We start from the raw sequence: 281,687 nt of genomic DNA, 5'->3' as shown, positions 1-281,687 counted from the left end.
AAGGAAACCAGCTCTTCAAAAACAGCACCATGGTTTCCAAAATCATTATTTCAAACTGTTTTGATAATGGAAGAAGGTTTTTACCATGAAAACCCCTTCTTCGCTGCATGAAATTGTTTCCCGAAAACTGGTATTTCCGGCCATTTGACATTTCAAAAACCCGGGAATATTATGAGAAAATTTTGAGTGATACAGGTTCAGTTGAGTTCAAACACCACCTCGTCCCTGGCTCCTCAAACACCATATCCCACTCTACAGCCAAAATACTCAGAGTGATCCACCCGAGAGAATGGAATGAGGGAAAACCATACCAAATCCATAAATTCCAAGCCCGGTTCTCGTCCGATCTCCCCCATAATGCCATGTATTCCTACTGGGATTACCAGCAAGCATGGTACAATGCATTTTTGTACCAAAACCATGAGTTCAGACACACTTGGCTGATCTTTTTCCATTCTAAAGATATAGCCATATTTCCCTTTTGGTTCGCCCACTGGTGGTCTATCTGGGGTCCCATTCCAGACATACTGCCTCCCATAATCCATGAAGGCTACATCATGTTCGCTTCCCGATTTAAACCTCAAGGGAACCAAACCATTTTTCCCGTGCTTCTCCAGTTCTACCAGATCTTTGGATTATCATGGGTTCATAATTGGTCTTTCGGATACAAGCCTGATCAACAGACAGGCCTGCAGACACTGGCCAGGATCTTCAAATGCAAATGGTGGGTTAAGCTGAAGGTAGACCATCTTGACTCCCAATTTGTTCTCAGTTGGTTCCGTAAAAATGCTCTTGTCTCAGACAAAGCACAAGTGGACCACCAAAGCTTTCTCCAGGTCAAAGCCCGCGCCTCGTCCTTCCTCTCAGCAGCAAAAACTGATGAGGATTACATAGGGCGACTCAGCCAGGTCCTCCTGGAGCTCAAAGAATTGAACACTGCTTCGTCTGCTTCAGAGTCCCACAGGGATCAAGGCGACAGTGATTTCTCATCAGAATGATTGCTAGCCCCAGCAACCGAGAACGTCCGCCCACTGTTTCAGACACGTGGATCATTACCGGACAAAAAACCTTTCGGCTCGACAGGCTATGCCACGACATAATCAGCGCAATCTCCGGAAGCGTCCCACCACTACTCACAGTGGTACCATAACGGACAAAAAACCTTTCGGCGAGCGTGCCCGACATAAAGCAGCCTCCTGTCACCTTTTGCGATTAAAAAGGCACTGTAGCTACAGTTCTTCCACTGAGCTCGACAATACCCCGCATGTGAGTGCACAGTGTAAAGCTGCACAGCGACAAGGCATCCACCACTGCCTATAAGAGTGCTCTTCCTCCAGCATCGAGGAGGACACACACCCGCAACACATAATTCTCTCTTCCTCTCTTATCTCTTCCCATATGTAAACATCCGGCTCACATAACCCGGATCCTCCAACCCCCTTTCTGTGTGTAAGTTCCAGTGTAAGCATGGATTGAGTCCTTACAGACTCTTTCCTTTTATTTTAATGTCTTTTTCTTTTGTTTGTTTCAAACTCATGTACTCCCTTCAGCCCATCATGGGCTAAGTGTTTGAATAAATCTTCCATGTCGATCTCATATATATCTTGACAGTCTATGCATATCAGATCCATGTTCTTCCTGTATTCCATGATTATCCCCTACGTATAGATCTCTGGAGGAAATGGTTCACATAGTTGGTGGTTTTTTGAATATGCCATATACATTAAATATATAGTGGGATGGTCAATAAGGATCCTTCCTCCTCCCTTTTTTTTACATCAAAATTACATTTAAACAACTAAACCTCGTCCGTCCTCATCTCATCAAGCCACACGGCCTCCTTTCTTTCCTTCTTTTTTTTTAGGGGGGGGGGGGGGCATTACAACTTTTTAAATTTCTATAACTTATAATCTTTTAACTTTTTTCATTTTGGTGCTTTTGATTTTGCACTTTCTATTCGAACACATTCATCTCCATTACTTTCTATCTCCCTTCCATATAGAAACTATTTACTCACTAATTTTAAGTTTTCATACAAACTTCTACTTTTTTTTTTGTTTTTACTTATCTTAACATATCATTTGGTTAAGTTCATTATTTGCTTTTCCTCCATGTTTATGTATATGCTCCAAATTAAAGCAACTTTAAAATTAGATGGTTCCATCTATTTTGATATAAAGATCATTATATTGTAATTTAATGTCTTGCTTTCGAATGTATTACATATCTAATATATATATATAGAGAGAGAGAGAGAGAGGAACTATGGGGGGGGGGGGGTGTTTTTAGGTTTAGCCCCTAACTTTTAAAATTTTGCACAATGCCCCTGACCTAATTGAAAATTAAGCATGGTACCAAAATAAAAGCAAATAGCGTGAAATATTTTCTTTCTTCTTATAGTCAGTATCTACGTACTTTTTGCGAGTTCAAAGATTTTATGAGCAATAAAATTTTTTATATGTAAGAATAATGTATATTATATTGAAACTAAAAGGTATATTTATCAAGTGTACATGTGCTTATTATATTATTGACCGTCTTATTCCACAGTACCGTGCGGGCAAATTTACCTAGTTATATTATCAAAGTATGAAACTATAAAAGTATTTCACCATTTCTTGCAATTTATATTTTACATTTTTTTATGTATTTTAGACATACTTTGATTCATATGGTACTCTCCTTTGATTAATCTAAAGCACTTCTTACAATTTGCAGACCCAGAAAAAAAGCACTTTTTACAATTCGTAGACCAAAAAAAGCACTTTTTACAATTGTAGTGTATTTAAACAAATTTTAGTTCCTTTTTCTATATTTAGATTCCAACTACTATCTAGACTAAATCCTTTTAATGTATCGTGACAAAGTGTTTTCGGTGTACACCCTAGTATCAGGAAGACCAAAAGACCCCAGCTAATTTAGTCTGAGTCAAGTCGGCCCATTAAGAATAAAACCCTCCCAACGTGAAAATTATCCATCACTAGACTCGAACCCTATAAAATTTCACTAAGCCTATACACAATTGGGTCAACTCCAACCCAATGTGGGAGTGACAACTCTCAACATCCGCTCTCGTGTGACAACGCATGGTCCACCATGGGCCTAACTAGAAGCGCACTTTTGGTTGCCTCAAAATTGAACTTGGCATGGTGTGAGAGCCTACACGAGCACACAAAAGTATAACTCGCTCTAATACTATGTAAAATTTCACTAGACCTATGGACAGCTAGGCCCTACTCCAACTTATAAGTTTGAGTTAATATGTTGTGACACCCAGTTTTATATAAATTCAATGACTTCTTTATATATTTTCAATGTGGGATTGACCACTCTTAACAAACTCGAGATTCTATTTAAGAAAAATAGAAGTCAAATCATTTAAATAAACTCCCGTTGGTGCAGTGATGAATTTTAATTCTTACTATTTGTCACATTGTTATATTCCTATTTTAAGGTCTTCATTGCTCACTCCTAAGAATTATTACATAAGTATTTAATATAAAACAAGAGTATTATTCCGTGCGATACCACGGACTTGAAAATTCTTTTACTAATTTTTTTGCTTTATCGTGATACTTTTGTGTAATAACCAATATATATAGAGAGAGAGCATAAGTGAAACTAATGATAAAACTATTTATGTGTAGCACTATGAACAATCGATTGATACTAAATTATTCAAATTTTTCAAAAGAATGTACTAGTTAATATTTCATATGGTATGAAAGCTGATATTTCTTTGTGTTAATCTTAAATTAAATTCTCAGTGTTTTCAATTAGACCATGATCACAATATAATAGGCCTTGAGTGGTGTACTAATTTTAAGTATATAAACTTTGGTTGTTATAGGGGTTTGATATTTATTAAAAGCATTTTTGTAATCAGCGTAGCCTTGCATTTCATTGAAAAAAATAAGGATATTTCTCGAACTACAATCTTATTATGAAAAAATAAAAGATAAGGACATTTCCAAAATTTAACATTAAATAAAAAGTGACTACTAAAATTAGTGATAAATTGAAATAGAGTTTTTACTAATGGGTTGGTTTTAGATGATTCCATATTTGCTCCCCTAAAGAGAAGTCTCGAGTGGGAGTCTTGTAATAGGAGGAAATCCACTATGACAGAGCTTTACCCCTTGAATGGACCGACCTTGCTCAAACCTAGATTAATCGAGCCTATGTCAACGCTTTGTATTGCTACACTAAGACTCATTCCTCTTCATCACATTAATTTGGCTTAAAAAGAAAAAAGAAAAACCTTTTTTCCGACAATTCCCTTTTATTTTTTGGGAAAAAATAAAAAAGATTAAAAATAAAGAAAAGAAAAATTATGGGAGTGCCACATAGCATAATGTGCAAGAGATTTAGTTTATTTAAGGATCTTATAATGGCCATCTATAGATTAAAAAATTTACAAATATGGATCTATTCTACATGAATAAATACATATTTCCAATCTATATTTTAATTTTCTTTCAGCTTTTAACTCTTCATTCTTATGCTAAAGGGTTAATTACCAAAAAAATTATTTTTTTTTCACATTTTACCAATTCTAGTATGAATTTTTTTCTTGATCTAAAAATACGCAAACTATCAATTCAATATCAATATTACCACGCACCAACTTTTTTTCGTTAATTTAAATAGGGAATTGTTGGCCAACATCCTTGATCGAGGTACTCACAATCTCAGTAGTCCCCAGCAACTTTATAGAGGCGGTGGTGGCCTCCGATGAGGCCCTTATTGCCCAAATTTAAAAAGAAAAAAAAAAGTAACTTCGAGAATGGAAGGAAGAGGGGTCGGGGGGTGGGAGCCTCGTCGACGACCACCACCCCACTGGTCGGCGGCGACATATGTCGTCACAAGTGATCTGGATTGAGGGGCGGTGACTGCCGTTGATGCTTCACTGATAAAAAATGATGACGTTGTAGTAATATTGATATCAATTTGATAGTTTGTGTATTTTTAGGTCAAGAAAAAAGTTAATGCTAGAACTTATAAAATGTGAAAAAATTATATTTTTTAATAATTAATCATATGCTAAATTAGCTCCGCTTTTGAGACTCTTCCTCTTCCCCTAATTAGTGAATATCCCAAACCCTCACATATACCAAATTCTTCCTCATTACTCTTTTTATTCAAAACATTCTATTTATATATTTATTTATTTATTTGCTCCCAAACTATATTTTCTCTGCCTTTTTTTATTTATTAATCAAATTATTTAAAAATTAATTAATATATTATATATGCTATGACTCATGTATGATTCAAGCAAAAGAAGGACTAGCAAAGGGATATACTAGCATTGAAATAACGAAAAGGTACTTGCATTTTCTATTGTCATTTTTTATTTCAACAATTTTTTTTTTGGGGTGAGCCGCTTTCACTCGTTAAAGCACAGTAATTTTTTATACTGGGGGGGGGGGGGGGGGGGGGGGGGGGGGGGGGGGGGGTGAAGGGAGAGCATCGATATAAAGAGTACATTTTCATGTCGAAACTTTATATCAATTTTTTTATTTTATTTAATGATACGGTCAACACAAGTTGGCTCTTAATAATGTGAACGTGTGTACTGTAAGTTGAAACTGCCACTCTTCGGCATCTTGGCTGCCTAACCCATACAATCGGATCAAAGACCGGTGCTGTAAGCATAATATCTCTGAAGTTATAAATTCATTTATTTATGTACATTTACGGCCATTGTTGTAGCGACAATGAGATTTTACTTATTCAAACTATTAGCCAAACTTCTCCAAATTTGCAACTCCCTCATGCATATATCTTCACGTTACATATAGTGAGAATAAAAAAATACACACCCACCAAACAATTTTTGCATTAAGTTGATGCAATTTCTGTACCGTTTAATTACTTCGACTTCGATGGGGAGCTTTTTATTATCTTGGTACAGGAAAATAGACCAAACATTTGGAGCTTTCATTGAAGTCCCTAATAGTGACAATTGACATGAGCAAATCCTGCATGCTTCATAAAAATTCTGTACCCTTTTTTTGTTTTTCTTCTTGGTTTTTGAGATAAAGATTCTGTACCCAAATTATAAACTATGACAGATGAGAGAAAGGGCAATAGTACAGTGAAACATGTACCCGCAAGTTAACTTTAGAAATTTCAAATTCAATTCTTGTAATATCTGTACTTTTTTATTAAGTTTTCAGCTAAATGAACGCAAAAGTTCCAAAACAATGAGAAAAGTTAAACTTAAGTCCTAAATGAACCGATTTAACGACGTTAACTTTTACTTACAGTTTGGAACCGAAAATGTCTAATGGACTAAATGTTTAGGAATAGTTGCCCAAACCGATACATTTAGAACTTATATTTAATTTTGTGCGTAATTTTAGGATTTATGCATTTATTAGTCCTAATTTTTTTATTTTCTTTATTAGAGTGATGATCTTTCTCGTAATGAAAAAAAAGAAAAAGAAAAAGAAAAAGAAAAAGAAAACTACCACTGATCATTATATTTTCCATCATATAATTAAGAACCACAGAAGATCTAGACTAGTTTCAAATACACGCATGCATAAATACATATATTATTTAAAATTGAAAAATAGCATACTCTTTCCCCTTCTAATTTGTAGATTCTCTTCATATCTTTAGTAGTTCCCTCCACTCATCTTCTAAATCAAGAAAAGAGGCCAACTTCTTCAGCTCCACATCAAGCGTTGGCTCCCTTATAGTAGTATTGCTGCAATTATTGATCTCGTTTTCAAACTTGTTGATCATCATCGCTTGATCATCTCCAGAGAAAAGAGACCCACTGCCGGGCGAAGTAGAGGAAGGAGACAAGTTGAGGATGTCCTCTGGCACGACTTCATTAAGATTCCCGGACAGTGATTCCGAGCCATAAGATTCATCCATCATGAAGCCTAGGTCATCATTGCCAGTGCCTTCTGGGGCGACGGTAGGAGAGAATGTGAATGGCCCTGGCCCTGGCCCCGACCCTGGCCCATACTTCTGCTTCTCACCATCATCAGCTTGATCAGCAAGGCCAATTAAAGCCTCATGACGGGCATTCAGGATACTATGATTATTATCAAAGTTCATGGCATCATCCTCATTGTTGGGAGAAAAATGTTCCTCCAAAGAGTTTGGTGGTACTGATTTCGGGCGAAGTGCGGTCCGTGGATGTTTGTGCGACTTCTTGACGAGGATCGTGTTCCAGTAGTTCTTTATTTCATTGTCCGTTCTCCCGGGAAGCCTCCCAGCTATCAGTGCCCACCTTTTCATGATTTCGGATGCAAGAATTAACGCACACTCGGAACCATTTCCAATTATATATATACAAACGAGTAAATTATCACTCTCGTAAAACCTTTATCTTGTCCATCATCATCTCATCGACTCTTTTAGATGAGCTTAGAATAAACATAGTATTTCACGGAATTGATAAAATTACCTGTTCCCGAGAAGGCAATGTAGCCTTATGATGAGTTCCTCCTCGTCCTCAGAGATGTTACCCCTCTTGATGCCGGGTTTTAGGTAGTTCAGCCATCGAAGCCTGCAGCTCTTTGCACATCTGTTCAACCCTAATTTTACCGCAAGAGCAATACCACCCCATAAGAGTACATTATTTGAAGAGGCATGATGATATATTTACACATACATACATACGTATACATACATGAATATGCATATATAAATTGTACCAGCATTTAGGGCAACAGTTCTCCATTTGCCTTCACCATGGAGGTTGACATAGTTGGTGAGGATCTCATCTTCCTTAGAGGACCAAACCCCTCTGTTCACATTCGTACTCTCCTTTGGGCAGCAATGGCTTCTCCTTCTTCCCATCTTCTTTGGCCTCTCTCTTTCTTTGGGTTTGGAGGTCTCTCTCCAATGGCTGTTTTAGGGGAGGAGGAGTTTTATAGGTAGAGAGTGAGAGAGGGATCTAGCATGCATTAAATGCCCCAATTCGCATATATACCGCCTAGAGAAAGGGATGTGGAGAGGGCCAAGCACCTAATCGGTCCTTTCTTCTGATTCATCCTTTGACAGTTGTTACAAGTTTCTAACCTAGACCCGGTAGCGTGTATATCTAGACTGTCAGCTTGTATGATAGCATCTTTGCGTGATGTCAATGTTGATTTAACTAAGAACCAAGCTCTCTGTGGCTATTACACTCCTAGTCCTTTTACCCAGTTGGGACCCTCCCCTGAATGCATATAATAAACTTCCATTTTTCACCGACGAGGCCAAATTATCATTTGCTCAAGCTAAGCCAACCCAATAAGAGGTAAAAGTCTCCCAATTATCAAATTTTTTAATTCACAAGATTTGAAATTGAGATTTTTATTTAGAGGGCATAAGTGTCGAATCGCTCAAACCAACTCACGTTAGTACCCTTCTTCTCTTTAGTAATCTAGAATTCTCGTTCCCTGCAAACATATCATAACGGCAATACAACAAACGCGAGTCCTCCAATATAATAACAAATCGACTTTCGCTATCCAGTCTTGACACTCCAAAGCCACATCTAATCAACCTTACTACATAACGAGTTCCGAAGTGCCCTAATAATAATATATCCAAGGCAACCCCCTCACTAAGCTTTAGAGTTAGCACATTATAGGCGACCCTCTCCTTAAGCCCAAGAGGCTTACCCCTGGGCGAGACTTTCTGGCCTTTCGCGTACTCAACGCCTGTGAGTCTAAGGGTAAGTTGGTAAATGTTGCCCTGGGAAAAGGCGTTAAAACTCACCAGCAAGACCAGATCCGTATTCCTCAAGATGAGATCGGCAAACTACGCCACGCACTGGTTATGCATCAAGCTTATGCTATTATAACAAATAAGATTTAATTAAATCATCCCGCCCCGTATACAACCAACCTAGACTAGCTAGTTACTGTTGGAGATATGATATTGGGAATATATCACTTCTCTTTTTCTTTTTTCTTTTTTGGGTGAAATTACGGGGCTAGGCCCAAATGCATTAAACGAAAATTGACGGATACATAAACGAAGCATAATGGCCCTTACAATATCTCCAAACATAATTCCCGACATAGTCGTTCGATCTCGTCAAGAATCCCGTATGGTATTTTCGTCCATTGAATGGTTTATGAAGGAATCGAGGTTGACACTGATTTGACTAGTGTTACTTTGCCCGCCATTGAAAGAGTGGAAGCCGACCACCCAGAAAGCCGCACCTTCACCCTCTCAAGAATTCTGTAGTAAGTGTGTCGAGTTACCCTTCCATGCAAGATTGGAACACCCAGATACCTCCCCAAATCATCTGTTACCATGAAAGAACATAGCCCCTAGATGTTCTGCCGCAGCTCACTACCGACATTCTTCGAGAAGAACATCGTTATTTTTGAGTCACTAATCCACTGCCCCGATGCCTCGTAGAAGCATTTCATCACCTCCGTCGCCACTTGTATATGTCCAACAGAAGCTTCAGCGAATAGTAGCAAGTCGTCTGCAAACATCAAGTGGGATACCTCCGGCACATCCCTTCCGACACGAATTGGTCTCCATCACCCCCCGGTAACCTTCTGCGCAATTAGGTGACCCAATCGCTCAATGCATAGGACGAAGATGTACGGAGATAATGGACATCCTTGCCGGATTCCACAGCCCATTGAGAAGGCATCGGTCGCCTCACCATTCCACATGACTTGGAGCGACTGGGTTGTAATACAATCTACGATAACCTCACATAAATTACGTGGGATATCCAAAGCAGAGAGGGTATCCCCAATGAACACCCAAGCTAGACTAGCTTTCTCAAGGTCCGCTTTCATTGCCATAAAGCCTTTGTTCCTTTGCAACAATACGATTATCTCGGATTTGCCTCCTGGGGACAAAACTTGCTTGATTCGGAGCAACCCATGACGGCATGAGGGGCTCCAACCAATTTGCTATTATCTTAGTCACCATCTTATATGAGACGTTACACAGGGTTATTGGACGAACGTGATGAATTACCTCCGGTTGGGTCACCTTCGGGACAAGCATGAGCAGTGTCTCGTTGATCTCCTAAGCAAATCTCTTCGCATCGAAAATGTCGCCAACCTACTCAACGGCTTGGTGATCAATTAGTGACCAATTCGTTTGATAGAAGTATGCGTGAAAGCCATCTGGCCCTAGAGCTTTGAAAGGGAAGAAAATATGAATGATAAGGGTGAGAAAATATTTTATGGGTGATAGAGAGTACCAATAAGTGAAAAATGACTTATTTCATTAAGTTAAAATTTTTTGCTCACTCATTAAGTTATTTTTTACTCAACCATTAAGTAGATATGACCATTATCTTTCATATTTCTCTTTTTCTTATATTCATTTTCCATGTAACTAACTTTTAAATAGTTATTTAATTAAGTCGTAAACAAACGGAACCTAAGCCATTCTCCATTTTTCCACGCTCGGCTACCTGATATAGCCAAATTTTCAACAATTAGATACCTGATTACATAAGTTAGTCCTTGACATTTCATATAGGTCTCTAATTATATCAGTCGAGTCCTTGCCTGTTTAGGTAGGTCCCACACTAGTTGGGTCTCTTACATTTTGTAGAGGTCCTTCCATCCGCGTCCGTTAAGTTGAAGAGGGACCTATTTGGGTCCATAACGTATTAGATTAAGAGACTTATTTAAGTAAACAGTCAATTTTGACCCTAGAAAGATCTTATTTTCAAATTGATCACATCCTAATCTTTCATTTCTAAAATGACCCTAACCCCTCTAAGGGGTGACCATATATACAGAATGAGAGAATAGCATTTCTAATACAGATAATATACCCTAATACTTTCTTCCTTTCCATCACTTGATCACACTGTGTGTAACGGGTATATCATGTAACATTATTACCAAACGCATAAAAAAATCTATTTTTGTCAATATTTTTTTTTTGATATTTCTAAATATCAAGAGAAACCAGAGAACCATTATTAATTTGTGATATTTCCACGCAATATATATAACCGTTATTTATAAAGCTTTCTCCACTTAGTGAGCTTCCAATGAAGAAAGGTGGGACCTCCCGCCAGCCACCGGCCCCCCAGCCCCCACGGACTGGGTTGCTGAAAGCCAATCGGGCCTCCATTGACCTAGTATGTCGGGGGCACTAGCCAAAGGTGAGATCCCCGATCCAAACTACCCCTCCTCTCTCTTCCACTCTGGTCTCAAGCAACCTCGTCTATGGGGCGGTGGCCAAACGGGGCCAATCGGCTTGGCCTCGATCTCACTCACTTGGCGGAAACCTGAGAAATTATTGGATGGTCATGGTGTGGATGTGTTCGCTCACTCATGATGAAGGTCGGGGCTATTTCGTATTCATGAGATTCGGGCATTCAGATGAATCTGATCCATGGCAAATATAGTGAATCCTTCTTCAGGACAGTCATATTGCCATCCATCGTGCACTAGTTCCCGAAGAAATAATGCCCAATGTGGTACTTACATGAAGCTCCTCGTATCTATTAGCATCGAATGAGATTGTTGTAGACTTTCGGAAGGTGAGAGCACCCTAAGATTATAATAAATGACCAATCCATGAGTAATATTCAGACGACGATGTGAAACTTTACTTATTAATAGTTGCTTAAAGATAGAGTTTGACCTCCTTTGTAAAAAAAAAAAAAGAAAAAAGAAAAAACAGAGAGAGAGAGAGTTTGAATTTCAGGGGAGATAAGGTATGGCTAACCTAACCGTGTGTTTGTCATATATCACTGACAATAATTCTAAACGCATTTTGTTTTCATTTTAGTTATATGGAACGCCAATACTTCATGGCTGCTGATTCGTAATAGGGGAAAGAAAAAACAGTAAAAGGGCGTGGGAAGTTCGACCGAGATATCTCGATATCCCAGGTCGAGTCGAGGGATAGAATCAGAGCACTGAACTCCACTCTCAATTATAAGAGTGTTTACCTGCCAGATATATCGCTTTTAATATATAATAAAGCTGGAACAGTCAGTCGACTTTGAGCTTGGGTTCTATATGTTTGGCCTATTTCAGCATCTGCATCGTTTTTTTATTTCAAGAGAACTGATAGCTAACTAGCATTGCCGCAACGGCAGTTTTCAACAATCATAGCTGTGTATACCCTAGAGCTTTAAGGTCCGTCGGTTTTCTCCACGCACGATGCCATGTGTGTCCCACTGCATCAAACTGACAGGTTGGAACGTTCGATATTGACGATAATATAAGTACTAATTTAGGGCAGCCCCGTCGATATAGTTGTCACTAGTCCCACATCCAAGGAGGGAAGGACTGTCCCTTTCTAGACAATTTACTGACGAAGGTCATATGCAAGTACTAATTGGTGGGCTTAGTCTTCACTATACAAGCCAATGTACCAAATCAAGGTCGTTAAAATCGTGCTTTTAAATCGTAAAAATGTACCAATAACCAAATATCTATTAGTAATTTCAGACACTTCTATGGGTTGGGATCAATGCTTTAGACGCAATTTAATTTCTCTCGCTTCAGTCTAGGTCAGTCTTCGTCTCAAACAATTTTTTTTTTTGGATAAGTGGTGCACCCATTCAAGACGTCAATACCGTCACGTGCCTCACCAGCGAGGCTGAGAGCGAGGATGGCAAAGCATGAGCATCATATTCCGCTCAAACATTAGTTTGGAATGGGTCACAAAATGCTTTTAATTAGTAGGTTTCAACTTCTTCCCATGATTTTCGTTGTTACCCTTCACTTTCGATAATTTTTCACTTTCTAAAGAGACAACATGCCCTGCTGTCAGGACGGGGTCTACTTATGAAGACCACATGCTTTCTGATGAGAATTGTACTCATATTTTTTAAAAAAATTATTCGGTGTAATTCGTGTATTTAGTGGACCGATCAAAATTGGACTTTAATATATATACACAATATATATATATATATATGTGTGTGTGTGTATGAATATTGAGAAAATGGTTTTGACCGAATATATGTATGCATCTCCATATATATATATTGAGCGGTCAAAATGTATTGACCGACACTTGTCATATTGAGCGGTTATTTGCATGCAAATATGGACGTTAGATAATTGGCGGCAAACAAAAAGATCTCTCAAAATAAAAGAAAAGTCTTTTTTCTTCGATAATGTCCATTGAAAACAAATAATAGAAGTTTTGGTATCCAAAATCATGGAGATTATTAATAACAATTCCAGAATATTGATTGAGAGAATTATGGTGTTTTACGAGTTTGTTAATAATCGAAGAACATATAGAGATTTCGTTGTATCCTCGAAAAGATTCGTCCGAAACCAAAAGCAACTTCGTTTGGGGCGAATAACTCTTTTTGGAAAGCGTTAATTTGTGCTTCAAACAATTGCACAATATCGAAGATCGTGTTTGTCATCTTTTCAACTCCAATTCGAGATCAACAGACCGTCTCTGAAATTCGTCTTCTCTGAATCCGAATTCGATTCTGACTTCGTTTTCGAACCATCCGCTCTCAGGTATAAATCCCTAACAATCAAAATTTATTTGAGATGGTTGTGGAGGCTAATGTTGAGTTCGAGATAAGTAATGAAACTGTTAAACATAGTTCATTTGTAGGGCTGGTAATATTTCACACGACACGGAGTTAAATGGGTTTGGGTTGGACGTTTTTGATAATCGGTCTAAACGGGTCCAACCCATTTAAACACGATTAATAAGCGTGTCTTACCGGGTTGAACCTGTGTAACCCGATTATACACGATTAAACCTGTTTATTTAGACATGTTTAATCGTGTTACTATAATCATGTAACCCGTTAACCCGTTTATGTATCTGGATTTACCAAAATATCCTTATGTTATCCTAAGTTCCTAAGTCTCTAACCTAATTTCCTTTCCTTTCTTTCACTCAATCCAAAATAGCACAACTGCACTTCCAGTTCTACTTCTCTACTACCCTCCCTCATATTTCATCTGCGATTTGATTTCCTTCTTCTCATCCATCAATGGCGAAGTTCTGCTTCTTCGCTCTCATTGCTCTCCTCTCCGTGAACCTCGTATTATCCGCAAATCCACCTCAGATCTCGCCCTCCCCTGCTCCCAAGCTCGCCGCCGACTCCACTCCCACCATCTCCCCTTCGAAACCCACCGCTTCGTTGGCTCCCACTCCTGCCAATGCGTCTCACAGCTCGATCTCATCTTCGCCGTCGCTGCCTCCCTCGGATGCGGCTACCACCTCTTCCCCATCCACATCCCCCTCCCCTCCATCTCAATCTCCGTGTTAACGTGTAAACATGTCGTGTTAACGTGTTCGGGTAAACGAGTTAATCGAATAAACAAGTCGTGTTAATGTGTCTAGGTAACCGGGTTGATCGGATAAACAAGTCGTGTTAACGTGTTCAGATAACAGTTATAATCGTGTCGTGTATACGTGTACCTATTATGACACGTTTTGATAAACGGGTTTAAACGTGTCTAAACAGGTTGATACAAATATAAACGTGTCGTGTACGGGTTTCCAAAACCTGACCCATTTAATAATCGTGTTGTGTACGGGTTATGACTTCAATGACACGAATCTGTTTAGACAAGACACATATAAACACGACACGACACGACTTGCCACCCCTATTCATTTGCTTATGACGTTAATTTGTGTTCTCTGTGAGATGTGCGAGGTTTGCACAATTTATTCTAAGTTTGTTCAATACATGCAAATGAACAATTGCATTTTAATTAGTGATGATTCTCTGGATAAATGTCAATTTATATTCAATCGAAACAAAATACCATACCTTAGTGGATATGTTTAATTTAATGTTGTGAGCATTGTTTACTATGTGTTACATCCATAATAGGATACCGCCAAAAATTGTCAAATATCCTCCAGATGAGTTATGTAAAGGTAGAAAAGCGATTTCGGAATATTTCAAAATGTGGGGTGTTTGGCATCATATCATATTCTCAGTCAATGAAGACCCAAGTGGGATTAATAGCCATCGCAGGTGTACTCGTTAAATATGCCCGAAATCTTACGATTCATCAATTTTTGGCTTGGTGTCAAATATGATAATTGAATGGAAATAAGGAAAGTGTGATCATTGAAAATAAGTTTTTCGATGGTCAATCGATTCGGGTATGAGTTTAAAAACTTATCTATAGTTATCAAACTAATAATAATTTAATAGATTTGGAACATGATTCCGAACGCTTGATCACAAGGGATCAAACTAAAAGATGTCTTTGTGAATATGTGGTTACGGATACAAGGAAAATTTTAAAGGTGAGACAATACGAGTCCGAACACATAATCTTTAGTGATCAAACTAAAGTTGAGACCACAACATAAGTTGTCGTTTCCGTATAGAGTAATGAAGATGTTGATCATGTCTCAAGCGTATTACTAAGTATATTTCGAGGGTCCAGATATAATAATTTGATATTAAAGTTTGAAATGTAAATATGTAAGAATTTAGCGATCTCATCAATGAGAGGTAAATTGAGAGATTTGGCATAGGTACCATTGCTAGAAGTATAATAAATCATTAATCGCTTTATTGATAATGGAACCCTACCTCTTCTAGCCAAAAGCTTGTTCGAGGTTTAAGAGGTAATAATAGGTTATTGAATGACAAATATGCACTCAAAACGAGGATTTAGGGGCTGAATTTAAGAGGATGAGTTGTAACTCTTAATGGATTAGTACTCGGTATTAGTTATCGAGTAATCCACCTATATAGACATGAAGTGGTGCCACTTCAAACGAGAGTTTTTCTCAAAGTTTCCTCTCTCGTACATGTTCATGAAAACGGGATGAGCACATGGCCATAATGGTGCTGAAGCATAGAAACTCTTTCTCAAATTATTTAATGGTTGTGTGTGTAACTTTTTTGGTATCGATTGTAAGAGTGATGGTTTAAGCGATTAGTCACCAATCACTTTATTGATACCTTCAAGGTTTACACTAATAGAGGATTTAAATCTAATGATTTCACTCTTTATGCATGATCGTTATCTTTTTATTTCTAGAATGTGCAATCGAGTAGGGGATTAATGAGAATTGCATATTGCAAATTCATTGGGTTCATATTTTCTGTAAATTATTCGGTGTAATTCGTGTATTTAGTGGACGGGATAAAAATTGGAGTTTAATATATAGGGGTTTTTACCTAAAATGGTCCATGGTTTATCCGTTTTGTCAAATCTATCCTATGTTTTTTTTTGTCAAATCTATCCCATGGTTTACATTTTGTATCAAATCTATCACGGCGTTATCTTTTCCGTTGACATCTAACGGCCATGCTGACGTGGTACGTGGAAAGATAGTGGGCCACACTTGCCACGTGGGCGCCACGTCAGCACGGCCGTTAGATGTCGACAAAAAAGATAACACCGGGATAGATTTGATGTAAAATGTAAACCATGGGATAGATTTGACAAAAAAAACATGTGATATATTTGACAAAACGGACAAACCATAGGCCATTTTAGGTAAATACCCCTGATATATATACACAATATGTATATATATGTGCATACATGTATATTGAGGAAATGGTTTTGACCGAATATATGTATGTATCTCCATATATATTAAGCGGTCAAAATTTATTGACCGACACTTGTCATCTTGAGCGGTTATTTGCATGCAAATATGACGTTAGATAATTGGCGGCAAATAAAAAGATCCCTCGATCGGACACGCCCTAAAATAAAGACGCCTTTTGTCCCCAACAATGTCGATTGAAAACAAATAAATATAGGCTCTATTGTCCAAAATCATTGAGATTATTAAAAACAATTCAAGAATATTGATGGAGAGAATTAGGGTATTTTACGAGTTTACTAATCGCAGTACACACAGAAACTTTGTTGTGTTCTCGAAGATAATCACATAAACTTAATAACAACTTCGTGCGGAGGCAAATAACTCTTTTCGAAAAGCGGTTATTACTGTCTAGAAGCATTTAGACAACATCGAAGATCATGTTGGTTATCTTTTCGACTCCGAGTTCGGGATCAACATCATCTTCTTCGACCGTCTCCTAAATTCGTCTTCTCCGAATCCGAATTTGATTCCGACTTCGTCTCTGAACCATTTGCCCTCAGGCAGTGTTATCAGAACCGGACCGGATGATGAACCGGAAGGGGTACGGGGTCATGGGTTTATGGGTCCAACCGGGGGTTCGATGGGTCGGACCGCTCGTTTATTTAAAATAAAATAAATATTCATATTATTAAAAAAATTATGATAATTAAGATAAAAGTATGATGATTTTAAAGAAATATAACAATAGTATAAGAAAGTATCTATATTTAATATTTCTTACTTCAAAATAAATATTTTATTTTAATAAGTACTTAAAAGTAGAGTTAAAAGAACAAAAAAGTGGTGGTGGCTTGGTTGGTAGTATGCTAATATGAAAAGTAAGAGGTCATGAGTTCAAATCTTTACACAACCAACCAATTTTTACATTAAATAGGAAACCCATAAAAACCCATAGAACCGGCCGGTTTAATGAAATTTTGCTTAAAACCGGCCGGTTCAATGGGTCCGGCGGTTCAAAGCTGCCATTTCGGTTTTTAGGCGAACCGGACCGGACTTGGTGCCGGTTCCCGGTCCGACCGGTCGAACAGGCCGGTCCGGTCCGGTTCTGATAACAATGCCCTCAGGTATAAATCCCCAACAATTTCTTAGCATATTAATTAAGACCAATCCTCCTGGGACTTCGACTTAGCACCATGTAATCAGGGTCAAGTCAATGCCTAAGCAAATTAGTCTCAACCAATAAACTGAAAATACAATATATGGACTTAATCCAAATAAATAAATAAATAGATAAACAAGGGGTGGCATTAATTAATTAGCAACATAAAAGAAAATATAATCGGGCAAACTATAGATTACGAGGGAAATCTTGAGTCCAACGGCTGAATATTCAGACGTACGAAATGTTTTCGTACTTTGATAATAACGTTTCGTAAAAGGAGAATAATGTCTCGTAAAAGACATCAGTCGATTGCGTGTACGAATTAGTTGACTGATATTTTGTACGAAAACATTTCGTACAGTTGAATATTCAACCGCAGGATCCAATAATTTGCCATCTATTGATATGCTGCAATGAGAAAGGGGCAGTCCCCAAATTGCAATAATACATAAGTGGTTATTACATTTATGTATCTATATCTATATAAATAATAAAAGCGGAAGCAATGCATTAGACGTTGCTACATAAGACGTAGATAGTTTGTTATTGAGTGACTTTTGAGGTTCTCAAAAATCACAAAGCGACAAATGACATCTTTTAATCATGTCACACCATCATGAAACTCCAATGGTCTTATGAAAATAAAAGATCCTCTATATATAATCTTAAAAAAAAAACCATTATTTGTGCATTACACGCCCTCATCATCCAATATCATAACAAAAGCTCTTATTGTGCAAGTTGTAGGAACTTCAATTTTTATTGAAGATGCAAAAATTCAACTGGTAGAAAAGTGACTAATCTATTTTACTAAAATATGATTAATAAGAGATAAATTTTAATCAAATACGCTGTCACAAAATAAAAAATTTAAACAATTAACATTTTTAGGGATGAAACACTGCTAAGGTGGTCACGGGCGAACCTCTTGAGGTGTCCACAGACAAACCTTTACAAGTAGGCAACCAATATTTTATGTTACTTACACGATTATTACAAAAATGATCACCAGTCTTTTCAATATGTTTAACGACTCTAGCCAGTGCATATATGCGGGTGTTTTGTCTAGTTTATATAATAGTTCTAAGATTAATGTTGTTTATGCGCGTGCGTTAATTTCGTATCTTACATTTAGTTTCAGCAGAGCAGAGGCATTATTCAACTTTGGTCTAAAAAGTTATTAGAGTCTATTTATATTTCTTTTACGCTTGTGATGAGTAAACAGGTAATTTCGTCCCTGACTTACGCAAATTGCATCATCTGGGTCTCTAAATAAATGTTACATCGAATTTGTCCTTGGTCACATTGAAGTCATCCCTGGTCACATCGAATTCGTCTCTGGTAACATCAAGTTCGTCCCTCGTCACATCAAATTCGTCCCTGACCACATCAAATTCATCTCTGGCCACATCAAATTCGTCCCTGGTAACATCAAGTTCGTCCCTAATCACATCAAGTTCATCCCTGGGCACATCGAATTCGTCGATGGGCGCATCAATTCGGTCATCCGTCACATCAGTTTGGTCTTTGATAACATCAAATTCATCCCACCGTCATATCTATAGTTAACACTGGACGGAAAACATCGTATTCATCAATATTGTCCTTCTATGTAACTATTCAATTTATTCCCTTTTTTTTGTCACTCCCTCTTATCTTTGGTTCGTAACATAAGGACCTTTTTTATACTCATCAATCTGGGCCTCTCACGGAATCATAACGGCAAAGGACGTAGGATGGATTTGATATTACCAAGGACCAAACTGATGTGACGAAAGACCAAATTGATGTGACCAGGAACGAATTCGATGTGCCTAGGGACGAACTTGATGTGATCGGGGACGAATTCGATGTGACCAGAGACGAATTTAATGTGACGAGGGACGAACTTGATGTTACCAGGGACGAATTCGATGTGACCAAGGACGATTTCGATGTGACCAGGGAAGAATTCGATTTAACATTTTTTCAGGAACCCAGATGATGTAATTTGCGTAAGTCAGGGACGAAATTGCCAGTTTACTCTTGTTATATCAGTACCATATACTATATTTTTCTGGCTACCAGTACTACTATGTATATTACGTACCTTTTTTGTCCTTGAAAAATGAAAAATGGAAAATAAACAAAAAATTGGATGGTCGTCCAATAAGCGTGCCAATCAAATGTCTCTCGCTATATCTATCTACATCTATCTCCTATTATTAATGTATTTTAATTAAAAATCATCATAATTCATTTAAAAAAATTGCATTCTCTCAACAAGCATATATTAAATCAATAATATTTCTGATTTTATCAGAAAATCACATCTCATTATAAGGAAAACTTTTCATATTTATATTGGTGATGATTCGACCAATTGATTACTCCGTCGAACATAAAATACTTTTGAGTCGTGTCTGGTAGAAACTTAATGTGCCTCTATTATATACCATGGGGAATCTCACCAAGTCGAAGTCTGCTCAATTAATTGGATACTCCGAAGGCTCCCCGTCGTCTAAGATGTTTGGTCTTTTCCCACGTTAAGGCAATTTTTTTTTGTTTTGGTGAATATGTTAAGGCAAATATGACTATATAACTTTTCCCACTTTGCAATCTCTTTCACTTTCTATTTCCTATGAAAGCTATGGAAATTTTATTTCACAACTTGATGTATCGATTAATTTGGTTAAGAAAGCTTGATAGGAATCTCCCGGCTAAGGGAAAGCCGTTGCTGTGTTTAATTTATGGGATCGATGATTGTCCAGGACCAACCTATTAAGTGTAGAAAAGCATTTGTCCTAGCTAGCTAGTTGGCCGATGTGTTTTTTTTCCCCCCGTTTTTTCATTCATTTGTGGGACCAAATTAATAAGTCCTACGCCCAATTTAGGAGAACTTCTACCATTTTCTAAGGGCAGGAAATCATGTCATAAAAGATTGATCCGACAGTATCCTATACGGGCTGTGAACTTGAGATGGTTGTAATTTTTCCCGATTCAGTCCTTTGTATTTTAGAGTGTGAGCTACTTCAGTCCTCCTATCAATAATAATTTCCATTTTTTTTTCAGTTACAATATAATGGCTTGATAGGAGATAAAGAAAAAATCTTAAATAGTACTTCCTTATACGGTGATGATGAGCCAACCAAATTATTTCACTGCAAAATTCACGGTCCAATATCTTCGTGTGTTACTCTTTCATCTTTTTGTTGCAATTCTAATGACGTTTCTTGGTATGCCACATAGCAGATAGGATCATTGGAGAATTTCTCAAGCACTCGAGGAAGGAGAAATAATAACATGATTTAGGAAAAGTCCTACTGAGGCGCAATAGACTGGAGTTAAATATAAAAGAAATTGACATCCGTACGTTGCGCGATAACTCTTTGTTAATTTTTATATCACAAAGTAAATCATTAACACATATGTCAACATACAAGTTAATATAAATAGAGCAATGACGTTAAAACTATATATTCTATCGAATGTACATTAAAAATATTTTGTGAATGAGAGTCATAGAATTATAAATCATGACGATGATAAATAAATATGTATAATAGTCCTATGGAAATGAAATAATGTTTTGTAAAAAATAGAAATTCTATTTACTTAAAAAATATGTAACATATATGTAGATACAAACGAACAATAAACGATATCACGTAGTCGTAGAGGTTATAATATAGGGAAAACTATAGTGATCGGTAGAAAGATAAAGAATAAAATGCACTTCCCCATTTATAGAATATTTAGCACACTGAATTTAAACATCACAATATGTCTCAAGAATCTTTAAATAATTAAGAAAACTTTTTATTTTCAAAATATTCTTTTATTATATGTTAGTTATATTACATATAAAGGATATAGGTAAATATCTGAAATATATTGAATATAACGCAAATGAAAAGTACTAAAAGTTTATTTAATTGGAATCGAAAAGTCAATTATCGTGGAATTAAGGATTTGTGATTTGACTTATATGGTGCAGCCACATCTCCACTTGGAATCGAAAAATCAATGTGGGGCTAAGGATTTGTGATTTGACTTATATGGCACAACCACATCTCCACTTGGAATTGAAAAATCAACGTGGAGTTAAGAATTTGCGATTTGACTTATATGGTGCAACCACATCTCCACTTTCCAGCTTTTAGATATTATAACTAATTGATTAATTTGGCGCAAGAGGCAACTTTTTTTTTTGTTTTTTTTTGGTAGAACCCAATCTGTGAAATTTTGGAATTGGATGAATTGTACTTTTGAATGATAACCTCAAGGAGTTGACCTAGTGGTATGAAGGAGCTCCAGTATCCACCTGATTTCGGGTTCGAACCCCCTTGAGGTCATTGTCAGCACCCCATTTTGGTCCACCGGCTCTAGGATATGACATCAACAAGGCTTCTGACTAGGGTTCCACAACTCTAACAAAAAAATGACGACGGCAACATATGAAATTTTGCAGCATACACAATTGATCCCGAAGAGTAAGGCACGAATTATCAATATTCGAACCGAAGGCAGTGGACAAAAGAGAAATCACGTCTCTGTATCATTTTCTTCGGTGAGAACGACTATCTTCGTGGATTCTAGAACTAAGTTCGATATTTTTAGATCAAGGTTTGGTGAGTTGGGGACATTTCAATGCAAAAATCACGTCGAGAGCCCTTTCGAGCAAAAAGATAAAATTCGTGGGAGCTGGGGTGCCCAAACAGTGAATACAGCAGCTCGAGCATGGGATTCGACGCATCATATCATGGTCAATCCTGAACCTAAAAGGGTGAATTCCATATGCTTGACCTAGGAAATCGAGTTAGGTTCAATTTTATGGGTCGTTCATTCCAATACTCAATACGGAGAGAGAGTTATGAATTTTTGAGCGCACCATGCCCGAAACTGTTAAACCGGGACAGACTCTACCAATCGAGGGAGAAAATCCATAAGCAATTCAATTCTTCGCGTCTTCGAGCATGGCCAACGGCATTGGATTCCCAATTCACTGGAGATTCAGAAAATCAAGAAAAAGGGGATGCATTTTTGGCTAGATTAGTACAGAATTAAGGGTCTCTTCACAGATAAGGACCAAATTTCCCGGTTCGGGCCAGCTATTGAAGAAAAATTGTTTCGAGAACTTCCCGAGGTCGAACGATCTTCAAATTTTACAAGGATGTGCCCAGCTCATGTAGGGATCAAGGAAAAATATCACATAGACCGAAAGGTTCATGAGAAATTCAGGAAAATTCCGGATGTTCGGGTCATCCCATGGACCAATGGTCACAGCTCTGCCTCTCCTGCCCTTTTTTCCCCGCTGCCCCCATTTCCTCTTCTGGTTCTTCTTCTCTTTTCTTTTCTTTTCTTTTCTTTTCTTTTCTTTTTTCGGGGGGTCCAAAAAGAAAGAAAAAACCTCCAGCTCACTCTCAGCTGACGTTCCCTTAGCTGGCAACGAAAAAAAACCCTAAGGCTCGAGGGAAAAAAAGGAAAGAAGAGGAAAACCCTAGAGGCTCCTCCAGCTCCCTCACGCCGCCTCGAGCTCCTTCGGCTGGACTCCCTCAGCTTGACTCTGATCCGAATGAACCCTCAGCTCAGTCTTCTCTCCCTCTCAACGGACCGGAGCTTTGGTTTTCCCGGAGTCTCTCTCCTTCTCGCGGCCAGGACAACACAGATCGCCGGTGCTCCTCCCTTGCACCCACCGAGTTACTGCCCTACTCGACTTCAGTCTTTGTCGCCACTGCCCTGAAACCTTCAGCTGCCTCTCACTCTTCTCTCTCAACACCGTCGACTTCTTCTCGAGAGCTAAGTTTTCTTCCCGTTCCCTCTATACTCTGGGCAGCATTGGGTTGTAGCCTTAAGAGATTTGTTTTAATCATCTTTACCTCACGAAATGAATCGCCTTCATGTCTAGATGTTTTAAGGACACCTTCCCTTTGCTTCTCATGTCGTTTTGATCTCGTTAAAGTAGATTTCGTGTACTTACTGTGACACCCGAGTGCATGGCTGAGATGCAAGTTAAAGTTTTCTACTCGATTTATGGTCATTGCATTTGATTTTGTTGGGATGAGATGGTACTAGAACTACGGACTGAGTAGAGTGATGATTCATGGTCAATATTAGCATGTTTGGCATGATTTTGATGATTCAATGTTGCATGTAAGTATGTGGCTGAGTTACATGCTGACACTTCGATTGATTTTGGGTCAATCCATACGATCTTGATGACTCCAGAACATATATCTCATGTAAGCTGAGTTGTGTGCATTCTCTTGATCACTTTGAGTATGTTTGACATGGTTTTGATGAGAACGCGTTACGTTTAATGTATGGGCTGAGCTGATTGGCCGCATTTGAGGGATCAGAGCGCATTTCTTTGATCTTGTTAATCCAAGAATATGTACAATATAAGAGCTGATTTGTGTAGCTGTTATTTTCTTCGATTTAGGATTTTTTTTGCATGAGTTTGATGACGCCCGAATGTGTAGCTCAATGGGATGTGCTAAGCGGTGATATTTCCTTGAATGCAGAGAATGAATGACACGAAGAATGGCCGAGACGAGGGATGGCCATTCATGTGATTGACTTGGAGATGGGTTCATGATATTATTTAGTGAATTTTATGCGACTTGAGATGTTTTATTCGAGTTCGATAAGTTATCATCATGTCCGATTTTGTGGCTGATCTATAAGTAGAGGTTTGTTGGTCCCATTGTGGCTTGAAGTGAATGTTATATCATCTCTTCGGGGTTGTTTTTCCATGTTTGGTTACGGGATGTCGATTATAGTCGAAGGAATATAATTTTTGTTGATTTCAAGCTGATTTTGCCCTAGTGACAGTTCTGATCCGAATTTAGTGTTATAGGCTTTTGAGCTTCAGTTCAATTTGAAAAAAGACACTTGATCTAGTAGCAGGCTGATTGGCTGGCATGATTTATTCGGTGTCTTTGAAAGTTATTAAATAAAGATTGATGTCATCCATTGGTCGTCCATGAGCATGCATTCCTTGGCTTCATTTTGCTTACGCCTAGCAGCGTTTTACTTGGATAGGATCTCTTCTATTTCTGTGCCATTTGCCTCCCAAATTATAGGAGTGATCTTGTGATGCTATGTTCTTGCCTTGGAAGTCTTGTTTTCACAGTAGGCGCTCCTCGTTGTGTTCTTCTTCTTCCGTACTCCCCTCGCATTTGTTTCTTGTCTTGCATGTCTCACGAGAGGAGAAGAAAGGGGAGATATAAGAAGATATTTGGCCAATGCCAATGGAGCTCCAAGACGTGGAGACTTACCTAGGCTTAGGTTGAGTCTCGACTTGAAGGCCGCCCCGGTCCGTGGTAGTCAAGGATCTTCCGAGCTAGCTCATCCTGAGAATCTCTTGGAATCAGTTATAAATCTCCATCTTAGTAACATGCGATAGGTCTTTCGATGTTCGATGAGTGAATTCGATGAGCTTGACATGATTGTGTGCCCGTGATTTGTGTGTCTGGATGTTTCCTTGATAATTTAATTAAAATCTCACACAAATTTGGATTAATCATATAAACTCAGTTTAAAAATTGAATTTAAATTCAGGATAGTCGAGAATTAGAGCTTTTGTCGGACGGTCCACCAATGACTGGCTCGATGGCTCGAAACTCGCAAACTAAAGCATTCGGCATATTTTAATTAAACTCAATAATTCCACGTACGGGGAAAGAGACGTGTAATTGGGCTAAATAAATCACTCGGCTTTAAGCAAAATGCATAAATTGATAAATTATCGGTAACCACGTCGATAATTTAAGAACAAGTTCTTCTGTCATAAAATGCAGAATTTGACTAACTGTGCATTCGGCATAATCAAACACGGGTAAATAGGCAAAATTGGATAGATTTTGGGTTTTTAGGCGAAAACATTTTTGTCATAATTTGTAAAAGCCACATCGTCATGGTACAGAATAATTTAAATATAACTCACACATTCGAGACTTGTCTACAGACGTCTTGTCTATCGGGTCCATTTAAAATAATGCCGAATGCTACATACCCTATCCATCAATCTATTTGTTTATTTAGGGTAGGATTTGTATGTCAAGATACCCCGGATAATAATTGATTAACTCACGTAAATTCGACAATAACAAAATATCATTGTTTGTTTATTTAAGCTTACTCGTTACATTTTTGCACTTGTTTGTTATGCGGATCGAGCCCGATCCTTTAGGACTCGATTCACACTGGGTCCAACGCCCATAACCGTCGATCACGGGGTCCAATGCTCCCATACACCGAGTGCGCATTTAATTAAATTTTCGGTTTTTTCCAAAACCACACGGTGAGTATGAGTGAAATAATGGCCGAATGCAAACCAACCGGGATTTAGTCATTGTAGCTTATCTTTTATTTATTTGAGAGAACAATGTAAGGTTTTATATTATACATATATTCATGTAAAATCCCAGTCGGAGAGTGGACGGTCAGAGTGTTTCTTCGAATTTACGGTGTCAAAACGCATAAGATGAGCGAAACTTAACTAAGTGGTAATTAAATTAAAATGGCAAGCCTAAACAAACTAGAGTACCGAAAGGGCGTGTGGGATATAGGCTCACACGTAATAGAACCCCCGAATTCGGAACTTTCGGTTCCGTACAGACCATATGCCTTAGCAATTAGGTGTACCTCGTACCCCTAGACCCGGGCGACTCACCGGCCCTCGACCCTCGAGTCGTAAACAGGTAGTGGCGACTCCTTCTTACTTGCGTCCGTCGCGCTTCCCCGAGAAGGTGGACACTCCCAAGCCGCGTTGCATTTAGGCGCGCGCATGCGTGCCCCGACGAGACGAAATTCGGGTACGCACAGTCATCGACATTTCATTTCTGGGACGTTTGCTGGATCTGAGCGTCGCTCTGGGTTCCTAGATCCCGAAAAATTAGTTACGCGTAAGTCTAGATGCCCCGCCATTAAAAAAAAGTCCAAAATAAATTATCTCAAATTTGTAAATGAAAATTTTAATCTCCTGACAAGACATACATATTTGAAATTTATTAAAAAATTTGGGGGGAAGAAAGAGGGAGATGCAGTTAGTATATTTTTTATAATCTCTTGGACCAAGTGTTTTTCTTATCGAGTTTCACATTTGAAGTATTTTTCTTCTATCTCTGTATTTGAAATATCCAACTGACTAAAAACGTCGATTTAAATTACTTGAATCTACAAAATTGCAAATTACTAGAAATGTCGATTTAAATTATTTGAATGTACAAAATTGCAATATTCGGCGTTGCACTAAAATTTATATTATCAGTAATCTGAATTGTCATGACAATTCACATTACTACCAAAGTAGTTGATATAGAATATATAGATTGCTACATCATATGAGTGTCTATGTAAATCGCCACCAGATAGCAGGTTTTATATAATCTCTTTGGGCGAATTTTTTTTTTCCTTAATGAAATTCAGACGCGGTTAAAATTATATTTACGCTACAAGAAAAGAGAGCATTAATGAAGAAAAACTCCGTCACAACAACCAGGAAATCCGTCACTGTAAGTTAGTTGTGATGGATTTTTGACAGGTACAGTTCATCACAAATACCCGCGTTACAAAAGGATATTTGTGATGGAATTTTTCCATTACAATTATTGTGACGGATATTTTTCGTTACAAAGTACGTTTATATCTGTCACAAATAGCACTCATCCAAGTCATATTTTTCGTCACAATTAATGATGGATTGGTGATAGATTTGTGACTGTGATTTTGTGATAGATTTGCGACGGAATATTTGGGATAGATTCATGAAAATTATAGTGATAAATTTTTTGTAGACAGTTTTGTGTCATATTAGTGACCATTTGTAAATAAATTTCTGATGAAATTGTGCTAGAATATTAACGGTTTTGTGTTGAGTTCGTGATGGAACTTTGTGACTGAACTTCGTGACGAACTTTGTGATGATTTATGTGACAGAATTTGTGATAAAATATTATTATCATGGATTCGTGATAGGATTATAAAGTATTTGTGGCAATACTCTAACGGATTTGTGGCACATCTGTCACAAATTTGTCACAAAATGGAAGTTCCCAATTTGATAATGGCGACCTATTCAAATCGATAAGAAGGATCTGTTCAACAAAATATGTCCATCACATTATAGTCATCTAATCAGAAGAAATGCCTACATAAACATAATTAAGCATCTTTCTACTGAAAATACCACTAAACTATTCAATAGAAGTCATGAGCTATTATTGAAATTCAAATAACAACCTAATCTCCTAGAGTCAAACCAAAACGATGCTCCATGACTTTAAAGTATTTAAATGATCACTTTATTAAGGTGGAGGAGCACGTCCCCAAACATGCTCTGAAAGATACATCCATCAAAGCAATTTAACAACCAATTCATTAAAACCAAAGACAGATTCTTCGAAAAATTGAACTTTAGCAGGCAAAATAAAATGCAGGAGCTCACTTAAGCAACCGAATGACAGGGAAGCAACGAAGAAACACTGAAGCAACCAAGCACTAGGAAACACTGAAGTAATCGAACTGAGAATGGCAAAAATGGAACAAAATTTCCACTAAATTAGGGCATGAGAATGGTACAATGAGAATGGCAAACGTAAGAAATAAGAAGTGGCGTGAGAAGTAATAATGAAACCAAAAAAAATAGTTAATTCAGTAAATTAGAGCATAAGAACGTAAGAACGAAGCAAAAATTCTTCCAATTTACCCTTAGGGCGTGAGAACGTAAGAAGGGGGCGACAGATTAGGGTAGGAATCAGGGAGAGGCCTGAGTTAGAGCTCGTCCATGCAAAGTCGCAAAGGGCCGCAGTGGCTACAAAAGGAGAAGAATTCGACCTCAGCGGGAAGCCCGTCCGCGCATATTAGGGCTTGAACAAGCAACAAGTTGACGGCTGAGTGAGTCCTTGGGCGTCCAAGTGAGTGCGGTGGCGATGAACAGGCAGCACTGTGGCGTCGATGGTATCAGAAGGAGAAGAGTGAAGAGACAAGTTAGGGAGGGAAAGTCATTCTTAGGTTTATGAGAAAATCAATCGAATTATTTGGAACTTGAAAAAAAAAGGTCCAAAACTAAAATGTGACAGCATAGTGATGTGCTAAGTTTAAGACGAAAACTTCCATCACAACTCCTTCGAAATACCCAAAATACTTATGTCACAACTCCATCACAAAGATTGTGACGCTTTAGTAACAGATAATTAACTGAAACTCTCTGATTTAACACCATGACAATTCTATATAATGTTCCATAAAAAATCCATCACAATACTGTAATGGAATAGTGCCGGAATTTCCATCACTTTTCTATCAAAAATAGCTATTAATATTTTCTATATTATTCCATCATGAGTCAGTCACGAATCCATCATAGGTTGTGGACGGAATCTTTCCGTCAAAGAATCCGTCACTAATGCTTTATTTTCTTGTAGTGTTACAGAAAGAAACGTGAAAGCCCATGTGCTTATTTGTCTTCAAATTTCCCCCAATAAAAAAGGAGACAATCTACCGGAAAAATAAAAATAATAAAAAAAGGGGCACCGATAAAATTAAAGATATTGTAGCACATCAGAATATTTTTCCCTTAAATATGGGTACGGACGACTGATTAAGGTCTCAAAAGTCGGAGAAATTGAAGCCCATAAGGTACTAATAACAATTTTTTTTTCGGTCCGTACCCCAGTATTCAGAAGCCTAGTGGACTCCGACTGATCCAGGTTCGAGACGGATCGGCCTACTAAGAGGTAAAGCTCTCCTAGTTTGACTTTTCTCTATTTACAAAACTCGAATCCAAGACCTTGTTTAAGGAGAACAAGCATCAAATCAATTGGACTAACCATAGTAATAATGATTTTTATTTTATTTTATTTCTTTTACTAGAGGATACGATTTTATTGGCAGCTTCAGAATCAAGAACAAATACAAAAGGCAATACAAAGTATACTGGAGAGTATATTCATAAATATATTAACATAATATACATAAGAAAATCGTACTTGCCCAGCGAATTTGGACAATACGGAGAAACTGAAGCATGCTCATCATGAATGTGTATAATTTGGATAAATTTATTTATTTGCAACCCACCTACCAATGAGAATATGAGATTTTCATTAATCTATTGGCTGAAATTAGTCCCTTTCAACCATTTCTTGGACTGAGCACGAAGTATTCTGAGGAGTAGTAGCAGAAGTCGATTTGACACAATCTATGGAGACGGTTGTGAAGGGTTGCTAAACCACCCGGGCTATGGCGATGGATCTCCTGAGTTAGTTCTCCACATGGATGGCTCAAGCTCAATATTGATGGGGCAGGAGGAGTGCTTCTAGACACTGATGGGAGATGGCTAAGTGGTTTTTTGTCATAATGTAGGCGACGCGTCGCTTCGGCAGTAGGGGCGGAACTGTGAGGGGCATTAATCGAGTTGATACATGCTTCGGACCTCAGGCAGATGAGGATCATTTTGGAGGTGGATCCTAAGATTGTTTGCAAGCTCCTAAAATCCGACCGCTCATAAGCTCCGTCAGGAAAGTTGGCTCTCCATATCCCTTTTTTTTTTCGGTATGTACCCTGGTTTTCAGAGCCTAATGGAATCTGACTAATCCAGTCGGAAGAATGAGCGTTAAAGGTTATTCTCCCTCCCAACAAGTGCACTTCCCGGGATTCGAACTTATGTTCTCCTCCTTACGGAGGGATTATCCTGCACTTGGAAGAAGAAGTAGAAAAAGGAATAAATATAGGTGAGCTGCTTACCACTCAACCAACACTTTTGTTAGTCCATATCCCATTTTTTTTATTGATGTAATTTTGTTGTCTTTCCTTTTTTGCTTTCCTTACGAGCTTTGGCCCCGCGTTGTCGCCGAAATAATAATAATAGTAGCAATAGTAGTAGTAACAATAATAACAATAATAACATTATTCCTTTTTTGCTATTGAGATGATGATGTCCGTATTTTCATGAAAATAAAAGCTCGCGTCCTCTCTCATTATGATTTATGCCATGCACGTACAAGCGAAACATCAATATAAATACATTATGTCCATAATTCTCCCTTATAACCGAAAGAAAAAATAATAATGCTAATATCGATTAATATCAACTACCAAAAGAAAAATGCTAATATTTGTTGAGAAATTAATCTTTCGAGGACTAAAGCGTTGGCCAATTGATATTTCAGGGACTAAATAGTTGAAAAAATACATTGAGGGGCAAAATTGTTAACAAATTAATCTTTCAAGGATCAAATTGAATGTTTTATGCAAGATTTTATCTTCACTATCTAATGATATGTATGTTTCCACATGATATGTTTAAATCTCAATATAAATCTATTTATCTTTATAATTATAAAGTTAATTAAGATCCCTTGTCATTTTCAAAAATTTTCGCTCTTTATCAACACCAAAGAAAAAAGAAATTAACTATATGACTGTCCACCTCATTTTTAATCAATCAAAATTGTCGCTCCACGCCTTATCTTCAACCAAAAACTTAATCAATCAAAAATTGACACCCGACACCTTATTTTTAACCGAAAACTTGATAATCCGCTGCATTGGCATTGACCACGTTGTCAAATATTGACATGTATTATCCTTTGCAAATGAAGATTATTCAACGCCTGTGAGTTTGACAGCGAGGGTCGGTATAGGCTTAGGCGAGTTGGAAACTTTTCCGGGACGCACGTATCTAAGCATGCCATGCCTATAGCAACTAAAGGGCGTTTACTCCATAATCACTGACGGTTCGCCAAATAATCTCCTTTCAATTTATTACAGAAACATGTCTTTTGCATAACTACCGTACAACGAACGGAAACAAAATTGCTGATTCTCGCTCTAGATATGCATGAATAATTTGACAACTCAATCCTTCCACTGATCAAGCAAACAGCATTAGGGAACTGAAGGAGAGGCCCTTTGGCCTCTGAGGCAAAGTAGAAACCTTTTACATTGCCTTTCTTGGTGGAATACAAGACCATCCCAAAAATCATTAGAAAGGATCATGATAAGTGAAAAACTAAATCAATGCCCACCGAGGGCAAAACTTTACGCAATTCCTACGGATCCAGAGCCTTATGCCTACTGTACCCAATTCAAATCACTGATTAACACCAATAAGATATATAAATACATGTTCACTCAAACTATATTTCAGTTTATCATCTTTCAGGTACTACCATAAAACTAAACTGTACAGTCGACTGAAACCTCAGATGGTTACCTGGGTCCCAGAAGAATAGTGTCATAGCACCAACAAATATGGGATATCAGGTCCATCAGAACCGTGTCAACTGCTGCATCTGAGAACCCATTGGCCGGGGAGCTGTATGGTCCGGAGTCGGTGAAGGTCTCATCATGTGGTTGGGATTGGGACCAACAGGAGTGTCGCTTCCTGGTCTCATCACCTCCTTTGAATTATCTGTGTTTGTCTCGGGATAGGAAGAATCCTTCAATGCCCGTATCTAATCATTTGTCACATATAAAAAATAATGAAGGGGCAAATATCAGTCTTGGCCAGTGGAAGTACGATAACTAACTAATGTCAAGATGAATTGACTTACCATATCAAGTCGCTTCTTGTGTGGATCGCTTAATAGCTGCAACAGATCACAAAAGTCAAAAGTTAATGAAAGTAGCAAAATTTCAAAAATCGATTCCTCCTGATAGAAGAATCTACAATCACCTGTAGCAATAAGGATTTATATACTTACAGGTTTCTTTTGGTACTTCTGCCCTTCGCTAGAAAATCCGGGGATTGTCAGCTGCCAATTCTTCTCTGAAACAACACTAGAAACATCAGGTCCCTTAAAGTTATGCTTTTTCATCAAAAAATAAGGAAAGTATAGCCTATTCATTTTATGGATGGGGAAGGGAACAAACCCAAATGCAACAATAAATCCTTGGGCTCCAAAGTTGAAGATTTCCGATGTTTTGCCAAATTACAAGCAAAAGCTGTTACCTGCAGAAGATTAAAATAGATGAGTTACTCCAAGTTCTCAAAGTTGGCAGATTGCCCCCAATATCATGACAATAATATCTATTTATCCTATTGAGTATATTTTGTTGAAAGAAACAGATTAAAACTTATCAAAATAAATCCTGTTATTGTATTTTCCATTTGACCCATGCTTCCAGCTCAATCAAGAAAAAGTATAAATAAGGAACATTCCCCTTTTCAAAGATACAGAAAATTACAGAGCTAATTAGGCCAAGTCTGCAGAAAATTTTCATGCGACATTGCTAAAATGGGGACCAGAGGAAGTATTACAAATGTGAGAAAGCCTCACCGAATTGATGAAATCATCAGCAATTTCCAAAAGGAGATCTTCGACTTCAGGATCCAACACTCCCTGAGGATCCACCTGCATGGCCAACAGTAAAATGTATAATAATGATCCAAATCAACTTACATGGCGTATTACTGTCAACAAGATATGGCTATGTCAATTCATTAATACGGACAAACCTGTGTGACCAAGTCCTGTATCTTTCTTTTCCCGAGGAGTTGATTAGTAGCCTCCGTTCCTTGGCTAGAACTCCCCCCTGGCGTGGTCGTACCAGAAGCAGTAGCATCAGGCTGTGATCCCGTCAAACTCAGAGATTTTTGGCCTCCTTGCACCTGCATTCTTGGAGAAGGCTGCTGCTGCTGCTGCTGAAGCAGCTGTGGCTGTTGCTGTTGCTGTTGCTGCTGCTGCTGCTGCTGCTGCTGCTGCTGCTGCTGCTGCTGCACGAGCTGAGACAACTGTTGTGCATTCAGGGCCATTGGGTTCTGGTTGAACTGCGAAGAAGAAGCCAACTGCTGCTGAAGCATAGCCTGTTGCTGTTGATGTTGCTGCTGTTGCTGTTGCTGCCTCTGTTGTTGGAGGCGATATGAAGGTGATCCGGGGCCTGACATTCCAGGCATATTATGCTTCAACCACTGCTGCTGCTGCGGTGATAAGTTGTTCTGCATAATTCCTGGTTGTCCATTTTGAGCCAGTATGGACTGAGAGTTAATAAATGCCAATGGTGATGTTCTTTGCAGGTTTTGAACCTATTTGTGAAGATAAAAATACAAGGATAAGTATCATAACATTTTCTGGGAATTCTAAATATATATGAACTGTAGAAGATGCATCTTAGGTTGGTAAAAAGTGTTTCATAAGAGTATCAGCCAAGTATAATAACATGAAACCACTGGAGAGAAACAAAATTGATAAGATAAGCATGCCAGTGCAGAATTCCACATATAGAATAAGAAACAATGGATAATATACTGCCGCTTGAGATTTCATATTTAACTCCAGAATGAGGATGAGAACAAAAAGCCAGTACAACTGCAACATTATATGGTGCTAAAACAATGATCCTTACAGATTAATACAAGAAGGCCTTCCAACAGGATGCCAATCCTACACTCGACTAGTGAAGTATATGTATGTGTTCCAGGTGTACTTGTACTACTAGGAAGAGTAGGTTGAACGGAAGATAGACATTTTAAATGCCGGTCATGCCAAGATGGCACTATACCATAGTTTGAACAATTCAGTCTGGTGTTATCTCTCCTATTGCACAGAAAGAAAATGTAACCCCTTAACCCGTTAAAACAGAAAACATTCTTCAACATCTTTTGCAGCAAAAGGACCAACTCATGTAGATCAGTTCTCAACAGCAAAATTGATGTTTGTGGTTTCCACAGATTTCAGCAAGAAGTCAAGAAATACTTAATGGGAAAACAATAGAGTTGAGGATAAAATTCATACCTGCGGAGCAGTTAGTGCAGTCTGCGGTGACAACTGCTGCCTCATCTGCCCTTGGTTAATCCTCTGTTGTGTGTAAGGGAGAGCCCCGTTCAATCTGAGGGACGAGGTTAGGTTGTAGGAACCCATAAGTCCCATTGCTTGCATCCCAGGCAAAGGCTGCCCTGCAGAATTGCCCACATGGAATTGGCTCCCAGGAACTAACCCAGATTTCTGCCTTGGCTAGAACACCACAAATTCATCGAATCAGCAAAGAAAACTCGACCCCTGACATTACATCCAATTAAGAAAATTCGAAAAAAGATGCTTTTTTTTAATTACAAATCATGGTTACCATTACTAACACAAATCAAGCAATGATCTTGCTTACAATGTGATACTTGAAGTGGTTTATACTTCACTGCTCTTTGACAAGAACTCCAAAGCAACAACATAAGAGAAGAAAGAATTAACAAAGGGAGGATCAAATTCATACCGAATTTAACATCTGAGACTGCAAATTCAATTGAGCCGCAGCGGCAGCAGCTGCAGTGCCTGACAACATGGGCAGGTGTCCGCCCTGCCCCATCAAAGCCGACCGAGCCAAATTACCCGCAACCATCGGCTGCTGATTCTGCTGCGGCTGCTGTTGTTGCTGTTGCTGCTGCTGCTGAGGCGATGATTGTTGCTGCTGCTGCTGATTGTTCTGTTGCTGGGGCCCGCCGAATCCGTACAGCCCCCCTTGTTGCTGCTGCCTTATGAGACCGTACTGGATCTGGTTCATCCGGGACATCGAGGGCGACCGCTGGAGGTTCGCCGGCATTTGGAAGCCCGGCATGGCGGCGACATTCTGCTGCTGCTGCTGCTGGGGCGGCTGCTGCTGGTGCTGTTGGGGAAGGGGAGGGAGAGAGGGAGAGGGAGAGGAGATCTGGGAGTGGGGGTCGATGGAGGAGGATGGGGATTGGGAAGGGATCTGAGGGTTTGCAGAGTTAGGGTTTTGGGGGATCGGGGCGGGCGTCGATGATGCCGTGGGGTCGATCGAGGCCGGCGACTGCATTGAATTACTCGACGGCGTCGGATTATCGGCCATGTTGGGCGGAGCAGGCGGTGGCGCTATCTCATGGCGGAAGAGATCAGCGGGAATGTGATTTCGCTATTGAGTGATGGATTCCGAGCACAGAGGAGGAAGGAAGGGAGAGAGAGAGAGATGAGATGAGATCACAGCCGTACACGTCGGAAGGGGTGGCTAAGGTTGACTTTATAAGAAGGGCGGGTATTTGAAGTCAACGGGCAGTCCTTGTGTTGTTTCCCCTTGAGGATGCAAAAAATAGTTGCTCTTTTTTATTTAACTTATTATTAACATCATTATCGAGTGAGAGTTAAAAAAAAACTTATCTATATTGGATAGATATATATGAAACTTAAATTTTTCAAACAAATATTTAATCTGATAAGCATGGTTATTTACGAGATATTTTCTCGAACTTTTCTGTTCTTATAAGTAAATTTTGAATATTTTTCTTAAAATTTTTAAAATTTTATATTATTATTTAATTATTTAATTTAATAAAATACGATATTTTAAAATTTATTTTTGAATAAATGTTTTCTGATAAAATTTGGTATATATACAAAATATTTTTGAAATATTTTTTTTCGACATAGATTCTGGTATTTGGAAACTCAATTGGATATCGACTAATAAAGTCGAACGGATCAGCTCATTAAGGTAAAGCTCTCCCAAATTTATATATATATATGTGTGTGTGTGTTGGAATATATTTTTTTGTATATGAAATTTAGAAGATTTTCTTAAAGTTTCAATCTTTCAATTTTTTAATTTAAAATTTGAATAATATTATGATAGATATGATTTATATAATATACTATAGGATCCATTAATTAGGTTTATTACTACATTATAAACAGGAAGAATTACAAACAATCTATGATCAATTAGTTTTTCTTATTTGGACAATTTTTCTAATTGTTTTATTTATATATAGGAAGAAGAACTGACAATATGATCAATTTCAATGTGAGAAATCATTGTTACTATACGAAATTAAGTTATTTTACTTTCTTTTTTTATTATTGGGACTGATAAATGTTCAATTTACAAACATATTATAATTTATACTTTCAATATGTTTATCATGCCATATAATAAGTGGATGATGCCAAGAAAAAAAAAATAATGATCTGATCCGTCTAGATGTGAATCTTCTTAAAAGATTATCTTTATATATTTTACTTTTTAAATGAAAATAAAAAATAATACCACATTCTTGCCTTGCATATAACTATTTGTTCATTAAAATATTTTTAAAATTTATTTTAATAAAATAATTTAATTCATGCAAGTGTTTAAGGAAACCGACACTGATTATTAACAAATTATTATTAAATATCAGATTTATGAGTTTTTAAATATCTTTTCCGTAATTTTATACAATAAATTTTGAGCTTTTATAATAAATATTTTTCTAATAAACATGGCTATTTGCGTGATATATTTTGGAACTATCTGTGGTTATATACATGGGAGATTTTGAATTTATGGAATTTTCGAATAATATATAATATATCATTTTCTTGAGTTTCTTCTGGATCAATATATTCCTTACTATTCCACGTACTGGGCAGGGTCCTTACCCAGTTCATCATAAAACAATGATTTAGATTACAATTATCTACGGAATCCACTGAAAATTCTGTTATTGTTTTTGTGCTATATGACTATATATCGTATTCTTTGTCGATAATTAAATCAGCATACAGTGACACATCATGATCTTATTAAAAAAAAAAGGGGCAAAAACTAAATTTTAAGATAGGGTCTTTCATTTTGACTGGGTAACATTTGTAACCAAGGCATATAAAGATAAAATTCAACATTCAATAGAAGACCCTTTCTTTTTTCTTTCCAATATTTGCCGTTGCACCTCGACAAGCCTAGCCTATCTCCATGGTGGGGAGTGTGGAATACGACATTTACTTGGAGATTTCATTCATTTAAATGTTCACGATTTACTAAAATATGCTAGTATAAGCTCAGTTATTCGCACGTTATTTTTAGGTGAACATCTGAATTCAAACTAGAGATTGCGATAACTGAGACTTAGTCAAGTACGAGTATTTTCTCTTTTTTCTGTCCCGCCTTTGGGATGAATCGAGTATGAACGGTTCTCAACAACATATTTGATAAGTATGATCAAGCTTTTCCCTCGAAAAAATAAGCAAATAACAAATGTGCACATACGAAACCATGCCACAAATACTTAGCAGCACCGAAATGTTTGGCTCCTATACTTTTATAGCAACTTTGGCCCTGCGCGCTCCATCAACTGGGACAATCGCTCTTTCCAATCTGAGACCTTCTCGTCTCCATTAACCACCTGAAGCCAAAGCAATCGGACTAAGTCTTGATGACCTCGATCGATTGGCAAACGAAGTTGCACCCAAAGGAAAGAAACAAAAGATTTACTGCAGAATCAAGCAAAGCAAACAGAACTCGCAGACCTCGAAGATGAAACCTGCTTGCGGGACCACGTTAATCGCTTCCACACAAATCAGTGCAGCATCCTCATTGCTTAAACTTCCCTTCACTGCACTTCCCTGTATGTTTAGAAAAAGAACACACATACAGACAATTATCTCACTTGCCTGACAATTTGACAACAACTATATTATGTACCATATCGACATGTCAAAAATGGTGAGGAAAACAATTTTACGTGCAAAGGGAACAAAATCACTGCATTTACAATTACCTCGTCGAAACAAAAGCCTTGTTGTCCGCCTGGTGCATCTTGCAATGTTCCAGCTCTGATAATGGTGCAAGGGATTCCAGAAGCCAAAAGCTTCGACTCATCTTGCTCAGCCAACTTCACTGTGTTGCCTTTCATGAGAGCTTGGATGCCGCCTGTACCTTTGTAAACAGACAACTGTAGCCTTATTAAACCGCGAGTTATCAACACTTACGGCGCAGTTCAGAGCCAGAGGTGGATGAAGAGGAAAGGAGACAGAGATACCTGAGATAAAAGAATCACGTGTTTGATGCCTTTCAAGCTGCTAATGCTGGATAAGAAACCCTCCTGGCAAGGTCAGTTAAAGGATTTGACAAACTTGAGAGGTAGATGAAATGAACAAACCATTAACTAAAACTTGTTTCATTTTTCGACTGGCTGCTACTACTTTCGTACCCAAACAATGGTAGCAAAACCACCTATCTGATGCTCCTAAAGTGTACAAAAGTTCCAAGACAATTTGATACTTTATCGTCCAATATATATGTATATAGGCAAATGTCGACCAACAAAAAAAGAAATACATCGGAAGAAAGCAAAATAACTAGTTCTGAGGCATACAGTCGGGCATATGATGGTACGGACACCTCTAAGAGCTTTGCTCAGGAACTGGTTGGTACTTGCATCTCCAGATAACGACTTCACCCAGTGTAAAGGCCACAAATTGCATCAGTACCTTCAAATTCGAAATAAGTTTTAAAAAGTTTGCAGGGAAGTGCTATCAACTATCCCGTGTTCGCTAACCTCAACATAATCCCCAAAGGCCTCAGATGCCACTCGCTTGTCGTTCACCAGGGCTTTCACTCGAGCCCGTTTCACGATCAATGAAAGTATCACCATCTACACAAGCTAGAGATCACAGAGCTCAGAACGTAACCCGACTCTCCAAAACCACGCAAATCGGACAGAAAGAAAATGCACGGCGACACACCTGTCCAATGTCACTGTCTCCATCTGTTACTAAAATTGCATCCCTGACTTCATCTTCTTCTGAATTAAGAAATTAGGGGGGAAAAAATCAAATTTTTTTCTTCACAAAATGAAAGTACGTAATTCTATGTATAGAGAATCTGAGATTAACTAGCCTGAATAATCATCATCTTCGTCTGCGGAGGATCCATCTTTAGGAAGAAGCTCGGGCGCCCCATACCATTTCCTCAATTTCGGGCCCCCTGAGACGGCAAAATCGAGGGAACCGCATGAATTCCAGCACAAATTAGCGGGTGCGTGAAGCTACATAAAAGTGCCACAGGTCTATTTGCAGGGTACCTTCAATATAGTCGAGGATTTGGTCCACGAAGCTGATCTTCTTCTTGGCAGAGCAGCCGACAAGAGCTCGCTTCGTCTTACGGAAACTGACCGGAAAATGTGTCGGCTTCGCGTCAGTCGTAGTTCTGGAGAGGAGTGAAGCTTGCAGAGAAGGAAGAGGAATCGCCATTGCCGGACCTTCTCAAAGCTCTCTCTCCCCCGCACTTCTCGTCCAACCGTTGCCCGCGAACGGTGGCGGAAGAAGAAAGGATAGAATTGAAATTGGGGGAATACCATTTTGGACCCCGAAGTTTGACGATTAGTTCATTTCGCACCCTGAAGTACACACCGTGCCGAAGAGAGCCCTAAAGTTTCGCATTCTCTCGTTCCGTAGCGATGGTGACGAGCCTACAGGCCTGATTTGTATTTGTTACGGACCTAAGAATCGGGTTAAATCCACATGTAATCATCATGCTCTCGATCAACCTGCACAAAGGGAAAGATCGGGGTGATGGCCCGATTTCCCTCTCTGATGCTCAAATCAACTAGGGTTTCATGAGAATAAAGAGTATCTAATCTCTTCCACAATGGACGTACCTCGATATTTATAAATGATCATAAAAATATACATTACCGTATTTACTAGCGAGATTCTCTATATATTCGGCAAATACCGTATCGAAATAAATTAGGAAGTCGCCAATAAACTCTCCCATCCATATTAAGCCAACCACCCGCTTCGCTAAGCAAACCAGGGCCTTCCCAGTGAGCCCAACTCAACAAGCTACATGGGCATATTTGGCCCATACGATACTCGGCCCAAAACTCGGTCCGTAACACTGCCCACTACTGGGGCACGTGCTTCGCACGTGTGCGTGTATAAGACTGTCATTCGTCACACTGTGAGTCACGGGCCATACCCCACATAAAGCACAAAGCTTTCACTCTCTGACCGTCGGATCAAGTCCAATCCATCCCCATATCAAGGGCCAATCTGCGTCACAGTTAACTGGTGCCCCCCTAGCCGTCAAATCGAAACCCGAATAGAGACCCTCAGGGGCATTCAATCCCGCATCGCTTCCTCTTCTTCCCCTCCCACTCGCAACCCAGCAAAGGAATTATGCCGAATTACTTTCTCTCTCTACCAACCTCAATTCTTCTCTTTCTCTCTCATCTCCTCAGCCATCTCCAGGACAAGAAACAGAGCACAGAAACCTTCAGACGCTACTCCAGCTCCTTCCGAGGTTGTCGCTGCACCTTCATCCCTGGGTGGAGGTAGGAAAGTCTTCAAGGTTAACCAAATAACCTCCAATGATTTCATAAAGACAGTTACCGACGGCCGCATCTCCAACTCCGAGAACCCAAGCTTCCCCCACACGATAAGAAGCCCGATCAGGCAAGAGAGGACGAGGTAGTGATTTGGCCGGACCAAATCTCTGCAGGGCTCCACTTCTCACTCCAGAAAGACGTCGCAGACGTGTGCAAAGCCTTCCTGATCACCCCAAGCTAGCTCTCCTCCAACTCATGGACGATCTGATTTTTGCTTCTACATCCATTGCAAGACCCAGGGGCGAAGTCGACCTTTCGCACGTTTCCCACATATGTCGCCAATGTTACGGACCTGTGAATCGGTTTAAATCCACGTGCAATCCTGGTGCACTCGATCAACTTGCGCAATGGGGAAGATTGGGGTGGTGGCTCGATTTCCATCTCCACCGCTCAAGCCAACTAGGGTTTCACGAGAATAAGGAGTATTTAATCTCTTATATAATGAACATACCTCGATATTTATAGGTGATCATAAGAATATCTATTAACTTAACTTGTGGGATTCTCTATATGTTCAACAAATGTTGTATCGAAAATAAATTAGGAAGTCATCAATAAACTCTCACATCCATGAGGAGCCAACCACCTGCTTCGTTGAGCAAACAAGGGCCTACCCAAATGAACCCAACTCAACAAGCTACGCATGTCTGTTATACCCATAGGATATTTGGCCCGGAACCAGATCCCTAACAGTATTCTAAAAATTCAACTGACCTCGTCTTGTCTCGTGATATGCATGACACTAGTTAGGATAGTCAATTGATATGAATCTCACCATAATTGATAATTAGGATCAAACCATTTATAAAGGAATTTTTTGAACTTATAATTTGAAAAAAAAAAAAAGGTGATAATTAGGATCAAATCATTTATAAAGGAATTTTTTTAACTTATAATTTGAAAAAAAATCCTCTTTCAAATCACGTATCAAAGATCTTTTTGTTCAATATGGTATGATTTTCTTTTTGTTTTTCAATGAGATCATGAGATTTCTTAATCTATCTATATAAAATAATAAAAATCAAGTCGAAGTTTCAGGAAATATCACGTAAAGACAAAGCCAATCTCCCGTTGGGTGGCCTCTCGATTGCTAGCTAATAAGGACGCGACAAATGCCTAAAGTATATGGTGTCAAATCATCCAAGAAGTCCAAAAATCCAGGCCTTGATCATAAATATATGGTACTGGACACCCCTCCTTTCATTAATTTATTAAATTTTAATAATTTGTTAGTTATGGAGTATGAAATGACATTTCATAAAATTATATAAATGTATTGTATCCGTTTTCACATCATTTATATACAATTTCCTGTTTTAGAGTCGAGTTATAGGAGATGTTAATAAGTACAGATGTTATAGTAGGATCTGGTTATGGCCTCCCCTTGGTTTCCTGCGGTGGATCATCACAAGCAACAATAATATAGTGAGGCCATTCGAAAATAGTAAGAGCATATTCTTCTTTAATCGCATTATCAGCATCAATAACATAGACCGAATGCGGTGGTAATGCCCTTGCTTCTGGTCTCTTTGCTCCTGCTATAGGGATGGCATTTGAGGAAAAAAGCTAGAAATTTTCTTGGACTGTCCATGTACAATTCGTGCGTCTCAAGGAGATTGACAGTTACAGTTACATTGACTTTTAAAAAAAGACATTTTATAATATGACTGATCTCATATGGCGAAAACTTATGGAAACTCTCTCATCTTGAAACTGACTCACTCGACTATATATATATATATATATATATATATATCTTACTTCACTAGCATTTTATACGAATCGACCATTTTAATTGTATTTCATTCTTTAAGAGAATTCTTCACCTTTATATAGTAATTTATGAGCATAAATATGTGTAAGAATGTTTCTTATATGTATATATAATATGTCATTTTCAACTATTTGTCCATTCACGATTTTATTTATTATATTATATATTTTTAGATTTTAATGCTGCGTTTGGTTTCATAGTAGGATTTTAAAATCAGTTTTTGATTTTAAAAAAGAGTGGTATAAATGGGACCCACCCTTTGACTTTGTATGAATTATTTTGTTTTGTTGTGAAAAAATGTGGTATAAATGGGGCCCACTCTTTAAATTTGTATGAGTTATTTTGTTTTGTTGTGGGTAAAATTAAGTTATAATTGTGATTCTAAAATTTCATCCACAAACCAAACAAGCCCTAAACAATCGTAAAAAATATGTTGACACGAATTACCTCTAACCCACGCATATGCACTGGCAAGTGGTCTAGTTGACTAAGAATAATCCTCCTTGGGCGCTCATTTATCTTTGGGATTTTTACCTTAAATGGCACATGGTTTACGCGTTTTGTCAAATCTATTCCATGCTTTTTTTTTTGTCAACTATATCCCATGGTTTACATTTTGCTTCAAATCTATCCCGCCGTTATATCTCCGTCAACGTCTAACAGTTTTGCTACAGTAACATTTTTTATCCGGAATAAATTTGAGAAAAAATTAAAATCACGGGATAGTTTTAAGGAAATAATTAAAATCATATGATTGATTTGGGACAAAATTGAAATCATAGGATAGATTTGGAGCATACTAACGTTTCATTAACGGACAACAAAAACGGCGAGATAGATTTCGAGAAAAATATAAACCATGAAATATATTTGACAAAAAAACATATGATAGATTTGATAAAAGGCGTAAATCATGAGACATTTGACGTAAAAACCCCTTTATCGTTTGCCAAGGGAATTACACAAGGGAAGGAGTAATTTTCACCTCACTTGTGCTCATGAATTAGCTAGGCCAATTGAGAAAGTAGCGATAAGGATTTTTCATCGAAGATTTCACATGTCGACTAAGACTAATCATTTGTGGAGTGTTGAACCATACAAGTAGCATCTCAATTACATAAGCAGTTGCCTTGAACATCCTGAGTTCGAGTCTTTTTCTGTGCAACTGCAGTTCTTCTAAAACCAGAGCTATGTACATAACCAAGAATGTTTGTAAGGAGTATACACGAATTGAGGGAGCTCATGTAAGTTATCTCCTACTATCATTAACACCTTTTTTGGATATTGAGGAGATTTTATTGATTCTCCATAATTCATGTTTGGATAGAACTATGAAGGGATGGCAAGAAAATTATGAGCACGTTATCATTAATTGGTAAGGCACATAAAGACCTTCACCAAAATAAAAATAAAAATAAAAACGAATTCTTCGAAAAAAAAATACCGCATTATAGATTTCTCTCCTCAAACACAAACACTAAAAAAAAAAAAGAGAGTCATATTCTCAATTACTGGCCCAGAGAAAAAGGTAGAGAAACAGAGCAAGATGAATGAGAACCCTAACAAAATTTTCCAGAGTTCCACCTTATATACATGTACATATATATATGTGTACAGACCTCTCAACACTCGACGGGATAAATTATATAATATTATGTATCTTGGGTTGGACTAATTTTGTAATTTTGTGAATAAACGAGGGGTACATATGTCTTTTTGCAGCTTACTCCATAACCCATGGGATTGGTGGAATTGAAAAATTAGGTTTGAAATTTATCCCTTAATAGACCGATCTGATTTAGCTAGATTAGTCGTAACCCAATTAGATTTTCGAATATCATGGTTTACACTGAAAAAAATTAGACTTTGAACAGTTATAGAGGGTTAAGTTAGTCCACCATATTCCTCCATAAACCTTCAACATTTTATTACCAAACACTGAATACCTTCATCCCTCCATAAGTCATCCCTCCATAAGTCATCCCTCCATAGCCCCATGAACCTCAATCCAAACACAATGTAAGCGCCTCAGTGGAAGGCTGTGCTCTATAAGACTATAGCTATATCGGATAAAACTCCGAGGTCTGAAAAGGGTGTGATTGCTCACTATCAAAACTCCTTATTTTTTTTATTTTTTATTTTTTACAAAAGGAAAATACATAAGGAGCAGTAAGGATGAAGAAGAACCACGTCCTTTAGATAAAATCGAGGTCTAACGTGTGGAATTGTAGGACTTCTGCACGTGTGGAAGTAGGTCATCAGAGTCTCTTATAATAAATAGATAGATATACGACCTTTGATTCTGATTCATTCCATTTTCGTAAGTTTATCCTAAAATCCTCCTCCTCCTAAGTCGACACTCACTCAAGCATTGGAACGATCAATTTAAACTGTAACCCTTGTTTGACTTCTCACGGTTTTCGCTCCGGCTGTAATAAGGTGCTGCTGGATTAGAAGCCCCCTATGTAGCGACTAGTAGCCGAAGAGGATCTATCACCTTTCGAAAGGCTATTCTAGCCTGTTCCCGACTCCAAGCAGTCCCAAGCCTATTGCCGTAACCTTATATTCTAGACGATTCCTCTGTTCATGTAGGAATTGAATGGACACATACAGCTAATAGATGCTACTCAGCATAGTTCCTAGGTTGACAATTCCTAGAAGCTTACCAATCTTGCCTGTTTTAGCAACATGGAATATTCCATGGGGTTTTCCATCAACGATATCGTACGTCAAAATTGATTATTGAACAGAAGACAACTTCATATATCTTTATTCACAAATTCAATCAACCTTTTCCAAGAAGAAGACAGCCATGCCCCTTTTTTACTATGGAATTGCTGCGGTTGCCTCCGTTGTCATCGTGGTGTCAATCTACAACCTCATAGTTATGACACGGTGCATCTTTAGGACCTCCATGATCTCCGTGCAGATAAACTCCCGAGCCATGGTCAACCACAAGCCGGCGTGTTCGGCCTCGTCATCCTTCCAGTACAAGCTGGAGGAGGTCAGGAACACAGACGTGGGTGCGGAGACCAAATGCACCGTGTGCCTCTCGACCTTCGAGGACGAGGATCCCATGCGGCAGCTCCCGAGGTGTAATCACCTGTTCCACGCTGCATGCATCGAGAAGTGGCTGGGCTCATCATTCCAACTGCCCAATCTGCCGCACGCCGGTCGACCGACTGTCTTTTGGAGATGAGTCGAGGCCAATGGCTGCCGAGAGTTCGTGAGAAGTCATGCTAAATGACCATGTATCGGTATGAGAATCTCATCAGTCTCGGCACTTCCTTTGCAATGGCACTTTTATCAATGAGTATTAATTGATTTCAATGATGGGATAGAAAGTTCGAGTTTCTTAGGACATCTGACTGGTTTCGATTAATCCGACATATGCTTACCTGATGAACATGTACGAACATGGTAACTATGAATCTGACCCATACTTGCGCAAAACCATGGACATGCTTTTTTGGGTAAAGTGAGGCTAGCTAGCTTATATATATCATTAATCGCTGGATCAAACTTGCCTTCTATGATCGATGAATATGAGATTCTGTGAGGAACAACACAAGCCTACGCGTGCACATCCAGTAATGAAGATGAAATCCGGAACTTCTTAATTTTTTTTTTAATAGAAAAACGGATCTAAGCCCGGTACAAATAAAAGAAAGAAAATTTAAGAAAAGAAAAAATGGGATAAGGAAATCCTAATATATCGCTGAAAAGCAGTGTTCCCATTTTAGATGAGGGATACTGGAAACAATGAAACTCAAGCGTCAACTGAAGAGCTCTTCTTGCGAGCCAATTCGCGCAGGTATTTCCTTTTCAAAAGGTACGATTGACTCCTATATTTCAAATGGTCCAGCCACCAGCTCTTGAATAGGATCAACCAAGATGGTTAATTCATAGTTGAAGTGCACATGGGTCTCAACTAAGAATGAGGTTGCGGACCACTTCAGAATCCAGCTCCAATTTGATATGCGTATACTTGCGTTGCCAAGCTTGTTCAAGGCCTGTGAGTACGATCCGTAGCTCGGCCACCACAGCTGAAGCAATTCTAATGTTCTGCACATAACCAAAGATACATTGTCCATCCTTATCAATTAATAGACCACCGGCGCCAGCAGGCCCCGATTACCGGCCGAGGCTCCATCGAATATATACATATATAAAAGCTAGAGCGAAGCATCACACGATGCCACGTAGGGGAAGCCTAAGCTCTAATTGAGTGACTCTTTGAGTCTCAACCCATGAAATTTTAAAAAATGACAGTATTATGGTGCCACCTCATTGATAGAATCCCAAAAGTCTCTTAACTTACAAAAGTCGAAAGGTTACTAACCGATTGAATTTTAAAAGGTCATAATGTATATGAAAGTACAAAAACTTATAACCCTTGGAAGTCTAAAAGTCTCCTACTCAAGGACGTCAGAAAATCCTATATAGTGGACGTGTATCTCCCTTACTACCGATAAAAAAATATTTTCTTTTAAAATATTCTTACTTGGAGATCTATTACCATTAGATTGCTTCGACTTTTCTACCTAAGACAAAAAGGATGTGGTAGTCGCAAGATTCTGCATAATTTTAAGATGATGAGATCAAGTTATCATGATTTTGTTAGTTGAATGTAATGGAATTTTCCATTTTCTATTGATTTTTTTTGAGTTTGCTGTGTTTTGATGATTATAAATTGATTATTGGTGTTCTTATTGATTCCAAATAATTTTTTAATGTGCATATAGAGTAGTTATATGATCGAGGAAACATTGTGGGATATGTATAACTTGTTGATACTATTTAAAATTTATATATGGGGAGTGTTAACTGGGCTTGAACATACATGGAGTCTTGGATTTAAGAAGGTGATTCTCGAGGTGGATTCTGAAATGGTCTGTAAGCTTGTTTCGAGCTTTGGTCGCGGTGCTCCCCATGTCTCACTTCTAGTCGAGTCCATCAAGGATTTAATCAAGAGGGATTGGTGTTAGAGTGATTCATAAATACTGAGAAGGAAATTCATGCGCAAATTAGCTGGCACGAAATTCCTTATAAATGTCTTTAAATACACACCTCTTTCATCAGCCGCTGACTAACCGATGAGCGCTATTATTTAGCGATGTCATCAGATCTCCATGCTCCGGCCTTTGTCTTTCTTAATTTTTATTTTGTATTAGGTCTAGGGCCCGTTGTCTTACTACCAAAAAAAATTATATATATTTTTCAATTGATTACTAAATAAACATACAAATTCTATATATTAGACTGTGTATTAGGCAGAATTCTCGTATCAATTATTCTAATTATGTTATACGGTATATCTCGTGTTCCAAATAGTGGTAATGGTTTCGTTATTTCAACAGCTCTAGTCCGCACATATGCGCGGACCTTTCGTCTAGTCTTTCTTAATTTTATATGTTGGATTCAGGTATCATTACATTGAATCTTCTTTCTACAAAAATATCCTATCTACGGAAATTCCTCGGATGAATTTTCATTGTCCCAGGTACGGGTTTGCTTTTTCTTTTAATGGGCTATATAAAGCCCATATTGTTAGGCATTTCAAGCCAGAATTTATAAATGGGATGGGATAAGTGAATCATGTCGGCCCATACAACCTTTAACCGACCTGTCAAAGATTACGAGATGCATGACCCGTGCTATACGTGAATATTTAAAAAAAAAGTAAAAGTTTTATTATAATAGATATATTAATTGATGGATAATAAATTTTGAAGGAGGAAAAAAACAACTATTAGTTGACATTGATCCATAAAACAACTATATGTATCGCTTTAAATTGCTAAAATGCATCCATAAGACTCATTATGAGGGGAATCAAACTTCCAGAAAATGGAAACGAATATGTGGAATGAATGTCAAGGTCGAGGGTTAAAAGTTGAAAATATTTCATACAAAGTTAAGGATGTGTAAAAAATTTCTTTAAATTGTCCAGAAAAAACTTTTTTCTTTTTAATTTATAATTTTCATTACTCTTATCTTTCACCATTTCTTTTATAAAGTAAAAAAAAAATTTACCATCCTTCTCGGCATAGTTCAGGGGTCTCACTGCCATCGAATTTGTGGGGATGACCCGCTGCTAAACACGGGACCACAGTCGACGATAATGAAACCCTTGAACCATACCGAGGAGGACGAAAAAATTTTCTCCTCAAATAAAGGGAAAAAGCAAATCCACTTGGAAAATTTTTCTCCATGAATATAAATAAACAATTTTCTTGGGATCCCCGAAAAATGTTGCCCCCACACACTTCCACTTTTTCGAACCCTAAAAACACGTAAGTTTCCTTCTCTATCCAAGCAAAAGGGAAGTACCCATTTGCAGATCCATGGGTAATTTGGGTATTTAAGAGTAAAATGATGGCATTCCCCACGTTTAAACACCTATGTGCATAGGCCCTATATCATGTGGATCGCATGTGTTATTTATATTTATTTATTTATTTATTGAAAGTCCTTACGATATGACCTTGATGGATCTACAAAGCGATGACAATAGTGGGGGCTAATCACTTATGAGGATTGATTATGGGACATGTTAGTTTTCGAGTCGAATGCTAACAACACTGCATAATGCTTTGTTTGTTTTGTCCACATGGCATACTCTTATTTGCTAGGTTGTGGGACCCCCATTCCTAGAACAGGAGCGTAAGGGTCAAGTCACATGGCAATCAGGACAATCTCCGCACGTGTTGAACCTATATAGTAAATCTATGAGCTTGACCTATAGGTTCGGTTCGTAGGCCCATTTTATTGTTCTGGCCCGTTCGTATATCCACAATCTCTACCCTTCCAATATTAATTATTATTTTCTCCCATAATTTCTTTAATTAATCTTCCGAGCAAAACAAAAAAAAAATTAAGTTTTACACGACACAAGATGTGTGACACTGCTGATTAATTGCTTGAACTTTTTTTTTTGTTTATAAATTATTAATGATGCGGAAGAGGACATATAGTTGACAGACAATATTTATATATATACAATTGATTTCTCTTACTTAGCTTAGCTGGTTTCAAAAATGGGGAAGAGAAAAAAACAACTAATTAATTAATTGATTTAATTGATTGATTGATTAATGCAAAGGGATGTCTAAAATCAAACGAACATTTGTGGATGGGCATGTTAGCATGATGTGAAAGGAAAAGAACCTAGCATGCATATATGTGTATATATATAGAAACACACACACTCATATATATATATATATATATATATATATAATATTATATATATACACGCACGCACGCGTATGAGAAGCCAACTTGCGCTCAAACCCAATCCTAGCACATAATAATATATATATATATATATATATATACACACACACACATACAGAGTGTGTATGGGGTCCTATACTATTTGATATAGGTCCAATAGAATGTCAAAAATTTGTCTAGTCTAGGGTTTTGACTATTGTAGAGAGTTACTATCCCAAAAATCAATCAAACCATATTTAGCAGCACATTTGCCTATCATATGAGCCAACTCTACAGGTTGTTGAGGATACCCATCAAATGGGCGCAGTTCGAAGCGATTCCAAATAGATCCGGTGGGGTCCTGCGGGAGCCGGCAAGAGCCGTTTGGAGGATGAGGGAGTCTGTGTATAGTGCTTGGGCCTGACATCCAAAGCGAATTGCTAGACAAAGTCCGACGCAACAAGCTAAGCCTTCCGCACGCAGAAGGGAGTCACCTGGCATTGAAGAAAAAGCTATGCCCACTACTTGTGCTGGGTCCGAGAGTATTACTGCTGCACCAAAAAGGGTTGATGTGGTTGTAGTTGTCTGTATAGATCCGTCTGTAACGATTCTCTAAAAAGTAGGCACCAGTAGTGCCTTGTGGGGCGGTTCTACTAGCTGGGTGGTAGATTGCCCTATAATCAATGGGCAAGTGAGTTCGGCAATAAGAATATCTCTCCTAGTTGAACTTATGCGATGCATGACTCGAGATGCTGATGGAGTGGCTCTAGAGAATTCTACATCGTTGCGTTCTAGCCAAATGCACTAGCACGCTACACATATATACAGTAGAGACTCTCTATCTAACGTAGATCCTCCAGTTGGATCGAATAACAACCAATCTCCGAACGAGGATAAAGCCGATAGATTCAACACGAACATCACATTCAGAAGCAAACCAAACTCTAGACGCAGAGGAACACGTCCACATGAGGTGGTCCTGAGACTCATCTTGTGATAGGCAGAGCCGGCATTGGGTTTCGTTGGTAATACGTTGATGATGGAGCCCCATGTGTAGCGGAAGGGCGCCTGATTCCCCTTGCCAAATAAATAGTTTAATTTTGGACAAAACTTGCAATGCCCACAGTTTGGTCCAGAAAGAGTTTGTGTTCGTGGAAGAGCCCGATGAGGACCCTTCTTGAGCATCATCTTTGTACATGATCAGGGTTGAGTATCCAGATTTCGTGGAGTAGACTACACTAGAATGAGGCCTCCAACTTAGTGTATCTGCACGAGTCCAAGAAGGGAGAGCAATATTGGCAATGCATTGGACAATAAATTCTGGAAGTCGAGCTCGGAGCCATTCTAGGTTCCATGTTCGTGTAGAAGGTCAGAAAGTACTGGCTATCAATGTGCCAATGATGGCCTTACTATCCGCCGCCTATGCTAGCAGAGGGTCGTAGTTCGATACTCATTGGTCTGTCTAGAAGTTGATTGAATGGCCATCCCTACCATCCAGATCTCCAAATCGATCCCAGTAGCAAGAGTTGTCTTGTTTGAAGAATTGATCTCCATACTGGAGAGTCTCGTGACCTGGGGGAGTAGCTGAAAAACCGTGTGTCATTCAAGTACTTCCTTCACATTACCGTTGCCCATAGAGAGTCTTGTTTCACGAGAAATCTTCATCCCTGCTTCGCGAGAAGTGCCTGATTGAATTCCTCAAGGCATCGAAAGCCGAGGCCTCCGCAGCTTTTGACTTGCGTGATTTTCGTCCATCTTACTCATGGTATCCCTTGCCGTGCCATATCTCCGCTCCACCAGAACTTGCGGATTAGGGCTTCGATATCTCGAATGGCACCGTTAGAGAGAGTCATGCAAGACAAAGTATATGTAGGAATGGTGGCAGATAGGGTGGACTTGATGAGAACCTCTTTGCCTGTAGGACTTGGAAACTTTGTCATCCATCCTTGTATTTTGCTACGGATACGATCAAATATGGCGTTTGAAGCCTGTCGACCTTTATATTGCCAACAGATTTGTAGGCCTAGATACTTGTCAGTGGGCGTCATCTTCTAAATGCGTAACCTCTGTTGGAAGTGCTCCTGGATTGTCGCCGGGGTGTCTCGACTGAAAAGAATGCTCGACTTTTCACAATTAATCTACTATCCCGAGACAGCATCATATTCTGCTAGGACTCTCCGAAAAGCACTTAATTCAACTGTTGTGGCTTCGAGAAATAGTAGGTTGTTATCGACAAAGAAGAGATACGTCAGCCCGTCCGTTGATCTATGTGGTCGTATCCCTTGGATATTTCCCTATAGTTGTTAATAAACAAAGTTTTCTATCAAGGCCTGGGCGCACAAGAAGAACAAATACCGAGATAAGGAGTTCCCTTGTCTAAGACCACGGGTTGGGATGAATTCCGAGGTTTGTCGACCATTGAGTAATACCGAAAAGGACAACATTGAGACGCACTCCATTATCAACTGGGTGGATACTGGCGGGGAAGGACATCCTATGGAGGATCGCCTCCAGGAAATCTCATTCCACCCGGTCATAAACCTTGCTCATGTCTATCTCGATTGCTGTTGGACCTTTACTTGTCCGTCTCCTACGTTTAATCACAAGAAATAATAGATCATGCTCCAACAACATGTTGTCGGTTATAAGGCGTCCCGGAGCAAAGGCATCAAGACTAGTTTGAGACGGTTAGATAGCATAGCACCTTTGCAATGATCTTGTACATGGGTAGGGCATAGGCTGATGGGTCGCCAATCATTAAAAGTCTCCGGGTGTTCTTTTTTCGGAATCAGAGTGATGAGAGCGTTTTGTTGAACTCTCTCGTCGATGGTATAGTTGCTCAAGTTTCAGTTCAACCACTATTTTCCTCTGTAATATCAGTTGGTGAGTCTAGGCTTTCCAAGCATTGTTTAACTTCCAGAATACGAGCCAGTAGATATCCAAAAACATTCCTTATTATTCCATCGTCTGAGAGTGACAGCCGTAGATTGCAGTTTACGGGCCATGATTGTTGAACCGTGCTAGGGAGATTTGGGTGAGTGAGCCACATATTTTCAAATCTGAATGGCTTCCGCCTTGAGACTCCTGATACTTGGGGAGAAGTGTCAAAGGAGGATAGGGCAGTGATCCTAGTCGATCGCCTATTGATGTTGTGGTAGTGTTGCCTCTGGAAAAAAGAAACCTCCAATTAGTTTAACCTAAATGACCAATCCAAAACGTTCTCCGATAAGAGACGATCCTTCTGATGCGATTCTCGCCAAGAATGACGAGACTCGACAACTAAAGGAACCCAAGATTGTTCCACAATCAGATTTGAGTGACGAAACCTCAACCCGTTGTTTATAACATAAATAAGAACCTTGGTATAACTAACCTCAACCCGTTGTTTAATGCGAAACAAGAACCTCGGTATATAGGAAGACGCCACAAACGGTGATGGAAAGCCGTTTGATAAGTCGATGATGAACGCCACGGAAACTTCCGATAAGTTCGAATTAGTTCTTCAAGAACCAAAGAGAATACTCTCACAATTTTCTGAATGTTCCTTTTAAAAATTGACTAAGATGAATTTATATAGACACAAACTAATCCTAATCTAGCCATATCTCATCTAAAGATAAGGAAAATAAAACCTAGAATATCGATAGAAATATGACATAATCTATAAAGATATGAAATCTAATGATATCTCCATGAGATTTAAATTTTAAACAAATCTGATGATATCTTCTCTTGATCATCAAATATTCTAGAAACTTCCTTAAACACTTGCTGAATTTAACCTTGTCCGGAATCTTCTATAACTTGAATCAAATTGATGAATTTTTTGTTGATCACATGATTCATGTCCAATGGGCTTCCACGAATTTGCTTGAGCCCAAACCTCTTGAATCAGGCCGTTGAGTTCATCTTTAAACTTCTTTGCTTGTGCTCGCGTAATCGGTCCAATTGGAACTTGAATTAGATCCCTTGAAGTCGTGCTACGATTTGCATCATTCCCTTCCTCTTGAAAAGGATTTGTCCTCAAATCATCACCTACATCAAAAGGAAGCAAATCAGCAACATTAAAAGTAGCACTTACATTGTACTCACCAGGTAAGTCTAGTTTATAAGCATTGTCATTGATGCGCTCCAAGACTTGAAAAGGACCATCTCCTCTTGGAAGCAATTTGGAACGTCTTTGCGCCGGAAATCTCTCTTTCCTCATATGCAACCAAACCCAATCTTCGGGTTCAAAAATCAGCTTATGACGCCCCTTGTTGGTGTGTTTTGCATACTGCTCAGTTCTTCGCTCAATGTTGAGTCTTGTTTTCTCATGAATCTGCTTGATAAATTCAGCTTTCTTTTTGCCATCTAAATTAACATGCTCAAACAAAGGTAAAGGAGATAAATCTAATGGAGTTAAAGGATTAAATCCATACACAATTTCAAATTGTGAAAATTTAGTAGTGGAATGAATAGATTTGTTATAAGCAAACTCAACATGTGGTAAACACTCTTCCCATGTTTTAATTTTTTTTTATAATTGCCCTCAACAAAGTAGACAAAGTTCTATTTACAACTTCTATTTGACCATCAGTTTGTGGGTGACAAGTAGTAGAAAACAACAGCTTAGTACCTAACTTACACCACAAAGTCTTCCAAAAATAGCTCAAGAACTTAGCATCTCTATCCGAAACAATTGTTCTAGGCATGCCATGTAACCTCACAATCTCCCTAAAGAACAAATCAGTAACATGCGAAACATCATCCGTTTTGTGACATGGAATAAAGTGTGCCATCTTAGAAAATCTATCCACAACCACAAAAATTGAATATCTCCCACGTTTAGTCCTAGGTAATCCTAACACAAAGTCCATTGAAATATCAATCCAAGGCTCACTAGAAATTGGTAAAGGAGTATACAAACCGTATTTTGTTTTAAAGGCAGTTTTCCATTCATCTCCTTCTTTCATTCTAATCTGATGATAACCACTCTTTAAATCAATTTTAGAAAATACACAAGAACCATGTAGCTCATCTAACATATCATCTAAGCGAGGAATAGGATGACGATACTTTACCGTTATGTTGTTGATTGCTCGGCAATCAACGCACATTCTCCACGTCCCATCCTTCTTAGGTGCAAGTATTACTAGAACAGCGCATGCGTTCAAGCTCTCCCTCACGTACCCTTTCTCTAACAACTCACTTACCTGCCGTTGAAGCTCCTTTGTCTCCTCAGGATTGCTCTTATAGGCTGGTCGGTTTGGAATTGTCGCACCGGGAACAAAATCAATTTGATGTTCAATCCCTCGGATTGGAGGTAACCCATGTGGTGTTTCCTCGGGAAAGACATCCTCATACTCCTGCAAAAGAGAAACAACAGAACTAGACAAAGCGAGATCAAGTTCGTTAGTATTGAAAAATGCCTCTTTGTACAAAAGTACAATCATCGGGTGATTTAAAAATATTGCTTGCCTAATTTCTCCCATTTTTGCATAAAAATTCTTTTGTTTTCTCTCTGATTTTCTCTCAATGGCCAAATTTTGATTTTCTTTTTCCCTCTCATTTTTATCGGCCTCTCTCTGATTTTCACTCTTTTTCTTCTGTTCACACTCTTTCTTTTGATCACTCTCTTTTTGCAATCTCACTTGATCCTCATATACTTGCTGCGGAGTCAATGGTACAAGAGTGATTGATCGTTGATTAAGTACAAAAGAAGTATTTGTTCGTAAAGCCATCATGCTTCACTCGTCTATCAAATTGCCATGGACGCCCTAGTAACAAATGTCCCGCTTGCATTGGCACTACATCACACAACACTTCATCTTCGTATTTACCAATTCGAAATGCAACTAACACCTGCTTGTCCACCCTTATCTCACCACTATCATTTAACCATTGCAATTTGTATGGCTTGGGGTGCTTCAGTATGGGTAGTCCCAATTTTTCCACCATTGTTGTGCTTGCGACATTAGTGCAACTATCACCATCAATAATCACACTACATACCTTGTCTTTGATGTAGCACCTAGTGTGAAAGATGTTATCCCGCTGCATTTCTTCAACTCCTTTTATTTGCAAGCTCAATGCTCTCCTTGCCACCAATGTTAATGCATCTGGAGCTAAATATCCCTCCTCGGGAGCGTCCTCCAATGGGGGCATGTCATCGGGATCACTCTTTCTTTGGAACGATGGGAATTTCATCTTAATACTACCCAAGTTATTGTCTTCCCGATTCTTATCTTCTCTAAACCGCCATCCATGTTTCCTATTACTAACAACTGAATCTCGATCATCTTCATCAAAACCAGCCCCATAATTCTCTTCATCTTCAACCCTCACTTCCCTCGGTTGAACTCTTTCCTTCCTACGTGCATTAGGAGCGTTTTGTGGCTGCTCCACACGTTTATTCTCCATCAGATCTATCCGTTCATGAAATTGCTCAAACTCCAACCTCATCACACGCCTCATCTCACTCATCATGGCCTCTATAAGTATTTTCGAATCAGCCAATTCCGTAGCACCTTCGGGAATACTCTTAGCACTGTTGTGAGACATGATTGCTGCAAAATAAAGTTAGAAAAAAATGGACCTCACAATTCTCTTCCTTACGTGTTTACACTCAAGAATGTGAATCACTCTACACTCGTGTTTTCATTCAACAAAATATGTGACTTTTAACTCTCTAATGTTCTCACCGCTCTTGCCTTTTTCCACTCGACAATTCTCTTTCAGTTCTTTTGGAACTAAACAAACAACTTCAAATTTTCCAGCAACAATTCACCAAGAACTCATTAAGGAAAATTAATGTTCAAAGGAAATTTCAGGAAGAAAAGAAGCAAGAGAAAAGGCAACCAGAATGAAGTATATCAGAATCAATGTAGATCACAAAAAAAGGGAAATAACAACTTTAGAATGGTCTGAGGTACAAAATTTGGATCAAATTAACAACGTTGTCTTCTTTCTTTTCTTTCGATCTTTTTTTTTCAGCTCTTTTTTTTTTTGCTAACAACCCACAAAGAACAAACTCGATGAAGCGAAACTCAGCAAATTGAAACAAAAAAGGATAGGATAAACCCGATTTGGAGCCTGATGCTCTGATACCAAATGATGCGATTCTCACCAAGAATGACAAGACCCGACAACTAAAGGAGCCCAAGATCGTTCCACAATCAGATTTGAGTGACGAACCCTCAACCCGTTGTTTACAACATAAACAAGAACCTTGGTATAACTGACCTCAACCCGTTGTTTAATGCGAAACAAGAACCTCGGTATATAGGAAGACGCCACAAACGGTGATGGAAAGCCGTTTGATAAGTCGATGAAGACGCCACAAACGGTGGTGGAAAGCCGTTTGATAAGTCGATGATGAACGCCACGGAAACTTCCGATAAGTTCAAATTAGTTCTTCAAGAACCAAAGAGAATACTCTTACAATTTTCTGAATGTTCCTTTTAAAAATTAACTAAGATGAATTTATATAGACACAAACTAATCCTAATCTAGCCATATCTCCTCTAAAGATAAGGAAAATAAAACCTAGAATATCGATAGAGATATGACATAATCTATAAAGATATGAAATCTAATGATATCTCCATGACATTCAAATTTTAAACAAATATGATGATATCTTCTCTTGATCATCAAATATTCTAGAAGCTTCCTTAAACACTTGCTGAATTTAACCTTATCCAGAATATTCTATAACTTGAATCAAATTGATGGATTTTTTGTTGATCACGTGATTCATGTCCAATGGGCTTCCACGAATTTGCTTGAGCCCAAACCTCTTGAATCAGGCCGTTGAGTTCATCTTTAAACTTCTTTGCTCGTGCTCGCGTAATCGGTCCAATTGGAACTTGAATTAGATCCCTTGAAGTCGTACTACGATTTGCATCACCTTCCCTCCTATTGGACCACGTGAATGGGTGGCCATGAAATCCCAGATCAAACAATTCTAATTCATCGAGAATCTCAACCATTTCAGCTGTTCGAGTAACAAGCAGGGAATTGCCCCTTAACTTCTCTTCTGCCGTTCATACTTGGTTGAAATCACCAATTAGAGCCCAGGGCACCATGATTCTAGCCTTAAGCATTATTAGACTCTCCTAGAACAGTCGACCATCCTCGTAGCAAGGTAATGCATACACGAATGTCCATTCCTAAGGTCGTGAGTTTGGGACCACAAATATTTGGACGTGTATGAAGGACTCATTTGATCTAAGGATCTCAATTGAGTACACATTATTCCATGCTAATACTAGACCTCTTCTTATTCCATAATGGGCCGTTGGACAAACTACTCCATAAATCTTAATCTACCAAGACTATTTAAGAGGTTGTGACGCAAACTTTTAATTTCTGACAAAAGAATTAAAATTCTGAGGAGATGTCGCAAAGAAAACGGACTGTCAGGGGGCGGCTGGATCCCTGGCAATTCCATGCAAGGACTCTCATGTGTACCGACGACTTGTACGAACCACTAGTGATATGCATAGTTCAAAAAAAGGTCGATACCTGCTCAGAGCTCGGTTGCTCCGCAGGCGGTGGTGGGGTTGATGTTGAGTACTCTGTATTGAGACATGACCTGACGGCTCGTCTGGTTTCCGGCTCCCCAAGGCTACGAATAACAACACCACCTTTATGAGAAAATGCACCCGGTAGGCCAAGGGCGTTTCCTATGAGGTAGAGACTCCACCATGATTGCTTTGTCACGGTCTTTAATCTGCGGAGGGAGGTGTACCCCTGTTTCGACCTCAACATCAGTGTGGCCTTCTATATTAGCTTGGGCCTCAAGGGTCTGAGCCTTATGAGCCGCGAATAACCACGTAGCATGCTTTCCTATCAGGCTTTGGTTTGCTTCCCATCTCTCCTGAAACTGGTCCGCATAAGCCAGATCATTAATGAGCACCTCAAGGAGAGCACTTTCGTCCATAAGAGTAGTCGGCTTCTGAATCAAATTCGGCTAGGGGAAGTTCGATGATGTCACTTGCACAGTTGGAATGGCAACCACAGTGGCATGATGGAGATGGTCGGTAGTTGGCAAGATCTCCAAGGGTATATAGCTAGGACAATGGTTGTGGGGGATTCAGAGGGAGTACAACAGGCAAAAGAGATGAGTGATTCCGAAGGCGAAGACTGTGCCTTCATCGTATCGAGAATGGCGATAGCTTGCTTGGTTTGGGTAGCAGGGAATGTGGTGATAGGTAGGGGAGGAGCCCAGGCCGAGGAAGCATATCAGATCCTAGCTCTAGACCTAGGCTGAGTGATTAAACTGGGATTGTGATGGGTGTCCAACCCGGATGGGTAAGATTGTGTTACGGACTGAAAAGAAACGGGTTGTATAGGTTGAAGGCTTGGGCCAAGCCCTAATAGCAAGGAGTTGTGGGCTGGTGGAAACAAGTTTAGATTGACTCAAAGATATGGCGCTGATTGAGAGGATCTAGGTGAATCATTGCGGGTGTAGGCAGGAGGATATAGAGCAGACTTACTAACTCTGGAAGGATTTGGTTTTTGGTTAGTAGATGCGGTAGGTATAGGTTATGACTACAAAGTAGGCGGACAAGGCCGACGAGATTCACAGGAGACCACTGCACGGGCTGCTAGGGTAGCGATCCTCAATGTCTCCTCCACGATCTCATCGGAAACGAGTGGCTACGGTACTGGTTCTCTCCACGAGGTCCATGGTTTAGTCAGTGTTGCTCTCTCGGCTCCATCCTTACATACCACCACCATAGTCATCTCCATTTTCACCATAGCCATCTGTACCTCCACCAAAGTCATCTACATCTTCACCATAGCCTCCTCCATTGATCAACACAACATTCTCCATCATCTTCACCATCACCTCCTCTCAACCATCTCCATTACCATAACCAACCCCCTCCATCCTTCCTCTCATTCCATCTCTGTCATCATCTCCTACCTACCCTTTGTATCATCACCATCATCTCCCTTCTCTCCCTTTGTCGAGACCGCCATGTGTGAACTTCCCTAACCTCCTTCATTTCTCCCCCCCTCCCCCCGGCTTTTACTACCATTCCTCAAGCTTCCAAACCGTAACTGCGTGCTGCTCCTCTCCTCTTTGAGATGCTGCTGTGCACCGCTGCTCTTCCACTCCTTGGTCGCTGCCCTGCCACTCGGCTCCTTCGAGCATCTATCGCTGCTGCCGGATTGTTGCTATCACTGCTCGGGCCTTATCTGAGCTCACTAAGCTCTACCGCTGTTGCTTCCCACCTCGAGTTTTTGTTATGTTGTTGTGCCGAGCTCAATCAACTCATTGCTCTCCTGGCTCGTGTGGAACTCGAAGGCACACCTTGGTCCTTCCTACATATGCTCGAAAGAGATATAAATCTTGAGCTTAGTGGCATGATTATGACTCTTTTATTTGCTTGATTCGATGTTTTTGTGGATGACAATGGTAAATTCGTGTTGTGATCGAAAAGCATGAACCGGTCTTAACAAGTACTCAACCCTTTAAAAACCAGTGCAATGAGAACCGACCCAAACAAAAATTTGATAATTAAAGGTTCAAACCTAAAATGGACTGTGTGAAATGAGAACGAACCGACACGAAATGGAATCCATGAACATTCAGCCTTGACAAGATCGGCTAAGGACATTAAATCGGCTAATCGATCCACTCGAGCTTAAAATCGGTAAATAAAATGATGTTATGATCGTGCATGCCCATGTTCGTGTGTTTTTAAGTTTTGAATGCTATTTTTAATTAGAGCCCCACACGAACTAAATAAATCACGTAGACTCGACTTAAAATCGAGATTTAATGAATCACGAGTTCAGGCCTTAACCATTTAGGAGACGAGATATTGTGACTTAACAGGTGAATCGGGTCAAAACCCGAAAATTTGAGCCCGACTGGTATCGAGAAAGCGGCTATCTAGTCACCACAGACTTGGTCGAACCTTTAGGACCTCAGAGGGTCACTCAGGTCAAGGCAGGCCAGTTGTGGTGGCCTAATAGCCAATGTGGGCTGATTCGACTCGTTGGGCCTAGTTGGGCCCATTTGACCCAATTAAGGCCCATTAGGCTCACCCGAGCCTCCTTTCCCTTTTTTAAAATTAAAATTGGGCCCATTTTTGATAATTAAGAATATATTTTGTGGTCTTAGATCTCTTTCTTGGTGAGCATGAGATGATATTGACTCACACATGTTAGCCCTGGGATATCTTATTGCATTATGTCATTTTTTTTTTATGTATTTGAGTGACCTAGGTTGGGAACATGGAAAAAGACTAGTGAATTGTCATGTATCGGGTCAGGGAGCCAATTGAAAGTTTGAGAGTTCATTTCATTGTATTTTGATCAATAATTGTAAATCCTGGGCCTAACATACATGAGGTCATGAGCGGCACGAGAATGAGTTGATCGGATCAGTTTGATCATGTGAGGTGGCCCATCTCAAATAAACTGGTTAGTTGTAGGTTAATTCATTCGATTTTTAAGAAAAATTTGATAAAAAAGAAGCATGTAGTTTAGGTTGCATATTTAATCGGTAGGATAGATTTCATGTCATGAAAAATCAAAAAGACGCATCATTGAATTTACTAACGCATTTGCATGAATAATTGGTAGGATTTATTATTAGAAAACCACATAAAAAAGGAGAAAAAACGAAAGACAAAAAAGTGAGTGGGTTTATCATGCATATAGGTTACTCCTATATTATCATAATCATTCCTTCAATTCAAGTCTCTCGTAATTTTGGGATCGATTTACGCATGACATGTGCGGAACCTTAAACAACTCGGCAGATAAAACCGACAAACTCCCTAGACAAGCTGAGTATCAATCCTTGAGAGATCGAAGAAACTTGGCCGTAACAGGACCCCCGAACCTAGATTTCTATTCCGCATACCATGACCTTTAAAAACCTAAGAGGTATCGTATCATGCACCCTAAACTTGGGTATCTCTCCGACCCTAGATCTTCATACCTTAAACGGGAAAGCAGCGACTCCCATCCATTTTCTCATTTACGCATCCCTTGACGCCAGTCACGTGTCGCGGCCGGATACGGATCCGCGCAATTACCATATTATCTTTGATCGACTTCCCTCGCAGTTTCATGGCATCAATCTCCGTTTGTATAACTTATCGTGGGCACATGCAGAATGCTGCATAGTGGCCATATTTTCCACAGTGAAATCAAGGTGGGCCAATTTTGAAGCCAATTGTGCATTCTACGATCGTATCTCCTTTGGGGAGACCTCCTGATGGCATTACCGCCTCTTCAAGATTCATCTCAACCCAAGCTTGGGGCCAGGCACCTTCCATCTCACTCTTTCCACTCATATCTACCTGTAAGACTTGGGCAATGAAAGATGAGAAAAAACATAACCGTAGAGGGCGTCTGAATTTGGCCGCGCGGCACATTCTTAAGCTCGATCCATACCGGGACCTTAGATAGTTCAAACTTCGGAGTGCCCCGTGATGGTTTCGACCTTTGTACCACGGGTATCATATTGCTTATGTTGTAGGGCCCATTTAGCAGTACCTCTTCTCTATCTTGGGCCGTGGCGAACGTTAACTCTCCCACATCTTGCTAGGTTGCCGGTAGATCCACGGTGGAGCTGAAAGGTGGTGCCACTGATCACGGAGTTGGCTAGCAACCAAGTCCACCCTATAACGCCGGTCTGAGGTAATTAGCCCCAAAAGCTTCAGCTCCCAGTCAACATCTGGCAATACCTTGATTTCCTCATGCTGCTCAATATTCAGACAAAGGATAGCTTTTTCCGGGACAAACTCATCCGGGTTTTGACTTTGTAGATGATGCATGGTGGGTGAGTGACATTCCAATGGCTATACGTTAACCCACCAATCCCTTAGCTTTATTTTTATTTTTATTTTTTTGGGTGAAAAATCTCTTGCCGTATTTAATATTTAGTCTATACTCAGAACTAGAGGATATTGATTATGACAGTAACAGCCATTTTTCTATATTAAAAAAAAAAGGGAAGAGAATTAATTTCTGAATAGAGTTTATAACCTTGCGGTGACTTTAGAATTCTAATAAGGTGCAATGTCCATCCACCTTCTGGAACTATAAGCAGCTTGCTACCTAAAACCAAGTCGCTGTTCATAAAATGTGTATACGACTTAAGATTAAATATCGAACTAATTAACGATCCATATGTACACAGTACAATCGAGTAATTTTCCTATAGCTTTTGCTTCGGAAATGTTTTTGTTATAATTTATTTCGGTACCAGCTACTTAATTTTGCCCTTATTATTTCCATTTTATAATAAGGTGCAATTGTGCTTGCTCCTCCCAAGCAAAATTCATACTAATTTATAATAAGTTATCGTCTAGGGACCCTCACAATATCAAGATCGGGATTACGTTGAAGAAAATCGGACATATTGAGTCAACGAAGCCATAAGCTAATGTCACATAGAATATCAATTCTTCCCATTTCACCAACCATGCATTATTTTCAAATCTGATTAAATTATAACTGTACATGTTTGCGTATTGAAATATGAGAAATGTACCAGTATAGTTACAAAATTGACCTAACTAAACGACTCTACATCTATAACTATGTATAGACATATATATATATATATAGACATACATAGCCGAGTTTTGTACGGTCTGTAATTGAAATATATATATATATATATATATTTTTGGTCGTATAAGATTTAAAATTATCGAATCAATCACATCCATTTGCTTCTAAGAGAATTTCAGTTTTATAAGTTTTGAAAACATTTTACTCCTATAAGTTAACTTTGAATTAAAATGTGATCTTATATATTTTGGTAAAGAAAGACATTTTTTTGTCCTATAAGTCACGAAATTGACCAAAATTGCATTGTGAAGCAAACATATAGGACTAATTCAGCACTTTTAAAACTTGAAGGATTAAAATTGACTGAATGCTAAACTTATAAGACCAAAAATGTTATTTTTTCTGTTTGTAATTGGATGTAAACTGTGAAGTTTTACTTTTTCCTTGAATAAATCATTCTCTTTATAGATCTCTTGTTCTTCCTCAATTCTTCTCCGAGAATGCGGCTTCGTATTATGGTAAGCTCTTAATCAAATTTTAAATTAAGAGTAGTGTCAACAAATTCTTGCTAGGATCAAGATCATCGTGCTTTAATTTATATTGCTGGGACATGTCACTCCATGCTTCTTGGTGTGCTTATGCCAAAAAAAAGAGAGAAAAGATTTTTAATTGAATTTAAATTATATATTTGCAATACAATAATATAATATTATTATTTATATGAATCCTAAAAGTGTTTATGAGACTTTTGACTGTGTAGAGGCAACCTTTTCATAGAGATAAGTTAATAGCCTATTATATAATTTATAGAAATCTTATTAGTATATTATTTATTTAAAATGTCCCGTCTAAGGATAAGCAATGATTAAAACCTAATTAGCATATCACACTACTATGATTTTGTGGTCCTCCCATTTTTTTCTTTATTTATCTAATTTGTATGGTAGACGTTGCTGCGTTAGGAAGTCAATAACAATATAACTAACTGCACTCACTATGACAGAATAAGATCAAGATTTTATCCGAATATCGAGCGCTTGAACGAGTTATTCATATGTCATATAGTTGCCATAAGATAAAATAAGACTCTCTCCGGCTGTTCAAATCAATATAATCGGGACAACCTACTTACGGTTACCTTGTGAAAAATCAATCGAATTAAATCAGACGAAAAGACATATCAAATGTTGCAATATTAATTTGAGGTAAACGCTCGGTGATCAGTCGTGATCGAACATACAACACCTATCTACTTAATAGAATTTGTATAATTTTACTAGAATAAGCCTAAATTATTTAACCCGTTTGTATTTACAAATTAATTTTAACTCTATTCCACTTTAATTTCACTTATCTTCAATTCAACAACACAAGGATTACGCTCGGGGGGCAAGGGGGGAACCAGGGAAGGCAATCTTTAATATTAAATTCTATCAACTATTCATTACTTTTTCCACAATTCAATAACACAATCATTATTTTTTATCAACTATTCATTACTTTTTTTCACAATTTAATAACACAATCATTACTTTTTCTCAACTATTAATTACTTTTTCATACTTTTTTTCATAATATCACAATACAATCATTACAAATCAATTAAAACCAAAAATCAACTCTAAAACCAAACACAAAAATAGCTCTTTTGGTAAGTTATATCTACTCTTCTTATACCAATTTTCCCGAACTTATACTTAGAGCATTTGCCGACTGGGTATCAGAGGGTGAATCGGGGCCATCATCAACCGAGCTTCCCTTTGTAATAATTTCAAACAGTTGGAACTAACCCGCCAGAACGAAAGAGGATCGATGATCAACGACAGGAGCCATCAATGGTGCTCTGATATTTACGAAATAAAACTAAACAGAGTAAGAAATTATTTGGTGCACTAATTAAGAAGAGAGTCAGAACTTTTGGATAGGGACAACCATCCTAATAATATTATGAATGACAATAATTATTATCGAAAACAATTGGGAGATATGTGCGAGCTAGGTAGGACAACTTTTAAGGCATGTTCAAAATTTGGGTTAGAAGCCAACCGGATTTGACAATTGAGGCCAAAAGGATCAGAGATTAGATTTGGCTGTCCACTGCTTTAGAGACCGCCGACGATTCCTTGCCCTTCCCTTCCTTTTCTCTTCCCATTATCAACTCCAACACCCATATTCAAGAAAAGAAAATAAATAATAAAAAATAATAATTCCATGACTAGCAATAATTCATGGAAATTATAAGCTGTAATTTAGTTTTTTTAATTAATAGGTACAATTAAGTTACACAAATTCTTGCCAAAGAATAAAAGCTAAGCTTAGCCAGCTAAAATATGAATGACGATAACTATGACATGTTGTGCACTTAGCAAAGTGCGATTCAAGTGGGCAAATTTTATTTGCAATGCTGCAAAGCACTTTATAATCATGACCAAACTAACGCTAGAACGTGGATTAATTTCAACTAATAAGTTAAGAACATATTATGATAGTCTCGGCACAAAAAAGAATATTGAACCACGATTCTTTCTTATATCAATATTTACTCTGAAATTTATTTTGTTATTTGGTGTTCACTTTGAAATTTTTATCTAGTATATGATTATATATATCTAAATACCATCATGTAAGTATTTCGACTGGCTCACGAGCTCCTCTCTCTTCGCGATTGAAGTACTAAAATTCACAAAAGATGTTTGAGAAGTAATGGCTATCAAAATTGGAGTACTCTTGGGGGATTAAAGTTGAGTGTAGGGAATGGCCCATATTGAGCAAAGCTTTCTCTACTTTATCTTCCAACATTGAATGATGAGAGGTGGAAGATATGCCTTTGCTTTTAGTATGGCAATCTAGAATTTAATTCATTGTTCACATTCACTCCCTTTACTTTCCCTCTTTTTTCCACTTCACCCTTTTCGTGTGTGAACGCGATTTGAGAATCCACCAAAGCACGAGTTCTCTAGTACAAGATATTAATTTAAAAAAATAAAGGTGAATAAAAATTAATATTTGGAAACATTCATTCAATTAATTAAGGAGAAAAGAGATATTACAAAGTGAATAATAATAATTAAAAGAGAAATTCTTCTAATTAATTTCCCATGTATACCCCACTCCCCATCGATTAACTTGTAAAATTTTCTATTGCAAGAACTCACACATATTCAGGATCAAGTCCGGATATAGCCCTCAAACTTGTTCTGCTTTACAAGCTTGTCCGTCCTTCCGATCAAGTTTTCGAACTTTCGGGCGCAGCTTCTCAAATCCGCCCCTTCGTCGATGATTGATCAATGATCATGGACAGTAATTAACGAACTCGCCAATCACCACATCGAGAAAATATGACTTGACGGAAACATAAGAGCTCGAGGATATGAAACTGAATTACCATATCCGAGTTTAGCCCGTACTTTTACAGAAGCAAACCACTAGCTATAGCTCGATTAGTACCAACATGGGTCGTCTCGTAAACCGGCAGTTCTTCCCTATACCTCTCGATCCCCATAGCACACAAGTTATCCAACTCGAAGAGATCCGAACTAGAGCAACTACTTGCTCCGTCTTCGTTCTCCTCGTCATCCTCGCTCAGATCATCATGACATGTTTTCGGGTCGTATTTCGTCCTTCGATAACTCTCCAGCAACTTTCTTGCAGCCTCGGCTACCCTCCTGTTCTCCTCCAATGCATGAACATGGATGCCATCTTCCTCGGGAAGGTTTTTACGACCACAGGGCTGGGAATCTTCACCCACGATCACACTAACAGGATCGAATCTCACCGACCTTTTGGTGCCGTTGTTGATATTCATTTTGACCCCGGAAGAAGGAGTTTTGCTGAGGCACGACCTCGAATATGACGAAGCCGAAGAAGGATAATCGTAAGACGGGGCCGACTTCGACTTCGAGTAGTTAACCCTAGTGCTCTCATCACAATTCCCTCCCAAGGTTTCCAAAACGATCTTTGGCTTCTTCTTCAAGTTTGCAAAGAGAGAGTTGACGAAGCTCGCAAGCTTACCCCCAGGCGAGATCGGCTGCTTCGCCTTTGCCTTCTTTAGCTCCGCATAAATTTTCAATGCCTTTGATTTCGTCTTTGCAAAGACTTCCTCGTGATCGTGACGCTTCTTCGACTTTTGAGACAACGAAGCGTTTGCGTTCCTCTCTGTCCGAACCAGCTTTGGCCTCGGAGTGGGGTAACACGAAGAAGATGAAGAAGATACTGACTTTGGGCCGTAAAACGAATATTCTGACTCCGAGGAAGACAAACCCCCGGACCAAAAGCTAGAGTCAGAGGAGCTCGAGCTCGAGCTCGAGTTAGAGTTCGAACTCGAAAGCACCGCCGAGGAAGATTTCCGACTAGCAAAGGCCGCCTTCTCGCTGGATCTCCTCTTCTCCATCACCCATTTCTCGATTCTCCGGAAATCATTATTAACCTTCACTTCTGATCCTTCCTCCTCATCCTCTTTCTCCCGGAAAGAACAACCGGCACTTCGATTCTTTCTCGCGGTTAAGGTTAAGCCTTTGTAGGAGACCATTTCGTCCGGAACCTTATAACCGCCCCCGCCTTCCTCGTCGATGGAGCGGTAGATGGAGTCGAGAAGAGAGGAGGAGAAGGAAGGGTTGTGGAGGAGGTGCGGGGATGTTGATGATGGCTTGTGACTATTAGTCTTCTTCCTCTCCATTAGATATATATGCGCAAAACCTTTATATCAATCACATAGATGTATGTACGTATACAAGTAAGACTTTGATGAGAATCTCTCTCGCTTTCTCTGTCTCTCTAAGGGAAGAGCAAGAAATTATGAGAAGCAAACAAAGTTGACATTCGCCATTGATGAGTGTGGGTGTTTGTTTGTTTGAGAGGGTAATGAGAGCTATAAGGCACGCTTATGGGGTGAGAGAGAGAGGGGGAGAGAGAGAGAGAGGGAGTGAGTGAGAGTGAGTGATTGTGTGTACTGTTTGAGCTCTCAATTTTGGCTCTCTTCACTTATAATACATATCGATGGTTTGAAGACAAAAGAGCACACAGTTATAGGATGATATATTTTCTGTGCTAATATTAAGGATTGATGATTCAAATAGTTGAGTATTTACTCTTTTTAAATAACATTTTAAATTCAATAAGTCTCATAAATGGAGAAAATTTATGATGGGGAGAGTATGGGTCGATTGGCTCGAAACTGGATTATTCGTAGCTCACTAATATCACGTGTTGCTACATACCAAAAATTAAAAAATAATAAGGATTGGCTTTCATTTTTGGGTGGTATCGTCATCTAAACAAGTAATTTACGTCGGATTTAGTTTATACTGTAAAGGAATAATTGTTAATAATACAGGTGAGTTTATATAAACAAAAACCAATCGACCAGCAGTTTTGCAACCGCGTTATCGGTTGTGACTGAGTAGAGTCCTTGTGTGGTACGAGAATGGAGGAACGTGGGATAGAGCAAATCCTTTCATGACCGGCACAGGTTGAACAAGGATGGGGTGGCAAAGGGAATCCCGGGAAGGCAGCTGCTTGCGGTCTCATTCGAGATAAGTGATAACAGAATATTTGTCCATGAAATGGGTACAATTTAGACTTGATTTTATGTTGTTTTCATGGTATCTGATGCTTGGATGACGTTTCTAGGAAAACTTAGGCGAGAAAAGCGTTGGAGGCAATTTGGTGCATGTTCGGGATGAATTGTAGACTTTTGAAGTGTCAAGATGGAACTTACAAGGATACAAGGACTTCAGATCAGTTATGCACCAGATTGCAGGACCAATTCGAGAGGGAGTTCAGAATCAATCCCCGATTTATTTATTTACAAATCCAAAGATTCCCCTTCAGTTATAATGGAAGTTTTTAGAAAATCTTTAAAGATAGGTTCATTATTTGTTTCCTATTTTTGTGGGAGATATAAAAACCTAAGGATCATCTAGGTTTAGGTTTTTAAGTTTTTGGAGAGGAGAAACTGGAAAAGGAGGCAGGCAGCTACGGAGTGTTCTTCCAACGATTGTCAGTTTTCGTGGATTCCTGCATAGCCATGTGTGACTAATTCGTTTCGTTTGACTTGAGAACGGAAACCTCACGGTTTGGTTGTGAGGAACAGGTTTTAATATTTCGATTTCAGCACTTATTCATTCTTGAATATTATCATTACAAGTATTCTCTCATGGTCGTGAATAGAATATTTGTAAGTTAGCTTATCGACGACTACTACGGTGTTTGTAGAAATCGATTCGAAGCAAGACTAATTAGGAACGAACGGTAGTTGCTGCCCTAATTGGTTAGAGAATGATAGGACGAGTCAATTAATTGACGAATCGATTAATCACTCGGGTTAAGGCATCCTTGTGCTTAAAGCGTTGCTTAGTTAATTAGGGAATTGATCGATATCTTGTCAACCGGTTGATAAACTTACTAGTTAGATGGTGTTTTGACTAGTTAGAATTTAGATGCTAGTTGATTCCTTGTTGTCGCGAGAACTCGACTCTTAGCTGCTGAAATTTACATCATGATGCTTCTATGATCAACCAAACACTAGGTGATTTTCGAACTCAAGTCATACGTCTCTCGGTTATTGATTACTCACTCTCCCTTACACTTTTAAATTGTTTTTGCTGCAATTTAGTTTCTTGATTATCAAAATTCCCCTTTCGTTACTTTTTGCTAGCTCATTGGTTTAGAGAATCCCTTAGCCTCCTTTGGGATTTCGACTCTGCTCTCACCCTTTTCTTACTGCAAGTTTTGGGAAAATCGATTTTATTTTGGGGGTTTCGACAGGCCTTGCCAATAAGCTGGCTTGGCGGCTTTGCTCAGAACATCAGAATAACTACTTCTATATATTGCAACTGAGCTGAGGGTAGTCAAGACAGGTCTTTGAACTGGCATGGGATTTGGGAATTAGGAAGTTGTTGCTTGAGGTAGATTCGGAAGTGATTTGTCACTTATCGCGACTAACCGATGCATAGCAAGCGGTAATGATGGGTTAGTCCAAGATATTCTAGCCTTATCTCATTTAGACTGGTCAATTATGGTAGAGCATGTGTATCGAGAAGGGAATATGTGCACGAATTGGCTGATAAATTATGCGTTGACATTGTTGCATGGAGTTCATAGATTAAGTAGCTGCCCTCATGAACTCGATTTGGTCTTATTTGGAGATATTGTAGGGGTCACCATATTCTATTGCTTAAGTTTGTTTCAAATTAACGAAATTGGATTTTAGGGTCCTTTAGTTCACCAAAGGAAAAAAAGAAAAGAAAAAAGAAAAAACAATTGTTGAAGAACGAATTGGATAATAACAAGGATATCCATTGTTCGTCTCGGTTTTACCTTGAAAAATGTTAAGTATTAGCTTTTGTGTAATATTGTATTACTGCACGCATCTAACGAATTAAAGAGTTATCCAGTAAATATTAGGTAATTTCACCGCAATAAAAAAGACGCAAAAAACGAAGATGATTCGGGCCGGACGATGTTGTCTTTAAATTCTCATATCCTCTTTAATGGTGGCATAAAAGAGAGGACTTGTGTGCCTTTTAACTGATGGTGTATGGTAATTAACAGGCAATGCTTCAAAGCCCTTTGCAAATGAAAAGTACCAAAGGACACATTGAGGGGGAATTCTTTTAATAAAAATTATATGACATGATCATCCGTAAACAGTGGAGGGAGGTGCATTGATTGCACTTGCTATACTTTTGGACTATCTCACTGTTTGAACAGTCAAATGATGCGGCTAGGAACACAAAAAATTAAAATGAATAAATAAATTTCCTTCATACCTCCACAAAAAAATGCCCAATAAGCAAATAAAGACATTGAAATTATTAAAAAAATATACATATATTCATCGGAAAAAAATACATATATATTCAAAAAATTCAATGATATATATTACGTTGAAATTATATTGAGCTTATATACAGATGGAAATTATATCCAAATCAAAAATCTAAATTGATATATTTATGGTCTAATCCGATCATCTTACCAAGCTAGATTTTCTTATTAGGTTTCTAACATTGAATTAATCAGCTCTCAGCAACTATAGTTATCATATCTCAAAACTAAATCATTCCACTCATGCACTTATCTTTTTTTGAACTTTCCTCAAAATTAAACTTAAAATCTCATTTATTTATCGAAAACACCAAAATATAAATAATATTCAGGATATCAAAAAGAAAAATGTTTTGGGTCTTTTATGAATAAAATACGTGGTGTTTGTCCTATCTATATCACTATGCATGGAGATAGTTAAATGGGAATTAATTAAAGAGGGGTCTTTGTTGATGATATATATGCAATGATTGCACTCGTGGCTCTTGAACTTTATTAAGATAAATAGATACGTGGGAATATTTGAACGAAGAAAAAAGATAAAGCAACGATTTAATTAACTATTATAATGAATGGAATAGCAAGTTATTACAATTAAGACAACGGAAAGGAAAATATGTGGTTTTATGGTGGGAAAAAGTGCGTAACTATATCAACGTGAACTTGTTCAAATAGTTTAACATCTCTTTCAGTAAATAAAGTCTTCTATTTATGAATGAAGAAAATTTACAATCGGAGAGAGATTTACTCTTAATAGGTGAATTTGTTTGAAATCTAAACTAGTTAGATTCCATTGATGAGTTATTGAATGTCTAGGTGTACTAATCACCCTAAAAAATAAAGTGTGATCAAGCCTACACCCACATGCAGCAAGCAAAGAAAAAAAAAGGGCCATAAGAAAGTTCCTAATAGAACAAGCATTCGTGTGCATTCCTCCTCAAAATTCATATTTTTTTATTAAATTTTGCAATAAAAACACTCTAATTTCGCCTCTCGAGTGAACTCTCTGTACCAAGATCTACTGTATATATATATATATATATATATATATATAGTTCTCATCCTCAATCTTGGGTTCTCTAACTATTTCGAATCTATACTCGGTATGTAGGAACATTGTTGCCAATGATCGGTCCTTTGTTTTGTTCTTTAGGCAAAGTATGTATATACATGATATTCTCTTCAAGCTTAAGGAAGCCCCTTTATCATAATACTCCATGCCCGCATACCTACGCCCTACGCACATGGCCCACTACACTTCCACATGAATCACACAATATATGAGAAAAGTAATTAATAAGGACGAAAGAAGAAAGAACGACAACACGATTCGAATATGTTCAAGTGGCTGCAACTTGCAGCCTCACTCAGAATTGACGTGCGAGATGTTGATATTACACAATTTAATCTAAGTTGCGTCCATAAATACGATTTATTTATGGAAGGGCTCCCATAGACAGATCCACTATATTTCCATATGAATCATACGAAACATAAAAACTGAGGACAAGAGAGGAGAGAATAAAGGTACAAGTTTTTTATTAGTTCGTTCAAGAGGCAGCACTCACAACCTCATTAAGAATCAACACACGAGATACCGATAATATTCAATTTCGTCTCAGTTTTGTTCAGAATTACAGTACCGATGGCATAGTTCTGTGATAGAACCGTGTTAAGTTCCGTCAACAATCGTCAAATGCGGCTTCATGCATGTTTGGCGGGAAATTCGTCACTTCGATCCCAATCCGACGGTTGTCGCTGGAACTTAACAATTCCATGACATAATCGAAGAATTTCCCGCGTGATGATGATGATATTGTGCGAGCAATTAATATTGTTATGAGAGCATTTATGATATATTAAGGGAAAGATGCCAAGGAGATGTGGAGAAAAGGAGGCTTGGCCTTAAGAAGGCAAAAGTGTGCTGATAGGATTTAGATGTGTAGTGGAAAGGCTTGAGGGATATCACTAAATATTCTTTTTTTTTTTCCAAATCATGGCCAAGGGTAGTCTTTTGAAGGGAGAGGGGAGTGTAGGAAATTGAGAAAGAAAGGAGAGATTCCATTCAGATCATGGAAAGGAGTACCAATTTGGGACCCAAAAATCAAACCCTAGTCATGTGCTCATTAACAAGGCCTAAACCTAGAAGACCAAAAACATATTAAAAATGAATAAAATTGTTTATTTGCAGTGACACTCTGCTGTCGATTGGAAATTAATTGAGAATTTTGATTAAGGTAAATTTTCATATCCCTTTTATATTGTATTCCCTTATGGTTACATTCGTAGACTTCTCTTAAAATGTATATAATAAAAGAATTTAAAAAATAATTAAAAGGAAAAGGAAAAAGGAAAAAGAGGGGTGGGAATTCACCCTCTACCCATGTCCATTGCCACCAAGATTCCACCTATCAACAAGAATGGGTATCCTCAATTTGAGGTAGACCCCTCAAAGTCCACTAAATTGATGCACCAATTGAAAGGAGACATCGTTCTCATTAAGATTGATGGCAACTTACTACAAATCATGAAGCCGGCATGGGTGGCTAATGCATGGATCAATAAGATTATCGCGTATATTTCCAAGTGTGGAGGATCGTTACCGCGTATATTTTCCCAGTGTGTAGGATCGTTACCATTTGATAAATCACGATGGATAAAGTTGTTACTGTTGGCCCATAAGCACTCCTAAGATACCGATGTTTCAACATATTAAATGGATGGATGAATTTGTATAGGTTGTTCTTTATTTGGACTAACCATTTGAGGAAGGAATCGTGTTTTTTTCTTGAACACAGTCGACCGTGGTAAACAAGAACCCGTCATATCTAGACGAAGATGTCCCGAGACCACCTCTATGTCGTGATATGTCCACCAAAATAGCAAGTAGCAAAGGTCATTTTCATGCCCGACAACAGAATCCAAACTCTCCGCAAATCATCGCCATCACCGTCGACCGTCAATTGCTGTATCCTATAAGCCACAACCGTCGACTGTTACAGGTCCTATACCAAACGTGACAAGACCACACCAATCAACCTATTGTGAGGACATGAAAACCTTCCCGTGATTACGATGGCATCGAAGACGTGGGATACCACCACTAGACTACAACTTCAGAAACTACGAAGAATAATTCCAACTCCAATTCTTATATGACAACCGACAAGTCCAGAGGGGCCCCGAACTCTTCCGGGAAGGATCATGTTGGGACCATTGCAATACGTTTGAACCTAAGATCATCGCTATGCCAACAGCTATAAAAAGATTTGGTTTGACAAAAGTGGCAAAAGCTCGGAAGAAAAGGAAAGCTGTCGATGATCCCTATGGAGTTCACCCGTAACACAGATACAAAGAGGACATTGACGACGACGACAGAGCATCTCTTTTGCTTTTTCTTTCTTCCCTCTGACAAAGGAGACAACTGATCCTCCCATCCCCTTAAAGAACCGAAGAATCCTTCTTCAGCCCCTTTCATTCCTCATCAACTACGAAGCATTCAAATTCTGCAGACAAAAGGGGCCTACCACGAGGACTACAGCAACACTACGGTCGCTACCTTGTTGCGTCTTTACTAGATTCAAATGACAGACCAAAACTCGTACACACTTCCTGAACAGAAAACGATAAGTTTAGTCGGGGGGGAAGTACCTGCACATGTTGAATGATCAGTTTAGGCCGAAGAAACTGCATATTTCTTCCCGCTCGTGTTCCTAAGAGAAACCAGCAAGAAGACAAGACAGTAATGCCATGCCTCGACCAATGGTTTATAGCTTGGTCTGGTTCTGGGAACTATAATTGAGATTTTTATACATATGAACCGATCAGAAGATGGTCATACATGGAAAGGAGAAACTGAACGTAGCAAGATGAATTGCATCGATTGAAAATTAATTATAGGGTTATCTGTATCACAAGAATACCGAAAATTTCTTTCTTTCGACATCTACTGCTTCATCCATTCGCTTACACAGAAGGTGGGGTCAGATAGAAGATTAGAATAGCTCGCCTCAGAAGTTTGTTGTCCAGTTGAACTGGCCTAACTGTGGCTGCTGATAGGCCCCAACCTGGGCCACCGGGCCAGCAGCAGCCACACCGACACCGACATTTCCACCCATGGCAGGGCCCAGATGGTGTGTACTGGCCATTGCAGTGGGCTGAGGCGGAGGGTGGTATAGGCCTGGGAACTGCATATGTGAAGACTGCGTTGCGGCCGCATTGAAGGATGCATGGCCTGTGTGTGAGGGCAAGTAGGCAGCAGCATGAGGTGATTGGCCCGTCATGTTGTAGTAAGGAGTGGACTGTAGTCCAGGGATTTCCCTCGGGTTCTGTATCCATATTTCAGATGCCTCTGCCTGTCCAAGACAACATAATACACGTACAGTTAAACTACAGCTCAGCGGCTCATATTTTTCAGCCCACAAGAATAACTGGCACGATTGCCATTCCAGTACAAAAATAAGGAAATCGTGCCAAATAATGCAGTTACTGCTCAGTCTCAGAAACAACAACTGAATCACATGCAACTCACTACAAAAAGATGTCTGGCATAATGTTATAATTTATGCTCTATTCTGTTTAGAAGCTTACCTGAGGATTTGAGACGTACATATTGCCGTCCTTGTACTTCATCCTTGATGAATCGTCCATCCCAGTTGCATTTCCCATGACCCCACCGGGGGCATTTACTGCATACCCAGCAGGGCCTGCAAAGTTCCCGAACCCAGTGGGGCTGCCTGCCGGGACAGGCTTGAACTGTTGAATCCCGTACTTGAGGCCACCCGTACTGAGATGGGAAGTGGCGGCCCCTGGCATCAACATATAGCTGTTCCCACTGGACGGGTGAGGAGGGGGGTAGGCGGGGTTGCTGGAATAGCCGGGCACAGCCATAGGAGGGACATAGACTGGTGAAAGGAACTGGCGGTAGGGCATTAGATTCGCAAAGTGAGATACATGGACTTGTGGGTACATCTGAGCCGCCACCGGCTGAGGATGCTGTTGCTGTTGTTGCTGTTGCTGTTGTTGTTGCTGCTGCTGCTGCTCAACAGGTAGAGTCGATGCTGGTATGCTATTTGCTGCATGTGAGCTTAAGGCCTGTAGGTTGGATTGTAAATATTGATTTTAGCATGCGCACAACTTTCTTAGACAGAAAAGAAAGGGCAGTAGTCGTTCAATAAAATGAATTAAACCATCTGACTTCTGGGTTGATGAGCTAAATTGGGTAATATTGATCAAAGTGGATTTTCTAGAAACAAAAGTTTTAAAAAAAATAAATAAATAAATAGAAAGATTACTTCAATTAATTTAAGCTATGCAATTTAAATATAGGAGTTCGATAATTGAAAGAAAAAGAGATTTCAAATCTTGAGAAGTTCCCAATAAAATGTGCTCTATTGCAAGAACACTATGAGATCCTGAACAATGTCTCTTCGAGAACAGAACAATTTTATTTTAGATATGTTTTTATGCCTGAGGATTTTAGCATGTCCTTTTATTGCACAAATATTATTCTAAACTCACAATTTTTTCATCTGGAATACAAATTACCTCTTGTGGAGATTGTAAGCTCTGGCCACGCACTGCTTCCTCCACAGTGGTTCTAAAGTATGGTAAGTCGTACCCAGCCTGAGGGTCATAAGCCTGAAAAAGCCCCATCAGCATACATGGTCTTAAATGCTTTTGCAATTGCAAAGATAATAATGAGTATAATACAAAACTTGAGCAAATAAGAGGCAACATTTCGTTGAACCAAAACTCACCGTAAAGTTTGGCATATCAGATGAATCTTGTTGCTGATGCGACTCTGAAGGAGCATAGGAACGACTATCCTCTCGAACCAATCCAATATCACCATAACTGTCCAAACTCTGAGAATTAGACTCCCTTTTCTCAGACAACAGATTCTCGGAGGATGCAGATGATGCTGGAGAATCAGATCTGGAATTTCTAACTCGTTCATCAATTGAATCGACCGGCTTGCTGATAGAAGCATGGTCCCCCAGGATTGGATCTGATACTGATAAACTGCCAACAACAATCTCTCATTAGTCTCTACCAAGTATTGATAAAACTACTCAATTTTCTTAGTTACGTGAAAAGATGGCTTAAATTGCGGCAAGGGAGTAGACCGCAAGACAACCATTCCTCTCTTACTAAATCTTTTTTAGACCATCTACAATTCCTAGTCCTCCCTTGCATGATAACCCCTTTAAGGACAAAAATTAACAGACAGCTAAAATACCAAATTTACTAAATTCATAATTGAACAATCTATATTGCAATCTAAAAGAATCACCAATCAATAATTTGAACTGACCCTGCAGCACATTCCCCATTTAATTCTTCTCTCACTCCTCCAGGAACCAAGTTCCTAGAAGATTCGTACTCCATGCCAAAGCTGCCAAAAGTCAGCTGACAGCGATCAGTGTCGGGAACTCGAATATGCTGTGCAATGATTACATTCTGAGACTCATTGACGTTTACTTGGGAAAGCCTATCCTGCAACTTGGCAGCTTCAGAGTCAACATCCTTCGAGTTTTCATCAGAAGATGCTGCAGATTTCGGAGGTGTTCCAATAACCCCAGGACTAACAACGCCAGACTTTTGGCTAGATTTAGGTTTCCATTCCTTAATACCTGCTAAATAAGAATTATGTCATTTCTGTTCCGAAGAAGAAAATTAACTCAGGGATCCATCAAAATGATAATCAAATAAAATTGACACCACTTCGATACGTTAATCCCATCACATTTTCCTGAGTGAATAATGCCAATTTACTTATTACCACAAAGGTATGGAGATCTATCAGTAATTCTTAATTTATCCAGGATAAGTTATGGGGATTTATCTGTGATTCTAAATTTATCCAAGCATGAACCTGGTAATTATAAAGCCAGTGCATATTACCAAGAGCAGGAGGAGGTCTAAAGCTTTAAGATAAAAAAAAGGAAGATGGAATGATGCAGCATCAAACAAACAAAAACATTGAGAAAACATACATTGCAAGAAATTCTTCAATGTTTGACCCTGGATTCATTAACTACGTAGATATCACAAGCCTATGGCACATCCTGGTACAAAACATTTATGTTCACACTTAAGATACTTTTGTAAGTCCTGCCAGCATATGACGATTTACTACAATAATGAAGAAAAAGGCAGCTTCAGGTATAGAGAGACATCCTAGTGGCACCGATAACTCTATAGGAGATGCATACCTTTCTGATGGCCCATAGCTTGCTGATTAGGCTTGCCTCCATACTGACTACTTAACATTGATTTGTTTCCTGATATCGTAGATCCCAAGGACTGAGCAACGGCAGGCTGACCGAGTTGGTCAGTCTTAGAAATGGCAGAGAAAGATCGAAATGATTCTGAAGGAGAATATTCTCTCCTCAACTGTGCGTTTGATGAAGCACCCGGACCTGATGAACGCTTCAGAGAATCCTCAGAAGATTGTCGCCTGACACCTACCACACCAACCTCACGCTTGATAGCTCCAACCACAGAAGACGCTCTAGAGTCAGGAGATGGCACATGAACTGGATCCGTTGAAGAGGAATAGAGCCCCACCACAGAATTGCTAGACTGAGGACTGATTGGTTTAACCGTTTGAACTCGTGAGAGCTTGGTAGAGTCCTCTGACCCTTCTTTTCCTGAAGTGCCACTTGTATTGGGCCGTGAGGTTTGCCGATCTTGTGAACTGCCACTAGGAGGATTAGAAACTTGATAATAACCTCGCCCTCCTGGCTTTTGATTACTTGAACTTCCTGCAGATCTATGAGAGAGCACAGCCCATCAGGACCACATGAACTATGCAAGGACTCAGCGGTGCCACTATTATATCAACCAAGCAATGATTTCAAACAAGTCTCAAGATTTCTCTAATGCCTCATGCAAAAATAATCGAATAGTTCATTATTCATTGCTACTCAAACTTTAAACTATTATGCAAGACTAAATAAAGCAGCTAACAATGAGATGGCATGGAACATTAAATTGAATAAGTACTGAAATCAAATTTCCTCAGAGAGGACTCAAAAATGATCAGTTGTTGGTTGGTGAGAAAAATGTCAGCCTTATGTATAGCTCTCTCACATATGTTCTATAATAGCCACTTTATCAATAATGAATCTTGGTAGAAACCTCTCCTGATACTAGTGATCTATGATTGCACAAGAAAAAAGTGATAAACCTGGTGATTCTGACAACAGATAGGGATTATCAATTCTCTGCCTTGCTAAGTATTCACCCTCTTCTTACAATTACTTAAAATTCAGCTTGCCAAGAACACTAAAGATGAAAAAACAGAACAGAAAGTGTATGACGGGAATAAGCATACCCTCGTTCAAAAGTATGAGATGCTATTTCATTGTTGGAGGAAGGTGGATGCTGCAGTGCAGCAGTCTTCATCTCTACATTTGTATTATTATTCACTCTGTTGTCCCGCTTAACCCGGAATGCTTTGCTGACTGGTCCATCTGCCAGGAATTAAACCATAAGAGATGAACATATGGGAAGGAGGTCCAGACTACCATAATTGTAACTTGGCATGGAATCAGATAAAAGACATCCTGAGGTGGTATCTTATAAGAAATATTAAAACAAATTCACTGGCAAAAAATAAATAAATAAATAACTCAACATACTTGTGTTTGCAGGTAAAGGCTTGCGCCCATAACCAGCACTATTAGCAGGATTCCGAGAATAGCCTCCCCTGTGGGCAACATGGTCTGGTTGTGTTGTAGCTATTATCCCAGGGCCAGCATTTTCAGAATGATTTGTATGATCAACGGAAACCTTCTGGGCTGCAGTCTGAATCAAAAAGCATAAGCGTGTAGTAACTATCAGTAATATTGACAGTTGAGTGTACAATGTAGTCCATACAAAAAAGTAAACATTACTCTTAAGAAAAGACTTCTGAGCGTCTCCTAAAGAAAAAACATCAATGATAAAAAACAGCCATATACTACTATGGTTCTAACACGAGCTTGAAGTTGTAGTAAAGACAGATCCCTTGCAGATGTTCCCGTCTTTTACCTCACCACCACATCCATCGTGAAGTAGAACTACTACAATGTGAAGATTTCTTCCAAAGACAATTGGACAATTTCTATTTCCAAACTTGCTTTCTCTGCTCCATCATCTGCCAACTTTAAGGTCCACCTTCTCCCTCATACACTCTACTCAAAGTTCACCATGTTCTAGTAGCAACCCTATCCCTATATGAACAAACTCATACTCAACCACCCAATATCCATGAATGGCATTTCACAAGAATAAATGGAAGATGTCAAAGAGCACTTCATCACTCTATCTTTCACCCTCTAGATTCCTTCAGGTGATATCTCTGGCATGCATCATCTTTCAAGAATCATAAGCCAGAATACTGGAAAACCTCCACTTGTGGTACCGTATATCTATTGAATCTGTTCTTAATTCACTCCCATTACAGTCCCGCCTCTGTCAGACAACATGCTTGTATGAAATTCTAGACCATTTACAAACAGCCATCAAAAGTCTCAAGCTAAATTAAGTACAGAAGAGAGGATCAGCACACATCCATCTTCCGATAATGATGCATATAAATGGCAAAAAGCTACAGTTGGTTTTGCAGTTACATATCTCAATTTTTAATAATTCAATTTCTTCAATTTTAAAAATATCAGCGACATATTATCATGGAAAAATAACTAATGTATACGGAAACATACCTCCTTTCTCCTGTCCCGCTTGCTCTTGACTTCACGGAATGGATCTGATATTAATAAGAAAACTTTCAGATCATCATGCCAGATGTGTGGAGACTATGATTTAAAGAAGCATGCCAGAAAAAGTCTAAAATTTTCGCACCAGAAATGAAGCTCAAAAATGGTGAAGATTAAAGGTAAGTTGCGCGAGGTTTTGCAGAACATGGAAAAGGATAGCAAGGCCGGAAACTCAGGAAACAAGAAAGCAAGCTTGAGATAAGTAAAAAGACGCACATTAGACCATAAAATCACTAACAGCCTCGCGTATGCATCACCGAAACAGAGGTATCAAGTTAGACCCCATTGACATATTGGAGGAAAAACCAACAGGGCACGATGATGCAAGCACTAAATTATCCCAGAATACGAAAAGTAAACCATGACATTGTGCTTTTCACTCCCTTACTGAACAATCACCATTGTACTGACGGACTAGAAGTAGGCCAAACCTACAAACGAACAAGCATTTCAACAAGCACCTCGCTTCAGAGAAATAAGCCTCGCAGCATACTTCGGACGACAGTTAAACCAAAGTTTCGGGCACAAATGAAAGAACTCAAAGGAAGAAATGGCATGCATTGTAATGATCAACAAACAGAGCCGCCACAAAAGCCAAGACACAAATCAGTGACGGCCAGCTTCAGAGTCAACACCACCCTCATTCCATTAATCGCCCCCTAAAACCACTACTGCCCTCCCCAGAACCCAACCCGCAGCCGCACAGCACAGTGAAGGGGCGCAGACAGGGACCTTGATTGAGCAGCTTCTGGGTGGTTTCATTAGGATCCATGTTGCTCTCCTTGAGCGCGGCGTAGATATCGGCGTCGGAGTGGTTCTTTACAATCTCCTTGATCGACTGTATGGTGCTGCGGACTCGAGCTGGCAGAACTGGAGCCCCACCTTCCATTCTCGTACCAGTGACCATCTCAGAGAGCCCACCAACACAGCCGAATCGGATTGAAGCTAAAACCTAACCTCTCAACGTATCTGCCGGACAGCGACGGAGTTAGATTGGGCCCCAAACCCTAGAGCGAATCGGGAGCTAGGGTTTGCATCAGAGAAGAAAGGGAACGGCTTTGGGGAGAGCGATGGAGCGCAGGAGCCAGCGAGGGTTTTGAAATCACCCCTTTTGACAGTGACGAAGAAGAAAACTGAGAGCTGGGGACTCGAGCGGATTAATGTTTTTACCCCTGGCGTTGGATTAAATCACTGCACTGCCACGGGCTTCCCCCGAAGAACGTAGGGTAGAAAAGGAATTCTACGTCTGGAGAGGCTGGTAACGGGGGGGATTAGGGTTTTGGTTGATTACGTAGCGGGCGATTTTCTCGCACGGACCGGCAGGCGCTTTAGTAAACGTGCGCGAGTGCTAATTGCTTTGTTGACCCCGTATTTCCAGTTTACATTCATTATGGTCCCTGTATTTCTGAGAAGTCCAATTTTGTACCAGATGTTTAATATATGGCCAATCCTACCCCTTGGAGCCACAGTTTCCAGGCACCACGTTGGCATTTGCACAGCGAAGGTATGGTTTTAAGTTCCAATATCCTCTTGCTAATATGGCCTATCTGTCGATCCTCGCTGTCGAGTGGTTCCTCAAGACAACATCTATAGCATTGTAATTCGAGCAAAGGCATCCCAAAATTTGGAACTTTCCAAGATAATTCTAGTTGTTTAGAAACTGAAAGGTGTCGAAATATCAATGTATCTTATGTTTTCGAAGAATCTATTACTGTTGAGAGTTAAGTCCCACATCGAAAATATAAAAGGAATTCTACAAGTTTATAAGAGATTGTGTACCACAACCTATCAGCTCGAGTTTTGGGTTGGAGATAGGCCCAATCACTTATAGGCCCAGCAGATAAAAGGAAGTCCAGTCCCGGCTCGTAGTCAGTTCTTGAGGGCGGGTGAGCAGTTCTTAGAGGTTTTGGGACGGCTAGCTAGCCAATTCACTGTCGGTCTAGCTTGCAAGGTGCCAGGCCATTTTTCAAGCCTATTTGTTACTTGTATATCAATCATCTACAGGAACATTGGTGGGCCTGCGATAAACCTTCTGCAAAAGTAGCCTAAACCCATAGGGCCTGAATCAGGCTGAGATACAAGACTGGAACAATTTCTTATAAAAAAAATGGCATGAACCTGCAGGATCTTTTTGGAAGTTGATGATTAATTAGGCATCTCGCGTATCTCGTCTACATGATGATTCCCTAGAGCTAGCTAATGATTGAAGTTCGCAAGCAGGCCACACTGTGTCATATGAATAACTCATATTGTAAACCTTAAGTTGCGCGAAGTGTGACCGTTTAGAGTCTGAACCAGCCATCGATACCGGGCGCATTTCTTCTCAATGGTCGTAAAAGTTGCAGTCTCTTTGAAGCAAGTTATCCTCATGTTTCCCTTAGTGTAAAATTTATTACAGAAACTCTCATATTCTCTATGAAGATCACGGGCCTTGCTTATAAAAGAAAAATTATGGCTTTGAATGCCATGAGGCTCCTCACTGTGGTGAAGTTAGGCTGGTCGAATCCAGGCCAAGATCTCTAGATATATATTTGACTTACTTAGGTGTATAACTATTTAAAGTTATGGATATGCTTATAATTTTTGTTCTATAGATCATTTGTGTTATAGTGATATGTTCATAAATTCCATTGACTATGAAAAATTGAAGTGTACTATAAGGTTATAATGACCTTTCAGCTCAATTAGTTTTCTTGAGTCAAGCCTATGTACAATTCCTAATTTTCTTCATAACACAAAATATATGAAATATCATGAAGATCTTGATAAGGAGATAGTATTCTCAAGAGGAAAGTTATTTTATGAGGTCGAAATATTCAAAACCTCGTATATTCATCCTCTATAAGAGAGCTACTATTACAGGTGATAGATAGATGTGGACATCGTTTCCTTTTAATTTTAGAGGAAAAAGCAAATATTAAATTAAATTGTTTGGAAATGGAATTGAGTTTAACTCAATTATATTCCAACTATATATATATATATATATAATTGAGTTGTAATAATAAAGGAGGGAGGAAATAAGGTTGTGTTTGTTTTTAGAGTTGAGTTTTGGTTTTAATTGGTTTGTAATGATTGTGTTGTTAAATTATGAGAAAAAGTGTGAAAAAGTAATGAATAGTTGAGAGAAAGTAATGATCGCGTTGTTAAATTGTAGAAAAAGTAATGAATAGTTAAAAGAATTTAGTATTGAAAATTGAATTGAATAGTTAAAAAATTGAAAAAAAAATAATCGTGTTATTGAATTGAAGATAAATGGAGTTAAGTGGAATAGAGTTTAAAAAATTTAAAAAACCAAGCGGACCTTAAAAATATAATGATTGTATTGTTGAATTATGATAAAAGTAATGAACAGTTGATAGAATTTAATATTAAAAATTGAATTAAATGGTTAAAAAATCGAAAAAAAAAGAGAGTAATAATTGCGTTATTGAATTAAAGATAAGTGGAGTAGAGTAAAAAAAATTCAAAACCAAACAAAGCATTCTTGGCAAAATGAAGAAGAAGATTGACGATTGCTTCGCTTCAATTTTGGGGTAATTGCAGAAAATCAAGAAGATGAAGATGGATAAAATTCCTGGGGCGATCACTCAAGTCACAGCCAAGAGGAATCATCCGAAGAGGAGGACAATGATCAGCAACTGGATTCCGCCTCCTCATCTGACTACGACGACGGTGATATTCGCAAATATCTCGATGATGAAGTCGATGAGGCTTAGTAGTTCTAGTTAATTAGTGTTCATATGATGTTGGTTAAAACTCAACCCGACTTTATATTATTATCTGAATTATTGAATTCAGTAATTACTATTTGGATTGTGGACTGCTGTCTGGATTCTCTAATTTCTCTACTATTTGGATCGGGAACTGTGGTGGTGTGAATTTTGTTGTCTATATTGCAGGTCGGGTTACTGTTAAATTTTCTGTAATTTTTTTTTTCAGTTTTCACCGTTAAGATGGATGGATATTCCATCTCTATGGGTTGGTGGATGCGTGCATAAAGCCTTGTTTGAATTCACAATAAAAATACTTTAACTTTAACTCAACACACTACACAAAGAAAACACACGTTTCCCAAGTCAAATTTATAATCTCATCTCATTTGTCTTTTTTCATAATCAAAATCAAAATCAAAATCAAAGTTACTTTAACTCTGAAATCAAACGCATTATCTCTAATCCGTCTCTCAAGCATACGTACGGATTAGAGACAAATTTTCCGTCTAGAAGACCGAGATGAAATAGGAATGATAATTGAACGGATACAGTAGAGACTCACGGCTCCGTTTCAATTCCGTCGCAAACCATAAATACGGAATAGGAACGAAACTTCTCATATCAAACTGAGACGGATATGGTTTGTCTGTATTCCGTTTGTAGGAGACGGATTATAGAATGATATTTCCATCTGTATACATAGAGAGGAAATTTAGAGACGGATCTAATTTGCAACCCTCCATTCTAGGACGAAGCGCAATCCGTTCCAATTCTGTCTCTATATGGGCCATAGAGAAGGAATTGATACGGATCTGTCCGTTCGTATTTGACAGTTTTCTTGTAGTGAACACCCTCATGGCATCCGGAGCCGAACCCCAATATCAGTAAGCTTGAAGTAGTGCCTCGCCCTAGTGAGGCCGGAGTACGCCTCCCTGTAATTTTCCATAATAATGCTCAATCTTTCGGACCAGATTCATAAAACCACCATAGCATTAATACTTGAGAAATTTGATAATGCTGAAGGGGGATGGGCGGAGGAGGCGCCGGTGAGGACGGGGGAATTGGGGGGCGGATGACGGCCGGTGAGGTTGAGGGTGGCTGAGAAGCGGCCGTTTAGATTTCATTATCACACGTAAACTGCCTTTTCTAAAGCTGCTGAGAAGTAAAATTTATAGTAGCCTCAATTTCTACAAACCCTACCGCCCGATTAACGTGTTGCTAGAATCGACTCATCATCATTAATTGGCTTCACTAACGATTTTTGTAGTCTCTCACTTATAGTGATGTCATTCTTCTTCATTATCATCAATGAGTTCCAAGTAAAACTTAATAACGATTTTGTCCTTTTGCATTAATAAAATACATTTTGTTGTTGTATAAGTGCAATTACATTATAGAATGAGCTATCATTTGTTCTATCTATTAATTTTTAAATTTGAGTGGGATCTTTATTTTTATTAATTAGATTTGATGGAACTATTCAAAAGATGTTTTACTCGGAATTCATATGACATTTTGAGTAGTTTAGTCTTTAGTTTCTTAGTAGATTTATTTATATATTATGTTTCTTAAGTAAAGTGACACAAGGAGATGACAAATGGTAGCTCTTCCATGGAGGACAAATATACGAGGTTTTGAATCTTTCCGTCTCATAAAATATTTTCTCAACATATATTTTTCGAAAAGTTTAAACATTCATTTACAATCGTACACACTCATTTTAAAATACTATTTGCCTTATCAAGTTCTTCATGATATTTCATATATTTTACAAAGAAAATTTAGACTTGCACACTGACTTAACTCAAGAAAGCTAATGGAGCTGAAAGGTCGTTATAACCCGTTAATACATGTAAATTTTCCATAGTTAATGGGATCATTAACAAGAAATGATTTTCAGGATCCTCCCTTGGGGGTGGATTTCCTCACCACCTTTGTCCCTTTTTCACAATTTTTAAACTGTTTTTATTTGTAATTTTTAGATTTTATTAACATAAGTATATAAAATTTTATTTGGAACACCACTTGATAGGCTTATGGACCCAATTAATTTTGGTTCAAGCGGGGTCAATCCACTGAAAAAATATTTGATAATCTTACCTCAAATAACATGACAAGGAAGAACCAATGAAAATTCTTTAATGAAGCATGATTATAGCAATTATCCGAATGATTAATACCAATTCTCATATTTCATGCAATTTTAATTGGTACTTCGTCATACAATGTGGCGAGTTAGGATCACTGAAGAACTTCTCCAATCCACTAAGGAAAGCTCTCTCTCCAATTACAAGCACTAAATCAACTAAAACCAACGCATTTAAATTTAAAAGGTTATTTCACAAACAAAGATCCAACCATTTTTTTCTATTTTCCATTATTTATTTATTATTTAATTTAAGTATATAAACTTTTTTTTTAGCAACACCACCTAATATTCGAAGTCAAACGAATTCGATTGTTTGAGTTTGAGTAGTATCAGTTCACTAAGGGATAAATCTTTTTGTCCAATCGCAAACACTAAATTACCTAAAACTTACCACGTATGTAAAAGGCCTATTTCAATTTATACTAATTTAAGAATGATCTTTTTATTTATGATCTTAGAAATGCCTTTTTGTCGATTAATACAAGTTTGAGCTAATCTGTTTATTGGACTAATTCTCATTTGGTTGACTTGGCTCTGACGATGAGATCTTTTATTGAATATCGTACCCCAATTACGAGTATAGTTCATCCACTTAAAATTAGCAAGCTACTTAAGGTTTATTATATTGCGGTCATGGTTTTCAAATTTGATTATGGAAAATTCAAATTCAAATTAGTGATGAAATTTATTAGATTTTGTTCCAATAAAATATTAATTGGTATAATCTTTTAAAATCTAGATCACTTACTATCAATCAAGAATTCATAATTTTTATACGTAAGTAATTTTATTATTAGTTTCAACTACAAAAACTACTATATACGATAAACCATAAAAATTGAAGAAAATTGGCGAGTAGATGGGGTTTTTCCATCCGCAGGCCACAGCCTCTTCTTTTTTTTAATTTTTTTTAAATTATAATATTTAATATGTGTTTTATATTTTTATAATGTGTTTTTATTTTTTAATGATGAAAGGTGTTTGAATTTCGGCCGACTATTTTTCACGACTCTCATGAACACCTTACAAGTTTGCCGAACGATTATAATCCAGCCATGCATTTCTTCTTCTTTTTTTAATAACGAAGGGAGTCCAAGTTTCGATCGACTATTTATATACGTGCTTTTCTTTTTTTTTTAATAAATAAAGTTTATCCAAATTTAAACATGATATTTCACACGACTCTTATGAACACTCTACAAGTTCATGGACTATTATAATTCGGCCACACACTTCTTTTTTTTCAATAACAAAAGGTGTCCGAGTTCCGGCGAATATTCCCATGACTATCATGAGTACTCTACTAGTTCATAGGGCATTATAATTCGAGCCAGAAATAAGTGCAAGGTGTCTGATAGGAAGTATTAATCTTGCATAATTTAGGATGTATCTAGACATTTTTTTATCATTGGTTTTGCTACTTTTCCAATATTCTTAATTGATTCTTAAAGTATTTTCTCTTCTTTTCATAGGTATAGATGAGAATATACACATGCCATGCGTGGTAATATAAAAAATTATTAAAGAAGAATATATCATAATAATAACTTTTAACATAAAATAACGATTGATTTAACATCATAAATAAAATTGTAATGATATACAATGCATCACTAAAATAAATAAAAAATTAGATTATATGTTTATAGAAAGAAAAGTGGCTCATTAAGACTTCAAGTTTTTCTTTTCTTTTCTTACAGAAATGTGTGTTATAGGCTAATGTGGGTGTCAAGAGATAGGAACTTTATTATTTCTTTGGAAATTAATTAATTAAATTGGTTATATATGTGGTTTCTTGGGAGTTAATAAATTTTTAAAATATAATGAAGCTTTTTTGATAATTCATTTAATACTTTTGTTATAATTATAGATGTTCGAAAGTAATTTTGAATATCATATACTTTTTGGTATGCATACTGGTTATATAATAAGTCATAATATATCATAATGGTTTTCTTATTATTAAAAATATCATATAAATTCTTTTAATATATTTCAATATCTTAAAAAATATCGATTGAGAAAATGCCCAATAAAATAGAACATAGCTTTATAACTACTAAAAAAAAAATTTGAACAAAGCATAAAGAGGTATTAGTTTCTACATCATATAACATATATTAATTGACACGCCATATATGAAATATAACCCGTTTGGATTCAAAGAATCCTGATTTTTTTAACTTTAACTTTAACTCAACATACTACACAACAAAAATACATATTTCCCAATTTAAAAATTTTAACTTTAACTTTAACTCAACACACTACACAACAAAAACACACATTTCCCAAGTCAAATTTATAATCATATCTCATTTGTCATTTTCCACAATCAAAATCAAAATCAAAATCAAAATCAAAGTAACTTTAACTCTGAATCCAAACGGCCCAAAATTCTTTAACAATTGAGACCATTACTATATGTTCGAGCAAAAAAAAAAAAGAAAATTACTATATGTTGAGATTATATGTTATATTGAGTATCATATAAATTACAATCACAGATTATTGATCGAATAAGCTTTTACTCCGCGGTAATGCCCGGGCATTTTACCCTAGCATATATAACAACACATGCATACAAAAGCCAATACATGTGTATATACATAAATACATGTATTTTTCTTAGCATTGTTTTGGTTTTTGATCTCTAACAGAAAATTGACCTCCACCAAACTTTAATAAAGGAAGGGAAAACTAGATGAAAAGCATGAACTTTACACTTTTTTTACGTTTTACCACGAACTTTTTTATTTTTTGCAGAGAGATAGACAAACTTCTATTTTGTTTCCTAATCTATCGTCCGTCCAACATTCCGTCAAATCGTGCTGACATGGCTGACGACTGCTTATGTGGTCTCTTTCTAAAGGAGTGTGGTGCATTGGTGGGCCCGAATTCACAATCCTCATCACCATCTCCGCTTCCTCATCCACTCCCAGACCTAGTAGCCTTTCCTATGTTCCTTCACCTATTGCTGCTCTTGCTCCACCGAGAGCTACAACTGCTCGGCTCTTCCTTCTCCCAAGATGTAGCTGTTGTAACCTCCTCCTTTCCTCACTGCAATTGCTTTGCCTCCTCCCAATTCCTGGTCATTGGCGTTCATCCTCCTTCCCTTCCAGCTAACTCTACCTCTTTCCCTACTCCTCGTCTTAGCTTAGCCACCAAGTTTGGTCGGATGAGTGAGAATTCACAAATTTTTAGAATGAACTAAAAGATTTTTAGTCTTTATGTGATCATATTACTTTGGCATCAGCAGGAATCTAAGAAACCTTGTATGAACCTATAGGGACTCTCTCTAGAAGAAAAAGAAATAGTAGAGAACAAAAATATTGGGCAAACAAGCTTAAGCCTTCATTGATTCATCTTACAGTGTATATACACACATATCAATATACAAGGGAAGTCAGCTAAATACGGTTACAAGGATTACAAGAGATATTCGTCTATCATTTAATTGCTTCATGCGAGATTTTCGATTGACTATTTGATGATTGAGATGGCACAAGATATCTACATAGACACTAGGAAAATTAGGTCCATTAATCCCAACAACAGAGTCAGCAAGATTGGGATTCTTTCCTTCAATAACCTCATTCAACCATAAACCTGATACCAACCTCTGTAGATGAAACAAATATCAAATAAGTCACAAGAAACAATTGGAATAAACTAGATTTCCCCTCGTCGGGTCTTCCAAACGGTGCCTTGCAAGTGACCCTCCTTGTCCTCAGATTCCAAGGACTAATCGGGTTCTCCTCTTTGCCCTCACCTCCCTGATCTCCCTGATGGAGAGGCTGCGAACTCTCCGGCGGGTGGTAGGAGGAGAAGGAGGAAGAGGTAGGATCAGCAGTGGTTAAAAGTTAGAAGCAGTTAAAGAAGTGATGGAGGAGGGAGGAAGTGCAAGGGCTTCTGTTTCTCCTATTCTCGCCTCGTCAGTCCCCATAAGAAAAAGAAGGAGAGAGACGGAGAGAGATGGTGGTGGGTTCGGGTCCACCAACGCACCTCACTCCTTCAGACAGAGGTCACATAAGCGGTTGTCAACCATGTCAACTCGCTTTGATGAAATGTTAGACGGATGGTGAACAGACGATATAGGAAACGAAACAGAAATTTGTGTATTTTCTGAAAAAAAATTCATAATAAAATGTAAAAAGAGTGTAAAGTTATATATATATTTGTATAGTTTTCCCTTTATAAATTGGCGCAGGTGAGTTTGAAACATATGGGAGAGTTTAATCATATCACATCATCGTTAATATATTATATTATGTATATGGACTAAATGTACGAGGAGAGGACTAAGATTATGAAGGTCTGTCCCAATAGGCAAGGTGATATGTATCTTTGGATTCTCAATGAAAAACGTCATCACATAATTAGCATTTTCTTTTTTGCACAAGAAATATATGTGTTTAATTTTACGATGGGTGAGAAAGAGAATGCGATGATATAGCGCGATTTCATTTGTAAACTCGTAAACCCAGAGATTATATATTGTAATAATAAAATTAATGTAATATATGTATTGATATTAATTAATTAATATAATCATAAACTATTTAACAATAAAACAATCTTATCTTCATTTGACATGAATATTCATTTTCTGAATTACAAGACAATGTAGAAAGAGACAAGGCCCATGATGCTTAATCACAATCCGATGAAAAAGCTATTTTTATGATCGTCAGAAACACATAGTCCGATATAAACTGGAAAACTTCGCAGTGCTCTCTATCCTAGTGAAAATTATCCGAAATAAAAAAAGATTGAATATTCAACGTGATTTTTTAAAAATATATCTGAATTATTCAAAAGTTACAGTCTATCCACCTTGATCTGTTTACCGAAATTTGATAAGTGGACAGGAGTTGGGGGCTAAGACATGTAAATGGTTTTGATATTCTTTGTATTCATTAAAAAAAAATCTTTCAATAAACGCAACCGAAAGGTGGGGATTTAATAATTATTATTATTATTGGTGAAAAGGTGGGGAATTAAAATTAATAATGGATTTCCTCTAAAAAAATAGTGGATTAAATTAAACAAAAATTATGACTTTTGAAATTTGATTAAAAAAGGTAGGGGCATTTATTAAAATAGGGGGAATGTAGAGGCGAGGAAAAAAAGACTTACCATTTTTACCTGTCCGAATTTAATGCACTCAACCATAAAAAATTATAATAATAAGGGTTAATAATTTAAAAAGTACAAACTTTTCACATTTTAATGATTTTAGCACAAATTTTTTCTTTAATCTAAAAATGTATAAATTTTCAATTTGATAACAATTCTAGCACGGTATCAAATTTTTAATTAATTTGGACGAAAATTGTTGACACGCAGCTTGAGTGGGGTCGCCAGCACCCTCTGTGTTGCAGGCAACCCCAATTGAGGGGGTGGTAGCCGGTGATGAGGCCCCCACCGCCGGCCACCACCCCTCCTCCTTGCTTTTTTTTTCTTTTTAATTTTTGAAATAATTTGATTATTAAAAAAATATAGTTGGTCTCACTACAAGTCAAGAATTTCTATTTAGATTAACGAAAAATTTAATATTGTGCTAGAATTATTATTAAATCAAAAGTTTGTATGTTTTTAGATTAAAAAAAAGTTCGTATTACAATTGTTAAATCTGAAAAATTTGTGTTTTTTTCTATTAATCGTAGTAATAATAATAATAATAATAATAATAATAATTTAAAAAATTCGGTAGCTAAAGAAAAAAAAGATTTAAATACACACAAACCGCAACACGACAAAAACAAATACCAGTGAGTAACGCTAAAAAAAGAGTTGAAAGATAAGAACTTTGTTACTGTTAGCACCGCACTGCAGAAAAACAACAATGGAGGAAGAGAAGGTGGTGGTGGCGGAGGTGGAGGTGGAGGTAGGGGAAAGGACGATTATTTATTTGATATGCTGACGCTGAATTCTTCCTTGATTATTTCTTGTTGTTGCTTGAGGAGGAGGAGAAGGGCATTAATAGAGGAAATAGTGATTTCAAATCCTAGCTTTCCTAGTATAGTGATTGTATCATAATTATGTAATTATTCTGCATTTATTTATTTCCTAAAACATGTTATGTACAACTCTATTTAATTCAATACAAAACACTTCCAACAGTAAATTGAGGTTTTAGCCAATTCGTCTAATCTCATATGGTATCACAGCCTGCGATCGAGCTATACAGTCGATCTCAACTAGGCTAATCTATCTCAATTTTCTCTCCCGATCCTCCTAATCATTCGTCCCCTATGGCTAACCCAACTTCAACCATCAATCTTCCCTCCTCAATCCCTACTATTCAGGTCAAATTAAATGGCCGAAACTACATATATTGGAAGGGTATTATGAGCCCTCTACTCGAAACCTACGGGCTTCTTCCCTATGCCGAAGGACGAGTATCAGAACCTGACAGAACAATCACAGGACCAGATGGCAGCATTTTACAGAATCCAGAGCACTTGCAGTGGACGTCTAAAGACAAATTCACACTCACCTGCATCATGCTAGCCGTGACTGAAGAAATCGGCTTCACCATCCTTTCCGCCAAGACCTCTCACGAGGCCTGGCACTCTCTGGAGACCACATTTCTCAGTCAGACTGCCGCCCAAGAAGATCTTCTGGAGCAACAGTGGCGTGACCTGCAAAAACGATCAAAACCAATGCTGGAATTTATCAACGATGTCAAGAAAAAGGCTCTCAGTTTTGCTCAAATTGGAAAACCCAAAACTCCAACAGAAGTTAATCGACGAATCTATACTGGATTGGGTCCTGAATGGGAGCCACTTATTCTAGCTAAATCAGATGCAATGGTGACAATGAGTATTGATGAACTAACCTCGTTGCTCATGGGACATGAAGAACGGCGGTCGTACACTGCTATCCGCGAACAACCGCAGCAACTGACTCCTGCTCCTCTCTCCGGAATCCTTGGACCACCCCCGGCCGAAGTCCACTACATCGACAGTCGCGGAAGGATGGATTATCGCGGAAATAACTACGGTGGAAAAGCAAAAAACAGAGGCAAAGGAAAGGGAATCGGACAAGGGATTACTTACCGTGATCACGGGCCTGGCGATGAACACCGAAGCTCCAGCTATGGCGGTCACGGCGGCACGAGAGGGCAAGGAGGACAGGGACGCCCTCTGTCGAACCCTAACCCTAATTTTGCAGGAGGCAATCGGGGAGGACGGGGTAATTTTGGCAGAAACGGTTCGGGTTACGGTTCGGGTTATAACATCAACCCGGCCCGAGACACGCGAACTATCCGGCCCGGTTTCTTCTCCCAGCCCGGCTCTTTTAATTCGATGGGCTCTACTCAAACCGGCCCATTTCACATGCCGGACGGCCCATCTTCTGCCTCCAGCCCAGTGACTGCATCTATTGTATGCCAGAATTGCAACTGACCCGGGCATACTGCTCCGTTCTGTCAATTCAATTATTTTTCTGGTGTTCAGGCTAACATTGCTGAAGCATCTTCTCAGGGATTTCATGATCTTGATTGGTATATGGACTCGGGTGCTACACATCATGTCACTTCCCATTTAGCCAATCTAAACGTTCATGATGAGGCACCGCACTCCGATCACATCTATGTTGGAGATGGTAAATCTCTTCCTGTATTTGCCTCTGGTTCTTCCACTATCAAAATCTCATCTCGCCCCCTCCACTTGAATCATATTTTATATGCTCCTAATATCTCCAAAAATCTCATTTCCATCTCTAAATTTGCTCAAGATAACACTTGTTTTTTTGAACTTCATCCTGACTGCTTTATTGTTAAGGATCAACAGACACGCCAGGAACTTTTGCGAGGCCCAGTTAAGGATGGACTTTACTGCTTTCCTCTGATAGGCAAGCACGCCAGTCAACCTCAGGCTCATCTCTCTACATCCGTCTCCAGTACTCTATGGCATCAACGTCTCGGTCATACGTCCTTTCCAATTGTTCGTCGTGCTCTTAGTTCTTCCTTCCTATTGAATAATGATCATGTAGGACTCGTTTGTTCTACATGTCAACAAGGCAAATTAATAAACTGTTCTTTTCCTCTCACCAAGCATAAGAGCACTTCTCTCTTTGAACTCATTCATACTGACATTTGGGGACCAGCCCCAATTCAATCACATACTGGGAACATCTACTATATTCATTTCCTCGACGATTATAGTAAATTTTCCTGGTTTTATGTCATGAAATCTCGATCTGAAGTGCTACAAATTTTTCCTGCCTTTCGTCTCCAAATCGAAAATCTCTATGGTCATAAAATCAAATATTTTCAGTCCGATGGTGCCAAAGAATTTCTTTCCGCTGCCTTTCAATCTGAATTGCAAAATAATGGAATTTTTCACCGCATATCGTGTCCTCATATTCCTCGGCAAAATGGCTCTGCTGAACGTAAACACCGTCACATAGTAGATATGGGTCTTTCCCTAATTTCTCACTCTTCTTTACCTTCTAAATACTGGGACTATGCCTTTGAAACAGCTGTCTATCTCATTAACAGGTTACCCACAAAATCCTTACAGTTTAAATCTCCTTATGAGATTTTGCTTGGTCACCCTCCTGATTATAGCCATCTCCGGGTTTTTGGTTGTCTCTGCTTTCCATATTTGCGCCCTTATACTCGTCATAAATTAGAACCTCGTTCACAGCCCTGTGTTTTTCTCGGTTATCCATTACATTATCAAGGATATCGATGTCTCAATCCCATCAGTGGTCGTATCTTCATATCTCCTCAAGTTATCTTTGATGAACAGTCTTTTCCGCTTCGATCTGGCGTGCCTACCACAGTGGAACATGCAAGGACATCCTCGGACTCTGCCTCAGCTCCTGGTACCCTCTTCTCTAATCTCAATACTTCTTTTTCTGCTTCTCCTGACAACTTATATATTCCTGTTCCACCCGATATCCTCCATCCTGTCCCAACCACATCCACTACTCCAATAGATGTTGCACCCGAGGATATTGACCAATCTACAGGTATTGTTGCCTCTGTTGAGGATACTTCAGTTCCTCCTGACCCAGTGGAAACTGTCCAGACTACCATTGGTCCATCTGCTCCTCAAAACACACATCAAATGGTGACACGGGCTAAAGATGGCTCTCTTCCTCCTCCACGCTTTGTTATCTCACGCCATCCTGCGGCCTTTTCTGTCTCTACTGCTTTGCAGGAACCACGTTCCTTTGCCCAGGCACGCAAGCACTCTCAATGGCGTACTGCCATGCAGGAGGAGTATCAGGCCTTACTTTAGAATGATACTTGGGATTTAGTTCCACCGAATCCCATGCAGAATATTGTTGGCTGTAAGTGGGTATATCGGATCAAACAAAAGGCAGATGGTACGATCGACCGTTACAAAGCGCGCTTGGTAGCTAAGGGCTTTAATCAGAGAGAAGGTGTTGATTACGAGGAAACTTTCAGCCCGGTCATCAAACCGGTCACCATTCGCACTATTCTCTCCATTGCAGTCTCCTTACAGTGGCCTGTTCGACAACTTGATGTGAAGAATGCATTTCTTCATGGGCATCTTTCTGAAGAGGTATATATGTCCCAACCTCCTGGTTTCATTGACTCCTCACGGCCTCATCACGTATGTCGTCTCAAACACTCCCTCTATGGTCTTAAGCAAGCTCCGCGTGCATGGTTTCAACGTCTAAGTAATTTTCTCTTTAAGCTCGGATTTCATGACTCGAAGGCAGACTCTTCTCTTTTCATCCTCCAACATTCGACTTATGCTATTTATCTCCTGGTTTACGTTGACGACATCATCTTAACTGGGACTCCGGGTGCTCCGTTCCAGTCCATCTTAGCGGCACTACACCAAGAATTTGCCCTGAAGGATCTTGGTCCGCTTCATTTCTTCTTGGGCATGGAAGCTAAGTCTGATTCTGCTGGCCTATATTTGACGCAGTCCAAGTATATTCATGATATTCTTGTCCGGACATCCATGCTTGATTGCAAGCCTATCAGTTCACCTGTTTCTGCTGGCTCTCGACTGTCTCTTCATGATGGTCACCCGTTTGAGGATCCCTCTCTCTACCGCAGTGTTGTTGGAAGTCTACAGTATCTGTCTCTCACTAGACCAGATATTGCTTATGCCGTTAACCAAGTCTGCCAATTCATGCATAAACCCTCTGTGACTCATTGGCTTGCAGTAAAGCGCATTTTACGGTATCTCAAAGGTACTATTACTTATGGTCTTCATCTTCGATCGGGCTCCATTTCAGCACTTCATGGTTACTCTGATGCTGACTGGGCAGGCAATCCTGATGATAGGCGGTCTGTTAGTGGCTTCATCATTTTTCTTGGATCTAATCCAATTTCTTGGAGCTCGAAGAAACAACGCACGGTCTCTCGTTCCAGCACTGAGTCTGAATACAAAAGTCTTGCTAATGCTACTGCAGAGATAATTTGGCTTCAGTCGCTGCTTCAAGAGTTGGGTTTTCCACAACATCAAGCTCCTACGCTTTGGTGTGATAATATATCCGCCATTTATCTCACGGCGAATCCTGTCTTTCATGCTCGAACAAAACATATTGAAATTGATTACCATTTTGTTCGAGAACGTTTTATGCAAGGTCAGCTTCATATTCAATTTATTAATTCTGAAGATCAACTCGCTGACGGTCTTACCAAGGGACTCTCCTCTATTCGATTCTCTACTCTCAGATCCAAGCTTCACGTGGAAGACTCCCCGTTGCGCTTGCGGGGGAGTAATAGAGGAAATAGTGATTTCAAATCCTAGCTTTCCTAGTATAGTGATTGTATCATAATTATGTAATTATTCTGCATTTATTTATTTCCTAAAACATGTTATGTACAACTCTATTTAATTCAATACAGAACACCTCCAACAGTAAGTTGAGGTTTCAGCCAATTCGTCTAATCTCATAGGCATGAATGTTTCAGGAGGTGTCTGTCTTTAAGGGTGTCATCAGAAGCACCCCCACTTACAGTCTTTGTCTTTCTCCATTGTTTTACCAAGTGGAAGGTTTGTTTCTTTCTAATTTCATGTTCTTCCGGATAAAATTAATGATTTTGCTTACTGGGTATTTGTGTTTTCTGTTTCTTGAGCTTTGTTTCATCGGTTTCTTCATAGTTCAGGAGCTTGCTTGCTTGTTGAGCTATGGTGCCTCGGGTTTGGGTTAATGTCTCCATTTCTGCCTCTGGTTTTAGTTGTCTCGTGTTCTTAGTGAGATTCTTGGCGGGTCAGAAGATCGGGTAGTGCTTAATCTGGTAGTTCTATCAGTGTATTTTCAGAATCTTCTCAGCTTCTGGTGGACAGCTAAACAGCCGGTTTTTTCCCAAAAGTTGCTGCCGGTGGAAGAATTATTGGTAGAAAGGCACGGAACTGAGCTTAAATGTTTTCTGCTTTGGATATCGGGATGCTAAGTTGGGCAATTTCGTGGTTAATATATATACTAGCTGGGATTACCCGGCGCAGATTTACTTGCATGCGATGGCAGGACCCATTTGCTAGCATCTTCTATTGAGTGATGATTGTTTTTCCACCATTGTTATTGCGTATGTTTTGTTTCAACTTCGTACCTTCTTGCTATTTTGCCGCTTCATAAACTTCTGATCCTCGTATCTCCATTTTCTCGGGCCTAAAGCAATAAAAGTATGCAATAGGAAACATTTTAGCTGCTAGAAATTTTGGTAAACTTTGGTCCAATCATAGTTTGCTTTAGATTGCTGCTGAGAAATGTCAGAAATAACTGTCACTTTGGGGTTATGCGGCTTTCCTCTCTCATTATCTTTTGCACTATTCCGATCTTCTCCTTTGTTGAAGATGTGCTATTATTATAGCAGCTTATAGTATTGTGACGATGGGACTACGATGTTGAGGCAATCTGATACCATAGCACATCGTTCTCTTCTGTTCCCTTTTCAGGGTATACCAATTTACCTGTGAAGCCCTGTTTCAGTCCGAGAATGAAAGTGGTTTAGTAAGAAAATTTCTTGTATCGGTTCTTCTGGCATGATGGACCCATATTCGGTTAGCTGTGAAATGTCTATTGGAAATTCAACCATCTCTCAGGGTGAGCAGTCCAAGAATTTGAGCTTGAAAACGGGAATAGTGCCTCTTCAAACTTCTTGCAATTATAAGCAGACGATGACCTCTCAGTTTCAAGATCAGGAGTCCTCATCGACTCAGTCAACAGGCCAGTCTTATTCTTACCCCGAAATGCACCAAAATGATGAACTCAATCGATCAGGACAAGCTGCTGTTTCCGTGCAAACAGGTTCGTTTATTTTATATCTTTTCTTCGCTTGCATCCCTTGCTATTCTTTTTTCGCAGAAGACCTTTGTTCAATAAGTTTAGTGGGCGGCGACTTTTGATGTCTTTGGTGAATTAGAACACAAATGCAGTGTAATTTCCTTAATGCATGTCTTGTAAAGTGTAACCTAAGACCTCAAAATAAAAAATGAAATTAAAGATCAGAATCTCCTGTTGTTCTTCTCGCCTTTCTATCGCTTGTTTCGGCACATCATCGGAGATTTGTGAAATGTCTTATCTTCAAAAACTGTCTTGATATATGTCTCTTGTCCTAAAAGTTTTTCGCTTTTATTCAGAATGTAATGCCAGTGATCAGAAGTCTATGGAAGGACAGGTGGATTCAGCCGTTTCAGTGATATCCCAAGAGACATTATTTTCTCTGCCGCAGCTTGATTCCAGACAGTCGCTTGTAAGTTAAATTGTCTTTCTCTTCATTCTTCCTTTTAGGCTCGGGACTATCTCCAAAATAAGTCTTTCCGTTGTCTTATGATCAGGTGTGCCCTCCTCTTCACAATGCTGAACTGTATTTCAGCGGCTTAATGGCTAATTATGGGCCCCACCAAACTATGGTGAGTATAACAGTAACATCTGCTATATCTCTTTCTTCCATGTCAGTTGAAAGTTGAATACTGGGATCATAATGTAAGAGGTTGCCCCTCTCAATGTGATTCTAATCTCCTCCTTCTCCTCATGTCCGGTTCAGTGTCCTGTCACATCATATATATTAAGTCACGCTGGATAAAACTTAATAAAGAAGAATCTGGACGTCGGTTGGGAGTTAGTTAAGGAGGAAAAGAAAAATCTCAAGGATCGAATAGTTTTTATAATCATGAGGTTCAGTCTTCTGTCCACCACAAAAAAGCTACAAGGAATTATAAGAAAGCAGCAGGCAGCAAGAATTTTATTTGTTCCACTTTTGATTTTCTTTTCCCATCTCTGTTTCAGTGATATTTACTCCGATGTGCTTTCTATAAATGTCTCCTTTCGTTTCTTTGTTGCGTCACCAATTCTTCGGTTCTTTCCACTTGTTTATGATTCCTCAAAACCTCGGGCCATAGGCCATCCTTTCCATCAAGTAGCATCTCTAAAACAGCCTTGGAAAGATTCATAGGTTTTATTAATTATTCTTTTTTCTCCAATTCCCTTTGACTTTGCATCTGCTTCCTATTATCTATATCAGCTGATTGAATAAAAATTTTCCTGTTTTATGCATCTTTGAACATTTTAGGCATATAGTAGATTTGGGTTTCTCTTTGCACTGAAGAAGAGAAAAAAAAGTCGGGTTATTCGCTGTGACCATTCATATATGGAAAAAAGCTGTTTATAACACTATTACATTATATAGATCGAGTTTGTGGTCTTGCGCATTAGATTCTTATGCTTGATCTTCCAACTTATTTATTGGCTCTGAATTGGTTCACTTGTGCTGCAAACACAAGGATGCATTCTCTTTGCTCTTTTCTCTCAAAATGCTCATCATCAAATTATCAGCAGGTCCTGCACCCGAATCTTATGGGAATGGGTCACCCTCGGGTTCCTCTGTCGTTCGATCCAATGAAAAACGAACCCATTTATGTCAACCCAAAACAGTATCATGCGATTCTAAGGAGAAGGCAGCACCGTGCAAAGCTCAAGGCTCAGAGCAAACTCTCCAAAGATCGAAAGGTACCCTTTTAACAATAGTCAACACTGCTTTATGCAATCGAAAACAATTCCAGTTCTGCTTTCGTGGTGTCAAAGCATGTTTTTGTGTCTTATACTGATGTGAGACACTTCGTTATCTTTCTTGGTTTTATAGAGAAGGAACATATCCAGATATTATTCTGCTGTCTTGAAATTTGAAAAGGTCCCTTAAGGGCACCCGTTAAACTCAATATCATTTTCCCCTACAGCAATATTATGATATGCAGAAGTTTTGAATCATTTTCAGAAAGTACATTTGCCAAATTATTCTGCACTCTGGAAAAAACTAATTCCGTCTGTTCTAGCGCTCTGTATCCCATCAGAACACGTAAATGTCCTTTATCTTGTATAACTTTTGGTTTCATTAGTTAGAAATTCATGTAGATTGTACATGTATATGTTCAATTCTCAGCCATATCTTCATGAGTCTCGGCATCTTCATGCAATAAGAAGGCTTAGAGGATCCGGCGGGCAGTTTCTCTCCACAAAGAAGCATCAAGAAGAATCAAGCCAACCTGCCTCGACAATTGGAGGATCAAAAAGTAGAGACAGCCAGACATCGGTTAACAGAGACGTGGGCTCCACCAGATCATGCTCCGACGTGACAGCTGAGTATATATTCCCAAACTCGAACTCGAGGTTCCCGGGTTATGTGAGTGGCTCTTCTGCGAATGGCCACAAGTGGTTACTCTGATGTCAACCGGTTCGCCAGCAGGTTCAATTCCAGAAGGAATTGCTGCCGGTGATCCCTGGGAAGTCATCCTTGGCTCTTGTTATTTTTCCTAATTTGAATGCATCTTTTGTAATGTTCCATCAATTATGGTAGACCGTCAACAATACGCACTCAGAACAGAGGCTTGTTTCGGGTTGAGTACACTAGATTCAAATTCATGCTTATTTCGAACATTCGTTGGGCTTTCGTACCAAAAGATAGTCATCAAGGGCACGAGCCGCAATTGAACCTGGACTCTTTGGTTTCTATCCGTAAATTGCACTGCTCATCCTTGTCGATGTAATAGCGAGAATCTTCAATCTTCTTCCTAGTTTCTTTTTTTTTTTTTTAATGAATAAAAGGTTAGGTCGGGTTATTAGTCTCACTGTGGCTGTCCTAATTAAGGGAACATGGTCGTCACGGAATGTTTTTTTCTTCATAACTCGCTGAGGTTTAACTCAATTTAGTCATTGCAGTCCAACCAGCACACTGGATCAAACATTATGGGTCGGTAGTCCATAATACACCCATATAGTGGCGAGCTTTACATTTTCAATAAGATTCGAACTCGTGATATTCAAGTGAAACGTTTGAGACTAAATTACTAGACCACCGTGTTGGTGGTTTCTTTCTAGTTTCCTTGGAAATGCTTTTTCCTGGTACTTTCGCTATACTTGCCTTTTTTCTCAAGAGCCGCGTAACTTGAGACCTCACCAGCGAGAATTTCGGCACGACATATGCGACATATGCGACGACAATTATATCGAACTGTACTCGTGCCCATAAATCTTGGCGTCGAGGATATCCAGAAAGAAGCATGAAAGTACGGATAGCTAAGTTCCAATCCAGGACACAGACACACACTGAGTCACTGACATTAAACAGGTTCTCCTTATTGCCACCTCCCAAAGTATCAATATGAGAGCTTAGAAACTCCGTACGATATGCTCACACTCCCCGATCATCCCCCTTTCTTGTCACCCAAAAACCTTAATCTACACCTTAATTTTCCAAAAATGGAAAGGAAAAATCGAAATCCAACATCGATCAACCCGTGTCCTTAATTTAGCCGATATCAACTACTATGCAACAAGGAACCTATCTAGTGTACGTGAGAGGCAGAATTCACACTCTGATAGTATACCTCATAACAACTTTCAAATTGCTCTATATGACTCCCAAAAAATTATTAAAAAATAATTAATTAACTTATAAATAAAAGGGCAAAAAAATGATTTGGGCTTGATGGGCCGGGTTTTCACAGTGATGGGCCCGGGTCCGGATCACGGCCCAGGTTGGACCGGGTCCTCTGCTTCATTGAGTTCACCTTCTCCAACTGCAAGCCAGCCCTGAACCTGGCGATGAAGTTGTCCGCCTTCGTGTCCACGTCAGGGCTCGGGCAGAATATCGCCGGCGAGCTCGGCTCCGACATTTCGCTGGCAGACGCCGCCGACAGGCTCGATGGGCTCATCTCTCCACCCAGAGAGGCTTGCTCCTCCTCCATTATGTCCGGCGAGCTGCCCCTGGAGACGCCACCGCTGCTTCTGATCCTCACGTAGCCCCCACGCACCGAGAACTTCCAGTCCGGAACCTTGAAAGGCGGTGGAGGGGGCGGCGGCGAGATCGGGATCAGCGGCGATCTGTTTCCTAAGTTTACGGAATCGTTGTAGCGGATTGGATTCGCTGGTGCCAGAGGTCTCCGAGGAATGATCGTCGTGTTCGGGCTGGGCTGGGAGATTGCAGCCTGCGTTCTGGTCTTCGTGGCTCGGGACGATGACGGCCGCGGAGGCGGAGGCGGAGGCGGAGGAGGGGGAGGAGGCTGGCGGTCTTTCTTGCTCTTGCCTTTCTTGGAAGAGAACAGGTTGTGAAACACGGAAGGTGGTGGGGGAAGTGGCGGCGGCGGCGGCGGCGGCAGAGACGGTGGCGGGAGGCGAGACTGAGGCTGCGTGGAGCTGAGGAGGAGGCTCTCGAAGCTCTCGATGCTCTTCTGCCTCTGCTTCTTCTTCCTTCCGAGCGATCTTATGAAATCCTTGGTCGCCGACCCTCCTCTCTTCTTCTCATTCTTGTCACTCTTTGGAGTGGCATAGTAATCGAATGCCGTCGGCAGCGGCGGCGGCGGCGGAGTCGGCGGAAGCTTGTAAGTGTGGATGACTTTGACACCTTCTTCCTCCGGCTCGTGCGACAGAGCTTCACTGGTTCTCTTGGGCTTCCTCTTGGTTGCCCTGGCCGGTGCAGAAGAGCCGTTTGGTGGCGCCGGGGAAGTGTGTTCCGCCGCTGGCTCTGGTGGCGGAACAGACTGATCAGCTGCAAGAGGAGGCTCCTGCTGTTGCGGCCTCTGTGAAACTGAAACTTCCATTTCTTGAACTTCTACACTATCCACGTGAATGGTCTTGGCCTCGGCTTCGGCCTCAGTCGTCCCACCATAGCCATGGTCGCCATTTCCTTTTCCTCCTCCTCCTTGCTGTTCCTCTTCAATATCTCTCCATTTTCTGCTCCGGTAGATCTGGCTGTCATCGAAAAACCGCCTCCGATCATAGGCCTGCGCCGGCCACAGGGGCTCTTGCCGCAGATCGGGGTACGAGCTGCTGCTCCTCAGCCGGTTAAACGACCTCGGGCGATCATACACTGCCTGATCAGAGTCCCCGAACCACTGCTCCCGCGGCGTTGAAGGGCTTGACTTGAGGGAAGCTCTGGAGTCGAAGCTCCGGGACTCGCCGTACGAGCTCCCATTGCCGCCGGCGGAGTTCCGGCTAAGGAACCCGCAGATAATCGCGAAGAGGACGAGCACCAAGTTGAGGGAGTCCCAGCTCCTCTTCACGACTTGGGGCCGGAAGATCTTAGAGGTGACGGAGAGGACCGAGGGGACTGCGATGAAGACGAGGGCCAGTGCGGCGGCGAACAGAAGCACCACCACGGCCCCGGACCCAATGGCCGACGATGATGACCCACGGCGGCGGGACTGCCGACCGGACTGGAGCCAGAACGGGGGCGGGGCGTCCCCGTCGTCTTCCATTGGACTGAAGCTGTCGTGTCGTTTCGGGGTTTTTGCCTTTTGAGAGTCACTTTTGCGAATGCTTTTGCTTTTCCTCGTTTGGCCTTTTCGAGTTGCTTTTGCTTCGACGTGCGATTAATCCTATCGAGAGCATAGCATGAGATGTGTGTGTGTGTATATATACACATCGTGCACACACGCATGTGAAGAGTGTGGTGGCAATCATTATTTATGCCTTAATATACGGCTAACAATATCCCCTTATTCGACTTATCGTGTAAACTTAACGGACTAAATTGGTCACGATACGAAAGACACTTCGAGTTTCCATGGAGCAACCGTTCTAGGCAAAATCAGCAAGCTTACATTAAGCTAGCGTTTAGCATTTGAGATTAATGGTAATTTAGATTTCAACTCAAATGAATTTCCACTTTAAAATTACTCGTAATATTTCTTACTATATTCGGTATGACTGAAAATGTTATATATCATTAATAGTCTTGTTGTCAATCTAGATACTCAATCCCTATCATGGGCATCTAGGTTATTAATAATCTTATTAAACCAAACATAGTAATTTGGTGGGCTCAAAAAATTTAAAATCAAGCTTTCAAGATTACCTCATACCAGATGTCCTATAACAATATACCGTAAGCCGGAAGAATTATTTGGTTTATGAAAAATTTATAGAGATGGAAAGGGAATTATGTGCTGATTGATTGGCTCATTGTGTTGTATCTCAACCTTTTAGTGTTTACCTTCTTCATGTGATTTCGAATTGGTCTAGATCTTATAGTGTTCGAGGATATTATAGGAGTTACCATTATCTCGCCTTCATAATTTTCTCTAATTCTCTTATTGCTTAAACCCTCTTTATTTTTATTTTTTCAAAAAATCACTATATGAAAATCTAATATACAATATCTTTCAAATATTCAAGGATCTATGTCTTCTAACTATTTCAGCACATCTTAATTCTCGATACGTGTCATATCAGTCCATTAATATGAAAATAAGGCACGGGGTTAAATAGTAATAGATAGATTAGCTCGTTTTCATCTCAGATAATTATCAATAGTCACGATGACAAAAAATTTGGGTATCAATAAGTCTTTTCTAATAATAAATATTCGATCGCACATAATAAAGCATATACTAGAGGGACGATAAACCTATGGTATCACATTGCACGATAAGACTATGTGTCGTATGGATTCTAAGTTCTATCCAACAATTTTCCTTGTGGGGTAGTGATTGCGTAAATCGAGTGGATTACTTCTAGTTCTAGTTGTGACCTTTTCTCCAACTTAGTAAGCTAATAACATTATATAGGGCGTCATGACTACTCAATCCTTTTTTGTTTTATTTTTGTATTAATTATTAATTATCAGGAATTTTTAATTTTGTGGTGAATATTGAAGGGAAGGGAAATGGGAATGAAATGTGAAGCATCCATCCCATCCTCGGAGATTGCCTGTCACACGACAGCGAAACCCGTGTGTCAGCTGTGTCCTCAACATGTGCTGAAATTCTTCTTCTTCTTTTCCTTATTTCTTTAAATTATTTAATTAATTAATAATTATCTTTCTGGCAAACTTATGCTGACCAAATTAATTAAAGATCATAAATTCATAGTTCTATTAACGATTAAGCTTTCCTTTTCGCACTTTTATTGATTATTTGGGCTTAAAAACTTATCTAATGTCTAATTGAACCCATCGAATCTCTAGTTACAAGGATGTACTTAGAGGAGACAGGGAAGGCAAATCACGTTCCATTATTACATCTCTCTTATAAGATTTTGCATGTATTATCATAATTTTATAATAAACTCCTCATGTCTGCTCTATCAACTTTATCATTTTATCTGGCTATTTCACATCCTCAAAGACCTCACCTCCTCTTACTCAGAATTATTTGGTTATGATAACATATGACTTAAGACTCCTCTGACTAATTGTGCTTTGCTAATATTTATAGATTTGGTCCAACACTTTATCCCTTTTTCGATGTGACTTCTCTACTTTTGTCTTTCGGTTTTCAAGCCTTCTCTCTTTCTTTTTCTTTTCTTCCTACTACTTCGTTTACCCGTCAAGCGTAACTGATTAACTAGGATCGAAAAGGGACTGTCGTGTAGTTGTCCAAGTCAATATATGTAGTCTCTTTTAGTTTGAGATTCATAATTCACGATACCTTGCCTTGATGATAATGGTCCCTAACTAGAAAACGTTACCGAATAAGGTTTGAAATTATCCAAAAAATTAAGGAGGACAATATTAAAAGATAATGTAAATTTTGAGGATCAAATGTGTGAATGAATATTACGAGGAATAATCCCATTATATTTTAATATTAAAAAGAGGACCTCATTTTAAGCTAGTGGAGAAGATTGAGAGCTTTTTTAGTAAGGTCAGGTATACACTCAATCGAATTCAGAGAACATGAATCTGAAGGCAGTCAACTACGATGTCGAGCCATAATTTGGAACTGATAATCACTCCACCGGACTTTCCGTACGTCATCGAATGGTGATAATTATGTAAAAATGATTGAATAATCACGATATCTATAGATTGAAATCCTCCATCAACCATGGCCTCGCGATCCTCAAATTCTCGTAACGATATTTCCTTATGATTATAATTCCATACAGTGAATTGGGCGCCGCAAATGCATGTGTTCTTCAGATCGTATTGCTTGTTTTTGCAAATCTGTTAATCCGACAATGTCGTATCTCGAAATCTATTGGCAGGTGATTCTGGTCATGGTCACGCATTACGCGTAAAGACAGCCAAATAAATGATCTATTCTCACCAAAACCTTCAGAATAAAGCTTCTTTCTTTGGGTCATGAAATTCGAGTGTCGTGTTAGTATAAACCATATACAGAAAGCGAAATGAGAGAAATTATTAAATAATATATTGTGGGGGAAAGAGGGAAAACCGCGTCATTGATTTGTTACAAGTCTCTATCGGCTCCTCTAATTTATTCAAATTATTTATCATTTGTTAAATATTTGCATAATTTTTTAATTATTTACTCTCTTTTTTTCGAGTGTTATATGGCCAGTCTTGCTTTGACTACAAGAATACGGCCCCTGAAAATGTGGGAAATTGGCGCGTCCAATACAAGCCATGCATTGATCCGTTTAGGAAATGTTTGGATCATAAGGGGGATTAATGGGGCAACATAATGTTCGAGGAATCAGCAGCATAACGTAGCATTGTTTTGTGTCGTTTGTGTGCACATTGAGTTCTCGAGATTATATATTAGATATATAGGTTGGCGATGTACCGAGGATTATTCTTCTTTTTATTTTTTTTCGGGGTAAAAAATATACTATAAGAAATATTCTCAAAATTGAGTTTCCACATAGAAATTGCGATTGTTCACAAAATCAAAATAAAAAATCGGTGTATGTTAATTATGGAAAATGAATGTAATGTTTGAATTTAATTTCATACGTACTTGCACGGATAATAATGTTAATGTGATTTAATTGAGAATCAACATACATTCTTATTCTTCAAAACAAATCAAATATATATATATATATATATATATTTTTTTTTCCTTTAGTTTTCAAACGTCAATTTTGCATTAAAAAAAAGCAAGGTTGCTAGAAATTATAAATTGACCTTCCGTTTCTTAAGTTGCAAGAATTAAAAGATTAAACATTTTCTTTAAATTGAGATAAAAATATCATTAAATTAGTTTAATTTTTGATCCAATCGACTCGAATTTCTACTGATTTTATTGTCTAAACTCGCATTTTTACACAAGCATATTAGATTTAAGTTTTGATGGTGAATTGTCTTGTATTTTTTTTAAATTATCATTTTTTTAAATAAAAAGTTAACCTTTAAATTTGACTCCTTCAACAAGCATGGGGCCTACGTACCCCAACTTGAGGAAGCTAATATTGGCCATTTTATTAAATTATAGCTTCCCCAAGAAGCTAATTTTGCTAATTTAAATAAATTAAAATAAGCTGCTTTTTGGTCTTATTCCTTTTATAATTTGCAAAGTTAAGCATTTCAAGTAAACTCACTTCTTGATCCCATCAAATGCCAAATTGTCCTTGACAAAAAAAAGGGTCCATGAATCTAGCTATACATCTATCTGTCTATCTATCTATCGATCTATCTATCTATCTATACAAATAATGATTCCAGGTCCTATTTGGACCTTTGGTGGTGAGTAGGACTTCCCACTCGCACCACCTTTTTTTTTATTTTAATCTTTTAAGTTTTTATCTAAATATAAAAAAATTATTTCATTTCAATGAGACACTTGAGGTCCTATTTGGACCTTTGGTGGCGAGTGGGGTCATCTCCCCCACTGGCACCACCTTTTTTTTAAAATTTAAATTTTTTAAATTTTTATATAAAAAATTTATTTTATTTCAATAAAATATAAATTTAAATAGTCTCTTCCTATTCGTGCCATTAAAAATGTCATAATCTTGTTCCCGGTGTAACGTAATGTTACTCCAAGGAATTATTTTATACTAATTTTTACTTAAACCTTGATCTTGGCTATGACCATTTAATGAATATCAAGCTCATGTACTATAAGTAAAGTTTGTACCCTTGAAATAACGATTATTTATTTATTAATTTAAATTAATATTAATGTTTAATAGTTTCTTGATTTACGTGTATAAAATAACAATTTCAGTTGATCACCAAATTAAGTAACCCTTTCTGTATATATATATATATATATATATTATTTATTTATTTGTGAAATTAGAAATGTCTTGATTTTATCTTCAATGGAAAAACATAGTTACTTTACACCAGCTTATTAGATGAGATTAATTCTCTCTTAGGCTTTGACTTTGTCATGACTACCTAATTAATTTCGAAGTCCTACACATGAAAATAAATTTCATCGACACTTATTTATTTATTTATTTTAAGTTTCAATTTTCTAGTAATTTTTTTATTTACATATAAATACCTGTTTCAATTGATCATTAATTTAAATAGCCTCTTTTTATTTGCGCTATTAGAAATGTCCTAACTTTTTTCGGTGAAATGCAATATTACATTAGCCTATAGAGAAAGACTAATCTCTCACTTGATCTTTGATTTGGCCATAATCATGAGATGAATTGAATTCACGTATGCAAGTAAAGTTCATTCACTTAAAATTAGTGGGATCATTTAAGGCTGATTATACTTTGATCATTATTTTCAATTAAGCATATTGATGTAGGTTTTAAACCCGCGACGAAGAGCGGGCGAGGTAGCCTTGTAAAAATTGAAAACGAAACAAAGAGTTGGATACACATTAATATTGTTATTATTGCAGCTTGCTTGACAAAAGGAACTTAATTACGATCGTAAAGCCCATGCATTCTAATCTAGCTCGGTTTCAACGAAGTTTTTAAATTTAAAAAAACTGCTGGCATATTCCCGATAGAAAAAAAATATGTACTATATTGAGATATTTAGTTCTATTTCGCATATGATATTTTTAAAAATAAGATCAATGCTACGTTTTGCAAAAAGAGAAAAGTGCAAAATTTGTCTTCATTTTAACGATGGACTAGTTTATACCATATATATCTCGAAAAAACGAAGAACTTTATATGCCAACATAATCTGCTTTCCAACTTCCCACATCCGAAAAGAAATTCATGTAGCATTTATCTTCAACTTAGACAAATAAAAATCATTAAGTCGGAGATATCCGGAGAAATAATACCTCTCCCTCTAAAGCATCTCTTTCCGACTCTCTCCCGATCCATCTGTCCCAAATGTCATAGCGAAAACGGCACTCCACAGCACAAAACTATTTGGTTTGGATCCGTAAAATGTTTGTCTGACCAAAACTCCCACCAGTAGGCTTTCCTTGTCAAAGCCCAGCAGAAAGGAAATAAACCGTTTGCAGGCTAAGAAGATTTGCCATGGTTGAATTGAAAAAGAGGAGAAAACTTTAGGGGGCAAACTGAAATTAACCCTCAACAAATGAACCAAACGAGAAATAAAGAAGAATCCTTAAAAGGGTCGTCGCGGGTACGGTCGAGCCTTCCCCTTCTCAGTTCCCTGCAAGAAGAGCTTGAAGGCGGCGGACATGGAGACTGAGCCCCGCCTCGACGGCGCCGATACGGCCGCCCGGAGCAAGAAGCGGAAGAAGGACAAGCTCAGCGCTTCGATCGAAGTCCTCCACGACCACCCCGACAAGTCCGCTCCCCTCGTCGGCTACTTCCCCTCCGGCTTCGACCCCATAGGGGACGGCGCCGGACTCCCTCCCGGGGTCACCGTGTGCAGGAACAAAACCAAGCCCAACAGGCTGAACCTCGTGGTGAGCCCTCCCGGCTCCACTGTCGATTTCGTTGGGTCCAGCTTCGAGGGCGAGTCCGTCGCCGTTCAGCCCTGCACCTATGCCCTCGGAGTCCTCGATAAGGAAACCGGGTCCCTCAGGGTTGTCCCGATTGCTTCCAATAAGGTATGCGGCTGTTTTAGAATCCATTTTCATGGTGACTGCAATCACTAGTTGCTTAGATAGCTTAGGAACTGAGCTGGGAAATGTAATATTCGTTCGGGAAAGAATAATCGGGGTAAAGGATCGATTTTTATCTTCCTGTTCACTTTGATCGTCTGTTTGTATAGCTGGTGAAGAGACGTTTCTATCCCGAGGCTGTCGATTCCGTTGCTTGGTGATATCGAAATCGTGACCTTTCGTGGCATGTTGTTTGCAGATATTGAGATTGGAACCGAAAGTCAGGTCCAATGTGGTGGAAGACGAGCGGTCGGAGTTGAAGGGAGAACTTTCTGCTAAGGAGAGAATGGACAAAGTTAGGGAGCTCACAAATCTTTACGGAACAAAGAAGTCGATTACTCAAGTACGTAAATTCTTTCAATATTCTCACCCAAGAAACTGTGATTACTAAAAAGCTTGTGATTCTAATGATCCCTGTTCAATATCCGCCCTTGTTATTGGCCGATCACATTTTTGGTTCTGCTTTCGAACATTCTTTTCTGAAACATGCGAAAGATAACTTTTTTATAATACCACCCAGAGGCATTATGCACACCTGCTCTACATAGCATTCTGTTATAGAATCTATATCTTCGAACAAGGTGAATCTTACTAATTGGACTCCATGAATTAGTCGGTATGGTCCTCCCAGTATTGGCATAGGATAGGGGAACTTTTAATCTATAATAAAATATGATGTAAGAGTTGATCCCGTGCTTGTATTATTGTATTGTTTGATTGATTGGCAATTTGCTTCACTACCTACAGATAAGGGGTATTACAGCGAAAAAGTTAAAGGATATCCTGTCAATGTGAATTTTGAGGAATTTCGAAAACTATAATCCTGCTGCACAAACTAAAAGTATAGAATATTTTCGTAACTCTTACACCAATCCAGAGGCTCCATGATAGGTGATGATATAGAAGCTGCTGAAAAAATCACCATGTGTATTCATCTGAGAAGTCTTGATCTTGGAAGTTGGAGTAGAGTCCTTAAAATTTGTCGAAAGGTTAGGGCAGTATAACCACGATCATATTCTTCTGTTGATCTTGAGAGGGAGAGACAACAGAGTTCTAGTGATCTTGAATCTGTTGCTCATTTTTATTTTGGAAATTTCATTTGCAACTTTGAACTGTTGTCTGCTGCATATCATACACAGACACCCGTCTAGATAATGATATTTGCTCACTTAGAGATAAATATCATTGTTTTTGCAGGCTAAGAAGTTGCAGTCTCTACAACAAGAAGATGACCCGAATTCCCAGAATGATCTAGACAAGAAGATCAAAGAAGTTGAGATAAACAAGGAGGCCCTTGAAAGTAGTGGGGCTGAAATTGCCCGCAACATTCCACCTTATAACTTGGCTGCCACCGATCCCAAGGAGGCCTATCCCGTGGAGAAAATTATACTCGGTGGCGAGTGGGATCACATTACAGATATTCTTGAACTTGTCAAATGGGAAAAAAAATTATCACCAGATGATTACCCGGAGTTTGTCCGCAATAGAGTCCATAAGCTGGAAGAGACTAAGGTATGATTGTTCTTTCAATTTCGTTTGCTGAAGAAAATTTTTAAAATTTTATATTATCACTAGCAGAAAATCTACCGGGCCAGTTTTGCATGGAGATAGCCAGTTCTTCGCTTATATCTCGTATTTTTAATAACCTTGCGATGACATTTTACTAATCTCAATAGGACGAGTTTGAGAAGAACACACTTGGGGGCATACTATCGTATATCACTCATCTCGTGAAGTTCAGGGACCGGTTCTCTGCTGATGGGATTAAATCTGCGAAGAAGCATACCTTTCCTTCCATTCTCTTCCAGAGATTCTCAGCTCTCTTCACTGTCCCCGAATCCAAGTTGATGCCTGCTGAAAAGATCAATCTGCTTATAAGCTACATCCTTGTCCTTTGTCTTTTTGTGGACGATTTCAAGACAGACCCCACAGACATTGCCAAGGATTTGAGGATGAAACCAGTGACACTGAGACCGCTTTTTGAGAACTTGGGGTGCAAGTTATCAGTGCAGAAGATGACTGTGTATGCCAAGCTTCCTGTCCCCCTCAAATTCCCAGAGCTAAGGCGGCGGCGGAGGCGTTGAATGCTGATAACTGCTCATCATTTTGTGCATCGAGCAAGTTTTTGCCTCCTTTGATTTATCCACATGAGTATGTAACCTCTAGAACCCTAATTTTCGTCATATCTTCAGTTGGAACAGCAATGTCAGCAATGTCGGCAAAATTCATCAGTTTTTATCAGTTATGCGAGTTCATCTCTGAAGTTGAGTTTTACACTACTTTGGTGCAGCTGTTTTTTGACGAGGAAAAGTGATCTTTTCTTTTTTCGGTAGCCAGAAACAGTGAATTTTTTTGTGAGCAAAGGTTGACAGTTACCGGAAATCGTAAGGCTAACATGCACACGGCAGTTGTTTCCTCCATCGTCCGCTCATTCGATTATTTACAGTGTTGCTCCAATGTCCTAGATGTTATTATGGTTTTCTGCATCGTTCACTAATTTGATCATATGTTATTGCTCCCATCTCCTGGACAGAACCTATCTATCCCATAACTAATTCTAACGGTTTGGGTCGATGATCATCTCGAAAGGTACATGCAATCCATACATAATCCCAGAGGAGGAGAAGATTATGAGTCAAACTCAAATTTCAAATATTGTGGGCATAGTATAATTTCTTGATGCACTAAAAAAAGAGCTGTCCTGCTATACAGCACAACAACAACACAACATCCTAAGACCCTGTCTTCCTCTCATGAAATACCTTGCAGACACACATTTTCCTGAAGCCCATGAGAAAAAAATTGGATGGACCAAAGTTGTGTTCATCATTACAAGTGCTTCTGTTACTGTGGACAACACATATACTTATATTAGTGGTTTGATATTTCTGATAAGCTAGTTATCGATCAGTCGATGGGTAACTGATGTACTGTATGTCACGGCCAGTGTTGGGTGGCTGACTGTTTCGGTCCCTTCCCTCAGGTCTTGGTCTTGAACTTCCTCTGGGCCTTGAGGTCCACGACGACCACGGAGATGTTGTCCTCACTACCCTTCTCAAGGGCCAGCATCGAGAGGTAGTCGGCCGCAGACTGGGCTGCAGGGTCCACCCCCTCGCCTCTTACCGTGGGAAGGGGCTGGGTTGGGGACGAGGACCCAGCACTGTTCCTTTTGTGCCACAGGAGGATCCGCCTCCGCGCCACCTCGCAGGCCTCCTCATTCGTCATCACATCCCACAGACCATCGCTTGCTAGGACGAGGCACTCATCATCCCGTGCTCGTGGGATAAACATCACCTCTGGTTCCGGGATTATCCATGGCTTCAGGTACGCATCACCTGCCAAGGTAAATACAGACATTAAAGCAAAGTTTTAAGTTACTTCTCTTTCGATTTGTGGTTTCAGGAAGAATTTTGAAGGCAGTGATAGAATTTCTTTTTCCCAACTCTCCACGACTAGACAGAGCAAATAAATACATACCGATTGATCTTGACATTGCAAGAACACCAAAAACGCGATGCCCCTTCCACTGTATGACCTTGCCTCCAGCAGCTTCAATTCTCGCATACTCTTTCTCCGAATCCGGCTATATAATGAACAAAAATAGTGAAAAGACAAATATACACAACTTTTCAAAAGATAATATGTGTTTTATCAGGGACAGCCTTGACAGATAATTCAAGATAAAATGCAGACTCACTTTGTGATCGACCGACAGAGCCATGGATTCTTTACCCCGCAACAAGACAGCTCTCGAGTCACCACAATTAGCTACTATGATGTGTGATGAACAAACTAGAGCTACCACAGCTGTTGACCCCACAGTCTCGGGGGCAACAGGCTCGAAGCAGGCGCCAGAAGAGCCTTCCCCTCCCTCCCCGACACCTCGGCTGATTTTTCCTCCAATCTCATCGTCCACTCTCTGGAAGCAGTTGGTGAAGGCTCTCTCCCACTGTACTTGCCTCATGTCCCCAATAATCCCGTTGCTTAAGTTCACATGCTCCTTCGCGAGTCCGATCTCTTCGGCCAGAGCCAAGTGGATCCGTTCATGACAATAATTTGCAACCTGCATGAATCCTCCATTCAATAAATTCTGATACTATTCGTGACTTGACCCTCATGGAGCCATGAATCAAGGCAACTCTGGCCATTTCATGAGCCTTGTGCACTTAAGCAGACTGTGTTAAATGGGTATGAGGTGTCAAAGCTTGGAGTCTTTGACAAATCAGTTTGCTCCAAAGATCAGTTTACCAACTCACGAGAGTTTTTCCGCTGTGGGATCTCAGCGAGGGCATATATAGTGAAGAACTAACTCTGAGGCGCACACACATATTCAATGAGAGATATTCGCATGATCCTGGTGAAATTACATGCATGCCATAACAGGATATAGCTATGATTCATTCCCTGAGATCTTTTAACTGCATCCAGATTAATTCTTAGAAATACCAGTAATCTAAGAATTAGGCGCCGATTGAGAATCATCTAAAGTTGATAAGCAGAAAGCTCGGCAAATCAAGTAGACCTAACCCAAACAGCAAATTGGGAGTATGATAACAAAGAAATAGTACCTGTGAGCCTCCATGGCCATCATAAACTCCAAAGAAGTGACTGGTCACATGTGTCAGACTAGGGTTAATTCCATCAACCACATGCTCCCCGATAAGCATCTTGATCGGGATTCTCAGGAATTGAGGCACACTGGTGACAGCATCTTCCATCTCATGTCTCTTTCCACATATAGACACCGAGCCCCACAGTGGTATGCAGTCGAGCTCGAACACACTTCTGATTCCTCCCTTACCAAGGCTCTTCACCTTCGGGAGTTGAGAAATGGCAGCTGAATTTGAACTGGAACTGCTCAAAGCCTCCACCTTCGAACTAAGGGATGCGACGAGATCCCCTTTGGAGACCTCGACTGAGTCCCCCAGAATAATGGCCTGAGCTAAAGCAGGGTCAGCATCTATCGGTTTTATCATGTCTGGATCAGGCAAGCCTATGGTGGACCCTGCATCTAGGGCTAACAACTCCTCAGCGATGACCATATTAGTCTCATCCCCAACTGACAAAACCTCGTCCTCCTCGCTCTCCTGAATCACGGAATTCCTGTTCTTGATGGTATCATCACTGTCACCTGCGCCACTTGATTTCAGAATCTGTGCAGCAACTTTACTACCATGATCATTTGTTAGCACGAGCTTCGGGGGCTTTGATAACAAGCTTGCAGCATCGGTCACAAGCTTGAGCCTAGTGATTTCCATGGAGGATGAGATCCCCGAGTTATCGCACAGAGAGTTTCCCATGTTAAGAGTTACTGCAACAGATGGAGACATCTCTTCCATATATGTATATATCCCCTCCTCTTGCCTAAAACCAATCAAAAGCAGACCCGCAACTCTGTTCTTACTCTACCATCAGACTAAGTCCCACAAAGACCTCCTCGAATACCAACAATTCCCAAACACTAGTAACTTCTAGGACAACAAAGGATCAGCTAGAGCAAGAACTGCACTTCAAGCTCAAATGGAAAAACGGGGTATCGGGCAAAACGAAGGACAACCATCCACGCAATCAGATCAAGAGATTGAATGGATCGAAGAGTCAATCAGCCCGAACGGATTCAATACTTTCTACTAATTTCATCTTCCTACACTTCAGAATAGAAGAGAATGCCCACAAAACTCCATCTATCAATCCATCAGTCTAATTCTAATACCCACCACCAACCGTTAAATAAAATCCAGGATGAAAACAACTGCTACCAACCTCTTATCAAAAACCAGATTAGGGGAAGCACAAGGAAGGCTCATAATGATAAAGGGGGGTGGAGACCTCGTAAAAGGAAAGCCTTCAAGCTTCACAGGTGAACCGTAAAAAGGCGACGCCTTTTCCACACAGAGACCATGGTTTTCCTGGATCTGAGGCAACCCATCATAGCCCCTCTTGAAAGGATGAATCCCTTTCTTTCACCTCTAATAACGACACCAACCCAACTGAGATAACATCGAATTAGACCCTACTCCAAGCTAAAAAATCACAGATTTTGTCAAGAAACCAGATTGGAGGGGTTCTTGGCTGAATGCTTAAGCTTACCCACACCCAGCTGAAACAGAGAAGACTTGGGAGGAGGAGGAAAAAGCAAGAAGGAAGGAAAAAGGAAACAATGATGGGTCAGTGAATGAATGAAAAAATGAAGACCCTCTCTCTCTCTCTCTCACAGAACGAGAATTTTTTTTATTTATGTGGAAAAGGAGCTGCTTTTTTTTTTTTTTTTTTTTGTTCTTGGGGGTTATTGCTTTAATTAAAACCGAGGAGAGGAGGGAGCAGGGCTGCTTTTTGCAGGGGACACGTATACAGCAATGGAGGGAAGCTATCGATCTTACATCATTCGATGCGTTTAGACAGAACAAACTCTTTTTTTTTTTTTTGGCTGACAACACAACACTGACACGTACACAGACACAGACACAGACAGACAGCAGAGAGAGAAAGAGAGAGATTAGAATTGAGTGAATGAAGACAGGGAAGCCCACTCATGGACTTTTCATGGGAAACACCAAAAAGAAAAAAAGAAGAAATTTTTTAAAAAAAGGCTACTTTGAGTGTCGACACGTGGCCCCTCCTTCTCAATCACTACTCCCTGCCCTCCCCCAAGACAACGACCCCGAATAATAATCTGTTTACCAATTTTTTTTTACATTTTATATTAATTTATTAACAATTAATTTATTACTTAAAATAAGATACGTACAGAAAATGATGATAATAATAACAATAATAAGGTACTGAGTATTGATATGCCTATCTTATAATCCATTTGGAATTTCTCCCAATTTATTTATTTTTTGATTGTTTAACAGGGCCGAAGACCGTAACAAAAGAAAAATAACAATAACAACAATAAAGACGGGTGTGAAAACATCAATTATATTACAAAAAAGTAATGGTCTCGTCGATAGTGGGGATTGAAAAAAGTGAAGATCAAGGGCAATTAATAACGTCATTCTCGCCAGTCAATCCGCGCAAGGATACATTCCCCATAGGTATGAGTTAGAAGAATCTACCAATCCTCAATTCACGAAGAGGATCCACTCGCGTAAACAGACGAGGGGCAGTGGGATCCCATCAAAGGATGATGTTACGAACTACTTCAGAATCCACCTTAACTTCGATCCTCCCATACTACCAGGCATACTCCAACCTTATAATGACACAACGGTTACTATTCACGCAATATTTAAGAATTAGTTAATAGATGTGAGCGTTACTAGAATTATTAAGTATATTATTCAGGAGAATTTAGGATTTTTGATAAAGTAAATACGACAACAAATCATTTCACGTGACCCAATTTTGGGCTTGCCAATTTTTATTGAAAACGAGAAATCTAAGTCTTAGTTTACTTTTGAAATTATCAGAAGCTACTAACAGTTGACCAACTGTGGGTCGGTTAAATTAGGTCAGCATATTTTTTTCTTAACCAAAAATTTGGATTTGAGTCATACATACGTATATATACGTATGGTGATCTATTTACTTAGCAAAAGAAATTATATATATATATATATATATATATGGAGAAAATCCACAATAAAAATTAGTGAGCCAATTCAACATGAATTTGAATTAATCGAGTTTATTAGATTTTCAGATATGAGACTATGCATAAAGGGAAAAAAGAATTACTACCATTAACGATTGAACCTTATCAGACAAGGAAGATCAATCTATGTCACCGTAACAACTTCCTAATGTTAAGTGTTGCATAATTATGCACAAATTTTCAAAACTCTTTTTAGTCAAAATTAACTAATTCAATTAAACTTCTCGTAAAAGTACTGTATCTCTACGCTCAAAACATTATTTGCGAAAAAAAAGTATCCAAAGTTTAATTTTACTCCACTTATCTTCAATTCAACAATACAATTATTAGTTTTATCTTTTTTTCAAATTTTTTAACTGTTCAATTCAATTTTTAATACTAAATTTTCTCAACTATTCATTACTTTTTCTATAATTCAACAACACAATTATTATTTTCTATTAACTATTCATTACTTTTTCACACTTTTTTCTCATAATTTAACAACACAATCATTACGATTTAAATAAATAAATAAATAAATAAATATATATATATATATAAATAAAGTTAGAATAAAGTTGAGTTTAACCCACCTTTAATTCCAAACAAGGTTTTATTGTTCTTGCTATGCTGCTTTTCCTTTTAGCTCAATGATTGAAACTCTTTAAAATTTGGAACTTAATTATTCTTTCCGAAAATGAGCAAGCAAGGACAAATCAGGCATGGAGTAAAATTAATCCATCGTTGCGTTCTCCAGCAACAATGATTAAGATGTTTTACACAGAGAGAGAGAGGGAAAAAAAGGGTGGGAGATTAAGGTGTGTTTGGATTGAGAGTTGAGTTGAGTTTTGATTTTAATTGGTTTGTAATGATTGTATTGTTGAATTGTGAAAAAATAATGAATAGTTGAGAGAATTTAATATTAAAAATTGAATTGAATGGTTAAAAATATTTTTTTTAAAAAGTAATGATTGTGATGTTGAATTGAAGATAAGTGGAGTTGAGTTGAGTTGAGTTGAGTTGAGTTGAAAATTGTTGCGAATCCAAACACACAAGTTTTCTGCCTTTGTTGGCCCATTATTTAGTTTTTGGGCTCAACAGGCCCATGCTTTGGCTTTGACAATGTCAATTTCAATGGTTAATTGGGAGCCAGCCAAAGAAAAAAAAGAAGTTAAATTAGGAGGATAATTATAAAATTAGGAGGATATCTAAGCGGATTTTTGTTTTTTTTAATCACGAGTTGTGTCTGAATTTTACATGATTAGTCGCCAAGGCCACTTATAAATGACTTGCAAACTCATTGTACATATTAGCCTGGCCACACCAACTGTGTAAGTGATCCACTGGAGAGTTCACTTTTACATGATTTCAAGGTTTAAATAGTTTGTTAACCAAAACATCTTCTTTCCCCTGAGTTAAATTCGAATACTAATATATTAAAGAACTTGTGTAATGCTTGATGTTGAAGTCCTGAATCCCAGAAAAGTTGAAAGAAAAATGTAAAATTAATCGGTAATTGTAACACCCTTGTTCCAAAATTTTTCTATTGTCTTCTTGCGAAAGAAGAGAATGAAATCTTTCTTCTTTGAGCTCACACGAAAGTTAATTTAAATTTGCTGAGTCCACAATATTCTCATATTTGATTGGACCCTGACAATTCATATTTTCACTCGAATGGTAATATAAATTACTATCATAGGGTAAGAATGGAAATTCTCACCTTCATGGGAATGTGCATTACTAGTAATTTAACTAGTCAAGGAGCCCGTGTATTGCGCGGAAATTTACAATCTTTATTAATTAGATTGAATCCCGTTAAATTAATAGGATCAAACTTTGGAACCATAATCGAGAACGACAATAGACATGCAGACGTGAGAATAGCTATCTCTTCTCTATCAAATCGTAGTAAACGTGCTCGTTTATCTAGAAAACGTGCAACATGTTTACTATAAAACATCAAGTGATCAAACAACCAAATATGACTTTTTGAATGTGAAATCTAATATTCGAAAGTTTGATGGGCCCCAACTAATTCAGTCTAGTCGGATCAATCCATTAAGAAGTAAATATCTCTTAACGTGAATTTTCTCCTTCTATAAGATTCGAACCTAAGATTTTGCTTAACAGGAATAAGCTCCGAATCACTTGAATCAACCAAATATGATTTGAAATCCTCAAAGATTAAAATATAAGAATTTTCAACACATCCAATTTAATCTTCCCTCGTGAAGGAGAACAGTCAGAGATGACAATAATGACGAAGAGATCGCGAACCCCAAAAGTTACAGTGGTAACTATGTTACATTGCAGCGAAGGCAAGATTGCCGAAGCCCATAGTAGTTTACAAAATTCATACTATGCACAAAAACTTCTATAAGAAAAGGCTCCATATCTAGAATAATAAAGATCAAATATGACACGAGGATTTATCAAAATAATAGTCAAGTGTAAGGATGTCTGACCCATTTCCATCATAATATCTCTAAGGGAGCTAGGGAACAAAGGCACCAAGAACCATGCTCAAATCACCCAATACTGTAATTGTGATGTGGTTTATGGATGATTTACTATTGTTATGGTCGTGGAAGTCCACATTGAATTGTTGCATGGTATCCTTGATCATCTCCACCTTGTAATAACTTATCATACTAAAACCCATGATCGTAAAAGAAAGAGAAAACTACACTTTTTATCCTTTATCTTTACCTACTTTTCTATTTTCATTCTTTTTTTTTTCTATTTTCATCCTATACCTTACGTTAATTTTCTATTTTCATCATGCCATGAGCTAATCTATTAAATATGCTAAGTTGGATTTCGGTGGACAATCCATGTCAGAAAAAAAAATGTCACATCTACATCTTCCTTTTCATTGGATTTTATATTTTTATTTACAAGAGAAATATTGATTTCATTAATTAATTCAACAAAATCTTCTCGGTGACCCCATTCTTGCTTGATTTTCTAACAGACTCTTCTCAGCTCCCCCGATTAGATCACCAATGACTCACCAAATAGAAATTGTAATTCTTCAATATCTTCTCCTAATCGATGTTGTTAGTTTGTAGTAGCTTTGCTTAGGTCTTTCTTGAATTAGGCAAATTGCTTTTGCATCTCTGATATGGGAGAAGAGACGGAAGACCTCCCCGTTGATGTGTTCGGTATCGTTCAATGTGAATTATCTTTTTTATGGGTTTATTGTTTCTTTTAAGTCTGTCAGCATCCTATTTTGATCCACCGATTCTAAGAGAGGACATCAGCAAGGCTCTCGACTAGGACTCTAGAGCTTTAACAAAAAATGGTCAGGGCAACCTATGAAATTTTGCGGCACACACAATTGATCCCGAAGAGTAAGGCACGAATTATCAATATTCAAACCAAAGGCAGAGGACAAAGAGGAAATCACGTCTCTGTATCATTTTCTTCGGTGAGAACGACTATCTTCGTGGATCCTAGAGCCAAGTTCGGTATTTTTAGATTGAGGTTTGATGAGTCGGGGACATTTCGACACAAAAATCACGTCGAGAGCCCATTCGAGCAAAGAGATAAAATTCGTGGGAGCTGGGGTGCCTAAACAGTGAATACAACAATTTGAGCACGGGATTCAACGCATCATATCATGATCAATCCTGAACCTAAAAGGGTGAATTTCACATGCTTGTCCTAGGAAATCGAGTTAGGTTTAATTTGACGGGTCATTCATTCCAAGATTCAATACGTAGAGAGAGTTATGAATTTTTTAGCGCACCATGCGCAAAACTGTTAAACCGGGACAGACTCTGCCAGTCGAGGGAGAAAATTCATAGAAAATTCTATTCTTCGTATGTTTCGGGTACTTCCCGAGGTTGAACAATCTTCAAATTTTACGAGAACGTGCCCAACTCATGTAGCGATCAAGGAAAAATAACAGAGAGACCAAAAGGCTGATGAGAAGTTCAGAAAAATTTCAGTTTGACTGCTGGTCATAGCCCTGTACCTTCTGCTTTGGCTGACCAAGGTGGAGTGTACTCCACCCCTTCCCCACACTCAACCTCTCCCACACTCTTTCCCTAACTTCCCATACACTCTACCTTGACATTTCCCCACCTTAATCTTCCCTCCAAAAATTCGGATGCCCTAAGTACACCTCAATTGCACTTAACTCCACTTAACCTTGTCATTAAGCTTGCCCTTATAAGTCCATTGCATCATTAGCTTAATCACAACTCTTTTTGCACTCTCTCTCTAGCTTTCTCACTCAAGAACACTCTCCAAACTCCCATTATTTTTCAGATTTCGCTCAACCCCATAACAGCCCGGATACAAGGCCAGTTTGCCCGAAAACTCAACCGTTTTCCAGCGACCGCCATCTAACCCGATCCAAACTTGACCAAACTCCATATCCCACACGTATTCGACCTTCCGAGTCCATTTATGGTGTTAGTTTTGCCATTTGAAGTCATCTAGGTCCCGTTTCAGCCCAATCCAGATTCGGGTCCCTAGGGAGTTTCCCCGTTTCTAGGCGAGTTCTTCCTTCCCGACTTATCCGAGCCTCAAACAAACTACATATCCCACATGTATTCGACCTCCCGAGTCCATTTCCGGTGTTAGTTTTGTGATTTGAAGCTCCCAGCAGCCCGAACCAGCTCTTTCCAGAACCAGGTTCCGTAGGCGTTTTCACGGCTTCCCGGGCTTCCTGGACATTTCCACTACCTCACGACTATGGCGAGTCGTGCCATCACTTCCTAGGGGTTCCTCATGACCCTCACTTTCTACCGTGACAAGGTGGTCGCGTGCTGAGAGCCGCTTAACCGTGCACCACCGCCATTTCTCCCTTTTCTCCATTCACAGATTTTTTCCAGTCTTTACGGTTTTCTTTGCATCTCTCAGGAAAATAAACATGTCCAATCTCCATGAAACCAATGCAGGCATGATCCTCAGTCAGTTAGGAGTCCAATGCCACCGATCTTGCATCAAAAGACCACCGGAAGCCTCCCGTAGAGTCGTTTCTTCATCGGGTGCCAGTCGGGTCTGTGCCTCTGGTTTTCTATTCTGACCAGAACTTTGCAGGAACATACAGGTCATCTCGGGTTGAATCTCACTACGAGCCACATATCACCGTGATCCTCACTCAGTTAGGAGTTCAATGCCACCGACCTTGCATCAAAAGACCACTGGAAGCCTCCCGTAGAGTCGTTTCTTCATCGGGTGCCAGTCGGGTCTGTTCCTCTGGTTTTCTATTCTGACCCGAACTTTGCAGGAATATACAGGTCAGTTCGGGTTGAATCTCGCTACGAGCCACATATCAACGTGATCCTTACTCAGCTAGGAGTCCAATGCCACCGATCTTATGCCAAACGACCACCGGGACCCTCCTATAGAGCCTTTTCTTTATCGAGTGTCAGTCGGGTCTGTTTTTCCCCGACTGGGTCCGTCTCTTTTTACTGACCCCGACTTTGTTTTAGATTTTCGAAAAATCTACGCGTGCTCTCCTCCCGAAACCACCGCAGACGCGATCCTTAGTCTCTTGGGAATCCAACGCAACTAGCCCCGCTCGAAAATTCCCTCCCGATCAACCGGTACAGCCCCGACAAGCCGGACTGCCAGTTGGGTCTGCCGCCGACCCGACTTCACTGATTCGGGTCTGTTCGTTCCAGGGGGCAGAATCGACTTCCCGAAGCCGTTTTTCCGACTTTCCTCGACTTTTCCGGTAGCCCGGGGCTAGGTATAATCATTCCCGACTTAGAGAAGTTAAAACTTTTACGTTTTCTTTGCGTTTGTGTGGTGATAAGGCGGTCCATGACCGATTCGCATGCAAATTTATGTTTTTATGTGTTTTTACATCGTATTATGCATGTCTTCATCGTATACAGTGCTAGCATGTCGGGAAATAGCTTGAATCGAAGTCGAGGAGACCTTATTGGCTCGAGCAAGCCAAAGGAGCCTCTCGGCCTCACCCCAAGGGAGGTGGCTAAGAGACCCTCTTGGCTTCCTCGGGCCATGGATGGCCTCATTTCCCTGACTCAAGTCGTTTCCCGAGTTTTTACATTTTTCTCTTCCCATGAGTCGGTGCCGTTTTATCGATTCCTCTAAATATCGTGTTTGTGCTTGTTTGTATGTTTGATTGCGTTCTTAAGATCATGGCGGCACCGGCTATGTAAAAATGTACGTTGTCATTGTGTTTGATGTTTTACGCATGCAAGAAACGGTCAAAACCAATTTTTGGAATTGATTATAATAGCAATTTTCATTTAATCGGTGGTTTCATGTTAATTCGTATGCTAGGTACGTTAATATCGAACAATCATTTCATTGATCCATAACAATTGAGGTTCGAGGTCTCAATCATTAAACCATTCCACGAACGGGAAATGGGACTTGTCATTTGGTTAATGAAATCATTCGGCTTAAATAATTGAACAAATTGAATATTACTTTGTAAACGCATCGACGGATCACGAAATAGTGGAAATGCCCTTTTTCTAAAATCCCCAATTTCAAAGCATCGAGATGCGGGACACGAATATAATTAGTGTCCAGGGAGTACTCATGTGCTATGACTCGAGTCCGGGCCCAATTTGAGGCGGCTCAAGTCGAAATACACGAGTCCTCTTTAGACCTCTTTGTGTCATGTAGTCTCAATTTTACGCGTGCATCTCACATACCTTACCGTCCAAGGGCATAACCGTCATTTCGTGATTCGCCGATACCCTAGGCATTAAGGAGACCGAAATACCTTGATCTATGGATGAAAAATGGCGGCCCATTCGGGTGTGAGTTGCATTCGCATGACTCATTTCATTCACTTTTTGGTGTTTCTATCTTCTTATTGTAGCTTCGGTAGTTAATGTTGTTATTTCTGTCACAAAACACACAAAACCGAATTAATCATGCATTTGACTTAATCAAACATTAGATAATGGACATGTGGAATGCTAGGTTCCAATTTAGAGTCAAAACACAAGTTTGGTGTATTCAGTGAAACCGCAGTGACACTCCACGAAATAGAATCCTAAAACGAACCAACACACATAATCGACATAGAACCATATCCCAGCCCACCTCTTTGTTTGCCTAGGTTAGATACATTATTTGCTAATCAACCCCGGTTAATAACTGATTAAATCACGTACATTTGGCCTAATACAAAACTTGTCTGTAGTTGTCTGTATTTATCTGTTTTTGTCTGTTTTTCATCAGTTTTATCAGTTTTCTTCTATTTTTCATTTGCTTTGCTGATTTGTCATGGCTCGGGTCCGAACCCATAGGTTACATAATACACGGGGTACAACGCCCCAAATCACCGAACACGAGGTCCAACGCCTCCTAACTCACTGAGCGCGTGCAACCCGATTGCGGAATGGGATCTAGCCTCGAGTCACCATCACACTCCGAGTATGGCCTATGTGGAAGGCGATTTGGATTAGATGTGTGAAACGTGTTTAGATATCACCTGGGAGCTCGATCGGTCCAACGGTGACAACGGAAATCAATCGGTTCTCTTGCCGACCGATGGCTCGATCGGACCCGACCCCCGGCTCTTTGAGCCCGCGTTGCCTTAATTTATTTATCGGTCATTCAAAACACACGGTGAGCCGGAGTGGAATATTGACCCAATGCAAATCGATCGAGATCCATTTACTTATTCAATTGTACTTTGTAATTATTCGAGAGAACATTGCGAGGATTTTGTTTGTACATTCACTCATTCATTTGTAAGGATCCCCGATCGGCGAGCGAGAGGTCCGAGTGTCGAACCAGTCAAGTTGGTCTATTGTTACCAAGAGATGAGTAAGCTCGAATACTCGTGGTCTCAGTTCGCGTAGGGAATCGACCATCACAGTTCGATGAACTGTAACACTAAGATAGTGAACCGATTCCTCGATGCACAAGCCTACTCATCTTTCGGATTCTTGGCCCAACTTGATCAATTCATCGACTTTACGGTGTCAAAATGGGCGAGTCAAGTGCAACCCTAAATCACGCGGTAAATAAACAAAACGGCAAGCCTAGCAAACTAGAGTACCGAAAGAGCGTGCGAGATATAGGCCCGCACGTAATAGAACCCCTGAATTTGAAATTTTCGGTTCCGTATGACCATTGCCTTAGTATTTAGTTGTACCCCGTACCCCTAGACCCGGGCGACTCAACGGCCCTCGACCTACGGGTCGTAAACAGTAAGTGGCGACTCCTTCTCACGTGGGTCCGTCGCGCGTTCCCGGGAAGGTGGACACTTCCAAGCCGCATTGCATAGGCGCGCGCATGCGTGCCCCCATGAGATTAAAATTCGGGTGCGCACAAAGTCTTTTGACTTTTTCTTTTTTTTTCTCCAACAAATATAATGAATCCAATGAGAGGAAGATGCAAAGTTGCATTTCGATGGTACAATTTTGAACAAAGTCAAATTTAAAAACAAATGGACCACTTATTCGGTTTGATATGAAAGAATTAATAGACGTGATTTTTTTTTTGTTTATGATGATGTGGCTATTTATAGTGTCCATCTCAGCACACTTAACAGAAAAGTTAATGGTATGATGAAAATAGAAAATTAACGTAAGATACATGACGAAATTAGAAAAAAAAATAAGGAAAAGGATGAAAATAGAAAGTAAGTAAAGTTAAATGACTAAAAGTATAGTTTTCCCTAAACGAAAACCCATATAATTAGGGACATAAAGGAAAATGAAAGATAGTTAGATAATTTGAAGAAAATAGTAATAAAATTTCATGAAACTGAAATTCATACCACACCGTTTGCTGGGTTTTGTAGTCTATGCCAATGAAAGGGAGAGAATTTTCAAGGATAAGAGATGCAAAATCAGTTCACAAGAGGCTCATAGTGTGCCGTGTTGTGTGCTTGGATCCGAAGGTATAAGGGGTACAGAGAGGGTGGAGCAAGATGCAAGAGTGGAGAAGTTCTATGGTAAAATGGCTTCAGAGAAAATTGTGCCAGTAGGTGAAGAAAAGAATTTCAGGAAGATTAATAAAGCGTCTGAAAAGAAAAAAAAGAAAAAAAGAGAGATAGACTTAAAGAAGATTCAAAAGAAGTGGATCGCGAAAATCTAAATGAAGATATGTAAAGGCATTGATTGTACTCAGGACTCTGTATCAAATTCACTTTATTTACGTTGCATGAAATATAGAAATGAAGATATTTTTCGTATGCGCGTATTGTGAGCTATATGCTACTCGAGAAATGTGTTAAAGTCCTTTCGGTATCCTAAACATATAAAGTACATATAGAATTAACGTCACATATATCTTCTTGTAATATTAAAAATTATTCACACTTTTCAAGATAATAATTGAGCATCATAATTTTTCAAAAATTAAATAATTGAAAGAATCAAGAAAATTTAGAGAGTTTGGGGATAGTTGAAAAATATAGAAAATTTAGAGAGCCAAGGGTTAACTAATAAAACTTCACGTCTTGCGTTTCAACTTTTATAAATTATATATTGATTATCAGGAATTCACCAGATGCCTCCTAATGTCCTTGATACTCCATTTGGTTATAATATCTGCCTCTTCTGTGTTTTTGATATAATTTGTAGATGGCAAAGACATGTCTGATGATTACTGAGATTAAACTTTTTGGTGTTAGAGAAAATAAAAGCATTCGTCATTTATTTAAAGTCTCAAATTTTAGGATATTTTTTAGAAGAATATTTTTGGTGATCCTACCTGATAAAATGATCTGCAAATGACGTACTTTATTATGACAATTATCCATATTTGATGATATGGCATATAATGATTGGTGTCACATGTAAAAGCAAGCTACATAGACATGCCATGTCAGCAATTAAATGGCAAAACTAACAAAGAGTGGCAAAAACTAACAAAGAGTTGCCGCATCAGCAATTAAATGGTAAAAACCAACGAAGAGAGACAAACAAAGAGTGATTCATAAAAAAAATAATGATAATAATGAAGAGTGATTACAAGATAGATTTGGAATGGAAATGAAATAAAACACTTGATTTTATAGTAAATTTTAAAACGACCAACTGAACTTGGAAATATTTTAAAATACGTAATTTCACATGGTATCTACTGAGAGATTATTCGGTGATCATATCTCGTCACGTAGTGTGAGAAAACATCAATAAAATTGCAATAAACTAAATAATAAGTGTCAATCACTCGATTAATTATGATAAATTTTCTTAATTGAAACAAGTTTATTAGTTTTTTCTCACCACATCATTATGAGATATGATCATTTAAAATTTTATGATATCTGCCCAACTTTTTATCTAAAATATTAACCGCAGGCGCTATTAAATGCCAACAATCATTGAATAACACAGTTCGGCTCCTTTCTCTTGTTTTTATTGAACCAGTGAAAAAGCGCGTGCGATTCACTTGCGTTTGTCAATTTTATATATTTCTTAAGGTTAATTTTAACATATTATGTAAATGATACATTTCATGTACCCATAGGATTTATTTACTACATTTCCCAGAATAATTTGTTTAACAATTTTTTACAGTTGATACTTGTAATATATAGTTGATGACTTCTAGGTACGAAAAAATAACATTTATTGGTAGTAATATGATCTTCAAAGTTGGTATTTATCACGTCTCTTGAATAATATATTGAACTATTGCTTCAAGATAAAAGCAATCGAATGGGAAAAGTGACATTTATTAACAAACCGAATCTGCTGGAAAACTTAAAATTTCATAAGTTAAAGATATTTCCATACGATATATTCAGTTTATGTAATATAGTCGAGGAAAAGTTATGTTGATACAAGACTCTCTTGCTGAACTTTGTGCAATTAGGCTATTAGTTTTTCTGTAAGAATAAATTCATATATACACCTGTCTATTTCTTTATTTATAAAAATATATAGACTACAATTAATATAAATGCAAATTATAGCAATTATTTTCTCTGTTGGTATAGGTATTTCAATTGTTAGTAAACCATAAAAGGGGAAAAAAACTTCAGTTTTTAAAAAAAACATACATTTTTGTGCAATAGAAAAGCACAATAATTGTTGGTTTTTTCCATTTCTTGATGCATATTCTAATTAATTATTTGACTCGCACATGAAATGAAACATGTGAATTTTGATGACAGTTAAATGTTGCCCATCTGACAGAAAGAAGAAAGAGCTCATTGCCCATCATCGATAAAAATAACACATAGTTCATTGAAATATCTTAATGATATATTTTCATCACAAACCAAACAAAATGAAGCTTTTAATTTAAATAAACTCTCTAAAAAGACGGATGCAGTTTGTGCGACACTTAATTTCATTTTGTCTTCAATATATCGTTCCTCAAGTATTATACCATCCATTAGCAACCTTGTAACGAGATATTATAGACAAGCCTCCCATTCACAACCTATGGAAATGAAAATGCAAGTTAAAATAAGTAAATTTTCAAAGGAATAAAAAAGAACTCTAATTGAGAATCAAGATGCTAACGCTAAACAATATATCTTTAAAATCAGGTTACGTGTAATGATTTGAATGACATTAGGAATTCCATATCCTTGGGAGTTGAGCAGCTTTCCAAACAGAAGAAACCTTCCTCACTCTTTTGAGCCACACTTCATGTCAGAATGAGAATTATCCAAACAAAGAGATAATGATAAAAGTATGCATCTGTATTGGGCTACAAATAGGCGACAGAACTTGAAACAGATACCTATGCCATGTAAAGGCCTTTTAAGTACATGTATGCATCTCTTGGGTTGAGAACTCAAAATTTCAACTTTCAACAGGATTTCAACTCAAGTTGGTTTTGTTTGAGGTTGGACAAACATACCTAAACTCTACTCAATATCATAAGCAAAGCTCTACATGATTCAAACTTGTTCACCTATTTACTATCATGGAAAAATTGAACTTCAACTGAAGCAGCACACGAGTAACATTAAGCCGGTCACCTCATTGTTCTTCCGAAAGAAAGGACTTAAAAAGAGAAGAGATGATGCCTGCTTCTTTGATCTCAAGCCAAAAGCCTTGCTATTAGATTCTTCTGTATATCAAGCAATAATATATATATATATATATATATATATATATGTATGTAGAGTACAACGGGAATATTTTTAGGAAATAGTAGAATAATAGGCATAGTGCATTTACCTCGCTGAATCTGGGGCCTAATCAATTCACTGCTGACATAATTAAACTCAAATCAAGACTTATAACCTAGTTATTATATTTTCATATAAGGTTCTGTAAATCATTTAATCTCTAGAAACTCTTCCGTCTGCCCAATTGATATGCGTATCGAGCAATTTTGATTCTTAGTGACGTAATGTCACATAGATAGAATAAAGTAAAAACAAAGTCTTCTTTATTCTTTTTTTTTCCTCACCAAGCTGACTTAGACATAAACATAAAAATAAAACTGAAATGTAAGAAAAAGAAAAGAATTCGAGGTAATTTAAGATCGAAACTTTGGTGTGAACATCAGTTAGTCCGTAATTGATAGGCAAAAGGAAATAACCACAGTGTTGCTTATCCAAAAAGAGACGACCACAATGTCTCACTTCCATACACCGATTTGAAATTGCAAAAATGATAAGTCCGTTTGTAATTACTTGACTGCAAGGTTGTGAACAATTGGTGTAGAAGTTCAATTTTAGCAGTTTCAAGAACCTCCTGTAATCATTATTTCCAGAACCTACAATAGATGATTGAAACTATTTCAGGAAGAGGTAAGGCGACAGAAGTTAAGGCCGAGGGTATTTACCTTGTTATTGAGGACTGTCAGGAATTCTTAAAATATCATTCTTGATGAGTTTCAAAATGTCCCTCACCAAATGATATACATCGGAAGCCTTCAATAAGAAAGGGTCAGCCAAATTTTGCAACAAGCTTTCCTTGCAAACACAGACACTATGTCAAAAGCGGAATGCTGCCATACAGGTAGGTTGTACATCTATCAGCTTTTTCACATAAACAGTTGGGCAGACCTTCAGAGAAAGAGACGACGTAATCCATAGAAGACTCCAGGGTGGGGGCAAAGTGAAGATGTTAGATAAATTAGAAGGTCCATTCACCACAACAATGGAAGCTCCGACAAGAAATCAAAGAGCATGTAAAAGAGAGAGAGATTATCAAGGCATGAGCAAACACATCACAAATTTTGATCATTCCTATTAGGACAATATATACCGAAAAATTACTTAGTGAAATTGTTCTAAATAAATTAAACAAACACACATAAATCATAATATATAAATAACATATCGGGAAGAATCATAATCTTATTTTTAGTGACGTCTAACGATAGTTCCTTTACAAAAAAGTAAATGAAACTCGATTTTCTTCCTTTTGCTTAAACTAATGCCATATATAACTCAATTGCATGACTAAAAATTTTGAGTGTGTACACACACTGTATTGGCACACTGAAAAGCAAAGTAAGATAAGAAAAAATCATTAAATTCGGTAAGTCATAAAGTTTAAAATAGTAATATTTGATTTAATTCAATCTCAAGGGATTTGGTTTGGTGTTAAAGAGGAGTCCATCCAAGTTCGAAACCCCTTGAAGCCGTCTACCAGGTCAATCAGGCAAGTTTACCCATCTCGGGCATCACAAAGGGTTCCAAGGAGATTAGTCGGGTGAACTCCGAACACTCCTGGTTAGCAAAAAAAAAAATTCTGAAAATTGAAGCCGTATTTTTTAAAATAAACATAAAATATTACAACATATAAAAGAATTTGATTTGAGTGTATGTATTTGAGTGAAATAATTATATAATTTCAAAATTTTCATCTTGAAAAGTCTTTTTTCTTGGCTTTCAAGAAAGAGTAGAAAAAAATTTTAATTTCTTTTTTTCTTAAATCTTCATAGAATTTTTCTTTGGTTAATATGTGGCTAAACGAGAGTTTTATTCGTTTAATTTTAACTAATGAGAAGATCCGTGCGATGCATAGGATCGGATACCAAAATTTAATAATACAATTTGAAGATAATTTTGATAAAATTATGAAAATAAACTTTGCATAATTGAATTACTACTTTATTTCATGCAACACTACAAATCAAAAGATATCAATTGGATTTCTAATTAGTAAGCATTAGTATTTACGCGGTATAAAATAAAAATACGACAATATAAATAAAAAAATTCCCCAAGTAATAGAGAGGTAAAGTAAACAATTCATTCATCTTTCGTCCTTTTGAACTTAACGTTTTTCTTTTCATTGAAAATAGAAACCATTTACCTCTCTTCTTTTATTACACCTATCAAATTTTGACACGTGGCAAGCTAATTAGAGCTCTTAAAACTCTTCTTTAGCTTATAAAGAGTAGATGGTTTCGAGGTGTAAGGATTTATTGACCGAAACATCTTTCTCATTACTTAAGCTCGAATTCTAATAATCTATATACAATGTATCAATGTTAGGACAATATGGGAAGGTGCCAAGTAAGATCAAGCCAATCTCCTATTGAGTGACTTTTCAATTCACAATCAATGAAAATATAACAAATGGTGAAAGATTATGGTACCACATCATCATAGAAATGTAAAGGAATACCTTTTTAAACCATTTCGTTTCGAAAGTCCAAAGGTCAACCTTTAGTTTCTGTAAGAATTTATTTTTCCATTTTCTTTTCAGTTTTGGAATTTCAAATAACATTCTGAAAATGTATAAGTAACATTTTACATTCATTTTCATCCTTTTCTTGTTGGATTACCTACTTTAGAGCTGGGTGAGAGAAGATATAAAGAAGAGGAGATATGAATTCACTTAAAACATTTGTCGGATTAGTGACGCCTATGACTTCTATTATTTCATCACGTGACAAACAATGCTCAACATTACAGTGGATCAATTAAAATAACAGTGACGGCCACACTTTAACAGTGAGATATTCTGATATTTTCTGTCACTAGCATTTTGTACAAAATTTACCTTTTTTTTCCACTTTTAAAGATCCATAGGTCTAATATAATGATAGAAAAATAAAGCAAAATAAAAGGACACCATAAAACTCAACAAAGATCATTGAATCCTGGACCTCTAATTTTCGTACCAATATCCTGTGTCACTGTACTAAGACACTTTCTTCCAAAATTTATCATTCTAGATGTATCTTCGTTTTGTTATGATAGTACTATTGTTATTAGCCCGTGCATCATGCAAGTCAAGTGTCTAGCAATAAATCCTGAATCCCAGAAAAGTTCACAGAAAAATGTAAAGTTATGATAGCACCATTTTTGCATTTCTTTTTTCTATTTTTACTTGCAAAACAAGAGAGGAAAACGAGATCTTTCTTTCTTGAAATTAATGTCTTTTGGAAAGGAATGACAAAGGGTCTGATATATACTGCATTATCATAGTTCTCTCTTCCATGTTTATGTATGTTGATGTTGAAGACATGTTTGATGATCATAACTTTTGGTGCTCAAGAAAATTAATGCATGAGTCGTTTATTAATAAACTTATAATTACGTAGGTAGTTGCTCATATGAATTTGTATAATAAAAGATAATATTGGATTTTTTTTTCCATATTTTTGGGGTAGGGCAATTGAGCAATCTAAGAATAGGAAAAACAGTAAAACTTTGAAAATTGGAAACTGTTGGAGAGCTTTCAGCAGACTACGTTTGAGAGAGCATTGTGATGTAAGCAAACAGGAAGAAGTTCGTAACCTTAGCTGTCTGTCTATGTTGTTCACCTGAATTAACAAACCTCCCTAACTTAGTAAATCTGTCCTCCTAAATTAGCCTCACTCAGAGCTTCCCCTTCCTCCAAGAATTGCACCTTTAAACCCCCCCTTTGTGCCCTTCTCTCCATTGCCCTTCAATCCCAAGATTTTGCATCTTCCTTCGGGCGGCCTACAAAGCCGCATTCCCGAGACCCGAGTGACGACCGTCGCGTATATCTATATCCATATCTATATTCCGAGACTTGTTGGAGTGTCTGTCTTGGAAAATGTCATACCTCTCACCAAAAGGTGCAATCGGGGTGCATGAAGGCCCGGTGGAGACGGCCATTGCTGTTGACACGGACAAGAACAGCCAATCAGCTATGAAATGGGCAGTGGAAAATCTCCTCAAGAAGAATCCTAATTGTGTCCTTATCCATGTCATGACCCAGAGCATGCGTCCAAGTAGGGGTTTTAAGATTCTTACTGATCTGCACTGTCGTAATTATATTTCGAGAGACAAAATACATGTGCCATGTTTCGGTCTTACTACTGGGAATTAATTCGGGACTTAACGTGACATATAGAGTTTGGTCTAAGAACCATACCATGCCATCAAACATGTTTATATTGTAGATGATTATTGTGATTGAAGGGGTTGATTAATGACGTCTGTTCATGTTGCAGATGAAGCTGATTTTGTCCCGAAAGAGGGCCGCCCGCCAACTGAAGCTGAACTCAAGCAGTTCTTCCTCCCGTTCCGAGGATATTGTGCTCGAAAAGGGGTGAATAGCACGTCCTAAATACAAACAGACCTATGTCAATGTTGGCATTCTTTAATTTTCCCTTGAATTCATTCATTTTAGCTGCAGATTTTTGCCAAGGAAATGATCCTGCACGACATCGATATTCCGAGCGCGCTCGTGGATTATGTCATCACCCACTCCATCAGCCATCTCGTCATTGGCCATTCCAGCCGAAATTCGCTCTTGAGGTACTCCCCTCTTAGTTTCTCCCTCTCTCTGTCGTTTAATTTGCAGGCAAGGTTTTCCATTATTTGCAGAGAAATCTACGAGGCTCGGTTTCCAAATCATTTTTCTTGTGTAAGAAAATCATGACAGACTCGGGTAATTAATCTTGGACAGGAAATTCTCAGCTTCCGACGTGGGAAAGATCTTACTTAAATCTGCGCCCGATTCTTGTTCTGTATACATTGTGGCAAAAGATAAACTCCAAGCAGTTCGACATGCGAAGACAGCATCTCAATCCACCTGTTCTGCTGTGTCTACACCAAATTCAAGTTCGAGTGACCCAACCAACACTTTACTGTTAGGAGTTCCACGCTCACCTGTTCAAACAGTCGTACCTGACACATATGATGTTACTAGGTATGGAACAATTTGATTATTCTTCGCATTTACATTACGTGTTTGAGCTATTGATTAGTCACCTTGAGATTTGGCTCGAAGTTCTCTGTGTCATATCTTTACATATGTTCATTTTTGCTTTTGTAGAAGCTCATCTAGCATTGGAAGTTGGATAAGCATGGGCTCAGATAGTTTGTGCTCAGGGAAAAGCAGTGATTCAATGCCGCTTGGCTCGTACAACTGGCAGAACACTGGTTTGCCCATGGCCATGAGGCCAACGGAGTCATACATTTCGAAGAGCTCGCATTCCAGTTCCTCGGAGCTCAGTGATTTTTCACTCTCACTCAGCTTCCAGTCGAGTGATATGTCCTTTGGAACTTCTTCTTCGTCGGGGCATTCCTGTGCCTTCCTTTCCTCACAAGTCTCGGTGAGTAACTGAATATTTTAACAATACATTAATGGAAACGGATGTCTCCAGAAACTCGAGTTTGTATTCCATATTTGGAATGAAGGCTTAATGGTGCTAAGCATTGAGTAAAACACGCACTCTCTATTTTGCTTTACGTGGTCTTTATCTTTGCAGGGCAACATGGAAGCTGAAATGGCAAAATTGCAGCTCGAATTTAAAGAGTCCTTATCGGTCTACAATACGGCCTGTCAAGATGCTGCAACTGCAGCACAGAAGGTAATGAACTTCTGAACAACAAGACTCGATTTTCTTCAAGGTGATTCAATTGAATGACCTGAAAGTATTGCTTTTTGGTTTTGATCCCAGGCAAGTGATGTTCAACGGATGAAGATGTCACAACTTCGAAGCTCGGAGGAAGGCAGGCCTCCTAAAGAGAATATGTGGTCTACTTCGACAGATATCGAGATGATGAAGAAGAGGAACAGCCTCATGGGAAATGAGATGGTTCCTAAAGCAGGACATGAAATCGATGGCGACCGGAGATACAGTGCACCAGCATACAACAAGAACAGTGAATTGCAACGGAAAAAGCAAGGACCAGGGCCTTCGCCGAGGATCAATGTTTGTTATCGAAGGTACACAGTTGATCAGATCGAAGAGGCCACAGATCATTTCTCGAGTTCCCAGAAGATCGGCGAAGGAGGGTATGGCCCAGTCTATAAGGGCACTCTAGATCACACGCCGGTCGCTATCAAGGCCCTGAGAGCCAATGTATCGCAGGGTATTAAACAGTTCCACCAAGAGGTAAAAAGAATAGTGTCTTTTTTTCTCGATGTGTTCCGGTGCCATCTATGTGGTCTGTAAATTCTCTGAATGAATGGTGGCTACGAGCTAATAAAAACTTATATTCTGCAGATTGAGGTGCTAAGTTGCATGCGGCACCCTAACATGGTAATACTTGTTGGGGCCTGCCCCGAATACGGGTGCCTCGTATACGAGTACTTGGACAATGGAAACCTGGAGGACAGGCTTTTTTGTAAGGACGGGACACCACCGATCCCCTGGCAGACCCGCTTCAAGATTGCCGCAGAGATCGCCACGTGCCTTGCCTTCCTGCATCATACCAAGCCCGAACCCATGGTCCACCGGGACATCAAGCCCTCCAACATCCTCCTGGACCGGAACTACGTGAGCAAGATCAGTGATGTTGGCCTAGCCCGACTTGTCCCCGGGGCCATGGCCAACACAATGACTCAGTACCACATGACAGCAGCGGCAGGAACCTTCTGCTACATCGACCCTGAGTACCAGCAAACAGGAATGCTAGGTGTGAAGTCCGACGTATACTCGCTTGGGGTGTTGCTGCTGCAGATCATCACAGCTAAGTCCCCGATGGGGCTGGCCATGCAAGTCGAGGATGCTATTGAGGGTGGCACATTTCCGATGATCCTCGACCAGACGATCACGGACTGGCCTCTCGAAGAGACCCTGTCCCTGGCCAAGCTCGCATTAAAATGTTGCGAGCTCCGGAAGAGGGATAGGCCTGATCTTGCCTCAGATATACTACCCGAGCTCGTCAGGCTCAACAACCTCGGACTAGAGAATGGCACAGGAAAAATGGTGAATGCCACTGCAGCATTGCAGAAGCAGCAGCCCGAGGAGATAGAAATTGGATCACCGCCAAGTCGGGTTAGTCGATAACTGCATATCTCTCGGGATCATTAATATGAATGTTTTTCGATGCAGCACTGTAATATTGATTTCATTTTCTAAACCTTTCTCGACATTCTAGTGGAAAGAAAGAGTGGAAAGAAACTGTAGTATCTATTCTTATCAGTTGAATCATAATCACGCGCATTGTTTCCGAGTTAGGTGAAGATTACTGAGATGAAGTTGAGAATTAGATCAATTCGTTTAAAGTCGAAAAAATACCTGATTGCTTGCAATTATATCTGTTATTATGTATTATCAGGAACAAATGAGAAACAAACCTAACGTGGAAATTCCGCTCAGATCAATGTGAGAAGAAGAAGGTGGCATCAGCGGTTTAAGTCAACAGCCAGTGGCTGGAACCTGAAGCGTAGCTTTAAGAAACCACGAGTTCACTCCACGGCTAACCGGAAACAACCGCCTGAGAAACCAGACCAGGTTGTCATCGAAGGATGTTGGTCATTTGTAAGCTGTTCCAAACCGGCCCCCCAGCTGAGTAAGTTCAAGTCCTTCTCGTAAAGGACGCACAGGACACAAATAAGTGTTTCAGGGCCGTTATTTGCAGGCATTTCCTTTTTCTTGTACTTACTGTAACTTTCTTCCTTGATCTTGGAACAATGGGAATAGAATGAAAAAGAGTTGTTCTGTAAATTCAGTACCTCGTAACCACTGATGTCAATACACTTTGCGTCTTTCCTGTTGATACTTCTGAAGTTCGCTGCAATTGTCATAGCTTTATTCCGATCAGTAGATTAGATGACTGGCTCAAATCCTTGATATATACAGATGACGAAGCCCGAGAGAATTTATTATATAAGCCGCCGCCTTAACGCAAGAATTTAAACTAAACTTGAAGGTGATACAAGGTATCTTGATATTATCAGAATTAGCAAGTATCTCATACAAGATGGCTTTAAATATAACCTGAGGAGTAAAGAAGTGACGACCTATTTGTAAGGAACGAAACTTTCCTCATGCCAACAATTAGAAGCTCGTACAACAATGCGCAGTAACCCTTTATGCAGCATAGCCAAAAGGCAAGAATACTTGTTGCAAGAGTCTCTCCTGATCTCTTCTGAATCGAATAGAGTATTATGAACTTGTAAGTTGATCCCCCGGGGACACAATCATGCCGTTCATAGACTGCTGGCAACTAAAGAAGTTTGAGCAGGAGGAATGCCGCCTTCGGAATTTTTACTGAAAACAGCACGAATCCAACACCTAGAAATGGAATCCATAGTTAAACAGTAGCGGCATGTCTGTAAAGTCTAACACGAAACCGCAGAAAGAAACTGCTTTCGTAAGCAGTCGATGTAAATAATGATACTGGACGGTCAAGAGCCTTTCTTTAAATTCTTTATCCAAGCTGATTGCTCAGAGGTAGAACAGCAGAGGAGCTACTGCTCTTTAATCTCAAAAAGTTTTTAGGGCAGATCTGCCTTTCGGGTGTTTCACCATATAATAACGAACTTATAAGATTAATCACGAGCAATGATTCATAGCTGATAAGAAGACTTAGTGGACGTACCGGTCCATGGCAACCTTCCGTGACCGGTTCTCAATTTGCTTCTGATATGTACTGATATCTACAATGTCGAAACCGGCCTCCAGTAATGAGTTTGAAAGGAAGTCTTCCGTGAAGTAAAACGAGCACTGGAAAAGACGAACTAGGAATAAGAAATACAATTATAGACTTACACATGATGAATGTGTTCGAAATAGTAACATGAATACTTACAGTACCATCCCCTCGGAAATAGAAGTTCTCGCAGATCATCCGGTCTTTGTTTTCTAATTTCACCTATAAGACATAACTCCAAATAAGAAGATAACAAAGTATACACACACACACACACACAAAGGCCCCTCCATGAGGACTGCAGAGCAAACGCTACCTGGGGAAATACATAAGAAGATATCGCAACAAAGAAAATGAAACTTACTTGAGCATAATCTCCGACAGCATAGTCCCGGAATAGCACGTGACCATTAGGCTGAATATGAAATATATGGTTCGTTATAGTAGCACTACTGACATGACAAGAAAGAAGGTATAAGGACCCAATGCATCATATGTAAATGTCAAAGGCTGTACCTTCAGCGCATTTCTGATATTCTGTAATATCCGGGGCATTTTATCCGGGTGTACTGCAGACAGCATAAAAACCTGCTTTATAAGTCAGGAGCCAAGATTTACACAGTACCAAGCTTTATAAGGCTGAAATCAATTATGCGCGAGAAAGGTACCCTGCTCTACAGAAATTGAAATTGCTTACCAATGTGACAACATCAACCGAAGAAGGGGGGATCACGTCACAGAGTACATCTTCAGCAACATCACACACAAATGCGTTCACCTGGCTTTCTCGAAAATCCATGTGTGACTGCACATCATAAGACAAAACAGCCGATGTTATTGAACAAATTCTTAGGTGATTCTTTGTCATTAATGTTCTTCCTCACCAGCTGACCGCCATTAATATGTAATATGTTCTTCCCCACCAGGTGACCACATCAACGAATCATTTTATATTCTCACGGCCATTCCACAAACAGATAACACTCTTCAAAACCGGTAAAATCATGAAAACACATACAAGATTTGATAGAACACGAATTATCGGTGGATAACCCTCAGATAGTTACAGAAAAAGGAACAATATGATAAGCTCGAGATGCTGAAGAGAACTGAAAGCTGATTCTTTGCTGAAGATGAGGAGTGCAAAAACCTTCACAAGTGAAATTGCGAGAGGTGAGAAATCACAGGCATGGACATAGAGCTTCGGGTAGGACGCCATGAGAGGGAAGATGGTATTGCCGGTGCCACAGCCCACCTGCCACTCACAATCTGACATCTCAGACCAATCAAGAGTACAAAACTTCCATTTGAAGATTAAAGGAATTATTCACGGATTGTGTTTGTACCTCTAGAACGATCTTGTGGCCGTCGCCGGAGCAGAAGTACTGGTCCCATTCCTTCTCCAGGTAATGCCTGTCCTTGAAGAACTGCAGACGCCGAATGTCAAGGAATTGAAATCAGAAGGCAGATGTGATGGAAGTTTGAATCATAAAATTGTAGGCTTCGGGAACTGTGAGAGACGAGTCGAGACGACCGTCACCTTGTTGTGGTGGCGCCGGTAGAAACTGTCCCAGTACTTGCTGGCATTCTTCTGGTAGTGAAGCGGCGACCGGGGCTCGGACGGGCGGCGGTGGCGGAGGAAGCGGGCGACGGTCTTCGGGCGGAGAAGCGGCGGCAGCTGAGGATGGGGAGCCACTGATCTCATTCTCTCAACTCGCACTTGATGAACTGACGACGGGCATCGCTCCCGTCGACGAATACCACCGGCGGCTGTCTGGTCAATTTCTACTGGACCGGGTGGCCCGAACCGGCCCATAACTGGGGCATAGATGTCATGCCCAAACCCATATTTTGGTAAAATTACATTTTGCGTACTAAACTTTGTAACCACCGGAAACATGGTCCCCGCCGTTTCTAGTCCAGACTCACTTTAATTTGGACACTGAAATTTATGGCTCGTTTGATTTTAAAGTAGGATTTTAAAATCTTACTTTAACTTAGCTCTACTTACAAAAAAAATAAAATAGCTTATACAAAGTTAAATTGTGGATCCCATTTATACCACTCTTTTTCCACAACAAAACAAAATAACTCATACAAAGTCAAATGGTAGACCCCATTTATACCACACTTTTTCAAAATCAAAATCTGATTTTAAAATCCTATTTTGAAACCAAACGCAGCATTATAATTCACAAACTCACGTCGTAAAATCTTGAGACCTAAAATTCTATAGAAATTTGAATTTTTTCGTGAATAACATAATTTATGATTTCTTAAGATTAATTCAACAGTCCTTGTCATGTCGAAAACAGTCCACACAGTTTCGATAGTATAAACACAAAAAGAGCTCCTCATAGCATAAATTTGTCGCAAACTTGCACTAGCTTGTTTTACATCTCTTATGTTATCAATATTGATGTTTGTGTGCCGATAGCTAGCGAGAGAGGCTTGGAACTATTTCCTCTCGGGGTCAGGGATCCATGAGTAGTGTACGGTTTGATTCGAGATTGGCTTTCAAGTTATCGTGTCCATTGAGATTATCATGGTCCAGATCTATCGGGTCATCTGGAATCTGAACTGCTGATGCTCATCGAGTGCTGCAGCATCCCGCTTTGCAAGGGTGATCAGATGGGGCTACTGGTCATCGGTTATAGCAATGTTCCTATGTCTTCATCTGCCTTTTACAACTGTTATAAAGATCCACGCAAAGATTTGTTCTTGCTGCATCTTCAGAGTCTAGGGAAATCATCAGACATCTAGAAATATTTTAGTCGATTTCAATACTTTGTATTGCATCTTCAGGAAACACTTACATCAGGATGGCGAGTGCGAAAGTAGGATATCCTGATGTTATCCATAAAGCTAGAATGTACATACTCAGCTCTTACTAGGAACCGAAGACTAATTCATCCGCTCGCCACGGGAAAAGCTGCAATCGGGTAACAACAGGGATGTGCTCATGGGATTAGCGAAGAAATGCTTCCCAAATGTGGACTTTGTCGATTCTCGGAAGCTGCCCCTGAAGAGCGTCTTCAGTAATGCCGGGGGACCCCGACTTGATGTGGTCTGATACATTATCCTAACTGCGACGTGTTTCTCGAGGACCATCAAATCCAACAGCTTCCTACAGCTCTATCAAATTAAATTGCAACGAGCATTAGCAGTAATTTAACATGAAAATTCGGTCAGTTTCCACTGGATTTCAAGCATATGTACCTGAGGGTTCAGTATTTGCATATGATTGATAATCTCATCCTGACAAAAGAGTAAATGCAAAAGTATGGCATTAGGGGACAACTTTCGCGACAAGTCTGCATTAAGCAAAGAAAAAGGAATGGTTGAGATTACCTCTAACATTCCTGGGTTTTGCAACACGAAACTGAAGAGATCGATTATGAGTCCATTGTAAACGGCTGCATCACGGTTCCGTCCTCTCCATTTATCCAAGGAAGGATTGGAACAGTAGCCTTCTGTATTTTTGCTGCAGAAATATTCTGATTGGGGCATTCTTTTCCCAGAGATAATTTTTTCTTATTTGTGATAGGCTTCACTGCCCAATGCTTAGTAGGATCTCGATCAAGAAGCGGCTTTAACGGGAAAAAGTACTTGGAGCGATAGGCAGAATCGAGGACACGGACTGAGTCATAAGCATTGACCTGCAATTGAGACATATACAAGGCACATAAGAAGTAAAATCGCTAACTTCTATTTACAAAAATGAATAGGTCTTCGTCTTCTCTCTTTCCATCATCAAAAGTTAGAAATCTGCTGTGTTTGATCATCGGTGGGAACCAACCTTTATTGCTAGCCCGAATGCTTGAAGCGCGTCGATTACAATTTCATGCATACCCTCACCTGCAGAAAAGGAAGGAAGAGAGGTTCTTGTTCACGAATCTTGACAGTTTGATAAATAACAGAGAGGACATGTCAAGAATGGAAGCCTCCTCACTCTCATACCTGGGATGTCGGCCATTTGTGAGACTTCATCCATGCTCAGACCATGTTCAGCAGTGGCTTTGATAGAACTATGAACAGCCTTGAAGACGTCGGCGCGGAAGGAAGCAATCGAGAGTTCCGTGTCAGTAACCATGGAGAACATCACCTGCTGGCAATATCGAGCCATATCATTCCATGATGTCTCACTGGGGATCCCCTCCCCAGGGTCCATACAACGCGAAACATGCTCTCTGCAATAAATTTCCTCTGTGGGAAGACCAGAATCACAGGTCCTTTTACCATCCTCGAACAATCTCAGTATCTTGGCTACAGAAACGGTTCCAGAGGATGCGAACACCATAATTCCAGAAAGCCCTTTTCTTGCCGGTTCTCAGCAGCATCTGTTGCAGATTTTGCAGTCTTCCTGGCCCTCTTCCCACTATCTGAAGAACAGGAGAAAGAAGATCCATGGCCTTTACGTTTCCTACGCTTAGTGCTGACTCTCAAGTCCTCTTCTTCGGCCTCCCCTGTTGGGAATTGATGTATGCCCTAGAGACAATCTATAATCAGTTTTGTAATATGATATTTATTTCATTATAAAACGAGGCATTTCTGTTATTGTGTAGATTGCGCTAAATATGATTTTACACAATAATGTCCTTGGAATAGTAGGTTCAATAGGCATCAAGTGTGACTTGATTGTGAGATCCTATAATTACTGAACATTATTCTTAAATGTCCCTAGTCAAAGTATTATCGTTAATTAGGACAACGATAATACGGTTAGACTAGTGTGGGTGTTGATTGATGACTAAATCTCATAGGTCATGGATATGGAGATATCAAATCACACCACATGTATACATTAAGAGTAATGTATATTGGACTGACCCGCCATGAGATTGCTACATGGGTTGTTACGTGACTGTCATTAGCGTATCTCAAAGTGACTATAGTGTAATGATCCTTTGACTTGAGGTCACCATGAATTCCTACATGTAATGTCATATACTTTGATACTGTCAAACGCTACCGTAACAGGATGGTTATAAAGACAGTTATTGGGTATACCACAGAGCATGGAGAGGAATGTGAGTGATCAAGATAGAATTTGTCCCTCCTACATAATGGGAGTGATATCTCACGGCCACTTGGTGGTTAAGTCTAAAAGTGTATGCATACCCAAATGAGTCGATATAGCGATATCGAATTCATTTGTTCTGATAGACTTACCCGGTAAACCAAGAAAGAGAGATATTGAGCCATACAAGGATGTCATCGACCATGCCTTGGGCTCAATAGAGATATAGAGGACAAATGGATTATATTACACGGTAATATAGGTCACAAGGTTCGTTGAGAAATTAACTTTCCGATTACTTGAGTAATAGTGATGCATTGCTAGATGCCGCTCGCTGTTTGTAATATTAAAAATAGAGATTTCGATATTACTATCAACGTAATTGGGAACCTACAGGGTCACACACTACGACTAAATTGACGAGATATTTTGAAACAAATAAAATCGTCTAATAGAGATTAGATGATTTAGGTGCGACCAATTAATCGGATATTTAATGAGATTAAATTTACCGATTAATTAGACCCGATTTATTTGATTTAATGGTGTGCTAAGTGGCTATTTTTTATTGAACCACTTGGAGTCTATTATATGGTAACACATGGGCCAATTGTATAATGACACTTAGCCATGCACTTGGCTCTTGAAATTCTTAATTTCTCTTATCCCACATCGGTGGGACAAGCAAATTGCCCCATTCTCAAGCCTATATATATGTGTATATATATGGCAGTAAGTATGGGTAACAGGGTATGCATATATATGTGATATATATGTATGCATAAGTATATATATAGATATATATAAAACGCACTCATATAAGTGCTTATATATATATATATATATATATATAAAACGCACTCATATAAGTGCTCAGATATATATAGTGCGTGCATATGTGTATGTATAAAAATAATTTGGGTTGAATTGTTCAATCCAAATTAGGTCCATTAGTCTGAAAATTTCGGGTGTCGCATTAGTGTTTCTTTCGAGTGTTGGTCGCTAGCACCGCCGATCTCGAAAACTCGTCGACAAAGTCGGTGTGGATACCAGTAGAGGCGTCACGCGTGGGACGCTCGGTCGACAACTTTAAATATTCCAGGTACGCTTTTATTTACTCTTACTCTTCTAGTAGGTCTTGGAATTAGTTTCACGGGTAGGAAATTTTGAATTTCTGTTCCTTTTTCGCTTCCGCTGCGCCCCGTGGAACTAGCAATTGGTATCAGAGCCTAGCTAGTTAGAATCTGAGTAGATAATAGCATAAAATATGATTTTATGCTTGGTACTGGTATGATTATGTTTGATATTTGCGGTGCATGACTGTTAGACATGGACTATGTCCTAGTTGTGTTAGTATAATAGTTATACGTGTGGACTATTATGTAATAGTTACATAATAGTGTATAGTGAGATCGATTAAATGTTAATCAAATCCCTCAAAATATTAAGTCCATATCCTTCCACCGTGTAACGCTCGTCAAGACCAAGATCGATGAGTGTGTAGACCTTGCCTTCGCAGGATGCCCTTATCTATCCTAGTAAGACGTTGTGTTTACCAGTGGGTCGGACTTAACTGAGCAAGCCTAATAGGATTAGGAGTTCAGAGGCATGTAGTTGGGCATCGATCTATAAGATAGATTTGAATAAGGAGTTATTCACTCAACTAATCAAGAGTTGCGTGTGATGCAATTGGGAAAGTGAGTTCCCTACCTAAATAGCCAGTTCTGGGTGAATCAGCCCTCGTTGACTCAGAGCTTGGTGAGATATGGATTTTGAGCTACTATGAGAATGATATTTTCTGAATCAATGTTGAGGGTCATTGATATGATATAAATAGTGGGAGCAATATTTATAAAGTCCTCATTAAATATTGTTGTGTCATAATACTTATTTTGTATATTTCTATGGTAGTTACCATGGCAGGGAGCACTTCTAGTACTTTCTGTTTGCGATCCGTCATTGATAAGGACAAACTGTCAGGGAATAATTTCCTTGGTTGGTATCGAAACTTGAGAATTGTTCTCACCCAAGAAAAGAAGCTATATGTCTTAGAGCAACCTCTTCTTGCGCCACCGCCTGACGATGCCCCCCAAGCTGAGAAAGATGCTTATAGTAAGCATCATGATGATGCCGTAAACGTCGGATGTCTCATGTTAGTCACCATGGACTCGGAGCTTCAGAAGCAACACGAGAACATGAAGGCGTACGATATGATCGTGCATCTCAGGCAGCTCTATCAAGAGCAGGCCCGACATGAGAGATTCGAGATCTCTAAAGCACTTTTTCAGGCAAGGTTGATTGAGGGTAGCCCGGTGGGTCTTCATGTACTCAAGATGATTGGGTACGTTGAGACTCTGGGAAGATTGGGATTTCCTCTTGGTCAAGAGTTGGCCACAAATTTAGTCCTACAGTCGCTGCCCAGCAGTTATAGTCAGTTCATTATGAGCTATAATATGAATGACTACAATAAACCATTGCCTGAACTGCTTAGCATGTTGAGAACAGCTGAGCATGATATCAGCAAGGGGACGTCCGTTCTAATGGTCCAAGGGACCAAAAGAAAGGGCAAGAGCAAGAGTAAAGGCAAGAAGGCTAAAGGTGCATCCAATTTTGACTTGGGTGCGTTGAAGCCTAAAGCCAAGGTGGCGAAGAATGATTACTGCTTCCATTGTGGCAACACTGGACATTGGAAGCGGAATTGTAAGATATACCTGGAAGAGTTGAAGAAGAAGAAGGGAAGTGAGACTTCCACTTCAGGTATCCATGTTATAGAGATTAATGTATCTACTACTTCTACATCTTGGGTATTAGATACCGGATGTGGTGCTCATATTTGTGGAAATATGCAGGACCTAAAGGACAGTAGATCGTTGACAAAGGGCGAGGTGGACCTACGAGTTGGAAATGGAGCAAGAGTTGCTACATTAACTGTAAGGACTTATCACCTAGTTTTACCTACTGGGCTTGTATTAGATCTTAACGACTGTTATTATGTACCTGCTATTAGTAGAAACATAATATCTGTTTCTTGTTTGGACAAGAAGGGATTTTGTTTCACTATAAAGAACAAGTGTTGTTCTATGTACATGAATGATGTATATTATGGCAGTGCACATTTAAGTAATGGTCTGTATGTTCTTGATCTAGATACGCCTATTTATAATGTGGAAACCAAACGGCTCAAATCTAATGATTCGAACCCGACTTACCTCTGGCATTGTCGTTTGGGCCATATTAGCGAGAATCGCATCTCTAGACTCCATAAGGATGGATTACTGGACTCGTTTGATTTAGAATCGATCGAGGCATGCGAACCTTGCTTAATGGGGAAAATGACTAAGGCCCCTTTTACCGGAAAAGGTGAGCGAGCTAGTGATCTTTTGGCTCTCATACATACCGATGTATGTGGACCAGTGAACAAGCTTGCTAGAGGTGGGTATCTCTACTTTATTACATTTACTGATGATTTCAGTAGATTTGGATATGTGTTTTTGATGAAACACAAATCTGAATCCTTTGAAAAGTTCAAAGAATTTAAGAATGAAGTGGAGAATCAGTTGGGTAAGAGCATTAAAGTTCTTCGATCAGATCGAGGAGGTGAATATTTGAGCTATGAGTTCGCTGACTATCTTAAACAGTGTGGGATTTTATCTCAACTGACTCCACCTGGAACACCACAATGGAATGGTGTAGCTGAGAGGAGGAATCGAACTTTATTAGATATGGTTCGATCTTTGATGAGTCATGCAAACTTACCTGACTCCTTCTGGGGATATGCTCTACAGACAGCTGCTCTCATATTAAACAATGCTCCGTCGAAATCAGTTGAAAGGACACCATATGAGATGTGGTATGGGAAACGTCCCAAGATGTCTTTTCTAAAGATATGGGGTTGCGAAGCTTATGTGAAGAGATTGTCTTCGGATAAGCTTGGCCCTAAATCGGACAAATGTTACTTCGTGGGGTATCCTAAGGAAACTCGAGGATACTATTTCTATAATCCCATCGAGGGCAAAGTGTTTGTCGCTCGAACTGCGGTATTCCTTGAGAAAGAGTTTCTCTTCAAAGGAACTAGTGGGAGGAAATTAGAACTTGGGGAAGTTCTACCACAAAATGACATTGACCAATCGACGGGCGATGTTGCAGAACAAGTACCACAAGTTGTTGTGGCACAATCTTCTACACAGGTGACACAGGAGCCTCGTAGGTCTAGTAGGATACGTCATGAGCCCGAGAGATATGGATTTCTCGTGACTCAAGACAATGACGTATTGCTCATAGATAATGATGAGCCTACAACCTATGCGGAAGCCGTAATAGGCCCAGACTCTGAGAAATGGCTGGAGGCCATGAGATCTGAGATGGAGTCCATGTACACTAACCAAGTATGGACTTTGGTTGATCCACCTGAAGGGGCAAAACCCATTGGGTGTAAGTGGGTCTTCAAGAAGAAGACTGACATGGACGGTAATGTGATTACCTTTAAGGGCCGACTTGTGGCAAAAGGTTTCAGACAAGTTCATGGTGTTGACTATGACGAAACCTTTTCCCCGGTAGCTATGCTTAAATTCATCAGGATCTTGCTTGCAATTGCAGCTTATTATGATTATGAGATCTGGCAAATGGATGTCAAAACTGCTTTCCTGAACGGGAAGCTCCTCGAGGATGTGTATATGACACAACCTGAGGGTTTTGTCGATCCACATAGTGCCGGAAAGGTTTGTAAGCTACAACGATCTATTTATGGGCTGAAGCAAGCTTCTAGGAGCTGGAATCTTCGTTTTGATGATGCAATCAAAGAGTTTGGTTTCATCAAGAATGAAGATGAACCATGTGTTTACAAGAAGGTTAGTGGGAGCATAGTAATCTTCCTGGTGTTATATGTAGATGACATACTTCTGATCGGGAATGACATTCCTTCCTTACAGTCTGTGAAGACTTGGTTGGGAAGGTGTTTCTCTATGAAGGACTTAGGCGAAGCTACCTATGTGCTAGGTATCAAGATCTATAGAGATAGATCCAAGAGACTGCTTGGCCTAAGTCAGAGTGCATACATAGATAAAGTGCTTCGGCGCTTTAGCATGCAGGATTCTAAGAAAGGGTCGCTGCCTATGTTACATGGCATAAGCCTTTCGAAGGCTCAGAGTCCTTCTACTCGAGAGGAGAGGGACAGAATGAATAGGATTCCATATGCGTCAGCTATTGGATCTATCATGTATGCTATGTTATGCACTCGATCAGATGTCTCGTATGCTTTGAGTATGACGAGTCGATACCAATCAGATCCAGGTGAAAGACACTGGATTGCAGTAAAGAACATCCTTAAGTACTTACGAAGGACTAAGGAGATGTTTTTGGTATATGGAGGCGAAGAAGAGCTCGTTGTAAGAGGTTACACCGATGCTAGCTTCCAGACCGATAAGGACGACAGTAGATCGCAGTCAGGGTATGTGTTCTGCCTGAATGGAGGTGCTGTGAGTTGGAAGAGTTCCAAACAGGAGACAGTAGCCGATTCTACCACAGAGGCCGAGTATATTGCTGCCTCTAACGCTGCAAAAGAGGCCGTTTGGATCAAGAAGTTCGTGACAGAACTTGTTGTGGTTCCTAGCATCGCAGACCCAGTGGATCTCTATTGTGACAACAATGGAGCCATTGCGCAAGCTAAGGAAAGGTCTCACCAGCGAACCTCAGGCGTCTCACGCGAGCGACAGAGGAGATGTGAAGATATGCAGAATACCAACAGATGAGAATCTCGCAGATCCACTTACGAAGCCTCTTGTGCAGCGCAAGCACGAGGCTCACACTAGATCTATTGGCATTAGACAGATGCCAGATTGGCTCTAGTGCAAGTGGAGATTGTTGGGAATTGATGTATGCCCTAGAGGCAATCTATAATCAGTTTTGTAATATGATATTTATTTCATTATAAAACGAGGCATTTCTGTTATTGTGTAGATTGCGCTAAATATGATTTTACACAATAATGTCCTTGGAATAGTAGGTTCAATAGGCATCAAGTGTGACTTGATTGTGAGATCCTATAATTACTGAACATTATTCTTAAATGTCCCTAGTCAAAGTATTATCGTTAATTAGGACAACGATAATACGGTTAGACTAGTGTGGGTGTTGATTGATGACTAAATCTCATAGGTCATGGATATGGAGATATCAAATCACACCACATGTATACATTAAGAGTAATGTATATTGGACTGACCCGCCATGAGATTGCTACATGGGTTGTTACGTGACTGTCATTAGCGTATCTCAAAGTGACTATAGTGTAATGATCCTTTGACTTGAGGTCACCATGAATTCCTACATGTAATGTCATATACTTTGATACTGTCAAACGCTACCGTAACAGGATGGTTATAAAGACAGTTATTGGGTATACCACAGAGCATGGAGAGGAATGTGAGTGATCAAGATAGAATTTGTCCCTCCTACATAATGGGAGTGATATCTCACGGCCACTTGGTGGTTAAGTCTAAAAGTGTATGCATACCCAAATGAGTCGATATAGCGATATCGAATTCATTTGTTCTGATAGACTTACCCGGTAAACCAAGAAAGAGAGATATTGAGCCATACAAGGATGTCATCGACCATGCCTTGGGCTCAATAGAGATATAGAGGACAAATGGATTATATTACACGGTAATATAGGTCACAAGGTTCGTTGAGAAATTAACTTTCCGATTACTTGAGTAATAGTGATGCATTGCTAGATGCCGCTCGCTGTTTGTAATATTAAAAATAGAGATTTCGATATTACTATCAACGTAATTGGGAACCTACAGGGTCACACACTACGACTAAATTGACGAGATATTTTGAAACAAATAAAATCGTCTAATAGAGATTAGATGATTTAGGTGCGACCAATTAATCGGATATTTAATGAGATTAAATTTACCGATTAATTAGACCCGATTTATTTGATTTAATGGTGTGCTAAGTGGCTATTTTTTATTGAACCACTTGGAGTCTATTATATGGTAACACATGGGCCAATTGTATAATGACACTTAGCCATGCACTTGGCTCTTGAAATTCTTAATTTCTCTTATCCCACATCGGTGGGACAAGCAAATTGCCCCATTCTCAAGCCTATATATATGTGTATATATATGGCAGTAAGTATGGGTAACAGGGTATGCATATATATGTGATATATATGTATGCATAAGTATATATATAGATATATATAAAACGCACTCATATAAGTGCTTATATATATATATATATATATATATAAAACGCACTCATATAAGTGCTCAGATATATATAGTGCGTGCATATGTGTATGTATAAAAATAATTTGGGTTGAATTGTTCAATCCAAATTAGGTCCATTAGTCTGAAAATTTCGGGTGTCGCATTAGTGTTTCTTTCGAGTGTTGGTCGCTAGCACCGCCGATCTCGAAAACTCGTCGACAAAGTCGGTGTGGATACCAGTAGAGGCGTCACGCGTGGGACGCTCGGTCGACAACTTTAAATATTCCAGGTACGCTTTTATTTACTCTTACTCTTCTAGTAGGTCTTAGAATTAGTTTCACGGGTAGGAAATTTTGAATTTCTGTTCCTTTTTCGCTTCCGCTGCGCCCCGTGGAACTAGCATCCCCGACTCCCTCACTGGGCAAACGAGGGGACACAAGCAGTTCCTGGGAAGAAACTAAAGCGAATAGATGCAACAAGTCCCCACAGTGTAAGTCGGGACCTATGGGGAGTTCCTCCCCCTTGATGAGATCCATCTCCCTGTCCTGAAGCCAATGAGAAAATTTAGCCGCCCGTTCCACCCTAACAGCTGGGAACTTGGAGCGTGAAATATTTCTCAGGAAAGCTTGGGAAAGAAGAATTGGACTATCTCCATCACCATCACCTCCACTCTGCATAACAAAACAGATCATAAGCTTTTTAGCTGAAGTACATAAAGATGAACATGACTGGTCTTTATGAAATGAACTATACCACGAACTTTTTCTCTCTCAGATAACTGTAGGCTGCGAGGAGTTCATCCTCCGTGTAACGACTTAAGATTTTGGCACTGAGACTGAGCTCATCTTTTGCAGTTGAGGTGCTCAAAAGGACGAGCTTCAGAAGCTCAACAGCATTAGCAATCGCCACTGATTCGTAAACTCTACCACTGGTGCCCTTCCTTTCATTCCTGATCTTGATATCTTTCTTTTCATCGCGCTGTTGCCAGAACCATAACAAAGTTTAAAATTCAGAAGAAGAAAAGTCTTCTATCTAGATTTCCTAGACCTGAGAGGAGAATTATCTATTATCTACTTACAGTCTTCTTTTGAGTATCCATATATCTGTCTCGACTTATTTTGCATTTGCCCCCCTGCTTGTGCTGGAGAACCATCTCGAGGGCTGCTTTGATATTCTTATCATTGAAATCATCCCATCGAGGACGTTCCATTCCAGTGAACTTCTGATTCTCTTCAAGGTGCTTTACGAACCGTTCGCTGAGCATGTTACACAGTTGCATAAGGGCTTCCCTGAAGTTGGAGTTAAGCTTTAACGATGCCATTCTTTTCAGGCATCGCCGGGGAGTTGCTGGAAGGTCCGGAATCAAGCTCCACTCAGTCGCACGGAAATTCGCACCTTTTGCTGCGTGGTATCTCACATATTGCATCACTAATTGCCTGAAACGAAATAAAGAATATCTATCATAAAAGAACTTAATGATCATAAATTTATCTCTTTCTGATTATGCTAATCGTCACGAAGACTCTTTTTCACGTGTAACTATGCAGCACCAATCACCCGTCTAATTCTTCTGTCCATGTGAACCTTCCTTGACAAGCAACTTTCAACTTTAATGTGTTAGCCTCGAATTTTTCAGCCTCATCGAACGACCTGGTGGACCTCGATTTGCTCGGACTTCCGGTTATATCATGTTTTGAGCGCTTCAGTGATGTTGGTTCTCGAGTATCGGTTCTTTCTGCCGATTCCTGAAAAGCATTGTCATTACTTCAGAAACCAATTCAATCATCACCAGGAGAAGCAAACATGTAACGGTGCAAAAGAATGGAATTTGACCTGCTCTAGTTTACGCTTAGGATTTATCATGTTCTCAAGCTTCTCCGATGAGATGGGGCCATTCCTTTGCTTCTCAGTAGACCTCATTTTCTCAGCAATTTCATTACAGAGTTCTACGGACATATTTACAATATGTGGGTGTAACACCACTTTTATCAATTGTTTATTTCCAAAATTCATTTCTATGCATCTGCAGAGCCCTTCTTGCTGAAGTCTGTTCAAGATCTCATCGACAGTCTTGGTACCCATTGTCATGCCCTTTCCCTTCTCGAGATTCACGAGCCACCGGAAAAGGTTAGGTTTCAAAATGAACTTCTCCCTCTGCAGAACACAACAGCAGTTGATTAAGCAGAATATTCCTACTGCAATAAAAATCCAGTGAAAGGTTTCTCGAGCATCACCTGCAGTCGTTCTAAGATCCTCTTTGCCCTTCGAATTCCATCAGCAGTCAATGACATTAATGGTTTTGGCAGAAAGAATGACTTTTTGGAGTGACTGAGAGATTCTGAAGGAGCATGGTCGGATATGGTTTTTCCTCTCCTTTCCGAAATTTCTGTCTTAGACTTTTCTGTTTCTGCAGATAGAAGGCCTCGTTTCTTCACGATCTCCAAGTTTCTTTTCGTCCAATAACGGTACACCTCTGACTTTTTATGTTTTTCGCGTCTCCGGAACATCCTTAATCGAGCATGGTTTTTGGTTAACCATTCATATAGCCACTTTTGATAAGCTCTGAGCCTCTCCTGAATCTGTTTATGCAAGTCACAAATCCGGAAACACATTAGAGGGATTGAGAGTGTGATAGAAACAGTACAGAAAACTATATCGATTTATAGAATGACGATTACTTGCCTCCTTTGTAGTCAAGCCCGTTGCTCCTGAAGCATCGATGGCATCAAAAGTTTGTTGATACATGGGAAGCTCTACCAGCTGCTCGTTCCGACGGCATGTCCTTCCATATTTTATGCATTCAGCCTCTGGTTGGAGCTTTCCTAGAAAAAAGTCATTTGGAGAAAATTCTTTTACCAAGTGCAAGCATTTCTTCTCCTTCTAGAAAGATTGAGAGATGTAAAGACAGAGTTAGATTTCTTAGTCGTCAGGCAAAAAACTCGAGAATTAGATATGCAATGATTGTGTACACGTGCCTTCTTTTGCTCTTCGTCCTCGAACTCCTTTACAACATTTGCATCTTTCAACCTCTGCAGAATCTGCAGCCAATTGTTTTTCCCATAGAAGAGAGCAAGAAAATAAGAAACACGATATGGAGGTTCCAAAATTTTCTCCAAAAGAAAGAAAATTGGATGGGATGGCAGAATATACGTTTCTCCAAGTATGACGCTTCACACTTAATCCGAGGTAGCCGAGTTCCCGTTTTATGTCCAACTTAGGAAGAACCTTCAAATAAATCAATGCAGTGTCAGCTGTAAGAAAGAGAGACTAATTCGAAGAGTTGCAGATAGATCCCAGAGGGAGACTGAGATGGCAAGACCGACCTTCCCATCAGCCCTTTCAAGCATCTGACAAACCAATCTCATGGCAGGAAGGTAATCCTTGATGAGGATATCTTCCTTCCCGTCTTCACCAGTGGAATTCCTATTTAAACTTTCGAGGCTGTCCGTCCTCAGTCTCCTCGGTTCCCCTCTTATGATCTCAAACTTCTGTTGAGAGCTCAAAAGCGTTGCATACCGACCTAAGTACATTAAGTTTGTACTCACACTTGGACCACTCCTGAGAAGCTCGCCCGCCTTTTCATGAGTTTCCCTCCTCCTGATAACTGCTGACTGCTTCGTGATCAGATTTCTGCATTCAAGGTTCTTCGCCACGTAAAAGAAATTGTTCTCTTGCATCCCGAGCTTCTTGGAGAGTTCACTCTGCGTAATGCCATTCTTCCTGCTAATTCATTAGTTAGTATCGAACTATCAATTATGGTCAACAATTCGAACTCTAAAGGAATTCGACAATCGGTGCACCTGGTGAGCGCAATGTGCTGGAGAGCTTCCCGCTGAAGAGGAGAGATCTCCGAGACAGATAACTGGGCATCATAGAGGCCGAGGAAGCAGTCTCTCAGGTCGTCTTTCGCTATGATCTTCAAATTTAACTTCTCCGCCTCTTCTACAGAGCGAAAGCGAGCTGGAGCCTCTCTGGAGCTGAACTGGACTCCGTTCTCGCAGTTCTGCCGAAACTGAAGCCGGGGACTGTCGATGAGGCGGAGCCACAGAGAGGTTCTGACGCCGAGCGAGAGGTCGAGGCTCGAGGCAGTTACCGAGGGGCTGAGCTTGTCCCACAGGGAGAGAAGAGATATTCCTTCTATGCCCTGCGAGCAGATTTCCTCCACTGCAGAGGAGACGATCGGGTCGATCATCTCGTTGTTTCATTCAGATTGTTCTTAGTGCCGGCGATCAAGAGAGAGACGGGGGAGAAGGCAGGATTTGAATGTGGCGGGAAGTGGTGGAGGAGGCGGTGGTGGGGGCGCTGGAGGAGGCGGGACGGCGTTGAGATCTCAGGATCGAATCTTATCAGCGGCAGACAATTTCTTTTGTCGTTTTGGCCAAAACGGCAGGCAGTTTCTCCGGCGACGAGATTTTATAAATTTATATATTTCCTTATTTATGGAGGATTTTCAGTGCCTTGAAAGTAACAATTCATTAATTATTTTTCATGTATTAATTTCCAAAAAGACATATAAACTGAAAACTGCAATTTCTTTCCCAAATATTTCGGGTTATGTATTTCACGACAAAAAAAATTAACGTCCTTTTTTACCTATATACTATTACAAAAATAAGAAGTCAAATTTTCGTCTAATTTTACTTTCCATAAATGTTATTTCTAGAATTTCATTAAAAATTATATTTATTGAATTAAAGAATGATATAATAAATTAACCAGCCTATAACAATTAGGAGTTTTTACCTAAAATGGCCAATGGTTTGTCCGTTTTGTCAAATCTATCATATGATTTTTTTTTGTCAAATATATCGTATGGTTTACTTTTTGCATCAAATTTATCCCGATGTTATCTTTTCCGTTAACATCTAACGGCCGTGCTGACGTGGCACATGGAGAGATAGTGGGCCACACTTGTCACGTAGGCGCCACGTCGGTACGACCGTTAGATGTCGACGAAAAAGATAACGCCGGAATAGATTTGATGCAAAAAGTAAATCATGAGATAGATTTGACAAAACGGACAAATCATGGGACATTTTAGGTAAATACCCCAAACAATTAAATGCCCATTTTTTTTCTCTCTTTTCAGTTTTTCTCATTTATCATTTCTTTCTCCTCTCACCGTTTGAGCAATAATTCTATTTTTCCATGCTAAAAAAGAATCTAATTCCCCACTTCCCTAGCCATTTCTCTATCCCCTCTCCCTCTCTCTTCTCTCTCTCAAACGTTCCCTCCACCTTTTTTATTTTTGATACATAACGTCCCCTCCATCTTTCCTCTCCTTCAACATTTTCTTTTATTAATTTTATTATTTAATTAAATAGATAAAAAAATCTTCTTTTAACCTCTAAAAATACCGCATAGAATTTTCATATCGAATTTACGTTGAAAATTCTACAGGTAGCGCTATCACTTTCTTTTAATTAAGTTCCGTGCATAACACAAGTCTGTGTCTAATATATATATTCTAGAGTTATACCCGCGAAATCATCAAAATAAATATATGGATTATATATATTAGAATTGTACCTGCACTATGTGCGAAATCATCAAAATAAATATAAGAATTTTATTTATTTATTTCGATAATAATGCATGAATAATGAAACTGACATTCAATTATGGATTTTACAAATTAATAGGCATTTATCTTGTACTATCTTTTATTAATTTAATATTTTTATTGCAATATAATGAAAAAGATACACTATTCAAATCCTTATCCTTAACTTGTAACACAAAGAAAAAATGATAGAGGAGAGAGAAAAAATGAGAGAAAAGTAGGAGAAGTAAGAGGGAGAGAAAGAAAAAGAGGTAGTATTTTACAATTTTAATCTTAAATTGGTAGCTCTTATAAATTTGAATATGACTAACATGGGCAATTTGGGGATTACTTCTCCTTTCTGAATTAGTATAGATATATTACATATTTTATATAACATATATATATATATATATCAGAGCAGAGGGAATAAGTGTTGCTATATATTTTCTTAGTAATCTTCTTGATTAGAAGATAATAGAAAGCAACAAGCGTTACATGCGGAAAGCGTACATATAGTTGAAAAAAAAAGTGATAGACACAAAATTTGAAAAGAAAAGAAGTTATGGAATGTGGGATTAAGAGAAGAGAGAGTAAAATAATGAGAGATTGGAGTACAATATTAAATGGATAATATTATCATTCAACTTCTCTATTTTATTTTGAATTGTATGATATTTATAAAAAGAATAAAATGTTATTTTCGACATTTCAACTGTCTTATAAATGTGGAGGTTATTACAAAATCCAATTCTCATTTAAATTTAAATAATAGTATAAGATAAGAAGTATAAGATAAGATATTAACTATAGTGGCATGGTTTATAGTTTTATGCGATTATTGGACACCCTCTTGAGGAGATTTTACTTTTTTTTCTTTGTAAACGGAAATATGGTGATCTAACTCACTTAGGAAGTAGTTTTTCAAAATAAGTAAATGAATGAATTCGATGTTGACCCTTGATATTAAAAATATGAATACATTCAATTAGCTAAATATGGATACTATAACCTCTATGCTCTGCTCTTTATTCCACGCTAGGAGTTGCGATTTACAATCATGTAAAATTAGTTCACGAGAAAACATATGCACACGAAGCATCAAACTATATGGGACATTGAATTGACGGATTGATAATTACACACTCAACTTCTATTCTATAAATTGAGAACCACATCATCTTGCCTCTTCATCAATTTTCCCTCTTCTCAAAAAACCATTGAGAGGTAAGCATATCAACAACATCTTATATGATTCTTATTCCATTTATTGGAAACAAAAGTTTAGGTGTTTCTTTGTCTCTCTCCTTTTCTAATTGTAATCCTTTTATTGGATGTTTTATGGTGTGCTTTAATATAATTGTCTAATTTGTACTGCTTTTGTTCTTTTGTTGATTCTAGCGATTCTAATAAATATTTTTCAAGAATTTCAAGACAAGAATCGGTCCCTAGCTCATATGTGAACTGCAAAAATTTATCTTTCATTAATCTTGTATTTTTTTCTAATTAATTTTTCGGAATTAATATGATGTGTTGTGGCGAAAATAAAACAAAACATTTTATCAGAATATTTAACTATAGTACATACAGGTGTTAGTGTTTATATTTTTTACAAATAATAATATTAGAGCAATCACAAGAACATGCATATATTATTATTTTTGGGTAATAGATATTCATATTTTTAGTTACAAACGTTTATCCTCATAATATGATAAAGGAATACAAATGAAATGATTGTAAGCTTATATATTAACCTGATCTTTTTTCCTTTGTTGTTTCAAGATAAAGAAAACGAAGATTGTTCTCTTCCTAATAATGGAGGAACCTCAAGGTCATGTTCCTTGGACATGTTCGACTACCTCATTAGCTCTCTCCTTGAGGTTGAGTGTGTGTCTCGGGCAAGGAAAACTATGCAGACGATGAGGTTTTCTCATTGATTGATTCACCAACGATCGGATCGCATGAATTAAGCCCGATGACCACCTAGTGATGGGAGGAAGGTTAGATTTCAATATATTGTACACTTGTGATAAATTTGGGACAGTTAACAAATACTAGAACTAGGATATTCGAGGTTTCGAAAATCAAAGAACGACCTCAGTGTCATTGTTCACAGTGTACAACCTAAGAATAAATAAAGAGTTAACCTCAAATCCAATCCACTATCTAACAAATGAAGAAGCGTATGTAAAGCAAGATCTAACATAGTTTGTTTTTGGTATTTTATCTCTTTGAATGACTTGTAGGCTTGCTCATGTGATTTGAGCTCTGTGGCAAAAAATTATTGAACTCAGGGTTCCTCCGAGGCGGATACAATAACATGTTTCTGAGGCAAAAGAAAGCAGTAGCAAGGTAGGAAGAATACTCGGGGAAGTGAGATAAATGCTTGACCATGTAAAATACTATGGACTATATTTTTGAATGTCTTAATGGTCGCAGACATATGCCGTGTAATATCGTTATTAACTATTCTCATCATAAATTCCATATGTGCATATTTTAAACTTGAATTTCACCTGACATATATTTACGGATCGTAATCACCAGCCACATAAGGTATGTACTTCGATCTCTTTGAAAAATGAAAACCAAATCAGTATGTATACATGTATCCTCACTTTTGGCTTTTGGCAGGTGATAAATTATGATTTTGGCCGGTCTTTAAAATAAGTCCTCTTGAGAGCTGATATGTAAAGGGCTTGAAAACGTCGACCTTGTTATTGCCATATAAATAGAACCTATAGAGAATTAAGTTACTCCATTATTTGGTCTTCATGAATAAAGCACCCGAAGCATGGGTGAGCAATAAAACAGACTCAAAATAGTGTGTGTTGGTTGGAAAATTGTGGATTAAATTGTTGAGTGCTATTGCATATAGTTATTCAAATTATTTGTCTTATATATACTTGTAGTTCTGTTGTGCATGGATATGGAGCTTTAATGAATGTGCTTGAAGAAGGAGAAGTATTTTATTTGATTAAATCATCTCTAAAATGTGATGACATGAACAACGACCAGTTTCATTAATTTCAGATTTGTTGAGTGCACCATTTGACCAGCTAGAAAAAGGTCTACAAGTACTATCTAGTGAGACCCGATAACGAGACCTGACTTAGGCAAACCCATTGGATCGCCTCTCTATAACTCCTCATCTCCTTTTCAATTAGAAAATAATTTTAGCCACTATGGCTTGCTCTTCTTTTTAGTAAAGAAAGAGGCTTCGATGGTCATAACACTGTTCCTTATCTCTCATACCATGTGGCATGAGAAAGCAATAATCAAATTATAACAAATGAGGAAGGATGGGTCAATTGCTCGAGTAATTATAGTAACTATTTTTTTTTATTATATCAATACTGGATTTGTGACCTGCACTACGTGCGATAAATGTAATTCGAGATTAGTCGAATAAAAATTATAATTGGCCGAACCTGAACAGTCTCTTTCACCTAATATTTTGTAATAGGAAAATGAAAAAGAAAAAAGAAAAGAAAAGTGGACTGATGGGAAGTTACTAAGGCTTGGTTTGGAAGTGTTATTACTGATGGAGAAGTACTGAAACAAAATTGTTGAAAAATAAGTGCCGATTTCAAAATAAGTTAAGTATTTGGAAGAAAATAATTTAAAACTACTGAAAGTAAGAAGGTCAATTATTAATACTTGAAACAGAATAAGCAATAATAGATTTTATAAGCACTTATTAACCTGTTAGAGAAAATCACATTTGCAACTGCAATTTCGATCTAAATAATGATTTAAAAAACTCTTACTAAATATCAAATCCGCTTAAAATTATAAGAAAAAATGATTATGGAACCTCTCATCGCACTCCCGAACGAACTCTAAGGGAGAGAAGAGGAGAGAGAGGAATGAGAAACCGTTTGAGGGCAGGAACGACACGACAACAATTACAAATCTGACCCCACAGTGCAGGAGCAACAAGAAGAAAGTTAAAGGATAAAAGAGGAAATTGAAAGTTAGACCAAAAACTTCCTTCTCCTTTTTGAAGTAGTATAGATTATTTATTCTTTTCTCATTAAGTCCTTACGAGGTAAAATCACTTAAGATTTCTCCTTCTAGAGTTATCATAGTTTCTTCAATGTCATGAAGGATAATGACCAAGGATAAAGCATATAAGTGGTAATAGTACAATAGCAATAGCAGTAGTAGAAGCAGCAACAGTAGTAGTAATAATACTAACAACAACAATAATGTTGGGAATCAATGATAATATATATAAATTAGGAATGATGAAATATAAGGATGTTTTAACAGTGCTATTTATTTATTAATTATTATTATGTTTTTTCAGTCTTTTGAAGTTTCAATTTAAAAAAATTTATGACATTTCTGGTTGAATTGTGTGAATATATATTAGAAATCCCATTAAAAGTACATATAAATATTATATAAAAAACTATGAATGGCAATATATAAGGGGTTGTTTGAGAATGAAATTGAGTTATTCAATTTCAAACTATGTATTTATATATATATATTTATATAATTGGGTTGTAATAATAAAGTGGAGAGAGAAAATTAAAAAGTAATGATTGTGTTATTATGGAAAAAAGTAATAAATAGTTGAGAGAAAGTAATGAGTGTGTTGTTGAATTGTGAAAAAAATAATGAATAATTGAAATAATTTAATATTAAAAATTGAATTAAACAGTAATTAAGATAAAAAAATTAAAAAAGTAATGATTGTATTGTTAAATTGAAAATAAGTGAAGTTAAAATGGAGTAGAATAATGAATATTACTCAAAAACTAAACACACACTAAGAATTATGTTATGATAGGGTTGGATTCTTGAAATTTCTTTGTTTCTTTTTTTCAATTTTGATATTTCAATCTCAGCAAATCCGTAGCACTTAATTATTATATTGCAATTATTATTATTATTATTATATTATTAATTTCCAAATTACTTGGCAAAGAAGAAAAATAATTTCCAAATTACACCAGTATAAGAAAAAAATGACGTCATATATAAGCAGCAGAAAAAGAAACACTTGGACTTGAAAAGTGGGGCGGGAGCAATAATCAAAATCGCGCCCTTCTCCTCCTCCTCGTATTCTTCTTCTTGTTCTTCGCTTCCACAGACAGAAGAACAGAAGGACGAAGCTCCAGCCGTGCAGAAGAGAGAGAGAACTGTAGAAAGAGAGAGAGAGGGGGGGGAGAGAGAATGGGGAATCAGAAGCTGAAATGGACGGCGGAGGAAGAGGAAGCGCTGCTCGCCGGAATCGCTAAGTACGGCCCCGGCAAGTGGAAGAACATCCTCCGGGACCCCGAGTTCGCCCCCTCCCTCGTCAACCGCTCCAACATCGACTTGAAGGTCAGTCATTTGGTTGAGATTACTTCCTCCTCCTCCATTCTTTTTTGCTTTACCGCTCCTCCAATTCTATCACCCTCGCCCAGGCAGGTTCAGTGCTCAGCTCGGTTTTGTGTGGAAACTCTTGGCTCGGTGCTTGATTGTCCTCCGATTGATTCGTAGCCAACCCTAATTCAAGTGCTCATTCGACCTGCAGTTCTGCTCTGTTCAAGCCCAGTCGTACGAATCACGCTGGACTCTTCAACACTACCCTAAATTGATCGATTCTCCCTTTAAAGAGGCGTGGAATTGGAATTCCTCAAAATCTTGACTTTCTTACTTTTGGGAATTCCTCAATATTTAAATTCTTGACGACAAGCAGTTGAAAGTTCTTTCCTTTTCCTTAGTGTTCAAAGGATGGTGTAGCTTTGTCATGTGTTTTAGCGGGAAATATTCGGACGAGTGACGCGAAAGCTCAACAGTAGCTGATGGAGTAGTTTGTTTTCAAGCTTGTTTGTTTTGAAATAGTCATGTTGTGTAAAACATCATGTTGTCGGTTCCTCTTATGTTTCGGTTCTCTCCACTTCTAATTCGACCCCTTTCTTCCCTGGTGCTGATGTCTCTTCTGGGATCAGGATAAATGGAGGAACTTGAGTGTTTCAGGGCCAGGCTCAAAAGAAAAACTTCGGTTGCCTAAAGGAAAAGCGTTACCAGCTCTGCAAAATTCAGTTGCACCGGCTTCTGCTGCTCCTGCAGTTCTTGCCGACAACACAACCACTGATGCCGTCATTGATGACCCTTCGAATAGCTTGCATGATAGCAAGAATGCTTGCCGGTGCGCTGCACTTATCCTTTCTCAGTCAGATTTTCATAATGTTATTACTTTTCGCCTGGTTTCCCTCTTAAGGAAAGGGATGTGAGTGACGACTCCCGTGTGTTATTGGCTCAATGCAACTGAAGTTGAGCATCTTCTTTTGGAGTTTACAAATCTTTTATGTGAATTAAGTTGGAATAAATGTGAGGTATGTCTGATGTTAGCATTTGTTAAAATTTAGCGCGATGTTGAATCTTTGGAACGGGTCAATGGCTATGTTGGGGAGAAAACTACTATGCTTCTAATTCCCAAGGTCACTGCCATCAAGAATTTGCTGATATCTTTTTATATAGCTTTCCTGGGTCTTATGCGGTTCTGATATTTATTTTTCAGGTACAATGAATTGATAATTGAAACCCTTTCAACCATAACAGATTCAAATGGTGCTGATATTGGTACAATTCTCAGCTACATTGAGGTTAGAAGAGGATCTTTTGTTGCTCTGCATATATCTGCACTCAGCCTTTTCTCCGTCAACGTGTGATTGTGTTCCGAAACGATCATGAATGGCCATGAAACTGCTGGAAACGTTAACACATCTTCTTGATGCTGTTGGTATTCTTTTGCCGATCCATGCTTTTCAAGTTTCCAGAGTATAAAGGGATCGGGCTCGGCAATGGGTTTTGCAATGTCTCATCAGCCCCCGATCAAATTCTGTTCTGTTTCTTCCAATCTCTATTGGCTTCACCATTGTCTAGATCAAGTGTGAATCTCAGGAACAAACCTATAGCCAATAACTAGTGACATATGAACTCATAAGATATGTTACAAGCCCCTTCAAGCAGTGAACTATTTACTCTCATCTTGATAACCTCTTGTAACAGTGATGTGAAATGTACAGTGAAAGTGACAATACGCCCAAGTGGGTGCCTCGGAGAATATCCGTGTCCTCGACATACTCATGGGTTTAGTTTCTTATCAGTTTTTTATCAGATTTTGCTCTTTTGCCTTCATGTGGTGCCAAATTAATTCGAGAAAAATGTAACCAATACATTTCATGCACATGTTCCAGGAAAGGCTTGAGGTCCCGCCGAATTTCCGTAGGCTCCTGGGATCAAGATTGAGAAGGCTTGTTTTACAAGGGAAGCTTGAAAAGGTATATAATCATGTTGTTGATTTAGACTCGCAAGTTCAATTCCCTTATTATCTTGCGTGAAAATAGTGTTTGAACTCCCCGTTCTGTAATTAAGTTGTAATATTATTGTTGAGCAATTTACATCTTCTAATATACTACCCATTCCAATAATTCTTACTTACTTTGATGTCTACGAAGTAACGAGAACAGAAAATTTCAGACTTTTTCACAGTCGAGGGAGTGAGTTTTCATGATTGGTTTTCTTCATTTGCAGGTTCAGAATAACTACAGGGTGAATAGAGATGTCACAGTGGGAACAAATCCACCCACCCCTAAGCAAAAGGATGTTAAACCGAGGCCAATTCAAGCGCCATCAGTACTACCTTCCCATGAAACGATGCAAGAGGCTGCCATGGCTGCAGCATACAAAGTCGCCGAAGCAGAGAACAAAGCCTTTCTTGCCTCTGAAGCTGTGAAGGAGGCTGAGAGGGTGTCAAAGATGGCTGATGATACCGATGCAATGCTGCAGCTGGTGAAGGAGATATGCGAACAGTGTAAGGTCCTACCTCTAAGCCCCGTCGAGCAGCCTGATACTTCGTGGTCATGTTAAGTAATACCTTTTTTTTCCCTGTACTCGTGCAGGCTCACGGGGCGAGTTTATTCTCCTGGCGTAGTATGTCTATTGTAGCAAAAAATGCGTTTTGTAATTCTTCTCGCCCCCTCTAGTATCGACATGTAAATTCCTTGCTCCTCGAAGATCAATCTTCGGTTTTTTCCCTCCTTTTGTCCCTTATTATTTGGATCGGGCATCGGCCACTTTGATCAAACCGAATGAACACAGATTCCGACTGGGTTGAGATTCTGCTATCGCATTCTTTTAATGAATGCCCCCATTTCCTCACATCGGCCACGAGCATTCGAGGTATACAGAGCTTTTTGACTTACAACGATGCATACTACCTAATATTTTTATCGTGTGGGACGACTATTCCTTTTCTTCGCAACGAAGGAGTTTATGCCAAGGCAATGGCATATTACTTATTTAGAAGTTAGAACGACTCCCACCACTTTACTCCCTCCCCCTTTTATCACCCCTTTTTATTAGCATCAAACTTTGCACATTAATTAGCCACTTAGGCTTCATTTGGGAGTGCTGTTGTTGATGGAGAAGTAACGAAATAAAATTATTGAAAAAAAGTGCTGATTTTAAAATGTTTGGAGGAAATTAATTTAAAATTGTTGAAAGTAAAAAAAATGTAATTATTAATATTTGAAATAAAATAAGTAAAAATGAATTTTATAAGCACCTATTAATCTACTTTAAGAAGTCACGTTTGCAATCACAATTTCGACTCAAACCATGGTCTCAAAAATTCTCACCAAATACCAAATCTACTTAAAATTATTTGAAAAAGTGATTATGAAACCTTCCAATGTACTCCAAAATGAACTCTTAATTAATATATATAAAATAGTGAGCGGGCATAAAATTGTCTCGAAGGTTGTCTTGCCCGATTGGAAATATTAAACAACATAGTCTAAAACATTACGTGGACCATTACGTGCCGATAACATGCATCTCTTCTATTCCGAGGAGACGACAATCGAGTTGTAGCGAATTCTTTTGCGAAGAATTACAGCAAATCTTGTGATGATTTCCCTCGTATTTGGCAAGAGCAATCAAATGCCTACTAAAAATAGGAATAGGAAAAAAGAAAAAGAAAAAGAAAAAGAAAAAAAACTATTTCAATAAGAATAAGAAAAATAAGAAAACAGGGAAGAAAGGGGGGAAAGTAAGGGGATTATGAGATTGATTAAGGGCAGAGTTGGAAATTCATGTTTGGGGGAGGGAAGAGGGCGACAAGCAGTCTCTACAAAAACCTAACCCCGTCGCTTCCCTTAGGGGAAGTATATATCTCAAACGACACACTCTCGCAGACGCTCTCTCTCTCTCTCTATCTCTCGTTCGTACTCCACGGCGCAGATCCGAGGAGTCTGAGAAAACCCTAGCTCGCCAAGCTCCCCGCCCTGTCGATCCTCGCAGATCAGCGCCTCTTCCCCTCTCTCGTTCCTCGATCATCACAAATCATCCTCAATCAACAGGTTGTTCCCTCTACCTCTATCGCCTCTTTGTTTCCGTGTCTATGATTATGGCTGGAAATGGATTGACGTCCGTGTTTTTTTTTTTTGGGCCCTTTGGACTGCTGATTTTGCTGACTGATTGCCGGTTTATTGAATTTCGCGTTCGTTATCTGATAGATGATGTCGTTCATGAATCTGGTTTTGTCGGATTTTTGTGTGGATCTGTACATGATCTGCCTGATTCCTGTGGAAGTTGCTGGCTCGAGGAGAGTTTGCGTCGTCGTTTCTGGTCGTGAAGTTGGGCCTTTTTGGTCGCTGTAAAAGTATCCGATCTTTGGCTTTATGGGTCTCGGTCAGGGATTCGATTGAGACATCTAACCGTTGCCTTTGCTGAGAATATGAATGAATCGATTGCGACCCAGTACCGAATCACCCTGCAAATCAACACCTTTCTATGCCAAGTTCAAGTAGTTCTCTCTGTAACATTATCTGATTGCCAGTATTATGATATATGAGGCACTCATCCTTGTTTGGTGGCTTCCTCCGACTTTCTGGGACTACTGAGTTCCGTTTAATGCGAAATTTGTTGTTGCGCCAATATTTTGAACGTTAAGCCCCTTTGGACTCTGGGGAGTTGGCAAAGTGGTTTCTGGTGCTCAAATTCAGATACCAGATAACCAGCTGCCTTTCTGAATCTCCTCCCCAGGAAAACTGAGACAGAAGATAATGCTTGTTATTCCTATCTTTATGGGTTGCAAGTTTGGCTTTTCTGTTACATTTTTACTAGCCTAACATTTCGAAGTGGCCTTTAAAGTTGAAATCTTGCCACTTGTCTTTTTTCCCTGTTATGACTGTATCTTAGTTATATTCCCTGCTTACCTGGTGTGAATCCCTATTGATGTCGGATGGTTTGTTATGCAGCATGGCAGGTGTGGCTCCTGAAGGCTCTCAATTTGACCCACGTCAGTATGATGCTAAAATGACTGAATTGTAAGTCGTGTATTCTTCAGTCGAAGCACTGTGATTCTTTGGAGGTGGACTTAGTGGTATAACTATTTTAGGTTTGACATTATGGCAGGGTGTCCACTGAAGGGCAAGATTTCTTCACCTCCTATGATGAGGTTTATGAGAGTTTTGATTCAATGGGACTCCAGGAGAACCTTTTGAGGGGAATCTATGCTTATGGTATGTCTATGCTGTCTCTTGCCATCTTTAGCCTTCTACTGTATATTTACAAATTGTCTTAGTGGTTTAATTAATTAATTAATTGGTTATTTGCATGGGAAGCAGGACCCATTGAATAATATTATCTGAATAATATTACAGGGTTTGAGAAGCCTTCTGCGATTCAGCAGAGGGGTATTGTTCCCTTCTGCAAGGGTCTCGATGTGATCCAACAGGCTCAGTCTGGAACTGGGAAAACAGCTACTTTCTGCTCTGGCATTCTTCAGCAGCTCGACTATGGACTTGTCCAGTGCCAGGCTTTGGTTTTGGCACCCACCAGGGAGCTGGCCCAGCAGATTGAGAAGGTCATGCGGGCTCTTGGAGATTACCTTGGCGTTAAGGTCCATGCTTGTGTTGGTGGAACCAGTGTGCGTGAGGATCAGCGCATCCTTCAGAGTGGTGTGCATGTGGTTGTCGGAACTCCTGGTCGTGTCTTTGACATGTTGAGGAGGCAATCTCTTCGGCCTGATTACATCAGAATGTTTGTACTTGATGAGGCTGATGAAATGCTTTCTAGAGGGTTCAAAGATCAGGTCTGTTTTCTTCTTTTCTGAATTCAAAATTTGTCTAATTCCTTGTTCTTTACTGTGGTATATCTATTATTATTGTTATTATTATACGCGCCCTGATACACATTATATAATTTACACGGCCTGATACACATTGTTTGGGCAATGCCTTTTTTCTTTTTCTGCAGATCTACGACATTTTCCAGCTCCTGCCATCAAAGATTCAGGTGGGGGTTTTCTCTGCCACTATGCCCCCTGAGGCCCTCGAAATCACTAGGAAGTTCATGAATAAGCCTGTGAGGATTTTGGTGAAGCGTGATGAGCTCACCCTTGAGGGTATCAAGCAGTTCTATGTCAATGTCGAGAAGGAGGAGTGGAAGCTGGAGACTCTCTGTGATCTTTACGAGACTCTGGCGATTACCCAGAGTGTCATATTCGTCAACACCAGGCGCAAGGTTGACTGGCTAACTGACAAGATGAGGAGCCGAGACCACACTGTCTCTGCTACTCATGGAGACATGGACCAGAACACACGTGACATCATCATGCGTGAGTTCCGCTCTGGGTCTTCCAGGGTTCTGATCACCACCGATCTGCTTGCCCGTGGTATTGATGTGCAGCAGGTGTCGCTGGTCATAAACTATGATCTGCCGACTCAACCTGAGAATTACCTCCATCGTATTGGACGAAGTGGGCGTTTTGGAAGAAAGGGTGTGGCGATCAATTTTGTGACTAGAGATGACGAGAGGATGCTGTTTGACATTCAGAGGTTCTACAACGTGGTCATCGAGGAGCTGCCCTCGAACGTCGCTGATCTGCTGTGAAGAGGTCATGTCTTTAAATTAAGGTAAGGGGGAGCTTTACCTTCTCCGAAGTGTTGGTTTTTAATGGGCATCATCTCTCTGTTTCTCTTTTTCAAAAGCTAAGTAGCGTGTCTTTTTTCTTTCTTTTTTAAGTTGCCGACTTCTCTGGACATTCTTGACCATTTGATTATATGGGGATCCTACTGCTGCAAATGCAATATGTTTCCAAGTTTTGTTGCTGGAAGGGTTTTGTATTGATACACCCTGAGATTGTGCTTTTCTAAGCGTTGGCTATTTATCTCAAGATAGTAGTCTGGCTCCTTATTATATGGATGAGATTAGTTTATAGTCTGAGACCGCCGAGAGCATTTTTCTTTGGTTATGCTTCTGTTATAATATGGTGATTTGTCAACGCCCTGGCTTTGAAACTGCTGCCCGACTTAATCAATCACCTTGATATATATCAACTGGGTTGGGCTGTCTCTATAATTGGCCGGGTTTGGGGTGGCCTTGGGTGTTCCTGGGTTTGAGTTGGCACCGTTGCATCCTGAGAGTCATGCTGTCAAGACCTGTCTGACCCCACGGAGGACCTTGGTAAGGTGGAAATGTCACGTTTACGACAAAATGTGCACTGAAGGCTCGGTGGTTGTGTTCTTATTTAGGAACACAATGTTTGTCGAACTCAAGTTTTCTGGCATAGAGACGCATGTATTTAAAAGCAGTAGTAAGTCAATTTGGGATAAATTCAATTCTTCCATGGACTGAGTGAAATCGTGAATCGACTCCCTGTCACCATAATTGTTAGAATAACGAGTCTATATGCGTTCATACCGAGTCGACAAAAGCAATGCTTGTTTATCCTGATATCTCGGCCTCTTGACCTCGTTGATGGCCCAGTCTTGCCGCTCACGGTCTGCGCTTCCCCTGCACCGTCAACATCTCCCTGTCCTGGTAGAGCTACGGAGACTGCTCCTGCTCTTCACCTCGAGGATTGCTGTGCAGTGGAGATGGAGGAGACAGTGCAGCACAGCAGGACTTTCAGCCAGAATGTGGGCCAATTTTGGGTAGAATTTTGTGATTTGGACCTACCTAGAAGGCCCACATTTACTCTCCATTTAGGTTGGATGGAAGGAAACGGAGGGAAAAGACAAAGGCGCGGAGGGGAAAGATGTATGAGAGTTTTCTGAAAATTTTATTTGACTTTCCCTCTCCTCCCCTCCATTTCCCTCAAGCCCTTATGTGTGGTTATGGGTCAGGGGAGTAATACACGGATTTGGAATCAAGAGTTTCGAGATTCGATTTGGTCGGTCGTAAACACCACTTACCATTTATATTCGTAATTTCACTTACCCTGATGAAAATTTTGGCCAAAAGGATGGAAATTCCGTTTATTTCATAGAAATCATTGGGCCAACTATCCATGCGGCTATTTCTTTGGTTTGGACCCCACAAATTGTCAAAGTCGTAGTGATCGCAGCAAATCATTCTTCCAGTGAAAATTGTAAAAATCCCAATGTAGAAACAACCTATTTAATGCTATGTATGTAGTTTAATTTGGGGACTGACTGACCCATTCCACGCCCTGAAATTTAAGGCCTTGATCCATTCTCGACTTTATGCAGTCGAAGTATCATAACTGTGACGCGGGTTGGTTTGACTTTTTCGGTGTCGTCTTCCATCCCGAGCGACTAAGAGTCGGTTGATCCGACTTCGCGTATGGATATTCTGTATGAATCTCTTCTCGTTTGGTTCAGGGTTGGGAAATGGAAACGGAAACGGAAACAGAATTTGGATAAAAAGGTTTAGATGGAGGGAGGGTAAGGATATTCGTGTTATCAAAGCTGAATCAATCGGAGCGGAGCATTCCAATTTTGACTTCAGAAAAGCTTTAGATGAACCAAACGGGCCCTTAAGTACGATTTTTGGTAAAAAAGGGGCAACATAAGAGGGAGGCAGGGTGGTCCTTTTCTCATATGGTTTAAAAATTAATTCAGATTTAGACTAAAATCATAAGTTTTGATAACTGATTATACAAAAAAATCCATGTCAAGGGAACATGGACGCTCGGTCGAATGCCTCGGATCGGTTTGCTGACCCATGACACATGTGGAAGAAGATATATCATATTATGAGACCTAAAACTCAATTGAGATTGCATGTACATCAATCGTCCGATGCTTACTTAAACATAAGGTGAACCGTTAGGGTATCGCAGTACGATTTCACTACTACTAAAAATTGAAGTCAATTATAACAACAACAAAAATTTACTTCTTTTCTCATGGCCATTATTTTGAAATCACAAAGAACAAGTTATAACGCTCGCTCATTCGATTTTCGGAACTACACGATAAAGAGAGGTCCTCTCAACTGTAATGCATCACGAATTTGATCAAAAAGAGTCCAAGGAGACAGCGTCTTGGGGGTCACATCACACTTCTATTTACGTATACAACATTCACTTTATTTCACCAATGACGAAAACGTCCAATTTCTTTCTCACCGTTAGCAAACTTAAATGGAAAGGCAAAACGGCATTGAAAACAAGTCATTTTCTTAAGAAAAAGAAAAGAGTATTATCCAAAATAGTCACACTTTTGACCATATCATTCCAGAAGTTGTCCATGGCCACGCCTGTCCATCTATGACCCATCTCATGTGTTCAAAGCCATCTCATCAGCTCCTTCCTCATCCCAAAGTCATTTTCTTCGCACCAACGAGGAGTTGGACCTGCTGGTAAGCTGACAACAAGCAGTAAGTCATGTTCAGGATTCGATTTTCTCAGGGGTCGGCATCTAAAATTTAATTGGCGGGCCTCAGGCCGTACAATACACCGCTCGATGGACTAGTCGGTTGCTACGGCGTCGGACATCATGGACAGAAAAAAAAAAAAGAGTCATTTTCTTCACATTCTTTGCTTAGATATTTTCTCTCTTCTTTTGCTCAATTATTGGATCATTTTGAATTACTTGACTGACTTCACATTAAAATTCCTACTCAAAACGCAAAACAATAAACACATGTACATGCGCTTAATGTTCGTATGGTTTTCTCATGGCTGCGCTCAATTTTATGAATATCCAAATTTATTCAGTATTACCCTGACTGAATAATACTTCTCTTAAAAAAAAAACAGTCAATATATGATAGAATTAATTAACATGAATGGGCGATTTCATTCTTTTTTTTAATGCTATATTGTGTTCCCATTGATTCTCCTTTCATCATATTAAATAGATCTTGTGTTAAACGGCTTGCGTGTCTTGTATGCAAGAAACGCCATTATGTAGGTAGGATGAATATGAACACTAGAAAAAAAAAAAGAAAAAGAAGAAGAATTCTTTTAATAGTTAAAATTGAAAAATACAAAAAAGAAATGAAAATTTAGAAAAAAAGAAAAACAACCAAGACTCCAAGTAATGTATGAATAAATTAAAAAAAAAAAACGAGAACTTGACTTAGTGACAAACTAAATTTTGGTAGGCAGAATTTTCTTGCAGTATAGGAGTTTGAAGCTCACCATCTCGTGATCGAGACAGTTCGACACCCAAATCTGAACTATTTTTTCAATCAATAGGCAAATGATATCTCGTGTTTACCCGGAAAGGAAATAATTAATGAGGGTCAAATTTGCTATTAGTTTTTAAGTCTGCATTCTGGTATTCGAAAGTTCAATTAATTTCGACTAATCCCGTTCGAGTTGAAATAATCTACTAAGGAGTAAAACTCTCATAACGTGAATTTTATGTATTCATAAATTCAAATTTCGAGATTTTATTTAAAGAAAATAAACGCGGACACAAATCCATGTTGGTGAATTTGCTCTTAATTAAATGATGATGATGAACTCGAGCAACTAACCACAGACAAACGCGAAACAAAATCCCCCCAAATCACTCCCAGTCTGCTCCTTCCTCCTTCCACCACAGCCCCCAATAAACTCAATCCATCTCATCTCCTTCCCCACCCCCCGCCCCCGCCCCCACCCACATTGATTGATTTCAGATCCCCACAAAGCCCCCACTGCGATCTGATCGTCATTCCCAGTCAACCCCAAAGGAGGAGCAAAGAAGAAGAAGAAGAAGAAGAAGAAGAAGGAACTAATGGAGAATTTCAGATCCAAGTCCTGCAAGAACGCAGAGGTTTACAGCTACAGCTACGGCTCCGGCTCCTATGGCGGCCCGCCGCAGCCCACCAGCATGCAAGATCTGAGGTGTTACAGCGCCAGCCACGCCTACGGCAAGCCTCAGCTGGAGATGAACAGCAACACTACCCACTCCAAGGAGGCGGGTAAGAACAGCAACGCTAAGGTCAAGAATGGTGGAGGGGCGGGGCCCGCGTCGTCGGCGTCGAGGAGCTGGAGCTTCACCGACGCGGAGCTGCAGAGGAAGAAGAGGGTCGCCAGCTACAAGGTCTACGCCGTCGAAGGGAAGATGAAGGGATCCATCAAGAAGAGCTTCCGGTGGATCAAGAGCACCTGCTCCAACGTCGTCTACGGCTCTTGGTGGTAATATATTATATATATATATATATATATATGAAACTCGCACCCCGTGGAATCAGAATCATCGATATCGGGCCGGAAAAGATGTTCGAATTCTGATAGTTTCTTGTTGTTCGGGTTTCGGTCGATCAGAATCGAATTACTGTGTAAGTAACTTAAACATGGGGAAGTACTGCTGCTGCTGCTGCTGCTAGTGCTTTGCTTACTTGATGTGCATCTTGTATGTCGGGAAAGGAATAAGTTATTACGTTCGGATTATGAAAAGGATAAGTTACGTGAAAAATCACGACGTTTCGGTTTAAATTAGAAAGATACTTTCCTGATTAGTTAGATCTGTGGATAGTGAAGTTGTTGATATTAGTCGATAATGATTCTTTAGTGATTTGTATTGGAAAGTATACTCTAAGATTTGTTGAACAGGCACCGGGGAGACAGTTATGAAATCCCGATTGATGGCATTTGACAGAATTTTGCTGAGCGCGGAATTCGGCGAGTTTCTTTATCTACTGATCGCGGCGGCCTCTGTATAAAGCTTAAAATCTTTTTTCGGGTTACAGAAACTTTAGCTTGAACGAGAAAATAAGTTAAATGGAGTCCGAAACGAGGGAGACACGGACTCGGATGAAGTCGGTATGCTTTGGTTTGGAGATGCGTGCCATGAGCTATGATCCTGAGCCCAATAGAACCTCCTTAACCAGATCAAAAGACATGAAAACAGTGCTTAGACGTCAAAGGATATATTGAGGTTACGACATAAGTTTGTGAGACTGACCAAATAAACGCACTTTATGGTTTTTATTTCCAGTTGAGATTAAGAAGGATCTTATTGCCGCGTGCAAACAGTGGCATGGTAAATCTGAGACGACAGCGGTCCTGTTTGGGTACGGTATTCTCCCGGTTGGATCATAGAAATTTATTTATTTATTTTTTTCAAGATTGAGATAGTCTTGTTGGACAATATGGCGGACCGCAAGGACAGTGGACGATGATGGACGAACTCGTTGGAGAAAAAGATGATGAGCTATTATCGGAGGAAGAAGAGAAACACATACATGCATTTACTTTCTATTACGAGATATATTCGGGATATGCTAAATCTTCTACCATAATGTCTTGTGATACACATTGTAATATATTTATCATTGTAATATCTCTAGTTTAGGTATCCTTCGATACTTCCTAGATTTAGTTTTCTAGTTTCCTCTTTAGCATGGGAATAGTCTTGTATATATGTAATCTTCATTGCTGAAATAAACAAGTGAGATTATTGTCTCTGCTAATATGGTATTGGAGCAAGGTTTCAACCGAAACCTCTGAGACATGGGATTGGTTTGAGGAAGGATGGCGAGGAAGGAAGACAAGGGTGAGAATTCTAGGAAAGTGATGCAGGCTTCGGCCACATTTAGGATCAGTACATCGGATTCAACAAGAGTACAAATTACCTCCTGTCTCTTAAACGGAGAGAACTATCTGACATGGTTGAGGGCAATGAAGATTGCACTCACGGCGAAGGGAAAGCTAGGTATCAAAGCCACCTGTGGGGACCCTAATTTGGGAAACCGAGAGATGTGCAACTCCCTCGTACTGGCCTGGATATTTAATGGGTTAGAGAAGGAACTCCAATCAAGTGTGGCCTATGCAATCGAAGCCAAAAAGGATGATCTCAAGGAGAGATACTCTCAAGGGAACAAATCAAGAATTTACTAGTTGAAGACGAACATCAGTCTGTACAGGCAAGGGGGTAGGACTGTCCAAAGATATTACTCGGGCATCAAAACACTGTGGGACGAGCTTGAGAATTACCTTGAGTCACCGGAGTGTTCATCACACAGCAGCTCGATATGCTACTCAAAGGGAAAAGGAGAAGATTTATCAATTTTTGATGGGATTGGATGATGAGTTTCGAGGCGTGCAATCCAACATACTAAGGATTGAGCCTTTGCCAACAATAAGCAGGGTTTATCGGATGATTCCGGAGGAAGAAAACCAGCACGTTGTGGCACGGTCTAGAGATGCAGCTCGCGCACCTAAAGGAGGAACCGAACTAGGCGCCTTCGTAGTCAGGAGCGTGAGTGAGAATCGACAAGGGCAAAGATGGACTTCCGAAGGAAAACTAATTTGTGATCACTGTGGACGGCCAAGACATGTAAAGAGCTCATGATGGGCTCTCCATGGTCCACCCGCAGATGGAAGTAACAGAGGGAAAGAGAAGAAATTCGAAAATCAGGGAAGGCAGATAACGCAGGTTCAGTGGAAGGGAGCTGGACGGAGTTTGGGGCAGTGGAGTGGAGGTCGAATGTCAGCAGCTAACTCTACACACGAGCCCATGGCACCTGGTAGTAAAAGAAGTGGTCTCTCGGGACAGTCCAGGTCATGGAATGGAGGATACTCGGCAGTAGCAAATGCTGTTCATGAAGGGAAAGCATCAAGCAATATGGGTGGCCCACTATCAGGCTTGTCCAGCACCCAATATGAGACACTACTGAATATGGTTGCAGCTCACGAGGGACGGAACGAGCCACTTGTCGGTAATGATAATTTCATTCTTGTCGAGAAAGGAGAATGGATAATTGACACCGGTGCCTCAATGTACATGACAGGATGCGAAAATAATTTGAGTAATTTGAGGATGATTGATGATAAACTCTCTATCTATATCCCTAACAGGAATTCCACTTGAGCAACGAGTACGGGGACTGCTCGACTTGGAGATTCGTTTATCTTGCAGGATGTTTTATTTGTACCGGAATTTAATTGCAACTTAATTTCCGTTGGTCAACTAAGCAAGAATATGAACTATCTTGTGACCTTTCTACCTGAAATATGTCTTATATAGGACCGCGTATCGAAGAGGACAGTTGGACTGGGTGAGCTACAAAGGGGGGTATACTACTTACGATGGGTGGCATCCTCGGCACTTGCTTGTCAGGCATTGGGAATTAGCTCGGGAGATATTTGGCACAAGCGTCTTGGGCATCCGTCAGGTGGTATTGCAATAAAGGAAATTAACTTTGATTCTACTTGCTTGAAGAATAAGAGTTGTGATGTATGCTTTCGAGCTAAACAAACTTGTGCAAAATTCAATTTGAGGGTGAATAAAGCTTCAGCTCCTTTTCATCTTGTGCATTGTGAGTTATGGGGGTCTCTATAGGGAGAAAAGTATATCTGGAGTTAGTTATTTTTTTACTATTATGGATGATCACAGTCGGGCATTGTGGTTATATTTGTTGAAGGATAAGTCAAAAGTAAGGGAGAGTTTGATGGGATTCTGCAACTTTGTCAAAAATCAATTTGGGACAACTATTAAAGTAGTTCAAAGTGATAATGGTCTAGCGTTCCTATCTCGAGAACTGCAAGATTTCTTCTTTCAAAATGGGATTATACATCAGACGTCCTGTACAGACACGCCGCAGCAAAATGAAAGAGTCGAAAGGAAACATAGACATATTCTTAACATTGCTCGTGCATTACTGTTTCAGGCATCTCTTCCAACACATTTATGGGGAGAGAGTGTTGCAAGTACTGAGGGGCAAGAGTCCTTATGAAATTCTTTTTCAAAAAAAGCCAAATTACTCGAATCTACGAGTATTTGGCTCTCTATGTTATGCACATCATCGGTCACGTGACAAAGATAAACTTGCGGAGAGATCTTGGAGGTGTATGTTTGTAGGATATCCTCATGGGAAGAAAGGACAGTGGATGTTCGATTTGGAGAAAGAAGAGTTTTTCGTTTCAAGAGATGTGCAGTTCCGTGAAAGTGAATTTCCTTTCGAAAGGATTGGTCGCCCTAAGATGAACGCGAGAAATCCATTATTTTTTCAAATAGGGGCTGGAGAGAATAATGAAGGAGAGGGGGAGTTAGGTGAATTCTGGGATGATGGAGAAGGGATACGGGTGGGAGATAAAATGGCCGAATTGGATATTTCTAGGCTGACATCAGAAGAGCAGGCCCAGTGGGTCGAACGAGGAGAAGGAAGTCCACAACTAGTTAGGCCCTGTGGGTTGGCTGAACAAATGACCCAAGGAACAATGTTTAGCTCGCAGTCGAGCGACCCTAGAGAATCGAACTCGCTCAGCTCAACCAGCCTAGTTCGAATACAGACAGATTCGGCTCGACAAATTGAAATTATCTGAAGCAATATGGGAGAACAAAATGCAAGAGTTCATATTGCCGTGATTTCGCGATATTCGGGAAGAGAAATTTTAGCGCCAAGGCACCTCAAGGATTTTGTGGATCATGAAAATAAGGAATTTGTCACTCATGTTGCCACCCATTACCCCCTTTGCTCACCAATTCCATTGAAATCATCAGGTACGCCGTATCCTATTGAAACATATCTGGCTCGTACAAGTTCTCATGATTTTGATTTATCTTATTTGGTTGCCATTAATTTGCATATCGAACCAAAGACATATCGGGAGGTCGTTCGTGATTCTCGATGGAGAAATGCAATGGCGGAGGAGATATGAGCTTTGGAATTGAACCAGACGTGGACATTGCAGAATTTACCATATGGCAAGAGACCCATAGACTGCAAGTGGGTTTTCAAAATAAAACGACGAGCAGATGGGAGTGTAGAGCATTATAAGGCACGTTTGGTTGCCAAAGGATTTACTCAGGTGGAAGGTATTGATTTTCACGAGACCTTTGCTCCCGTAACAAAATTGGTTACTGTGAGATGTTTGTTAACTGTAGCAGTAGCGGTAGCAAAGGGATGGGAAATGCATTAGATGGACGAGCAAAATGCTTTTCTACATGGAAATTTGGATGAAGAAGTATAAATGAGATTGCCACCAGGTTTCTTTTCATGAAGAGAAGGAATGGTCTGTCATCTCTGAAAGTCTCTTTATGGTCTTCGACAAACTTCACGCAACTGGTATTCTAAATTTGCTGATGCCTTGCGAGGATACAAATTTCATCAATCTGATGCTAATCACTCACTATTTATTTTTTCAAGAGGAGAAGTTTTTATGGAAGTTCTTGTTTATGTGGATGATCTTATAGTGGTTGATAACAGCCCTGCACACTGTGCCTCGTTTAAGAGGTACCTTCATCAGTGCTTCCGAATTAAGGACCTTGGTCCACCGAAGTATTTCTTGGGAATTGAGGCGAGTCGTACTGATTCAGGTCTCTTTTTAAGTTAGAGGAAATATGCACTTGACATTCTTACCGAGTGTGGTATGCTGGGATCTCGGCCTTCTTATGTCCCTATGGAGCAAAATCATGGGCTCACTATTGATTCAGGTCCCCGTCTCGAAGATGTGAGCAGATATAGATGTCTAATTGGTCGGCTAATTTATCTGACTATAACCAGACCCGATTTGAGTTACTCGGTGCACGTATTAGCACAATTCATGCAGATCCACGTCAATCTCATTGGGATGTAGCCATGAGAGTTATACGCTATTTAAAGCAGTCTCCAGGGCAAGGAATTTCCATTCAGCCCAACTCACTGGATCTCATAGCCTATTGTGATTCGGATTGGGCGGGATGTCCTATGACAAGAAGATCAGTTACAGGATATTTCATTATACTTGGGGGTTCTCTAGTTTCCTGGAAAACCAAGAAACAAACTACAGTGTCTCGCTCATCTGCAGATGTTGAGTATAGAGCTATGGCTGCCACAGTGAGTGAGATACTTTGGCTACGAAGTTTGTTGAGCTCACTTGGAGTTCAGATTAACTATCCTACGTGTCTATTTTGTGACAATCAAGCTGCATTACACATTGCAGCTAATCCCGTGTTTCATGAGAGGACCAAACATATAGAGATCGATTGCCACTTCATTCGTGAACACATCCGGTCTCGAATCATTGCTACTGCACATATTTCAACCAAATTACAACTTGCAAATATATTCACAAAGGCATTGGGGCGAGATCGGTTTACTTTTCTTCTTGGCAAGTTGGGCATTTGACAATCTCATGCTCCAACTTGAGGGGGAGTATTACGAGATATATTCGGGATATGCTAAATCTTCTACGATAATGTCTTGTGATACACATTGTAATATATTTATCGTTGTAATCTCTCTAGTTTAGGTATCCTTCGATACTTCCTAGAATTAGTTTTCTAGTTTCCTCTTTAGCATGGGAATGGTCTTGTATATATGTAATCTTCATTGCTGAAATAAACAAGCGAGAATATTGTCTCTGCTAATACTTTCTTCCTTCTTTTTTGGATTGGCTACCTTAAAATTTACTACCAAGCTATGAATTTTCCAATTTTATATCGAGTAATTCATAATAAATAATTGCATGATTAATTTCTGGCAGTATTTCAAAGTGAGTCCTTCTTTTTTTTTTTTGGTTATATGGGGGCCCATTATTTCAAAATGAGTCCTCTGATGACTGATCACTTGCATATTATAAAACGCAATTGTTTAGTAGAAATTAACTAAAAATAATTATATTTCAATTCGAGGCCACTATAGCATAAATTGATGCAACTTAACAAATAAAATAACTAAAGCTGATCGTTTTCAATCATCACTTACCAAAATGATCACTAATATTGAGTAAATCACCATAAATAGAAAATGTAATTTCATCAAGAGAGTATGTAATCGAAAAAGAAATCACAAATAGAGTAAATTCTTAATATATATATATATACTTTTAGAAACAAATTTTTGATAAGTGTAAAAAACTTTTATATGAAACTTTCCAAATAATCATGGGAAGGAAAAACCGCCATTGTTCTCTCTTACTCAAGCTAAGTATATGTTCAATGCAAAAAATTGAAATTATTTGAACTTCAATTATTCAATAATATATGTAATCTAGAATGAGTATGAAAACAACCGACTAATTCTTCGCCGAAGAAAAGTTTATAAGTAAAACTCGGAAATTTTCATGAATTGTCACAATATTGTTTTAATGCTAAAAAAGACAAATATCAACTGCTGAGATTTATGTGATATAAGGAAAGAACAACACCAATAATATCTTCAAATTTATTATCGAATTAAATCAGAGAAACTTGACAAAGGATATTGTTCTTGTGACAAATAAGCCGTTAAGTGTAGGAAGCAATTAAACGAGTGATATTTTAATCGATATTGCCTTATATATTATGTTGGTAAAGGTATATGCAAAAGAGAATGTTTTAAAATTCCTCGAAATCGGCACATAATTCTATATATACTAGTATTGGCTAACATAATTTTGATCATAATCACGCTAGGAGCTGCGATTCTCAATCATGTAACATTAATTCATGAGAAAACACATACACACGGAGCATCAAACTATAATGGGATATAGAATTGATTAATATTTACACACTAACTTCTATTCTATAATTCATCAAAAGAAAAAAACTTCTATTCTATAAATTGAGAACCGCATCCTCTTGTCTCTTCATGAATCTTTTCTCTTCTCAAAGGACCATTGAGAGGTAAGCATATCAACAAAATCCTCTATACTCTTTATTCCATTTAATGAAAACAAAAATTGAGGTGTTTCTTTGTTTCTCTCTTTTTTTAATTGTAAACCCTTTGTTGGATGTTTTCTAGTGTGCTTTAATATGATTGTCTTTACTGATTTTTTTTTTCCTTTTGTTGATTCTAACAATTTTAACAAATATTGTTCAAAAATTTTAAGACATGAATCAGTCCTTAGCTCATATAAAATCTGCAAAGATTTAATATTCGTTGATTTTATATTTTGTGGGAACATCTGACTATAGTACATATGGGTGGTGGTGTTTATATTTTTCACAAATAATAATATTAGATCGATATATAGTTAATTATCACCAGAACTTGTATATATATATATATATATACACATAAATTCCTTTTTATATACAAATGTTTACCCTCCTTGTATAATAAAAGGAATGCAAAAGAAAGGATGTAAGCTTCTATATTAATCTGGTCTTCTTCTTCTTCTTGTTTTTTTTTTCAAGATGGGGAAAACGAAGACTGTTCTCATCTTAATAGTGGAGGAACCTCATGGTCATGTTGCTTGGACATATCTGACTACCTGGTTAGCTCTCTCCTTGAGGTTGAGTGTGCGCCTCCTGCGAGGGAAACTTTGCGGACGAGGAGGTTTTTCCTTGAGTGATTCACCAATAATTGAATCACATGAATTAGAGACGGATAATCTTTTGGAATGCCCTTTATACTAACGGGCAGGAATCCATCTATAATCCGTCTCTAAAGCCGTGTTAGAGACGGAATATAGATGGATCCTCCCATTCGTAATTGACTGTTTTCTAGTAGTGTAACACAAAGTATAAGTAAGAGCATCAAATCGATTCCTCTCTATCCGTTGCGTGGATTTGCCGGTGCTCGTTTGTCCAGATTAGCATGGGCCATGGCATCGGGGTTCGGCCAAGTGTATGTAGATGTTTTATTTGATTGACCCGGTTTACGCAACATCATCTCTTCTGTGTGATCTATGTTTATGTCAAGAAGTTTCATTACTCTCACCGTTCGTAATTTCACTGATGATCACGGGATCTATCCTCCAAGCTCTCATAATACTACTATATAAAGGGGAAGACTGGGTTTATACAATCACCAGACCTTGGTTTGATTTAGTTCTCGTGTGCGGATGAATTAATCATTTTATTACCGGATTTTACAACTAGAAAGTAGTGATGGAGGCTGCTGCCCCTAGCAACCTTCAATACTTCCGCAACAAGCAGGTATTTGAGTAAGCTTAGATCCCAATCATTGGAGTCTAATTCTACTTAGACGAGGGTAAGAGTTTGAGTCACTTTTCGTTCATTGTGGCCTTTTTTTTTTTTTTGGGCATCTCCGGCGCTTCTCGTTTCCTTCTCTCAAGGATAGCGACCTTTGATTCGGTAGGACAGACTAGACTATTCTCGGTCATGCGAGTTTCAGTTTAACTCTGCAATTGAGTCGATAGGTCGGTCCTCTGTAATACTGTGCCCAGGATAATGTTGTTTAGATGCTTCAGCTTCGGGTGGTGGTTGGTTGCATCGCACTGGTCTCATACCGTTTCTGCAGATTGGGTATCCTGTGCACGTATTGACATATTATATAATACGTTTGGTTGCAATTGTCCCCTCTATATATTGTACATGTTTCTCAATGAATAAAATCATTAGTCTCTGGAGTGTGTCTTGCTTCTGTCTTTCGACATGTGACATGGTCTACCTTGGTGATATGTCGCATGCCAGTTTTGATCGTTTGTTCTTTCCTCGACACAGTTTAACCGACTCTCCTTACCTTGTCTATTGTGGTAGTGTATAATTCGTTTTTTTCTGCTCCCTTTACATCCAAGTGTGTTCAGACAACTTACTAAGCCAAAATTGTCCTTGTGATTGATATGCCTGGAATGCTAGCTAGACTATTCGAACAAAGTTGTGCTGGTGCATGAACATTAATTTGATCAAGGCAGTAAATCATGCATGTTCGCAAATTTCAGATATAAATTGGATGTCGTTAGCGCTGGCAAGAACTTCACGAAGATCCGGAAAGCAGTCACAGCAGGGTTCTTCTCCCACGCAGCAAGGATCCATGGGGAGGTTACCGGGCCATAGTCAGAACCAGCCAGCAGCGCCGTCTTCCTAATTGGGTGATATACCACGGGCTGGTCATTGCCGCTAATGAGTACACGCTTGGGGTTACTGAGATCTAAGCAAAAGAAAGTACATCTATATTCACTTGACATATATTTATGTTGTTTCATTATTTTGATGTATAACATTGCATATAAAAAATATAATATGCTTGGGACTGGATACAGGGATATACGTTAGAGAAAAATAATAAAAGGTTTTTTGTTAATAACTTTAGAAATTAAAAGATACTAGCAAACAAGATCACAGTTTATTTCACCCAAAAAAAAAAAGAATTAATATCACTATTTATGTAAGTACTGATTATACATATGTTTTGTTTGCGTTTTCCAAAACACAGCTATGGATGAGGAGGGAGAAATGGATGGTCCGCCTGGCAGCTCCATTCCAAGAGAGATCGTGTTCGAGATACTGACGAGACTCCCGGTGAGATCTTTGTGTATGTTCCAATGCGTGTCTACTCCATGGCTATCCATCATAACCGACAGATGCTTCGTGTCGTTCTGCATCTGACTACTCGACCTTACCTCCATTCCTGATCAGCCGAACATGTACTCTTTGGACAGCGACAATAAGTCGAGCCTCGGGGAGGACTGCCCATGGTTCAATCTGCTTGTACCCTATCTTGAACCTGCCAATGACGGAATCATGGACACATGGCTAGGACCACGCATCACCCTTGCTTCCCGCAGTCCGTTGGGGGCCTCATCTGCCTCGAGTTTAATTACCATGTCGAGATCTATAACCCCAGCACCAGGGAACATATATGTAGGACTTTCTTGCACTTCAATCCTGTCGAGAACCGACACAAATCTTTCCAGTCGCATGAGGATACTATTCCAATAAAATGCGTCACCATGTGTTTGTTCCAGGCAGTAAGAGATGGAGGGAGATAGAAGACAACCATCCGGTCGGTCAGCAGGTTACTCGTTGTGGAGGCGAGGTCTGCATCGATGGGATCCTATACGACACAGGTTTGCCAGTGACAGTAAGTTATCATGGCCACCTCCCCGGAACTTGGTTGCCTTCAACGGCGTCCGATCAATCCCCATTGGATGTAAGAGAGGAGACAGAGGCTCGTGGAATTCTTGGATGGGCGTGTAGCTATAGTCTATTAACCAGAGTTTGGCAACGACCACCTTAGACGGAGTCGTCCAGTGGATTTCATAGATCACATCCAATTGAAGATTTTGGAGAAGGGCTCCCAATCGATCTCGAAACAATTTGATTTGCCATCACGGGAGGTCTTCCCTCGGTACGGGGAGTTCAAGGTAGCCTCTGCGGCGACGAATTACTATGGTTTGTATGGACCCCTCAAAAGTCGAACTCCTCCTTCCTCTCCTACGACGCTCCGAAAGAAGTGTTCCGGAAATTAGCTGAACAAGTTCCACGTACACTAGGCTATCCCATCTACTATCCATCCCATGATAAAGCCTTCGTCTGCGATCATGCGGAGAACCTATTGCCATTGAAAGGTTGGGCCGATGAGGTTCCGGTGTTAAAAGCATAAAGACAGAGGTCCATGATAGATTATTGATCGGGTCTCGACACAGCATATATGTAATTGATGATGCTTATCCGACTAATTAGACGTAAAATCTTCGTGTATCAAGATTAGCTTAACTTTCCAGAATCCTTCACACCCAGAGGTGGATCAAACCTCGATCTGGATCAAACCTCTATCTGTGCTCCGAAGTATAACACTCGATCTGGATCAAACCCAGCGGTGGTTAGGTTTTATATAGTTTTATCGAATCATGTGACCCGTGCTCCACCCAAATATCCCATCCTAATATCCTCGCATCAGTCCCCAAGCGTAGCTCACCCACATTTTAGTCTTAAGGCCTGGTTATCCCATATATGGACCCTTGAATCTCCTCGTGCTGCCCGGTCCTTTATCACGTCGAAATCAAAATGGCAGACCCTTACTCGGGAAGCTGACATGTTGCTTGATCAATTGCTCCTTCATCGATCACAATTGAGCTGTCTTTAGCCGAAACTTTTAACAATTCTGTTGATTTAGCATCCAGTCGAATTCACAGTAACGGGATAATCATGTGGTGCAGTAACTGCGGTGCAATCACATAAGGCTTTCCTCTATATAAACCTTGTGGAGGATGTTTTCATCATCAAGGCCGCCAAGGATATTGTTCATCTCCGGAATTGCAAAAGTTATATTTTCCCCAATATTATCTACTGGATTAAAAAAAAAAAAAAGAGGTTATGTCTGTAACACCCAACAAGGCCACTAAGGATATTGTTCATCTCCGGAATTGAAAAAAATTATATTTTCCACAATATTATCTACAGGTTAAAGGAAAAAAAATGAAAAGGTTATGTCTGTAGCACCCATGAGACTATGAATCATAGAACTATAATGAAATATACGATCAACATATAAATAAAGTTTCTCTTGATAGTGAATTTCAATCAAATCAATGTATCTATATTTTTCCAATTTATCATAATCAGCAGCCAAAATTATACCATGAATCTTATTTATTCAACCCGTCTCTATGTAATTTTTTTTTATTGAAGTTTTATTTTTTGAGGAAGATAATGACTGCAGCTTTACTCATATTCTCTTTGCTTAATTCCCACTGCAGGTCCGAAGTCTCATGAGGGTCGTAATAACAAAGACTTTCATATCCTAATATAAGTATCGACTCAAATGGAACATTTTGCTGCGGAAATAAGGTCCATAGGTTACAGTCTATAGGAAGTTAATACGTCGATCACCCCCGACCCTCTCGTACATACTAAAGAAAAAAGACTTCCTCCATTGCGTATTTATTTACCGTTCATATTTTATAAGCTCGTTCCTGCTCTCTCTCTACCACCATCTCCAAAAATATAAATTTATTGGCATATTTACCAAATTATAATATACTCGGTTATTAAATCCGTGCGTTCTACGGATTTTATAAAGAAAAATTTATTATAAGAAATTAAATATGAAGGCACTAATTGCTATCATTTTATAATTTATATTAGTGTATAAAAAATTTATTTTATACTATATAAATTGCAATATGATAAATTTTAAACCACCTTATATGTATTAATTGAAGAATTCGAGCAAATAATTCATTGATAATACTTCATATACATAATCACAATAATCAATCTAATTTATAAAAATATAAACTAAAAAAATCCAAAAAATGAAAATTCTTTGCTTAATTAATGAAAGAATAATATTCAAAAAATCTATACATTTTTAAAGTTAGTATTAAACTGATATTTATTCTCAATCACATTTCACGTATTGAGTTTCATGAGTTTGAATAATTTTCAATAAGATGAATTCGATGTGATATTCTCGATATAACTTATATAAAGCTTACAAAGACTTTTAAATTTTATTTTCAAAGTTCAAGTAATTTCCAATTTCCTTAAAATTGTGAATATTTATTTATTATGAATATTTATTTCCTTATTAAATAACGGGAAGCGATTAATATATTTCTTTGGATATATATTTATTCCTTTATTGACAAGAACACTTATTATTTAATTTATATATTGTATACTAATTTTTTTATGATATTTAATATTGGATATATCAAAATATTTATTTGCAATAATAATAGTTATTTAATTTCCATATTGGGCATTAATTTTTTTATGACATCTAATATTTGATATATTTATTCGTTGTTATTATTATTATTATTATTATTATTATTTAAAATTTATATTGCATATTAATTTATGGAGAAATTTGTTGCTTACAGTTCTTCTATGGTATTAAAAAAGAGTAAACTTCTTATCATTTGAACAAATAGTCGCTGATTTTTCATGGCATTGGAGTTGTCCTTTAAAATAGTCGTGATTCTATATTTGTTCCTCGATAACATGACAAATAACCAGTTGAATAAATACTTGATATATTATACAATTTTAATTAGGCCTTCTATTTCCACATATCAAAGAAGAAGGCACCGCATATAGGATGGACGATATATATATATAGATTTAGAGACTTGCAAGCATGAATTTATTCGTAAATTGTTTACGTTAGTTGATTTCCTGATTAATTTGCTACTTATTCATTTTATAGCTGGTACGAGGCAAGCCAATTGCAAATTTAATTTGGCAGCAGCGAAAATTTTGACGACTTTTCTTTCGTTAGTCCATTGCCTTCACCTCTACTCTTTTCTCCCTTCCCTATAAAATAGATTTTTTTCATAACTATTCTTTTTCTTTTTTCCGCTTAAAATTAAATCTAGAACATCTTGGTTATTAGGCGATGGTGTGCAGCCATTATGCTACACAATTCTAGTTGTAGGAATAATTTTTAAATGCAATCAAGATATTAATCTCATGCTTATTATTGCATCATGGTCCGGTATTTCTGCTGAAACCACCTGCAAATTAGCGATGATATTACTCTGTATTGTGCAATATTTTGACAGTCGCACATATATCTAATAATTGTATATTATGTGTACCATATCTAGATATTTCCTTTTTTTTTATATACTTTCATTTATTGGGTTATTCTATGAGTGTGATCTCTTTAACATTATCATGAATACAGTATACAATTACTAAACATGTGCAACTGACAGAATATTGTGCACACCATACTAACGAATACTATCCTTAAATAGTTTGGTGACGTGGAAGTGCCTTGCTCACCATTATATGTTTTCGAGTTTCTGATAATTCGTGCTTTTCAATCAAATTCGATCTCTTATTTTTATGTGTTAGACAGTTTAAATTTTTCTCGCATTTGTGATTTTGCCTAAAAACTCGGTACCTGACCTTCCTTTTTGTGGTTTTTTCAAATCTAAAAAACTATCCAAAAACTAGTATAGGTAAAGAAAAACCAACCGCTAGTGGTATTTGATTTATTCGGGTGGTTTTTTCGGTACCTGTTGAGAGTTCAGTCCCATATCGAAAATATAAAAGGAATTCCACAAGTTTATAAGACATTGGGTACCACAATCTATCAGCTCGAGCTTTTAGGTTGGAGATGGGCCTAATCGCTTATAGGCCCAATTGATATTTTACATATCGAAAATATAAAAGGAATTCCTTTTATATTTTCGATATGGGACTTAACTCTCAACACCCGCCCTCACGTGGCAACGTGTGGCTTTGACGCTTCACCTACACGTGCCACGTGAACTTGAACAGTACCCGAGTTTGAGATGACAAATTCTCAAATACGAAATTTAAAGAATAAGAACTATCGCAATAACACGACACATTATAAGTATTTGGTGCTTAAATCAGTTCAATGACGTAAATTGTAACATTCACGCCCAAACACAATTAAACATTACATATTCATGTCCCACATGGCCATGATATAAAACAAAATATCTCACAAATGTCAAATAGTACTGTTAATAATATGTACTGTTAATAGTTCGGGTGGTTCGGTCCCTGTCGATATTTTCGAACAGGGTAGCGATTTCAAGCAGGTGGTTTTTTCAGCATTGAGAACCACCCAAATTTGATTTTGGGATACCAAAAACTCAGTTTTTTCTTCTTCTTTTTTTGGGATCGGGTAGGGTCGGTTTTTCGGTCCTTGGTTTTTTTGGTTTTTCACTTACACCCCTAACGAACAATCGTTAGCCGAGGATTGCCCAAGAAGACTGCGTGTGGGAGCCTCTTATTGTTGTCCAAGCAACCCATTTCATGCGGGGTTCAGCTACCTACGCATATATATGAGATAAGTCCATAATGCAATGCCACCCCTATTTCCAATTCAATACACAATAGGGTAGGATGGATAGCTCATTGAAAGTAAGAAACAGGAAGACACAAGCCATTAATCCAACATCCACACACTGATATTATTATATCCAAAAACTTCTAATCCATTTGAACAACAGTCCTCAGAAAAATTGATGACCTGAGATATTCTTATCCTTTTATCGGTGTATGTAATCATGTGTCAATTGGATCGAGATTTTGCGGACGTAAATTTTTGACACAAAAGTAAATTCGAGAAGCTACGAGGATCCATCAAAGAACACAAGCACAGGATTAACGAATAGAATACAGAGACTTACTCCTCATTAATAGCGAGGTGGCGACAGACCCGGTTAGTTAGGGTGGTGGTGGATTACGTTCCATCGCTAGAATTGAAAATGCCTAAATGTTGGGGCTCCTTCGATTCTGGAGATGAGGGTCCCACCCCCGCAATCAGGGGTCCACAACACAGCAGAGGTGCCCGGCGACCCCGATTGGGGGTGGTGACCGCCGGTGTGGCCACCACCCCCGCCCCCTCCCCCTTTCCTCCTATTTCGTTTGAATATCCTTTCTTTTTCTTTTTAATTTTTAGAATTATATTTATTAAATAAAATCATGTGGGGTCCAATCATGTTGCATCGTGAAGTCCACGTCAATCGTTACTATCTTGACGGAATAATTAACGTCGTGCTAAAAATGCAATTAAACCCCAAGGTCGTGCCTTTTTGTTTTATGTTTAAAAGTCGTGCTAAATTTTTTTTTTAAAGTAAAAAGATCGTGCTCTTTCAGATAATTAACCATAATGTGCGATTAAGTATTTCATTGTATTATTTATTTGAATTACATATTAAAGTGCACACCCATTGGATTTTCGTTTAAGAGACCGTTTGTTTCCCGTTGGATTTTTGCTGAAGACTCCTCATTTGTCTATGTTTGGTAGCACAAAAGGCATTGGCCAATAGGAAAACAATTTCCCTTTCACCGAAAATACAAGGAAACTTTTGGAAACTAAATTCCTTGGAAAAATAAGAGAATCAATTCTCCTCAGTTGACTACTCTCTTCACCTTACACATTTTTCCTCCTCTTTTCCTTTTCAGCTTTATTTCTCAATACGTTACCAGACATAGGAAAATAAATTACTTTTCGAAAACTCATTTTCCGTGAAATTTATTTTTCTCAAGTATTTATTTTCCTTAAAACAAATTGAGTCTAATATGGTTTTATCATTTTCAATAATACTGAAAAATTTAATTAATCTGAAGACACCAAACAGTTTGCATGGATAAGATATTAGAAATCCGCGGTAATCCTATGACTTCCCAAACAACTTAACAATAAAGTTATCCCATGCATTTCTCTCTTATGCTTATCTTTGTCCCATCATCCCGTTTAAAATCCGGGACACCAAACATAGCCTAAGAGGTGCTGCTGTATATCTGCCGAAATCAGCAGTCCCCGAACAAAGAGTGGCAGCTCCTTTGGCACATTGGAGGGAAAACTTTCAGCAGAATTGTCATTTTCCACTCCATAATTGTACTTCCAATATCGATGGATTGCGCAATGAAGGGTTATGATTTAATAAAGTATGAATGACATTCATGCCTGTAGTTATTCCTAACTGGATGAGTCGAAATAGAAAAAATAAACAATCTAATCTTTCCATTAAAAGGGGGGAAAAAAATCAACCACCCAGAAGACTCTGGCTCGACTTTGAACACCTAAAACCATGCAGGTAACGTCACAACATATGATACAAAGACAGTGCTCCTTTACAACGACATCCCGAGAATACCCACCCAACTGGGTTTGACAATTTGGGGAAAAACCCTTGGTACCAAATTCGACATTAAACCATCTTACACTCCATATAACGCCGTGGCGAGTAAACCGATAGCTCAAGCCTCAAACACTAATGTCACAGAAAAGATACGATTGACCCCTACTTACACGTTCAGTGGCTGTCCAATTCGAGACCCATAGATTGATCATCCTCTGGAAAAATCCTGAGCATAAGATAGAAAAAGCAAAAATAAGAAAAAGGTTAAAACTCGGAATCAATGGCAGGATATCCTCAAAGCCATGCAGGATGGTCAGATTATTATACACAACTTCCAGCAGATAAACTGGGAAATGCAAAACCCAACTCTGACCAGTTTATCATCACAAAGTACTACAATCAGGAATTTACAATAAGTAGAGTTCTTGTGAGATTTAGGTATTTTACTTTCTTTCTTTCACTAGTACTTCACCCTCTCATCGCTGCTGCTATTGAAGTGCAAGCCCTCGATGCCCCTGAGGGTCGACTCGAAGGTCTTCATATTGGACGTAGTATTGTTATTCCTACTCGAAGTTGGACGGATCTGCTGATCAGATGATCCCACCGGTGAACTCCTCTGGGCACTACCGCTAGAAATTTTGCGGAAAGCTCCAGGGCTCACATCCGCTGCAGTGCGGGACCGAGAGAGATCTGAGTCTGTACCCACATTTCCAGCTTCACGGCTGCTAGAGACAGCAGCCCTCCTCGATGATCCAGTCGATCTCAAGAAGTTCGAACTCGAAGGCTGCAGAAAAACAAGATTGCAAAAGCACATTTAGCTAACTTTTTTCCCCCCCGCCCCCTCACCAAGAAAGTGCAGCTAAATGTAATAGTTTAAAGAGCATTTTCTTCATTACAGACTAGTAATTGTCATTACCTTATTCTCACTTCCCAATACTTTATTATTCAGAAGGACAATTCTTGACTAAACAAAAATATACTTCTCGAATAATAATTTCACTGGAACTTTTTGGATGTTAGTAATATTTAATCTAAAAACCAATTTTACAAACACAAGTACACAAAATACAATCCCAAATGCACATGACACCAAAACTATGCTTGAAGATTGGCCCGAGGCTAAATATTTCCCAACAAAGAAAGATGCATTTACTGCACATACGACGTATACTGCGAAATTAGACAGAATATTAAGGAACATTCAGCGTGATGATCGAAAGCATACATGTATTGGGGAACTGGATTCAGAATATCACTCACCATGACTTCTTTGGACACGGTAGAGTCATTTGCAACTGGATTTTTCTGCCTAGATAAACTTCCGCTAGTAGCAACTGGTCCTGAATGCCTCCTGTGGGCAGCATCTCCTACAGACCAACCCAGGGGAACCCTGCCATCTTCTCCACCTAAAATAAAGCAACAACATAACTAACAAGCTTCCATTGACTCTCAACTACCTCAGCCAATCTATTTAAAGGTGCAACAAAACAAAGCTACTCAGGCTTGATGGGATGACAATTCAAACTCAATCTCATTCTCAGGAACATAACTAACAAGCTTCCATCGATTCTCAACTACCTAAGACATTCTAAGAATCAAGCACCACTCCCACTCAAGCTGAAGTCAAGCTAGAAAAGGATAGAGGTTTGCTGGAGCGATGATCTCAACGGGGATCAAGGAGATCAGGTCAAGTCACAAGACAGAATTGAGATTGTTATGAACGACCAGAACTAAGCTTGAAATTAAAAAAAAAATATATATATATATATATATATATATATATATACTAAACCCAGTTTGAGCCGAGTTTAGAGCTTGAGTTGCACTAGTCTAGTTAAGCTGAAGCCTGGCATACTACGTACGTTTCTTTTCTGTTCAATTAAACCCTGGGCTCTACTGCCATTGTTGGTGGCCATGTGAAGAAAACAGAGGAAAAGGGGATTGCATACCCGAACTATTAATAGCAGGAGGCATGCCAGAACTTGGTCCAGCTCCTGTTCCCTGCAGAGAATAACTTAATAAGTATTTCTCAAATGAAAGATAACATATATGTTTTCATATAGCCGTGACCAATAAAGCATTTCATTACTTACAGGAGCACGCGGAGGAGGCGTGGCAATCTGTGACTGTTGATATTTCAAGATGGTCCAATCAAACACATAATCAAACTGAAAGCCTGAAAGGGAAAAAGGAAAATAAATAAACAAACCAGTAACGAACTGAGAAAGGAAAAAAAAAATGAAGGGAATTGTTTGCATTCCCATTAGTTCATAGCTAAAGGTGGAAAATATAATATTTTCCAGCTGATGAATTTCAGACCTTCACGAATAAAGAGATCGCGGAAGAGCCTCTTTAGGTAAGCATAATCTGGCTTGTCATCGAAGCGCAATGACCGACAATAATGGAAGTAAGATGCAAATTCAGATGGATAACCCCGACATAATGCCTAGGCAAAGACAACAAAGATTGAAATCAACTCCATTATACTGGACATCTTTTACTAATTATAGACCCAGCAGTTAGAAAACCTTAGGTATTCTCCTTGCAGTAATCTTACCTCAATAGAAGTTGAAACTTTCTTTTCACTGATCTTTTCATACTTTTGCTTTTTTGTCCCCGCCTTCAGTCCCTGCCAAGGAAGGCTGCAAAGAAGATGTTTTATAACCACAACATTCTAACAGGCAAAAGAACAAAAAGAAAGAATTAAAAGCAAGATCTTCACCTTCCTCTCAAAAAATACATCAGAACAAATCCAAGAGACTCTAAATCATCCCTGCGGCTTTGCTCTGGAACGATCCCAGGATAATTACTTTATTAGTCCAGCAAACAAATATATAACATTGGTCAAAGATTGCACTATTTACAAACCCAAAATGAAATGGAAAGTAAAGCATACCAATCCCAAGGTGAGTATTCATGCTTGCATATCTTGCTGTTCCAGTCAAATTCTTGTTTTCTCTGCAGTCGCATAAGCACATAGGGAGGACTTTCGTTACAAAGGACACTGTTGGGGACTTCTAATTAACAGCCCGGAATCCTATCATACAGTTAAAATTACCTACTGCAAATTTGTTGACTTACAGAAGATAAAGCCTCAATAAATCAGACGCTCCAATTTTTTTATAATATAAAAATCAGACTCCAAGTTGAAAAGAAAAAGGGGGGGTAAGGAGAAATAGCTCATACAAGAGAAATTCAAAATGGCTAACCTGTAGGGAATGTGTTGATGAGTTGAAGTGTCCCTATACTTCTTTGCCAGACCAAAATCAATGATGTAAACCTATATAAAAAGCAATCGTCGCACTTCATAAGTAAATTGTAAGTTAAGAAACATCAAGTGGAGACTTGAGAGATTAGTAAGTCAATCAAACCTGGTTGGCACGCCTCCCTAAGCCCATAAGGAAATTGTCGGGCTTGATATCTCGATGAAGAAATGATTTTGAGTGGACGAATTCAATTCGATTGATCTGAAAAAGACATGTAACTTCACATATCATGATAGAATGGGAAACGAAAAGGAATTAATAAATCGATGGGCGTGATATCTTGATGAGGAATGATTTGGAGTGAACGAACTCAATTCGAACATAACATGATATCAAAAGCAGGAAACAACAAAACTCGAAAAATTAGACAGGCATGAAGTAACCTACCATTTGATCGGCAAGCATGAGAACAGTCTTAAGAGACAATTTCCTACTACAGAAGTTAAATAAATCTTCAAGACTAGGTCCCAGCAAATCCATCACAAGCACATTATAGTCTCCTTCGACACCATACCACCGCACATTCGGAATCCCAGCTGCCAAATTAGAACAAGTGGATAAAAAAAGCATCCTAATAAAACCCAGCCAGTATACTAATTAAAGGGGAAAAAAATCAAGAGAGTACAACAGTCATTACTACGAAAAATGGTTCTTACTTCCTCCCTGAAGTATTTTATACAACTTTGACTCGTACAGCAACTGCGGATGCTTCGTCTTGACATTTTCCTGAGGAATAGTCACAAGCATCAATATCACATGCCAATTGACTGCCAGCGAGCATACCACCTCTCAGCAGTAGAATCTAACAACAAAGCTTTCATCTTGATCTTATGCATAATTACTTCAAATTCAACCGAAGCTGACACTATACACCGAATGACTATGGCTTAGCTCATGAAAAATTATTCCTTTGCAGGGCCAATTAGAATCTCAGCTGAGAAAAAAAAAAACTCACCAGCTTAATCGCAACTTCCTCATTCGATACAATATTAGTACCTGAAACCACCAATACAGATTCAACAACAATTCGAGAACAATCAACAGAGGATAAGCACAGGAGGAAACAGTAACGCACCGAGATAGATCTCTCCGAAGGATCCACTGCCGATCTTACGGCCAAGGCGGAACTTATTGCCGACCCGGGGCTCCATCACTCCCCAATCAAAGGGACTACAACCGGCGAGAACTAGGACAATTCCGCGTCAAACCTGCACTGCGAAGGCTGATCAACTCCGGGACGGCCGGGACCGATTGCGAGGCGCCAATACTAGGCCATGGGGAGGCTGCCGGAGGAGGAATCGACGGAGGCGACGACTCGGAGGTTGAGTGCTTTCTCTCTCTAGAGGAAAGCTAGGGTTAGAGAGAGAGAGTAGAGAGAGATTATGATATGATATGATATGATATGAAATGGTGTTTGCTGTACCAAACCGAACCGCTCCCCCTCTCTCTCCATCCCATTGCTTTGATGTAATCGCAGCGGACTTTCTCATTATTCAGCTAATTAATAATAAATTACAATGCTAATCCCGTTTTAAGATAAATTTTCCATTTGGCCCCTACATTCTATGATATTTTCAATCTACCTCCTATAGTCTGTGAAACTGTCTCAATTGATGCAAGTGCGCGTCTCGTCCTGTGCTTGCTATGGCAGTGCAGCAGAATGGGCAGGTTCGGGTATTTAATCCAAGCGCAACCTGTTTTGCACTTGTACAGCTCCCTGAGAGAAGAATCGGTCCCGATTATATATATCCATGATGCAAACAATATATATGCACTTTCGAATCCGGCGAGGATCACAAAGTCGAGCATCGATTACAAAATGATAATGCATTCAATTGATGATTCCATATAAGATTGCATGCGGATTGCCATGTCAATTATTAAGTATTTATGTAAATGGTAGGTAAGGTCATCAACTAACACAGAGCGTGCATTTTAGCAATGATTTTTATCTCTTCGCTCAAGTTTTCTTTTTAGAATTATGTCTCCAACTTTAGCATCACAAGGTGAAAATCAGGCCAGCAACCCTTACCTGGCTTTCTTGGCTGATCTCAAGTGATTAGAGACTCAATAGAGCGTGTTATTCGTGAATAATTCAAATAAACATGAGTGCAAATTCGTATATTACAATTATGAGCGGGATTAGATTTACTACATTTGCCATCCTCCCACAAGTCATGAAAAGATTTGATTAAAAGTTAATGTATTAGTGCTTTAGCGGGAGATGAGAGTCGGAAAAGTTTCACAAATTACACGGGTATTTTTATACAACTCAAACTACAGGGGGGGCATTTGAGTTCTTCGGTAAACAAAAGAGTTTAAATTGAAAATATCCCCTCCCATTTTGCATTGTGGATAACCGACGGAACTTGACTTGACCCCCGAGGACTTGACAAGTTCGAACGGCATCGTGCGCATATAAGTCTTCTCTTGTCTAGGTAAAATTGCAGGATGGCCCTCAAAACTATGTGTTTTGTCATAATTCAACCCCTGCATTATTTTTTCGCTAAGCAAACTCCTGCATTTCATATGTTTGCCCTCCTCCATACGTGATCCTTGATGGTAGGTTATATCAAGACATTATGGGACTAAGGGCAACCGAAAGCACGGTTTAAGCTGGCACACAAACATGTTTTGCCCCCAATATCAGGAAGATCATCACGTATATAAGCAATTAATGAATTTCTACGCGATATTGGAATGATGCTGAGTTAGAAAATTGAGACGTTAGGCATCAAAACTATTTTGCAAGCTATCATTCGACAAAATTTTACAATAGAGTACAGTTTTTCGGTTTTCAATGCTACTGTGCAGGAAAAAATGGGACTCAAATCACTCCCACACGCTACATCAAGTAATGTTACAATAGAATTATATTATGTTAAGGAGCGCGAAAAATGAGTTTCTCGGACGAACTTGCCCGTGTTATGATGGGGAGGCAACGGCCGTCCTGGGCGAGTTGAGCGAGAGGTGCTTCTTATGTAGCCGCCCTCTGAGGTACCGTATCTTCGCCTCCACCCTAGCCGTGAACCCGATCTTCGTCTCCTGCCTAGCCTTGGACTTCTCCCGGGTCCACATGATCTTGTCGCGGACATCTTTCTTGTAATACTTTATCTCCTGGATCACATGGTGGTCCATTGGGTAGAAGCACCGTTGGATCGATATGTGGGAGAAGTAGAGGAGGTTGCAGGTGACCGTCACCAGCAAGGTGATCGTCCAGTAGCTCGGTGCAGGGCCCAGCACCTCCTGCAGGATCTTGTACACGTTCCCGGTGTAACTTGGGGAGAGCAGCCCATAGATCAGGAGGAACAGGTACCAGAACCCGATGCTACCCCAGATGAAGAGGTGCTGGATCCACGTGAAGTGGCTCATTGTTAGCGCAATCTGGCAGTTCACGACCCATACAATGCATGTAAACATGGCAGTCCCCACCGTGGTCATGTCTGCCGTCTGTCCCCCTGGCCGGAAAGCCTGCCGGTAGAAGAACGCAATGTTGAAGACAAAGATTACCGCGGAGGCAACCAGCCCGTTCCCCATCCACCCCAGTATCCTATACCAGTCAAAGAACAGGTTTTTGGGGCCTTGCTGGTAAAGCGCTGGGAACTGCAAATCGAATATACAGAGAATTTATGTTAAGACTATTAACAAACCTCCGCCTTTGGTTACGATTGTCTTAGGACATTGAATTACAAGAAAAATATAAGTCGTAGCCACTAACCTGTAAACAGATCTCCGAGGAAACATCCTGCTCGAACACCCCAAGCGAAATGACAGGCAATGAGGTAACAAACACGTTGAACAGGATCATGTACCAATCGTCGTAAATGGATTGCCCAGAGAAAGCCGTGACAGCCTCGAAGTAGAAGAATGTCAAACCGAATGCTATATTTTTGTAGAAGAAGTAACATATCTGAAGAAACGAAAGCAAAACATACACAATCAATATGAGCATAATCTGGGGGGAAAATAGAAACCAAAAGAGGGATCCCTAAAGTGGTTACCATCTGAGCGATCCTTTTGTAGCACCAATGCCCGTGAACCACCAAGAGTTTCTCAAGAAACCGAAACTGGGCAATCGCAAAATCACTAGCCATCACAGCCTACAAGTACCCGTAAGTATTTTGTATCTTTAGATGCGAGTAGAATATATAATGTAAGAACCAAAAATAGTTGCCAATTGGAGCCAAGGGCTCATGGTCATGTGGCAGTACATGTTACTGAGGTGTATCAAGATTAGCCCCAATGACAAGGAGATGGAAGAAAGAGAGCCACCAACCTGCATACCTTCAACGCCACTGATGCCCACTCCAATATCAGCTTCTTGAATCATCCCAACATCGTTCGCCCCATCTCCAATCGCTAGGGTGGTTTTCCCCGTCCCTTCCTTAACCAGTCTTGTCACCTGACACCATTCAAATTAGATTTTCAGAACATTTAGAATGATAATCAGGTTGGTTGTGGAAAACTGGGTTAAGGCTTGTTGGTTTTCCGTTATCCTGTCCTCGAGAAATAACAAAAAAGAGAAAAAAAAAAAAAAAAAAAAAAAAAAAAAAAAAAAAGGCATCGCAAAGTGTACTTTAGAACAATTGTTGGATAATAAATGCATCATCAAACCAAGATCCAAACAAGATTTTTTCCTTCGTTTTCTTTATTTTTCCAAGAAGAGGAAAAAAAAATTGGGTAAGTTATTCCTGATTTTCAAAGCTCCGGTTACCCATAATCTTACAGAGTGGACATACCAGCGCTTTCTGTTTCGGGGAGACACGACAGCATATCACCGATGCGCAGTCGACTGCTAGTCCCAAGAAGTGATTCTTCAAGTCTTCCTCCAATGCATAGGTCAGGGTTTTCCCATCGATGATTAGGGCAAATGCCGCGTGGGGATCCTTCTCCAGTTTCACCATTTGCGAGGCATTCGTGATTTGCATCAGAATGTCATCTTTTACAGCCTGATCCATTATCCGGACAAAACTTTATTTGAAATATACAACTAATGCTATGTAAGGTTCAAGATAAAGGAAAAATATTTCCAGTTATTCCTTCCTCTTCCCCCTCTTTTCTCTTCTTGAAGAACGTAGATACGAGGAGCAAATGAGTTGAACCGCACCATAGAACATGTCGAGTATTTTATCGTCTACCAAAAATGTGCATTCCAACAGATTTTCCTTATTTTCTTCTGTTTTGAAGAAAGGAAAAAGGGAAATAAGGGAAAGTTTTTACAATTATTCCCGATGCCAATTTTCTGTTCAGAAACGTACCTTCTTTGCATCTTGTCTGCCTAGTGTATCTGAATTTATAGATATACAGATCTGCTTCATGCCCTGCCTAAGAAGACTGCATGCGAATCTGAAATACGAAAAATAAAAATATAGTTGAAATCTCTTATTAGTCTTGGAAGAAAATTCCATGCAGAAATCGGTTATCAGATGTTCATCATACCCTATATTGATTGCAGTCTCCATCTTATCTCCAGTGAGCACCCATAGTTTAAGACCTGCTTGGGCGAGTTTATCAATGCATTGAGGCACCTGCAGGGAAAAAAGGGAAAGGAAGCTTTATTCGGGCTAAATGAAATGAAGCTGCACATTCCATTTATGAACATTGGCAGGGAAGAGCTTTAAGCTTTTACCCCTTTTTGTAATTTGTCCTCTACAGCTGTAGCGCCGATGAGAATCAAGTCGCGTTCCATCATATCAGAAACTTTCTCGAGCATCGCCTCTCTATCAGATCCAATGGAAGTCTTTGCTTTCATGAACTCGTTGTTCCAGGAGGTGTATTCAGCCTTATCGAGCCTCTTGTACGCCAAAGCTAGCGTCCGCAACCCATTTTCTCCGTATTCATTTAAATGTTTTGTGGTGACTTCCTCATATGCCCTCCCATTCTTTGCCAGTCGATCGAATATAATGCTGTTCCAGCAGAAGTTTTTGTCAGGAAAGAAAACAATCATAATCGTAGGTGCAGAAGCAAGAAAGACGAAGATTCCAAATTCAGCAAATAATCTTCAGTAGCATATCCAATAGCCGTACAGGTTACCAAAAAAGCAAATTCTTCAAAATTGAAGGAAACATCTACCTGTCAGCACCCTTGCAGAGAAGAAGAATCTGGCCATCCTCGTCCTGCACGATAACAGACATTCTCTTTCTCTTACTTGTAAAATCCAACAAGTTAAGAAGTTTGTACTCCCTGAAAATATTCATGAGAAACCAATTAGTCCAGGATCACCGGAATGTGTTAGTGAAACACCAATGTAATAAAACCACAGCTCAATCATTTAAGACCTTACCTTTCAACAGGATCTCCAGGAGAAGGACACCCTTCCCGAACATAAATGCTGGATTGGTTCCTCCTGAAGAACTCAAACCCGAACTCTCTTGCCGCAACAAGGAAAGCTATTTCATCAGGCGACTCAGCCTCATAAGTGATCTCATTCGTCTCCTCATTTATTTCAGGGATTGCAGTGTGACAAATGGCCAAAATCCGCAAGAATAACAATATATCCTTCGCCTTCGGGTCCTTAATCCAATTCCCATCCATCAATCGACTGTCCTCGAAGCTAAAACCCTTCACAACCTTCTTCTTCTCATCCTTCCCATCCACAGTCGTAACAATACTCTCGAGCTCAATCTCCGATCTGCCATGGTGATTGGGTCCTCGATAGGCCGAGATCCCGCTTTCCTCTTCTTCAAGGTCAACGGCCATTTGCTTGGCCGCGGCAAGCTCAACCTCACTGGATTTAACACCATAAGCAGACCCTGCTATCGAGCATTTCAGGAAGTCCATCTGATTGCAGGTCAATGTCCCAGTCTTGTCCGAGAGGATGGTGTCAACCTGTCCCAACTCCTCGTTCAAGTTAGAGGTCCTCGCCTGGGCGGGGGTCCCACTTTCCCCATCATACATGTCTATATCCCGGTTTATAAAGATAGCCTGCAAGAACTTCACCATCTCGATTGACACATACAAAGAGATTGGGATTAAATAGCCATAGAGCATAAGGGCAGTCACAAAGTGGCAGAAGCCCGAAGCAATGGCATTATTTGGGTCATAACAGGAAGTGCCGCTCTGAGGCTGTAAATACCACCAATCGGGCATCTGATACTTGGTTTGAATGTAAAAACCAATAGAACTGATCACAGAGATACCCAGCAGAACTGAGAGAAGAACATAAATTATCCGATCCATTTTCCTCTCGATTCTGCTCCGCTTTGAAGGAGACTTAGTCGAGTTCTGCATAACTTTACTGTCGTGGCCAGTAAAGATTACGACCCCATAAATGAAAGCTGTGTTCCTGAGCTTGGAATCTCTAAGAAGGATCTGAGTCGGGTCCAACGGGTAAACCTCCCGTTCATAATCAAAGTTCCCAATAAAAGTGTACAGACTTGGGTTTGGGTCTTCGCATCGAATCATTCCCTTAAAGTCCTTGAAACTCTCATCAGAATCTAACCCTAAAGTTACCTCCAGTGACCTCTTAACTTTTAGGTTCGTTTCGCCATCTAAGTTCATTGTTTCCACATAGCAGAGTCCATCCTCATAGCTGGAGGACAAAAGCAGCAAGTCCGCTGGAAAGAACTTGTCCTTCTCAACTTTTAAAACATCACCAACCTGAAGGTTCCTCCACTGCTTGTTTCTGAAGACACCCCCGCCCTTGTGGACCATCACCTTTCGGGTATTAACCTTCATGTCCTGGATAAATCTATGCCAATCCTCTATGGCCTCCTTTGTCATACTAACCCCGAGAACAAACACTAGAGGTGCTATCATGCTAAGGGGCGAGAACGGAGAAAACGAGAACAGGGAGCAAATTGCTGCCACAAGGAAATATATATTTGCGACGCGGCGGAATTGCTCGAAGAAGGCCTTCGGGAGGAAGGTGATGACATTATACCTCGTGGTTGAGATGCTGTTGGAACAGTACTTCAAGGGCTTCTTCTTGTGCAAAACTGGCTCGTTGCAGTGGACAATTCGGGAAAATCCCGGGCCCTGGAGAGACTGAGGGCCCTCGGACTCGGCAGCGGTTGGTCTTAGGCATGCAAATGTATAGAGGTTGCTGCGGCGGAACTTAGCCCTGATTCTGCCCCGAGCCATCCCAATTGAATCTTTTTTCCTTTCTTTCGTGCCTTCCTTTCTTATTTTCCTTGTCCTCCTCTTATAGTTTCAGATCAATCAGAACAGCAGTTGACCCACAATTATTCAATGAATTTACCAAATCTCGCCTTCAAATCAATGGTGGTGGTGGTGGCGACGACGACGACGACGGGTTCCTCCCCCGAGCTTCCACCGACGCGAATGGCCCCGCGTCGGGATTGAGCTCGAATACTTATCTCACCATTGTCCCCGTGAATCTTCTCGATACACAATCTCTCCTCCTCCTATTGCCTAATGAAAAGAAAACAGCAAGACAAGAATTAACCCGATACAGAACGACCGAAAGACAAAAAAGCTCGAATAACATTCGCTTTCGGCACAGAGAGGACATGAAAGCAGCTGATTCACAGCTCAGGGCAGAGAGACAAAATCGTACATTACGAGAGCGGAGAAAATTCATAAACAAAGCCAGCCAATTCCCAGCTAAGAACCCGCAATGCGGCAGCTTCCGAGCAAGAAATCAAAGAACTTGCCTTCGAAAGGGGGGCTCCGAAATCACGAAATTGAATTCAAGAAGGGCGAAACTTGGACGATGGGGTACCTGGAATTGTGAAGCAATCCCATTTTCAGTGCGGAATAACAGGAACCCAGGTGGCGAATCAAGAATTTTGAGGCCCAGAGGCGCCGAGTTATTGCAGATCAAGAAAAGGGCAGAGAGAGTTTTCTCAGAGAGAGAGAGAGAGAGAGAGAGAGAGAGACGAAGCAAAGCAGGGGGGCCTAGAGAGAGAGAGATAGAGAGAGAGAGTTCTCTGGCGTAGGCGTAGCCGGACTTCCGAACAGAGGCAGGATTTTCCGGCACATCTCTCCTCTATATTTATATTTTTCTGCCAATTTAAATCTCTTTTTTTTTTTTTTCGCTGTCCCAAATTTTGTTTTATTTTAAATCACAATGTAATCTCAGCTTAAACAACCTTTTTTATCGGTTAAGCCAGCTACGAGGCGGACCCGGTGGAGTTTGAAATTACATGAAGCCAATCAACACAAGGCATAAGCTTTTAGTCGTAGCACGCGTCGTAGTTTAATTGAAGTCCTCTCAATTTCTTAAGTATTTTAATTTTGTTCTTTTTTTGGTTTTTATTTAAGTGGATTTTTTTGAATAAATTTTTCGAGTCATTTTAAAATATTGACTTCAGCTGGCATGGCAATCATTAAATATCAGCCAATCAGACCTGAGGACGACTAGCATGGGGCCCACTAGCAGACGTGGCATTACCCAACTCACTTTATGCGTTGGCCCGGAGGATTTCTTTTTCCAATTCTTGCTAATATCCCTACGGCACCGAAATTCCCACCCAGGGGCGATTATGCAATTACAGGAAAAAGGAGGGGCAGTGGGCAATATGTCTATGTTTGTTAGATGTATTGCATTTATAGAATTATTTTCCTTATTTTTATAATAAAATTTGAGCTCGAACCCTGAGAATCCAGTCACATTCTCAGGAATGGAAATTATTTTCCAACGGCCCACTAGATTCTCAAGTTTAGATAAATCTTGGTAATCCACATTCTCACCCTCACATTCTTACTGAAGTAGCAATGTAGATTACCACTAATGGGTGGGAAAGTGGATTTCCAATTGGACGACCTGGATCGAACTTAATTATTTTGGACCCCGTTTAACATTCGAATATCAAGGTGCACACAAAAAAAAAACTTTGTTGCTATCTTAAGCAACTTCTTATAAATCATGTGTTAATTTATAAAAATGCTAAATCCTCTTAATTGATGTGCCTAAAAATCTTCCTAATTTAAGATTCACTCACGCTTACTGAATAGTCCTTAGATATTGTGTAAATCACAATTCATATCATTGGGAATGGAATTTTGAGTTAGGAAAATTTTTATATTGATTATTAGGAAGATATATCAATACTCATTTAATTTAATAGTTCAAAATGTAAGAATGATGAAAAAAAAAAAACTAAAATTTGAATCAAATTTTATAAAGGAAGATGGCTGAAGACCCACAAGCAATTGCCCTCCTTTCCTTCTTTTGAGAGGCAAACTTGCTAAATAAGCGTTTGCCACGCAGACCAATTATTATTTCAAAGAATGTGTGAACCATGTGCCAATGGTCAAATGTGATTAAACGAATAAATTAATTAAGCGCGTAAAATAAATGCAATTTAGTAATTGACATCTCCACTGAGATTTGTCGACTCATATGATGATGATCCGATAGTCCGAGTACCTATATAAACTATAGCCTGTCCATACCATGTCTAACAACAATTCATCGCATGTTTAATAAATATCGACTCATTTCGAATAAGCCGAACGATATAATTTTGTTAAGCATATACATATATTATCAGATGGATGAGCCTCTTCCAACAGTATTAATTGTTACGATATACCAAAGGTTAACTTAATTATAGTTTCTCCTGTACCCATGTTCAACTTTTACGAGTTAAGATTAATATAATATCGATGTATGTGTTTGACTAAGACTAGGGGTTATTTCCTATCTATATTGGTCCACAAAATAAATTTAACTTTCAAAGTGCGTAATTATGCACTCAGATTCCAAGATTCACTATGATATAGTAAAGTGCATATTTTGCATGAAAAAAAATATAATTAAGATGTGATGATACTCGTTCTCAACTCGAAATTAATAATTTTCGAATAAATTATCACTAATGGACTCTCACATTTCTTTATTTCCCCTCCCTCTAACCCAGAAAAGCTAACCTCGAGATCCTTTAATAATCGGAAAAAAAGAGAAAAAGAAAAGAAGGAATTGTGATTGATTGTCAAGAGAATTATAGTATGTTTGGTTTTAGAGTTGAGTTGAGTTGAATTTTGATTTTAATTGATTTGTAATGATTGTGATGTTGAATTATGAGAAAAAGTGTGAAAAAGTAATGAATAATTGAGAGAATTTATTATTAAAAATTGAATTAAATTATTAAAAAATTGAAAAAAAATTGAAAAAGTAATAATTGTGTTGTTGATTGGATAGTGAATAGAGTTAAAATTAGATTTAAAATCTTAAAATCGGTTTTAGAAATCAGACGGGCCATAATTTCTTGGCAGCACATGGCCGGACATTGACGGGTCTGCCGGCGTCCAAATTCAAGTATCCTGCGGTGTGGACGGCTTTGATTAATTGATTTTGATTCTGTCAAAAAATACACGGTTTCATACTCACACAGCTAATGGGCATGGTTCCCCCAATTTAATTTAGTAATTTCTAAAATATTTCCTATTGAAAAAATGGTGCCCGCCTGTCATTGTTCAAGTATTTTTAGATATTTTCGAAGTGCATCGCTTAAATTAAAGGGTGCCCCACCGCACCACTTAAATTAAAGTGTGCCCCACCTGATTTCAACTCAAAATTTTTTTCCGTACATAGAAAATGTCGATTTTCAACCTACATCAAGCAAAGATAAGCTAAGGTCCAAATGAGATTAATACCGTGCCTATCCCTAAATAGAGCGGTCTTATCTTTTCTCATGGTGCTTATAAATCCTAGTCCGTTGGTTTCGGTCGATGGCATTGCTAGTCACAATATGAACAACTAATACCGGGTCTCATCTGCATGTTGAAAGCGTCGATTAGGTAATAAGCAATTCGCACGGCATCGTTACATAAGAATCTAATCGAAACTTTTCATGAATATATTGTTTGTTCGATGTGGGAGGAGGCACCCTTAATTACCTTCGGTCGAGTCCGAGCCTTTCCGAGCATGACTGAACCAAACAAGTGAGATCAAAAACCAACGACGAAAATGACCCACATAAATTCTTGCATTATTAGATCAAGTGATCTTACTTTAATCTGAGTCTCCCAATTTCTAACCAGTTCTTTTTTTCTCCCCACAATAATACGAGTACGATAAAGAAGAACGAATATACTCCATTCGATCAAGTGAACTTATAGCTCAGTTCCTATGGATGATTCGGTAATCCCACATTTGTACAATTAGGACGTATATAATTCGAAATAATATCTTACTAATCCTAGGAACACTACGTACCGTTTCTTTCTTTTATCAAAAGTGCCACTCGCAAACAACTAATGAAAATTCAATCATGCTAGACTCATAAACCTCCTCATTTATCAAAACATAGTGTAGTACAGTGACACAAGTTATCGCTTGATAATTAAGAAAATTTAAATTCAATACTCAGTGGGATTATATATGTTATTTTTATTAACTATTAAAATTTTTATTTCACTATACTCATCAACTCCCTTATAACTGAAAAAAAAAATCTTTCTCATTTAAGCAATATTAGGGAACGTCCATTAAATTCAATAACTTGGACTGATAAATATTATGCCGGAAAAATTTTGTATCACTTGGAAAACTTTTGTATAAAAAAAAACAAAAATCGCAAATTGGAAGCCGCCATGCGAAATTTCCAAGGCCGCTGTACTCTTCGAAGTCTTCGTAAGGAATAGGTCAAAAGAGTGTTGCCCTTGCAATAAGCATGCATTATAAAAAGTGTTTTGGTCTTTTTCCCTTTGGTTCACGTAAAATAAAATAAGAGGCGAATCGAAATAAAAAAATGGAGCATTCTAATAGTATGGTATTTGATTGAGAAATCCATTTTTCTATAAAGGATAACCGATTCTCTATATTGGAAAATCATCCATTTCCTGGGATGTTCTAAGAAATGGAGAGGAGAAATAAAAAATAATCTTATTTTATTTTTATTTAATTTTGGATTGAAAATTCGATGAAAAATGAAAAGAAAATCATATAAATGGTGCAACAAATTAATGAAAAGATTAATTTTTTTCCAAATCAACAAACGCAATCAACAAATATAGTCAACAAATTAATTGATAGGAGTATCTCGTCGATCAATAATTGAATAAACACATTCATCAAGTTCAACGTATATTATATGAACACTTTTTGAGTGGCATGGGCACTTAATTGTTCAGTTGAAATACTATGACTAATTATCAAACATTGAAATCTGATTACGATTCTGTAGGCATTGAACCTAATGGAAATGAATGGAATTAAATTTCGATTCTTTATTAAAACCAAACAAAAACAAAAAATTTCATTATATTTCCTATTTCGTTCCATTCCACGGGTTCTTTCTGTTCCATATCTTTAATCAAAGACCCTAAATAAATCTAAAGAAAACGCAAAAAATGACCAAGATGAGGCTTGAGGAAGGGAGGACACCGCACCGCCATGAATTCGAAATAGACATCATCTGTCTTCGACTTGCAATCGTTTTAAATGTGATTCCGGTAGAGAGGAAAAAGAAAAAAGAGTGAATAGGCAGTTTGGTCCCTGAGATTGGGGAACTACATCAATTGGGTCTCTAACTTTTTTTTACATCAATTTGGTCCCTTAAATTAGAAAGTTACATCAATTGGATCCTTGACACATTAATTAAGTCCTTCAGTTTGTATAGACACATCAATTTAATGCTTGAGTTTATAAATTTATATCAATTTGGTCCTATATCACACCGGATAAGTCCTTTTTTATGGGAAATACATAAATAGATTTTTTTTGATATATCGATTAAGTCCTATTATTATGGTATTAAGTGAGGACCATGTTATATCGTTTAGGCCATTCATTTTCCTTTATCTTTTATTTCGTTTTAATAGCAATTTAAAAAAAAAAATTAGGGGAGCTCCATCGGGGGCTCCCCTTCAAGCTCCCCCAAACAAAGAGAGGGAGCGGCGGGGAAGAACTTCAATTGGTGGCTCCCCCCAGCAGCCACCGCGCTAGATGAGGTCGCTGGTGGGTCCATGACCCTCCAGCGACCTTGTTTAGGGGAGCTTAATGGGGAGCCCCTGATTAGAGCTCCCCTACTTCTTCTTTTTTTTAAAAAAATTGAATAAAAATGAAAAAAAGAAAAGAAATGAAGGACCTTAAACGATATAACACGGTTTTCACTTAATATCGTCATAACTCATAACAGATAGACCTAAATTGATATATCAAAAAAATCTCTTTCTGTATTTCCGTAAAAAAATAATATATCTGGTGTGATAGAGGACCAAATTGATGTAAATTTATAAATTCAAGCACTAAATTAATATGTTTATGTAAACTGAGAGACCTAATTGATGTGCGAAGGATTCAATTGATGTAACTTTCAAATTTAAGAGACCAAATTGATGTAAAAAAATTAGGGACCCAATTAATGTAGCACCCCAATTTTAGAGATCACCTATTCACTCAAGAAAAAAAAAAAAAAAGAAGCAAGACGGGGAGAAAATGGGGCTTACGCTAACATAACATCCTCTTTCCTAGAAAATGTGTGACCCACTCATCATCACCATCCTATTCCTATATATATTTTCTATCTATTAAAAATTATATTTTCTTACAAACTTTTTCTTTATTAATATAATCTCGATCAGTTTGTAAGCACGATTTTTGTTTTGGATCGAGCAATGATACGTGACTCAATTGTATATTGCAACATGGCAAAGGTTTTCTCTAATATAAAAAAAATTAGGTTTGAGAATTTTTCTAAATTTTATCGACTTGAGAAGATATCATCAAATTTAAACATACATCTGTTATGAAAGAAAACAACATATATACTAATCAATGATAGGTGTTCCCCAATAATGGATGTTAGGAGACCACGATTCTTTTTTTTTTGAAATGAAATTGTGGAACACATTGCACTTGCAATCAAGATTCAACTTTACATTCTTCAATTCACCCAACTGCGCGAGAATCTTCGACTTTCGAAATCCATTTCTGCAGATATTTTAAGATCACGACACGTAATATTATCCGGGAAACTGAGCTCTCTATTTTGCCATCTTTTCAGTTTTCATAGAGTGAACATACAACAGCCCTTTCCACTTCTCACAGTGTCCCAAACTTGTGCAATAATCAAATTATACATGGATGGCACTTCCCGTTGTTCTTGATGGGAATCGGTCGGCATGGTTCTTGAAGGATGGTACGACTCTGAGTAAATGCTTGTACTCATGTCATGCCACATATAATTGAAAACCGATATACTAATGGCTAATTAAGTATTCGTGCTACTTTTGAAATAGCCCTAGGTGGATGATCATCATGCATGGCTTCCGAAGGAAGACAATACATAAGCATAGTTTATAACTAGGTGAAAAATTAGAATTGAGCCTCCCAGCTAATCGGAAAATATTGAAAGTTGCAAATATCTATATCTAAAACCTATAATTATTAAAGTTGAGAACTCATTGAAGCGTTTCTTGATTTTTCATAATTTCATTTTTACCCTTTAATGTATAAGACATGTTTCAATTTCTACTCCACACATTCAACGTACCTAGATCATTTTTAAATGATCGATATATCTAGGCAAATTTGAATTCTAATTCATTTAACTATTGAATTATGTTGGTGTCTCTCTACTAAAAATAACTAATTAGAGGTACCTTTTCTCCATTTAACCATTCTTCCTTATCCATTTCCAAATTAGTACTGCAGTAATAACTAAATAACTGATTTTTTTGGTGAACAATAACTAGCTTTAGTATCTTTTCCATAATAAAATAGCGATTTTTCATAATAACCACCTCCTCTTCCCCTTTAATATCACAGCTATAAATTTCTTCGCCAAGAAAATAAAGAAAAGAAAAGAAAATAGGAAAAAAAAATTAAGAGACGTAACCCTTAAATTCAAACTTTCCATTATTTATGTATAAAAAGGACGTTATGTAAATTATAAAACAACCTTCCCCCATTTTCATGTTCTTCTCTTTCCCTTTGCCCTCTTGGCAATGCATGATAGAATCTTGTTTTTGCTCGATAGAATCAATCAATCATTTAAATTTATTCTTCATGGTCCGATTGAAGACGACTGGTGCACGTCTTCAAATTCTTTTTGTTTATTTTAAAATTAAAAAAATATTTCTTAAAATTAGATAAAAGAAACCCTATAATACTCTCTTGCAGCTTTGCCCTTTTATATCCTCACTATTTACTTGGCTTGCCATTACCGGCCCCACTCCCCCTGCCGAAGCCGGCATATTCCTCAATTGGCTTCTGCTCCCACTTAATTTGTCCTACGTTCCTCTATGATCTACAATTTATCAATTCTTTCTATTTGGTTGATTATTTGTTTGTTATTTATAATTTGTAATAATCTAAATCTCATTGACTTCAATGATGGAGCGGAAACTGAGCTTCCGTAGGAAAATTCTGATAAAATCTCTCATCTAAAGCGTCGTCAATTTTTATTCTCCCCGCTTGAGAGCCTCGATTTGATGATTGTTGGGACCACCACCTATGGCACTGAGGCCCCCGACATCCATCTCCCCTGCCTGCTGGCCGCTCTCCTTGTGTTGAGATGCTTGAGATTACCGTTGCCTGTCCTTCTCTCACTTTTTTTTATCTTTATTTTGCATGCTACAATGTCTCGCGGTTGAAGATTTATTTTTTTCCTTTTTTTTTTTTAATATTTAATGAGAGTGTAGAGTGGAATTCTTGAGTGTGAAAACACGTTACTTAGGGTTCGTTTGGGAGTGCGTTCAACTCCCCCAAACGTCGTTTCTCCAAAAGCAATTATTGATGAGCAGTGTTTGAGATTGTCTTCCTTCATTACATTTCCAACAGTCACGTTGAGGAAATCCTTCAGCATAATTTTTTCTGCTTTTACAATTCATGGTGGGTCACCGTGATTCCACTTTCCGAGCCTTTTCCTATTTTAACCCCTTGCATTTTTTAAATTCCACCCTCACCCTTAATTTCTTTTACAAACTCTAATATTATTTATTCATTCTTCAAGACGCATCAAAGTTGCAGAACCCTCTCCATTAAGAAAACTCTCTCAGGTACATCTCTCTCCATAGTACTAAAAGTGAATATTATTATATTTTTTAATCACCCTCTCCACCCTTTTTTAATTGTTATATCATTGTATATACTTTATAAAAATTCTTAATCCATGTGCTTTTATATATATATATATATCATGATCATGTTCCTCATCCATCACAGAAACTGACTTTAATTTTTCACCTTTTATATTTTTTATTGTTATCGTATGTGACTTCTATTGAACTTGGTTTTAGTATATGATGCTTATCAATAGTGAAGTTTCGAACATATCAAAGCAATATTGAACCTTCAAAATGAATCAAATAATTATACTCGTTCAATTGTTAATATGAGTAGGATATGTATAGATTATTTTTCTAATAATACTTGTTCAGTTATTTAGAAGCAAGCCAAAAAACTCTCGTCCCTTCGGACGATACAAATGAATCGAGAGGGAAAGCTCAATGGGATAGTCATATCACGGAACTTTTCATTGATGCATGTATAGTAGAGGTGAAAGCGGGTAATCTACCTACCTCCCACTTTAATAAGATCGGGTGGGCTAATCTGGTTGCCAACTTTAATAAAGTGGCAAATAAGGATTACAATAAAACCCAACTAAAAAATAAGTGGGATGAACTCAAGAAGAAGTGGAAGTTATGGAAAAAAACCATTGTAATTTTTTCCCATCGAGAAAAAAATTACTGCATCTCCGGAGTGGTGGGAAGAAAGACTGAAGGTCCTTTCTAAAATTAGTTTGTAATTTTCTCCCATTACCATTATATTTTTTAACTTTACTAATTACTAATTTTTATGAAAAATGAACTTGCAGGAGGTAACTAAGGCAGCAAAATTCCGCATTCGAGGACTAGAATTTGCTGAAAAATTAGTCGACTATTCATGAATGTAGCTGCAACAGGGGATGCTGCATGGTCGCCATCTATTTGAGTGCTACCATCACAAAATAATCAAGCGGAGAATTGCATCAATTTAGATGAAGACAACAATGACTTGGAAGAGCAAGAGATGAATGAGCTTGATTCTCAAGTTGATGAGACTGGAGTTAGAAAGAGATCTGCCAATTCACAACCTCGAGTGGCGAAAGAAGGTAAATTGCAAGGGAAGGAAGGGGATCAAAAAGTTTCTAGTGCAAAAACAAATGTCCCATTCGATAAATTCTCTGGTAGAAACTCAGAAAGAAGAACATCTAAATTGATCAGAACAGATTCCCCAGGTTGTGGTTATGCTGAAATGGTCGAACAGTTGGATACATTACTTGAGATTGTACCTGGTAGTGATCTATATTATTTTATTCTTGAGCTTTTGAAAGATAAAAATGAGAGGGAGTACTTTGGAGCAATGAAGATACCTGCTGTGAAAGTTGGTTGGCTTCAAAGGCAACAATTGAAGAAAGTGGATAGCTCTTTTTTGTCTATGATGTCTAATTTAGATTCGTGATTTGTTCTAGGCTGTTCTCAATAACTTCGATTTTTTCTTTGTTGAACATATGATTATTTATTTGACTAATAATGCCAGACATGCTCAGGATCAGTAAACTTTTCAATTTTCATATTAAATTTCTGAAGCCTCCACAAGATAGAAATTAGAATTCATTCTTTTATCACTCAATATATATATATATATATATATTATATACTAATATCGTGTATATATGACAGGTAAATATTATTTGGTAGATGTCAGATATCCAAATAAGAAAGGTTATTTGGGACCTTACAAAATCAAAGGTACCGTCTTCCTTATTTCCGTCGTTGCAGTGAACTGAGTGACTAGAGGAAACTTTTAATCATGCCCATTCGTCACTGCGGAGTGTGATTAAAGGTCTTTTGGTGTGTGGAAGAAGAAATGGCGCATGCTTGAAACCATGCCAAGATATCCATTCGAGAAACAAGTGAAAATCGTGGCTGCAGCTATTACTCTTCATAATTACATTCGTATTCATTCTCAAGATGATCCTCATTTTAAGAAGTATGACGAAGATTCAACTTTTAATTCTTTTGATGAGGAGGATGTACTGCTAGATAATGTTAATTCCCCGAGTCAAGTGGATGAAATGGCTAGTATTCCCGCTATTATTACTAATAGCTTGATGAATAACTGGATTTTATTTATTATCTGTACATGTCAAAGTTTGTATTTATTTATTTCAATATAATATTATATAATTTGTCTTATTTCAATCTAAAATTTTTATTTATTTATATGTTTTTAATTATCACATTATTGAGTTTCAAGTGATTTGATTATTAATTGACAGTTTATTTTATTAATGCACTTATATGTCATTTTAACTTTTTTTCAGCAACGGCAAAAGCAATTTTCCAAATACCTGTTATTTATAACCTTCAATTTCAACAGATATGAAAAACATCATATCAAACAAAAAACTACTTTTGAGAATCAACAATTATATTTTAGCAGTTCTATTTCAACACTTTTTTTTTTTCAGCAACAGCACTCCCAAGCTAAGCCTTTACTTCACATGTTTTATATAAGGTATAGATTTTTAAAGGTTACCATAGTTGGTTTATTACATTAAAATTATCAAAGAAAATTACAGTGCTTAAGTTTATATAGCCACGCGTGGAACGCACACGGTTTCCTGCTAGGATATATTAAAAACACATGTTTTATCAACCCTTCACTACCTGTTGTTCCTCATTAAAGATGCCATTATTTTCTATGTGGGACCATAGATATATAATCTAGAAGCAAAACAAATTGCAAGAATATGAAACATCATTCCTGTCTAGAAAAAGACTCGAATTAACCAATTGCATATGTTGTATGAAACTTCTAGGAAACCACTCATATAACGATAGAACGATCAAGACATTAATATTTGCTCCCGAAGCATCAGTTCTGTGCCTCTGAATGCACCAGTCGATCTGAAATTAAAGATTTCTCGTTTGTTTTCGATACACATCGAGCCACATTGCTAATTTTAACCCGAAAATTGAATATGTTTGCCGAGAGAAGCAACTATACAATTTATAAATATTGTTTAGTCATCGTATCTTTCAATGATCATCGTATTCTTTAAAATACAGTCATTAGTTGTTCCTTGTTTCCCAGCACTCCAACTGTCCAACAACAACTTCTTAGTTAAATGACAGGAAGAATGAGTATAAAATGGAATGTGTGTATATATATACACACACACAATTTATGTATATTTATATTGCTGATAATGCCGTAGAAATTGCATTGATTTCATTCAAATTGTTTTTGTTAGTACGTTTGATAAGAACAGATTATACATAGTCAAAAGGGGTTCAATTCAATACAGTCATTCGTGTTCTCACTGAATCTAAGAGCTTTCATTCTGATTATTTGCTGGTGAATTTCCCGTTTTCCTCTATTACCATATACTTATCCTTTACTAATCCCATAAGTCTCCCTCCTTATATAATCAGTAAAAAAGAAAAAAAAGAAAAAAAAGAAGAATTAAAAGAAAAAGAATATACGTGGAAATAGAGAATGAACATAATAATGTCGACGTGAGTGCGACTCAAATGATAAAAAGAATGAGTTGGGTTTGATCGAGTCCTTCAAAGAATAAAATTATCAAATTCAATCCTCACCATCCGTTGATGTGTCCATGCCTTCTTGTTTAGAACTAGAAACCTCACTATTTCAGGCCAATCACTGAATTAAATTTTCTGCCAAATCAATAACCTCACGCTTGATTCCTGCACTGCCCTTCAACTTTATCGGCTTAACCAATTAATTGTGGTCGGTTCATACCTAACTTGTAAGTATTTTACCCAGATCGGGAATCGGTATGTCATTGGTCGTCCCATGTTTGCTTCTACTTTTATTATGCAATAGAAAAAGGCAGTCAAGAAGCCATTGTGGCATCCAATAAAGCAAAAACCCATAGAAGCCCAAATGAAATGAGTAAAGATCACAATAATCCAATGGCTGTTTTGGAGAAAAGAATAAACCATCCCAAATCTGCAAGATATGGGAAGGAGAAGAAGATGAAAAAAGAATTACAATAACGCAAAGGGAGTGAACTTATTTATCCTCTTAAGTGATGAAAATCTCGGAATCAATTGAGAAGCGATCTCGTCAGATGCTCACGAGCTATGGCCAGAGCTTGGGTGATCGTCTGCAGAGTTCAAAAGGAAAGTATGCAACAGATCAATAAGAGTCGGTTCGAATGTCCAGTTGCAGAGAGATGTTAATCTTGCTGGGAATCTATTAGAGTTTCATCAATAGCCTTTTGCGCGATTGAGATTGGCCACAAGATAAATATCCAAGAGAGAGAGGTTCATCACCTGCTCAGACAAGGGTGCTCCAGAATCTGCGCTGTGGGCTGCAACTTTCGCCGCAATGGAAGTAGCATCTGTTTCGAGAATCATCCTACAAATAATCCAAGAAGATAGACAGAGATCAATTAATCTCGACACAATAAAGAAGTGACTCAGAATAGTTTTTATTCCAACTCGGCAGGAACAAGTAGCATAGGAGACCATCAGATTAAGGGATTAAGGCATACCCTCCATCAACGATCTCATCAAGGCACAAAAGAATTAGATCCAAGTTCTCAAGGGCCTCCCTTTTGTCGACATTATTCCTACAACAAAGAGATTTGAGAATAAGAGAAAGCAGTCAAAACAAGATACATACGATTACTAAAAGGAAAGCATCACTTGTAATACCTCAGGAGAAGGGCAACTGCATCAAAGAATCCCTGAAGCACGGCAGCTAATATGAGCTCATTTTCATCGTCTCCTCCAGTCACAAAGAAGTGCAGGTCCTGCACAAACTTGTAGATAACAATGTTGTTCTCGAACATTGCTATCTCAGCTGCAAATGAAAAGATATAGCTATACATTAGTCTCCTGAACTAGATAAAATGATCGATTACAAGCTCCAAGAGACGAGAAATCTTCAGCCCTTCCAAACTGCAAGGAAATGCATATCTTTTGGTCCAGCCATGGAACAATGGTTTATCTTTGCACCCTAAAGTTTTCTATTTGAATTCACATCTGACAATTATAAGCTCCACAGAGACCTCACTCCAGATATTTTTATGCTGACAATACTTATACTTTCATGATCAATGCATTTCTTCATGTCCAATAGCTTCAACCCGCAGGGCAGAAATTCAATCTTTCTCAATGAAAAGGAGACAAAGTCTGAACGTAAATGACTCAATGTATGTGTGATTATCCATACCCACCTTCTGTCCGAGCATTAGTCTTCAGAGTTTTGGTGAACACAGACTTCTCAAATGCTAATTTTGAGCTGTTAGTAGGCCAATCATCCGAGTAGTACTTGACAGCAACACGCTTCCCTTCAGAGTCCAGCAGAAGAATGTTCTTCACTGAAGGGCATGTATCCTATACACCGTAATCAAGAGATCAAATTAGACATCACATTCAAAGAGCAGAGAGAGGTAAATATGGAAGTATTGCCTGATAAGATGCACGCAGAGTTATCCAAAAAAACTATATAAACCAAAAGAAAATATCCACATCATCCCTAAAAATCGTTTCGCAATTCCCCTCGAATCTCTCGAAGGAATCAAGTTCATATACATACATATATATATATATATATATATATATATATATGGTGAAGAATCAAGTTCATTTCTTTCTAAATCACAACCCTTGGAAGCCCTCGAGCAAGTAACCATCGGACCAGGTAGTCCTAAAATGGCTGCTGAATATGAGCATGTCGGAGAGACAACCACAATACAGCTCTGCCGTCAATGTACTCTGCTAGAGAGATCTAACAAAGAAATCTGAGCTGCATAAGCCCTGCTTGTCCAATCGAATTAACAACAAACTTTTTTACATCACTGATCCTTCAGTGCACGGATCTAAACTCCAACACCGACTGTCCATTTGAAGATCCAACCAATCCTAAAATCTGCAATCGTGTAATTTCTCCCCGATTCTCCTCTCAATAAAATCCAATCCGATCAAATGAATAAATCCATTTCCCCGAACGGCATGGTCATGCCATCATCCACCATAATCAGCTATTCCGGAGTAACCCTCTATGCACTGGAATCAGCTGAGCAGATCAGTGTTGTTTTCCTCTTCGTTGTTCCATCCAAATCGAAGACTTGAGAAATTAAAATCAATTTTGCAAGCAATGTAAAGTTCCATACTTGCGAATTGCAGATCGAGATCTAATCCCACATACAGCATACGATTCGGCAGCAAAGAAGCTAAGAACAGAGAGACAGAGAGCTCACGCGAGACCCAGAGAAGTACGCCATGAGAACGCAGGGCCGGAGACAGGGGAAGGTTGCGAAGGGAGGTTTGCTTCTCAGTGTTGCAGTTTTTTCCCCCCGGAGAGACGACGGTGCGTTAATCCGAGCGGAAGGGTAGTTCTCACATTTTTATCATCTACTATCATATCATATGATATATTTTTCTAATTACAAAAGAGTCCCTAAACTTTTCTCATAATGTTACCCATATTTTGAAGAAATGATCATTCAACTTATAAGGTTGGAACAACCACTGGAATCATGAAATGTTCAATGAATAATTCAATCGACAATATCACGGGACATGCAACTCGCAACACAATTATTGGATTTATAATGTATCACGAACAAAAAATCAACGGATACCCGTATATATATAAAAGAGAGTTTTAATGGAATTGTGCGCGTCTTGCAATTATAACGATGACTGAGTGAAGCCAATATTTGCAGCCAATTAAAATCTATCTAGTCAATGAATTCCATAAAGATTCTTCTCATTCTTCTACTTGCCTCATAGCATAGTTGACGTTCAAGCAAAATTAGGGGTCTCTCTTGGATAGATATTTGGCAACTAATCCTCTTAATGGTATACGCCCCCCTGGCATCTTAGGCTAATTGCTGATCACCTGACTTTTGTCGAGGTTGCCCTTGAGGTCCGCTTGCTCTCGTAGCGCCAGGATGGTTGCCACCACTAAGCTTCCACATGCAACTTTGCAAACAATCAATTTTTGTCGCTGTCTTTAGACGTTCCCTTGAATCTTTTGAGCCGTCAGATCAATACTGATCCACTTCCAATATTGATTTGATGGCATAGAGATTTCAAGGGGCTGTCCCAGAAAAAGGGGGGACGAGATAAATTTTCCCTATTTTGGGGCACAGGTAAAAGAAAATATGAATTCTTTTACCAAAAAGAAAATGAGGGTTCAAACTGAAATTTCCCTGAACTCTCTTTTGCTAAAGTTTGCATGTCTTTCCCCAAATATCATCATGCCCCTACATTTCCTCTGCTACATATAGACGGAAATAAGCTTCAGTTTTTCTATTTGGGGAAATAAGCTTCAGTTTGTCTCTCTTCATATTTTCCTTGAAGATTCCTCACATCAAATCTGCATCTCTCTGTGTAATGTTGAGCTTTAATGGGGACTCCTCCTCCACCTTCAGGAGCAGGCGGGTTATTGATTTTTCGTCCGAGCATGGGACTGAGTATTTTGTTTATTCCTTGCCCATATGTGTCCGAGAGCTGATCGCAGGAGGGGCTGCTGGGGCTTTCACGAAGACCCTTGTGGCTCCCCTCGAACGAATCAAAATCCTCTTGCAGGTATGTCCTATTAGTCGTCTTTCATGTTGCTGGTATTTGTTTCTTGGGTTCCAAGCAAGAATCTACTTTGGTATAGCCTTGGCCATGTATTGTTAAGTATATACCGTGAATTGGCTGGAAAAAAATTTCTACCTGAAGGAACCTAGGCATGAACAACTTTATATATCTTCGGTACTTTTCTTTTACATGGCTCCTCAAGTAATGTAACTAACATTTGCAGATTAGATCGGAAGGCTTCCAATCGATTGGGCTATTCCCATCGTTCAAGAAGGTCGTTCAGAATGAAGGCATTCAAGGTCTGTACAGGTAAAGTCCATCAATTTGTAACCTTCTTTCCATATTGAAAAACCAATCTTCTTCATCTCTATTATTTGGCTCCCGTAAATAGTTCATTTGGTTCGGCACTTCAAATGGTTTCAGGGGGAACGGAGCTAGTGTGATTCGAATTATTCCCTATGCAGCATTACACTACATGACATACGAGCAATACAGGAGCTGGATTGTTAGCGAGTGTCCCTCCCTTGGAACAGGTCCTTCTATAGACTTTTTGGCCGGTTCTGCTGCTGGAGGAACTGCAGTTTTGTGCACTTACCCCTTGGATTTAGCTCGAACAAAGCTTGCTTATCAGGTGAGTAACGTATTTTTACCATGCTATGTGTGTGATCATTACTTTTGCATCAGAAGAAGGGAAAATTCTAGTGCAATTTTGATATCTAAAATTGTGATCAATCCGATGATTTACCTATTCATTATGCCTCGTCAGGTTAGGGCCCAAAAACATAGCTGGTGGTATGCCATAAGAAATCTGCGGTCACAACCACGTCAGAGGCTACTGGATGTCTTCCGGGAAGTTTACAGTGAAGGCGGAATTCGCGCTTTCTACCGAGGCTTCGGTACATAGGGCAAGTTAATTTGGCAGATCATTTGTGTTGTCCTTCTTTTGACTTTATAATCTGATGTGATTTTTGTTTTCATAACATACTCAGGTCCGACTTTTATTGAAATCCTCCTATACACGGGCTTGAAATACTATGTGTATGAGAAACTCAAGCAGCAGGTCCCCGAAGACCAAAAAGATTCCATCACAATACGGCTTTCTTGTGGAGCTCTGGCGGGGTTGTTTGGGCAGACCTTCACATACCCATTGGATGTGGTCAGGAGACAGATGCAGGTGCATATTATATAAGTCATCCCGACATTATCTCAACCTAACTTGGTCGATCTTTGTTAAGCCATGCAAGGATATGTTGCTTGGAGCTGGAATTCTAGTTTTAGTCAATCAGAACTGCAAATCATTATAAGCAAAAAGTGACTATGAATGGGATTGTAATTCACCTATCAATTCACCCATTTGAAGGAACTTTTATGAGGTCTATGTATAATATAGAGCTCGAAAAGCCGATTTACCAAAAAGGAGAGGCAACTGAAGGAACATTTTGGTTGTTGGATCTTACAGAGATGTTGAACACATATATTTGTTCATAAAAAGCAAATATGGAATTTATGTTACAGTGTTACCACCTTGTGTTTGTTTATTACAGGTTGAGAATGTGATGCACGGGAATTCCAGGTACAACAGCACTATGGAAGCGCTCACTTCTATCGTTCGTAATCAGGGATGGAGGCAGCTATACGCAGGCTTGAGCATCAATTATATCAGGGTACGAATGTTGAATACGAGGAGCTCTGCAGCTCGTTCCATTATACGGGGCTTGAAAAATCCTTTCTGTCGAATTCTGATCTGAAGGATTTGATCTATGTTCAATGATCTTTTCCATGCAGGCTGTTCCTTCAGTGGCCATCGGGTTCACAGCTTACGATGTAATCAAGTTGTGGTTACATTTTTCATCACAGGGCTGATGCTCCAATTCACCTTATAAGCAATTCCGCAGAGCAGTCTCTCACTACGACAAGAGCAATTGAGCTCTCATAGAAACTGCCGAACTTTTGATGCTTTAGCTATATATACATTAGGCCTATTCCTGTATGAGCAAAAGAAGAAACCAAATTGCAGTCTGCAGCTCCGAATGCAGGCTCACGAAGAGGAAATAACAATAAGAAACTTTCAGTCATCGAATTGTTTGAAGCATTTTTCTTATGGGAACATTGTAGTTATTTTGGAGGAGGCATCAGTAAAGAGCCTATGTTCCCAAAAGTTCAAATGGGCAGTTTCCTTTTTAAGTCACAAGTGAACTTCATTTATTATGCTCCATAGCATCTGAACTGAAGGATGTGAAAACTTGCCTGTTAAGGCTACAAACGCATCAAGTGGATATTAGTAGAAAATGTTTCTTTTTTTTCTTTTTATTTTCTTTATATATTCTTCTAGAAAATTTATTTTACTCAAAAGAAATTATGTTCATTAACTCAGTACAGATCTGATGCGTGAAGCACCCGAAGCATGTCCGTGGTTCCATATGTTATGAGCATGTTCTTTCGACGGACAGAATTCCGATATCAGCATTGTTCCTTATGAGTCGACTTCGAATCACAACTTAGACTATATTACGGAGCCATTCAGAAGTCAAAATATGTAATCAGATGGAGGGGAAAAAAAGATAGAAAGAAAGCTAAATCTTCTATTTAATATGTACAAAACTAGAAAATAAGAAACTAAAAAGAAAGAAACCAACTTAAGCCTAAATAGGAAGCAATTAGGAAAAAATTCGGTTCCATTGGATGTTGTTTGTCATGGGCTATAAAATGATGGGCCACATTTGCACTTCCACCCCTCAGGCTCGTAGTTCGTGTACTGAACCCGCATGTGGCCATGGCCAGTAGACGTGGCGGGAACTTGGGCGGGCTGGCACGGCGTGCACCCGGAGCACTTGTGCTCACAGCTCGGCGGGCTCGACCCGATCTTCATGGTCGCCACTAGTCCTCCTTGTTTCCCAAATATCGGTTCTTCTAATACTGCACCCATCTTCGTCGCAACTCTGTTCATGCTTCTTGTCATCGACCCTTCGGAGAGAGGCTGCAACGACTCTTGTCTCGTGCCTAATATCATAAAAAAGGATATCGGTTCACAAATCTATATATAAATAAATGGAATTTAAGTCGATGACATTAAATGAAACGATTTTATTACAATATACGGATACAAGTCATGGCAGGTGCTAACTTATCGTACCAGACTATGCTCGTATAATTCGAAACCGTAAATAGGAAAGGTAGAAGCTTATATTGGATTTCATAAACAAGTGACTTAATCACAAGCAAAAGCAAAAGCAAAAGCGAAAGTGTCGCTGAAAAACTAAGAATATGTACAAAATGAAAGTTTTAAAGTTAATAAATGCTAAAATCCATTGCAGTAATTAAAATCCATTGCAATAATTATGTTTCATGTGAACGCAGAAGAACAAAAAGGAATCGTACAAGCGCGGTATGTAAAATCCGAACAAGGGCGAAGATTTTCTTGACGAGTTGCTCACCGGAGTCAGTAGGGGCAATGTTCCTGCTTGTAGCAGAGGCCAAACTCAGCAGCAGCTGCAGAGCCAACAGAACAGACCAAACGCTTGTTTTCATTTTTTTCCTCAGTATCAGTATCGGATCCTCTCTAATGATGGTTATGATGATGATATGATAACTGTGTATGATTGTATGATGATGGGGTTTGGTGATTATATGATCGTCATTTGTTTATGGGGAGAGAGTGAGTTTGTAAGAGAGAGAGAGACTTGGTTTGGGGGGTTGAGGTGGGAAAGGCTTAGTGAGGATGATGATGATTGCTGAAGAGATACTATATATATATATATATATATATATACATATATACAATACACACAATACTAGAAAATTGCCCATTTCCCAAAAATTTCACAAATTTCTTTATGATTATTTTTTTGAATAATTTTCTAATAATATTCTTCTTCTTCTTCTTCTTCTTCTTCTCTTATCTTATCAGACTGAAAATCTTGTAATTGGTGGATGGAAGCAGTAGCAGAGACTGGGGAAAGAGAGAGAGAGAGGAAGAGTTACATTTACATTGCTTCACGAGCAAAAGCAAGATGTTCTGCACAAAAGTTCTTTTTCTTCCTTTTGTCAAGCACAGCTGATGTTGATAATGCAATGGGGGCTCCCTCCTCCTCCAGTCCTCACCTTGACAAGTCAAGATTAAAAAACATTGTTCTCGACTTCTTGTTCTTCGGTTTATCTAGAAGATTGAAATCGGATGTTCGAGATCATATAAGTGTAAAGACCATTATTCCTACAGCATTGAGAGCAATGCTTAAATAGTTCTCCGAAGATGAGAAAAGACAATGTGTTGATGGACATTTTATGTTGGACGACATTGTGAAACTAGAAATATATTCACGGTAATCGTGTGTAGCCTGAACCGTACAACTATCTCCCGTGCTTTGGAAAAGGAAATGAAACCGCTTTAATTGATCTTGAACTATATTGAGTGAATTTGAGAGCGAACATTCTTCACGTACTGATCTAGATGTTTTTTAAGTCGCCACATTGTGCACTTTCAAGGTCGATGGACAACAATCAATGGTTGTTCATAAATGAATGGTTTTTGGACCGAAAAAGGGTCGGATGTTCAAGCTCTTTTGTCAGTATTTGTCATTAAAAAAGATGCAGCTGTTGCAAATATGCCACGCGACGCTGTTTCAGCAACGAGCCGCCACGAGAATAAACCAAGATGTAACATGAGGAGAGACCCCGTAGCCGCGTATGATCTCGGTTGATCCAAGGCAGGCCAGCTCCTCTCTTCATCCCTTTCTAGGATCCTACCAAAAATGCAAAAATCTTCCAGATCTCAGCAGAACTGATATTCAAACTGGACTGGACACTGGACAGTGTGATTGATTGAGCCTTGCAAGTTTTGACTCGCACAGTGCTTTGTCAATGGCAGATTTCAAATGTCATGTTATTTCAAACATTGCCAATAGAATTAGTTGTGATATATGCAGATTTTGGGAGGTCTGAGGATGAATAATAATAGTAGTAGTGGGGAGAAGCTGACAGTCTAAAGAAAATCTTGCAGTCTTGCATAGACTGCAGGGCCACACAAACTTCATCATTCCTGAAAAAAGGAAGGGAAGAAGAAAATTTCCAGTGGGCAGAGCAGAGCGCAAATTTATTCCCTCTTCATAAATAAAAAAGTCAGAGGTGCAGTTAATTTATTGTGCTAGTCAATTATTTATTTATGATGAAAAAAAGTAGGGTAGAGAAAATTAGTTGAAATTAGTTTAAGGATGTTTTGGATTGCCGGTCATGACGGGTTATGGAGAATTTTTATATAATTTATATAAAAACCTCTCCATAACCCATTCATTCATAACTTGTAATCTAAACAACCACTAAGTAATAAAGGGTATTATTAGAGATGGTCAAATCTACTTAAAAAAAAAAAACTGGTTGGTGGGGTACAAAGCATGTCAGCAGCAACCTAATGCACCTTCCATCATCCTTGAGAAAAAAGTTTCTTCACAAAATGAATTAATTTTTGTTTTTAGCTAATGGTGTATGAAAGACCCAATATTTGAAACAAATTAAAAATCCGTCTTATTATGTTAATGAGGGGCGTCGGATGATGATATCAACAGAAGTCGGGGTGGTCACTACTAATCAAAGAACTACACCTTAACGAATTAAGGATTTAACTAAAAGATAGAGAAAGGTAAAGATTTGTCTTTCTTTTTTCCTTATTTTCAAATAACTGAAACTTTCAGAGTATTTTTGATCGATAGCAAATGGTGGACCCTTTTGCGAGGTTAGCTAGTCCCATTTGTTTTTCGCAATCGGTCAGCCCGAACTAACCTGGGGACTTCACATTTTTCGTGTTTCTTTTTTGTGATACAGAACTGTATGGATGGCTCACAGTGACATGTAATGGCACGGAAGTGATATTGCAAACTCGCAATAGAAATGCCACTTGTGGGTGAAAAAGAAAACAGCTTAGAGGACAAGGGAGGGAGATGTTGGATCAAGTGAAAGAGAGGAAGACAAAAGCCAAGAGAGGTTGACATCCAAGAAAAATAGGTAACAGAAGAGGGTAAAAGTAAAACCTAATAAGAACAGAAGAGAATTTAATGGCCCAATGGAAAGGTTATGGTTGATGAGCTGTTGTAGGTGAACCGTGTAAGCAAATTCCTTCTTCATGATTTGCACATTTCAATGGCTTCCTCTCTGGCTCTCTCTGCTAAAATTGGTAGTGGTACTATTGAGGCTGTTATACGTCACCGGGAAAGGTCAGAAATACTGCCTAAAGGAAGAATTTTAGTTTTCGAGGCAAAAAATGGAAAACGATAAAAGAGGAAAAAGAAAAAAAAAAAAAAGAAAGAAAGAAAGAAAGAGAACATATATAAAAGAACCGCAATCTGTGGAGTGGCTGGAAATTGCACTGTTAGGACAGACTTTAGATGTAATACTACTGTAGGAGTTGGAAATCCACATAAAGCATTTTCATGGCAAAAAAAAAAAGGGATATTTGAATGAGAATTAGTCTTAATCAATAAGTTGAGAATATCTTGCGAATTTAAGAGTTTTTTTTATTTTTTTTGGAGAAGTGTTGATGTATTTCATTTATGCAATCGATATTTACAAAATCAGTATGAACAGCTTAATTATCAAACCATCTAATTGGCACTTAGGTTCAACCTGACAGCTACACTAGATTTAGCAGCTCTGTAATCAATATTTGGCAATCTCTCTCTTTTACAGTAGTGATGATTTTCCTAACTAAAAAGGATAGAGAGCCTATAGATTTCCTAAAAAAAAACCCGCGCATTCCTTTCTCTCCGTATCCAGTAAACATAGTGCGGCCGTAAAAACTTCAAGATGACAGCACCCGATCTTCTCCCTTTGAGTGAAATAAATCCATTCCGACTCAGATCATCAGTCCACTCCCGTTCTACAGATAGATGACATGATCAATTCAAGAATCATTTAAATCCAATGAGTTGCTCAAGAATCGTTTAAGAATCCAAATTCCAAATGAAAAACAAATTACCCTTTTTTTTTCTTTTTGAAGTTTGGGAAAGCAGAAAAAACCTCTAAAGTCCTGCCCGGTCGTCCTATTTTCCCCCTTGTCCACTTTCTCTTTCAAGTTTTAACAGAAAACGGTCAGAAGAAGAACAGTCTTGTGAATGCGTTCTTTTCTTCTTTGAATCTTGCGTGTGGCAGTTTATGTCCGCAGCTCATGGAAGAATCACTGCTAATTTGGTACCGTTATTATTCCAAGAACTGGAGAATTATGTACGACTTGAATGGGAGAAGGTTCGGACCCAGCTTAGCATGAGTCCATCTGAGTCGGGGGTAAACGGTGCGAACCCAGCAGCACATGCTCACTGAATTCGGACGGTCCTCGGTTGATGAAAGGCTTGATGGATATGCCGACCTCCTCAGTAGCGCGTCCCACGTTGAGTATGTTAGGCTCGAAGTATTATTTATATGAAGCTAATAAAATGGAAATATAAAAAGCCAACCTGATCATGGGCTGGGCTTTGTTGTGCCGAGGTTGAGCCTGATTTGCCCGGGCCCAATTCCACCCGAAATGAAACCTTTTGTTTCTTCAAACAACAGCTTCCGATTTTAATGGGGGACTCATTTTTTATTTAAGCTCGTTTTAGCCCGACAACTCCCTTATCCTGAGTCTTGACTGACACTAACTAAAAAACAAAAAGAGTCCTGATTGGAATGACGAAATTGAGGAACAATTTTTTTTTCTTTTGTTGAAATACGAGGCGTAGCCCAAATGCATTAATAAAAAATTTAGAATACAGAGACGGGACATAGTGACCCTGCGACATCGTTGAAGATCAAATGATCAAGTTCAATAGGACAACTAATGAGCCTATGAATTCCGAGAGGAAGCGTTAGAACATGATTCGCTAGTCAATAGGCACGCGTGTTGCCTACACGCTAGGTATAGTCAATCACTACTGACCAATTAATGTTGAACAAGGATCAAATATCACTCACAATAGTCGCATTACAGCCCTCCCGCTCACATAAGTGTAAGAGACGTGGAACTAATTGAGAGTTCATCTCAAGCACCAACTTCCTTCCCTAAGCTCATAGGATATTTCGAGACCATTTTTAACAGCCCATAATTTCGCAAGAATAGAGGTTGCGATTGTGATGTTGTGCACAAAACCCCCAAGCCACCTACCATTCTTGTCACGGAGTAAACCCCCAACCCCCGTGGCACTTGGGTTCCCCTTCACAGCTCCATCGATGTTCAGTTTTAGCTCTGCATCCTTCATCCAATTAGTTTCCAATCTCGAGCCTTCTAATCTGTGTGTGCATTTGTACAAGGGTTAGACTAAACAAACCCATGCACCACTTTAAAGATCATTACAGCACTTTCGAGAGGCGGGGCGAACTGGGGCTCGAAGATGGATTTATTTTGCCAACCCTAGAACAACCAACAAGCCACTTCGAAGATAAGTACCCACGAGGTTCCCTATGGACCCAGATGTGAGCAAGACAAGTTTTTGATTAACCATTGTTCCCTACTGTCAAGAAAAAAAGATTGGTGCAAGTTGTTTGGGAGTAACTGCCTCCGTGATCTTGCAGCGTGCACACAGTCTCTTACAACATGTAGAATGGTTTCTTGACTTGTCCCGCAAAGATGACAGAGATCACAATTAGTGAGATCTCGTCGCATGCGCATATCGTTCGTTAAAAGTCTTTCGTGTTCTAACAATTCACAAGACGATTCTTATCCTTTGAGGGCCACGTCACTTCCATATCAATTTCCAAAACACTCATTCCCCTGCAATATCCTCACTATTGAACGAGCTTATTAATAAGAATTGAACTCAAAATCTCTCGATAGGGGTCGAGGTTAATGAAGCCAGGGAAGTGGTTACCATTGCACACATTTCAAACAAGCTTCGTACTTTAAGGCATAAAAGTCTTCCAATCCATATGGCACTTAGACATCAGATCCATAGTTTCTGGCCAACAAAGGAGTATTTATTATTTAATGACCAACGTTCTCGAATTAATTAATTGATTAATTAATCAACTTAACAAAAATTAAACATAAGAAAAAAATTGATGAGTTATTTAATAATAAAGTAATTTATCGAAGGAATAAATCGGAAAGGGACGGCGGGGTGGGGGGAAGCTTCTTTTCTCTTCTTTTTCTTTTTGGCCAGGCATTGAAAGCAAAAGTAAGAAAGTCTTTGTTAGGGTGTCCGTTAACATTCAATTGTCCACTCCTCTGTTGTCTCCTGTTCCCACTTTCCTCTTCCAAATTCGAATTTCAAATCCCATCTCTCCCCTCCCTTTCCTCTGCTTTCTCTCCCAATCACTGCTCTTTCAGCTCCTCCTCCTCCTCTGCACCTCTGCACTCCCACTCCACTCAATTCAATCTCTCTCTCTCTCTCTCTCTCCGTGTTTCAGTTTGCTTGTGTCATTCAGTTTGATGGGTGCTTCAGGGAAATGGCTGAAATCACTCATCTCCCACAAGAAGTCGCCCCAAAGCGACCCAGTAAGCTCTCTCTGCCGGAACTCAACTTAAATTTCGAGATCATTTTGGTTATTTGAGAAGCCGAGGATCGAATCTTTGGAGGAATTGAGCTTTCCGTGCACCCTTTGTGGATTTGAGTACTGATGTATTGTCGCGGGTGTTCGTCCTTTTGCAGGAAAACGCGGGGCTTGCGGAGAAGGGCAAGAAGAAATGGAGGCTATGGAGGAGTGCTTCGGATAGCTTGACCTTGAACAAGGACCCGAAAGTAGGACCAATGGCTCAGTCTGAGCTGTCCTCATCCTCTTCCTCCTCCCATGATCCTGCATTGACCGCGGCAATGGCTACCCTGGCCCGGGCCCCTCCGAAGAACTTCATTGCCGTAAAGAGGGAATGGGCTGCCATCCGGATCCAAACCGCATTTCGGGCATTCTTGGTACAACCTAGTCTTTTTCCTTCTTGCCCTGTTTCCTTCTGTTCGGGAAAACAAAAAAGGATCTTTATCTTGCTGCTACGACGTCTACAGGCGAGACGTGCTCTGAGGGCATTGAAGGCAGTCGTTCGGATTCAGGCGATATTCCGAGGCCGACAAGTCCGGAAACAAGCTGCTGTGACCCTACGGTGCATGCAGGCTCTTGTACGGGTTCAGGCTCTGGTCAGGGCACAGTGCTCGGGCATGTCTTCAGATGAAAGGAAGCCCGATCCAATTAAGCAAGCAGAGGTACTAGGCTATTGCCGCGTTAGATATGAGATTCCATTTCGATCCGTTTCCATTTTCATTCGTACTTCATACGTAAAATTATCGTAATTGGCCACGCCTAATTGACCCGACTTATTCCAGCATCATGATTAAAGCTTACTATTTTGTTAACATGAAATTTCTCAGCAAGGATGGTGTAATAGCCCGGGAACTCTTGAAGAAGTGCGCTCGAAGCTGCAGATGAGGCAAGAAGCAGCCATCAAGAGGGAGAGAGCAATGGCTTACTCCCAATCCCAACAGGTAATAATACTCGGTAAACTCCAAGCTGGAGGCTCGGAAAAACGAATAAAATTGTCGCGATAATGAATCTGCGAAATTGAGAATTCTTCTGGCTTGTAAGCAATAATTATTGCCCGGTTGTCACTTAGAACGATAGATGAGTTGTCAGGCGAAATTGCAGATATTTCTGATTACATTTTTCCCGGAAATTTATTGACTTGCCAACGAAATGTGATCCTCTGGTGAAATTCTTGATGCCAGCAATTGAGATCTGGTGCCAGCCCGATGAGAGTTAACAAAGCAGCGTGTCCGCTAAGGAATCAACAGTTTGATAAAAATGGTGGCTCGGATTGGAGCTGGTTAGAGCGCTGGATGGCATCGAAACCGTGGGAGAACCGGTTCCTGGCGGAGAGAACTGGAGACTTCTCGACTGGTTCCCATTCCCTTTCTTCCGAGTTCGACTCAGTGAAGGTGAGACGGAACAACATGACCACCAAAGTCTCCGCTGCTAAGCCTCCATTTCTAGGACCAATCACAAGCTCCTTTTCCGACCCCATCTCGGGATCCGTCTATGGTGAAACCTCAACATCGACTTCAACATCAGAAGCGTCCCGCACTCCAATGACCGGGGAAAGTACTCTGGAAAAGCCGGGATATATGTATCTCACCGAGTCATCTAGGGCTAAGCTAAGGGCATATAAGTATGCCAATCTTCACAACATGAGGAGCCACTTAACGGCAGATTCCCAATTTTGCAACAAATCGATGGCCCTATCTTCCTGTGGGGACACAAGGAGCATTGCGGACTCGAACCCGAACCCTTTGGTGTTCTTCTCGCAGGATCTCTACCCGGCTCAGCATTCAGAAGGGCAGATCTGTACTAGTAACCGAAGATTCTAATGAGTGTCTGCTTATGTCGCGAGTTCAACAGCTTGTTGTGACTAGAAACCTCGACCGACAGGTTTTATTGTATTTTTAGTTCCGAAGTGTTGGATGAGTAACCCGTATAGGTATAGAATCACACAATCATTGGATTGTTACTGATGAGTGGTATTATATGAACTTATTTTTCAAGAGAGTTGTCCATCTTTCGGGTTTTTCGTATCTGTTGACAGAACTTAATGTAACATTTACAAAGCAAAAGAGGTTTGTGTTTGGATTGTTGTACGATGATTCGTGAAGTGCTTAATTCCTAATATGAACGCTCGGTCCTTGAACTTTTGTTGTTCTCAGTTTAAGTCCCTCTAATTCAACTTTGTCTAATCAAGAAGAATCTAATTTGATCCCTCCCATTTTGGATTCCGTGGAAATTCCACTCACACTAAGGCATGATATCTCCTCACTTAACAGCCACTAGTAAGCGTAAGGCGCGGCGATCCGGCTGCTGGGAATGCAGGGGCGTGGTGCCTTCACGGCACCCACATAAGTCTAAAAGTTGTTAGGCCTCGATTGAGAAACCCATTCAATTGTTGCAACCTCAATGGCTTAGTTAAGTATTGTCTGAGCAAGCCCGTGAAATCTAAATTTAAGATTTTTTGACGTCAAGCTAGGGCAAGGACCCCCGATCGAGGTCGTTGGGTTTATCTGTCAGTTGAGATGTACTTGTTCTATGTGTCACGATGAGTGAGGCACACTAAGATATATTTGAAACAAAAGCAAATTGACAAATGTCGCTACTTTAGAACTATAAGAGCAATCACGTTTTTCCCGCGTACCCAGAATGAACAAGTGTAGAACCCAATTTTGTTGAGGTGTCATATATCTCCTTCAAGGTACTATCTTGTCATATTTTAGAATTATTGTTATTCTTCTCGATAGAATATTGCTTTTCATGAAAATATGTCACAACCGAACGTCAGTTGCTGCGGTCTCTACGAGCTCCTGTTTATGATATGAATCAAATTAGAATCTTTTTCTTTTTATTTTTCTTTTTTCCGCAACGAGAATTTCATTATGCAGAATTTCATGAAAAAAAAGTACCCAAAAAGAATAGAAAATTACCAACATGAGTTGGTTCAAGCAGTTCGGCGTTTATTCCGCTTAAGCAAGGTCTCGAGTTCAAGTTCTCGTGAATGCAGAAAATTGACGTTGGGAGAGTTTTATCCTTTAGTGGGTCTACCCGGCTGATTTACTGGATTAGTTGAAGTCCAATTGAGCTTCCGGATATCAAACTTCACACCGAAAAGAAAAAGAACAGAAAATTAATACGGAAAACTTCAAATAGTGAAAAGAGAATCTCACTCAATCGATAAATATTCGTTTAAATAGTAAAGACTATCAATTAGTGTGATTGATAATAACATCACATTAATGTGTCTGTTTGTGTGTATGTGTTTTGGCGCCCCCACCGGCAGGGGACCAAGGAATCCTGGTCTCTTTCTCAAAATTTTCAGTAATATTACCTCAAATATGACGTGATAAAATACCAAATTAGTTTGCAAAAAAATGAGTGGATGGAGCGTTAATCACATATGTAAGTGCTATAATTATTGTTAGCATTTTATGGGTTATATATTACTCATTATATCGGAAGTAGAGTAGTTATGAATTTCACGTTTCCAGGTTCCAGCAGAGAAAAGAAACAACAATGGAAAATAGAAATTTAAAAAGTAAAATTGACCAACGTGAGTTGGTTTAAGTGATTCGGCGCTTGTTCTCCTCAAGTGAGATCTTGGGTTCGAGTCTTGTAGATGGAAAAAATTCACGCTAGGAGAGCTTCACTCCTTAGTGAGCCGACTCAACTTAACTAAATTAGTCGGGCTCATCGAGCTTCGGATACCAGGGTTCGCACTGAAAAAAGTAAAATTGACAATAAGGAGAAAAAAAAAAGAAGGATTCGATATCTACTTCCCATGAGTTATTATGGATTCAGTATTGTGAATAAAGAAGATTTTGCGATTGAGATTTGGAGAGTTTTACCTCTTATTGAGCTAATTAGGCCTACTAGAATTTGGATGTGAAAGGCCCAAGCCCTACTAGACTTTTATATATCGAGTGGTGTACACTAAAAAAATAATTTTTATTTTTAAAAAAAAAAGATACGGGCCAAATCAGTTATGTAGCAAATAAAATCGACCACAAAGCAAAATATTTCAACAGTTCAACAGTCAATTCACAGTTCTGCATGATGACCAGACACTTCAAGCAAGTGAAGGACAGCATCAGGGAGTCCGTTAGGGTTTGACTTCCTGAAACCGGCACGAGGATGACCGGGACGAGGCCCCGATCGGGCAAGAAATCAGGAATGGAACAGAAAGTTGTGAGCCTCTCGGTTTTGTTGATTTAGTTGGCAATCCTATTCTTGAAGAAGTGGGTGGGAAGGGAAGAAACATGAATCACATAAATTGATTCGAAACCATGAGCAATACCATAAAAAAACTAAACTGATATCATTAATTATATTCATCTGGTGCTTTATAAATAGCATGTAGGAACGTTTACCGTCCCTTCACAAGGGACCATGCGAGTAATTAAGGGACGATAGGATTTTCCGAGATAGTATAAGAAGTGGGATCATTTGGTTTCTTAGGAAATGGGGTACCTCTGTGGACTTACTTTCATGGGGAGCATGCCATGAAGAGAAGGAAGGATGGAAGTGGGGTCCATTGGATTGCCCATTTTCTTCTTGCCCTTCAATTAATGGGAGACACCAATTGTTTGTTTCATTTCCTTTTGAAGGTGCCAAAAATTTTTCATTTCTTTTGATGAAACTTTATATCAATACTTCTATCATTGATCCTCACTTTTTTTACATATGGGGTAGCAAAGATTTTGATTGGAGAAGAATTTCAGAGGAAAAGCTCGAGTTCTTCAATCATTGTCCTTCGCGATGCTGTCATATAAAAGATTGATGACAGAGGAAAAGATGCTCGCGTCACTGGTGATTTCTTTCGTACTTTTCAGAAGTTTAAATAAGTATCACATATAAATATTACTCAGTACGATCTACGTAGGTTGATTGAGGTGATTCAGTGTTTGTTTTGCTCAAATAAGGTTTCGGATTCATGTAAAAAATCCACTATGGAAGAACTTTACCTCTTAGTGGACCGACCTGACTCGACTGGATTGATTGAGATTCAATTGAACTTTCAAATATCATGATCCATATCGTAAAAAAAAAAAAATTACTAGGTACGTAATTCTCTTCCTCATGCATCATATTTCAGAAATTGGAATTCATAAAATCGATTGAGTGAGAGACAAAATGTGAAATGTTTGTATATTCAAATCGTCACTCTGATAGCATATAATTACATGACACGTGTAATTACAGAATGACAATGTTGGAAGTGAAAGCAAGAAATGCAATTATATGGGATGAATATATATATATATATATATATATATATGAAATTGACCCGTACCAAAAACCTACTTTTATCCTCAAAGAGAGGACAAAGAATTTACCAATGCCCTAGAATTTCTTTCGAGGAGAACTTGGCCCATTAATTCCTATATCAGCAATGTGGGAGAGAAGATAAAAGAGAACAAGAATCTCCCCACAGCTTCTGTCCTCTGATGGCTCAACAAATAAAGCAAACATGTCCTGCCCATGTATTAATTGTTGCATGTGCATCAATTAATTAATAGATCCCAAGCACAAAGAACCCAAAAAAAAAAAGAGGGAAAAAAATCTTATTGTTTTTGTTTTTTTTTTTTACAGTTCATCATTTCCTTTTTCTTCCATTGAAAGCATTCCAATACAAGCCCTCACTCAGTACTTTGTGGTTGTTGGGCGATTCTTGGACACTTCAAAGTCAAGAAGGAGAAAAATCTTGATGCTTTACAACCTGTGTAAATATTCTTCATTTGTTGCGCAATTAAATGCAAAGCATCGTCTATCAAGTCTGTCAGTTCTCATTATTTCATTCATATTATTCAGTCATATGACTAGATTATTAGAAAGAATAAGAAAAGCCTGAGATTCTTCTAATGGGATCAAAACCAACAATTATATGCAACCTGAACCAAGCCTATGGGATGACAATAAGAAGATATGCGTAATGAATAATTTTATCCAGTTTCGACCTTATCTCTTATAGGAGGTTGAGGGACAACCGACTATTTCGAGAGAAGTTCCACAGCATTCAGTGGCTAGATATAAATGACATCGCATCTGTTTGATTATTTTTATCTCCTATAGCTAGCCTGATGAATTGGTCCTTTTTCCATTTAAATAATATATTTTTATGAGATTAGACCTTCAAACAAATTATTGTTATTATTATTAGTACTAGGTGCTGCGACATGCCCAAATTTTCTTTCCTTTTTTGTCTTTTAATTTCAAAAACTATATTATTTCAAATATTTCTTTTAAACTTTCAACCTTTTACTTGTGTCCTTCTTCTCTTATTCCCAATTAAATTCTTTACTTATTTTTCTCCATACTTTATTTAGGTCCTCAAGACTATGTCCTCTTTATTTTGCAAAGATGTTTGATTAAAATAGTTATAGTTTGTTATCATTTGAACATTTTTTTACAACATTTCTGATAATAAATATAACAACCTCATCATTTAATTTCATATTATTCATATTCTATAATAATAAGTGCTTCCTATCTGAAGTACTTTCTATATTCTAAAATATTCAAAATGACCATAATTTTAAAATGTAAAAAGTTATCAAAATTATGAACTACGATAAATAATAGTTGCTGCGGAAATTATACATGTTCACAAGGACATATTAAAATGAATATCATTCTCTTTTCTAGCTAATTGCTAACAAAATATTTTCTTATCTGAAGATTATAATTAAGGAGATATCAAACTCCCTGGCCATTCGTGTGCTTGTTGGCTGGTCAAGAACTTTTAATGAATACTTATTAAAAAAAACGGAACTTTTAATGAAACTTTATGATTGTTCCGTTCCGAGCTCTATGACCAAAATAGATCAGCAAATTCAATTTTTTAATAAGATAACACACACACGCACACCCATATATATATATATATATATATATAGATGGATGAGAGAGAGGAGGAGAGTGGAGAAAAGATAAGGAGTGTGAGAGTGAGTGGTGGATAGTTTTTCTAGTCGTAGTTTTACCATTTTAACTTAGAATTAGTGGGTCTTGTTAATTGAAACATACTTATTATGGGCAGTTTTGAAAAGTGAACGTGAGATGAAAATGGGAGTCTCTCTTTATAATAGTATATAAATATATAGATTTAGGCGAAAATATTTCATATCATATATAGTATAATAAAATGTCCAAAATATGACCAGATGTGAAATGACTAAGAGATAAATAAATAGAATAAAACTGAAAGGCGAGCAGAAGATGACATTAGCAGTACGAATTAAGTTTGAGAATTTAACACAATAACTAAAAACAATATTAAAATAATAAATATAGTAGCATTTTAATTTTTAAATATTATTTACAGTGTATAGTGTATTATTTTAAATCTTTAAATTTTATATGATGAGAGTTATCAAAGGTAATAATCTAATCTGGATGTAAGATCAGTATAAACAAAAGTAATGCATGCGAATGTAAAATTAATAATTGCTTAACTTTACAAAAGTAATGGAATTTTTTCAGGTAAAATTTTGATACAATTTTTAATAAAATTTTAAAATGCGGAGCGCCGTGCGGGACAACTTCCTACTTGCACAATAGTCTGAATGCAAAAATTTGCCGTTTTCCTGGTTTTAGCTCATCGACTTTTCTGTGGTTTTTTTTTAGCTGGATACTTTTCTGTGTTATTGTGCTTGCCTAAAAAGTTGGATCTCTTTACAACTTGCATTTTACATTTTCGAAGTTACATGCATGTGCATAAATAATAATACAGTACAACTGCGATTCGATTTCTTCTCATCCCTTTGACATCTCTCCTTCAAGAAAATTTTAAATGGTCATACCTCTCAATAATTTGATGGCAATTGTTACAATTAATCAATTATAATATATAAAAACCGGGACGGAAAATGTGATTGCTTGACGTTAATGGATCTTTCATTATCAATTCAATGAATTTTTACTTTGTTTTATTTGTACTATATTCAATGAACCTTTTATATTTTTCCATATTATTTGTACATATTTATATATAATTATGAGTATTCTTGAAAAATCAAAAGTTTGTTTTCGATAATTTACAAAGACTCCTTGAAATACGAGATATCTTTCAAGTTCAATGCATGAAAATCCTATAAATAGATTATTTGAAAATTTATTTTGTGTAGTCGTTTTATTCGTTTTAATTTTCTTACTCTATTAAGTCCCAGATGATTCTTTGTATGTATTACAAGTTGAATTCTCTCTCTCGATACATATATATATATATATATATATATATGAATGTAGTGTTGTTCACAGTTTTTATAAGTCCAGAGTAGTATTCATTATATATATATATATATATATGAATGTAGTGTTGTTCACAGTTTTTATAAGTCCAGAGTAGTATTCATTTATCGTCCTAAAATTTACTTTATTTAATTCATTCAGAATTTATATTGATAATGAAATATTACTGCACAACGCGGATGTATCAACTAATGAAATAGTGGCATATACGTGTTTGTATTTTATATTCAATTACATAGATAATGATGAAATATTACTGCGCACGCGGATGTATCAACTAGTTAAAAATAATTATGATAGTTACCGGAGTGGTTAATACAGATTCCCTCATGTCCCTCTCTAAGCTTTTGTCAATTTCATAATTAGTTGTGCGGTGATTTTCATTAAATTTGTCAAAGTAATTAATTACCAACCCTCGATAATTGACAGGCCGGGTTGATCAAAAGCTTTTTCCCCAAAAAATCTTACTTTCGAGAGATTCTGCGGAAGAGGACTGATCGATGATCTGCAGCCTTCAACCGCATTGTGATATTAAATAATGCAGAGTTCAAAACTCCATCGTGTATGTCTGGCACGATTAGAAATAAATACCAATGGAAAAGCTGGAAGCATAGTAATTTGTCTTTATATTTGTGAAAGGCAAGAAAACATAGTTAATTGATTACGTCGCTATTTGGTCCATTTCGATCTTTTGGCTTTATGTAATTTATTCTCACCAACATGAGAAAATTTTGAATGGTCCTACCTCATAATGATGTGGTGAGGAAGAACCAATAAAATTGCTTCAATTAAAAAGATTTATCACAATTAATCGAGTGATTAACACTTATTATTTAGTTTATTGCAATTTAATTGGTTCTTCCTCATGACATGTGACGAGATAGGATTACTCAATAATCTCTCCACCAACAGAGTAATGTGTTCCTGACCAAGAATTTCAACGTGGACAGTACTTTGATGCATCAAATGAAACTTTAAATGGGCCAGTCAATTCGAAAAGGAATTAAAATCATGACCTACTAAGTACCTAATTAATAATCTTAATTAAACCCACACAGAAAATGTGAAAAATGACTTGCATGCCCATTTGGTTGGTAGATTTTCTTTATAATTTCCTTCAATTTTATTTTCTCATAGAGGTCATTCCAATGATGGATGGGTAGAATTAATTAAAGTAGGGCCATTCCTTTAAAAATAAAAAATAAAAAATAGGCATGATTAAGTTAGAAGGAAGTGTTAAAATCTCCTTTCTATAGATGATCATATATATATATATGTAGAGAGAGAGAGAAGCGGAAGACTAAAACTTGTGAAAATCAATTAACAAAGTTTCAAGTAGGTCGAGTCGAGACCCGATCAAAATTGATCCTTGAGTTTCCAGTGGTAATTGGCTCTATACGAAGAAGAATGTATCAAATGATAAAAAAATAATATTCATATAATCTACTCATGGAAAAGGATAAAAAAAGGCTACTCATGGAATTCATTTGTAATAATATGATCCCCAAAAAATGGAGATTCCATCCGACAATTTAAAAGGTCATGTCACACGACCCTTGCTTTCTATTCAAAAAGTACATGAACAGCTAAATTATATCCAGTTTATTCACACACTGGTGATAATTTGATGTGATCAGATTAACATATATTCATATAATGTACCCGAGAATCTGTTTGAAATATATGGATTGAACCTCGCGATCGAGCTAGGAAGCTGTAATCATTAATTCCGCCAATATTAAAATCCTTGCTGGTATTGTCATATAGATCCTTGTCTTCATTATCATGAATTAGATACTTTTAACAGAAGAGCATTCATTTATGTGCAGGCAGGCATTAACTTATTAAATGTAGACAGAGACTGCCATTAATAGCTTTCTACCTTTAGTTCGCTTTCCATTTATCTCTCCCTTTTTAAAGCAGTCGTGTTTATTTGAATTTTATTGATTAATCAATAAATTATCGAGCATGGACCAGCAACCTTTTTTTTTTTTATTTAAAATTTTTATACCTTTAACAAAATATATATGATATTGGTTGTCAAAATTAATCAAGATTATCTAACAGGAGAAAATCTCCTTTTGTGTTTTGCCCATTGCAAGTGCAAAAATACGAGTGTTATACAATCATTTTGAGTAAATTAACAATTTTATCATTGTGAGATATGTTCCATATTGATTGAGGTCCCTGACCCATAGTTTATATCAGTTCAATCTTTACTCCCGTAAAAGTGTACATAAACTTGGTCCTTAATTTACTGTATTACATCAGCCGGGTCCTTAATCTTTTAAAAGTATTTAACTTAGGTTGTTTACTTACTTTTTACATCAAACTCAATCTTTGATCAATATATCAATTACGTCATTTTGTCACACCAATTTTAAGAAGCGGAATGAACACACTGAAGGTACTCTTTTTCATATCAATTTCATACTTTCTGAATGCATTTCATTTCCTTAAATTACCAAATTGAAAAATCTGTTCCCAATTGCGATCTAATTGATGATGAAGGTGAAAATATATAATCATGCTACCCACATCTGTTCTAGAAGCAATGAGTTAGTGATCAGAATGTTAATAAGAGTTGAAGTTGTGACTCGAGAATTATTGTTCATGGGCGGCCCTATTGGTCAATTGGTCAAAGATCGAGTTGTGGAAAAAATGGGTTAAAGATATGATTTAATTGATGTAATTTTAAAGCGGCGAATAACCTAATTGACCTAATTTTAAAGGTCAAGGATTGGGCTTACATAAAGAGTAGGTCAAAGACCTAATTGATGTAATTTCAAGGGGTCAGGGCTTGGGTTCGTGTAAAAAATGAGTGAGGGGGACTTACTTGATGCGAAAAATATTTCTCAGAGATGAAAATTGTTGGTTCACTTCTTTCTGTTTTTGGTCTATAATTTGATATAAACTCCTATATATAGTCACTTTTCATGGTTCACGCATATATAGAGTTTTATTAATCTGTTTCTTCCATGCCCAAGATCTTGGTTGGAATCGGGAAGTAGGAGAACTACACTAGGTTGCATGTAGTAAGTGAAGAATACTATAGGATGCATGCTCGGAGTAGCATGATTGTAGATGGGATTTATGTTTATTGTATTCTGAATGTATACTCATACAAGAGATCGATGAACTACTGATTTTGACTAGGACATTGGCTGTACTAGGAAGAAGCTCGCGGTCATTGCCATTCATGCGTACAAAAGCTTGTTAATTCTATTCTCTTCCACCTTATTACATTGTACACAAAGATATATACGGGTTTTTGTTAAATTATCATTTTCTTTTGGGTGAATTACGGGGCTAGAGCCCTAAGTTAAATTATCATTTATCTTTTATCTTAATGTGATTGGGATTCAACCCCTCGTTTACCCAAAAAAAATTTCATTTAATTTTTTAAAATGTTAAATATTTAATGTTAAGAATATATCGTAATTTCATCACTGTTTAAAGATGTCACATATAGGCATGTCCTTGAGTTTTATGTTGCTTGTGTTTTGTTAACTTGGCAGAAATTTTCATGCATGTAGGATCCAACAAGCCAGTACTTCTTTTTTTGGTAAAGGACAAGCTAGTTATTTTACCTGCATTTTGCATGCATCTGCTTGAGAGGTTGATAGTTCCATGGATGGAAGTACAAAAACCCACGTAGCTATAAGAGATTTTCTCTCTTTTGATCTAATTTCCTTATTTTCGTTTTTATAATCAGCGATAAAAACGCATCAATCACATTTTTGAAACTCGGATTTAAACTTATTAGTCCCACAAGGCCAGATGAAAAACCGCATCAATCATATTTTTAATAACAAGTCGCAAACTCTTCTCGATCTCAATGAGAAAGAGAGAGAAGGAGAGTCTTGCCTATGCAATTTGACTCCTTTCCCTTGTCCCCACCACCAATTTGAAAGCTAGCACTGACAAGAAAATATTCATTCAGTATTAAATAAATTAGCAACAATTAATCAAAATACTTATAAATAAGAGTTTGTGGATCTGCTGTGAAATCAATTTTTTACTTTCAAATATTCTTATTAGGTGTTACACGGCCAAGTGACTGAGTAATATTCGCCGAATATTTGCTCATCACTTGCAGAGAATTGAATTGGAACAGGACATTTGCGTACATATGTTTGTACTGCTTCCCCACATTAAATTCATAAACCTCATGAGTACGGGACTCCAGTGATCGATAATGATTCCCAATCTCTCTGGACGTATGCTCATACGGGTATGTGACATCATGATAATAATCGATCTTTCATGTAGCGCGGCTAGCTGGTTGAAAACTTATTTATCGATTCGTCCGAAGCAAGACTCTGATAAGTTAAAGTAATGCTTAATTTTAGTAGATCATACACGCAGTAATTTCTCTCCGCTTAGCCTATCGCAGTCTTTGGCCTTTTTTAAATTCTCATATTATATAATATTACACCAACCCGCTTTGTTCTAGCCAGGGCAAGAAGGGGAAGAAGAAGAAGAAGATCAGAACCAACAAGAGAGAGAAAGTGAGGATAGTCAGTTACTGCACATTCCATTGCAGCTCATAATATTATACCTTCTTCCTTCTTTCCTTCCTTCCTTCAATCTTCTCCGATCTTCTTCTTCTGCTTTCTCTTCCATTATTAACTGTTGGTAGCTCAGAGGGAGAGAGAGAGAGAGAGCAAGCAAATGGGGCATCACTCATGCTGCAGCAAGCAGAAGGTGAAGAGAGGGCTGTGGTCACCTGAGGAAGATGAGAAGCTCATCAACTACATCTCCACCTATGGCCATGGCTGTTGGAGCTCTGTCCCCAAGCTTGCAGGTAATCACCACTCTCAGTTGCTCATCCTCACGCATCTTTATCTTCCGAACTCTCGAAGCAATAAGTAGTGTTTGTCGATTAATTATTATTTCTAGGGTTCTTTAATGTTTCTTCTCTAGTCTGTAACATGGTGACTCTCTAGGATAATACAATGTTCGTATTCGACTTCCTCATCTTTCATGAGTAATTTGTGTTGTTTTTCATGGTTCACTGTAGGCCTACAAAGATGTGGGAAGAGTTGCCGGCTCCGGTGGATAAACTATCTCAGACCCGACTTGAAGCGTGGGAGCTTCTCCCAGCAAGAAGCGGCTCTCATCATCGAGCTCCATAGCATTTTGGGCAACAGGTAACATGTGTGATCAGAAATTAACATGCCATGTCTATGTACCAATCCCATCTTTAGATCGGATCTTGTTAAATGATCTATATGGTTATACTGAAATTTTGTTACATTGTCGCCCTTCTCTTGCCATACCTTATCGGTATGCATATGTAAGAGCTGATTAAATAGGGGTGAGTGATCTCAATGCTGCAGGTGGGCTCAGATAGCGAAGCATTTGCCGGGTAGAACGGACAACGAGGTGAAGAACTTCTGGAACTCGAGCATTAAGAAGAGGCTGTTCATGTCTCATCCTCACGATCACCACCACCATCATCAATATGTTCATGCCCCCCCTCATCCTGTCTCTGGCTTCCCCCACGATCATCATCCTATAGCTCCAAACCCTAGTTATTATGATGAAGCTCATGGGGGGAGCTTTCTCAGCTCGCTCCATTCCCAAACCAACCTGATACTGGCAGCTGCGGCTCAACAGGACCAAGTCATGCAACGGGCAAATGCTGCCACTCCTATGCCAAGCAACCTCGAACTCGATGAGATGAGTAACAATTTCAGTGCAGCTGTCGGTGCTATCACTTTGAACTCACTTCAGCTGCCTGAATTGTACGCTCCATCGTGCGATAACCCCTTATGGTCTCTCCAATTCCCGCTCCTTCACCATCAGGCTGATCCTTGCAACCAAGTGCCTCCGGATCAAATGCCAGTCTGTGTCGAGGGAGCTCATCAAATCATAGCTGATACTGGAGATACGGCGTATGTTGATTCGCTGTGTACGGTGGTACAAGGCTATGATGATGAAAATTATCACAGCAATATCACATCTTCCACCGTACTTACAATGCCCAAGCTATGCGACATGGTAATGCCGATATCCTCATCTACTTCTCAAGAAATAAACCCGGTCTCCTTTCTCCAGAACGGATTTTACCATCAAGACCCCCTGTACATGTCACAATATGAGATGGATGACTACATCGACACGGTCGTGTCTTCGCTACCTCCATCATCATCGTCTTCATAATCACCACCATCATCACCGTCACAATCGCAGTTATCAAGCGGTCTATTATTTGCTACAAACCCTAGTCCTACCTTCGCTTTTCCGGGCCCGGGTCAACTTCAGCAGCCCCCACCACCTGCGGATTCGAAATAGCTACCAGTTCATTGCTGCTACTGTGAACGAGAATTCAATTAATACGCGTGACAGCGATTTTAATTCCTTTGGATTTTTATCTGAATAAGGTATAGTGGCGAGGTTAAATATGGGGAAAGGCCTACGAGGATTACCAGCTCCTGGGATCCCGCAGAAAAGAGGGATACCTCTCTGCAATTTCATAAAGATTTGTGTAAGTTCCTTCACATGCATTTACATGTATGTTTCCTTTTGATTCTATATATTTGTATCGTATCCCCATTCTATATATATATATATATATATATATGAATAAACAATTTCTCTCTATCTCTCCCTCAATATATATAATTTAGGGGAATAAGGAAAGCAATTTGGTAATAAATTTTTGATGCTATATGTTAAACGATAATGTTTATGAGGTTTATGTTGATTTAGTTGAGTACGCCCTGATTTGTCAGCGAGTTTCTGAAGTAGTTCTTATTTTTTTATTTTATTTAGCCAAGTAGTTCTTATTATTTACAAGAAAGAAATGGGATTATTTCCCTTGAAAAAGAACTTATAAGGTGATAAATATATTAGTGGTTCGAATGAACCTTCAGCATCAATTTCAGATTCGTATAGGTCGGATACGATGGTGACATCTTACAAGTTTATTCTGCTTTAAATTTTTTAATGTCTAAGGTTTCATGCAGGATTCATGCGTGCAGGACCACAAAGAAGGTTGGCCCATATGGTACAAACTATATATAGCAAGTTGATACATTTGAAACTAGGAAATTACAACCCATATTTCACTATAAAAGTAAACATTTTTTTTTTTGGGATTATGAGGAAGCCCACAAACTTAATAATACAAGAATAATAAAAGCAAAATAAAATGCTGTGGAAATCCCGCTAACAAGAATCAAACTCAGGACCTATTGATTCTAATCTATCCCATTGCACGAAACTTCCTTCCTCTTGAAATTACCAAATTCAACTCTCGAATTCTCTCTGTCTCTTGGCCTTGTATATTTATCTAGTTTTCAGGGGAAAAAAAAGAGAGAGAGAGAAAAGAATTACTGTACAAAACTCAAGTTAATATATTTTTACTTAAGCTGAAAATATCTCAATCTTCCATAATTGGTAGTAAAATTAGAAGTCGAATGCATGCTTAGCATTCATGCTGTCGACGAGAAAATATTCATCACCTTATATATTTTCAAAAATTCGCTAAGTTTCACTTCCTAGTATCCATTGTATGAACTGAAGTTATAATGAAACCAGCATATTGCTGTGTACTTCAGCGGTTCAGGGTTGGTCCCAGTAATCGAAGTCCAGCACATTTCCTTAACAATTTTGCAGAGATATATAGAGGTATCACGTGAATGAATTGTTGAGGAGTAAAATGAGATAAATCTCACATCGGAAAAGAAAAAGAATATCCATGGGTTTATATGAGATTTGGGTACCACCACTTATAAGCTTAAGCTTTTAAGTGGATATGGGCCCAGGTCCGTATAAATCCAATGAAAATTTAATAGGCTATCAAAGCTTAGGTTACGCGTATGCGTGCCTACGCGCGTGTGCGCATCCACACTACGCCAGGCCCAGTATGTCGAGTGTAGCCAAAGTGCGCCTCGTGTTAGTCCCCCTTCGCCCGAGCACGGAAGAAGAGCACGACTCGAGGTCAATTGTTGAGGGCGGGTGTTTAAGGGTATGTGACAACATGTAGGCAAAAATAGACTACACGTTGCACGTGATGATGGGTGTTGAGGATATTAATCTCACATAGAAAAGATGAATCAAAATTCATTGGTTTATATGAGACTTGGGTACCACCACTTATAAGCTTGAGCTTTTAAGTGGATATGGGCCCAAATCCGTATAAACCCAATGAAAATTTAATATAGTATCAAAGCTCAGGTTACGCGTAGTGCGCCCACGCGTGTGTGCGCACCCACATCGCGCCAAGCCCAATATGTCCGAGTGCAGCCAAGAGTGCGCCTCGTGTTAGTCCTCCCTCACCTGAGCAAGGAAGATGAGCCCGGCTCGAGATCAATTGTTGAGGGCGGGTGTTTAAGGGCACGTGACAACGTGCAGGCAGAAATTGCACGTGAGGGCTCATGTTGAGGAGTAAAATGGGATAAATCCCACATCGAAAAAGAAAAAAGAATATCCATGGATTTATATGAGACTTGGGTACCACCACTTATTAGCTTGAACTTTTAAGCGGATATGGGACAAGTCCGTATAAACCCAATGAAAATTTAATATAAATTTCATGTTTAAGGAAACAACATTAGACACCATGTGTGATTCACAAAGATCAGTTTGCGGGCCGCATTGAAGATCAATACTGTTGCCTAAAGGAAGCGAAATGCTAAGCCAATGCTTTCTGCTGGCCCTTTACTATGCTCTCAGAACAACGAACTGTCTGCACACGACCCTTGGTGCCTTGTTGTTCTACATCAGGAAGACAAGACATAAAAGATGGTCTTCGAAATAATTCTTCAAGAGTCGGCCAAAAAAAACAAGAGGTTCTTCAAGAGCAAAAGCAGCTAACCTAGTCACGGAAATGATAATCTTGTTTTTGACTTTTAAATGTTTTCCGACACACTTTTTATACGTTTTTCCTTTCTAATTAAGAATATTACTTCTTTTTTCAATCCCTTATTCAGTATCATATAAACGTTATTGATGGTGTAAGTAAGTAGAAGCTGATGTGTCTCATGAGTTAAGGCTGTCAAAATCAAATTTTTGAGTGAAAACGATGGAAGGTTTATGAAATTGAAATGTAAAATCGAATAATAGAATTGTAAGTTCCTATGACAATGAAGGTAATGTTTTGATTTGGATATCTATATATATATGTGTGTGTGTGTGTATGTGTGAAAACAAATTTCAAACCAAATTCTCACACAGCCACATCATCAAAAATAAAAAATGGAAGTATCTCGCTTTATCATGTCATCATTATATAGTAAGGAAATTAAAGACCGAGCAATATACTGGTCGAAGCCTCACTTACATGTGTGAGGTGGTATGTATTGTTTTATATAGGAACTATACATCGATGTAGAAACAAAAATACATCATTCAATATCTATACCTTCCTAAAGTGTGACAACTATATATGGAAAGCTAAGATCTCGCATATTCTATTCTATCTTCTCTATTACTCCCCGCAAACCGAACGGGGAGTTTTCCACGAGAAGCTTTGACCGAATTACAACAAAACAAGATGAAGATAAGCCCTTGGTGAGTCCATCAGCCAGCTGATCATCACGACTCGAATAAGGCTGACCTGGACTAACATAACCCGACCCGGATCGGTTGCCTTCTTCGCCCGACCCTGGTTAGGGTTTCCCTTTCCAGCACCACGATCAGAAGAACCTCGCGAGCCTCCTCCTTTGCTGTACCCTTTTCCTCCCTTGCTTTTGTCCTTGTTGCGGCCATTAGTATAAGGAACCTCAACTGGAGGAGCACCAAAAATCCCGGAAAGATGAGCAGCTACGGCAACTGGGGAAGACGAATTCGCCATATGAGCTCCATTGATGGCAACATAAAGACGGCGTTCTTAGTGTTCGACGAGCAGCGATTGAAGCTCAGCTGTGCTAATAGTGAGCATGCGTTCCAACTGAGCCAGGATAATAGGTCCAATTCGAGACCAAGCCCTGTGTAAATATGACGATTTATCTCAGTCGTGGTCTTGGGCTTCCCGATTTGAGCGTATCAAAGTGCATGTTCCTTCATGAAATTGATGAATGCAGCCATCAATTGAGAACCCTTCTTCAAGTCATACCACTGCTGATCAAGGAGATCCTCCTATGCAGCTTTCTGGTTCACGAATGCTCTGGCCACAGATATCTAGACCTTGTGAGATGTTTTGGTAGTGAGAATAGTCACCCTGATTGCCTTGGTGACCGCTAGCATAACACAAGTGAGAGCAAAATTATTTCTAGATTCCTATCTTAGATAGTCAAGATTAGGTACTTGGACACCATCTGCTTTGACGATTGTCTTGCTCGGGGCGGTGGCCCAACCCTCAACATGCTCTAGCAGACCATATGTAGCCAACAAAGGTGTCATGACACTTTTCCAATACAAGTAATTCTGCCCATCGAGCTTTACAGGGATTATCGGAATAGTAGATGGTGTTTGAATGATGAGGGACGAGGATGAAGAAGAGATGAGCGGTGAGGATGAGGAAGAGATGAATGAGGCTGTAGTATCAACCATGATCACCAATCAAAAAAGGAGAGAGAGCGGAAGCAGGTGAACTAATCAGAGTTATCCGTCTTAGGCTCTGATACCATAAAGACCGGACAATATACTGGTTGAAGCCTCACTTAAATGTGTGAGGTGGTATGTATTGTGTTAAATAGGAACTGTACATTGATGTAGAAATGGAAATACATCAATCAATATCTATACATTCCTAAAGGGTGACAACTATACATGGAAAGCGAAGATCTCGCATATTCTATTTTGTCTTCTCTATTATAAATATATACATATTTTTTTAGATTTTATTAATTAATTATATAATAGAATATATAGATTGTATACACAAGGGAAGAAAATATGTAGTAGAATATATATATATGTAAATTATATATAATGAAATATAGCATAATAAGGACATTAAAATAATTTACTTGGCCATATGCATATATTCCTTCCAAGTTTTATTGGTTATATCGTTTAATTTATATCAGTATATATTTGCATTATCAGTATAAATGTTGAGACACTACAATAAAGTAATTTATTAGCAACTAATTAATCAATTTTAGTTGCTAAAAGGTCACTTTTTAACAACTACAATATTTTTTAATCATACATACATTTAGTTGCCATGCCTTTTAGCTAATGAGTTGTGGCAACTAATGTGCAACTAAGTTTTTTTAGTTGTTATAGGCTATAGCAACTACATTTTACCTCTTAAGTGCTCGTCCCTCTCTCATGAAAGATTGTCTCTCCTCTCCCGGTGGCTTAGTGAAAAATGTAGTTGTTAAAGAATATGTTTAGAAACTATTAAACTCTTTATCAACTAAAATTTCAGTTGTTAAAGAACAAAATATAGTTGCTAAAGTTTATACATACTAAAATAATTTGGTTGCATTTTAGTTGTAACAGTTTAATAGCTAAAGGAATTTGCAACTAAATATATGTACGGCTAAAATATATATCAGTAGTTAAATGCGACTTTGGGCAACTAAAATTGATCACTTAGTTGGTAATAAACTACTTTGTTATAGTGAGAATTTGGAGGAGTATTATGTGTGCAAGCGGCATAAGCTAATATGAACAAGGATAAACAAGCCAAGCATAACAGAGCTGCGACATACAGAAAAAATAGATGAGAAAATCCTCCGTCAAGGAGCTCCAACCAGTACGAGATCAAGCCTCGACCGGAATGTCAAATGAACTTCGATTGAGATGATATTTTAGCAGCGACATCATGACTTATGGGGCTAGATTTGAGTGGTCAAAATTTTAATTTGAGCTTTGTCGGTGTTGTTTTGACAGTTTGAAAACCGCTCTTTTCGGGTGACGAATTTTGGTTTTTGAGATCGAAGATAGTGTGTCTCTTGAGTTCGGATCCAAGGGTTTGTCCTTGATGAAGGGCTATGAGTAACCACTACTGTATTTACAGATTAGTATCTACAGATTAGGAAGCTATTTATTTTCCCTAGCTAGCTTTCCTTTTACTTGTAGCTTCCTAATCTGGCAGAGTATTACTTGTAGCTTCCTAATCTTCCAAAATTAATTAATTAATCTATTCTCTATTCTCCCCCTGATAGAGAATAGAATTATTCTTTCATTGTATTTATGTAGTATCTACAGATTTGGAAGCTATTTATTTTCCCTAGCTAGCTTTCCTTTTACTTGTAATCAGCTTCTCTGTATATTTACCCTATTCCATAGTAATGAGAATTGACTTTGTCCGCAAACCCTAAAGCCGTTTTGTAGACTTCTTGACATCGGCTGATATAGGTTTGTGTATATAAACTTTCTTTTGATAGATGTGCGTATTTATTTGTTCGATTGGCTATAGAATTGTATATAACTTTATTATTGTATGAATATATAGTCAGGAAATTTACGAGCGTCGGACTATAGATACTGCTAATCCTAAATAACTAATAAAGCGGCACAAGTAGTGTATCAAACCTTAGACTTCCACGTAAAAAGATGAGAGTGTGTACCATTATGCTACATCATCTTTTGATAATTTTTTTCTCAACCAATTAAATCTTGTGTACTGCGCTTAAGGCCAGGAGGGCTCGTGCCGCTGCTGCTCCTGCTCCCGATGCCAATGGACCTGGTCACCCGGCCAATCGCCCGATCCAGACGCTGATCACTCACACAATTGGCCCGCTCCGGATGCCGCTCACGATGACAAATGGTCCGCTCCAGACACCGCTTCCCCCGCCCATAGGCAAAGGATTAGATAGAGAATTAATGACAATGGTCAGTTAGTTGGTTAGGTTAGATTAGGTTGTTTTCGATGTTGAAACGGTACTTCTGCCCATGTGCTTTGAGACTAATCCCCCAAGCTCTTGGGTTCTTCATATTTTAGCCCCAATCATGGGGCTGATCTCAGGCTTCTCTTCTTTCATTAGACACTAACAAACTGGCATTCAGAATATGCCGGCCCATTAGTAGACTAATTTGTGGGCTTTTGAAATTTAGTGCCAGTTTGGTTCGAGGTATGAAAATGAAAACGGAATGAGGCCGAATGAGATGGAATCGGAAACAAAATGACAAATTTTAATTTTTGTTTGGTTTAATAAGGAATCGGAATCCAATTGCATTTGCTTTTGTTTGCTTCATTGCCTATGAAATCGAAATCAAATTTCAATATACAATAATTATTCTTAATATTTTAAATGCACAATTAACAAGTGTTCAATAATTATTTGTACAATGTCTCATAAAATTATTGAGTGTGTTTGTCGAGTTGTTGATCGACGAAATACTCTGCCAGTTAATAAGTTGATATATGCTTGTTGATCGTGAGTGCAAATAATCTATCTATCTATTTATTGTTTATTGAAAATTTACAAGATTTTCATATTTTAAATCAAAATTGCAATCCAAAATCTGATTAAAAAAATATTTAAAAAATTAATTTTGATTCCCTTTTCCCCATTCCCCGGGGACCCCATTTGTGATTCACCAATTTGGAGGAATCGATTCCTCTATAAAAGGGAATCGATTTCCGATTCCCCTAAATCAAACACATCGGAACGCTCCATTTCGATTCCGATTTCCCCCTTACTTTTCATGAACCAAATGGGACCTTAGCTCATCAAGTACCAAAATTAATTATCTATCAGCCTCCATAATGACATTCTGGAAATTATACACGACAACATTCTGGAGCATATATAATGTTTAAGTCTGTTACTCGACAATAGGTGTCAATGACGCCACACGTATTTGATTAACTCTCAGTCGATAATTTAATATATTAGTATTCTACCGTTCGCCGCCAAGTAAACACATGCTCAAGGCAACACGAGCTAAAAATGTGCGATTCGTAGACATGATTTCATAGGTCAGATGAAATATTATTGGCTAAACGGAGTGAAGAACGATCTCTTAATTGGTCATCCTAGGTCGAAATGGAACTTCTTAGGGATACCAAATATACATTGCGACTTTGTGACCTAATTGGTGTTATAAAAGGAAAGCAAAAAAAAAAAAAAAAAGAAAAACTCACTGCAGATGGTGTAATTAATCATCGAATTGCAAAGTACCATGAAGAACATAAACTGTGCCAACTGAACTGCATCTATCTCATCGAAGACATCAAACCGTAGTAGGATCCTTAAACTACCTCAAATAGTATCTATCATTTTTCTCTGGGTTTGATCCATCTTATGGTAAAATGAAAGAGGGCATAGGAAACGAACTGAAGTTGATGGCGGCAACTATAAGACAGCCATGCTAAGCCGTGACTCTCCATCGGCCCTTTGCTATTCTCCGAGCGATGACTCTCCGCCCACCTTTCGTTGCTTTGCTGTTTCAAATAAGAGAAAAGATCAGTTCATTACTTCAAGGTGTGTCTGGAAGTATCACCAAAAACAGGTTCGTAAAAACTCATTTTTAGAACAGTTTTTAGCACTGCTCCAACTGTTATCTGACACTGAAAGTAGCAAATCCCGATCACACTTCGACTGAAGTTATAGTCGGGATATTCAAAAACATTTTTTGAGGAATTACTCTCAGAGCACACTCTTATCAACCTATTAAGCTGCATTCTGTTTCCAAAAACAGGACACTCTTTTTCCAGTTAACTGATAAGCATGCCCTAGAAATCTGCTTTGACTTTAGTATCTACGTGGTTCATATTATCAATAGATTCATCCATCAGGAATAAGCCCCAAAATTAACAACATAGCAGAAAATAAGATAAAGTACAAGATCAAACCAAAAGAAAGTATTCCAACAAACATTCAACACAATTGTCCAATCGGGAGTTTTGAGAGGGGAGATACCGAGCAAAGAAGCCATGGTTTCTCTTCCTTCTAAGGGTACTGGGCTGGTACGTACATTTGCCATGGTGGTAGCATAGCATCGGCGCACTCGGAGAATCCACATCCCCTGCGACCGAAAGGCGATAAAAATCAACAAACAAACCAGTTACAATACCACGGTGATCTATTTCTGATTATGCAACAGTACAAACAGTGAAACTCCAGTAAACGGGACTCTACATATCCCGCAGAAACAGATGCTTCTTCATGGATATCCACTTATTGAACAATCTGACATAAAAGATGAACTTCTTATCTCGCAAAATTGATATTGAGCGATGAATTTGGCGCACGTAGGTTATATACTATTTGAACAACTCGAAAGTAGCTACATTTCTGCAGTTAGACAGGCCGAGAAACCGAAAGGAGCGCTTTTTCAACGAAACAAATGAAGGCTATTCCACGGAGTGAATGGCACTGAGATCATCGATTCTCAGCTTGACCTCAAACCCACATGGCTAAAGTTCAACCTCATATTTGCCTGATTGCAGTCACCGAATTGACAACAGATAGATAGGGAGAAAGAGGTGGGTAGAGCACCTTCAGGCAAGAAGAATGGGAGCGACGGCAAACCGCTAGGGTGCAGGAAGCCCTGAGAACACAGCTTGCTGATTGTATTGGAGTCATCGTTGGGAGGCAAATGAACGGAATTCTCGAGCTTGGACAGAGAAGGGAATAGCCGCGGCGCGATCTCGAACCCGGGCGACACGACGCGCTCAACCGGACCGGCGTGGCTCTGCTGAATGATCGGCTTCGTCAGGAACCGATTGACCAGCGAAGCTCCGGCTCTCATCAGAGTTTTGCCCGACATTTCCTTGCTCGAAGAGATTCCCTGCTTCTGCTAAACCCTAGAGAGAGAGTTGCAGAAGAAGAAGAAGGAAGGAGATAGTGTTAATCAAGTTTGGGAAATTCTCTTGTTACCCCTATATTTTTATGTAATTCATTTTCAACCCCCATAAGTTTTTCATTCCTTCATTTTTTGCACCTTACTTACTAACGCTTCTCAGATGGGCCGTTGTTTGAGCCAGAGGCCCATATGCAGAAATGGCGGGAGAGCCCCAAAACGACCTGCCGTTTCGATGAGTCGGTCGGCGCCATTTCTGTTCACCTTCAGGTCGACTGTTCACAGAATCAATTTTTCCCACCGAAATTTCGAATGGAGATTGAAGGTGAAGACGGCTCGAGAATCGAAATTCGTTCCAATACTGAGGCCGTGTTGGGCAGGGGATCCGGCTTCCGCACCGCCGACCGCACTGTGTCCCGCCGGCAAGTGCTGTTGAGGGCTGACGAGGCCGAAACTCAGCCCCTTAGGGTTTCGTTCGAGGTTCTGGGGAAGAACCCGGTGTGGGTTCGGAGCGGGGGAGGGGGGGAGGTGAGGGCCTACAGGAGGTCAGAGAAGGGTGAGGTGGCGGCGGGGGACTGGCTCTGTGTCTCCGGTAAACAGCCCGTTTGGTTCGCTGTGAAGGGAATTGACGGGGGGAGGGACTCGGGGAGCGAGAGCCAAGTCGAAGCAGAGAGTGCCCGTGTGCCAGAGACCGATGTCGACCCGGTTAAAGGTCTCTCTTTTATGCTCCTTCTCCTTTTTCTGTTTCAGTTTGTGTTCTAATTCTATGAATTTCGCTTCGGGATTCTGTTTGATTCTGAGAAGTATATCCGGTGGGAAGGTTTAGCTTATGCTGCTTTTGGTTTGCATCATTGGATAATCACATTGGATGAAAGTTCTCGAATTCTTTACCCGGGATTTGTATCATGGTTTTTCCAACAAATCAATAGTCGAGCTGTTCCAGTGTCATTTCTCAATGCGTTCCCTGTCCAGATTCGGGTTTGACCGGTTGAGCTATCCATGAAGGGATTTTTATGGTACAACTATTATTCTTGCTTACTACGTTGATACTCTGTATAGATGAACAGTTAGTATTCGGAAACGAAAAGAGTGTAATCGATGGAGTGATTTTATTTGTGCATTTAAATTTATTGGCCAAGTACGACTGTGCCTTTGGATGTGCTAAAGAACAATAGTGTAGTTGGAGTAGATAGACAAATCATTTTGATTCGGGGATCTTTCAGCCATGTTCTTTACGTAAATGAAGCATTTTGTTCTATTTTGTTCTGTTCTTGATTAACATGAATTGATTGGTAAGTAGCTTTTTTGGGCGGATTACATCAGCTGCAATTCATTCTTGGTTGCAGAGTTCTGTTTTCTTGTTATTGGGCACGAGTTTGATCAATACCCTAAGCAAATGAGGCGCGACGTAAAGGACTGGAATTGGTTCCTTGAAGAACCTAGCAAAGACAGTAGCGAAGACGAAGATGAAGACGAGTATGACAAGAAATCGAAACCGAGGAAGAGGAAGAAGAGGAAAGAGGTTAGAGGTCACAATGAGGATGAAGATTGGACCAGTGAGAGCGAGGAGGAGGGGGAAGATTTGATGGGACCCGTGAAGGTTCAGAAACAGAAGTACTTTACAAGATCAAAAGACCATAAGAGAACGAAAGGCTGTGATGACAAGTCCTTACATAAGAAGAGAGCTTCTGGTTCGAGAGATGAAGGTGACGCAGAGGACGATGAAGAGGAAGAAGACGACGAAACACTAGGTGGGTTCATCGTGAATGATGATAATGTTGTACCAGAAGAAGATGATGAGAGTGATGAAGGAGAGGAAGAGGAAGAGTTTATTGAGGACGATGAGGAGGACTAGACTTACATAATCTGATCTGATCTGATCAGGGAAACCAACCAAGCCTGACTTTTGATTAAACTAATTCAATAGTAAGAATTCATATTCCTACGCAGAGAGGATAATTTAATGATTTATATTAAATTTATATCTCCAAGTCTTTCTTTAACTATGAAAAAGAAGAGAAAAAGATAATCCGAACGGAACATAAGAGAAGGGGACACGGTCGGAAAGAGTAAATAAGCAATTTTGTCTATGACTTTCGCAAATTATATCAATTTTGTCAATGACTTTTTTTTTGCATTAATTTCGTCCCTGACTTTACACTTTTGCATCAATTTAGTTCTTAATTACATCAATTCAGTCCATCGCTACATCAATTTAGTCTTTCGCTTCATCAATTCAGTTCCTCGTTACATTAATTTAGTCCATGTTACATCAATTTAGTTCCTGCGTTACATCAATTTAGTCCCTCATTACATCAATTTAATTCTCGTTATATCAATTTAGACTCTGTTATATCAATTTAGTCCCCAAAGTTACATCAATTTAGTCTCTGACTGGTGCAGTTACATCAATTAGTGTTACAGTTGCATCAATTTGGTCCTTATGTGGTATAAGTGCATCGATCATGTCCTAATGCGACATCAGTTTGGTCCTTTGCCACATCAATTTGATCTTGTCGTTAAATATGACAACTGACAGCGCTAAATTATGGAAATTGTTATATCAATTTGGTCCTCGTGCTACATCAAATTAGTCCTTCCCTCCCTCCCTCTTTCATTTCACCTTCACTAAGCTGAGCTTAAGGCTCAAAGAGATCATCTTCCTCCTACTATGAGTCCATCAATGGCTTTTCTAAAACCAAAACCTTCCAAAGCCTCCGTCCTCATGTTCCTGTCCCTTCGCCTTCCGATCATGAGACTCTCTCCATCACCGACTACGCCATCTCCCTTCTCCGCATCTCCATCCCCGTCTCTTCCACTTTCATCATCAACGCCTCCAATGACATCGATTGATGCATCACCTTCTCCCAGACCCTTTGCCTTGCCAACTCCCTTGCTTTTCGCTTTCGATTCCGCTTCTTCCTCTCCAAAGGCGACGTGGCCTTCATCGTCGTCCCTCCCTCCCTCAACCTTCCCATCATCTACCTCTCCCTCTTCTTCTTCGGTGTGGCCGTCTCTCTTGCAAACCCACTCAACTCTGACTCGAAGATTGCCTACTAGGTCTGCATCAGCAACCCTCCATCGCCTTCGCCACCTCCTAGACCGCCTCCAGGCTGCCACTTAAGCTCCGACTGGGTGTGATCCTCATTGACTTGCCCGAATTCGACCCTCATTGGCTCACTGAAACTAGAAAGCAGCCAAGGTTCACCGGAAGGGTAGAGTGAAGAGAAGCTAAGCAAGAAACGAAAGCTCGCACAAGGAGAGGAAGATGAAGAGGAAGACGGAGGAGAGGAAATTCGTTTGAAATGGGATTGTGAGACGAAAGAGAAGGAGAGACAGAGACAGAGTGAAGGCAGAGGGAGAGAAGGCAGAGGAAGAATAAGAGAAGAATAATTTAATTCGGGGTTTCATCAATTTGTTTAGGCGTTACATCACTTCAGTCCCTGAACAAATTAAAGGAATAGTAATGTCGTCTGCCCCTTTTGCCATAAGGATCAGATTGATGTAACCGGGGATCGATATGATGTCACGCCAAACTCAAGGACTTGTGTTGCACTAGTCAGGGACTACATTGATGTAACGCTGGGGACTAAATTGATGTAACGAGGACTAAATTGATGTAACGATGACTAAATTGATGTAATGGAGACTAAATTGATATAACGCAAGGACTAAATTGATGTAACGAGGGATTGAATTGATGTAGCGAGGGACTGAATTGATGTAATGAGGGACTAAATTGATGCAAAAGTGCAAAGTCGGGAACGAAATTGATGCAAAAAAAAGTTAGGGATGAAATTGATACAACTTGCGAAAGTCAGGGACGAAATTGCTTATTTACTCGGTCGGAAATGGAGGAGGCCAAGAAATACATGGAGCAGGCAAGTGGTAATGAAGAGGAGGGTGGTTCAACAGCCATAGTTAGGATCCGATTCTTCGAGAAAATCGCGATGTCCTGCCTCGGCACAGGTCTCATGTGGCCATGTCGCATTTTTTGCTAGTTCAAAGTTCCCCCTCGGTTGCTGGTATGGACCTTAAACTCTCCCATATGCCATTGAACAACAAGTGATAGCACATTGTGCATGATCAAAGTGAACTGAACAAATTGAAAATTAGAAGTTATTGCCCGAGCTGCTCCACTATTTCTGAAGAGGAAAAGGATCGAGACTTCTCCTAGTGAGTCTGAGAAATCGAAGGCTGCCGTGCTTTTGGGCTTAGGGGCGGAGCAGCGGAATCCCCCTCGCCAAGCTCATTCGACCAATCCTAATAGGGATTCTTCACCCAAACAGATTGTCTCCCTTCAGACAGGGAAATGGGAGTTGGCTCTCGGGGCTTCATCGAACTTTTGTATTTTGTGCGTGGCCTGGTGGTGTTGGACTAGGTTAAGGAGGGCTAGGGATTTTCCTTGATATTCTTTGGGCCTATGGGCGATGGACTTGATCCGATCCAATTTGTTACGAGCTACCCTATCATTACTTACTTTGATAATCCCCCGAATCTCAAAAGACCGAAAAACCGATCTTCTATTTTTATCGAACTTTTTCTCTGGACATTACTTATAAACCTCTCAGCCTCCCTCTCTCTCAAACTGTTAAAATGTTTTGATAAATTAAACTGTTAAAATGTTGCAAATGGCACAAAATGGCCAAGAAGAATGAGCTGCAATTTAAAGAGAAAACGCGAGGCGGTGGTAGAAAGCAAACGTTAGGCAAAAAAAAAAAATGAAAATACAAAATGTCAAAAAATACAATCGTAAAGCATAAAAATGTCACTAAATTAAGCTTAATTACCATGGGATTGACGAATAAATTAAAGCCATATCAATCTAAATTATTCCGAAACTCAAAATGTCACCATTTCATTTTTAATTATCCTAACCAACAGTATAAAAATACATACATGATGCATAATATTGATAAAACTATCACCGTTTTATTTACAATTATCTCATAATTGATTGTATGAAAATACATACATAATTTGTAATACTGATAGGAACATAAAGTATATCATTTGATACATTGTAATCAGCTTAGGAATATGTTACTCAATTTGAGACGCATCTAAGTCTCAAATTATTGAAAATTGATTTTCTATTCTTCTCAAACTTTTCTCTCAACGTCACTCCACCTCCCTCTCTCTCTCAACCCGTTATAGTGTTGCAAATGGCACAAAAAAGGCAAGAAGAATGAACTGCAACTTCAAGGGAAAACGAGAGAGGATGGCTGAAAGCAAACGTTTGGCATATTGACGAAGTTTACCATGGGATTGAAGAAGAAAAGTAAAGCTCAAAATTTGTCTTATGAACTTATCTTCTAAGTCATCGGGTAAATTTAGGCTGTGAATCCATGAAATAAGAGTAAAGATATATATATATATGTACACACAAAAGGAAGTAAGAATTCGGAATCCTACAAGCTTCTCACACTTTTAAAGAAGTTTAATTCCCGAAATTCAAATTATAAAAAAGGGAAAAGATTTAAACTCCACAATCTCGACTTATCTCCAGTTTTATCTTGATTTAGAATTCATTTAGGGTGTTACACATATCAAAATGCTTATGTTAAAAGAAAACTAATCAAGCCATATCGGTATTTAGTAAAAATTTTGTTCGAGAGAGAAGTCCATGCACATTGCCCTAAATAATCAGAGTCTGTGTTCAGCAGAGGATCTGGCTTCCGCACTGCCGACTGCCCGCGGTGTCCTGTGCATATATGGAGGTGCCTTTTAGGTTTTATCTTCCGCAAGAGCAAATTTCATCACGTAGAATTTGGGAGTATAAGGGTAAAATCAAAAGAGACCAACAATTTGGGCGTAAAATATAAAGAAGAAAGAAAGTAATGGCCTTTCTAGCAAAACACGAAAACGGAATCCTGGGCTTTCCGGTAAAATGGAACGAGTTGCAGGGGCAATATAGTCAACAAGCTCGCTAGGGTTTCTCCCGCCGAGGTTAATAAGTCTCACACAGCACGCATTTCACCGAGCTAAACAGTCTTCTCCTCCTCCGTTATCCAAAACCTCCGCCGTCCTCCGAACTCCGAAGGCTTCTGACCAGAGGGCGAAGGCAGACAATGGCAACGGGGACCACCGCAGCTCAGGCGCCGGCGCGGCAGCTGTCGCAGAAGGAGGCGGACATTCAGATGATGTTGGCGGCCGAGGTCCACCTCGGCACTAAGAACTGCGACTTCCAGATGGAGCGCTACGTCTTCAAGCGCCGCAACGACGGCACGTTCATCTCTGATTCATCTTTAGCTTCCGTTTCTTTGAACTGAATTGTATGATAGGAGTTACCTGTCCTTGCCATTGTTGCGAACGAGATTAACTGCTCATGGAGCATGTGTTTAGCTCATATTAGGTGAATCTAATTAAGATCTTCTGTTAGCTTCGTTTAAGATCTCAAATTACTGAGATTTAATGGCTTTATCAAGTGAATCTAGCATTGGTTGGAATGAAAGTAGCTTCCTTTAGTCGGAAAAGGGAAAAACTTTTATCAGTAGAAATTCAGGAGATACTTTGTACTATATGTTATATTCAATTGTAAAGCAATGTGTTTCCGAACTTGCGTTATATCGTTCGTTATTCATTGTGAACTTCGAAGGCCTGCTTCTGTTTGTGTCCTCAGTTGTTGGTGATTTTAATCTGCAGGAATCTACATTATCAATCTTGGTAAGACGTGGGAGAAACTTCAGTTGGCTGCAAGGGTCATTGTTGCCATCGAGAACCCTCAGGATATTATCGTCCAATCTGCGAGACCTTATGGTCAGAGGGCCGTTCTAAAGTTTGCTCAGTACACTGGGGCCCATGCCATCGCGGGGAGGCATACTCCCGGAACGTTTACTAACCAGCTCCAGACATCATTTAGCGAGCCTCGTCTCCTTATCCTCACTGACCCGAGAACTGATCACCAGGTGACTTGCCATTTTTGTTATATAATAATATGTGAGATGTGAGTTATACTATATGGCTTCCTTTCTCATGCCTTCTGAATCAAACTTGTAAAATTTTGGTATTCATGCCTCATCATTTATTTCTTAATTTTTATATGCTCTGTAAGACATTGATTCTTTCTGTGCCCTGCAATTTCACCTTCTGGATATACCCTTCACACTGGCGTTTAATCGTCAATGAGCTTAACTTTTAATTTCAAATCTTTTTAGATATACATAGTGAATATGAAACTTCACGGTTAAGGAAAAAATTAACTATAGTTTATATGCTTCCCTTGAATATTTGATTATGCTGATTAAAGTAATCTTGTATCGTACTGCAGCCAATTAAAGAAGCTGCACTGGGAAACATCCCCACTATTGCGTTCTGTGATACTGACTCGCCCATGAGATATGTGGATATTGGTGTCCCTGCCAATAACAAGGGAAAGCACAGCATTGGCTGCCTCTTCTGGATCCTGGCAAGGATGGTTTTGCAGATGCGTGGGACCATCCCGCCTGGCCATAAGTGGGATGTTATGGTAAGTACCAAGCATCAACTATTATATTTTATTTCTACTTCTGTCATGAACACTGTTTGGATGATTATTATTAGAGGATGAGGAAGGAAAGAGAAGGATTGATGGAGACGAATGAAAGGGAGAGCGGGCCTCCCTGTTGAAGTAAAAGGAGAAAACTAGGGATCATGCACTCAAATTGGACTTGCTGTTGTCATTCAGGATGTGATATTAACATGTGGCAATTACTATTCTTGTGAAGAGAAATACGTCTTGTTTGAGCATGTAAAATTAAATTTGTTTTGTTGTACAGGTGGACTTGTTTTTCTATAGGGAGCCCGAGGAAGCCAAGCAACAAGAAGAAGAAGAAGCTGCTGTACCTGCTGTTGATTATGGTGTCACAGATTATAATGCTGAGCAATGGACTTCCCAAATCACTGATGCCCAGTGGGGTGGTGAGGTGGCTGCACCTCCTGCAGCTGCAATCCCAGCCGCTGGCTGGACTGAAGCACCAGGTAATATGCATCACCCAAGTGTCCTATCTGTTCTTTCTGATTACATGCGCTGCTACTGTAGCAGTGAGTCCGGGAAGAGCTGTTTTAGTCGGTGCGCTGCTACTGCAGCAGCGAGTCACCTTTTGACTTATCGGTGTGAAAAATGAAGCTATTGTTACCATCACATAGGTGCATTATTTGGCTTTGTGAATACCATGCACTCGCATAATATCCTAGACCATGCTCCTCAGGCGGCCGCATTCCACAACAATGTTTCATCCTTCAATCTCTTGCGGTTCCATTTTAACCATCACATATATTTCACTTTGTCTCAAATTTTTAAATTTTGGCCAGTTGATTCTGAAATGTGGGGGAAATCAAGGCATTTTCCATGCTTTGAAATGGAAACACAGTTTTTTAAAACCAGAAATGCTTATTTTGCCTTTCCAATTTCTTATTGGCTCTTATAGTGGCAGGTCCTGTGGCTGCCGTTGGTTGGGAAGTGGCAGCTCCTCCTCCTGGTGCGGTGGCCGTGCCTCCTGCTCCCGCTAATGATGCGGGATGGGAGTAAAATCTTTTTAGGGCTAACATTCCGGGATCCGTCTTTCTTGTTTCGCGCAGCAGAGCAATTAGTCACGTAGGAGATGGATGAGCTTTTCTTTGAAATTTGTTATCTTGAATTTATTTCTCTTTTTGTAACTTGGATTTTGCACTTGTTACAACTCTTTCGTGGAATACTGTGATCTGATGACGGGATCAATCTCTAGTATTTATAAATTTTGGCAAGACGTGTAATTCCTCGGTTTTAAATCTAGATTTGCATATTCACAATATACAATACATTAATTCATACCATTATTATTTAAAACACATCCTATCGAACGTTCCTCAGTACCCTTGACCCGATGGTCTGGCCACGGGAAAGTGAACCGGAAATTGAAATAAAGATGGCATTTGAAGACCAATTATTCTGCTCTGCAGCTCACTAAACTGGAATGGAGTGGAATTGGATTGAATCTATTCGTCAGAGTAATATTGAGTAAAAAAGGTTTTTATGGGCCCCATCGGCCAATATCTGTGCATCAGTATGTCCTGTTAAAATTGACGAAAACGCCGTAAAACTGATAACGAATCGATAGTTAGTAAATGTGTATAATTATATAAAGTGAAAAATTACATTATATTTTGGTAATATAAAATTTTAAATAAACTTACAAATATAGAATTTTTTTATATATCTAATGAAATATACAATCACTTATTTATCAATAATTATTTAATATAATTACCAAAATAGATATATAAGCAAGTATAAACTATCTTTTATGGATATATTCACAAACATCAAAATATACAAGCAAGTATAAACTTAAGCGACTAAGCTTAATAATTTTTGTTTATATCCATATAAATTAATCATTAAAACAAATAGAATATTCACATACATCATGTCTATTATTATCTGTTTGTTTTCTATAGAAATAATCTTTAAAAAATTCAAAATGTTTCAAAATCTTCAGTTTTATTTTATGAAAAAAAAATAATATCAAAATCTTCAAAGTTTTATAATTTTAATATTTGCTTGTACATTTGTTCTTTTCACATTACATAAATGAGTTTCATGAATTTGAATAATTTTAGAAAAAATGGCCCAATCACTTCGGTAAAAGAAATATTTAATTAAGTTTTAATAAAGTTAGCTATTCAATCCTTCTAAAAATTTTATGAATATTTATTAACTAATGAAATAGGAATCCCTTTTTAATACTTCTTTGATTTTTTTATTATATAGTATTGTTAATCACAATGATAATTTTTATTATACTTTATAAATTTCTGCATAACAATTAACCTATGAATTAATAAGTAATTACTATTATATACCTATTTATTAGGTTGTAGTCAAATTTATATAATATATATATATTATGAATATTTATTAAGTAATGAAATAGGAATCCTTTTCGTAATACTTCTTCGAATACTTTTTGTATTATATGTTATTATTAATTACAATAATAAATTTATACTTTATTATTTTCTATATAACAATTAACCGATGAATTAATACGTAATTACTATTCTACCCATATTTATTATGATATAGTCAAATTTATATTAGATATAAATAGATATATATAGTTTCATTCCGTTATTATTTGAACCGCGTATCCTATCGGACGATCCTCGGTGCTTCCGACCCGATGGTCCGGCCCCGGGCAAATCGAAGTAAGGATGGCATTCGAAGACCGATTACTCTGCTGTGCAGCGCGCTAAACCGGAATGGAATTGAATAAATCCGATAGCGGTCTTCTCTTGCCCCGTCGCCAAACAGCGGTCTTCTCTTCCCATCTCTCTCTCTGTCTGTTCTGCTTTTGCTGGGCTCTGTTCTGCACGTTATCCTCAACGCCTAACTCCGAGACGAAGAACTGCTGCATCCAATCGCGGGACCATTCCCCCACTTACTGCCCCTTCGTCTTCTTCTTCTGCCCTGTCTCAGGCCTACAAAGGTGTCTTAGACGGGGCATGAAGCTGGCTCTGAAACCCAGCTACGGCAAGCTCCTGTGTCCAGCTCCAATGGCGGTGATTACGTCCCAGGCCTCCACCACCTTCTGCCCTCCAGTCCCTGCCCGCCTTAGAGTGAGAGGATGGCCCTTCAGTTTCCTCCCCGGTGGCTCGCCCGCCCTCGCGGTCCCTGTCAGGGCTTTCAGCGCCTCTGCTTCTGGTGCGAGTGTCCTTCTTCCCCTTGAACCAGCAGAGTAACTTGTATTATTCTCTGCAATGCTTAATTTTTATCCAATAATCAGAGCTTTGGGGAAACTCATGAGAAAGTGTGAGGCAATGTGGTAAAATGGAATTCATAAAAGTCAGACCAGGAAAATGTCATTTCATAGAATTGAGAGGCTGATAGTTATTGAGGATTGAGATAGGATTGATCTGAATTCTGTTGGTCGGGGTGTCCTGTTTTTCTGGTCAGTTGATATCATCTGAATATGCAGCAAGTGAATTCCCAGAGCGGGTCGGGTTTCTCGGGATGGGAATCATGGGTACCCCAATGGCGCAGAATCTCATCAAAGCTGGGTACGATGTACAATCTGATTCTAAATTATATCTATGCCTCCTGATAAGAAGAAAGAAGTAGCATCGAACTCGAGTTGGATTTTGAAAGTCAGAAACTTTTGGAGTCTCTGAGCTGTTTGACTGAGTTGGTGAATTATGTGTTTGGCATGTTGTAGATGTGATGTCACTGTCTGGAACCGAACCAAGAGCAAATGCGATCCTCTCACAAGCTTGGGGGCTAAGTAAGTCCATTCTAATGATCTCCAAATTCCCGTATCATCTTGGCCCCTTTTGGTTTGAAGGAATGATGCCAAATGGTCGTATAAAACCAGTCTCATTTTCTATGGTGATTTGATATCCTCCTGATTTCATTTTCTCATATAAATGTGATGCTTTTTTGCAATTGCGGAGTACCAATGTTAGAGAGGATCCACTGAACAGTGATTTATTTTCCTGACTGATACTCTTATCAGATTCAAACCTTCTCCTGAGGAAGTAGCTGCGTCCTGTGATGTCACGTTTGCCATGCTTGCTGATCCTGAAAGTGCAGTGAGTATGTTTCACGTTAAGATTTTCTTGCCTTTACTGGAAACACTCCCATGGAACCTTAGGAGCTGCTAAACAATGTTATAGGTGGAAGTTGCATGTGGAAAGCTGGGAGCTGCCAATGGGATGGGTCCTGGAAAAGGGTACTCAACAACTTCTTGTCCTAGTTTCTGATTTTCGCGATCAAGCTGCTCTACTTTCGTCAATTCGGGGATAAAATTGAATGAGCACCATTTGGACCTCCTAGCAGGCCCCGCTGAACTTTGTGGATTCACTGTGGAAGTATAATTTTTGTAGCTTGTCTATAGACCCAATTATGGGCCAGACCGATTATCCAAGAGAGGCCAATATTAACTGTCCAATGAGCCTATTCTTTTCCCTAGGTCACCCAAATTTTACACTGGTCATGGCAGAGATCTCCCCTTCCATCTAAGCTTTGCGTTTCCAAATTAATGATTTTACCATCTGGTTTTTAGTTTACAATACCTGAATTATTTGTTGGCAGGTATGTGGATGTTTCCACTGTAGATGGTGCCACTTCTAAATTAATTGGTGAACGCATCAAAGCTACAGGGGCATTATTTCTTGAGGTGTAGTTTCTCATTTGTATACCATTTATTTCTCAACTTGCTTATATTGGACTTAGGACATAGTGTCATTTCTCTATAATTGAAGTAAATTATGTCTAATTAAGCAGCAGTTCTATTCTGACAGGCGCCTGTATCTGGATCCAAAAAGCCAGCAGAAGATGGGCAGCTCATTTTTCTTACTGCAGGTAAGGATCCTTTTTAATTTTTTTATGTACTCTGGCGATCTTTAAAACATTCCTCGCATTTGAACTTAATCATTATAATTCTTGTATTTTGTGTGAAATTTGTGCTGGGAGAATTGTTATTGATAATAGATCAATTTCTATCTGAGCCAGTGTCTTAGACCACTGAGGCTTGGGTGTTAAGATTATGAATGCTCAATGAGACTGGTTAAATTCCAGCTCACAGAAAGAACCAGTCAGTTCATACACCTGGCTAACCTCCTCCTCCTTTTTTTTTTTTCACTCTCACCATTCCATATGCATTTCATCTATGGGAAGAACAGGATTGAGCTTATTGCTGCCATTTGACCAGTGCGGTCCGGTCCATTTTGGATGAAAATGTTATATTAGAATCCTGCTTTCGAGGAACTAAAGCAGCCCCCACGATCTTATTTCAGGTGATAAAGCTCTCTATGGATCAGTGTCTTCCCTTCTAGACATCATGGGAAAGGTATACCTGCAGCTTATGAGATTTATGAGTAGTCAGACATCATCCTTATTATTCATGTGTTTTTGGCTTTAACTTAGTCAAGCTTTTACCTTGGAGATGTTGGTAATGGAGCTGCAATGAAACTCGTGGTCAACATGATAATGGGAAGGTGGGCACATGGTTTTCTTACATTATGAATATTTTTTGCGCTATGCCACATGATGCTAATTTCATTTATGTGGACATCTTTCAACACTGTTTATAGTATGATGGCATCATTTTCTGAAGGATTGCTTCTAAGTGAAAAAGTGGGGCTGGATCCTAATGTACTGGTCGAGGTAATTCCCCAAGTCCCTTGAAACCTTATTTATATTCTCTGGACCATTTGCTTTTAACAGTCTGCCTAATCTTCTCGGGATTCAGCAAGTCATGTGCTATTGTCAATCCAGTTAAAATCACGATGTTGGTTAATCTTGACTTGGCCCATCTGATGACTTTCAGCATTTCAGTTCGTGTGTTGAGATTCCGTTTTATATATACACAGGTGGTCTCACATGGAGCCATTAGCGCACCCATGTACAAACTCAAAGGTCCATCAATGGTCCAATCCCAATATCCAACCGCATTTCCATTGAAGCACCAACAGAAGGTTTGTTTTTCTGAACTCCATACTTATAATACTGGCAACGAGTATTCTTAATGTTTGCAATCACAATTTATTTAGAAACAGACATGATGCCATAGTAGGAATGATCCGACCAGTCCAATTTGATCTGCTTTCCAGCTAAACCACTCAGTTTGATTGGTTCATACTGGTCTGGAGCTACTTGAAATCTGCTCAACTGGACCAAAAGGAGTTCCTGTTCAGAGACTCTCGAACCGAACTGTCTGGTCTATTCTGGGTTGTTCCACTGATGCATGATGTAATAATGACGGAGTTAAAACTGTGGCAGGACATGAGGCTTGCTCTCGGGTTAGCAGAGTCGGTGTCCCAATCCACTCCAGTTGCAGCAGCTGCGAACGAGCTCTACAAGGTGGCGAAATCTCATGGCCTCAGCGACGAGGACTTCTCTGCAGTCATCGAAGCCCTGAAATCAAAGCAGTAAAAGCATCATCTATTTTGCCAATCAAGACATATTGGAGATAATTTTAAGAGATTCAGGTTTTTCCATGAAATTGCTCGTGCTAAACTGATTGTCCCGTCTCGAAATATGTCCATGAAGATCGAAAAACTGTCCCTTTTCTTTTCTTCTTCAAGATTTGGATGTATGTTAGTAGCTGGTCTCAGTGGATGTTCTTTTCTTGCAAACTTCATTCTTTGCCAAAGTTTCTCTAGATATAAAGAGGATTCCTTGATTCACCCCCAAAAAAAAAGAGGATTCCTTTTGCCACTCGCCCTGAAATTTCTCCTCTTTACATATGAAGTACGTACTATATATTTCACCCATCTTTGTTCAATAAGTGGGGTCTTTATTCTAATTATATATATATATATATATATATTTAATTGAGTTGTAATGATTGTGTTGTTGAATTATAAGAAAAAGTGTGAAAAAATAATGAATAGTTGAGAAAATTTAGTATTAAAACTTAATAATTGTGTTGTTGAATTGAAGATAAGCGGAGTAGAGCTAAAAATAAATTCTAAACCAAACAAAGTTCGTCGATCTTTCTTAATTACGTTCGTCAAGCATGGAGTAGTTGTCGATAACTAAGACAATTATGAACTGCAAGAATTGAATTAAGGGGCATGGTGCTGAAGGGAGTTGGGTTCCTCGGAGGCAAAGAAAACGAGCCTATTTCAATGAGATGAGAGGTGGAATAATCATGAACAGCATCATATTACATGACTGCATGCAAGACGAAGAAGAACGTTGATGTTCCCTTTCATCCTTTGCGTAATCAGCTGCAGAACCTCACACTGTTGCGAAACTTGATGAAACCATAGGCGATTTATAGAATAAATATATGCTGCCTGCTGACATTTGAATGAATCATTCGGGCTACTTCCATGAGTCTACCATTTATTTATTTATCATTTCGGAAGTAAGTCTACCAATTATTTGGATAAAATTTTTGAGTGATTGAAGTGATACAAAGAAAATTCTAATGAGCAAAGCCATATCAAACTCAAATTTGAGTAGTAAAAGTGATTCATCTTCAAAACTTGGGTGGGCAACTCTAAAAATGAAAAACAAAATCTGTTTTGGAGTAAGTTGACACTGAACTCAAATTTCAGCAAATAAAGTGTGTTTGGATTCTAGATCCCACCCGAAAAATATAAAAGAAAACTTAAGAAGTCTATGAGAGATTTGGGTCTCGTATCATATCAATTTGAACTTTTAATATGCATACAAATTCAAATCGTTATAAGTTTGTCGAATTAAATATTTAATATAGTATCAGAGTTAGGCCTAGTTCATGCCAGCGTGCTATCTATGCATCTGCTATGCATCGTATTATCAGCTCATGACAACCTTGTGCAATGTGCCATTAACTCGGGCGGTGCAAGAAACAGAACAACACAAACACCAAAAACAACACTTTGGGCAGTCCCTTCTTAGCTTTTTTGGGGTTTGTGGAACAGAGAATAAATCACAAAATGGCATATGATGGATCATGACCACTCAATCGAAATCGCTGGAATATCATCATTATTATCATTATTGTACTTACAATGATGACAGAGGTACTTTCTAGAGAGAGACGACAGGACAGTGACACGTTACTAAAAGAAGGCCTTCCTAACTAATTAATTCTCTCTTTAAAAAAAAAAATTGTAACGCAGCAAATATATACTCATATAATAACAAAGAGGTTTATAGTTCGATATTAGTGCACTATTTATATTTCTTTATTAGCCTTTGGAATCTATTTTTCGTTATACTAAGTTCATCGTATTCTTGGAAGAGGGAAAATGAAGTTGACCCTTTATGGATATAATAAATACAAAGGGTTGGCAGGCATGCGTGCTGAGTCAACAAGGATCTTGTCTAATTTTGGTTGGTCGAAAACATAAGTGGCCAACAATTAGTGGGGCGAGAATGATTCACAGTTACACCCTCCACCTTTCTTCTAATATCAATTTCACGGTCTAGCTTCCAAAAATTGGCATTGCTTATAATTTGATCCGAATTGATTTACACCCAAAATGTCATCTATAAATGGATTAATCCCAATAAGTTACGTGCATATACATTGATGAGATATAGTTATTCTAGAAGTTCGATGTAATGAACTCAGCAATGTCCACAATGAAAGGTTCCCCACGCACCGATGGGTCCGCATGTGCATTTATCCGTAACCAATGTGACAAAACTCTGTTGTCACCGCCATCATAAGAAGGACCTGCGGCATTCAAGTAGGTGACCAAGAATAGATGTGCCCTTTGGAATATATATACTCATATATGTTGAACGGAACATAGTGAAGAATAATGATTTTCCATCACAGAGTGAAAAGATCGAGAGGTTAGCACAGTTATATTATACCAAAAAATCTAGTCCAAGTGACTCTACATCTGAAATCGGGGTCACCCTTTCTTGGTATTATCGTTGGTACACGATAGATAAATCATGACCCGAATACTAGATTACCGAGTAATTCTTGAAGCAATATAACTCCTCTTATATCATACCTAATACCTGGGTCACCCTCGATTGATCTCTTGTCGGGGGTATGGACGTCCTAGCTAGTGATTAGAAGAGGAGTAGGTCCCTTTGTACTACATTTTCATTCAAGCTTAATTACCTTAAGGACATGTTTTTTTTTTTTGAACCATGTTATCCAGAAAGTTCAATTGGACCCCGGCTTATTTAGTCGAGTTAGATCGACCTACTAAGAGGTAAAGTCGATCTCCCAGCGTGAATTAAGGACATGTTTTTCCAACTCCTCTTATATCACGATTGGAATTCATTTTTCTTTCGGTAAGGGATTTGAATTCATATTAGTAATCCTAGGTTGCCACATGACCATGCAATTTCCATTTATAGAAGCCTAATGAAAAGAACGGCATGGGAAAATACCAACCAAAATCAAAGCAAACTATTAGTTTGACAGGTAATTAACGTTAACCACGTGTAAATCCAAGTATTGTAGTAAATTACATTAAAATGACATATTATACAAGGGAAAATACAGTTGGAACATGGAGACTAATTAACGGGAGCTTCAATTATGGCACTTTGACCACTGAAAAATTTGATAGGTCAAATCTTATGGCACTTTCCATATTAATTGCCAGTGATATATATTGATGGATATGAGCATCAGTTCTGATGTTGAGCTTGTATAACAAGAGGATGGTTCTATGTTTGAATCCTCTTAGTGGAGTTTTTCATGCCCCTTCAGTTTATGATTCACCTTCCTCTATATATATCAGTAATAGACTCATAAAAAAACCTCATTTGTAATAATAAAAAAAGAAAAAAATGTATTTTTAATTACTTAAATATGTTTAGAATTAAGGAAGATATATGAAGGATATTTCTTAGCTATAGTGGGTCCTTATAGACCCATTCACATCTAATGAGAATAGCTGAATTTGCAATTTAAATTTTCTCTTTTTGGCCAGTAATTTTGCAATTCAAAATTGAATGTAGAATACTAGAATGTATGAAGGAATTCTTTTGTATTAAGGAAAATGCTAATTGTGGGGATAAGATAATATGGGACAAACTTGAGCTTGGAACTAAAAACCAAAAAAATAATAATACGAAGAAGAAGAAGAAAGAGAGAGAGAAAATTTTAAATGGATTTCACTCATAAAATAGAACTGATATAATTATTTATGAATTTATCAATAAAAGAGAAAAAAAATGTTAGAGAAATTTAGGTATATACTAAAAAGGCAATATTTTTTTTTATGATTTTACCATTGCCATTTAGAAGTTCTTAGATTATTCTACCTCGTTACGTGGCGTGAGGAAACACCAATTAAATTGCATGAAACATGAAAATTGGTATTAATCACTCGAATAATTGCAATAATTATTCTTTATGAAATAAATATCATTGTTTCTTCCTCATTACATTAATATGAGGTAAAACCATTTAAAATTTTCTCATTGCCATTCGACTTGTCTTTTCTTTCTCGTCTTCCATTAATTTTGGACCTCTTATTTAATTTTATTCTATTTTTGGATCAACATTATATTATTTTGCTCAAAGAAATTCCTTGGGTTATGAATCTCTATTCCTTTGTGGTACATATTATTAATTCTTTACGTTATGAGTCTATATTACTTTGTAATCACATAATCCATTAATACATAGAGATGTGAATGGAAGTTCGATCATTAGCTGAAGGAAAGCTCATGAGAAATTTTCTTTAACGAATGAAGAACTCTTGTGTTAGGAGTTTCATATAATTATAAAAAGATCTAATTAATTGAGAGTAAAAGCTTCGCAACCTTTTAGGAAAAAGTCGGTTTTCCAATGATATAAAATCTCCTGCAATGTTCTCTTTCATTATACTAGGTATTGGGCATTCTTTGTAGTCGAAAAAAAAAATCTCATCCAATGTAATAGCATGTTATATTATAGTACCTTCGGGGGCTGTAATTAAGGCTATTGCAGTTTTATATATAGCACACATATCCCTCGTACTCTAGCTTATATTTTCAAGGATTTTCAAGGAAGCACCTCTACTGTAACTGAAGCAGGTCGACTGATAGGCCATATATAGATCTACGCAAAAACATGATGTTATAAGTTAGAGAAATTTTAATATGACTTCGTGTCATTGTGACATACTTAATACTTTAGTTCAAATGTTTAGTATTTTAGTTAAAGTGTTTAGTACTTTTGCTATTTATGATGGATTATGCAAAACAGTAAACACTTCAATCGTAATGCTAAATATTTGCATTGAAAGTATAAATAAAAAACACTTGTACAGTTGTACTAATCATGATTACTAAAAATACTAAACACTTAAATTGAATTAATAAATGCTTGAACTGAAAGTATTAAACGCATCACAGTAACACGAAGACATGTTAGCAAAACCCTATAAGTTATAGTATCGGACGTGTCTACCATGGGACCCAAAAAATGTGCTATCATGGGAGCAAAAAAGGGGACATAAATCTCATCAATTGAATTGTTCAATATTTAATCATGATCATCTATAATTTACATATTTTTCCCATATACAATAGTCTTTTCCATTCTTGTTTTTCGTCTTTCGCCCACTAAATTATCAAAACGTTCCCGATTCATCCGACACGTGGGCAAATCACATTATGACACGTGTTCCAAGTATAACCAACTTAATTAACCGAGTTATTATCCGAATAAAAAACCCGACCTCAATTTAAGAGTCAAGTAAAAATATTAAGTGGGTTAAGTGGCCTGAAACATCAATCCAGTTTAGAAGAATGGTTTGATCAATTAGATTGGTTCATCTTTCTCTATAATTAGCCAACAATGGCTTCCGGTGATGCTCTCTTATCAATGATGAAGTTCAACTCTGGTGGAATGTACAGATGTTATCGTTAATTGTTTTCTCAGCGAATGTTCACGTACGGTCACGCTACACCATACCATTTAGATCTTTTTCTTTGATTCTGGTTATAACTCCTAAGGAGGTATAACATTTTCGTCCATATATTTTCCATGATGGCCTTCAACCAACCACCGTCGATGACCGTGACCAATGGACGTGGCCAGAGGTCTCTCTGTTTTTTTTTGGTTACAACTCTAATATATTTTATTTCCGCAATTCTTTTCTAGAAAATTTACTTACCTAATTTTACACTCAACGCATATGGATATTTTTCATTGAAATATGGATGATCTAAAAGAAAATTATTTTTGTTCCCAAATTATCTTTCCTTCCTAAGCAATTAGTCATAATTGGTTCATGCCATTTCTTATTTTTACTCAAACCAACCTTATTTATTTCATGGAGTCTCGATCAGTGTGAAAGTTTCTAGAAATTGTTCTCTATAATCAAGGGAATGTTGCAACTTCTTCATCCCCATGCTTATAACTACCTTATGTGGGTTACTAATGCGGCAGAAGACGTGACATATCGGTACCTGGAGAAAAACAGGTTCTGATAACCCTATTTCGAGGGAAACGACTTCAGGAGCACAACTCACTACTGTGAAATGACGAGATTTAAGGCGAATTCCTTCGTTTAAGGCCTCAAAAGGGCATTTTAATGTTATTTGGGCATTTTTGTAATTTTAGGAATAGTTTATGTCTTTCGTGCAATTTAGACGTTTTAATTCATATTTGAACTTTGTAAAACACTATGGTAAAAGATAGTTGTTTTTTGATCAATTAATAAAAATTGGAGTTTTTGTGCTCTTTGCCCAATTCTCGGATTTGATTCGAGTTGGATGCCAAGTTCCTAGAAATTCGAAAAATTAATAGGGATTGAAGATCGTAGTTCCGGTATTATGCGGAATCAACGGTTCTGTGACAGGTTCTGTGCGTGTACGCTAGGGGTGATCGGTTCCGAGTACCCTGTTTTTTTCGCGATACCCGGACCCTCCCCTATAAGGGATCGATTCCAAGATTTTGGAACCGGACCCTACCCAGTTGAATCCTGGAATCGGAACCTACCTGGAACCTGTATTATACCACAGGTTCCGGGTACCCTGTTGGAACCTGTAAATTTTCCGACCACAATTCATGACCATATGCACAGTGGAGCTGAACAAATCAACAGACTCCTACAGAGAGTTTCAATCAGCTCATACAACCATATTGCTTCAATTAGCTAGATCCTATCTAACATCACAAGTATATGGGATCACGACCACATTGACGTGATCTCCAGCTACAATCTCTTGCATTTCATGACTAGCCCGACAGGCTAATTCTTAAAGCAGGAAATAACATGTACTATATGCTGTTTCTTAGCAGCAAGCCACCATCAAAATCCAGTAACGACTTTCGTACAAGGACATGTTCAAACTACTCTAATTCATCGGCTTAATAAAACCTTGTTATTTTGGTGAAATAGACAAGCATTGTCAAACCGGAACAAGCTCAAATATCATGAGAAGTCACGCACGTCACAAACAGCAACCTTAAAATTTAAGTAGGCAACAACTGAAAAGACTCGAAAGAATTCAACAGTTAATAATTACTCCTCAGCTCCACCAAATTGTTTTTTATAACTACGATGAAAAGGGCACCTCATCAAACTAATCTAGAAGCTTAATTGCAGGCCAGAAGATGAAAAAAAATGTCAACGGCAAGAAAAGCAAAATCAAGCAGCACAAAGAACACGCAAGAACAACACTCATAACTCATCCACCAAAAAACATATGTTCATCACAAATTTACCGGCCTCTGCAATTATCGAAGTTATGAGAAACGTCGACATTACAAACAATCAATTGAAATTTCAGCAATTAGGGTTCTAGGAGAGCAGCAACTGACCGACCAGAATCAGATCGAAGAGCGTGGCCTGATCGACCTTGACGAAATCAGCGTCCCACGCCTTGAGTTCGTCCTGGGCGGCGGTGGCGGGGGAGGGGCGGTCCTCGGACTTGCTCTCGGCGGCGGCCTCAACGTGCTTCTTGCAGTACTCGACGACCTTGGCGAGGATCTTGCTGGTGACGTTGGGGAGGGGGATCCCGTTGTCGGCGCAGTCGTACTCGATCATGTGCCTGATGGTCTGAGAACGGTCGGAGACGAGAGGAAAGCGACGGAGAGGACGGTCGGAGACGAGAGGCGAGCGACGGAGAGGAGCTGAGACGAGACCGAGAGGCGATTTGATTTAGGTTACAGAGTGAGTAACAGAGTTCCTGTCTTCCTCCCGACTCCTGAGCACTAACTTTACTCTTTTTTTTTAATTAATAATCATCATCCGGTTCCGGTTCCGGTTTTGGGTACCCTGTAAGTGGAACCAGAACCGGAACCGGATTTCACCGGTTCTTGATTTTGATACCCGGACCCTACCCTAACGGGTAGGTTCCGACCGGTTCCGGGTATACCCGGTATCCGTGCACACCCCTAGTGTACGCTGCGTCAGTTACGATATGGGGAGATGATTGAGTACGTGATTTTTGGATATGGGTAATCTACGGGGTACGTGATTTACAAAATATTTGAACTTTTTTTTATTTTTTTAATTATCACTTCATGGATTGGCTTGAGCAAATATGTTGGTTTGCTCTAATTTGGGCCACATAATCTGCGTTACTTTCTTCAGTGGTTTTGCCACATTACTTTCCCATTATCTCTATGCCTTCCACTCGTGCCTCTCTACTGTCAGTTCTACTTCGCTCCAAGATTCAATATTAAATTAGCCTAAACACGTTCTCCGATTAGTCGTAACCATATAATATGACGAATATTTTTAATCCCCTCAATGACCCACATGATTCTACAGGTAAGTTCTCTCAGACCCCACATGTTTTGTTCCACGTAACCAATTTTCTTTGGATTAAGGTTTCAACTATTGATACCGTATGATTTAAATAATGTGCATAAATTTGTTGCATTGTTGTAATGGGCAACATAGAACACAGGGAACTCTTTTGTTTGTAGTGCTTGCAACATGCTTGCAATAGACAAGGTCTCTCCCATTTCTCCATTTTTGCACATGCTAAACACAATTGACATCACTTAGATGACAAAATATTGTGTTCATTATGCAAAACATATACAATGTTCACTAGTAGTATGACCAAAGCACCACTATTGATAAATGATGATTTGGCCAATGTAGCCTAAAATCAGGGCGATCACTAGTAGCAGTTATTTCTAGTTTAGCCCTAGCGAATAATGATCTTCACCTAGGTACATGGACATACTAGAAACATGAACAAATCATTTTCTTAAGTGACAGAGTGTTTCCCTGTTAAGAAGATCCTAATGTCAATTAATACTTGGAAACAATATGACATAATAAAGATTGTATTTTTGTCTATTTATGCATAAGTGTAAGCTAGCCTTAATGTTTGCTAGAGTGATTTCCTATAGAAATAGGTTTATGAAAATGACTATCTTTTGGTAGGAGAATAATAATGTTAGTCCTAGTTAATTTTGTAATCCGCTCTGACTACATTTCTCAAATATCGTGAAAATATGCCTCCATATATTATACATTTCATTCGCACGAGCGATACCTGATGTTAGCTCTAGTAAATTTTATGTTTTATTATGCAGGTGCTCTTTAATATTCAGGTTCTTCATTTTATAGGTAAAAAATAATTTTCTTTATTGAATAAATCGTGTTTACTGACTGTTACAAATTTATTTCCATTATTTTACTTACCTTATTCTTGCTCCTTAACTATAGGGATAGTGATCCCAATTAAAAACTAATATTCCTCAATTTTAGGAAGTTTAATTAGAAAATTATTTTCTAAAAAAATGAAAATAGAAATATTCTTTTCCTGACTAAAAAAAAAAACACCCTTTTCCAGCAGCCTCCTTCAACGGAGGTTGTTGCCATGCCGTGTGCCCAATTGAAACCTAAAAAATGATTCACGTTAAAAACAATCATCAGTGGCCGTCCTTATTGTCTTCAGCGTCAATAGATCGTCACTAGTCCCTGTTACCACGTCAGATCACATGGATGCCATTGGTCGCCATTACCACATTCACATGGATGCCGGAGTTTCAGGAATATGTATCGATGTTTTAAACCGTGAGAAATAATAATGATTGTTCTAAATCGATTGAGTTGTAACCGGACTTAATATTAAACCAATCGATTTTTTAAAAGAACCGTTCAAGTTGTAAACCCGACAAATTGTTGAACGGATGGGGCTATCATTGTCGGTTGGGTTGGTTGAATATGACACGTGGCACCTTCTCCATGCGACACATCGTCAATCCTTAAAGTTTCATTAACTTGGCTGTGCCATGATGAAGTTGTAATTTTTGATATCTGAAATGATATTTACGCGAAGAGTCCCATCATGGGACTTTTTCTATTGCTTCCAATGATAGAAATTCCTATAGTATGCCTCCACTATCTCTTATAATCTTTAAGTTTTTCGTTCTAGTTATTTTTTTTTCCAATATGGAATCTCACATATATATATATATATAGGAAATCGTGTCAACTTTATAAAAACAATGCAAGCTTTCTTGTAGTGTCAGTTACATGCAAGAGATCTAGTGCATTGTTTTAAACAACGAATCTTTAATTTAATTACCAAAAGAAAAAGGTAAATATTATAAAGTTGCTTCCAAAATTGACAATGGAGATGATTTTCATTTTTTTTTTGGTGAATCAAATGTTTAACCTTTACATAATATTTTATCAATATTCGTATGCCCAAAAAAAATATTTGTCAATATTTTATAAAATATAGATTTCAAAAAACGCGAGCTCTTCTTTCTTTAGTTTTGGAAATTAAGCAAATTATGATGGGAATTGCTCAAATTAATAATTGCTCCACGAGGAGAATAGATATGCCATGAAATGAAAATTATTGAATTTCAGCAAAATTAAGTATGAGACCACGGGCAATGGGAGTCTCTTTTCGAATCTGCATTGAGGGTCCACATTGTGCTATATAGGCACTACATCATCCAAAGAGGGATCGAAAGAAAGAGAGAGAGAGATTTGGAACTTCAATGGTCATATGATCTTCATTGCGGTTCCACGGTATTTTTTTTTCAAAAGGTTGCTTAAATGGCCCGTTGCTTGCAACATGGCCTGGAGCAGTGAGTCACACGACGACGACTCTTTTACCACTCTTAGTTTAAGGGGAAAAAGAAAGGCCACTCACCGAAAAAATATAAGAGGTCAACTATTTGAATTTCGTTTAAATACATTAAAAAAAAAGAAGAAAGATCAGGCATGTAGAATATTTTATTTCTTATCATCAAGGCAGTAGATATGTACGGAAAATTCAAAATAATAATCGTCACACGGGAGGAAACGCGTGGTAGAATGGGCCTGAAGTGATGCGGTTACGCCAAGTCTTATTATTTCACATGGTTGACTCGGTTTCCCATATACAACTCTTAATTAGAAAAATCAATTAATTTATAATGGGTAAATTAAAAAAAAAACTCAAATTTTGTAAAATGTCTCAGTTTTGTCATAAATTTTATTTTGTAACAGAAAAAACCATAAGTTTTCTAAAATATCTAAAAAATGACATCCGTTATAACTTCCATCAATTTTTGCCTACGTGTGACCTACGTGGACTGTTAAAGGGACCCACCATTAGCAGCAAAAATTGACGGAAGTTATAAAGGAGGTCATTTTTTAGACATTTTAGAAAACTTATGATTTTTTTGTTACAAAATAAAATTTAAAACAAAACTGAGACTTTTTATAAAATTTGAGTTTTTTTTTGTAATTTGTCCATTTATAATCGAGTTTTAAATATTCTGCTGGCATAAGTAAATATTGCTTTTAAATTCACCATGTGGTAAACTATATAAACCGAGGGCAAGCTTTATTTGAATTTGTAGGAGTTTAAAACTCATGCAACATACATCGTGTCTAAGACAAGTTGAGTTTGAATAGTAATCGTTTTATCCAATAAACTTATAATGTCTTATGATCTCATCGAAAAGAAAAAAAATAAAAATAAAAACACGAGATTGGCATACCATATAGTTACTTTCATTTGGTTCCTCAGTTTTAGATTAATGGAATGACATATATAGATTGCTTAGAAATGTCAAAAAATTACCCTTCCATGCTCCTACTTTCCTCGAACAAAATCTCAAACAAGACACTTCATGTGATCATTCATGTGATCATTTTACTTTGCGTCGTGAAAAGATTAAGAAAGAGACAAAAAGTCTCCAAATTGGACAAGAAAATATAATCATTGATGTCACAAGACATGTATTTCTGAGCTACTTATTGCGACCTGCGATATATGTACTGGATGTCGGGAGATGCACATGATACATAGATTAGTCAACGATGCATATGACACTTAAATAACAAGCAACCCGCAGTTACAATTAATTTCCTTAAAAGAAAGAGGGTAGAAAATTTCGATATTTTCTGCATCCAATACAAGAATATCTTACTTCGTAGAGATTTTTCAAATTGAATTCTCAAGATGCCATAATACAGAAATAAAAGTACAAAGAAAAATATTCTTCTTCTTCAACCTCTCATTCCATAATAATCAATTAATTTGGGCCTTCTTCATGCTCCAAGCACTGAAACTTGAGATCAGAACGTCCCCAGCTCCATAGTTAAAAGCATAAAGGTGGGCCCCATCCCCGATTGCCTTAGTGGGGTAAACCCTGGCTGTGATGCATCCCTTCCCTTCCCCACCAAAGCTCTCCACAATGGAGCGGTCAATCTGTAAAATTCCGACACGTGGACAGATTTATCGAATCGAATGTTTCATTCGACTAATTTAAGAACCAGGAAAATTTTAGCACACTTTCTCCGACAGTCTTTTATCTCTAAACAATCAGATCAACAACAATCCCCACCCCTTGTACGTTTCGATCTTGATGGCCCAAAATGACCAATGGACTGTCGAAGAAAGGGGCCAGAGGAATTATTGAAAACAAGCCATCACAAGAATATTAACACCAATACATGAGCAATTATTCTAGACTATGCTCTAAGAGCGTAGGATTCAAATTCTTATATGTAAATGGTAAATGTTTGCTAAACAAAATTGTAATTTTTAAAAAATTTATTTTATTTATTGATTTTTATCTATATCCTTAGGGTATAGATTAAAAAAAATCCATAATGAATTTTATGGGACCTAGTCCCCGCATCTCAAAAGAAGAAAAAAAAGAAAAAGGAAACAAATCTTTCTATTTAATTTTTAAATTAATTCCACATCCTCTGTTTCCCCAATTGGGCGCAGGAAAAAGGACGCATAAATTAAGTTGGGCACTTTTGATGAAAATGGAGATCGGCACTAAGATACTGCATGCTATAGAGCTTATATTATATGGGTATGTTGGAATAGTGGATATACGAAAATGGAATGGCATAAAAGTGGAAAATTCCAAACAAGTAATATATACCCTTGAAATTATTAGTTAACCTAAGTGGCTTTGTGATCTCATGCCAATTGCCAAGTCAAAAATATCACATAATTACCAAATCTGGTCAGTGGGAACTCCGAATGGCCGACAGATTTACAACCATTTAAACGGAAATCATTATGACCATATATCACCATCCATCCTTCCACCTTTTATACGTGCACAAAGAAGTATATAGAGTTTAACATGTACTCATTTATTCACATATTAACGGTAATTTATCTGAATCTCTAGAGAGTTTGGATTGAGCAGATGTGTTAGGAAAAGCCATATACAGCTTATAGAGTTCGTAAAAGATCAAACTCACCAGGGTCCGGAGCGACAGCTTCTCCTTGGCAGGGTCGACATCCAAGAAGGCTCCATAGTTAGCCTTGTCCGTGCTGTTGTTGAGCGATGACCTGCATATCATACGGAAAAGCATGAGAATCTAGTCGGAATCATGAACCACCTTGTCCCGGGCATTAATTTTTTATTTTCCCCGATTTAGGGAGGGAAGGATACTGGCTATGGAAGAGTTTGCATTACTTGGTTTGGTCACTGCACATGGCCACCACATATTTGTTGTTAGTGCCCTTAAAGATCCTAAAGAAGATGGCAGTGTACTCTTCCAATCCCTTGGAGGCTAAGGCCATTATCCCAAATGGTCCGATCCCACCTTTGACTGTTGCAGTCTTTTGGGTACACAAATCTTGTGCTTTTACCCAACTTGGGTCAAACTTCTCTGCCTTGTCAAGATTCTTCACTTCAAATGACAATTCCACGTCCGCCTGTGAAGCTGTGAATCCAGACACCTCAAACTTAGACCCTCCCCTGAGCAACTTGCTCGGTACATCGACACGGCCTGTGCGGAGCTTCTCCAGTTCCATTACCGGCCACTGCACCAGCTGTTTCCCAGACTTGTCCAGCCAGATCACTCTTGGAACAGCCTATAATACAGTTAATTCACCAGAGAGCGAATCGATCAGTAAATAAAATTCAATAATCCTTCAAATCTCAGAGATTAACTCGTGAAGAGTCAAGTTCACGTTGATCACCTGAAGTCCGGACCACCCTTTCTTGATGTCATCTTCCACGCTGGATGACTCGTTAATCCAGCCCCAGAGTATCCTCCGATTCTTGGCGCTATCGAAGAAAGTCTTAGATGCGTAGAACTTCCCATAGTCGAACCTGAGACCGAGATCGCCCTCGACCGAGCCCGCGTCTGGGGTATAAACATCCTTCTTGGAAGGGTCATACGTCCCGATTGTGTAGTACTCCTTCCTAGTGTCATCCAAGCTTACCTTGAGCACATGTTTCACACGAGGCCCATTGGATGATGTGTCGAGGCCCAGAGGGGAAACAGTGGAAACAGGGAAAAAGTCAGGGCACTCCCACATCCCAGTGTTTGGGGCGGAGTGAAGTGGGTGCTGGGCCTTCACCCAGTGGATGAAGTCCTTGCTCCGATACAAAATTGCCATTCCTCTTCTGCCCCTCTTGCTGCCGATAATTACCCTCCACCTCCCATCTGGGCCCACCCAGGCCGTTGTTGGGTCCCTGAAGGAGCTTGCGTTGATCATGTTTGAGGCAGTCGGGGCCATCAAGGGGTTCTTTGGGGTTTTCACCCATTCTATCAGGTACGGGTCGGATGCCTTCTTCGGGAATGCTATGTTCTGAACCTGCTGGTTCGCAGGGTTAATTCCAGTGTAGAGTATCACCGGTGTGCCATTCGGGAGGATGGTGGCCGACCCTGACCAGGTACCATTCATATCGGCGGGCTGTGACGGGTAGATGGCAGGCTCATGGGGGATCCAGTTCACAAGGTCCTTCGATGTGGAGTGGGCCCACACGATGTTACCCCACACCGCCCCCTTGGGATTCCACTGGTAGAATAAGTGGTATAAGCCTTTATAAATCATGGGTCCTGCATACACATATGTAAGTCATTTTTATTAAAACGTGTTAATTTATTTGTTAATAGTAAGCATACCAGTGGGGCAACTTTACATGATCCAAAAGTAGAATGTATTGAGTGTATCTATCCATACTTCCCAAAATCAACTTATGATGAGATAAATATAATCCATATATTAATATTACTACGTACTCATAGCAAAAAGTCCAAAGCCCATGATTTTTTTTCTTTTGGTAGACCAAAGCCCATGATTTAAAATAAAAGAGAGAGTTGCACGTGTCTTGGGAATCAATTTGGCGTTGGGTACTATATCGTATTTTACAATTTATTCTGCCTTTTAGCTGGCCAATGAAATGACTGAATTGATATTCAAATTTTGGATGAGTAGACAAAAAGAAAAGTCAACTGCAGAGTCTTCCTTGAAACTACAGCTCACACATTGAATGAATGGAGATGAGATGATGACATCAATCAATGGAGGGAGGAGAATCAAAGACTCACCATTAGGATCTGCAAGCCAAAGAACAGCCCATTTTGTCCCAATGCATCCAATTTGACAAAAAAGAGGAAAAAAGGGGCCGACTGTTAGCAAATGTTAAGGTACATACATACAAATATGTATATTTATTTACTTTTATGTAAATAAAGAAGAGAGAGAAAAAGAGCAGAAAATGGGAAAGAAGAAGAGAGAAGAAGAAGAGAGAAGAGAGGAGGTTGAGGGTCCAACCGTTCATCCAATTCTTGGGAGGTTGGAAGTGGTAGGCAGTTCTGTAAGGCTGATCTGCTGAAGAGTCAGCCAGTGATTCAGAGCTCTGAAGGTGTCTGTAGACTTTGTGGGAAGCTTCAACCCTTAATATTCCATGGCCAAGCAGAAGAGACAAGAGACACACACAAACCAGAGAAGCAATAGCAGAAGAAGATGACGATGAAGTAGAAGAAAAAGAAGTGGCCATGGTGGGCTCTTGCTCTGTTTCCTTGAGTTTCCCCGCTCGCGGTATTTATAGTATGGAGATGGGGCAGGAAGAAGAGAATTAATGGATTTTTTTTAAATATATATATATATATATATATTTAAGTGGTGAGGATGGAAATGTCACATCAAATGTTAAGTAGGGAAGAAATGGGTGTTCACAGGGAAAAAGTGAGGAGGAAGAAAGGAGGAGGAGAGATCGTATCAAAGGGCATTGTCATGATCTAATCTTCGGTCTCTGAAATATACAAATAGAGAGAATGAGAGGTATCCTAGAAAACATGTAATAGATTTATTATTTATTTAGAAGAGGTATCCTGGAAAACATGGAATAGATTTATTATTTATTTAGTAGGTGAATGGTCAAGCTGGATTTTTTGACTAAAATATATACACGCTGTCTTCATATGATTAATAATCACAACATAAGAGATTGGGGGATGTTTCTTATTTCTATCTTTTCCCATTATTTATTTATTTATTCATTCATTGTGCATCAGTTGCTGCTGGAAAGTTCAATGAACTCCGATCAATTCAAGTACGAGCCAGGTTTAGCCATAAAAAGTAAAGGTCTTACAA

General features: G+C 38.7%; 29 protein-coding genes, 1 long non-coding RNA gene and 1 other non-coding gene across 42 annotated transcripts; 16 read left to right on the top strand and 15 right to left on the bottom strand.

Moving 5' to 3' along the window:
• Window positions 1-6,461: 6,461 nt before the first annotated feature.
• On the bottom strand, window positions 6,462-7,983 carry LOC116210229 (myb-related protein 308-like). Its single transcript, XM_031544078.1, has 3 exons — window positions 7,680-7,983; window positions 7,430-7,559; window positions 6,462-7,252 (listed from the first exon to the last, which is right to left on the bottom strand). The coding sequence occupies exons 1-3, from the start codon at window positions 7,822-7,824 to the stop codon at window positions 6,619-6,621; spliced, it is 909 nt and encodes a 302-aa protein (XP_031399938.1). The 5' UTR covers window positions 7,825-7,983; the 3' UTR covers window positions 6,462-6,618.
• A 23,527-nt stretch (window positions 7,984-31,510) lies between these two features.
• Window positions 31,511-35,570, bottom strand: LOC116210192 (transcription initiation factor TFIID subunit 12b). The gene is made up of 8 exons (XM_031544019.1): window positions 34,832-35,570; window positions 34,360-34,578; window positions 33,084-33,650; window positions 32,905-32,979; window positions 32,498-32,576; window positions 32,329-32,393; window positions 32,179-32,214; window positions 31,511-32,079 (listed from the first exon to the last, which is right to left on the bottom strand). Exons 1-8 carry the CDS (start codon window positions 35,423-35,425, stop codon window positions 31,894-31,896), a joined length of 1,821 nt encoding a protein of 606 aa, XP_031399879.1. The 5' UTR covers window positions 35,426-35,570; the 3' UTR covers window positions 31,511-31,893.
• Window positions 35,571-37,450: 1,880 nt separating this feature from the next.
• Window positions 37,451-39,662, bottom strand: LOC116210230. 2 transcript variants are annotated; one of them, XM_031544079.1, is made up of 9 exons: window positions 39,414-39,661; window positions 39,230-39,316; window positions 39,076-39,134; window positions 38,889-38,984; window positions 38,706-38,783; window positions 38,370-38,432; window positions 38,109-38,282; window positions 37,858-37,953; window positions 37,451-37,733 (listed from the first exon to the last, which is right to left on the bottom strand). In XM_031544079.1, exons 1-9 carry the CDS (start codon window positions 39,580-39,582, stop codon window positions 37,650-37,652), a joined length of 906 nt encoding a protein of 301 aa, XP_031399939.1. In that variant the 5' UTR covers window positions 39,583-39,661; the 3' UTR covers window positions 37,451-37,649. The 2 variants fall into 2 exon arrangements, with proteins under 2 accessions (XP_031399939.1, XP_031399940.1); XM_031544080.1 differs by lacking the exon at window positions 38,706-38,783 and having other exon boundaries at window positions 39,414-39,662.
• A 26,574-nt stretch (window positions 39,663-66,236) lies between these two features.
• LOC116210213 (protein BIG GRAIN 1-like A) lies at window positions 66,237-68,215 on the bottom strand. Its single transcript, XM_031544058.1, has one exon. The coding sequence runs from the start codon at window positions 67,916-67,918 to the stop codon at window positions 66,653-66,655; it is 1,266 nt and encodes a 421-aa protein (XP_031399918.1). The 5' UTR covers window positions 67,919-68,215; the 3' UTR covers window positions 66,237-66,652.
• Window positions 68,216-74,856: 6,641 nt separating this feature from the next.
• On the bottom strand, window positions 74,857-82,048 carry LOC116210184. 2 transcript variants are annotated; one of them, XM_031544007.1, is made up of 10 exons: window positions 81,570-82,048; window positions 80,784-80,827; window positions 79,719-79,884; window positions 79,412-79,550; window positions 78,288-78,847; window positions 77,366-77,705; window positions 76,830-77,094; window positions 76,618-76,710; window positions 75,661-76,164; window positions 74,857-75,425 (listed from the first exon to the last, which is right to left on the bottom strand). In XM_031544007.1, exons 1-10 carry the CDS (start codon window positions 81,742-81,744, stop codon window positions 75,081-75,083), a joined length of 2,631 nt encoding a protein of 876 aa, XP_031399867.1. In that variant the 5' UTR covers window positions 81,745-82,048; the 3' UTR covers window positions 74,857-75,080. The 2 variants fall into 2 exon arrangements, with proteins under 2 accessions (XP_031399867.1, XP_031399868.1); XM_031544008.1 differs by having other exon boundaries at window positions 77,387-77,705; window positions 81,570-82,037.
• A 15,509-nt stretch (window positions 82,049-97,557) lies between these two features.
• Window positions 97,558-101,654, top strand: LOC116210228 (nuclear transcription factor Y subunit A-6-like). 3 transcript variants are annotated; one of them, XM_031544077.1, is made up of 6 exons: window positions 97,558-97,699; window positions 98,603-98,954; window positions 99,287-99,399; window positions 99,485-99,559; window positions 100,485-100,655; window positions 101,086-101,654. In XM_031544077.1, the coding sequence occupies exons 2-6, from the start codon at window positions 98,690-98,692 to the stop codon at window positions 101,365-101,367; spliced, it is 906 nt and encodes a 301-aa protein (XP_031399937.1). In that variant the 5' UTR covers window positions 97,558-97,699; window positions 98,603-98,689; the 3' UTR covers window positions 101,368-101,654. The 3 variants fall into 3 exon arrangements, with proteins under 3 accessions (XP_031399937.1, XP_031399935.1, XP_031399936.1); XM_031544075.1 differs by having other exon boundaries at window positions 100,482-100,655; XM_031544076.1 differs by lacking the exon at window positions 97,558-97,699 and adding an exon at window positions 97,726-98,051 and having other exon boundaries at window positions 100,482-100,655.
• Window positions 101,655-102,199: 545 nt separating this feature from the next.
• LOC116210197 (serine/arginine repetitive matrix protein 1) lies at window positions 102,200-104,587 on the bottom strand. The gene has a single exon (XM_031544025.1). The coding sequence runs from the start codon at window positions 104,396-104,398 to the stop codon at window positions 102,644-102,646; it is 1,755 nt and encodes a 584-aa protein (XP_031399885.1). The 5' UTR covers window positions 104,399-104,587; the 3' UTR covers window positions 102,200-102,643.
• A 5,821-nt stretch (window positions 104,588-110,408) lies between these two features.
• Window positions 110,409-113,169, top strand: LOC116210216 (DNA-directed RNA polymerase I subunit rpa49). Its single transcript, XM_031544060.1, has 4 exons — window positions 110,409-110,836; window positions 111,090-111,233; window positions 112,088-112,402; window positions 112,567-113,169. The coding sequence occupies exons 1-4, from the start codon at window positions 110,462-110,464 to the stop codon at window positions 112,972-112,974; spliced, it is 1,242 nt and encodes a 413-aa protein (XP_031399920.1). The 5' UTR covers window positions 110,409-110,461; the 3' UTR covers window positions 112,975-113,169.
• Window positions 113,170-113,521: 352 nt separating this feature from the next.
• LOC116210203 (protein phosphatase 2C 16) lies at window positions 113,522-117,102 on the bottom strand. Its single transcript, XM_031544036.1, has 4 exons — window positions 115,459-117,102; window positions 114,588-114,953; window positions 114,368-114,473; window positions 113,522-114,225 (listed from the first exon to the last, which is right to left on the bottom strand). Exons 1-4 carry the CDS (start codon window positions 116,227-116,229, stop codon window positions 113,870-113,872), a joined length of 1,599 nt encoding a protein of 532 aa, XP_031399896.1. The 5' UTR covers window positions 116,230-117,102; the 3' UTR covers window positions 113,522-113,869.
• Window positions 117,103-134,203: 17,101 nt separating this feature from the next.
• On the top strand, window positions 134,204-138,199 carry LOC116210188 (U-box domain-containing protein 35-like). 2 transcript variants are annotated; one of them, XM_031544016.1, is made up of 9 exons: window positions 134,204-134,561; window positions 134,784-134,881; window positions 134,969-135,090; window positions 135,242-135,484; window positions 135,611-135,890; window positions 136,047-136,148; window positions 136,239-136,676; window positions 136,788-137,561; window positions 137,886-138,199. In XM_031544016.1, exons 1-9 carry the CDS (start codon window positions 134,384-134,386, stop codon window positions 138,099-138,101), a joined length of 2,451 nt encoding a protein of 816 aa, XP_031399876.1. In that variant the 5' UTR covers window positions 134,204-134,383; the 3' UTR covers window positions 138,102-138,199. The 2 variants fall into 2 exon arrangements, with proteins under 2 accessions (XP_031399876.1, XP_031399875.1); XM_031544015.1 differs by lacking the exon at window positions 134,204-134,561 and having other exon boundaries at window positions 134,868-135,090; window positions 137,845-138,027.
• Window positions 138,200-138,387: 188 nt separating this feature from the next.
• LOC116210223 (uncharacterized methyltransferase C3H7.11-like) lies at window positions 138,388-140,992 on the bottom strand. The gene is made up of 9 exons (XM_031544068.1): window positions 140,702-140,992; window positions 140,508-140,588; window positions 140,312-140,416; window positions 139,859-139,966; window positions 139,678-139,749; window positions 139,526-139,576; window positions 139,321-139,383; window positions 139,111-139,235; window positions 138,388-138,803 (listed from the first exon to the last, which is right to left on the bottom strand). Exons 1-9 carry the CDS (start codon window positions 140,975-140,977, stop codon window positions 138,719-138,721), a joined length of 966 nt encoding a protein of 321 aa, XP_031399928.1. The 5' UTR covers window positions 140,978-140,992; the 3' UTR covers window positions 138,388-138,718.
• Window positions 140,993-152,128: 11,136 nt separating this feature from the next.
• Window positions 152,129-154,372, top strand: LOC116211000. Its single transcript, XM_031545180.1, has 4 exons — window positions 152,129-152,135; window positions 152,457-152,641; window positions 152,735-152,812; window positions 153,041-154,372. Exons 1-4 carry the CDS (start codon window positions 152,129-152,131, stop codon window positions 153,446-153,448), a joined length of 678 nt encoding a protein of 225 aa, XP_031401040.1. The 3' UTR covers window positions 153,449-154,372.
• A 7,593-nt stretch (window positions 154,373-161,965) lies between these two features.
• On the top strand, window positions 161,966-165,112 carry LOC116210231 (telomere repeat-binding factor 4-like). Of its 3 annotated transcripts, none has more exons than XM_031544081.1 (6): window positions 161,966-162,286; window positions 162,898-163,097; window positions 163,470-163,554; window positions 164,149-164,232; window positions 164,486-164,770; window positions 164,854-165,112. In XM_031544081.1, the coding sequence occupies exons 1-6, from the start codon at window positions 162,137-162,139 to the stop codon at window positions 164,935-164,937; spliced, it is 888 nt and encodes a 295-aa protein (XP_031399941.1). In that variant the 5' UTR covers window positions 161,966-162,136; the 3' UTR covers window positions 164,938-165,112. The 3 variants fall into 3 exon arrangements, with proteins under 3 accessions (XP_031399941.1, XP_031399943.1, XP_031399942.1); XM_031544083.1 differs by having other exon boundaries at window positions 161,967-162,286; window positions 164,486-164,765; XM_031544082.1 differs by having other exon boundaries at window positions 161,967-162,286; window positions 164,486-165,112.
• Window positions 165,113-166,116: 1,004 nt separating this feature from the next.
• LOC116210215 (eukaryotic initiation factor 4A-11) lies at window positions 166,117-169,183 on the top strand. Its single transcript, XM_031544059.1, has 5 exons — window positions 166,117-166,314; window positions 167,215-167,283; window positions 167,372-167,478; window positions 167,620-168,050; window positions 168,215-169,183. The coding sequence occupies exons 2-5, from the start codon at window positions 167,216-167,218 to the stop codon at window positions 168,848-168,850; spliced, it is 1,242 nt and encodes a 413-aa protein (XP_031399919.1). The 5' UTR covers window positions 166,117-166,314; window position 167,215; the 3' UTR covers window positions 168,851-169,183.
• LOC116212564 lies at window positions 166,959-167,073 on the top strand. The gene has a single exon (XR_004157876.1). It is a non-coding gene; the product is annotated as a small nucleolar RNA snoR98 (small nucleolar RNA).
• A 3,495-nt stretch (window positions 169,184-172,678) lies between the features above and the next one.
• On the top strand, window positions 172,679-174,547 carry LOC116210245. The gene has a single exon (XM_031544098.1). It carries the CDS (start codon window positions 172,933-172,935, stop codon window positions 173,338-173,340), a length of 408 nt encoding a protein of 135 aa, XP_031399958.1. The 5' UTR covers window positions 172,679-172,932; the 3' UTR covers window positions 173,341-174,547.
• Window positions 174,548-181,262: 6,715 nt separating this feature from the next.
• LOC116210248 lies at window positions 181,263-184,538 on the top strand. Of its 2 annotated transcripts, XR_004157434.1 has the most exons (4): window positions 181,263-181,678; window positions 182,736-182,958; window positions 183,230-183,315; window positions 183,433-184,538. XR_004157434.1 is itself a non-coding variant. In XM_031544101.1 (2 exons), the coding sequence occupies exons 1-2, from the start codon at window positions 183,232-183,234 to the stop codon at window positions 183,733-183,735; spliced, it is 387 nt and encodes a 128-aa protein (XP_031399961.1). In that variant the 5' UTR covers window positions 182,971-183,231; the 3' UTR covers window positions 183,736-184,538. The 2 variants fall into 2 exon arrangements, 1 of the variants encoding a protein (XP_031399961.1); XM_031544101.1 differs by lacking the exons at window positions 181,263-181,678; window positions 182,736-182,958 and having other exon boundaries at window positions 182,971-183,315.
• A 5,694-nt stretch (window positions 184,539-190,232) lies between these two features.
• Window positions 190,233-195,065, bottom strand: LOC116210207 (casein kinase 1-like protein 2). 2 transcript variants are annotated; one of them, XM_031544046.1, is made up of 15 exons: window positions 194,718-195,062; window positions 194,598-194,638; window positions 194,299-194,368; window positions 194,030-194,178; window positions 193,748-193,843; window positions 193,586-193,656; window positions 193,273-193,334; window positions 193,099-193,162; window positions 192,934-193,018; window positions 192,696-192,822; window positions 192,470-192,552; window positions 192,326-192,377; window positions 191,637-191,782; window positions 190,824-191,160; window positions 190,233-190,602 (listed from the first exon to the last, which is right to left on the bottom strand). In XM_031544046.1, the coding sequence occupies exons 1-14, from the start codon at window positions 194,791-194,793 to the stop codon at window positions 190,837-190,839; spliced, it is 1,446 nt and encodes a 481-aa protein (XP_031399906.1). In that variant the 5' UTR covers window positions 194,794-195,062; the 3' UTR covers window positions 190,233-190,602; window positions 190,824-190,836. The 2 variants fall into 2 exon arrangements, with proteins under 2 accessions (XP_031399906.1, XP_031399907.1); XM_031544047.1 differs by lacking the exon at window positions 190,233-190,602 and having other exon boundaries at window positions 190,641-191,160; window positions 194,718-195,065.
• A 1,288-nt stretch (window positions 195,066-196,353) lies between these two features.
• LOC116210180 (probable phospholipid-transporting ATPase 4) lies at window positions 196,354-202,584 on the bottom strand. Its single transcript, XM_031544004.1, has 11 exons — window positions 202,326-202,584; window positions 199,926-202,015; window positions 199,715-199,825; window positions 199,272-199,548; window positions 199,082-199,170; window positions 198,901-198,988; window positions 198,382-198,591; window positions 197,919-198,044; window positions 197,644-197,742; window positions 197,361-197,552; window positions 196,354-197,245 (listed from the first exon to the last, which is right to left on the bottom strand). Exons 2-11 carry the CDS (start codon window positions 201,722-201,724, stop codon window positions 196,568-196,570), a joined length of 3,669 nt encoding a protein of 1,222 aa, XP_031399864.1. The 5' UTR covers window positions 201,725-202,015; window positions 202,326-202,584; the 3' UTR covers window positions 196,354-196,567.
• A 7,825-nt stretch (window positions 202,585-210,409) lies between these two features.
• On the top strand, window positions 210,410-212,116 carry LOC116210259. The gene is made up of 2 exons (XR_004157453.1): window positions 210,410-210,553; window positions 211,372-212,116. It is a non-coding gene; the product is annotated as an uncharacterized LOC116210259 (long non-coding RNA).
• A 2,284-nt stretch (window positions 212,117-214,400) lies between these two features.
• On the bottom strand, window positions 214,401-216,932 carry LOC116210240 (coatomer subunit zeta-3-like). Its single transcript, XM_031544092.1, has 6 exons — window positions 216,778-216,932; window positions 215,752-215,911; window positions 215,228-215,375; window positions 215,065-215,142; window positions 214,844-214,928; window positions 214,401-214,674 (listed from the first exon to the last, which is right to left on the bottom strand). The coding sequence occupies exons 1-6, from the start codon at window positions 216,799-216,801 to the stop codon at window positions 214,615-214,617; spliced, it is 555 nt and encodes a 184-aa protein (XP_031399952.1). The 5' UTR covers window positions 216,802-216,932; the 3' UTR covers window positions 214,401-214,614.
• A 914-nt stretch (window positions 216,933-217,846) lies between these two features.
• On the top strand, window positions 217,847-220,415 carry LOC116210222 (mitochondrial carrier protein CoAc1-like). The gene is made up of 7 exons (XM_031544067.1): window positions 217,847-218,113; window positions 218,334-218,419; window positions 218,534-218,741; window positions 218,877-219,006; window positions 219,100-219,284; window positions 219,655-219,774; window positions 219,896-220,415. The coding sequence occupies exons 1-7, from the start codon at window positions 217,919-217,921 to the stop codon at window positions 219,971-219,973; spliced, it is 1,002 nt and encodes a 333-aa protein (XP_031399927.1). The 5' UTR covers window positions 217,847-217,918; the 3' UTR covers window positions 219,974-220,415.
• A 344-nt stretch (window positions 220,416-220,759) lies between these two features.
• LOC116210247 (EPIDERMAL PATTERNING FACTOR-like protein 1) lies at window positions 220,760-221,827 on the bottom strand. The gene is made up of 2 exons (XM_031544100.1): window positions 221,545-221,827; window positions 220,760-221,110 (listed from the first exon to the last, which is right to left on the bottom strand). The coding sequence occupies exons 1-2, from the start codon at window positions 221,636-221,638 to the stop codon at window positions 220,803-220,805; spliced, it is 402 nt and encodes a 133-aa protein (XP_031399960.1). The 5' UTR covers window positions 221,639-221,827; the 3' UTR covers window positions 220,760-220,802.
• Window positions 221,828-227,270: 5,443 nt separating this feature from the next.
• LOC116210212 (protein IQ-DOMAIN 1-like) lies at window positions 227,271-229,689 on the top strand. Its single transcript, XM_031544057.1, has 5 exons — window positions 227,271-227,564; window positions 227,719-227,976; window positions 228,067-228,261; window positions 228,427-228,540; window positions 228,781-229,689. The coding sequence occupies exons 1-5, from the start codon at window positions 227,499-227,501 to the stop codon at window positions 229,417-229,419; spliced, it is 1,272 nt and encodes a 423-aa protein (XP_031399917.1). The 5' UTR covers window positions 227,271-227,498; the 3' UTR covers window positions 229,420-229,689.
• Window positions 229,690-240,244: 10,555 nt separating this feature from the next.
• On the top strand, window positions 240,245-242,444 carry LOC116210220 (transcription factor MYB26). The gene is made up of 3 exons (XM_031544065.1): window positions 240,245-240,644; window positions 240,861-240,990; window positions 241,180-242,444. The coding sequence occupies exons 1-3, from the start codon at window positions 240,512-240,514 to the stop codon at window positions 242,003-242,005; spliced, it is 1,089 nt and encodes a 362-aa protein (XP_031399925.1). The 5' UTR covers window positions 240,245-240,511; the 3' UTR covers window positions 242,006-242,444.
• Window positions 242,445-249,818: 7,374 nt separating this feature from the next.
• Window positions 249,819-251,519, bottom strand: LOC116210244. Its single transcript, XM_031544097.1, has 3 exons — window positions 251,191-251,519; window positions 250,612-250,717; window positions 249,819-250,133 (listed from the first exon to the last, which is right to left on the bottom strand). Exons 1-3 carry the CDS (start codon window positions 251,459-251,461, stop codon window positions 250,061-250,063), a joined length of 450 nt encoding a protein of 149 aa, XP_031399957.1. The 5' UTR covers window positions 251,462-251,519; the 3' UTR covers window positions 249,819-250,060.
• Window positions 251,520-251,603: 84 nt separating this feature from the next.
• Window positions 251,604-253,478, top strand: LOC116210221 (protein bfr2). Its single transcript, XM_031544066.1, has 2 exons — window positions 251,604-252,206; window positions 252,841-253,478. Exons 1-2 carry the CDS (start codon window positions 251,687-251,689, stop codon window positions 253,347-253,349), a joined length of 1,029 nt encoding a protein of 342 aa, XP_031399926.1. The 5' UTR covers window positions 251,604-251,686; the 3' UTR covers window positions 253,350-253,478.
• A 3,988-nt stretch (window positions 253,479-257,466) lies between these two features.
• LOC116210227 (40S ribosomal protein SA-like) lies at window positions 257,467-260,244 on the top strand. Of its 2 annotated transcripts, none has more exons than XM_031544073.1 (5): window positions 257,467-257,719; window positions 258,140-258,402; window positions 258,765-258,962; window positions 259,252-259,453; window positions 259,909-260,244. In XM_031544073.1, the coding sequence occupies exons 1-5, from the start codon at window positions 257,566-257,568 to the stop codon at window positions 260,001-260,003; spliced, it is 912 nt and encodes a 303-aa protein (XP_031399933.1). In that variant the 5' UTR covers window positions 257,467-257,565; the 3' UTR covers window positions 260,004-260,244. The 2 variants fall into 2 exon arrangements, with proteins under 2 accessions (XP_031399933.1, XP_031399932.1); XM_031544072.1 differs by having other exon boundaries at window positions 259,903-260,244.
• Window positions 260,245-261,700: 1,456 nt separating this feature from the next.
• On the top strand, window positions 261,701-265,670 carry LOC116210210 (glyoxylate/succinic semialdehyde reductase 2, chloroplastic). 2 transcript variants are annotated; one of them, XM_031544053.1, is made up of 12 exons: window positions 261,701-262,157; window positions 262,432-262,513; window positions 262,669-262,734; window positions 262,966-263,041; window positions 263,126-263,181; window positions 263,544-263,628; window positions 263,753-263,813; window positions 264,248-264,300; window positions 264,378-264,448; window positions 264,545-264,617; window positions 264,824-264,928; window positions 265,233-265,670. In XM_031544053.1, exons 1-12 carry the CDS (start codon window positions 261,716-261,718, stop codon window positions 265,383-265,385), a joined length of 1,323 nt encoding a protein of 440 aa, XP_031399913.1. In that variant the 5' UTR covers window positions 261,701-261,715; the 3' UTR covers window positions 265,386-265,670. The 2 variants fall into 2 exon arrangements, with proteins under 2 accessions (XP_031399913.1, XP_031399914.1); XM_031544054.1 differs by lacking the exon at window positions 265,233-265,670 and adding an exon at window positions 265,064-265,116.
• A 6,989-nt stretch (window positions 265,671-272,659) lies between these two features.
• LOC116210993 (SKP1-like protein 1A) lies at window positions 272,660-272,929 on the bottom strand. The gene has a single exon (XM_031545170.1). It carries the CDS (start codon window positions 272,903-272,905, stop codon window positions 272,660-272,662), a length of 246 nt encoding a protein of 81 aa, XP_031401030.1. The 5' UTR covers window positions 272,906-272,929.
• Window positions 272,930-277,135: 4,206 nt separating this feature from the next.
• Window positions 277,136-281,243, bottom strand: LOC116210195 (beta-fructofuranosidase, insoluble isoenzyme CWINV1-like). Its single transcript, XM_031544023.1, has 6 exons — window positions 280,866-281,243; window positions 280,640-280,648; window positions 279,282-280,147; window positions 278,773-279,173; window positions 278,555-278,645; window positions 277,136-277,538 (listed from the first exon to the last, which is right to left on the bottom strand). The coding sequence occupies exons 1-6, from the start codon at window positions 281,089-281,091 to the stop codon at window positions 277,359-277,361; spliced, it is 1,773 nt and encodes a 590-aa protein (XP_031399883.1). The 5' UTR covers window positions 281,092-281,243; the 3' UTR covers window positions 277,136-277,358.
• Window positions 281,244-281,687: the final 444 nt, after the last annotated feature.

This window comes from Punica granatum, chromosome 6 (assembly GCF_007655135.1).
Source record: "Punica granatum isolate Tunisia-2019 chromosome 6, ASM765513v2, whole genome shotgun sequence".
Lineage (NCBI taxonomy): Eukaryota > Viridiplantae > Streptophyta > Magnoliopsida > Myrtales > Lythraceae > Punica > Punica granatum.
This window is presented reverse-complemented; position numbering and strand designations above follow the sequence as displayed.

Excerpts from the sequence above, each read along its gene's own strand:
- LOC116210229 (XM_031544078.1), bottom strand. The coding sequence starts at position 7,824 with ATGGGAAGAAGGAGAAGCCATTGCTGCCCAAAGGAGAGTACGAATGTG. Across the intron at positions 7,560-7,679 it reads AACTGTTGCCCTAAATGCTG|GGTTGAACAGATGTGCAAAG; the intron begins GTACAATTTATA and ends CGGTAAAATTAG. Across the intron at positions 7,253-7,429 it reads CATTGCCTTCTCGGGAACAG|GTGGGCACTGATAGCTGGGA; the intron begins GTAATTTTATCA and ends AATCATGAAAAG.
- LOC116210192 (XM_031544019.1), bottom strand. The coding sequence starts at position 35,425 with ATGGCCGATAATCCGACGCCGTCGAGTAATTCAATGCAGTCGCCGGCC. Across the intron at positions 32,394-32,497 it reads GGATTTATTGTTGCATTTGG|AGAAGAATTGGCAGCTGACA; the intron begins GTTTGTTCCCTT and ends GTGTTGTTTCAG. Across the intron at positions 32,080-32,178 it reads ACAAGAAGCGACTTGATATG|ATACGGGCATTGAAGGATTC; the intron begins GTAAGTCAATTC and ends ACAAATGATTAG.
- LOC116210230 (XM_031544079.1), bottom strand. The coding sequence starts at position 39,582 with ATGGCGATTCCTCTTCCTTCTCTGCAAGCTTCACTCCTCTCCAGAACT. Across the intron at positions 38,985-39,075 it reads GAGACAGTGACATTGGACAG|ATGGTGATACTTTCATTGAT; the intron begins GTGTGTCGCCGT and ends TAGCTTGTGTAG. Across the intron at positions 38,283-38,369 it reads ACGTGATTCTTTTATCTCAG|TTGTCTGTTTACAAAGGTAC; the intron begins GTATCTCTGTCT and ends ATAAGGCTACAG.
- LOC116210213 (XM_031544058.1), bottom strand. The coding sequence starts at position 67,918 with ATGGAGAGGAAGAAGACTAATAGTCACAAGCCATCATCAACATCCCCG.
- LOC116210184 (XM_031544007.1), bottom strand. The coding sequence starts at position 81,744 with ATGGTCACTGGTACGAGAATGGAAGGTGGGGCTCCAGTTCTGCCAGCT. Across the intron at positions 79,885-80,783 it reads AGCGGGACAGGAGAAAGGAG|ACTGCAGCCCAGAAGGTTTC; the intron begins GTATGTTTCCGT and ends TTTTTGATTCAG. Across the intron at positions 76,165-76,617 it reads GCTTACAATCTCCACAAGAG|GCCTTAAGCTCACATGCAGC; the intron begins GTAATTTGTATT and ends TCCAACCTACAG.
- LOC116210228 (XM_031544075.1), top strand. The coding sequence starts at position 98,690 with ATGATGGACCCATATTCGGTTAGCTGTGAAATGTCTATTGGAAATTCA. Across the intron at positions 98,955-99,286 it reads TGCTGTTTCCGTGCAAACAG|AATGTAATGCCAGTGATCAG; the intron begins GTTCGTTTATTT and ends GCTTTTATTCAG. Across the intron at positions 99,560-100,481 it reads ATGGGCCCCACCAAACTATG|CAGGTCCTGCACCCGAATCT; the intron begins GTGAGTATAACA and ends TCAAATTATCAG.
- LOC116210197 (XM_031544025.1), bottom strand. The coding sequence starts at position 104,398 with ATGGAAGACGACGGGGACGCCCCGCCCCCGTTCTGGCTCCAGTCCGGT.
- LOC116210216 (XM_031544060.1), top strand. The coding sequence starts at position 110,462 with ATGGAGACTGAGCCCCGCCTCGACGGCGCCGATACGGCCGCCCGGAGC. Across the intron at positions 110,837-111,089 it reads TCCCGATTGCTTCCAATAAG|ATATTGAGATTGGAACCGAA; the intron begins GTATGCGGCTGT and ends TGTTGTTTGCAG. Across the intron at positions 111,234-112,087 it reads CAAAGAAGTCGATTACTCAA|GCTAAGAAGTTGCAGTCTCT; the intron begins GTACGTAAATTC and ends TTGTTTTTGCAG.
- LOC116210203 (XM_031544036.1), bottom strand. The coding sequence starts at position 116,229 with ATGGAAGAGATGTCTCCATCTGTTGCAGTAACTCTTAACATGGGAAAC. Across the intron at positions 114,474-114,587 it reads CTCTGTCGGTCGATCACAAA|CCGGATTCGGAGAAAGAGTA; the intron begins GTGAGTCTGCAT and ends TTCATTATATAG. Across the intron at positions 114,226-114,367 it reads TGCAATGTCAAGATCAATCG|GTGATGCGTACCTGAAGCCA; the intron begins GTATGTATTTAT and ends TTACCTTGGCAG.
- LOC116210188 (XM_031544016.1), top strand. The coding sequence starts at position 134,384 with ATGTCATACCTCTCACCAAAAGGTGCAATCGGGGTGCATGAAGGCCCG. Across the intron at positions 134,562-134,783 it reads GACCCAGAGCATGCGTCCAA|ATGAAGCTGATTTTGTCCCG; the intron begins GTAGGGGTTTTA and ends TTCATGTTGCAG. Across the intron at positions 137,562-137,885 it reads TTGGATCACCGCCAAGTCGG|ATCAATGTGAGAAGAAGAAG; the intron begins GTTAGTCGATAA and ends AATTCCGCTCAG.
- LOC116210223 (XM_031544068.1), bottom strand. The coding sequence starts at position 140,977 with ATGGGCCGGTTCGGGCCACCCGGTCCAGTAGAAATTGACCAGACAGCC. Across the intron at positions 140,417-140,507 it reads GCCACAAGATCGTTCTAGAG|GTGGGCTGTGGCACCGGCAA; the intron begins GTACAAACACAA and ends TGTGAGTGGCAG. Across the intron at positions 139,967-140,311 it reads TCGCAATTTCACTTGTGAAG|TCACACATGGATTTTCGAGA; the intron begins GTTTTTGCACTC and ends TATGATGTGCAG.
- LOC116211000 (XM_031545180.1), top strand. Across the intron at positions 152,642-152,734 it reads AACTTCTGATTCTCTTCAAG|GCATCGCCGGGGAGTTGCTG; the intron begins GTGCTTTACGAA and ends CATTCTTTTCAG. Across the intron at positions 152,813-153,040 it reads TTCGCACCTTTTGCTGCGTG|CCTCATCGAACGACCTGGTG; the intron begins GTATCTCACATA and ends CGAATTTTTCAG.
- LOC116210231 (XM_031544081.1), top strand. The coding sequence starts at position 162,137 with ATGGGGAATCAGAAGCTGAAATGGACGGCGGAGGAAGAGGAAGCGCTG. Across the intron at positions 164,233-164,485 it reads TACAAGGGAAGCTTGAAAAG|GTTCAGAATAACTACAGGGT; the intron begins GTATATAATCAT and ends CTTCATTTGCAG. Across the intron at positions 164,771-164,853 it reads AGATATGCGAACAGTGTAAG|GCTCACGGGGCGAGTTTATT; the intron begins GTCCTACCTCTA and ends GTACTCGTGCAG.
- LOC116210215 (XM_031544059.1), top strand. The coding sequence starts at position 167,216 with ATGGCAGGTGTGGCTCCTGAAGGCTCTCAATTTGACCCACGTCAGTAT. Across the intron at positions 167,284-167,371 it reads GATGCTAAAATGACTGAATT|GGTGTCCACTGAAGGGCAAG; the intron begins GTAAGTCGTGTA and ends ACATTATGGCAG. Across the intron at positions 168,051-168,214 it reads CTAGAGGGTTCAAAGATCAG|ATCTACGACATTTTCCAGCT; the intron begins GTCTGTTTTCTT and ends CTTTTTCTGCAG.
- LOC116210245 (XM_031544098.1), top strand. The coding sequence starts at position 172,933 with ATGGAGAATTTCAGATCCAAGTCCTGCAAGAACGCAGAGGTTTACAGC.
- LOC116210248 (XM_031544101.1), top strand. The coding sequence starts at position 183,232 with ATGGATGAGGAGGGAGAAATGGATGGTCCGCCTGGCAGCTCCATTCCA. Across the intron at positions 183,316-183,432 it reads AGATACTGACGAGACTCCCG|CCGAACATGTACTCTTTGGA; the intron begins GTGAGATCTTTG and ends ATTCCTGATCAG.
- LOC116210207 (XM_031544047.1), bottom strand. The coding sequence starts at position 194,793 with ATGGAGCCCCGGGTCGGCAATAAGTTCCGCCTTGGCCGTAAGATCGGC. Across the intron at positions 193,844-194,029 it reads TCATGCTTGCCGATCAAATG|ATCAATCGAATTGAATTCGT; the intron begins GTAGGTTACTTC and ends TGTCTTTTTCAG. Across the intron at positions 191,161-191,636 it reads CCGTGTCCAAAGAAGTCATG|CCTTCGAGTTCGAACTTCTT; the intron begins GTGAGTGATATT and ends GTTTTTCTGCAG.
- LOC116210180 (XM_031544004.1), bottom strand. The coding sequence starts at position 201,724 with ATGGCTCGGGGCAGAATCAGGGCTAAGTTCCGCCGCAGCAACCTCTAT. Across the intron at positions 199,171-199,271 it reads AGGACAAATTACAAAAAGGG|GTGCCTCAATGCATTGATAA; the intron begins GTAAAAGCTTAA and ends TTTTCCCTGCAG. Across the intron at positions 197,246-197,360 it reads CCTCGGAGATCTGTTTACAG|TTCCCAGCGCTTTACCAGCA; the intron begins GTTAGTGGCTAC and ends TTCGATTTGCAG.
- LOC116210240 (XM_031544092.1), bottom strand. The coding sequence starts at position 216,801 with ATGGCGTACTTCTCTGGGTCTCGC. Across the intron at positions 215,912-216,777 it reads CGTACTTCTCTGGGTCTCGC|GATACATGCCCTTCAGTGAA; the intron begins GTGAGCTCTCTG and ends TACGGTGTATAG. Across the intron at positions 215,376-215,751 it reads GACTAATGCTCGGACAGAAG|CTGAGATAGCAATGTTCGAG; the intron begins GTGGGTATGGAT and ends TTTCATTTGCAG.
- LOC116210222 (XM_031544067.1), top strand. The coding sequence starts at position 217,919 with ATGTTGAGCTTTAATGGGGACTCCTCCTCCACCTTCAGGAGCAGGCGG. Across the intron at positions 218,420-218,533 it reads GGCATTCAAGGTCTGTACAG|GGGGAACGGAGCTAGTGTGA; the intron begins GTAAAGTCCATC and ends AAATGGTTTCAG. Across the intron at positions 218,742-218,876 it reads GAACAAAGCTTGCTTATCAG|GTTAGGGCCCAAAAACATAG; the intron begins GTGAGTAACGTA and ends ATGCCTCGTCAG.
- LOC116210247 (XM_031544100.1), bottom strand. The coding sequence starts at position 221,638 with ATGAAAACAAGCGTTTGGTCTGTTCTGTTGGCTCTGCAGCTGCTGCTG. Across the intron at positions 221,111-221,544 it reads CATTGCCCCTACTGACTCCG|GCACGAGACAAGAGTCGTTG; the intron begins GTGAGCAACTCG and ends TTATGATATTAG.
- LOC116210212 (XM_031544057.1), top strand. The coding sequence starts at position 227,499 with ATGGGTGCTTCAGGGAAATGGCTGAAATCACTCATCTCCCACAAGAAG. Across the intron at positions 227,565-227,718 it reads AGTCGCCCCAAAGCGACCCA|GAAAACGCGGGGCTTGCGGA; the intron begins GTAAGCTCTCTC and ends GTCCTTTTGCAG. Across the intron at positions 228,262-228,426 it reads ATCCAATTAAGCAAGCAGAG|CAAGGATGGTGTAATAGCCC; the intron begins GTACTAGGCTAT and ends GAAATTTCTCAG.
- LOC116210220 (XM_031544065.1), top strand. The coding sequence starts at position 240,512 with ATGGGGCATCACTCATGCTGCAGCAAGCAGAAGGTGAAGAGAGGGCTG. Across the intron at positions 240,645-240,860 it reads CTCTGTCCCCAAGCTTGCAG|GCCTACAAAGATGTGGGAAG; the intron begins GTAATCACCACT and ends GGTTCACTGTAG. Across the intron at positions 240,991-241,179 it reads CATAGCATTTTGGGCAACAG|GTGGGCTCAGATAGCGAAGC; the intron begins GTAACATGTGTG and ends TCAATGCTGCAG.
- LOC116210244 (XM_031544097.1), bottom strand. The coding sequence starts at position 251,461 with ATGTCGGGCAAAACTCTGATGAGAGCCGGAGCTTCGCTGGTCAATCGG. Across the intron at positions 250,718-251,190 it reads CCCATTCTTCTTGCCTGAAG|GGGATGTGGATTCTCCGAGT; the intron begins GTGCTCTACCCA and ends TTTCGGTCGCAG. Across the intron at positions 250,134-250,611 it reads AACCATGGCTTCTTTGCTCG|CAAAGCAACGAAAGGTGGGC; the intron begins GTATCTCCCCTC and ends TATTTGAAACAG.
- LOC116210221 (XM_031544066.1), top strand. The coding sequence starts at position 251,687 with ATGCAGAAATGGCGGGAGAGCCCCAAAACGACCTGCCGTTTCGATGAG. Across the intron at positions 252,207-252,840 it reads CGATGTCGACCCGGTTAAAG|AGTTCTGTTTTCTTGTTATT; the intron begins GTCTCTCTTTTA and ends TCTTGGTTGCAG.
- LOC116210227 (XM_031544072.1), top strand. The coding sequence starts at position 257,566 with ATGGCAACGGGGACCACCGCAGCTCAGGCGCCGGCGCGGCAGCTGTCG. Across the intron at positions 257,720-258,139 it reads CTTCAAGCGCCGCAACGACG|GAATCTACATTATCAATCTT; the intron begins GCACGTTCATCT and ends TTTAATCTGCAG. Across the intron at positions 258,403-258,764 it reads ACCCGAGAACTGATCACCAG|CCAATTAAAGAAGCTGCACT; the intron begins GTGACTTGCCAT and ends ATCGTACTGCAG.
- LOC116210210 (XM_031544053.1), top strand. The coding sequence starts at position 261,716 with ATGGAATTGAATAAATCCGATAGCGGTCTTCTCTTGCCCCGTCGCCAA. Across the intron at positions 262,514-262,668 it reads CAGAATCTCATCAAAGCTGG|ATGTGATGTCACTGTCTGGA; the intron begins GTACGATGTACA and ends GGCATGTTGTAG. Across the intron at positions 263,814-264,247 it reads GCTCATTTTTCTTACTGCAG|GTGATAAAGCTCTCTATGGA; the intron begins GTAAGGATCCTT and ends ATCTTATTTCAG.
- LOC116210993 (XM_031545170.1), bottom strand. The coding sequence starts at position 272,905 with ATGATCGAGTACGACTGCGCCGACAACGGGATCCCCCTCCCCAACGTC.
- LOC116210195 (XM_031544023.1), bottom strand. The coding sequence starts at position 281,091 with ATGGCCACTTCTTTTTCTTCTACTTCATCGTCATCTTCTTCTGCTATT. Across the intron at positions 278,646-278,772 it reads ATGTGCAGTGACCAAACCAA|GTCATCGCTCAACAACAGCA; the intron begins GTAATGCAAACT and ends TATGATATGCAG. Across the intron at positions 277,539-278,554 it reads AGCTGTCGCTCCGGACCCTG|ATTGACCGCTCCATTGTGGA; the intron begins GTGAGTTTGATC and ends GGAATTTTACAG.